Raw genomic sequence first — 288,358 nt, 5'->3', positions numbered from 1 at the left:
TCCAGCAATATCACGGTGGGGGACACCAGAAATGGGCTTCATACATTGTACCCTTGTGGGGAATCGAACCCAGACCTTCAGGGCGACGAGCGTACGCATTAACCTCTAGGCTACGCCACCGCTTCCCTAGTAATTTTTGGGTTAGGATAGAACACAAAAGCATTTGAGGGTCTTAAGGATTCAATCTGTACATGAGTATTGTCAGTGGGTCAGTTTCTGCACTACAAGTCCCAATAGCTAACCTGTTGGAAACTAACAACTTCACTTCGACACATCCATTGGCAAGACTGCAGTTTACCTATTGTGTAATGGTTGTACATGTATATACTACATTTAGTTCCATAAACAACATGACGTTTACACGGGTCTACATTTCCTGAGAATTCTAATTTAACATAGATTGTTTACTGATATACAAACGCCAGAGGCGGGTACAGGGGATGAGTGCGCAAGCACGCACACAGGAGCAGCTGTGGTGTGTGTGTGGTGTCCACCCATACGCCTGTTTTTCATTTATTAGGAAGGGGTAGGCCAGTGGATGGTATGGGTTTGTCATGGTTGATTATTGCAGGATACTAGATTGCATTACATTTCGCTCACCCAATCTGTACCTAGCTTTGTTTGGCTCAAGAATAATGTATAATTCATTTTCATTGATCTTTTTAAGCAGTTACGTTCTGCTGTTGACTCATCGAGGGATTATCACATACTGTATAGACATTCACTATTTTTAGAATCTTATCTGTTACAATTACCTCATTACTATAGACCCCGGTTAACGAAAATTAGGAACTTCAAACCGCAGGCTGCTTATTGAAACAGGACTTTGGTGCGGCACTGAACGGCGTAATAGAACCTGACATCTTTGTACATCATCTGTCTGTGATGATCTTCACTTTTTATTATACTGTCCAGGACTAAATGCCCTGAGACACCCATTTCATTCCCAGTATCTGTTCTGTAAACATCCTACCATTGAAATATTTGTTTATCGAAAGGAATGTGAGTATTTACCACTTAACCTTAAAACTGCCAAATTTTCAAAACAGGACATTGTTCAGTGGTTTAATAAGTATCAGTTAGCTTTTGTCCTGACCTGACGTTCGCCATGTTGATGAGGCAGGAATATCACACACACACACACACACACACACACACAGAGAGAGAGAGAGAGAGAGAGGGGCACGCACGCACGCACGCACGAACGAACGCACGCACACACACCCTATTTACTGCGCATGAGTTATGAGCGCAGCATAGCTGTTGAAACCACCTCTCCCCCAACACTTGGGGGAAAATGGTGAATGGTCTGAACTCCGATTTCGCGGTCATATTTTCATCGCGAATTTTTTTTCAACGTTATAGGTTGAATTGGTAATTTTGATGATTTGTTTCGGTAAGTGCATGCCGAAAGGTATCAGAGTCTGTAAAGTTGTGTTTTATGTTGCATGTCAACTTAAATGCAACTTAATGCACAGGCAGATTGTAGCGCAAATGAGGTTGCGCAGCGTAGAGAATGTGACAAGTCTTTTTATATGCGAGCAAAGCTTGGCAACGTACTTTGCTCGCTTCGGTTCAAAACATATTTTTCATGTCAAAATAAAATTTCGCCACTGTCAAAGGTAGACACACATTTCTTCACTGGGGTGTGTTCTCACATTTCTTGCCCCATGTTTAGTAATTACTCACGTGAAATATGTTTTATTCAACATTTTGAGCGCCACTCGTGGTCTTCAGATCCTTCTCCGCCTCCATTACGCCTGTCAGCTTCCGGTTGAACGCAGTGACGGAACAAGAATAAGCAGAAATTATTAGTAAGAAATGCCTAATTTTATCATGAACCTGTTTGAGTTTATTTGTCTTATCTGTCGGCACTTTTGGAAAAGTGGTTTCAACATCTGTGTATCTGCGTCTATAACGCTTGCGCAGTGAATAGGTTCGCGGAGCTTGAACGAGTATGCATGCCCGGAGTATGAGGTCGTGAGCAGTAGTCTAATCTTGGTTGTGTACACAAACAAGTAAATAATCTACTCGTTACATAAAAAATTGTTGATTGTGGTAAGCAGCCTCTGTCACAGAGAAAGCTCAATGTCTGGTTTATTGACACCTTTACGTCTGCCTGTCTGCTAACGACAATATGCAATACACAGCTTCAATCATTGACCACATGCAATTTGAACTTAACACACAATTTGAACTTAACACCTATTAGGCTATACGCCATAAACAAAATAAACTTATTTATGACTCGTGCACCCGAGCCCTTTCTCTGCCACATTATGTAATTATGCAGGTGTGATACTTGTACACATGTTTTCATGTGTGTGGGTTGCAAACAATCTACATCCATTTTTCTGGAGTGACTGGATTTGACGGAAACTGTTGCAAACTCGTCAGTCCCGCCTTGTACTTGGACGAATGACAGTTTCCAGCTATGCAGTAGTTCACAGTCTCTACTGACATGATTTTTGACTGGATCGAACGCAAATTCAGAGAACAGAAAACCCAACATCTCTATATACTTTTTTATGGATAACAACTTCTTCTAGTGTAAATGATTTTGTTTGACAACGGTATATGAATCCACACTGAAATGACCCATGAAGTACAATAAAAGAAGTTGTTATCCATAAAGAATCTTACATTCTTGTGACTCGCCATAGTTCTAAAATGTACATCAAACAGATCATCTGGCCAGTCGGAAGCCGTCGTTCGACTTGAGTGCACCCCCACCCGCTATGACTGGGTTCGGTCTCCCGAAGGCTTCGTTTCGAGGGAAGTAAGCTCAAGTACAAAATACTGCACTATTGAATCGCGATTGTACGCTTATTATTTTGTTTATTTGGGGTTTTCTTACAAGCAGCAATGTCAGTTTTTATGTCATTGTCTTTGGTTGTTTTAACAATAGTCCAAGCTCAGCTTCTCTGCTGATTGGTTTGGTTCAAATATACTTCTCAACGCCACGTTCCTACTAACCAGTTATGCCACCGTTATGCACATGAGGACTTTAGCTAAAGGTTACTAATTACACATTTGCAATTGTTATGCACATAGCAAAGTAAACTGTAACAGAAATAATTGAATAATATAGCCATAAATATGCTCAAGACAAATCAAATGTAAATACTTGCACAGTGTGCTGTTTTACCTGTATGAATGAACGTATGGTTGGTTTTCCTGTATGTTTTCTAAATATGCTGGCTCATGGTTCTTGATCCCAAATGCTTTGTATGGTATAAGATTGGTATATTTCATCATTTTGTATTTTGTTTGTAACTCCTTAATGATAGTTTCAAGTATGTATATATAGGTTGGCATAATGATGTTATATTTTATCAGGGAGCCTATATAGAGGGGGAGAAGAAGCTCCTCGACAAGCCGCTGAACGTATGTCTCGGGTCGTTACGTAACCAGTGTAGCCAATATGGTGGCAGCGTAGTGTTTAAGATTGAACCCGGTTTACTTTCAACATCTGATTAAGTTCACTGAGTGTTGTGACAACTGAAATCCTACATGTAGAAGATAGGTTAACTACTTTGTCACATAATTAGTCAAATAATTGGTATTAGTGTCCGTATTAAACTTCTTTCACACATTCGTTTAATTTTTAGAAGGAAAACATATCTTTAGTTGGAATGGTATTTGCAAGTAATAGTGACAGTTTTATGACTTTATGTAATTCATATGAGGGGATTATACTATCAGGTGAGTATATGCAAGTAATAGTGATAGTTTCCTAATCTGAAACAAAATATTAGAGTGTATTTGAAGTGTGTTAAAAATATGACATATTTCCGATCTGATTCTAATTTGACAAAACTGGAAAGGTGTTTTAGAACGCTTTGTGACAGTTTTACACTTTATTTTTCAGGGCAGTGTGACAGTGCCAGTTAACAGTTTGTTATATTCCATTCCATTTCTTTCTTTCATTCACGTATGTACCTTTCTTTTATTCCTTTTCCTTCTTTCTTTCATTCATTCACATCATTCTTGCTCTTCATTCATTCTAAAATTTCGACTGATACAATAAACTGACTGAAGTTCTGTTAAACACAACTGAAGTTGAGCTGGGAACGAGCCAAGTCACTGCGTGCGTTGGAGCATGACGAGGCACACGTTACTTAGTACAAATGGTAAAGAAAGCAGAAAGAGTCCCACCTGTCGGGTTTGTTTCATATGCCGACAGATAATCCCGCGCGTCTTTGCTGTACCTACTATAGCCTGTATTGGAAAGTCGAATACTGAACAAAGGGAGCAATATAAAGTTATATAGTTTTAAGGGTTAACAGGTTAAGAAAGTCAATTATAAAAACATTTTAGTTCTGCATTTAATTAACAGTGCTACATAACTTGATATTTTGACATTCATAACAATAAAATATAATAATTCTGTACTTCAATCCACTTTGTTACAACACTCTACTGGCTTCCAATCTCCTATACACAACTCCTTATTAACTTCTGGCTTCCCATCAGCTTGTGTACATCATCCCCATTAATTGTATAAACAACTCATCGTCTTCTAATCCTTGTAACAACAATTCATGTATATATTCTTCCAAAATGCATTACCCTGTACCATTTGCTTGACAACGACATTAGTATCTATGTCGAAACGTCGCTCTCTCTGAGTAAAAGAAGTTGTATATCCATAAATCATAGTCCTCATTGTTCATAACAATATATCTACAAAATTTTCTAAATTAACATTATTTTACAAAATATGGCTCCTTACTGTCTTTGTGATCTTGTTCCAGGGAATGTTTTTGACAACAGTAACTACAATCTTAGGCATAATGAAAATTATCAGACTATAAGATGCAAATCTACTGATTATGCCAAATCGTTTTTGTCCGACACAAATTAACTGCGGAATAAACTACCTATAAAATGCGAAAAATGCTTCCTCTGTTGGACAGTTTAAGAATCTAATAAAACAAGTTAATACCAACATAATGTTCGATCTAAATTTTGGCAGTTCTGTCAAATAATTCACTGGGATTGGGATGCAGTGACAGGTATAATGATCTCATCTCAGATAATGCTTCTTCCTCCTGCTCAGCATTCGATACGAATCATGTTTAAGTCAAAGGTGTCTCTCTGAGGGATGTGCTAATTGGTAATAACACGATGGAGTCGGTCGTGAGTATCTAGTCTCTGTTGCCGTCCGATGTTAGGAGGACGATGTCTCCGGCCGTAGTCTTGGTGTATGTAATATCTCTTGGAAGGTCAGTGTCGTGGTAGAGCAAGTCATATCTTGGTTCGTTCTCTGTGGACTCTGTCACTTTTCCTATTCTTAATACAAATTTGGTAGCCAAAGTAAAGTTAATATTGACCTCTAATACCGATAGAAAAGTTGTGCATTTGCCATAACTGCAATGACATAAAGCAAACCCACCTCTTACTTACTCACCACCTTAAGGAAAAAGACATGTCACCTTATCAGTGGGCAAGTGAGAGTAATTCGCTGACAACTGAACTGAGCTCACTGAAACTGACTATAACGGGCCAGCAACCCAAGCGCAACACTTGAAACTGGATTACAACGGATTACCTGAGCGGACAAGTGGGACGACTCAGGTGAGACTCCATGGTAGCTACATCCTTAATAGTTTCAGCATGAAAGTTATTGTTATAATGAAGCTAACTCTAAATTCAAAAAAGTTTCTTTTGTAATGTAATATCATCGCACACGTTTTTGCACAAAGCCATGACCTAAATCAGTGGACCTAAGACACCCCTTGAACATGCGTTACGTAAGTTTAGCGTGACTACCTTTTTTCAGAAGTTGGTGAATCAGATAAGGACAAACTTTATGGATGAGCAACTTCCTTAATCAGATGGAGCGACGTTTCGATACAGCTTCTTGCCGCTCATACCTTTATCAGTATCAACAAATGTCTGCTCTATTCTCAGTTGGTAACAACGAAATACCTTGGCCAAACTACGATAAACTATACCTCTGGAGATTAAGCCTGGTCGTTCTTCACGGCCCCAAACCTGTCTTGAACAACGGTTGTGTAAATATTGTAAGAATAGTGCAGTTGAAGACGAGGTCCACGTTCTATCTAAATGCAATATGTCTTTCGACATCAAGTCCGCTTTGTGGCAAAAGGCACGCTTTCTTAACCATGTTATCCCCCCTGTTTAGTTTGATGACTCCTCTCGTCCAGATCATTTTTGTTACGGACAGTGACAACCTAATATTCCCTTGCTGCTTCGGTGTTACCTATCTATAAACGAAGAAACTTATGATATCACTCTTGATATGATATCACTTGTGATACCACTCTTTCTTTAATGTTGTACTATTTGTGTATAGAGATATATTTTATCTATGAACTACTTTATGGATTTTGTGTGTCATGGAGACCTGAAAGGCTGGACAGATGTCACATCTATGTGATACAGAAGAGTTTTTATATACTATGTAAACATCTGTGTGACACGCTAGTAAAATTCAATAATAAAATGGGATATCTATTGATGACAGTTTCTGTCGTCATCACTCTGTCACTGGCACGGTTTGCACGTGGTTCTCCCTTTGTTGTTGCACGCACGCGTCAGGCCTGGGGTCATGCAGTGAAAATTTAAGGTACTGTAAGTTTACCTTACACTTGTAAATTAAATATCTCAATATTCAAACATGTTTATCCACACGGCTGTACTGGAAGACAAAAATATACATATAATTTATTCTAATTACTTAATGAGACGTCCATCCATTTGCTTTATACTCCGTGTGCTAATTTAGTATTGTCTTCCGCCGTTGCCTTTCCAGGCAGATGAAACTGGTATGGTGTTTTCTTCCGTTTATCGTTTTACTTGTTTTCTAGCTTGTAGATACAAACGTTGACAAGATTACTAGAGGACAAATAACTAACCAAGAGCCTAAACATGAAGTACAATATATAGAGTTGAATCACCTCTGTTAATCCGTGGAAGAAAGAATATAGGGGAACAGGGGGAACTCTTTCCCAGTCGTCAATATTCTTGTTTACGGGTTAGATTTAGAAAAGCTCTGTCTGAACACCGGCATATTTTCCTGCTGGCTATTGATGGCTACTCTCATAATGGATTTCCTATGCAAGTTTTGCTTTCTTGTATTCTCACCCTTGATGATATTGCTGCTATGACGTTTGCTGTTAAGTCACTAAATTGGTTGTTTATTCCTTTGTTGTTATCATTCATCGGTTTTCTAGTCCCCACTGCTTGCACAGCTTGCAATACATTCTTAATTGGTGACGGTTAGTACACTACAGGTAGGCAGTACAGTCAGGGATATTCTACAACAGGGACAGGCCACTCGCTTGCTTTCTTTAACCATTTGTACTGATTAACGTGTGCCTCGTCATGCTCCAACGCACACAGTGACTTGGCTCGTTCCCAGTGCAACTTCAGTTGTGTTTAACCAGGGAGACTATATAGAGTATATACGTTGTAGATTATCCCTGGTTTAACAGAACTTCAGTCAGCTTTTTGTATCAGTCGGAATTTTACAATGAATGAATTATAGTAAGAATTAAGAGCAAGAATTATGTGAATGAATGAAACAAATAAAGAAAAAGAATAAAAGAAAGAAGTCCATATGTGAATGAATGAAAGAATAAATGATACACACACCTCAAATACACCCTAACATTCTTTTTTAGATTATGAAACTATCACTGTTACTTGCCAACACATTTCACCTGATAGTATATTCCCCTCGTATGAATTAAAGGTCAATGTGAAAGATGTTTTTGAGGAAGTAACTAGAAATACTAAAACAACGGCGTATAGCATTTCAGTGGCGAAATGTCATATTTTTCACGCACCTCAATTACACCCTAACAATTTTTAAGTCATAAAACTGTCACTATTACTTGCGAATACATTTCAACTAAAGGTATGTTCTCCTTCTAAAAATTAAACGAATGTGTGAAAGAAGTTTTTATTGGCACAATTTAGTCTATCTTCGCGGTGAATCGAGAATAGAAGCAAGTGAGCTATAACTTACCAACTTGAAACTTTACTACAAATCTACTGTCCTAAGACAGACACTAATACCAATTATTTGACTTAAACTGAAGTGACAAACTAGTTAACCTATCTTCTACATGTAGGATTTCAGTTGTTACAACACTCAGCGAACGTAATCAGCTGTTGAAAATAAACAGGGCTCAATCTTAAATACTACGCTGCCACCATATTGGCTACACTGATTACGTAACGACCCGAGACATACGTTCAGCGGCTTGTAGAGGAGTTTCTTCTCCCCCTCTGTATAGGCTCCCTGGTGCAGTGGGCGGATTCGCAGTCAAAATACGTAGGAAATCTGTACCGGGTAATTAATCTGAAAACTTTTATACGTTTAACTGAATTCCACTGCTTATCAAATCCAACAGTAAGTATAGCAATATCAGTTTAAATGCTTTGTGTACGTTGATTTCCTCTGTGATTTTCGTGTTTCTGTTATGGAAGTTAGTAATGCTATATGTTCTGTTGTGGAGCGACCATTTCTGAAACCATTCTGGTTGTCCTCCAGAATTCTGTTCGCTTCCACGTGCTTTGTTAGTGTTGTTTACCACGTAGCAGTATAGTTCGTGTCTAATAGCGAATCCCCTACATGCCAGCGGATCTCTGAGATCATCAGTGGACATTTTAGATATGGCGTTGAGTACGCCTATTGTCCAACATTAGGGGATACAATCATTTCAAATACAGACTGAAAATAGTCTATGCAGATAACCTGTTGCCACTCTGTTTCAGTATCTCTACTGGAATACCGTTTTCTATTCTTAGTACTGTAATACACAGTAGCTACAGAAGTGGTTCGACACTTGTGACGTTTAAAACAACAAATCAGTGGAACATACATGGATTTTCAAGTCGACTGCCTCTGGAGAACAATAGAGGTTCTGTGTGATTTCAAGCACATGGGCGATACTAAATTGTTAACTGGTAAATAAATGAAACACTCCCATGAACAATTATTTGCATCCCTTAAAATACTTTAGTACATGTCACCTTTTTATCCCCCACCAGTTTATCGATAGCAAACAATTTATATTGATGACATTGAATGTCATTTTGCTCATAGACAGTTTACTTGTACTAGATAGCATTGCATAGATGTAAACTATAAACAGTAACACTACAAGTATTTGTACACTATCCACAATTAAGAAGCATTTAATGCTGTAAACGTCGCACATTCTACGGGAGCTTCATTAGGTGCGATACTGCAGTTGCATGTACCACGAAACTCATGGTTCCAGCTTACAAGGTGTGACGTGAACTCGAAATTGTGAAGTGATGCATTCGATTTGATAAGCAGGGTATATACCGATGATAATTAGTGAGTAAATATCAACAATTAATTCGTGTCAAAGGCAGTTAGTTAGTAGTGAGCTGATATCAGTGGAAATCAACAACCAGTGAGATAATATCATGCAAATGAACACCGATTCCGTTATGTAGTTCAATTTATAGTATAACCCGCCTCACTAAGCCATTAAAACAGCAACCCATGCTTGCCATAAAAGGCGACTATACTTGTCGTAAGAGGCGACTACATCCTAGCAGTTAGCATCTCTTTCATGGTGAGAATTTAAGTGATGATAACTATAGCCAGTGTCAACTATAGTCTTAGTTGGAGGACATGAGCGTTTGGTAGAGATCGAACTCATTACTTACATGACACCATTTTATTTGACCCGTGAAGGTCCCGGGGTAGAATAGGCCTTCAGCAACCCATGCTTGCCATGAAAGGCGACTCAGCTTGTCGTAAGAGGCGACTAACGGGATCGAGCGGTCAGGCTCGCTGACTTGGTTGACACATGTCATTGGTTCCCAATTGCGCAGATCGATGCTCATGATGTTGATCACTGGATTGTCTGGTCCACACTCGATTATTTACAGACCGTCGCCATATAACTGGAATATTGCTGAGTGCGGCGTAAAACTAAACTCACTCACCATTTTATTTCTGAGTGAACCCGAATTGTAGATGGTTATTTCTATCATTCTATCACTGTGCATATGTATAAAAATATGTATGTAATAATATGTATATCTAGACACGGTTCCTTCATTGCAAAATGGCTATGGCACACGTTAATATTCAGTTAATTCCAAATTCAAGGAGATATAGACACTTAATCTCTTGAGGCCGCAAGTTCTTTGGAAATCTAGTGAGACTTGCTGTCTTGCAACCGCCGACACCATCGGTGATGATTTCAGCAGTTCCAGAAAGATCAAGTTTAGCTTCACATTGACGTGTTTCTTGTCTTGTTGAAGACATTGTCGTCCAAGCTTGTTCAAGTTTGTGGACTTTGTCAGGGATTTCAAGAATCCTATCGCCCGACGCCCGGGACAAGACAGTTTTCATTTCGGGCAATCAAATAATGGTATCTAACTTGTGCATGGGCTACTATATAATTTCCACTTACGGTTTCAAACTGCAAATAAACTTAATTTCATAGACATGTATGCTCAAAATGTAGCTATCAAATTTCGCAATGATGATAACGTAGGGTGATCTTTCTTGTTTGTCTATCACTTTTTGAAAAAAAGTTAAGTAAAAAATGAAATACAAAAAATCAAATACCATGTTGATTTATTCTGTCCTAATTTCACACCATGACCATGTCATAAAAATCCCGACAAGCGAAAATTAGTCAGGACAAAAAGTCAAGAATAAACAGTCTCGTGAGAAAAGTCACAATAAAATATATACTAGTGGGTTGTAAAGTTTGCAGGAAACGCAATTCAACAGTTTCTTAAATAAATCAACTACTTAGTATATTACTTTGATAATGCTTTGGTAATATAGCAGCGACTGAGTGGCATCTGAAATGATGTAAGCGCGCTGTGGCCACAATTTGTTATAAAATCTTTTTGTCTCATGAGTTCTAGTGTGAGTACATCGTGTTTTGCAAATAAAATGGTCTTCTGAAAAGTTTTCAAAACACCATGACGACAGTTACTGGTCCATGATTGAGTATTAAAGCGAATAAATTGTGATGCTCTTGTTTTCTTTTAATGATTATTTCATAGGATAACACAGCTTAGACCTGGTTGGTGTTACTGTGTTGGAATAATTATGTATATTTATTAACTTGAAAATGTGGCCCGAGAAAACGTCTTCTGTTTTCAATGGCTGAAAATGTACGAAATGTATATTTCTGAATTTCATCACGAAGACAAAATCTACAAAAAACAGTGGGAATGCTGAACTAAAAGACCCGAGATGAAGTAGGTTGTACCTTGTCAGGCCTTTACCGAAACGGACAATAACTCAATCCTAGTGTTTAAGGGATTATCGCGCATCAGTGATGTTTTTAATTTGGAACAAAGGCGTTTCTGGCAAAACGAGGATCCCAACAAGACTATTGTAATGTCATGCGAATTAGGATTAGGAGAATTAAGTACCCTTCTCTGTCTGGCCATTTCATTTATTGCAGGGTACTGTAGGATAAATCCTATTGCAGGGTACTGTAGGATAAATCCTATTGTGTATCATCGACGAAACGTAATCTTTTTGTTTCAGATAAATAGGTAGGAGATTAAAACGCCAGTCAGTAGGATTTACACTCTCCTGTTGCAGGTTAGCTCTATCCCCAAGCCCAAAGGATTGTATCGACTCTCTGTGTGCACCCCATGTTATGATATTCTTGTAAGGGAGGTGGGTAACCTTGTGGTTAAAGCTTTCGCTCGTCACACCGAAGACCCGGGTTCGATTCCCCACGTGTGTACAATGTGTGAAGCCCATTTCTGGTGTCCCCGCCCCGATGTTGCTGCAATATTGCTAAAGGCAGCGTAAAACTAAACCCACCGTTTCCATCTTGTAAGTATAGCGGGGTTTGCTAGAAACCTCATTGGTACCACCCACAGACGACCATAATAGCAGTTTCAACAACAGTATTACTGATTATTTTAATTGAGTATCATGTCGTGTCTCAACTGTACTATTTATAATGTGTTCTTTTTTATTTTCCAGTCTTTTTTTAAAATGCATCCACGCAGAGGCTGGGTTCAATTCCTGAAAATACTAACCTGTGGTGGGCTTGTCTTCTTGGTGATCCGGGTAAGTAGCAGAAGCAAGAGTACATCTCATTATCATTTTAGTGTTATGAAGCCCCGAGAAGAACTGGTTTAGATCACATAATCAACCCATTAGAGGTCCAAACTGGAAACCCCACTTGATAAGCCAACGCCTTTTCTACTGGCATACACCCGTGAACATCCGCGTTATAATTGGTCTGAAGCAACTCATGCTTGTCGTAAGAGGCCACTAACGAGATCCAGTGTTGAAGCTCGCTGACGTGGTTGGCAAATATCTTCATATCCCAGTTGCGTAGAACGATGCTCATGAGGTTAATCACTGGATTGTCTGGTCCAGACTCGATTACTCACACACCACAGCCCTATGGGGCGTTAAACAACAACTAATAAAGAAAACAAAACTATTTTAATGGGGGTACTGGTGACCCAAAACGTAAATTCGTTGACTGAATTTCTGCCTACTCCGATTATATTTCTGGGTTTATCTCGATTATGTTTCTGTGGTCAAACTCGTCTGTTTTACCAAAGCGGTAAAACTCCGAGACCTACATAATCATTAATCACCTGGAATGAGTAAAGGTGTGAGTGCCACTAGTACCGTTTCAATCAAACACCAAATAGACTGGGCGAGTATGCTTTTACGCCGCTTTTAGCAATATTCCGGCAGTATCAAACACATTGCGTGCAGTCCATTTCTGGTGTCCCTTGCGTGCGATTGCTAAAAGCGACGTAAAATCATACTCACCCAATTCATTTCGTATTGGATCAAAGCATCGCAACTTGTGTCTCGAGTTCACCATTCGCCCCTAGTCGACCAGCCCCTCCTTCGTCAGAAAGCACTGAGGTGATCGTAAGTCACTAAGGTAACCGTAGCGCAATGTTAAAGAATGGGAGTTAAGGTTAATCTTAGTAAAGGTTACGTCGTAACCGCCTTGCGGGCTCCTTTTACGTTTACTTCGTAAGCCCCTTGTGTACGAAGCAACCTTTATACTAAGTTTAACCTCAACTCCCATTCTTTAACAATGCACTAAGGTAATCATTGTGACATGCGATCACCCTAACGCTAATAGAAAGGACCCCAAGGGCAATGCTGCGTCCATCGTCTCCGTGTTTCCGTTGGCAGTGGAATAGCCGGATAGTTTTCACCCGTTCTCCCCAAGATACATGGCACACCTCCACCCCTACCATCCCAATTCATTGATTGTTTCACGTAGATACTAGTCTAGTGTGAGTGAGTGAGAGAGAGTGGGGTTTACGCTTCACTCGGCAGTATTCCAGTTATCTGGCGGTGGTCTGTAGGTAATCGGATTTGGACCACACAATCCAGTGATAACTGCACGAGGATCGATCCACTCGATCGGGATACGATGCTATGTGTCACCCAAACCAAATGGCGTTTGCTTGCCACGTGGGGTTTTCCAGTTCGAATCCCAGAATGGTTGAGTATTCGAAGCACCATTGTTGTTGGTGTTTACGTCATGTCACGTTTGTTCTACATGTAGCTCCATATAGCTGCTTGTTATTAAAATAACCTATTTCCCTTCCAGAAATTACAGTTTCAACCATGTTCAGCGGACACCAACTTCTTCCGATCTTATCCCAAGTTTACCGGAGATTCCCGAGTACCTCCGGACGTGACGATAGTGACTGCTTTCTTCAACCTGGGTAACTTCGTGAAAGGTGTGGATCAGACGTTCGGCCCCACGTTGTACATGGAGTGGGCCACTGTGTACAAGCATCTAAGGAACCCTCTTGTTGTGTACACCGACTCGGACCAGTTTGTCCGACTGTTCACCGACATACGAAAACACCTGATGAACATCACAAGAATAATCAGAATTGAGAAAAAACAATTATGGGCTTTTGACCATTTGGACAAAGTCCGTGACATATACTCAGATCCGAACTACCCCAAATACCAACCAAATACAGTGGTTCCAGAATATCCATGTGTACAAAATGCAAAATACTCGTGTGTTGAGAAAGCCATTGAGAGTGACTTCTTCCATACCAAATATTACATGTGGGTTGATGTTGGTTACTTCCGGTTAATCACAAGCAGAAAGAGGGATTTCCGGTTGACACTTCCGCCCAATTTTGACGAGAAGAAAATTGCTATCAATAAAGTGGCTCGATATTCTTTGGACGAACAGCCAGAAGATATTTTTAAAAATATGTACGTGTGGGTAGGCGGGGGAATTCTAATCGCGGAGAAAGGTGTGTTTCGCCGATTTGTGACTGAATACAGAAAGGCCGTGGGACATTATTTGGATTTGAGGTTGAGCAACTCGGACCAGCAGGTTCTGTTTGCGATGTACTCAAAAGCGGAAGTACATTTGAGGCCTACTGTACAACTCCAGCCATATTCGACTCATTGGTACGGCGAATGCTGGTTCTATCTCGGCTATATTTGCTACAGGGAAATGTGAGTGAGGGTTTTATTCCTTTTCGATGGTGCTTTAACTGTACAGTCTGTGTAAACTTAGCCCCAGAGTTATTCGTTACACTCCTACACTGGGTCTAACAAAACCTAGTAGGAGGTCGCGTCAGGTAACCTTTGAGATCAGAGCACAGCTTACCAAACCGCGAAAGTGGACATTCGCACGTGTATACCTTTTGAACTTTTACCCACGCAAAGGGTTGTACCCGAACGATTCCGAATGCTATTTTCCCTACGACCGCTTCCGGGCGATGTGCAATGGAGCACGCCACAACAGCGAATAAACCGTCCCTGAAAATAGCGTTTTGGCAGTTATCAAGGATGTCAGCTTGTGGACATATTAGCTCTGGTAGCCATGTCACCCGAAACCAAAAAGCGCATATACTGCAGGTCAAATATGAGTGTCATATGCGGATTTTCGTTTGTTGAGAGATAATGTCAGTGACCGGTGTATTTTGTAAGTCCCACCAAACCCGAAAAAGTAGCCGTTGTCTGATTGGTTAAATCCGTTTAGCCGTCTCGCATTTGATTGGACAATCATAGATCCAGGAAAGGTTGCCTGACGCGACCACCTACTAGGTTTCGTTAGACCCAGTGCAGCAGCGTAACGAATAACACTGGGGCTAAGTTTACTTAGATAGTGTAGTTGTATTGCACTGTGCCAGCTTGAAGCTGTCTCAATGGACAACTTGGACAACGACTTTGATGAATCTCATGAAATTATATCTGGTGAGTGAGGGTCTTATTCCTTTTTGGATGGTGCTTTTAGTTGTATTGCACCGTGTCAGCTTGAAGCTGTCTCAATGGACAACTTGGACAACGACTTTGATGAATCTCATGAAATTATATCTGGTGAGTGAGGGTCTTATTCCTTTTTGGATGGTGCTTTTAGTTGTATTGCACCGTGTCAACTTGAAGCTGTCTCAATGGACAGCTTTGACAACGACTTTGATGAATCTCATGAAATTATGTCTGGTGAGTGAGGGTCTTATTCCTTTTTGGATGGTGCTTTTAGTTGTATTGCACCGTGTCAACTTGAAGCTGTCTCAATGGACAGCTTTGACAACGACTTTGATGAATCTCATGAAATTATATCTGGTGAGTGAGTAAGGAGGAGGTTTATGCCTTATTGGATAGTGATTTAATCATGTGTGGTACTGACAACCCCCATAACAGACATAATGCCCTTACTTACTCATTCACTCACCATATATAATCCCACGATCAAGCGTGGAGTGTAAGATGACTGGACAATCTGCTCGTAAGGACAGCCTGTGAGTGGGTTTAGTTCTACGGTTTTGTTTTAGTGGTTGAGCGAGGTTTTATGCCACTTTTAGCAACATCACGGTAGGGGACACCAGAAATGAGCTGCACACAGTGTGCCCATATTGAGAATCAAACCGAGTCTTCAGCGTGATGAGAGATTTCTTTCACCACAAGGCTAACCCATATTGATTCCCTGGGAGTGAGGGAGTTTAATTTTGTGCAGCTTTTAGCGGTGTTCCAGCAAGATCACGGCGGAGGACACCAGAAATGATTGATTCCTTTCTCGAAAGTTGTGCTCTTGTTAAGTATTTTATCAAGCTACACTGCTGTTTCTTTGTTTCTAGTTTTTGTTTTTGTTTTACTTTATGTTTGTTTCTTCCGTTTTTGTTTGTTTCGTCTCGTTGTGTTGTTTTCCATTTTCCATGCTGAATTCTTCAGACATTATCACAGAACCAGTTACCAACAATCCACCAATAATTACTGTGGGACAGTCAGCTAACACCGGAGGGATTATCTATCGTATGCATTAGTATGCATTAGTATGGATTAGGGATCATATTGTAATAGTGTATTGCGACCGACTATTGCAATATATTTTTTCTACTTGATTTGCCCCATTTGAAGTCATTTCCCAAATCAATACATGGTTTATATGAATTAAAACAAAAGGCTGAAGTAGTGCCAGTCTCGTTTTATAATTCACACGAAACTTGAAACCGAGTTCAAGAGTAACAGGGGCGGATAACTCTAAATGAAAGTGAACGAATCTGGTACTCCCTGTATTTTGCGCTGCCCATTTTTCAAGGGAAGTCAGTTACTAAACTATCGATAGCCATGCAGGGTGTAGTTTTACGCTGCATTTTGTAGTATTCCTCAAACGTAACGCGGGGACACCAGAAATACACCTCAATCATACCAATTTTGGGAATCGAACCCGAGTTTTCAGTGTTACGATCCAACGCATTAACTGCTTGGCTATCCACAACTCAGTTTCTTTGTAAAAGCTGATATAATGTCAGATTACATGCATAGAAAGCGTTGTAATTCCTCCTGGCGCTAACTGGATGTACCCAAATTAATTGTTAGTGAGCGATGCGTCGAAGATAGGATCCATTCCTTAATAAATATCTTTCAGGGAGAATATGTATATTTAAAAACGTACCGGGCGCAATTTTTTATTTTTTATTTATTTATTTATTTATTTGAAGCGCTGCTTTGCCCCTGGTGTTTATTAGAGACACGGTATTTTCAAAATGACTGAATATACCTACACGCAAAAGTAAAGTCAAGCATAAAGAATATAAGGATGTAATTTTCAATATCAAATACAAGAAATCGGAACAGCGTCAGATGGATGGAAAAAAAGATGAGTGAAGACATTTCATTGGCTACCAGGACTGACGTCATTATTAAGTTTTCGAAAGTTAAAGGGATTGACAAGAACGGATCTCGCTTCTGTTGGCCGGAAATGTGCCGATCTTGTCGAGGGATGGTGACCGTCGGACGATTGCTCTGAGGAAGGTCATCTATAATCTGTGTATCGATGCTGGAGACAGTAGATCATGGTTATGTTCACGTAGATATGGCAGGCAAGATTTTGGACAGACACCCCAGCTTCCACACGTCCGATAACCTGGTTCCTTTTAATTTCAGTCAAACGTGGCACTAATGGTTGTGACAATTCGTGCATTTCACGAGAAGTGTATGCATCATACCTACATGTTCATTGGTATGGTGTGTTTTGGTGATTCCTCCTGTTGATGTGTTTTTACTCGGGCCTTCCGAAACGGGCCTTCCACAGTTTATTGATAAGACCATCAGGCACCCAAACGCATTATCAATTTAGGGTTCCGAGTTTCTTCTTGTTTGGATAATAAAATTGCGTTTCTCATGTGTGTGAGTGTACGTTGACCTTGACTAGCCTCCCTTTAAGTGGCGAGGTACTTAGCCCTGGGTGCCCATCACGATGGTGCAGTTCCTTTCACTGTAGAAACCTAAAGAGAAGCTGGTTATAGACAGTGAACACGTTGATATGAACTTAAGAACGACCAACCTATGGCACGCATGTCATTAAGCCAACCCTTTGTCAGGATAGAGAGTCCGGAAATAAAGTGTACACCGCAACGGAGCTGCGTGGTTTGTACAAGACTTTCGGAATTCCGTCTTGCCTTTGAGTTTCTTTGTATGTATGTTGTATGATTAATGCTATTCATATTAATGTGAAGCTTTTCGCGGAGGGACACAAAAACGCCATTAATATGTCGGTCTTCCGTAGCTAAAGAACATGGCACTCCCCATCCAACTCATCAGATATATATCCCTCCATTTTCTGAAAGCTCGCGAAGATTCGTGTTAGACCATGCTGGTCCTAAAGGCGACTAAAGGAATCTGATGCTCAGTCTTACTGACCTGGTTCACAAATGTCATCGTATCCCAACTGTGTAGATCAATGCACATGTTGATCACTGGATTGTTTGGTCCAGACTCGATTGTTTACAGACCGACGCCAGATCGCTGGGATGTTGCTGAGTGAGATGTAAACAGTCACTCACTCACTGTGAAATAGACACTTCATCAACGTGAGGCGTCATGAAGCTGGTCATAACGATTCTATGAGTGAGTTTAGTTTTACGCACTTAGCAATATTCCAGCCATATGGCGGCAGCCTGTATATGATCGAGGCTAGACCAGACAATCCAGTGACCAACAACATGAGCATCGAACTGCGCAATTAGGAACCGATGACATGTGTCAACCAGGTCAGCGAGCCTGACCACCCGATCCTATTAGTCGCCTCTTACGACATGCATTGTCGCCTTTTATGGCAAGCATGGGTTGCTGAAGGCCTATTCTACCCCAGGACCTTCACGGGTCCTATGAATGCAGAGCACGAGAGAAAATAGGTATAATGCCCGTTTGAAAAGCTATGTAGTTATATCGCAGCAACAAGAACCAAGCGTCCTAACCATTGAACCTCCGCTCGTGTCAGAGGCCGGTAAGTGTACAAAGTAAAAACAGCGAAAATAATGGTTTTGGTGGGGTTTTTTTTATTATTTTTTATTTATTTATTTTGATTTGTGAAAATCGATGAAAGCAGGTGTTTGGGAAGAGCATGTCTTGCTGTACTGGCAATACACGTTACCAAAACGATAATTATTGTTTTTTCTCAAAAAGAAGACAAGTATTCACTATATAATACTGCACCAGAGTAAGTATGATTTTGTCCATACAAGTATATTCAATCCACCATACAATCCTAGATGAGACTTCATCACAGTCATGTGTCGAAATTTTAATTCATAACAACAATACTTTGTCAGCAGTAATTTCACGAGATGGGGTCGATGGGATAGCCTAGTGTTTAAAGCGTTCGCTCGTCACGAACAAAGACCCGGGTTTGTTTCCCTACATGGGTACAATGCGCGAAACCCATTTCTTCCACCCCAACCATAATATTGCTGGAATATTTACAAAAGTATCATAAAATAAAACTCAGTCACCCTTTCCCGAATTTTTCAGTCATAAGAGGGTAAGCCATTAGCGTCCATTTTGTGTAACAACATTCAATATACTTCAGTCATTTGAAGAAATTTCATTTCATCTATATATGTTGGACAGGGGTTTGAGACATATGGCTGCCCTGTGCACAGCAAGTGTCAAACAAACAGGAGTAAATGCTTCATAGCCAAGTGTAAGTATACAAAAGTCGATGCCACAATATTTTTAAAACTATTAGTGACACTAGTGATGTTGAAATTGTGATCCACTTTTGTTGAATAAGTTATTAACTGAAATTTCATGAAATGATCGAATTGTATTGATTGTTGTTACACAAAATGACGCGAAATGAAATGACTGATTTAACAATCTGACTTTACCACCGACTCTTACTTCATATACTCATATTCTCATATAAAACTATTGGCATCAAGCCAATAGAAATACATTTGTCTGTAAGATGAGACAGATCACGAAAGTCGAGTCGTACTTTTGGGGGTATGGTCTTCGGAGGCTAAACAAATCGTGATTTTTTCGATTCCAATCCTAAGTCCCTGCTCTGAATTTGTACCGTTAACTGTTACATCGTGTGCACAAATTAAAACACGTCGAATCGATGGTCTGTTATGAGTGCTCTTATCGCCATATTTTCTGAGACACCAACTGCCACGAGCGCCAGGTATCGTGTCAGTCCGACATTTACGACCTTATTCGTAACCTTGTCCGCGACCTGTTCCACTGAAAAGAGCCATCGATCTGATTACTCATGATTTGCTATCGTGCTAAGGCCCCGCCAGGGACAAAGCACCTTACTTTCATTAAGCACCTGCGGTGAATTTAATAGATCAAAGATATATCAAATATTTGATATGATTTGATTCTTGATACCAGCGCAGATTCATCGAATATTGGCATGATAATCTCTTTATTTCCATCTAATACATCTTATGGGCAAACTAATTAGATGTGTTACTTTCATTTCCTTTTACTTCCTTTAATTTCTCGTGGAAATTATTTTCTTAAATCTCTGAAAGACGATGGTATCTGACTTTGCCTTTGTGTCTGTCTGTGATTACATCTGCGTCTGTTCCAGTATCTGTATTCCCGTCTTAGCTGTGTCTGTAGTTGTTAGTGTCTGTGTCTGTTTGTGTCTGTATCTGTACTTGTGTCTGTGTCTATATCTGTGTCTGTGCATGTATCTGTATATGTTAGTGTCTGTATCTGTATGTGTGAATGCCTGTATCTGACTCTGTGTCTGTATATGTATCTGTACGTGTCTGTATCTGTGTATGACTGTGTCTGCATAAAAAAAAATATGTATATATGTCTGAGTCACTTGTATCTGCATCTGTGTCTGTGCGACGGTCGGATCCTGCTTCTGCAACTTCAGCTCCCAAACACAGCTATGACCCTATATCACATACATAAAAAATAAAATTAAAAAAGTTCTGTAAAGGTCATGGTTCACATTCATCCAATCAAATGCTTAGAATGACTGACCCTGTTACATGTACATTGTACAACTATCAGACACATATATGTGTACACCGTTTTTGTGTGCGTAATGGGCACTTTCATCGACATGTTAGAACATACAGTGAAGCAATTGATTCAGCATTCGTTTATTTTGACTAAAATAAAACATTGAAAACATTGTCAAAAAGATATATATGAACTGAAATAAAACATATACATACACCGATGCGTTATAGGTAAGATTGTCAAACTGGTTTATAACACTAGTTATGTTATCTTCGATCTTCTGTGAAAAGAGTTCTTAACGGTACATGAATAAAGACCTGAACAGTATTGTCATGAGTTAACTTGAGGACCTTGTCCTTTACACGACGCCATTTTACAACATGGTTTTGAGATTTGAGCAAGTGGCATTCACGATTCGGGGTATGAGTCACAAAATTACATACTTGGATAATTGATAACACCATGTAGCAGCTGCTTCCTCGATATCTCCAGGGTATAAGTTCCAATAAATCTTCACTATACCCTGGATGCATCTACGCCTCAGCCCGATAAATGTATTACCTCCCTTGGCTGGCTTTTTATCTAATCAGGTGTCTACGCTAGGGAGTTGAGCGAACCAATCACACCTCACTTTCGCTTTTTAAATTATCTAACCGATTATACTTGCCAACACAACCATGCAGAGGTTCTCTGTAAATGGGTGCTTCCATATGCCATTTTATAGTTTCGGATCTATCAGTTTGTATGATTTCCGAAAGTCTGAGTCGCACTGCGAACAAACCTTAGCAACTGCGACAGCTGCCTCTGTTGACACGGTTGTAACGGCGGCTCAGCTGACTGGCTACTGTGAGTCTGCGGAGGGAGGTAATAAATTTATCGGGCCGACCTGTAGATGCATGCTGGGTATAGTGGAGACTTATCGGAACGTATACCCTGGAGATATCGAGGATGGTAGCAGCCGATGTAGTTGTCGAAACCATCGCTTGTATGGCACAGCGCTATACAGTCGTGAGGTCTTGGACTTTTACCATGCCAATGGATTTTACCATGCCAATGGCACAACATACAAACACAATTCTTTGGGATCTGTAGATCGCATGGAAGTCCCACGCCAAGCAGTACACTGTACACAGCGAGAATCTGTTGTGTAGCCCGCGGCGATCGAGAACACGGTGCCACGTCAAACAGTACGCTGTAGTGAGAGTCTGTTGCGTAGCCAGAGGCGATCGAGAACACAGTGCCTCGCCAAGCAGTAGACTGTAGCGAGCGCCAGTTGTGTAGTCTGTGGCGATCGTGGACACAGTACCACGCCGAGCAGTACGCTGTAGCGAGAGTATGTACGTTATACAGATTTAAACCTTGTAACATTGTGGCCTGATGACAATGTCCATCATAGCAGTAGCTTAATGATGCAACCCAAATCTACATTGAAATGTCGAACTAGTGAATTATTTAGTGGGATAGTAACTGTTAGACTAAGCTAGCCTGACGGGCTTGCAAAATTTGGAAACTACATGTATTTCGAACACTGAGTATGGCCTCAAGCCCACTACGTGGAGATGGTCTGTGACACTCCGGAGCATGTGAAGCGATACCACACTGACGCATGTATAGGGCGCTACTTCCGGCATTAAACTGGTTCCCGGTTCCCTTAGCGCACCAACTTACGATATACGAGAGGGGACCCAGCTTACTTCCGGTAACAGCCTTCCGGTGACAAGCGTATATTCAACATTCAGTCATATAACTAAACTAGACAGGACCAAGCGTGCAACCATGTTTGGCTGTCATGGATAATTTGTGGATGGTTACATCGGAAATTAGTTATTCCTGCAACGATGGTCTTCCTTACTGTCAAGTGTCAACCATTAGACCATTCCAAAAGGTATGAAGCGTTGTGGTCTCCAGAAGTACTAAGGTCTCGCTAAGGACTTACGAGCCCCTTTTCTGGTCGTGGTCATCACCTTTACTTGACCTTATAATATACTGAACAGCATTTCTATCAGGGTTTTAAATAGAAGACATTAACACGAACGCTTGATTTTAATGAAAATTCATGTTTTCCAAAATTGCGTTTCTGTTTTTGTTCAGTAGATGTTGCTGCCATTATAGTTTCATCGTTCTGGCGGACGACACATAAACATGGCAAGAATCTCTGTTCGCACCTGCTTGCTCATTACTCCATACACGATTGGGTTGGTCACGCTTCCTAGAAGAAATATATACCTAAACGCCAGGTTCTCCAACGACGCAAAGACGTCAACCCAGAAAGGCACCCACACTAACACGTAGATGAGTGTGCACACAAACAGCATCGTTCCTGCTTTGCTGCTTTTCCGTTGTTTCGGATGATGCTTAACGGTCTGTGACAAGTGTTTCCTGGATTGGATAGAGTAAATAGGCATCACCTGTAGGTGTCTGGATTTACCGATGTCCACTTCCGGTGCTGCGTTGGAACTGGTTCCTTCTAATGCCTGGCTCCATCTTTTCACCTTCGTACTGATAACAGATGTCGTGTTGGAATGTTCACTCAAGTCAGTCATCCGCACAGGACCCACCCGGTTCTGGAGCCAATGGGATCGATTTAGGACAACCCGAAAAACAAGGGGATATATGACCAGATATATCACCAGCCCCACCACAAATGAGAAAAGTAATATACCTTGATAGACCAAAGATCCTACATTACCGAGTGTGTCTTTTGTGAAGTGACAATATTCCATGCTTTCCACAGCGTCGGGGCATCCTGTTCCTTGATTAGTAGCGACGCCACTTCCGGTTACACTTTCTGTACTTCCGGTTTCAGGTATGCATGCTTCCTTATAGACTTTAAATATAGTTACAGCCGGAAAGGCAAGAACAATGCTGATAATGAAGGACACGATAACAATAACCCGAAGACGCCCATAGTTCAAGCGCTTCAATGGTTTACATACGGCGAAATACCTTTCAATAGCAATTGATATCAAAATCATATTAGAATACAACACCAAAACATGGCGGATCATCTCCACCAAGCGGCAAACGAAGTCGACCCGGATAAGATGCATCTCGAACACAATAGTATACGGTATGATGACTGCACATACTATAAGGTCCACAACACTCAATATCTTGATAAATAATGTGTGTGTCAGCTTGACGCGCTCCCTGAAGTACACTATGCTGATCAGTGCGTTTCCAATAGTGCCAACCACTGCATACAGACTGAGAGTCACGATGAACGGGAGAAAACTTGTTAGTTCTGTCGGCATTTTCAAACATTGGTGCTGCTCTCTCTTCAGACAACTCTAGGCCAACACTCCTCGCTATCTAGACTGTCAAGAACATCACATGAACAGGTAATTGTGGCACTCGTGTTTCTAACACTAGTGGATTAGCGAGAGGGGGTCTTTTTTTGTATGTATATCGAAATATGGGCCTGTCTGATGAGACATTCACGCTCTGACGAGTTACTCTACACCCTTCATCCTGTATTTACTAACAGTTTTTTTCAGTTAAAACAGCTTCAGGTTGTTCCACAACTTCTTACACACGAACGTCATTGGGATAAGGAAAGTGTCACTTCTGAAACGTTTTTACTCATTCACTTGAAGAGACACTGCGGCAAGACCACACACAACACTCAGCGTTCACACTGTATTTCCCAGTAGCTTCTTCCATGAAGACACCCAAACGATGTTCAGGTTGTCCTGTATTTTTTTACATACAGCGTCACTCCTCTGAACAGTGAATGATGCAGATACGTTTGCCCCATTCACTGGTACGGTGCCACAGATGGCAAGTTGTTCACGAATTGTTGATGATAATCACAGACAATCCTCTTCAGTATTACATCATTATTTTGTATTGACAGTTGTATCGTCTTCACTCTGGAACAAAAATGCAAGATACACATGTAAGGTTCACGGCTGATTGCATTTGGGTACAATATGAATCATGTCTTTCCCAAGACCAGAGGCTCCTTTCACGAAGCAACCTTTACTAAAGTTAACCTTAACTAACATTCAATATTAAACTCAAATGTATGTTGTTTGGGCTCTCTTTCTACTTCAAAAATGCAGTTGACGTGAAGATTCAACTATTTCAAGTTGTCAAACTCAGTTTAAAATATGAGTAAAAGCGTAAGTTTGCTCCGAGATATCGAGGCCAGGATACAAGAAAAAATTAAAAATAGGTATTGAGCATAACCGACCCTCGACTCCAGAGAAAGGTGTTACCCTGTGCTGCCAGTTAGGGACAACTGAAATAAATTTCATTATCAGTTTACTGGGCTAATAAGACTTTCCTTTGCTAAGGGAGAAAGCATATATCTCAATATGTACGACCTGACATTAAGGACATTTTAATTGGTCATATATCAAATGAGCAGCTGTTCGATTAGGAACATGTGTTTTTTGATGGACGAACCAACATGACCTTCTCAGGCAAATATTATTGTAACGTGAGGCGTTAAACGATAAAACTCACATTCGGTCCCTCATATCCGAAGTGCAGTCAATATCATTCGGTCTTCGTTTCAATCTGTTTCCGTAGCTTTTAAGAGATGTTTATGTTCACTGGATCACAAATACTAAATCAGCAAAAGTTAGTCTGCTCGGATATTGTGTTAGTGACGGCTTCAAAGGGTATGGCAAAGGTTTTATCACAAACCACCAGTTTATTATAAACATTAATTTATTTCTGGCAACAATTCAATAAATGATAATAAATGACGTCACTGAGGTTTCCGACAAGAGTACAGCAGAAATTGAGGATGTTGCGAACGAAGTGGGTGAGGTAATACGCCGCTTTCAACAATATTCCAGCAATATCACGGTTGGGACGCTAGAAATGGACTTCACATTGTACCCATGAGGGGATTCGAATTCGGATCTTTGGAGTGATGAGCGAACGCTTCCACCACTACGCTATCCGATCGCGTATGAAAGTATGACGTCAGTTGGTTAACATAAGCCCACCACCCAAAGCTCAGCACGGTTTCAGCCAGATATCAAGTCAAATCAATCAGTTTGAGACCAAATTCTGTCGCAACAGCTATTAAAATTATCCATCGATACTAAATTTCGCCTTCAGCTTCGCATTTTGGCTTGCCAATAGAGTGGACGACACACACTCATCAATGCTTAATTTCACCTTAACCTTTACAACACCGTGTGCGAAGTCCTTAAGCACGACAAGGTATCATTACAGAAAACCGTGTCATATAACTGTCAACCAGTGGAATATGCCAGACCGGGGAACTAGCTCATAATATCAAATCGCACAATACGTTGACGAAGACGAAGGCATAATTGAGTTCAAACTTCTTTGGTTGCTAACACAAGATATGACCAACAAGCATACATGAATGAGGTGAGCGGAGTTCGAGCTCAAACCAACACAGACAGTTCGGGCTGTTTGACAGTATATATGTGAACATTTACACAGTTTTTGACAACAATGGACAGATAGAGAAACGTTTAATCACTGCATTGTACACTTAATGTGATGGACACGTGAGGGTCCGGGGTAGAACTCTCTCAAACGTTGACCGGGTCCCCAGTGCCACCAACGCCCAATAGAGCTGCTGCACCACTCAGCACCTCTGCTGGCAATTGGTGAAATATTTACAAACACTTGTAGACACCACATGGATATGGTTCAATTATTTTTCAGATAGAAAAATCACAAAATATTACATTTAGAAATACCTTTATTGAGGTATCTTTAACTAGTTCATAGTAATGGTCCGAAAGCGAAGTGTGAAAGGTAACGGACATTACTCAATCCTCTATCCCTCTTCCACATCGTGGCAATGGATAATAGGAACACGATAATAGATCGCTTAAGTTCTTTGAGTCTTTGTTGAATTATAGCACAGCATTGTCAACAGGATTGTTCTTCACTGATGTGATCCTGTTCATTGTGAGGCTCGGGTATGTTGTGAATGTTGTCATCATCGTCACCATCAATATCAGAATCGTATGGAAGGGGGTTACCAAACTAAACAGCCATGTTTAGACCGAGCCTGCACTGATGATAGAGTACCAACGTTTCGACGGGTATCTCAGCTCAGAGTGGAGGCACTTTTATGACACCCAAACATCTCTCTATACAGTTTCTCCTTGAGGCGTGGGAGAAATTGTATTGCTCTTCTTGTCTCGTCTGCGGATTCCTCGCAGGTGTCATGAGCCATGTGCGGAGGGGTTAGGCACTGTCACCGAGAATGATTCTCTCTATTGGCCTGTTTTCAAAGTCAGCGTACATGAGACTTTCGGTCAAAATACATGCATCATGGACGGATCCCGGCCACTTAACTACACAGTTCAACACTTTCAACTTTAAGTCGCACACTTCATGTACATTAATCGAATGATACCCTTTACGATTGATGTAGTTATATTCTTGTTCTCTAGGAGCTTGGATTCTTAAACGAGTTCCATCAAAACAACCAACCACTCCCGGAAAACCGGCAAGATTAAAGAAACTGTCTTTAATGCGTGTTAATTCATTGGCATCTGTGAAAAATACTCAATTGTTCATCTTACGTTGAAGTGATAGGGACACCGTCCTAACAACTCTACTCACGGTCGACTGGTGCGCACATTCGTTCTGAAATGAACCTGTAGCGTAGAAGCTCAAGGCAACGAGCACTTGCAACTCGGGTGATGGAATAAGTCTGTGGTAAGCACCATGGCATCCTTATGGAATCCTAGAAGGGACATTGTCGCGTTGTCGCATTGTCGCGTTGTCGCCCTCTCAAAAACAAGCAAAATGAGGCAAAAATTAACCAAAGCGCGACAATGCGACAATGCGACAACGCGACATTTCGCCTGTTTGTCGCATTGTCGCGTTTCGAATAACATTTTTTCTGTTCCTCCAAAGTGCGACACGCGACATAGCGACACTTTTCAAGGTCAAAATATGTCGCGTTGTCGCCCTATCTAAGATATGTAAGAATTCACTAAAACGCCACACGCGACAGTGCGACAACGCGACATTTCATCAAAATGTCGCGTTGTCGCTGTGTCGCGTGTCGCGTGTCGCGCTTTATTAACATATTGACCATAGTATGCATTTAACAAATTGACTGAAACGCAACACGCAACACGCGACAATGCGACAAAATGTATGTCGCATTGTCGCGTTGTCGCCCTTTTTGTTACCGGTGCGCATGTGTAGAAAGTCAATTAATCTACGCATGCGCGGAAAATGTTATACTCTATTCCAGACTTTACTGGTCTTTCGTTACCTCCAATGGTATTTAAAATGAAGTAGTGCTCGAAATGGCAATGTTATTGTTTTACATATTGCAAATGGATTTAGCCAGTCAAGTGTGTTCTAGCAGCAAAACGAATTAGTAGCGCAACTATTCATTGTAATCACGGCCCCCTGTCATTCAAGGCGGGTCAATTTGCTGTTCAGAGTTAGTCTCTTAGTCACACCAGATAGTTATTATCATACGTTCGAATACCAGCACCATACGCATCAATCACTTTGGATATTTCGATGACAGGTTGTGATTACAGGTTGTGAAAAACTAAAATATTGTTAAAATTAAAGCCACATCGGCATATTCATCAGGTCATGTCCTCGAATGGGTCACTATGTTCCACAATGTGGCTCCTGACAGTTTCGTGGTACAGTCCTGTCCGACGCTGATGAATTTGTCTGAGATCTGCCCCTGTTCAGCCAGCAGTGGATGGTGTAACGCAGTGGAAATTAAACTAAAATATAAATTTCGACTTACCTTTCAAACCAAATCTTTTAACTAACTAAACATGAACTCCCCTTTAAACAACTAAACGTGAAATCCCCTTGTAATCAACTAAAAGTGAAATTCCCTTGTAATGTAATGAAATGTAAAATATATGCAATGAAAATTAAACTAAATATGCAAACCTGTCTATTTAGTTAATCCTACTCTATCTATCTATCTCTCTAAATCTTATTCCTATTTCTATTTTACTGTTTTGTGTCACAAACTACTGGAGAGCTACTCGTCTATTCTGTCTCCAGCGCTCAACACTCAAGATCTGCCACATGTTCAAGATGCCCAGATGAACGGTGCACAAAATCCCGTGCAGCACGAAAAAGTCAATGACATGCTCCGAAACGGCTGCGTTTATGCCATCAAACCACAACGCCCGTGAACACAATCACAAACCCTTCAGGACATGCCCCCTTCCATGATAGACTCCTGTCTATCATCATCTATCAACAGCAATGCAATCTCAAACCAACGAAATAAATGCTAAAATATTCAACCTATTTACAACAAACACTGTTCTAAACTTGAACATTCTACTTTATTTACACTGGCAACTTGTTCTTTCTGGTCCAATTGCTATATTCCAGAGGACAAACCTTAGTCACTGGCCTAGTGAACCTCGATTGTCCAACTTGTACTTCAACCACCCTGATGTGGCCATCCTTTCCTGGGTATGTTTTTACTACCCTTCCCAGAGGCCAAGTTCCTCGTGGGTTATCTTGTGACACGAGAATAACAACATCATCAACTTTGAAATCTCTTGAGGGTGTGACCCACTTTTTTCTTTCAAAGTTGGAAGCCACTCTCTCATCCATCTCCTCCATACATGCCTGATGAGTTCCTGTATCCGTCGCCAACGCTTTTGAGGGGCATAAGAAGTGGAGTCTATTTCTGGAGCAAAGTCTCCCCCTAGTTGTCCATGAAGAAAATGGTTTGGAGTAAGAGGAACATCATCTTGAACGTGTGCACTCTGATATGTGAGTGGTCTAGAATTTAATAGAGCTTCAACACCCGTAAAGGCTGTCATCAATTCTTCATCAGTGACATCACTTGACCCAAGTATCACATAAATCGCACGCTTAGCTGACGTGATCATGGATTAAAAAATTACTCCAAAGTGAGGAGCATTTGGCGGATTAAACCTCCAAACTATGCCTCTGTTTGACAACTTTGATTTCATGGTGTCTGAATCTAAAGATTTCACCAACTGTTTAAGCTCTTTTACGGCTCCAACGAAATTTGTGCCGTTGTCAGATACCATCTCCTTGGGCCATCCTCGTCTATGTGCCATACGGAAAAGAGCATTTAAGAATGAATTTGTGTCTAGTCCGTGACACAAATACCTCTTATGACGGCTTTTTCCTCGGCCCTGTACCGTAAGAAACGGACCAGCAAAGTCCACTCCAGTTTGAACAAATGCTCTCATTGAACTTACTACTCTACTTTTTGGAAGACTTCCCATGAGCTGTTCTACTGGTTTTGCCTTTTGTTTTTTGCACCAAGCACATTCATTTTCCCATTCACGGATCTCCTCTCTTGAGGATACAATCCAGAACTTTGACGACAATGAGGCCAGTGTGGTGTTGGTTCCCATATGAAGACACTTTTCATGGTGGTGTTTCACTATGAGTTTCGTCACCCAGCTTTTCCTGGGAATGATTATTGGAAACCTAGCCTCCCAAGAGAGCACATCTGCAAATCTCAATCTGCCATTTAACCTCATCACTCCCGTTTCATCCAGAAAAGGCTGCAATCCAATGAGTTTACTCTTGGATGCTACTCTCTTGCTCTGTTTCAGTGCCATATACTCAGTTGGAAATGCTTCCTTTTGTTCATTTGCTATTATTTTTCTTTCAGCCTCCTCAAGTTCTTCTGGAACAAGACTGTTTTTCTGTCTGACATTTTTTGCTGTCTGACATTTTTTGCTGTCCGACAGTTGTTTAGAAACCTGTAGACCCATGCAAAGATCCTACAAAGTCTATTCCAGTCAGAAAACCTACATGGATCTAAACGCCATGGCGTATCATCATGTTGAACATTCATAGTGACTTTGAAGTTTGATCTAGTTTTCTTTTCCAGATCTACCTTCTCGAAATCATTTTTCTGCTCTGGCCATTGACTTTCATCGTGTGCTAAGAACTCAGGACCATGGTGCCATGCTGTTGTGCCCAGAGTTTCAGGTTTACTTCCTTTGGTAAGTATGTCAGCTGCATTCAGCTTTGTTGGTACGTGCATCCACTGACAAGGTTTTGTCATCTCCTGAATGTAACCCACACGATTAGCCACAAATGGCTTAAAACTTCTGCTGTGGTTCTTAATCCACCATAAAACATTCATGCTATCAGACCACAGCTTTGCATCATGAACTGACATTTCCAGACCTTTTGCAACAATCAGAAGGAGTTTCACTCCAAGAACAGCAGCCATTAATTCAAGCCGTGGAACACTTACAGCTTTAATTGGAGCAACATGGCTTTTTGAAGCAACAAGCTGACTAACTATTCTCTCTCCATGACCACTCACCAAGTATATCACAGCACCAAAAGCATCTTGCGATGCATCAACAAACACATGCAGATATGGAATGGCAATCTCTGAGCTAAATTCTATCCACCTTGGAAAACGTAATGACTTCAAATCTGCCAGTTCCAACAAACACATGCAGATATGGAATGGCAATCTCTGAGCTAAATTCTATCCACCTTGGAAAACGTAATGACTTCAAATCTGCCAGTTCCATATACCACTGTAAGACCTTTTCCTCTAAGTCAGGACTCATCTTGTCATCCCATCCTACACCAGACAGCCACACCTGTTGCAAAATAATCATTGCCCTAATTGTAAATGGAGCTAGAAGCCCTAGAGGGTCAAATATCTTTGCAATTTCTCTCAAGAAAGCTCTTTTTGACACATTGAAGTGGCCATTAGTAACTTTGTAGCAGAACTGAAATTTATCATTTTCTGCATTCCAAAGTAATCCTAGAGCTTTCACAGATGGCAGCTCGGACATCTGAATATTAATTTCAGATAGTCTGTCTGCAACTGGAATGCATTCAAGCACCTTCACGGAATTGGAGACCCACTTCCTGGCTTGCATACCAGCTGTTGTCCACAGTTCATTTATTTGTTCATAAAGCTGTAGTGCTTTGTCTTCTGTCTCCACAGAATCCATTGTGTCATCCATGTATGTTGATTTCGCTACTGTTTCTGCTGCTAAAGGAAGATGACTCTCACATGACTTAGCATGTTCCTGTGTAACATACTGTGCAAGAAAGGGCGAACAATTCATTCCAAAGACTACCCGTGAAAATTCATACACATCTGGTTCTTTCTCCGTATTCATTGACCTCCAAAGAAATTTGAAGAAAGGCTGATCATGTTTAGGAATCTGAGTTTGTAAGTACATTTCTGCAATGTCGCATATGATTGCAATAGGATGTTTTCTAAATCTTAGAAGTATTTCAACCAAATTGTTCTGCAGCTTTGGTCCTTGTTGCACAACATCATTTAAGGACACGCTGTCACATTTCGCTGAGGCATCAAAAACCATCCTAACCTTAGTTGTATTTCTTTCCGGCCGGACAACAGGAAAGTGTGGTAAGTACCAGGATTTTTTTGTTTTAATTTCTTTTTCAGGTACTTTTCTTATGTATCCCTTTTTCTCATGCTGTGTTATCACATCCTCATATGCTGTTTGAATTGTCACATCCTTTGTTAACTTTTTCTCAATTTGTTTCAGGCGATTGAAAGCAATATCATAATTACTTTCAGGAAGTTTTGAACCTTCCATGGAACACCAACTGTGTACCTCTGTGAATCATGGGTAAGTGATTCTTTTACAGCATTCACAGCCATTTCCTCATCTCTTGTCAGCACAGGTTTGTATACCGAAATGGATTCAACCTCCCAGAACCTATCTACCAATGCCTCAAGTTCTTTATCATCACTTGTTGTTTTACCACCATGAATAAAGAATGAATCTGTGAATTGTCTGTTATCTGTCCCTGGGTCATGCACTTTACCAATGCACGTCCAACCCAATGGTGTTAACCTTGCTATTGGTTCACCAGGCTGACCGCAAACATCTGTTTGAGAACAATGGAGTTCCAAATAGTCCATGCCGATCAATATGTCCACAATTGGTTTGGAACTCAATTTTGGAAACTCAATGTCATGTAAGTGTTTCCAATCACGTGCATGTTTTTGCCAGTCAATAACCTTCATCATTCCTGTGACCTTTGTTGTAGTTAGCGCAGATATGTCCACCGATATTTATGTCCACCGAACCATCAACACTTTCTAAACCTACTTCAACAGTCATGCTATTAAAGGTTTCCTGCTTGCTGTTCAGAACATTAACAGATACTGTCTGTCTTTGACCATGTACCCCTAACTCTGATACTACGTCTTCATTAATGTATGTCTGAGTGCTAGCATCATCAAGAAGAGCATTAACCTTTATTCTTCGCGAGCCATTCTTTAGAATAACTGGAACTGTTCTGAGGGAAGATACATAATATCCATTTGTTGTTGATGACATTATGGTTGTTTGTTTATTTTCTGTTTTACAATTTTCAGAGTTGTTGCTACTGTTTCCATAGTTCCTTGTCTGTGATTTTACCCAGTTACTGTCATGTAGTAATCTATTATGTGTCGACCGACATCCTTCAATACCACATGGGATGTTTGTGCGACATAATTTCCCAACATGACGCGTACCTAAACACCGAAAGCACAGTTTCAGTTCTTTAGCTTTAGTCCATCGGTTTTGGATATCTAACTCTCCGAAACGTTTACAAATTCCTATTTGATGACCCTTCTCATGACAGAAGTTACAGAACTGTACCTGTGGCCTGCCAAAGAATGACCCTGACTTTTGACTGTACCTATGTTCCTTCTCTTTAGGCTTTTCAGTGATGCCTAGTTTTACCTCAGATGCAACTGTTTGAAATTCAGATTCTTTAAGCACCCATTCTCTTAAACATTCCACGGATTCCTGACGTTGGATTTCAAACAACCATCTTTGATAATTTGTTATCATTGATCCTGTCATTTTTCGCATCAGCTGTGAATACAGACAACCGTCACCCAGTTCTTCTATTTTATCAGCTTCTCTGAGACTGACAACAGTGATGTCTAAAAGGTCTGCGAAGTTCTCTAGATCTTTGGCGTTACCTGGACGAATTGGTCTGAAGTTATAAACTTCTTCCATTTTCAAAGCGATTTGCCTTCTCTTACCTCCATATTTTCTCTCCAGTCGTTCTAAAGCTACATCATAAGCTGCTGCAGTGTGCCCTAACCTTGAAATGACCTCAGAAGCCTCTCCAGCTAGGTATTGTTTTAGCTGTAACAACTTGTATTCATTAGTAGCATTGGCTTTGTCCACACATGCAATGAAGGCAGCCTTCCAGCTTTCATATTCTTTGATGTTGCCATGAAACACAGGAATTGAAACGCGTTTGAGTTTAGTCCGCATATCATCACCTATTCTGTCATCTTGTGATGCTGTATTAATTCCCTTCCAAGCATCATCTCTCTGATCTACATATGGAACACCTTGTTTATTAGATTCATTAACACCTGTAGCTTCATGTGTAACAGTGATGTGTTTCTTTGTGTCATTTGTGCGAAACAGTCTTGACATCCCTGATTTTAAACTAGTAGATGAACTTTCATCTGACCTGCCGCTCAAATGAATTCTTGCGGTTTGTATAGTCTCATCACTAACTTCCAGTACATCATCTATTTCTTTACTGGTTTTCTTGATCACAATCATTACCTTGGTCGTATGCCTTGGAGAGTTCATACAATAAGCTAACAACCTTATCCTGCACTGAACTCACCTTATCTATCTCATCCCTAACTGCTTTCTTTGTGGGAAGATGCTCTCCATCAATTAAACTCAGCACCGTGTTCTGAGCTTTTGTCAGTGCAGACTTAGCTGCTGTCTTTTGTTTTTTAAGCTGGGCAATTCTTAACTCCAGCTTGTTAACATCACAAGTAACCTTTACAAACTTCTTCACTTTATCTTCTGATTTGTCTATATCAGACATGTTTGTTGATTTATCAACCAATGTAATGAAACAACTACCCAAATAAAAGCATGTGTCTATGAAACCTATAAAAAAAACTATTACTATCCCTAAGTGTAGCTAGTGCAGAGTCAGAGCAACCACGCTCTGCTACCAATGTAACGCAGTGGAAATTAAACTAAAATATAAATTTCGACTTACCTTTCAAACCAAATCTTTTAACTAACTAAACATGAACTCCCCTTGTAATCAACTAAAAGTGAAATTCCCTTGTAATGTAATGAAATGTAAAATATATGCAATGAAAATTAAACTAAATATGCAAACCTGTCTATTTAGTTAATCCTACTCTATCTATCTATCTCTCTAAATCTTATTCCTATTTCTATTTTACTGTTTTGTGTCACAAACTACTGGAGAGCTACTCGTCTATTCTGTCTCCAGCGCTCAACACTCAAAATCTGCCACATGTTCAAGATGCCCAGATGAACGGTGCACAAAATCCCGTGCAGCACGAAAAAGTCAATGACATGCTCCGAAACGGCTGCGTTTATGCCATCAAACCACAACGCCCGTGAACACAATCACAAACCCTTCAGAACAGATGGATACCAAGTAGAATTAAATATCACTTAACCATCCGTCACCTCACTGACAGTTTAGGTCGACTTTGAACGTCATAGTGGGAAAACGCCTTACGAATGGGCTGTTAGCAGTAATATATTAGAAACAATGACATCACTTGGTAGAGTTGCGTACACTTGTAGTGCCAGAAACCAGCTTTCCCTCCCTCACTCCTCTCGCCGCTCCACTCCACTCACCCAAGGTTTATTGGTATAAATAGCACGGTATTTGGTTTACAATGATGTATTTTGATGCCCGTTTTCATTTCTGTTTGAATCCTATATTATTAATCCTGCACATAGCCTGATTCACAATATGCCTCATAATTTTTTCATACGGATACTAGATCCAGCGATACACATGTACTTGTATCGTTTCAAACCTACGGCTGCTATATCAAAAAGAAATCAGCAAAAGGGTCAGTCTGAATAGAACCATTCCGTTAAGCAACGACACTCAACCCCTCTGGACTTTACGACTAGATGTACGTTCATTTATCATTGTTCTGATGTCGATCCCTGGCTATCTGAACCCTTTAAAATATCGAAAAATAATCATGCTTGTCATAGTTGTTTTTTTACATTCCGCCGTAACTAATAAAATTTTGATGAAATGTATTCACGCATTACCGCGCGTCGCGTTTTGTTAAAATATTCACTACAGTATGTATTATACGATATTTACTAAAACGCGACACGCGACAATGCGACAACGCGACATTTTCACGAAATGTCGCATTGTCGCACGTCGCGTTTTGTTAAAATATCGACTGCAGTATGTCTTATAAGATATTTACTAAAACGCGACACGCGACAATGCGACAACGCGACATTTTGATGAAATGTCGCATTGTCGCGCGTCGCGTTTTGTTAAAATATCGACTGCAGCATGTATTATAAGATATTTACTAAAACGCGACACGCGACAACGCGACAACGCGACATTTTGATGAAATGTCGCATTGTCGCTCGTCGCGTTTTATTAGTTACGGCGGAATCCAAAAACTATCACAAGCATGATCATTTTTATATGCTTTTTAAGAGCTGAGATACCCGTGATTCGAACTCAGAACAATGATAAATGAACATCCATGTTGCCGTGTAGTGTGTGGGTTAAGGGTGCGTGGTTAATGGCGCATTCAAACTGTCCATTTTGCTGAAGAATATTATGATTCAGTAGGTGCATGTTTGAAAGTAGTACATAAGTATCACTTGATCAAGTATCCATATGAGAAAAGTATGAGACATATTGTGAATTATCTCATGTGCAGGGTTAATAAGACATGATTCAAATAGAACTAAAAACAGACATGACAACACATTATTGTATTGAAATACCTGGCTAATTTGCGAAGCTTAACAAACCTTGAGAGAGTGCAGCGGTGGAGGAGTGAGGAGTGGTGTGGAGCGAAGCGGAGAGGAGTGGGCTAGGGTGGAGTGGAGTAGAACGGGGCGCCGGAGGAGTGAAGAAGGAGGAGGGGAGAGGAGAGGTGTGGTGTGGAATAGAGTGGAGCTTCGCAGAGTAGGAGGAGTGAGGGAGGGAGAGTTGGTTTCTGGCACTTCAAGGGTACGCAACACTACCAAGCTATTTCATAGTTTCTAATAAACCATTCCTCCAAAAGAAACGCATAGGCGATTTGTATTTTCACAACTCTTCTGTTGCCAGGCGTCTGAATGTTAGTCTGAGCAAGATATAATGATTTGCAACTCGTTGCAGCCAAACAGATATAAGAAATCACCGCCCCCTTTCAGGCAGACCTAGCGTTACCACTGCAGCTCAAATAGGTACATGCGGGTACTACAGTTGCGTGATGGTACTCCCACGGGTGAGAGCACAACAGCCAGGGCACCCGGGCCTCAGAGGATGTCAGGTCAAACTGTACGGAACAGGCTGAAAGAGATTCGTTTGAGAACCAGAAAACCCGACGTCAGGGTCGTGCTACGTCGTCATCAACGTCTTCTCTGTCTAGAAGTATATTATATGTTTTGTAGACATTACCTTCTTCTAAAGCACATGCACTCATTACTGATGTAAAATTCATGCACTAAAGTCTATTTATGGACGAGTTATACACGTTTGAAACTTTTCTCAACAGATTTCTCGTCTATGCGTTTATTTCTTGGGATAGTATGTCACAATGATACCAGTCCATTTGTACGGCGTTTTCCCATGATCACGTTCAAAGCCGACCTAAACTGTCTTTGAGGTGTCGGGTGGTTACGAGATATCTCATTCTACTTGGTATCCATCCACTGCTGGTTGAACAGAGGCAGATGTCGAACAAATTCATCAGCGTCGGACAGGACTGTACCATGAAACCGTGTCAGGAGCCACATTATGGAACACAGTGACCCATTCGAGGACATGACCTGATGAATATGCCGATGTGGCTTTAATTTTAACAATATTTCAGTTTCTCACAACCTGTCATGTGGATATCGGCGAAATGTCCAAAGTGATTAATGTGTATGGTGCTGGGATTCGAACTTATGATAATAGCTATCTGGTGTGACAAAGAGACATTAATCTGCACTGCAAATTGCCCCGCCTTGAATGACAAGGCAAACGAGTGCCCTGATTACAATGAAAAGTATGAAATATTTGTCTTGCTGCTAAAACACACTTCATTCACTAAATACATTTATATATAAAATAATTTTCAAACCAACAATGAAGATTTGCATTAAGTTCAAGAAAAGCAGTCCAACTGCCGTTTCAAGCACTACTTCATTTTAAAAACCATTGGAAGTAGCAAAAGGACCATTGAAGTGTGAAATAGAGTTTAACTTTTCCTGCGCATGCGTACTATAATTTACTTTCTACGCATGCGCATAGGTAATCGGAAAGGACGACAACGCGACAACGCGACAATGCGACATTTCAATATGTCGCATTGTCGCGTGTCGCGTTTTAGTAAATGTTTAGGGATTTTTTTACACATCGTAGATAGGGCGACAATGCGACAACGCGACATATTTTGACCTTGAAAAGTGTCGCTATGTCGCGTGTCGCACTTTGGAGGAACAGAGAAAATATTATTCGAAACGCGACACGCGACATCGCGACAATGCGACAAACAGGCGAAATGTCGCGTTGTCGCATTGTCGCATTGTCGCGCTTTGGTTAATTTTTGCCTCATTTTGCTTGTTTTTGAGAGGGCGACAACGCGACAATGCGACAACGCGACAATGTCCCTTCTCGGATTCCATACATCCTCGATATCTCCAGGGTATACGTTCCGATAAGTCTGCCGATAAGTATACCCTGGAGATATCGAGGATGGCACCATGGTTGATGTCATCTCTGAGTGAATGAACAATCCTGAATATGTCGATTCTCCGAAACCTGAATCGACTATGAAGATCGAGATCGTCAAAAAATTCCAACGGGTTCGTTCTGTCTCTGAATATGAATGTTTCTGTTCAAGTGCTACGATAGACTACGGCCGCCATTGATCCGACCTACCTAGATTCTTGTCAGTCATGGATAGCCGGTATTTATATAAAATATTTTAAAATGAGACTGTGCTCAAAAAGATTGTTTTAAAATGTGAATTTACGAATTTAGAAGCCTTTGATTCGATACAGAGTTGATGTTTTCGATTTCATTTGTTTATTATTAGCTAAATTTGTAGTAAAGAGAAATTTAACTTGTATTTTCTTTCAGGAAGTATTACCATAACATAATCGTTAACTGCATTAGCCGTAATGTCAGGAAAGGCTGATATGACGTAATATTCACAACATTTTGTAAATTTGATGCTATGGTCGCTAATTTTAAGCCATGTGCATAAATACGGTTTGCTACGGTGTCTGTTACCGGTTGCTAATGGTTACAACATTGAAATCAATGCATTAACAATAATTGCAGTTTGTAAAACTCCATTTCAGAGCTGATGTAACCTCAAAATAGCAAGAAGATGAGATATAATTATTGGTTTTATGTCATGAGGAGTTTTTCACAATTATTGAATATAAATATATTCAAACTTGGCTCAGCCAAGTTGAAACTTGACGAAGGTGGATCATAATTTTCCATTGAGGAATCTCCCAAATCAACCCGTCAAGTTTTTTATACCGACCGTGTGACATTCTGCATCCTGTTTACCAATGAGCAATGACATCTTGACTGTATCGCATATTCGTTGTAGTTTGGCGTGAAAATCATTTGATAACATCCATACATGAATAAATGGAAGGCGATGTTTTCTGTTTGGAATGTTTCTTTGATGAACATATGATAGAAACTTGTCCATACTGAATATCTACCAACCTTCTCTCAAACAATCTATAATTGGTGATAATAACTGAATGATTTCGGCCATATTATTTTCGATACCTTCTTCAGCACTCATGTCATAAGTCCGAGGTGTCACTACTAAGTACTAAGTTCGCCACCTTCTCACCCAGACCCCTGAAGGTCCCGGGGTGGAATAGGCCTTCAACAACCCATGCTTGCCATATGAGGCGACTATGCTTGTCGTAAGAGGCGACTAACGGGATCGGGTGGTCAGGCTCGCTGACTTGGTTGACACATGTCATCGGTTCCCAGTTGCGCAGATCGATGCTCATGTTGTTCATCACTGTATTGTCTGGTCGAGACTCGGTTATTTCCATTTGATACGAAAACATATCAAATAACATCGAATTTTACACTCTTCTTATAGCGTTTGGTGCGAGTTTTAGATCAAGTTATTACATAATTATTAAGTTATCAAAATACGATAAATTTGCCGATAAAAAGCATAACGTTTGGCTTTTCTTTCACAATTTGTGTGGCAAGACCACATGGTAGAAAATAGTTGAGTACGCCTGAGATGTGCATACGCCTCCAATGTATCCTTCATATTTCATTGACCAAACGGCACTCTGTAATACTATAAATTGCATGTAAAAGAACATAGAAGCCATGAGTGTGCAACCTAATTTGGAGATTGTTGTTATCAGAACCAAAACACTAAATGTATATGTTTAGGGAAATGTACAATGTAGGAAATGGGATTGACATGCAAAATTAGTGCCACTGACTGTCAGATACTTTAAGTTCTTAGTATATCGCAACACCTATCGCAATCCTGGTGCCCGAACCGTAATCTATTGCAATACAGTTTATTGGCCAATAAACAACCCTAATAAGGAATTCACTAAAGGGAGAAAAAGCTTTTTTTTTAGTAACACAATTTATTTATAGCTTCTTGCTGTGATGGAGAAGTAATCATCATGGACAGGTAACCATATACTCCTAATGTTATGTTCCTCTTACTTTATAGAAAGCAGACGTACACTCACCCTTTCTATGTGCAATTCTTGTTATAAACTGCCGTGTTTAAGTGAGTGAGTGGGTATGGTTTAACGCCACTTTTAGAAAAATCCCAGCAATATCACTACGGGGGACGCCACATATAGACACAACACACTGTACCCAAGGGGGGTGGGGTGGAGGGGGGTGGGGGTGGGGGTGAATCGAACCCAGTGTTCGGCATGAAGAACTAACGAATTAACCACTAGGCTACTCCACCGGCCCGCCGTGTTCAGGTAAACGTTTATCTGTTGTCCATCACAAATTAACCAGCGTAAGTCGGGACACGCAGACGGGATGGACTATATTTAATGCTTTGAAATGTGATTAAACGCTGTTCCGTTGTTGTGGTATGGCTTCACGCAGATGGAGTATCTGTACTTTCACAAAAGACGATTGTGATCTCACATGATTAGGGAAATTAGGTTTCTTTTAGTAAAATATAATTCAATCTCCTCGCTTAGATATAACGTCTTGATAACGTTGTTTATCTACAAACCGATGACCACGAAAACAGTCTGAAAACACATCAGACAATATATTGAATAGCATTTAGGTTTAATGTACCGCTTGATTATCTAAGCATGTAATACCACTGCCCACAATTTAGAGTTACGGCAGATTGTACAATCGTCGCACCTTCACTTACTACCAAATAAAAGTAATACAAAACCATTTGGGTTAATGAACTTCTTAACTTCTATTTTTCACAGAAAATGAGCAAATCATGCATGTTGTCTCTGTAACATGCGGTCAGGCTCGCTGACTTGGTTGAAACAGGTCATCGGTTCCCCATTGCGCAGATCGATGCTCATGTTGTTGATCACTGGATTGTCCGGTCCAGACTCGATTATTTACAGAGCGTCGCCATATAGCTGGAATATTGCTGAGTACGGCGTAAAGCTAAACTCACTCACTGTAACATGCGGTATGTGCCGCCTCTCATTTGTACTTGTTTTTCCATGCCTGTTTGTATACAGCGAATAATAAACAAGTCAATTAAAAGTTAACTACGCAGGTAATCATTCTTGTTGATGTTGTGGGGGGTTTTCTCAATCGAAGACGTGGTTTTCAGACTTCACCATAGCCATGGTCTATTCGATTGGAAGATCTAATGTGGATTGCTTCCGTTCAAATGAAAGCGAGAGGGTATTAGTGCCCAGATTCAATTATGGCAGCGTTCCTTGCATGATGGTCTGTCATTAATTTTTTTTGTCCCCAAAAACAGGATGCTTTCTGTGATGTAAATACATCTCCTAGTAACCGACCAAAGGGACCTGATAAGTTCCACGTGTCATTAGCTGTGTTCTTTGATCAGTAAAGATTGTTTAAATTACCAAATAATTTACAATCAGACGTTCCGTGTTTGAACACCTGATTTAGAATGAATGATGTCTATGGATAGAGAATACTCAAGCCACACCGTACCTCGCCACAGCAATTCCAGTAATTATTAGCATCAGTGAGTGAATATGGTTTTACACCGCTTTTAGCAATATTATAGTGACATCACGGCGGGGAACACCAGTAATGGGCTTAACACATTGTAGCCATGTGAGGAATCGAACTTGGGTCTTTGGCGTGACGAGCGGACTCTTTAACCACCAGGCTACCCCGCCGTGCCTGACTGTTTTGAGTGGGGACCGAGAGGGGGACGTCTGTCTTTGTAAAAGTGGAAATTGTTTTCTGGTTTTGAAGCACACATCCACACTCCCATACTTATACCCACGTGTATGCACCCATACACTCATACACTCATACACTCATACACTCATACACCCATACACTCATACACGCATACAAGCATACACTCATACGCGCATAGACCCATACACCAATACACGCATACAAGCATACACGCATACACCAATACCCTCATGCACGCATACACCCATACACCCATATATGCATACACCTGTACACTCATACACGCATACACCAATACCCTCATGCACGTATACACCCATACACCCATATATGCATAGACCCATACACTCATACACGCATATACCAATACACTCATGCACGCATACACCCATACACCTGTACACTCATACACTCATACACGCATAGACCCATACACTCATACACTCATACACGCATAGACCCATACACTCATACACGCATACACTCATACACGCATACACCCATACACGCATACGCTCATACACTCATACACCTGTACACTCATGCACGCTTACACCCATACACGCATACAACCATACAACCATACACCCATACCCGCATACCCGCATACACGCTTACGCCCATACACTCATACACCCATACGCTCCTACACCCATACTCTCATACACCCATACACTCATACAGTCAGCCACTCATACACGCATACGCTCACACACCCATTCATGCATACACTCATACATGCATACATGCATACACTTATACACTCATACACGCATACACATATACACAGATACGCTCATAGACTCATGCACTCATACACTCATACACTCATACACCTACACACCCATACACCACAAACGCTCATCCAACCCTTCTCCTACCCCTCCCCCCACAACACTATCACCACCAACACTGACCACCCACCCCGCCTCCAATATCAGATGGTCGGTCCCTCACTGCTTATGGTCTCTCTATGACGTCATAGTAAGCTATATATCAACAACCATTTGGAAAAAGACATTACTTAGCACTGGATCAAGCTAAATGTTTCATCTTCCAAGACAAAGTCCATCATCGCTTCACGACACAACAGCGTGATGTTACATAGCCTGGACCAGCCGTGGGAGACTTGTATTGATGAGATGATCATCGTGGGGTGTCATGATTCAGTTTAGAATGGTAATTGTGGTTCCCTATTGACATTCTTGCTGTTCTATTCGTCAACCCATACATTAAGTCACGACAACAGATGAAAATATCGAGATGTTCAACCGTTCTAACATGCCAGACGTTTACTGCAACGTATTGTGACACCGCTTGTGAAATTACAGTTGCCATACCTGTTAGAATGAATCTGAAACAGTCACTTCCAGGTCATACAAAGTGAGGGGGTGAATATGGTTTTACGCCGCTTTAACCCGGCAAGATCATGGCGGGGGACACCAGAAATGGCCGAAACACGTTGTACCCATGTGGGGAATCAAACCCGAGCGAATGCTTTAACCACTGAGCTACACCTTATGCAAGGTGCGTACTTGACAGTATGTGACTGACATGATGACCTTTTTCACAAACAACGGGTGTTGTTGCAGCGTTTCGATGAACCAGCCATGTGTCATTACTACTGTGTCTTTAATGTCCACGGCAATCGCTTTAGACGTATAATCAAGGCCTTTTAAAAAGCAATAACCGCCCAGATTGGGGGTGAAAGTGTCATGATATGGGGAGCCGTCTCCTACTTTTTGCGCCTTCAGGGCAAATTAACAATTCAATTCACATGGTTCCGATCATTGAGGGCGTTGTTCCAGCCAGATAATGCCAGGCCTCACACAGCACATGCCACTATTCTTAAAACATGAGAACGTTACAGTGCTCCCATGGCTTTCCAAATCGCCAGACCTAAACCCCATCGAGCACCTGCGCAGGATGTTGCAGGCAGTGCATGCAACTTTCCACAAAGCCGAATTCCAAAACTTATTCAGTCCATGGGGATCATTGTGAACACAACTGATATTAAGCAAAACGACCCAAATAAACGTACGCCTTCACTTACTGAACTCCTTCTATGTCATCATACATGTTAACATACTTCTGATCCTTTTAGCTGTGAAAATTGATCAAGAATTACATGTGTTATCTCACTTAAAAGTTAGCAGATTAAATTCTTGAATATACATTTTGCGTTGCTTTTGGGGGTGAGTATGAGAGTATTACATGTAACGGTAGCTATACACACTTCGTTGCATTTATGGCTAATCAACAGACGTTGCTATAAGTGGCACAAATACTCTTGTCAGAGGGGAACAAAATACGTGACCATGACTACAGTCCGTTTGATTCAATTTGAGACCGATGAATTGCTCACTAACACAAAATCTAATAATTGCAACAAAACCAAATTTTGCACAGCCATTTGAAATCGACTGACCAACTCTGATGATGTGTCTCATAATTTGGGACACCCGAGTAAAAAAGTTGTCTAACAAACGATCATCATTTTCTTGTCACCTTTCGCTATTTTGTACGAGGGGGGCCTCTTGCTGGTAGAACAGCCAGGTAATCAACAAGCGTGTGTTGTGAAGATGGGGTCATCTCAAAAGCCGTTATCTGGTTACCACTTGAGATGTTCAGTGAGAGTCAGTGTTGCCACTTTTAGAAGACGCTGTTGTCCGAATCGGTGTCGCTGTCGCTGTCGCTGTCGTCAGAGTCTACCCTGATGACGACTGGCTTGATGATGGCATGGTCCAGTCCACTTTGTTCCCAATAATGTCTTTATATTTCACCCTCAACTTCCTCAACGCACTTTTGCCATGTTTCCTGCGTGATGGTGTCTATTGACTGTTGAACAATCGTCTGTACATCCCGAAGTTTGAATGTTACATTTTGCCTGCCGACATCCGATTTCATGATACCCCAAATGAGTTCTATTGGGTTTAAATCGCAATGACAGGGTGGCAGTCGCAAAACTGAATGACCATGTTCTGTTAGGTACTCATCAACCTTAAAGACGGGTGTGGTTTTATTTGACTTTATGATGTCATACAGAACAGGTTTGGTTGCCTTTTCTGAAAACCATATTGCATTGTTTTGCAACCATTCTATCATGTCCCCCTTCTTACTGTTAGATGTTGGGGCCTTTGTATTAGATACTTGAACGCCATGATATGGAGCGTTATCCATGGCAATCAGACTTTTGGGTGGCAGTGCTGGTACCAATTGATTTTGTATCCATTCTAAGAAAACCATCCGGTTCATTTCGGTATGATAGTCTCGGTTGTCCTTATATTTTGCCTTCAAGATTAGGGAGCAGCCAAGGTAGGAATCCCCGAGTCTTGCAACCAGCATGGAGCACAATCAGTCGCTCTCCCTTGCCAAGTGGTAATTTCAGGACTCTGAAGAGGAGCTAGCGAACCATTGTGTCCCTGTGGTATGGGAAGCATTTACCCATGTTTCGTCCAAATATACAGGCTCGTAACCCTCTGTACGTTTCTTTCGAATTGTGCGTAAGTACTGGTTTCTTAGTCGAACAATATCAGACCTCTCGCACAGTGCACGTCTATTTTCTGAGCCTACTTTTTTTGTAACGGAAACCAAACTTGGGAAGCAACTTCCATTACTGATATTTTGAAATGACCAAAGAATGATTTGTCTCAATATGCTTTTTCAGAATACGCAGAGAGAGGTATTTTGCTTATATAGAGACTTAATGGCGTTTCTAACCAGCTGTTGTTGAAATGAATCGACTTTCTCACATCGTGTTGTGTCCGTGCAGGTTGAATTGGTACAGTTTTTCAAGATAGTTTTTATCTTGCCTTCCGTCATCCCAACAACACGTGCAGTTCGTAAACGATACTTAGCCAAAGCATATTGAGGCATACCCCATTCACCTTCGTTTTTAAAAAAGTTAAATACTTTGCAAATATTTGACTTAGCGTCGTGTGATATTCTCATTGTTTCAAGTACTGCAATCACGAATGTCTGGTTTGCCGAGCAAATCACACGTGTCAATTTCACACGTGCACCTTGCCCACCTGGCTGTTCTACCAGCAAGAGGCCCCCTCGTACAAAATAGCGAAAGGTGACAAGAAAATGATGATCGTTTGTTAGACAACTTTTTTATTCGGGTGTCCCAAATTATGAGACACATCATCAGAGTTGGTCTGTCGATTTCAAATGGCTGTGCAAAATTTGGTTTTGTTGCAATTATTAGATTTTGTGTTAGTGAGCAATTCATCGGTCTCAAATGGAATCAGACTGTACTAGCTGTGGCTCCAGATGTAGTACACACAGCTGACTCAACACCACCACCCTTCCCCAAAGGTTTTTAAATCTGTACTTTACTGGGAAAGCCTAATCCCCAATGACCAGTTTCTAAATGGCTATATGTGTTCCTGATTATAAATATATTGGAGTGATCCCATCACATTTGGCAAAATATGGAATATACGAGTATGGCTCCTTAAGCATGTTGTTCCCGATGTCAGTACCCACTGTCTACATGCACGTTCCTTTTGTCAACAAACTCTCTATACGCACGTTCCAGATGTCAGTACTCATTGTATACATGTACGTTCCCTTTGTCAACAAACTCTCTATACGCACGTTCCAGATTTCAGTACCCACTGTCTACATGCACGTTCCTTTTGTCAACAAACTCTCTATACGCACGTTCCAGATGTCAGTACCCACTGTCTACATGCACGTTCCCTTTGTCAACAAACTCTCTATACGCACGTTCCAGATGTCAGTACTCATTGTATACATGTACGTTCCCTTTGTCAACAAACTCTCTATACGCACGTTCCAGATTTCAGTACCCACTGTCTACATGCACGTTCCTTTTGTCAACAAACTCTCTATACGCACGTTCCAGATGTCAGTACCCACTGTCTACATGCACGTACCTTTTGTCAACAAACTCTCTATAGGCACGTTCCAGATGTCAGTACCCACTGTCTACATGCATGTTCCCTTTGTCAACAAACTCTCTATACACACGTTCCAGATGTCAGTACCCACTGTCTACATGCACGTTCCCTTTGTCAACAAACTCTCTATACGCACGTTCCAGATGTCAATACTCACTGTCTACGTGCACGTTCCCTTTGTCAACAAACTCTCTATACGCACGTTCCAGATGTCAGTACCCACTGTCTACATGCACGTTCCCTTTGTCAACAAACTGTCTATACGCACGTTCCCGATGTCAGTACCCACTGTCTATATGCATGTTCCCCATGTCAATACTCACTGTCTATATGCATGTTTCCGATGTCAGTGCTCACTGTCTATACACATATTCACATTGTCAATAAGCATTGTCTTATATGAATGTCAGTACTTTCTGTCTCTATTCACGTTCCCGCTGTCAACACTCGATGTCTATATGCACGCTCCCTTTCTCAATACCCTGTCCATATGCATGTTCCCTATGTCAATACTCACAGTCTACATGCATGTTCCCGATGTCAATTCTCACAGTCTACGTGCATGTTCCCGATGTCAATACTCACAGTGTATATCCATGTTCCCCATGTCAGTATTGCCTGCCCTTGTCCATGTTCCCAGGTCCATATATATATCTGAATAAATAGAATGACTTTAACGCTCGCCCACAGCACATCTGTAGGTTAGCGGCCTCTGGCATTATAAACAATTCATTATGTCGATTTCCCCTTGGTTGTGTTTGATTCGATAATTTGACTTTGACCAGGACACACATTCACGCGGCAGGTATGTTAATGTGACTCCTAACATACTTTCATTCACTGTTAGTGTAATAAAACATCTTCATTACCCATTTGGATACTGAAGAACAAAAGAAACTGTACCGATCAGTTGCTGTTGTCATGTGTCTGTTTTTCAGTCGAAAGTAATTAACACGTTAACCAATAGGCTACCTACCGTCCTTATCTGAAAGAACTGTACTGGCGTTTACTCACCCTGCAAGAACTCTTCTATGTATTTCTCTAAATAAAAAAATGATTAAAACTTTTCAAGATCGAAAACGAAGTTGCATAATACACTACTGTTGGAAGGTATCTTAGATATAGCATTATATATAAAAAAACAAAAAACAATTAATGTTATCCCCACAGGCAATAGTGATATCTATTAATCTATTTAACATTTCTAAGGGTTCACAAATTAATCAAGACAACTTTTCACTCATTTTTCAAGGAATCGGGGGTCGGGGTTCTGTAGTTGAAATTCATTTCTTCTGCAAATCTTAACTGAACCAATCATTTTTTCATAAATTACTTCAGAGACGGTGATTATGACAGCTGAACATAAACAACTTTGGTGACGGAGAGTGTGGAGGGACTGCTGACAATTTTCAAGGAGCAAAGGACGGTGGCACAATCAATGAAGAAAACATAAGGAGATCCCTGAAACCTTTTGAACTGTAAAGGTGTGTGGTCTTGTGCATAGAGCCCTGGTCAGAAATCAGTTGAAGTTAAGCAACTTTGGTCACGAAGAGTCAGTGAATGGTGTGACAGTATTTGGCAGCTGGACTCCTGTGACAATTCTAGGTCTTCTGTCCCACAACGGACACATGGCACATGTGGTTTCACCTTAAGTGAGTTTGTATTCAAAATTGAGTTCCCAGCGGGAAAGTCATGACTGTTAACCCTCTACCGCCTATGTGCAGCTTGGATAATCCGGATCATAATGCCTACATTGTATTGTGCTCTTAAAGCACGCTCGTGCGGCTTGGAGTATAAGAGGCCTTATTATCATTTATTCAGGTTAACGTTCATACTAAAAGCATTGACCTGACCGACAAATGAATAGAAAAGATAATGAAGTCCATTTTGCAACATATGAGCATCTCACAAGATTATCTGTTTTCTAGAGGTCACGACTCCATCTTGTCACAACAGCGAAACCATTTGCTCGAATGTTTCACATTTTGTTGATATACTATGTATCTCTATGCAGTTGTGCGTAGTCTACAATGAAGGACTTCACCATTACGCAGTTGCCTCTATTACCATCATCTTCATCTTCATCATCAGCTGTATTATGGCAGTCTACCTTTCCTAACACCTATCCACCCACCTACCTGTCAACCCTTTCGCCTGTGTACCCTTTCAGACACCTATCTACCCCCCACCTCGCCTGTCAACCCTTCCGGACATGTCTACCCACCACCTCACCTGTCAACCCTTCCCGATATCTGTCTACAGACCACCTCACCTGTCTACACTTCCGGACACCTATCTACCCACCACCTCACCTGTCTACTATTCCTGACACCTATCCACCCACCACCTCACCTGTCTACCATTCAAGACACCTACCTACCCATCACCTCACCTGTCCACCATTCCTGACACCTAGCTACCCATCACCTCACCTGTCCACCATTCCTGACACCTATCCACCCATCACCCTACCTGTCTACCATTCCTGACACCTACCTACCCACCACCTCACCAATCCACCCATCCGCACACCTACCTACCCTTCCGGACAAATACCTACCCACCACCTCACCTATATACCCTTCCGAACACATATTAACCCTTCCTGACACCTGACAAAGCATCTCCTCACCTCCATCTCATCTCCTCACATCTACCCACACCGTCAACTTTAGACCCTTCCATGCACATATCTAGCCTTCTTGACACACCTACTCACTGCCTAACCTATCTACATCTATCTAACCACCACCGCACCTATCTACCTTTCCTGACATCTATCTACCCACCACTTCACCAATCATTAATGCTTTCTAATTATTTTCTGTCAAAGTATTATTCATATATTGAATGCAACTATGATCAATCAAATAACTCATAAACCTGTGCTGTAAAATTAGGGACCCAACAGTTCACGTCTTTGTGTATGTGTACAACTACCTGTGTTTCTGAGCTTTATATGTCACAAGCAATGTTAATAAGGTCTAATATTTAAGATGAAATTTAATGTCCTTAACAAAAGACATAAGAAACATTAAACACCTTTCAAAATGGCCTACATTTTTCCTCCCACCAAACGTAACACCCCTCTCTCTCTCTCACTCTCTCTTTCTCTCTCTCCCTCTCTCTCGTCTGGACTGGACAATCCAGTGATCAACATTATGAACATATATGAGCATAGATGTACAACGATGGGAAAAGATGACATATGTCAACCAAACCTACGAGCGTGACCGTCCGATCCAGCTTGCCGTCTTACGACACACATATGTTGCTGAAAATCAATTCTAACCCTGACGAATATGATGAATCCACGAAAATAACATTTATACAGGATGAATGTTGTCCCTGTAGAGAAGATTTACAAATATTAGACACTGGGTGTACGGATTTACAGGCTCCATGAATCTTTGAGTCCCCACATTATCATGAATGTATGTCCATATTGTGAATATGTTATCACCGATACTTACCATGTGTCATCTCTGTTAAAACTGTAGTAGATGAACACACATTGTCAAATGTTCTAAATCTAAGCAAAATAGATCATGTAAAATCAAATTATCTGAACAAATGTATTCCATGTCATTAATATGTTACTAGTACTACAGGCAACCATACTCCCTAAGGAAAATAGAAATTTCATTTTTAATTTATATTTGAAAAAACATTAGGGAGAGATATCGGAGTCAGCCAATGGTTGATTACTTGATCTGGGTTTTTAGGTTCTTGTCAGTTATCAAAAGAGACTGAAATTACTTCCGCTTGTTTTTACTTCATAGAAACTATACATTTATTTGGGAAATGACTTCAGATGGGGCAGATCAAGGAGAGAAAACAATTGCAATAGTATTGCAATAGATGGTCGCCATAGACCATCGCTATCACAATAGTATGTTACCATAGGTTGTCGCTACCATTGGTTTTCCCCATCAATAGTCATCCCCAGTGATGACACGATTCAATAAAATCAATACATCAAGCGACAAGTACACTACAGTGTTGTTAGGAATTATTCATACATAATAATGTGCAACAGCGCCCAGATCTGGACGCCCTGTGCGTATATTCTCTACAAAAAATCTCTCGGGGCACTTTTTCGATTCAAACACGGGAAATTGCGTCTAACTGATAGTTAACACACATTAATCAGACAAACCTTTCATATAGTACAACTGAAGCTACTACAGAAAATACATAATACATTTCAGTGAAATCATTGACGGAAAACATGTATTGTATTTCCCAAGTGTTTTAAGGCACACGGCAATGATTGAATATAAATGTTATTACGCCATTGTATACCCAATGTCCAGATAATGGATGGGGTAATATAACCAACCGATGAGGAGGCCGTAGTGACGTATTCAGTGGTTGGCACCACTATTGTTATTCACCATTTCAGAAATGCGTGGTTCAAATTATCACAGCATAATGTGACGAGGTCGGACACGCGAACAATGTGTTTCAATGTGGCAGTTCTGTTACCGAAACACGTTGTGTTAGTGTCAATGTTGTAACATTCCAATTATCCATTATCTTAGAAAGAAGTGGACAGACAGGTTTTCGAGAAGCACGTGCCGACAAAGTTATTGATTCATTAACCTGCGCTGTGCTGTCTCCATGCTTTCTCGCACAGCTGGCTGTTCCTTTCTTCCTCCCTCGTAACAAATAGTGAACAGAGTCAAAATTTGAATGATAGTTTGTTAAATAACGTTAACAGGGTCAAGGGGAAGAATAGGCCTTCAGCAACCCAGGCTTGCCATATAAGGCGACTATGCTTGTCGTAAGAGGCCACTAACGGGGATCGGGTGGTCAGGCTCGCTGACTTGGTTGACACATGTCGTCGGTTCCTAATTGCGCAGACCGATGCTGATGTTGTTGATCACTGCATTGTCTGGTCCAGACTCAATTATTTACAGGCCGCCGCCCTATAGCTGGAATATTGCAGAATGCGGCGTATAATTAACCTCACTCATTCACTGCGAGGTGCTGTGTTTGACTTAACGGTCTCACAACGGAATGGATTGACGTGAAGTGTGGTTAGAGACAAGGATGTCTTTTGTCACCACCTCATTTTCCCTTATTTTTAAACGACCTGATTCACCAAGAAAATGCCCTCAACATCGGCGTCCACTGCAGATATGCGTCCTCGAATATACCGAATATGTTGCCCTGGTTGACACAGAAGAGGATATAAACATTTTATCTAAGGCTCGGAACTGGTGGTGACTAGCTAATAAGATTTTGGTAAACCCAAATCAAAAATACAGTAGTTCATTTTCGGAAGACTAGGGCGGATAAGGCAACAAGTACTTCTTTCTAGAATGGTGACATTCCGTTCGGGGCAGATAAGGCAACAAGTACTTCTTTCTAGAATGGTGACATTCCGTTCGGGGCAGATATGGCAACAAGTACTTCTTTCAAGTATGGTGACATTCCGTTCGATCTCCTTCACTCGTACACTTGGACATCTACTCACAGAGTTGTTCGACTACTACATCATGGGGAAACCTGCTGCTAACTCTGCTAGTCGGGCTCCAGGACTAATCATCTCAATGTTCAAGATCCTCGAATGAATGGGCTGTAGAATGTTCACCAAATTATATGACTGCATGGTTTAGCCAATTATTTCACGTGGAACAACAATATGGGAACTTATGCACTACCGCCTGTCAACGCGCTCCAGAACAGAGCTATGCACTTTTTTATTGGACAATATAGATATTCTCCAGACTGTAGCCGGGGACATGGGTTGGACTCAGGCTTGTGTGGGACACCATCTTCAGATTTTATAAACGCCTGTGCAGTACCAACACGGACAGATTTTTATTGAAGGTTATCAAGTGGGCAAACGCGAAAGGCGGAAAGAAAAAAGAAGAATAGAATAGGAAACTGCATAAGAAGCTGAACACTCTTAACCTCCAACATTTTATCCATATTGAGATGCTTTCCATGTCAGTTTTATATCCAGCGAGATCCGAGCGCAAAGTGATGGACAAGCACATACTTGACTGGAAGAGTGACTTATAACGGCAACACAACGAACGAGGGGGGATTTTATCGTAGGTTTAAATGGACTTTGAAAGCAGAGAAATACATCACCAGGAATGTACCTGGCAGTCACGGAGTAGATTTCGCTGCGGTGCCGCCCCTCTACTTGTTGAGATTGGTCGATACACTAAATGCACAGCAATAGAAGAGAGGGGGTGTTTCAACAGCTCTGACAGCGTCGAGGAAGAGTCACGTGTTTTACTTCACTGCCCTGTATACTGTGATTATCGTTTTACTCAAGCTATGTAATGCCAATGAAAATTATCGTTTCACTTAGCCAATGTAATGCCAATGAAAAGTTTAGTACCTTTACTGGAAATGTTTTATGTCTTGACCAGAAATCGGATTTGCCTATGCATGCAAACTTGTTTTAAGAGACTGACCTCTTACTACCTACATGATTTCCACGTTTTTACCATATTTACGTCTTGCATTTATCGCAGTTAATTTATGTTTATTAGGAAGAATATCTATTTATTGTAATCTTTGTCTCTAATATACCATTTCTGGGTTGCTCACGTTTTACACTTTTATACTCTGTTACGCATGTTAGGAAACACATAAAAACAATAAACATCCCTGAAATAATTGTAAATATAGAGTTGGGTGTTCGTATATTTTAACACCTATATTAAACGTTTGTAAATCTGACAGCCCGATGATACGTAGATTTCAAACATTGCTCATTCATTGCCGGTTGAATCCATTACTTCCTAACGTAAGTCCAGTCACATGTGTAAAGGGACATATATGATATGCAACAAATGTCATATTTGGGGTTTCAGTGTCTTAGCAAAGTACAAATTCTAGTACTTTCTGAGGTTGAGTCCCATCCGGGATTCGAACACGCACCCTGAGAGTTAGGCACCTAATCGGCAGCACACAAAGTCAGCCGCCTAGCCCGCTCAGTGGATGTCGCGGTACTAGAATTTGTACTTTACTAAGAAAGTTAAATCCCAAATATGACATCTGTTGCATTTGACCACTTTCTTAAAGGCATTATGTAATCAGTGCATGATATGTTGAATGTTTCCGCTTTTTACATACGAGTCCCCGCTTTATTGTATACGAGTCCCCGCTTCATTGTGTCCGCTTTAAGTTATATGTGAGTGTTCGCATATATAGTACACGAATGCGTTCGTTGTTGGATTCGTAATGAGTGCGTTTTAAACCACCAATAATTCGTTGTTTCTTTCTTTTCTACGTAATTGGGACACAATAACGTCTAGTTCAGTCGGAGATAATGTACAAAATATCTATCTATAATCTACATCTTGTTAGAGTCTCCCTGGTTCAACCAAGACAAGGAGCTTCACGCCTCAATTAGTCGCTTCTCTTCACGGGTCCGATATCTCTCGTCCAAGAATATATCGAAGGGACAGCTACACTGTCTTCAAAGCCAGTGGCCAAGCCAAGTTATTGATAATGATAAACCAAAACTAGACATACGAGGCTTAAACGAGCTGTGTAAATAGTTCAATCCTCTGTTGTAGATAGTGCATGCCGTAAAGGTGTAGACAGAAAGTGGGATTAAATAAGCAAACTTTTTCATGACAAGACAATGAATTTCAGACTGGATCTGACACATATTTTAGATGCTGAAACTTGAAAATAAGCAGTTATCGAGTATTTGCAAATTGTTTCATGGACTTGCATTAATTTTGAAAATATACAATGTAAAAATCGAACTTCATAAATAAATCCTTTGTTCAATATATTCCAGCTTTCAAAGCAAGTCAACCCGAAAAATAGGGTGTTTAAAGGGGATGCACCTACCGTACACGTAGTCCACTGTGCGCGTCGCCATGTCGTTACAGACCGTGAACCATCAGCTGGGGGATCCTCATCGCTCTCCCGATCGGTCTGTCAGTGATATCGACCAGGACTAGGGATGAAACTGATTTGTCGTTGACGAGGACGCCTGTCAGTAATTCTAGGACATGTTGTAGGTATACACTGTCGCGCTGAAGCAATTATGACTGCTGGGAAAAGATTCTCATCAAAAGCTGACCAACAGAAACCTCCCTATCATCTCTGTTCCCTGCAGGCGTCTCCCGTCGCCAGACGCAATACATCCGCCACTTTTCAAACGTGTCCTGACTTAAGTACATTCATAGTTAACGTCTTTGAAATTTATGGATATCAGGTTCTGTATTTTGAGGAACAGGGCTTATGTCCATACTCCTCAATTTCCCCTGATGTTGTATACTTTCACAGTAACGCAATGAAATTTCAGGGCAAAAGAGAGTAACTCTAATGGCGCTAAAACGAGGGAGGCCAACTCGTCAAAACCAAGTCCATGAATACTTGTACATTTATAATTTGCATCAGGCTACTCATTTTTGAAACACATCATATCAGCATTATGTGTGTCAGCTTCTTTATTAAGGGAAACAGCCTGTTCAGGAGTACAGCATGCTCCTCAATTTGCCCTGATGTTATGTACATGTACATGAATAGCGACGGAATGAAATTTCCTGGCAAAGGAAAGTAACTGTAACGGTGCTATAACGAGGGAGGCCAGCACTGTCAAAACCAATTCCTACATGAGTGAGTGAGTCTTGTTGTACGGTTGTGAAATATGGGGATGTTTTAATTTAAAACAAATTGAAACTGTACATATATATTGTTTATGAGAAAAGAATTGCCTGTACAGAAAAGTATCCCCCGGGTATATCTTTATGGGGAATAAGGCAGAGCCCCATTTCCTCATCACGTTAAAACTCGCATGTTAACGTTTTGGTATATATCATTTGCCAACAATACATCTAAGTTACCTTGTATTCTATTGTACATATTCTTCAGAATGAGAATACCATTGGTGTACGTTATGTAAGGTTTTCATGGTCTCCTAGTTCATCTACCTGGATCAAGAATACAGATTATTCAATTTTAAATGCCAGTGCTATTCATACCTTGGGCTCAGAGGTGGACGGTTCCCCCCCAAAATATCAAACATATTTTCTCTCAATTTGAATTTGAGCTTATCGAACGTTTCATTGTATTCCTAAATGCACATATTTAAAAAAAATACCAGTCTATATATCCTCTTCACTTATACAAAGACCAAATATGTTAAAATTTATATCACTCTGCGTGTAAAAGGATATATGTTATTAAAAACATTAGTAAATTCTGTTATTCGATATCTTGCAAATTGTATAATCTTCCATCTACATACTATTCCGCAATATCATCATTTATTGTTATTTGTACATCATATGCAGATGATATCAGTCTGAATGTAATGAAGTTCTATTGTGTTATGTTATTTATTTTATAGGCTTTTCCGATTTCATCAGGAGGTAACTGGCAGGGGATTTAACATGTCTGACTATTGGGTTGTCTGACAAATGGGTTGATGAAGATCACTTCTAATGATCTTTACATTATACTGAATTGTCTTCGGTGTGTATTGTGTATAATACCATAGTGTCTTTTGCAAACCAAAGTTCTGAAATATACCCTAATTTATAAATTAGAATATGCACTTTCTGGTAAATACTTCAAAACATGTGACATCACAGCTACCTTCAGTATATATTTGGCATGTAGTGTATTTCTAATGACGTACCAATATCTTATGTAAAATGATAACACTTCTGCTCAACAAGTGTTAATAGGGAAATATATTCAAAACGTTGGATAAATATATATTGTCAATAATGCAAAACACGTAATTCATGGTGATTATTTCCGGTATGATCAATTGAGATTGAGACTGGATATCTGGTTCGCTGTCATTTAGGTGGAGGAGGGGTGGGGTTCTGAGATGTCTAAGCATGCCATCCCTTGTCGGAAAAGGTGACATTGCACAGGGCGCACGTTGTTGCCTGCATGGCGGTCACAGTTAAATATATATATATGTGTGTGTGTGTGTGTGTGTGTGTGTGTGTGTGTGTGTGTGTGTGTGTGTGTGTGTGTGTGTATAGATAGATAGATAGATAGATAGATAGATAGATAGATAGATAGATAGATAGATAGATTGAGAGATAGATCATGTCTTTTAGCATTCAGTACAGCCTTAGGGCGAGGCAACTGTTTCGCTTACTTCAGTTTAAGTGAAATGATCTGTTAACAGATAACGTCCGCAGAGACGAGTGTGCACTGAGATCCTGTATGGTGAGGACAATACCGTTGGCATTGTGGACTCAGACCAAGAGACTTCCTCAAACATTCATCTTCAGAGAGAGCACCACAGTGGAATAATCAAAAGCCTATACGCCTAATGGAACATTAACGCCCATATCATCAATATATGTTGCAGCCAGGGCCGCTTTGTCTACTAGGTGATAATTGGTTTACCTATCCTTAACGCACAATATTACATTATCAGCGACGAAAGAAGTCTTGAAAAGCATTAATTATTTGTTTTCTCTAATGCACACATACGTGTTGACCCCCCAAAATCAGATACGACCAACTTGACAAACATGGCGTATTTGTGCAGAAATCTAATTTGGAGCGTCCTTTTGTGTGGATAATTTGACGCATTTACAAAAAAGGAAAAAAAACAAGAATGCTCCGCACAGACGGCACAGCATACTGACAACGACCCGGCTAGTCTTTATTGGACCTATTAATGCCGAGCGAAAGGCAGGGACCATCAAGTATCATACATAAGGGTTTTCGGTATGACGCGATTCCGGGCGAACGCTCTAACCACTACACCAGGGAGGTGATCCTAACAATGAATGCAACATCAAACATTCCAGGACCATATTTGTACAGACATCAGTGGGGTTTTTTCTCATTTGAACAATTATCAAATTATCATCATTAAATCAGCATGGATTCCAATATTTTTTCTCGTTTTTAATAAGTCAAAGAATCATATGTGTCGCAGATTTCCATGTTTCCCATCGAGAAAGTTGAAGAGAGATGTTTCCCTTTAGCGTGTCTACGATCGAAATTCGAACGCAGTAAGCTGCGGCCTGTAAACAATCTGGTCTGGGCCAGACAAACCTTACGTTGATAGCAAAGAATAACCTTAATTGTTGGAACGCGCACACAAAAATGTAACACACAGAATACCCTTGGTGGAAGGTGTATACAGGACAATAACCCAAAAGAAATGACCTGGAGGAACGCGTGAGTGACTTTGGTGGAACGTGTATACAGAAGTATAGCACAAAGTGTGACCTTGGTGGAACGTGTATACAGATGTTTAACACAAAGAGTGACCTTGGTGAAACGTGTCTACAGAAATGTACCATCGGGTATCTTACTTAGGTGGATAGCTATATAATGCAGAACTATTTTGTTGGATCTTTATTTCACATGCAGATTAACGAGTGAGCTATGAGTAAATAGACACTAAAATATGGAATGGGCCTGCGTGGGAGGTGTTTATACCTGTTAGTGATGTTGAATCAAGAATTTGTAATGTTCTTGGTGGAACACATATTCAACTATGGTAAAATACTGAATGAGATTACATGAACGATTAGGAAGAGATTTAAACAAGAAAATGGCGTGAAGTTTGAATTATCATTACTTATAGAGGACTATCGTGAAGAAAGCAGTGCAACGTCAAGAAAAATGGATATAAATGTACACTTAACAGAATTAACGCTATTTGAAGCGTAATAAAATATTCACCACTCAGCTACAGGCAGAAGATTTTCAATTTGCATTCAGTCTCAATTGAAATGAAAATGTCTATTATTAACACTATTTTGTTCTGCTTATGGTTTGGGGAATTTTACATCATGAAAGCAGGCTTGTACTTCGCACATTACCTCATGTGACCTTTCTTCTCAAACATACTTCACAAATTATCTCCCTTCAATAATTATTGAAAACGAGGCTCAGTTCCGGATCGTTCGTACAAAGGTATGTCACGAATAGTGACTCAATTCATATCACACGCATTTCATACGTTTATGAACGAGTACAGAGTATAGAGGTTTGTGTCAGTAAATGTGTTAGTAGTTATGTTCATTTGACATTGTTTTCAAACTCAGGGAAACTTGTTTATCATCCGAGCTAGCTAAGAAGCACGCGAACCTCATGGCGCCGAAATTGTTTATTCGAATGAAGCCGATAAGGTTTGACCAATCCTGTTTTTGAATTTCGAAATGTACTTGTAGAGGTGTATGAAATATTGTTGCACTATCAGCTATGTCAATTTCTGTGTGAAATTTAACGAAATAAATATACTTTTAGTCAATATAAACAGCTCTAAACGAGGTCATGGCTGAAATTAGTGTGTTGGGGCAACAGGTGCTGTATTGCTGTCATCAAAGACATATTCACGAATATACGTCTTTGCTGTCATCTACTTGAAACAGCGACTTTATGTAAGTTGCCACTAAATGTTGCTCAAAATCAGTAGGTAAATAATTGACCCCAAATAATTATTTACCAACAGCGTTCTATATCTATCCTGGTTGCACACGCTGGTTTGTTTGGTGACAAATGATAGGCAGTGCTGATCCATTGCCATTATCACTAGGCCTATTTGAAATGTGAAACCGGTAGAGGTTACACTGTTTGTCATATTGCTGGCAAGTGCTTTTACCACAATGTTAAGCATGTGAAACATCGTAAGAATACTATTCATCAACTCTATTATAGGGTGAAAAAGCGAATATGTATTTGTATTAGTTCTCATAATTAATCATGAAAATAAATATCATCAGGTCATAGGTTGTCTGATGTTGCACATTTTCAGACTGTAGCATTTATATGGGCTCAAAAGACTGTTGAGTCCCACAAATATGAGTTCTCAAATGATGGCTTGCTTTTTACATCAAGTTATCTTTTATATGTTTGTGACGTGTTTTACAATTCTAAAATTGTTTTACAATGGACCACTAAAGAAATGCCTGGAAAATGCTTTTTGGCAGTCATTTGATAATGGTTGATATTTCAGATTCAAACCTCATATATAGTCATTCATACCACGTCGATGTACTATGGGATATAAGTATTCACTATGTACTATTCCCTAATCATACTAATTATGTGGTAGAAACACTTCTAAGAAACAAACTATACTGTTACCCACCTTACTGGCAGACAGGGTGACAGTGTCCATGTGGCATGCAGGCTGTGCATGGCATGCCTTGAGTTTGCTTATGGAGGGTGTGATGGTACCAGGGACATGCAAGTTATGGTAACTTGCGTAATCCAAAATGATAACGCTTGGCTCATTCAGCTGCGGTAATAGTTGATGTTTGAACCAATCCCAAAATATCTGCTTATTCATTTCACTATAGTAATCACCATCAGATTTCTTGGCACGGATACCAGCATGCAAGGTATGGTAATACTGGTGCCTTAGAATAATCTGAAGGAAGTGGCATCATGTTGGTTGAGTGATTTTTATGACACAAGTTTTCATCAAGTTGTAATTTTAAGTCCCAAACTGCTGTATTCTTCAACTGTACTGAGATAAGCTGATCACATGGACAGCATTGAGTACTGTTTTCTAAACACAACTCTGTCATCTCCCTGAACTCCATTCCTACGAGGACCCGTGAAGGTTCCGGGGTAGAATGGGCCTTCAGCAACCCATGCTTGCTATTAAAGGCGACTCAGCTTGTCGTAAGAGGTGACTAACGGGATCGGGTGGTCAGGCTAGCTGACTTGGTTGACACATGTCATCGGTTCCCAAGTACGCAGATCGATGCTGATGTTGTTGATCACTGGATTGTCTGGTCCAGGCTCGATTATTTACAGACCGCCGCCATATAGCTGGAATATTGCTGAGTGCGGCGTAAAACTAAAACTCACTCACTCACTCACTCATTCCTACGAGAGCTACAATAAGTGTTTTCAAGAATTTTATTGTATCTTTGATCTCGACTTGTATTTTGACACATGTCCGCACAGTGGATGACACCCTTGTGAAAGCTATTCGGTTTGTGTTTCCTACCTGGTTTTGAGTTTAACATGACCCTCAGTGTAACTGATTTGTTCCCAGCTTTGTACACCTGACTATATGTCAGATTAAGGGTTTTAAACATTCTATTGTAAACCCTGTCATAGCTGACGAGATGTTTACCCCTTTGTGTCGCCAGTATGAAATACTGATAGAAATTGGCAATGAATTTTTCTGCAGAGATATAGCATGTTGCCAGTTCAGTATATATCCAAGAAAGCTCATGTAAGTCTAGAAAATATGGCAAGTCTAGATTCCCTTAGCTTCTGAAAATGACAAAAGTCTGAGGGCTCCATTTCATTATAATATTTTTTTTTTACTGTGAACTTTTTTCAGTTAAGTATGTTCATTTCAGAGACTAATTGTTAGTCTAGAAGTGAAACTTCTGTAGGTGGAAAGGTTGTTTCTTCAGTTTCAATTATGACTTTTTATGTAATTATTATGAATATAACTACTAGAAGAGTTTTGTCTTTTTTACATATAGATGTTTACGAAAAAACAAGCTTTTCACAATCATTTATCTAATTTAATTAGTTGAGACTGTGTGAATAATTATGGTCTATATTTCAAAACTATAGTTTGTACTTTGCATATGTGCAAATGTTGTTAAAAGTCAAAATGTTTTTCTGTGAAGTATTCACACAAGTGCATTTTTAACCAGAGCACTAAGTCCAACGTGTTAATTTTGTACATGTATTCACTCTTTCTCTGACTTAAGGTAAAATACACTTTTAAATCATGCGAGATTAGGGTCTCATGAAAATGTATGTTATGTTAGAAACTTAACTCGTGTCAAGCCAACTAACTTATTCTCATCTAGTCTTCTAATCTTCTGCCTAGTTTAACGTTCACATTTTGGGCTAGTGGATTATTCTGTGGGCTGGTAACTTTCAGGCATGGGTAGCCCAACTGACTAGCCAAATTTGAAAACTATTTCACGCTCTGCTCCTGTTATTATGTTTCTGTATTATGATCATATCTCTTATACCAAACAAAATGGATGGAACAAAGGCTTGTACCACAATATGCAACACTGGTGAGAACTGAGACCAGTGTCATATTAGCACATTCATACTTCCCTCCCAGTTCCACAGACTCACATTGTTACTAACTTAGGCTGTATAAAGTAAATTAAATTTTTCTCGAGCTTATGTTTTTTTCAAAAGCAACAAGGGTAGTAGGACTTTTTTCCTTTTTTTTTGTGATAGAAAAATTGTGATGAGGGAGTAAGACATTTTTCTTTTCTTCCAGAAATACAGCTTGGAAAGTTTAGCATATGTTAATGAGCTGCAGATTCAATAACAATTGTTCTTACAGACACTTATTCTCATTCTGGACAAATGGAAGATCGGGACGCAGCAAAGTCGAAAAGTCTTTTTTAAATGGAATGAAAAATTGTTACTCGCACAAATATCACTCACTATCTGATTGGCTAGATACCCTCAGGGGTCATCAGCTTTTGTGGTGTGTACTACTGTTGGTTGCAGGGAGTAGACATAATTTGATAGAAATATTTCACACACTTAGGTCACGGTTTTTGAAGAAACCCATGACTGTATGTCCTGGCTTAATTTTAATTCCTTATTCAGTGTAAATTTAGGTGTGCATAATTCATGATGTCAGTTTCATTGACATTGGCGATCATGGGGAAGTTTTTGCATGTTCTGAAAACAGAATGTCAGGTATGCAGTGTAATTGTTCCATGTTGAACCATGTGACTGTTTTAACTATTCATTGTTTTCGGTGTCACGTGATAGGGGCATGCACTGCAGTCATTGTTTCTTGTTGAACCATGTAACTGTTTTAACTGTTCATTGCTTTCGGTGTCACGTGATGGGGCATGCACTGCAGTCATTGACTAAGTGTGTTCCCCTTTCAATGTTTGCAGTAGGTTTTGTTTGAATGAGTGCAGAAATACAATTATAAACATGTAGTCCAAATCTCTTGCGCATGATATTTTTGTTTCAGTACTGAATCATTTCAGATGTTTTGTTTATATGTTGCTGTTTTAAGATACTTTTTTAAAAAAAATAATTAGATCAGACCAAGAACACTGCCTATGTTCACACTGTATCTATATTCTGCTGTTAGTAAGCCTGTTTTGATTCTGTGGAATGTGTCCCTTGGTAGTGTATGCTTGTCAAATGAGTCTGGTATATGTGAAAATGTATTAGGTGGTCCGGCTTAACCTAATACCAGGGATTTACAGGATGCGAATTCTGGTGTCCTATACACATAAATATTGACTGGACGCACCAAAATTTATCAGCGCATCCACAGAAAAAATACAAATACTTTTGTAAAAATTCCAATCAAGTAACAATATGTTATCACTGAGTTTTGCTTTGGTATCACTTGCGGTTTCATAGCTGTAACAATGAATGTTTTCATCATGATACACAATGTAACAGTACACATGTATCAATAATATTTAAGTGTGTGGCACCTCCATTTTTCGTCCAGGACCCCTGAAAATAATAAGCATGGACCTGTGAAGATACCGGGGTAGAATAGGCCTTCAGCAACCCATGCTTGCCATAAAAAGCGACTCAGCTTGTCGTAAGAGGCAACTAACGTAACCGGGTGGTCAGGCTAGCTGACTTGGTTGACACATGTCATCGGTTCCCAAGTACGCAGATCGATGCTCAAGTTGTTGATCACTGGATTGTCTGGTCCAGACTTAATTATTTACAGACTGCCGCCATATAGTTGGAATATTGCTGAGTGCGGCGTAAAACTGAATTCAATCATTCACTAATAAGCATGCGTCCGAGGGCCCCTGAAATACAGGACTCAAGGTAAATCCTTGTGATACTCATTCATTTTTTATGTGATCAGGTTGGATTGTTTGGTGACATTATGATCAGGACTAAGTACAACTGAACTTCACTCATTGTTTGTTTTAAATGAATGTTTATTATGCTTATCGCAATGTATCGTCACTGAACTGTTGAGAAACTGTAAATCCCCTTTTTATAAATGATTAATTGAAAGCACCAGCTGTGTGTCTCTTACACTTGATTATTGTTATTGCATTTGTATGTTGTTTAGTACTTGTTGCCATGGTTACTTCATGTACGTGACGGTTGTAAGAGGCAGCGTGGGTAGTCAGACTCACAGGCTTAGTTGATACATGTCAGAGTGTCAACATCACCGTGGTTGATTCATGTCAAGGTATCAACCATCATCCCAGTGCGGGTGTATAGCGCCAATATACAGTTCAACTGCTCAAAGGTGCTTTAATTTTCCCTCTATCAGAGGATGTCCATCACAATGGTGCATCGTATTTTCAGTGGCTAAACAGGACATTATTTAGAGGGAACTTTTTTCCTATTTTGTTGTAATTTTGTTATAGTGATCATCAAGTGTGAGTTTGGTTGATGCATACTTGGCTGAAGTACTGTTTTCCCAGCTCTAGTAATCTCAACCAATATTTTGTGGCTGGGGAGCTATGGCATCAACTTGCCATCCAGGTAATGGCTGTTTTAACATCCAAAATATCAGAAATAGAAATGCGATATGTATCATTTTGTGACCTCAGTATCAAGAAACATGTCATGTTGTTACATAGTTTGAAAATTGCTGAGGGCTGCAAAATAAATGATATAATGATAAATGAATATAAACTTGATATGTACAATAGCATTTGATTTCAGATTGCTGAATCATGGCTCCCAACAATGCCCTGCCTGTCTGGGGCAATGAGAAAACCATGAACCTGAACACTCTTATACTGACCAACATTCAGTCATCACCATACTTCAAAGTCAACCTGTTTGAACTGAAGACATACCATGAAGTCATAGATGAAATCTACTACAAGGTAGGTAAGATATCACCAGAACTCAATGATGTTGATGATGACGATGACGACGACGACGACGAACGCTGACAGTACTCTGTAAACATGGCAAGTGTTTATATGTACAAATATATTCATCCACATTATAATAATCTGATAAGAGCAATCCTGTATTTCTCAGTAAAAGAACTTTCTGTGGGTATTGACCTGACTTTCATTTTGAAATCGTTACACAGAGGCCCAGATATGCTGCGAATCTGAGTAAAATATGCATAGAAAATTTCCAGCTGCGCATGGAACAACAATTGTGTATCAGTTGCACATTTAAAATGTTAGTTATGCATAAAGTTTAAAACATGCATGCAGAATAAATTTTTAAAAATCTCTTGTATAATTTAGAAAGACATCTGTTTCTGTCAAGTTATACTGTTAGTATTAGGACTAGTGTTGTACTGTCAGTATAGGATGAGTGATTTTTTTTATGAAATCATTTCCATTATAATTATATTGATTCTGATAAGGTATGATGTATGGCAGTACATACCTGCTTAGTAAACTTACTCAGTGGCGTGTAGTTAGCCGAGTATAAACAGTGAATTACTCACGTATTTGAAAGCAGTGGGTAGTGGATTACGAAATGTCCTCTCAACATCCACAATGATTCTCCAAAGAAATACTGTGGGTACTGTACCCACATGGCTAAATTATACCTGGAGCTCTGGTTGCGATTATCATACATGAAAGTAGTTCATGCTGTTCACACCATGTACTTCTTTGATTTTTTTTTCATCTATAAATGTATTAATAGGTTATGAATCTTTTTTAAATAGCCCAGATGTCATACCTCCTTCTGATTTTTAAAAATGCAATATTCAAGTATTTTTTTATAATATTATGGTATGTATATTTTTTTATTGTATTTAAAATTCTGGTATCCATTGTCAATTACAATCTGAATATGGGTATGAAAATTGTGAAGTCTGTATTATCATGCTTAAATTATTGTGATGAAATAATGTTTTGGGTTACTCGGTACACAAGGATAGATCTGTATTTATCTCTCGCTTATAAATTATGTTCAAGGCAGTGCTTTTTGCGGGGTAATCCAAGGTGGACTTTGTCGCCACACACTAGTAATGTGAAAAGGTTGATTTCTTCCTGATTTCTTTCGTTGTGGATTTTTGCTCAATCTGCTGGTCCAACATTTATCGATAATCATCTGATATTCAGTAGACGATTATCTTTGTATTGATATCCAGTCTAATTGTCCCAGTATTCAGCAGCATCTGTCCATACATCATGATTCTGTTTAACGCGATATGCCATGAACTGTTATACCAATGTCTTCATATATGGTCACAGCCTACTTTGGGAGATTATGCAGACGCTGGTCAATTTGGGTGACCTTATCTTCAAGGTCACCACAACACTTAGAACACTTCTCTAACTCTTGTTAATGTGAATGGCTGGAATATTGCAGACTACGACGTGAAACCCACTCACTCACTTGCTCAATCACTTATTAACATGATACCTCATGCACTGATGTACCCACTATCTTCAAATTTGGTGGCATTCTACTTTGATTATGCAAACACCAGTCATATCAGGGATCTTAAAAGTAGTAAATATGTTAGAAATATTTCATTCTTCCTGAGCTACTGGTGACATTTCCATGTTGTAAAGTGCGTTTGCTTCATTGTATATGTATCTAAAACATTGAGAACAGTCAGTAAATTTACTGAATGACACAATCTGAAGCTCCAACCCAAGCCTACATTGTTCAGTTTTGAGTGGTTACCTCCTGTTGCACTAGGTGATGCACTTGGAACCATGGGAGAAAGGCAGTCGGAAGACAGCAGGCCAGACTGGGATGTGTGGTGGGGTGAGTACCACCTACTGTTCATACCACAGTTTTCACTCGTCATGAGCGGGACATGGGTTGGTGTACCTTCCATGTTTGTTTATGTTCCCACAGCCTGAAAGGCGATGAGAAGGTAAACATAGAGGGTACATAATCCATGAGCCCTTTGAACAACATATTTATCGTCAGTTTTGAACTATTTGTAAAACAGATATTGGATCATTATAAGGAGTACAGGAGTTAAGCAGCAGCCCAAACTCTAATAACACAAAAAACCAAACAAATTCCCACAGCTGAGCATTTCCAGCGAGTAACATAGAAAATCAGCCAATCAGAAAGCGACATTTATGTGTGAGATAAGACAAAGTTCAAGGTGTCCCACAAAGGATGTTTTGGATAAACATCAATATCTTGCTCTTTTTAGCATGTTGAGATCGTCATATGGTCATTTCTATCCCACCTAGTAAAGCAAACTAAAATGACTGGACCACTTACTGGAATTACAGATGACGGTAACATCATCCTTAAAGCTGGATTTCCTGAACAATACCATGCCTGCAAGAGTAGTTAAGCTTCCTTGACGCATAAACTATCCCACAGACTATGTTATCATCAAAGCAGGAATTCCTGTCATGTGCAGTGGCATTCAGAATGGACACCTCCACATTCAGCCACAAGATAGAGAGTACCACTGATATACAGTTTGAAGGCATGCAAAAATAAGTCTTGAATCGTTTGAATTGGTCAAATCATCTTATTTTCCATTAAATAAGGATTATCTGAATAATTTTATTCATGTGTGACATGTTGTTGGGAAAAAATAATGGTGGGGAAGAGATCAAACTAAGGCCTTAGATGAGCTTACCATGCTCACTAGACAGAAGATATTGTAGATTGAAACAAGTGGCTGAATGTTGTATATGTGTAATCTGAATCCTCTCTATACTGAGTGTTAAATACAGTACATGTTTCTCCTCCAGGTGCGTGGGGTAGGGGCAGGAGGCATTGTGTCTAGTGCTTATTGTCTGCTGTACAAACTGTTCACTCTCAAGCTGACCAAGAAACAACTCATTGGCCTCATCACACATGCTGATTCTCCCTACATCCGAGGGCTGGGCTTCATGTATATCAGGTAGGTCAGTGAACACATGAAGATCCAGGTTAATACTGGACTTCCTTTCACAAAACACTCAGGTAACGCATGTAAGGGTGACTAACGGAGTTGGATGGTCAAGCTTGCTGACTTGGCTCACACGTCATCTCCAGGTTGCATTGATTGATGCTCTTGATGTTGACCACTGGATTGTCTTGTTTTGACTCTTATTTACAGACTCTTCATAAAGCTGGAATATTGCTGAGTGCAGCGTAAATCTAAAGTCACTCAATCACTCGATTATTTACTGACTGCTACAATAAAGCTGGAAATAGCTGAGTGCGGTATAAAACAACCAACTAACTACCATCTCAACCTAGAAATTATGCAGTTTTGTTGTTACAGGTACACTCAGCCACCGAACGACTTATGGGAGTGGTATGAAGAATATCTAGATGATGAAGAGGTATGTTACACCCACTGTATACAAACATATATACACACCCAGGAACTGCATCAATACCTTCAGATCAGCAGAGGTTGTGTTGCTAGTACCATAGTATTGTTGAAGTATTTACCTCTTGGTACAGTTGTGGATAGTCAGGAGTATATATTTGCAGGGTTTTATGGTGCCGTCATACATACCAATTATAGGGATACAATGATCACAACTCCCATACCTGATCATAGTCTTGCAACTGTGGCAGTGCCGAGGTTGTTTGTTTTGTACAACAGCGCCCAGGCTAGTAATTCATTCCATGCTAATGATGAAAGCAGTCAACGCAGTCATGTGATGCTCAAGGGTTTTCTCGTGAAGATGGGTTCAAAAAAGAGGAAACAACACTGTTGCCATTCCCCTAGAGGTACAAAGAAGCAGATATTCAACCAAGTCTGTAGAAAATGAGATTGAATTTTCTTCAAATTTTGATTGAAGTGTCCCAAAATTTACAAACTTAACATTTCAGAAATCAAATTTGGAACAATATAAGACGGATACTTAGGACATTGTATTCAAGACAATAATCAAAGCTACCTTAGGTCATTTTTTAAATCAAGTCTCTCAGCTCCCAAAAACATCATTGCAACAAATTGGAAATTAATATTCTAGACTAACATAGTTAGAAAGGCTGTTATGTTATTCCTGGAGATATCAGTAAGTAGGAATAGACTGAATGGTGTAATCTGAATTGAGTGTCAGTACTTGTGGACAGATGTACTCCAGTTAACAGTGGTAGCACACACATGCAGTAGACCTACATTACACCACCAACATAAACCCTCACACTCCTCAAACCATGTCTCTTGATGTCGGCTGGTGACATCAAGTAAATAGTGGTGAGTATAGCAACCAGTCTTCTACTCTATCCTATGTTAACATACATGTTAGGCCAACTTGAAAATAGTATGTTTCAGGCAACATTAGTCTCTGAATGAAGCAGATTTTATATATCCAAACAAACCTTTCTTGCTTTGGTCTTGGATAGATTTCAATGATTGTGTTATTTTGTAACTAAACATAAAAGCATGTTTGAGAGGTGATAGCTGGAAATTAGCCTGAAAATCAGGGATTTATTGAGATTTGCTCAGAGGTTTATGTTTGGTATAAAGCAATTGTCATCAGCGATTCCAAAACTAGTGTTATTGTTATAAGAATAATCAATGTTATGACTACTGGAATATTACTTATGATGGGACGAAACCTCTCTCAGTATGTTCAAAGTATTGGTTGCCTGAAACAAAAATATTTTTATTGTGGCTATACTATTGTCTTGAAGACGTGCTAGTCGGTATAAGTTGTGAATGTACTGAATACTGCATTTCTAAATTTTGTCGAGTTAAGCTTTTTCACTTTCCATTGTACAATTGATGAAATGTTTACGTGTTGTGCTCTAGAGGAATATGAACAGATATTTTCCTTCTCAATAAGTTCTGGATTATTTAGCACTCTCCAAAGTAAATAATGATTTTAGGGACAAATGCTAAAGAGTTGTCTTGTTCATGTAATGTAAGCATGTAAATGTACTTCTTGTTTCTCTACTTCCCATATTGTTTATGATTTTGTTGTGACTTCAGGGTGTTGCTCTAGCCCAGCATTCGAGTGGTAGAGACAGCTGCCTCGCGGCGGAGACGGACCTCGATTGAGGTTAAACTTTGATCAGTGCTTCACAAGCAATAGTGCATCCTTGTGTCTAGCATGAGTCCTGACACGCCCCTTTAATAAGTTGTAGTCTGTAACTTTACAGCATCAAGTGGAAGTCAAGATTATTTTGTACTTAGTAAGGATGAAATGCTTCAACCAAAAATAATTTTTGAAATCAGTTGTGTTTGATTTAAATATGATATTCAAATTGTTTTAGTAACTTGTTGTTGTGATGTGAAACTTGCCAATTTCGTCAATTCCTATGGATAGTCTAGTCAAGAATTTTGGCCAGGACGACAGCAAGTGCTAATTTCTGACAATATTATCAACATGGTAACGTACAATGAGGACCTACAGTATTGTCATCTTGGTAGCAACCTTTTAATAAGGGCTGTCACTATTGTCTACATGGTAACAACCTTACAGTGAGGACTGATGGTATTGTCAACATGGTAAATACCTTTCAATGAGGACTGGCAATATTGTAGAACTTGTAGCAACCTTAGAATGAGGACTGACAGTATTGTCAACTTTGTAACAGCCTTATAATGAGGACTGATGATATTGTGAACTTGGTGACAACCTTACACTCAGGACTGACAAAATTGTCAACTTGGTAGTAACCTTACAATTAGGACTGACAATATTGTCAACTTGGTAACAGCCTTGCAGTTAGACTGACAGTATTGTCAACTTGGTAACAACCTTGCAATTAGGACTGACAATATTGTCAACTTGGTAACAACCTTGCAATTAGACTGACAGTATTGTCAACTCAGTAGTCCTTAGCAGTAAGGATTGAGAATATTGTGAACATGTCAGTGTCATCAAACTCATCCATCAGTTGGCATGTTGTTTGCATCTCTGATGTGATCAACAAGATATAGGACTGTGTTTGGCTGGACTTAATAATCCATTGCATGTCAGTATCCATTCGCTGGTTCTTTTGATTACAATATCTATGCTGATATGCCACAATGTGGCTGCCACTTTAATTAGTGACTTTTTGCTCTCTTTGCCAAATAAGTACACTGTATTGTACAACAATTTCCTTACAAAACTATGAAATATATATGAATACTTCATTTCTTAGGAACACCAAACATTGCTGTTCCTTTTTAACTTGTTAAACACAAGATCCGTTTGAAACCCTTAGTACTATCCACATCTGGCTAGAGCAAAACCCAGGTTCTATCTGTCGATGAAGAAAATGGTAACTGCCTTTGGTAAGATCTGTTGCTGTTGTTGCAGGAGATTGATGTCAAGGCAGGTGGAGGACATGCAATCACAATAGGAGAGCTATGTCGGCAGTTCTTAGTGAAGCTGGAGTGGTACTCAACACTGTTCCCTCGCATCCCAGTCCCAGTACAGAAGTCCATCCAGGAGAAGTTGAAGACACGCCCCGCTCTGCGCCCAGCTGCCGAAGAAGCCGAGTACATACCCCATGATCGGAATCGAGAGGAGGATGTGTCGTTTGGTGAGGCTGAACGTGCTGCCAACAGACGAAGGTGAGTGAGAGGTAACCAACACTTTATGCTTTAATGTTCCCAGGTCTCTCTTGTTAGTTTCTGTAACCTTGGTAATCAGTTCCAACCCAGTTTATTGTCTCATCATCTGTATTACAGGCTGCATGGGCATAACTTAAAAGGGATTCAGTTCTTACTCAGTTCCAGTGCTTATTTACTTTCAGAACCATTGTGTATTTTTCAAAATCAAATATACCCCGTCAGTGCAAAAGGTTCACCTTTGTTTCAGTCCTCCAAGAAGACATAGGTCAAGGTCACCTCGGAGGTCACCTCATAGACGACCCTCACCCCGCCGTTCACCAAGAAGGTCACCTCAAAGAAGGCACTCGCCTCGTAGAAGTTCCCCAAGACAAGATCGAGAGAGGGATCGGGAGAGGAGGGGTGGAGTAGATGATTTTGCAAGGGAACTGGAACGAGAAAAGGAACGGCAGAGGCGCGAGAAGGAAAAGGATCACAAACGAGAAAAGGAGAGGAGGAAGGAAAAGGATTCCCATCGTAGTCGAGATACCCAAAGTTCTCATGGCAGGGATCGACGAGAGGGAAGCCGAAACAAGGAGAAGAGAAGGTCACACAGTAGAGAACGTCATGAAAGGTCAAGGAGTCGAGATAGGTCACGAAGGTCACGTAGTCGTGAGAGGCATGAAAAGTCCCACAGTGAAGATAGAGCAGAGAGATCTGATAGGCACAAACACAGGTCAGCTGATGAGCACAGAGAGCGGCGAAGGTCAAGGTCACGAGAACACAAAAGGTCAAGGTCAAAAGAGAAGAGTAGGGATAAGCATGGTCGATCTCGGGAAGACAGGGACAAAGACTCAAATCGTGAACACAAACGAAATAGACATGATGGTGAAAACGGCGAGTCTTAGTGATGCGAAACTCATTAGACATCCACTCCTTTATCTTCTCAAACGTGCAGCAGTTTGACTGTCCAGTATAAATGAAGTTGAGTGTTTTTATTCAGCTCATTGTTGCCTGTTGAAATGAGACTGATTACATAGATGGTGGTCACTAGGTGCTGTATGTTGCTGCTGTCATTTTGCTGATCCACACATTCTGTTTTGTACATAACATTTTCATGTGCCACAGTCAAGGCATCCAGTGAGATAAACACATCTTTAAATGCTATACACCATGCTACTTAATTATGTCCAAGAAAAGTAATTTTTTTTTTTTTTTTGAATCTGATCTCAGTAATTCCATTTGCTTTTGAAGCAGGAAGAAATGGAGACCTTTTATGGATAGATAAGTTCTTAATTCTTTGTTGTAAGTTCATTTCAGGACCACTTCTCGCACCTTCCGGCAGATTATTGGGATAACGTTTCAATTTTAATATTTACAAATGTTGACATGGTCACACAGATAAATGTACTGAGATGACACAGTGACAAAGGTGTCAATGGGATTGGTTCAAAAGTAAACATCGCCTGAAACCAAATGAAGTAGAGTTCCAAGGCTACACTAACAATAATTAAAGGGTTTATTAACTGGATCAAGATTGCAGCTTCTTAATACTGGGTTGTTATTAAGACAACTAATCTACGTAACAAGGTATGGTGTGGATTTACAACTTCTATTTTATTTACAATACAACGTTTCTGGGCTACTTCATAGCTCTTCATCAGGTGGTTGATGAACATCTAGTGGGATGGCCTAGTGCGATGGCCTAGTGCTTACAACATTCACTCATCACACCAAAGACCCAGGGTCTGATTCTTATGTTGGGCACAATGTGTGAAACCCATTTCTGGTGGTCCCTGCTGTCATATTGCTGAAATGTTGCTAAAACTAAATTCTCACACACCTGGTACAGAAGTGCTCTCTGAGTCATAGTATAGAACATATGCCTTTATAAAGTACTGTCAGAAATAGAGATAAAACATTTACTGAGGAGAGATTCGTGCAGAAATGAGCAATGAGGATTTTTTCAAAGTCCAAAGCGACTTATTTGGAACAGACCATTTCTTTACGCAAATAAGTGTGCGATAATATTGTATTACAAAGGGCACTTTGTAAGTTCCTACTCTCAATTTAGACTTATTATCTTCATTATAAAGGATAGCTGTCATAAAAAGTAATATCTTTCATGCCAAAAGTATTAAGGACGTAGCTACCACAGAGTCTCACTATCTTTACAGAAAGAAAGAGACAGGAGGAGTCGTCTCAAAAACAAAATCAGGACGGATGCAGCAGATGACGGTTGGGCTGGGCTGAGGGATAGAGATATCAGCTAAGATATGATCCCACAAGAGAATTAAAGTAGGGAAGTACACTGCATTTCCTAACATATATGACTATATCCAGTCATGTCAATCTTTTGGTGGTCATGCCACCTACATTTTGAGACATTTAATATGATGCTTTACTATGGGTATGGGGTATTATACTCTTTTACATATCTTAACATAAACTTCATGAAACAAAGACACATACTTTTTCTAATATTATAAGATGTTAATAAAAAAAATGAGAAGTATTCAACACATGACATATCGTTGAAATGACCCGTTGTGCCAGTGAGCAACGCATGCATTTCATGCCATGTGAATCAACTTTCCATCATACCTGGCTGAGAAACCTAATTGCCATCTCCGTCTTATCTAATTGTTTTTAGCAGCCAGTCGTAATTTTTAAAAGTTTTGCCCGATTTTACGAGTAAACATGCTTTTCTGGATATCCTCTTACACATGCCCAATTAGACCGAAGTGAGTTGTTTCGACATACCCTATTTGCAGTTGTGTAAATTTGAGGGATACAGAGTAACAACCTAAAAAACAGCTGTTTTTGTATGTTTTTTAATCTAAATTTGATTATCAGTAGCGCTTGTTATTCGTAAGTTTTTGTAGCAGGTGAATTGTAGAACAATGATATAGGTTAGATAATGAATGTAATGCTGATTATAGCCAAGTTATGCAGATAAGACAATCTGTGCGAGGAAATGTTTGAACGGTTTTGTTTCTAATTTTTTTGTATCCCAATTGCATAGATTGATGCTCATGCTGTTGATCACTGAATTATCTTGTCCAGACATTATTTACAGACCTCTAACTGTAATACTGCTGAGTGAGGCATTGCTAAACTCAAGCAATCAAAATGGTTTCAAATTTTAAATCTCTTATTATTTTCCTACACCAATATGACCTGCGCAGAGATGCCAACCACTCCGATTTTTTTAGGAGTTACACTGATTTTCAAATACAAAATCTACTCTACGATTTGTCTGTTTAAAAAACTCTGATTTTTTTTGAAAATCCAAATATGTTTATAAATTCAAAATGTTTGAAAGAATTTTAGTAAATAGCCGTCTGTGCGTGTTCATTTGAGTTGAGTATTATCTGGTTAAGTATGCCCAGAAATTGCTTATTTCCAGCAGACTAAATCTATTTTTGTAGGGGAGGCCCCCAAACCCAACCATCAAAAGGGGCCCAATTCCCCCTCTCACGCTCACCCCCAACTCACTCTCAGGGCTCAAGAATTGCTTTGGGCAAGGCATAACTGCGTTTTCATTTGATTCAGGGTTGGCATCTCTGTCTGCGATGTATCATTTGTATCATGATACAGGGGTTTTAGATCGAGTGATTGTATCATGACCCTGGTATTTGAACACCATGCTGTATCACCGTATCGTTACTAGAGATTTTAGAAACTGTTGTTGCAAGGAATGTATATCTTAATCTCATGGTGCTACATTGAGGGAACTTTAATTAGAAGTTATTTTTTAATCCAATATTCTTCTTGTAAATTCTTTCATTTTAAGATGGTGTTTATTTCATGGCTGGTTACCTAATCATTTGTTTGAAAGATTTCATTTGTACAGGTTCACACAAAATGGTTTTACATTTATTTATGTACTTCATACCAACATATTGCCTTTGTGTTACTATTCTCAGGTTCTGTCACAGAAGTCTCTCGCCCCCTGTGTAGAAAACAGGGACCACTGATAATAACTGTCAGGCATTACATATCGTCACAGTCATCTTAGTGTTATCATACATTTCTTACAACTCAAGTAATACTGTAACATAATGTTCAGTGTTCATTTTACTGAGCCTTTAACATGTTCCTGTTATATACTGTCCCCTGCTGAAATAATGCAAAAGCAGCATAAAACTCAAATCACTCACCACAGTTGTTGGGGCGGTGGGTAGTCAAGTGGTTAAAGCGTTCACTCATCGCACTGAAGACCCAAGTTTGATTCCCAGCATGAGTGCAATGTGTGAAGCCCATTTTTGGTGTCTCACCAGCTGAAATAATGCAAAAGCAGCATAAAACTCAAATCACTCACCACAGTTGTTGGGGCGGTGGGTAGTCAAGTGGTTAAAGCGTTCACTCATCGCACTGAAGACCCAAGTTTGATTCCCAGCATGAGTGCAATGTGTGAAGCCCATTTTTGGTGTCTCACCATAGTATTGCTAAAATTGACATTAAACCATCTCACTTATGACTAACACTGTTATATATCTGGTAAATATTCTATACTACTCAAAATATGTCAAGGAACCGTCATTTCTTCCATGAAACAACTCAGGTAATCTGAAAAAAATAGGTTTAGCTGGTACTTCTTGTGAGTGGTATTATTTTATTCTTAGTCACAAGGTGATGCATCCAAGGAAGCTGACCACCAATGAAATTTGGAGCCTCTACCATATCAATGTGTCACAAGAGTGTTGAAGTATGGAAGCTCTCACTACTTGTCACTAACCTTGACTTGATACTTGCATTCTCCAGAAGTATGATGCTTAGTGCACAGGGTTGTAAACTTTGGGGCCTAAAATTGCACAAGTGTATCGTCCTTTGAATATAATACATCTGTTCATCATGCCAAAGGCATTCAATTCCCTATGTAGATACAATGCGTGAAGCCCTTCTCTGGTGTTATTCACGGTGATGATGTTGGAATATTGCTAAAAGCAGCGTAAAACAAGGTAGTATTTATCCTGATAATGAGGGTTTGGGTTATTAGTGTCTTGCTTATGCCGTGATACCGCTAGAATATTGCTAAAAGCGGTGTAAAATCAAACTAACTCACTCACTCACTTGCTTATCTGGTAACTGCTATTGGTCACATTGTCCTGGGACAAAATTAGTCTGTTCTCAAATTCTTAGCTTGAGGGTATTTCATATCGTTTTAGGTGTGTACTTGCTCTAGATGACTGTAGATACTTCGTGTTAATGAGTGGAAAAAATTGAAAATTCTTACCTTGTTGCAATTATTTCTTGTAAGATTTGTAAGTTAATAACAGTCAAGAACCACAGAAATGTGGAAGATCTTTCTCTACTGCTGTTTTCAGTGAATTGTTAATAGCTGGTGTGTTCCCCATATTTGATGATTTATTTTTGCAAAGTGTTGATGGGCGTTTGTAGATGTGAATCATTAGTTAAGAACCACCTGTTTAATTTGTAACACATTTGTGTCAAACAGTAGTTTTGTTTCTTCGTTTTACTTTGTAAATTGCAAGCCCATTGCAAGTTATTTTTTAGTCCAAACAAACGTAGTACAGTAGTTCACCAACAAAGTGGTAGTTGTCTGAGACCTGCACCATAGCCTTCACCTCACATGCTGACATGCCTTGACTGTTCAAAGTGGTGTTAAATCCAACCTGCTCGTTCATTCGAGTAAAGGCATTGGGTTGGCGTAGTGGTTAAGGTGACCATTTGTCATGCTGAAGACCTGGGTTCGATTCTCAAGATGAATACAGCGTGAAGTCCATTTCTGGTATTGCTCATTGTGATGTTGCTGGAATATTGCAAGGTGGCATAAAACTATAGTTACTCTCTCACTGTTACTGTTAACATCCAAGGGATTGTCCACCAAACCAGTAATTTGTGTAGACAAGCTTTACTAACTTAAAATGTCTGATCTCCATACCTGAAGTTAAAACTGACCAGGGCCCCGTTTCACAAAACTCTCGGAAGCCTAAGATCTCGTAAGTTTTCTCGGAGCCATTGTGCCTCCTATACTGAAACACAGGAGCTACGGATGCTACGAGAAAAGTTACGAGAGCTTTGTGAAACACGGCCCTGGTAATCTCATCCCATTGGTTTTTCCTGAGAGTGAGAATGTGAAGTTAGTATGCAGCAGGGTTCATTCTCATAATTTCTATTCATGAAATAAATTCCTTATCTCATTCTCTGAATGGGTGGCAAGGGTGTTACAGATACTGAGTAGACTGAGAGATTCACAGTGAATAATCTTGTACATATTACTTTTGTTTCAGAAAAGACATCAGTGTGAGATTAGAATGATTTTATTTAGTTTAGAAGCAGTTGTATATAACAACGTGTAAACCTTGTAAATATTAGTTAAATATGTCTGATTACTAACAGTAGTTCCATATTGGTCTTCTATCAAAGGTAATAAATTTTATGCAGACTATTATTTTGTATTTTTACCTTCTACATTCAAGAGCATTGTCTTGCCTTGAATTTGGGACTGGAATTGACCTTCAACCAGTCTGTCATTAAAGATGATTTAAGGGATTGGGTTGTCAGGTTTCCTGACTTGGTTGATCTATGTTGTCATATTCCAATTTTGTAGAACGATGTCCATGATATCAATCACTGGATTGCATGGTTCACATTTATTTAGAGCCTACTGTCATGTAATTGGAATATTGTAGCGTGTTGCTTTGAATCAAGCAACAGAAACAATGTTCTGTGCTATGAAATCCTGACAACATGATTTGGTTGGTTTGTTGTTTAACACAACAATCAGCAATATTCCGGCAGGGGTCTGTAAATAATCAATCTGTACTAGACAATCCAGTGATCAATAGCATGAACATTGAATGGAATACAATGATGTGTTAACCAAGCCAACCATGTGATCTTGTTACTCACCTCTTCTGACAAGCATGGGTTACAACGCCCATTCTTACTCACCTTACTCCATGATGTAGGCATTGTTGGTGCACACACTTGTCACTTGAATGAGAGTTTTACAGTCTAAGTAAACTTAGTCTCAGTACTTTTCTTTACACTCCACTACAGTCTAACAAAAACTTTTGGGAGGTTGCGTCAGGTAACCTCTGAGCGACCTATGACCGTCCAGTCAAACGGATATAACCAATCAGACAGCAGCTTTTGTTTAAGTTTTGTCGGGACTTAAAAAATCGCTAGTCACGGACACTGATCCCTCAATAAACGAAAATTCGCATGAAACACAGGTATTTGCCCTGTAGCATATATGTTTATGGCCTTCTGATGACATGGTTTCTATCAGCTAATGTTTCCGCAAGCTGGCATCCTTGAATATTGGCAAAAACCCTATTTCCAGGGGCTGTTTACTCACTGTTGACAGTATTGTAACGTGCATATCGCGTATAGAAAGTAGCATTCGGAATCGTTCGGGTACAAATCGTTCTGAGATACAAAGTTCGAAAGGTATGTGTGAATGTCCACCTTCGCGATTTGGTAAGCTGTGTTCTGATTGGTCAATCTCGAAGATTACCGGACGCGACCTCCTACCAGGTTTTGTTAGACTCAGTTGTGGAGTATTATGAAAAGTACTGAGACTAAGTATACTTAGACTGGAGAGTTATAGATTTTCCTCATCAGCTCCCCCAGATAATTAAGCCAATGATCTGAGTAACATCACACCACTGAGATGGCTATATACAGAAAGGATGCAACGTTTTACTCAGTTTATGATTGGCTTAAAGAACAAGTATCGTATGACTTTAGAGTCTTGGGTCCTGCATTCACTGGTTGGTGTTGGGCAGCCAAGTAGTTAAAGCTTCTCTTTTCTTGGTGATGATGTGGGTTCTGTTCCCCACATGGGAACAATGGAGTCCATCTCTCTTGTCCCACACCATATTGCTGAAGTAATTCTAAAAGCTGCTCACTCTCATCCTCTCACTGGAACATCGGACCTCTATGGTACAATGGACAGATTGTCTGCCCAGAGAGAGGAAGGTCAGGGGTTCTATCCCATACCAAAAGCTGTAAAAATACACTTGTCATGTTACATTTTGCTCAGCATTATTATGGTGGTGTCTAAATGGGGGGAGATATGTTAACTGTTCATACAGATTCTACATGACATGACTGCACACAACCCATGCTGTCATCACTGTGACATTACTATAATCCCACAGCCCATGACACAGTTTAAACGTTTATATCTGGGTCAGGTAAGAAAACAACAAGTTTTGTTTACCAAATGATTTATTTGTAATTTGTTGTTGGTACAGTTAAAGCATGTCACCATTAAAACAACATCACACCAACAGCAACCAACAATCAAGAACTAACAGAAATGTACTCGGGCCACCCAAGATGGCTGCCATATTCATTTTTGGTAACCACAGTAACAAGAATGGCTGCCTTTTCATACTATGCAAGACCATTCAAATAAAGAACTTTGAGTAATTCTAAGATCACTTTATCTGATAATTTAGCAAACGGCACAGAAGTTGTGACCAGAAGTTTTGAAGACTTTGAATTAATGTAGCTAATCACAACACATAACAATTCTCTCTTGCAATTTGACAAATACAAGAATGAATTCTGAAGGGAGACATCCCCTGAAGGAACCAACAGTTTGATATTCTATGGGAGTCTGCAACTTTTGTTGGTGACAAAATGTAAAAGTCACCTCTTCATGACATGCATTGATTTTCCTCTGAAATGAGAAACTCTAGAAATTTATATTAAAGTCTCTTCTGGAACATCTCCCTCCACAACGGCCCCATCCTCAAATACAAAATAATTATTATTCCCAGGAAGCATCACATCAGGTGTACCGAGTACGACACTCAAGCCTTTTACATCAAGCTCTGTATTGCCTTCAGTTACACATCATCAGATATTCATCACAACTATTCATCAGTTTCTACTCTGCAATGAAGCAAATGATTAGTTTAATTCTATTATTACGACAAACAGTTGTATGTGTAATACTTTCTTTGTTACTCTGCTCAGCAAACAATGCCTACTGGTCCAAGTCAAGTCACACTTTCACAGAAGTGTAGGATGAATGTATAAAATGCAGCTAATAGTCAAATTACAAGAAAAAATATCATTCATAAAGCTTATTTCTTAATTTGGAATGCATATGGAATGAACACCACTTATTACAAAATTCCCCAAATAACATACCTGCAACAACTTGCTTCACATTTCGCAGCCACAGTGAGAATAAAACCTGTTTCTTTGACATGGCAGGCAAACACCTTAACTACTACTCTGCCCACCTTGTATATCTTGACAGGCGTGACCGAAATTAGATGGACATATTTCTATTTGTCAGTCATCAATAATAACAGTTGAATTGATATCATCTGCAAAACTTTTAAAAGCAGTAGAAATGGTTAGTTTTGAGTTAAAATGACAAGATGAATGAATATCTGATAACAGGCACTCCTGCTAATGCACACTTAGCTTAGTCATGAATTAAGGACTCTTGACAATCAATATTTGATGTACTCTGTGTACATAGATTTGTTTTAATTAATATCTCATGTTTGAAGTCATGATGATTATGCATGGTGGATAATTATTAAAGGCTGGCTAAAGAGATCAATAGTTGAAAATATCGCTGAAGAGATCTCTTGAAATCGTACATTGTGATAAATAATATTCAGGATGTTGTATTGCCTGTATTCCATGCAGACATATGCCACCAGTGCTACAAAATGAGTTCATTTCATTTGGACTTGTCTGGCATTTTTGCTCAGAGTTACTTTTCTGATATCAATATTGATAATCAATCGATATTTAGTTAACAATTACTTACGTCTAAGATCTCTACTGATAGCTTGCCCAAGTTATCAATATGTTTCATTTTAGATAAAATACAAGGATTACACATACATTTGTCGGCTTGCCAGAACAAATCCAAACAATAGATAACACCTTAATGGTTCTTTGAGAAATTGAGCATGAATATTCTTATGAAAGAGTTGTACGAAGTGAGCACAAAGAGCCATGTCAAATATTGGTAAAATAACTTGTTATAACATCATAAATACTAGAAGCAATATAAACACCAATAAACAAGTCAAGGAACAGATAAGTGTAAATATCTGTCACACTTAAAAACAACAAAAAGTTCTTGCTGTCTCAGAGAGGCTGTCAACAGTTGTTTTTCCCTATACACTAGAGTTGTCTTTCCTTGCACCTAAAAGCGTGAATGTTATTTATTGAAAAGTAATTCATCATAAATTATGGGTTGAACTCAAACATATTATTTGTAGATCTGATGGTAAAATTCTAACAAAACATTTTCAATTAGATCAGTATGCCTTGAAAACTGATATATATAAATACACAAGATTAAAGAAGTCAAAACGAACAAGACCATTTACTCAAGATTTTAAACATAACATTCAGAATGTATCATCTTCTACGCTGGCTCAGTTTCAGGTGGAACATAATTGCTAAATACCATTACTACCCTTAAGATAAATTTGTTGAATTCCGATTGGTTAATAGCCAAAGCATATGAAACCATGTAGGCAGATTTGCCAGGTGTACGAACCGTACACCCAGTCAAATTTGTCATGAGACACACTATACAGGTTGTACGAATGACCTTGACCTTAGATGGAATGTGGCTTCCATATGGCTGATCACTTTGAAATTTTAGAGTTGGCGTATACAATTATGAGTATAAACAGAGTAATAAAATTGTTGCTGTAATATCTTATTTGTGTGTGTCAATACATGTACCCTAAATAAGAAATGTATTCAATATTTAACTCATAGAATTATTCTCAATATTAAATGTGCAATGACTGGTACTATAAGGGCTCATTTAATTTAGGGGTAGAGGGTGTCTTATAGTTAGGGGGGGCATCAATTTTAGACATAAAACTATTTTTAAAAATTTTGGGAGGAAGGTAGGTTCATTGATGTTGTACATAACCTGCAAGGGGTGGGTGGTGAGGGGTTCAGGGTGGTCACTTACTTATTTATCGTGGTGTGTGGGAGTTGGGGGGTCAAATTGTACATGCTTCTCCATAAAAAATCATCTGCACCCCCTAGTCATAAATTATGAACAGTCGTCAAGATACACTTGGAAAAGACATGTTGCTAACAGTAAACATTTTTTATGATAAATGCTTTAGAGGGTTGTGCACACTTCATTCCTACTGTCATTGCCATGATGACCAGACCATCCAGTGACTGACATAGTGAGCAACAATCTATGTGTCACATTACAGCGACATGTTATCGGTCCAGACCACAGACATAGTTGGTCAAAATATTTTTGTGGCATTTAGAAGTTGGTGTGATGAACAGACAGAATAGTTCTTTGGATAAACAACTTCATTGTTACAATACATGCAATGTTTCAGTTATCAATCACTTGGTTATACTGTTTTGCTTGGGCTTTGCGATAAAGCCCCCATTATACAGACTACAATAAAGAAGTTGTATTTCTATAAAATACATATTTGGTCACCTCTTATGACTAAAATAGGATCGTTGGATCTTACTATCACAAAATCTCCATAAAGTAAATTACTGGATGATGGCTGAACTGTACACAACCATGTCAAGGACTGACATTCAATAAACAGGGAAAAAGGAAAAGCAAGTTTTTGACAACCTCCCTGACTTCACCTGATAGACATATACAAGAAAGCTTCTACGTACATAGAGCTTGTAAACAAAGTAACAAGGCCAACAGACAGAATGTACTGTTCCATTCAATTTCATTGACAATGAACCATAACAAATCATGCTATCCTGAAAACAAACCTTTTAGAAAGGCAAAAATCATGTGTACACAGAACTTGTAGATAATACCTACCTATAAAAAATTCCATTGCACTTGAAAAAATTACACTTCGGACAACACACAACACTGACAAGATTTGAAAATTGTAAATACTTACTGTATAAAAATATACCATTGTGGGTTAACAGTAGTTGTGAGCAGATAGTCTTAACAATGAAAAAACTTGAAAACATCGGAAATGGTTGCTAGGTAACTAGGTCATATGGAAGTTCTGGCATCTAAAACGTTATCTACGAAAACCAAAAGCAGTTGGGTGGTGTTTACACTGCCGAAAATATAATTCATGAAATATTCAGTTCAACATACACAATTCATCTCATTACTGTTTTTAATATACTTCAAAATTTTGTTACAAAATATATGTTATTATGTGAATGATTGTCCAGTTGTTGCCAAAGGTTGTCAGTGTGATGACATCATTACAGAATATATAGGCCAAGGTGATATCATGATATGACATAATGTGTATGACACACTGGTATGATTCATGATACATATGAAAGTTCATGATACATACAAAAGTAAAACTTGTGAGAGACAATGGTGCATAATATTGAACCAGAATACTTACAGTCCTGATGACAAAATAACCATTTTTTCTTCAATAAGGGAGATATCCCTTGGGTTAAACTGCATCAAACTGCCTCGCAGATCATTGTGATGTCATTGGTTACCATGACAACCACATGATATAGCATCACAAATTTCAATGACTTATGTCAGGTTACTGAATTAGTCAACCAAGAAAATAAACATTCTGGTTCAACTGAGATCAGTGGAATGAAGCCCTTCTGAATGACCAGCATGATGGCAAGATGACCAATCAGAGATTAACTCACCTGTATTCATCATTGTTAACAGGAAGGCAACATATTATGATACGAGTCGTATCTAACGTCTATGCCATTGATAAGTGGTTGCCATGGTTAATAAACATACGGTTGCCATGACGATTGAACTGATGTGTAGGAACAGTAAACAAATGAGACGTATGGATGATATGAGACTGTTCTTGTTCCGTGAGTCTATTCTAATTGTCTATTTTCAGACCTTAGTGTTCGCTACCATTACAAGGATACCTTTCATCATCTTTGAAACCAATGTAATTACGAACTAGAAGTAACATTACTAAAATCGTAGAAAACAGCTTTCTTAGTCAGTGATACTTGATACAATATTTGTAATCCGCACAAAAGAATTCTGGAATATTTGATGGCTGAGATTGTACATGTACTACACACATATGCTGTGAAATCATTCTTTTGCTTCAAATTTTTATTCCATTAAGTGAGTGAGTTGAGTAATATTCCAGCAATATCACGCCAGGGAACACCAGAACTTGGTTCACACACTTTGTACCCATGAGGGGAATCAAACCCGGCACATAGGTGAGACAAGCAAACACTTTAACCACCAGCCTCCCACTCGCCCCTTAAATATCTTTGGTTGACAGGGATTAAAACATCAGCCTTCCTCTCTCCAGTTAGTGGTTCTCTCCATGAGACAACCAAGTCCATTAACCCTGATCTTGAAATCTCACTGACCCTATAGATGTGATGAGTGAACACTTTAACCGCTAGACTACCCCACCACCCCTACTCCGTTGTAGTAAGGATACATGACCGAATATAATTCAAATGCCCTGATTTGTCCAAAGGAAGGTCATTCTGGACCTATACTGGCCAGTCCTCAAATCCAAGTGTCAGAGCTATGAGTCAGGATCTATGTGTTCTGGTAGAAAGCAATAAGATCTGATAACAATTGTATTGTTAATTTCCTTTATACTGATTCTCTTTCTTTGAAAATGGCAAGTGGTACTGGAAAAAGTTTAATCAACTGTCATAAAAAGGTATTTGCATGGATAATTGTGAAACAAAGTATGTTGTTCCAGTAATACAAATTCATTAACCTTACCATCTTGAAATGAATAATAAGCAATAAATGTGATGTGAATGAATTTCAATAAGTTTCTTTTCACGTTCATCAGATCCAGTTAAACTGAAATTTACAGACACATCTTAACATCGTGAACACAAACATTTCAATAATGCGGAAGACAGCATTTATTCTGACACAGCAGATGAGTATTTTGTTTATATGATAAAGAATTTAGGTACACTAGATAATAGAAAAATTTACATTTGGCACAAAAATAATGACTTGTGATGCATATAATAGTATCTACAATAAAACAGTTTAGAAAATACTGTTAAGTGTATGACTAGCAAAGCACTACTTATGATGCAATAATACAATGTATGTGATAAATTTCTGTATCACCCATCCAAAGTGGCAGAATCTGTACACATCCTCTGTTTTTAACCACAGTTAAATATTTCTAGCATTCACTGCAATGGAATACATGGTTCGTTTAAGTTTAAGCAGACAGTCTGCAGATGATAACTACAATATTGCACACATGCCGATGAGCCTTGCGCCACCAAGATTTCACAATTGTAAAACACCCAATTTGTTGTAATAAGCTCCCTGGGCACTAATGAAATTGCCCAAGGAGGTGCTTATTGAAACCATACACAGTGAGTTACATTAATGGTATCAAGTAGGGAACAAAGTTGGTTCAAACACTGATGAAAATATTTTTGAACATTTGGCAAATATATACCACTTTGACTGCTCAAGTTCTCAGTTAAAAAGTGTAATTTACACAAGAAAACCTGTAAAATACGTCAATTTTCAATCCTATTTGGGAGAATCTGATACACATTCCTAACAGACTGCTCTAAAGGTCTGGCTGCACGTGCACAGTTGAACAGGGTGCATGATGTGGGTATTATGGTAGATTCATTTTGTGTTACTTATGGTAGCTATACATTCCTTATCACGGACATAAATCAAAGCATTTGGCAGAAAAGACAAGCCTGTTTAAAATGCTTGAATAGCTAAAAACCTCAAATAAAATTCAAGCTTTTCTGCCAAATAGCGACCATTGCTTTGCAACAGTAAAGCCTCATGTTCTGATCATATCTATTCATCATGAATCAAAAATTATCAAAGCATTTAAATACACAATTTCTGATCTCATGGAAATGTACTTCAGTCTGAAAAAGATATTGTCTGTGTCATAATTATTCATTCCAGTTTGACAATTCAAAAAGCTGGTTGTCATAAGAGACATCAACTGTAACAGTACTATTCAGATATCACCTGCAAGATATCTACTGGGTACTTCAGGTCAAGGTAACATGAAAGTCCTGATATCCATTTGGACAAATTATACAAAGCACTCAAGGTCAAGGTCATCAGTGTACACAGCCTGTTGAGCATTCAAGGTCAAGGTGAAGGCCAGGTATAACCGGAATGTACAAATGATATGTTCAGTGCTTCTGTATTCAAAATGGTGCTGGAACAAATTGGTGCAAGCCAGGTGTCTGATCAAAATCAGTATGCGGTGTCCATGACACACTTATAACCAATGATAAGTCACCAACTTCATCTGACGTCAGCAATGTACAGTGAGATTCATAAGTCAGTGCAATCACAGAGGGACGGAACATGAAGGAAGATTCAGCCTTGAATATTTTCTTCCTTTTCACATTCTCACAAAGGTTATAAAAAGCGTTATTTGTCCAGCTTGCCATCTCACAGCTTTTGATTCAGCATCCTAGCTCCGGCTAAAATGTCTCAGACATGGAAAGATCTCATTCAGCTGTTTCTCTGTTTTATGTCATTCTTAAATTGTTTTATAAAAGTATCAGAGTCTGTTTTATACAATTCTCTCTTCTGCTGTCTCATCTGACTCTTGACCAATTCTTTGATAGTCCTTGTCATTGTTCATGTTCGAGTCTCTCTCCATGTTCCTAAACAGTTCCGTTCATCTGACATTTTTATGTCTGCTTTTTCTTCTCTTATATAACTCTCAATTTTCTCATACAAATCCCTATCCATATGTATAATAAAGTCTTGTGTTTTGCTTCATGTAACTCTCTCTGTCCATTTTTCCAAACCTGTTTCCATATTTCATAGAAGTCTCTTTCAGCGCCTCATATACAATGCTATGAGTGGCAGAAGACTTCCCCACTTCACATGTATCTTTCTCAAGACTCTCATGATAATGTTCCCATTGGCTTTAATTGTATCTCTTGGCTCTCTTTAATCATATGAGTCTCTCGCCATTTGTTGGGTCGATCATCTTCTCCATCGGAATCTCTGCATTTGACCTCTGTTCCACCTGTGCAGGCTTGTATCGCCCCTGTAGTTTACGACTGCGCTTCGTGTACCATGCTGCATACAACAAAGCTGCAACCACCAGTAACAGCAGTATCACCACACATGCTGCAACAACTCCCTCGTTGCCACCGGTAACTCCACCAACCACAGGCAGCGCAACAGCTGTTTCACAGTAACGACCTGAAAGATCAATGTAATTCCAAATAAGGAAATATGTGAATGAGTGAGTTTAGGTTCATGCTGCACTCTGCAATATTCCACCTATACGGTGGCAGTCTGTAAATAATCAAGTCTGGACCAGACATTCCGGTGATCAACAGCATGAGCATCAATTTGCACAATTGGAAACCAATGATGTGTCAACCAAGTTAGAGAGTCTGACTGCGCAATCCTGTTAGTTGCCTCTTACGACAAGCATGGGTTACTGAAGATCAATATTACAACCCAGGCCTTCACGGGGAAAGGAAATATGTTGGCGGTACATTTTCATCAGACTGTTGTTGCCATGCACGCAATAAAATACCTCAGTGTAAGAAGCATCTGGTCTTTATTCTATTTTCTATTTATCAACCTAAACTGGATTCTATAGAATATGTTACTTGGGTGAGGTGATATCTTCTGTGAGACATGGCAAAAACAAATGTGGGGAATTGAACCCGGGAACGCGGTGTGACGAGCAACCACTTTAACCACTAGGCTACCCCACCATCCCTGCCGAGAAGTGACACATATGAGACTTCACAATCACATAACTTACTCAGCAACTGATGTTTGATAGCCTTCATTCCTAAAACACTGAGTGATACTGCTTGAAGAATGAATTTGGAAGATATAGAATCTCACCCTCATGTCTACTGATATCAATTATATCAACTAGTTGATAATATTCGAGGCTTCCTGAGGATATTTTCACTTTTATCAACTTGTGTTGATTTAACTTATATCATTAGACATGAGGGTGAGTTTATTTATATTGCCCAAAATCAGTCTTAATTAGTTTTCAATGAAAAAGGTACATCTGTGAACATGGTACTGCCTTTAGACCTACTGTGTTAAGTGATGTCATAGCATTGAGACAGCATTAAGTTTATGACATCATATCATTTTGAAGCATGAAAGTAATGATGTCAGGGCACTGTACAAAATCTACTGTCAAGGAGATATTGTTTGACATACAAATCTAATCTTCACATCTTCTACATAAAAAATATTAACAGAAGGTAATTTTCTACTTATCCACACAAACACCCAACTTTCTAAAGTCTTAGTGCCCTCACAAAGACCAGTTCAAGGCCATAAAGCCACATCCTCTCAGACACACAGTTAGAACAAGAGGCTGTTGAAAAGTGGTTTAGAAACTTAATCAAGTGCCTATATGTCTAATCAAATTGGATCCAGTTCAAGCTCCCAAATGTCTGACAACAAACCAGTGTTGTAGTATCCCAATGGGTGTGGCGTTCTGCAACCTGAATTAAATTTTTATCCTGAAACTATGGCGACACAAAAATTACATAAACCTGAAGTGCTACTGCGATAATTCATTTATCTTATCAACTGGTTTCAATTTGCCATTGTTCAAGTTAAAGAAATCAAAAACTGGTACAAAATAGTGTTGTGTTGTGTCAACAGTGTTGTGTTGTGTCGTAACAACCTTTTTGTTTTTAGCTACCCAGATACATATTGCAGTACAAGGTCTTTGGTTCAGTTCAGTAAATGAGATATGATTACAAAGCAGAAAATTGACAACAAGAGTCGAACTTTACACTGTATGATAACATTGGAAACAATAACCGTAATCTTTGTTATTTTGAATGAACAAACTGTTCTTTTACAACTTGATAGAAATGATGGTAAGCAAACAAAAAATGCTTTAAACTGTTTGATAACATGATGGAAACAGTAACCATAATCTTCTTCATTTTGATTTGCTTTAAAGTATACCAAACCAAAGTACAGTGATCCTACTGATACTGCAGTATTACTCCTATTGATGATATTATGATGATGATGATGACTTGAAGATTTCATGCTCAAACATTGCAGGGATGGCAACAGGTGAAAGTGACTTCAGCTGAAAATCAGCTGGGGGTCTTGAGGCCACAGGCCTCCAACAGGGTCCAGGATCGATTGATTTGCATTTAAATCTGTGAATTTCTAAGGTAAGTCGCCATCTTTGCGAGGTGTTTAACATGATATCAAGTACTTCATCAAGATCATATGGACCAATGAGATCTCATCATTCTGACAAGGAGGCAATAGAGTATAAATCAGTTTAAAAGGCACTGACATCTCCATTGGGGAGGTAATGCTGTCATTTTCTACTTACCACCTCTACCAGCTGCACATGTGCAGTTGTAGTCACCACGGACATTGAGGCAGCTGGACCCTTCACTACACCTGTGTGACCCCATCACGCACTCATCTACATCCACCTGGCAAATAGTCCCGCTGTACCCAGTGCCTATACAGTCACAGGTGAATGTTTCCGCCACATCGATGCAGGTTCCATTATTCATACATGGACCACTCTTGCATGGTTTCTCCTTGGTTTGACAGAGGGCACCAGTATACCCAGTTCCGGTACAGTCACATGTGTATGATTTGATTCCATCAATGCACCGACCACCATTTTGACAAACATGGCCACCACAGTCATCCGTGTTGTTTTGGCACCTGTCACCATGGAAACCTGTGCCACTGCAGATGCAGACGTAGTTGTTCATGAGGTCTATACACTGTCCACCATTCTGGCATGGTTTGGAGTTACAATCATCAATGTTCTGTCCACATGTCGGACCAGTCCATCCAGCAGGGCAGGTACAGCGGAACGAGCCGGGCAAGTTCACACAGATTCCTGTAACAGAACACAGTTAAAATGTGTCAACAAATATTACCTTATGTATATAGGTGTGTGGCTGAGCTTGGTTTCATACTGCTTGTTAGCAACACTGCAACATGATTTAGACATTTTGGCAATTAAATCCAAACACTTGATATGACTTGGAAATGATTTTAAACACTAACACTTAGAGTTGCACAATATATCAGTAAAAAAGTGAGAAGACGAAAGGAATATTCAATATGTCAGTAACACAGCTGCTAGTCTGAGACTAATGATTGTGCTATGCCGAAGTTAGTATGGGTATCAAGCTTGAAATGTTAAATATCTCATCAGTGACTAGTACATCCTGGCATGTGTAAGGGAGACAACCACCTGGCCAGGAACAACTGTATTCGTTTTGTAATATTCCTCAAACACATTATTAGAGTTTATGAATTTCGCAATAGTTAGTTAGAAAACATAACACAAACTATGTCTATTTTTCTATGATTCTTACCTCCATTATAGCATGGGTTGGTTCTGTTGCATTCATCAATGTCAATCTGACACCTATCGCCAGTGAATCCCTTACAATCACAATTGAAGCCTCCGACCGTGTTGTCGCACACTCCACCATTTTGACACCAACCATCTATGGCGCACTCATCCTCATCCTCCGTACACTGCTGTCCCCTGAAGCCCGTCCCCCGACAGTCACAGAGATAGGACACAGAGTGTGACGTACATCCAGGTCTGTTGAAACAGGACTGAGCCTGGCATGTCTCATTGTGCCAGCCACAGCGCGAGATGACATCAGAGCAACTACACAAACCCTGATAACTGCATTTCCCTGCATTAAAACATGGCTGACTGAAACACGAATCGGTAATATTTTCGCAGTATGTCCCTGTATACCCTGGAAGACATTCACATTTATACTGAGTAACAAGGTCAACACACCTGGCCCCGTTCTGACAAACGTGGGACTCGCATTCATTGATATCATTTTCACAGAATGTTCCACTGAAGCCAGACGGACATTCACACTTGTACGATTTGTCCTCGTTTTCAGCACAATGGCCATTGTTTTGGCATGGAGAAGAGCTGCACCCTCGATAGTCATATTCACAGTTGATACCTAGGAAGCCCTTAGTGCAGACACATCGATATCCATCGATATAGTCCTCACACACTCCGCCATGTCTGCAAGGTTGGCTGTCACACTCGTTGGTGTCATTTTCACACCTGAGTCCAGCAAATCCCGATTTGCATGTGCACTTGAACCCTGGGTAAAACGGCACGGAAGTATCAGTCGAGCTCTGTTGACACGTTCCACCGTTCTGACATGGGTTCTCCGCGCATTCATTGATGTCTGTCTCACAGTGTTGTCCAGTGTGGCCATTGTGACACAGACAGGTGTATTTCTGATCGGGAGAACTTTCATTGAAGAAACATGTAGCACCATTATAACAAGGGTTAAACTTGCACTGATTCACAGCAGTGTCACACTGTCTCCCTGTGTAGAAAAACGAACACTGACATCGGAATCCATCTTTGTCATTACGACATTCACCACCATTCAAACAAGGCTGACTTTCACAATAATCCCGGAACTGACAGTAAGCACCATAGAAGCCTGTGCTGCAGTTACAGGCATAGGCTGTGTTGCTCTGGACACAGGTGGAGTTGGGGCTACATTGGTGGCTGTAGCAATAGTTGAACGTCTCACAGTTGCGGCCGATGTATCTCTTGTCACACAAGCAGGTGTAGTTTGTGTTGTCATCGCTGGAAACACATCGGCCTCCATTGAAACACTGCTTGGATGAGCACACATATTTGTACTCACAATTGTCACCAAAGTAATCATCAAGACATTCACATTTGTAACTATTGATAAGATCTAAGCATGTAGCCTGGTTTTGACAAGGATTTCCTTCACATTCATTTATATTCTCCGTACAGTTCCTGCCCATCCATCCTGGCTTGCACTTGCACTCGTAGTCGATGAGTGTGGTAGACAGGCATTGTTCTGTGTTTTTCAGGGAGCAAGGGTTGGAGTTACAGGGATGGTAGCTTGACTCACACAACCGCCCTGTGAATCCAGGCGAGCATGAACATGTGAACTGTTTGTGACCATCAACGCATGTGGCACCGTTCAGACACATCTGACCTCGACAGTCGTCTGTACTCTGAAGGCAGTTATCTCCCTCCCAGCCTTCCATACACAGACAAGAGTGAGCATTCCACTTATCTTTACAGTAGGAGTTTGCAGAACAGGGGCTGATATGGCAGACATCGTCACTATGGCAACCAACCTGTACACTGTGATTCCTGGCATCCACTCCTGACTGAGGGGCGTGGCTAGGCAGGTAGTTCAGGTACTGGTTGTTGAAGGTCACATTACGCAAGCAACCCTTGAAGAAGCCAATCATATAGCTGGGATCACCTGGATGAAAAAGATAATAGTTTTATCAATACTCTGTCTGACCTCCGATGAAGGCTTAAGTGCACCACAAAAAATTCTGGTAAGTTATGCCATTTCTGTATTAAAACTAGCAGGTGGCATGTAGATGGTGGGAGTTATCTCCATTGGTTTGCAAAGCACTCTGTGTCACTACAGCAAAGCCTGGTTATGCACAATAGTACATATACTAGCTCAATCAAAGCCTAGCATAACTGAGACATGAGGTTGATCAGAAATGAAAACAAAGTTTCCAATTATCTAATGCCAGGAAGCAGAAATTAATGTCCCATGATGAACCTCTCTATATACCTAAGAGCAGAGCAATGTTATGTCTTCCATCAGAGCAAACCATCTCTACACCATCTTGTTGCCAACATGAACTTGATGGACTTCAAGGTCACAAACTCTTCATAATGTAGATTGTATGCCTGTTTGCATTTCCCTCAAGGCAATATGAACTCTGAACTCTCATGGCCAAACAAGGGGCGCATAAGCTAAACTAACCTTAATGTTGCAAGACAATGCAAAAACCAATATCAAAAGCTCACCTCCTCTCATCTGTATAGAATTGTTCTGCCTTATCATGCTGGGGTGCCAATACACAGTGACGACCCATGAAAATATGAACACATCTTGGCGGTGTGTGTATATAAATAGATTATACTGAATAATGATAAAAATAAGGTATGTGACCTTCTGATACACCTCATGCACCTGTGCGAAGACTCACCTGGTCTGAAGGGCTTGGCACCCAGATATACCATGATAGTGGTGTTAAGCCTGTTGTCGTACGGGTTAAAACTGGTCTGTATTGTTCTTGAGTCTGTATCCATGGTAATCCTCAGCTGGTTGTTGCGTCGGCGCCAATACACAGTATGCCAGTCGCCATCAGTTACAGTTTTTGCAAAAGTCACAGGCTCCAAAAACCCTGGAAAATACAATTGGAACTGAAATTCAGTGATACTCTATATATCACTTGAGAAGTTGAAACCTGATGCCTCAAGTGAATCCTCATTGCACTGCAGTCTGAGGTATAATCTGTTAGACTCATTCAAATTATTCCTCTCATCCAAGGATTTCGGAAATATGATGAGAAATGCCAGTGATTACATTGAATATTCAAGCACTTGATATAGGATAGAAAAGCCACAGTAATTTGGTGCACCTAGTGGCTGCCATAGTGGTATACTCCCCAGGGAGTTGAGATTGATAATACAATGTGCCATTGAGATTGACATCAATGTATAAGGGAAACAACAGTGCCTTGAGCAAACTCTTGATGCATGGATATATGCAGTATATAAATATACTGAATAATTAATTAAAATGTTTCCAGTTTAACTTGAACAGAGATTCAATGAATTGTATAAGACAATTTCCCTCAACTCACTGCTTGTTCCTGTGATGCTTATCTGGAGTTTCCCCCTGTAAGTCCGGTACTCTATGAGGTTGCTAAGCAACCCATTACTGTAGAACAGTTCATGGTACACAAGTGTGGCAGTAGCCTGCCTGGTCCTGAAATCAAAGCTGCCTGTGTCTCCAAATGGAAACATGGACCTGTTGATGGTGACGTGGATGTAGCTGGTGTTGCCGTTGAAGGTTGATGAGGACACTGGAGAAGAGAGACCATACTCAGCAGGTACTTATACCAATTCCATACCATATTCTTCTGGGACATGTTATTGAAGCAAAAATGCAAGGACTGTAGGCATGGAGTCAATCTACTCAACAGTTTCTCATTCCAACGTTTAACTCGGGGTGGTATTTCAGTGCACTAACATCAACTTTGTCATTAGTCCAAACACAGACACGGAAACATGGACAGATAGTCACAGCCAATCAGCTGAAGTGCTGGTTCATCACATTGAAGAGTTGCTTCCACACATGTTGAAATGTTAAGAGTTGATTCTCGAAGGCCCCCAGGATAATCAGGGTTAAACAATGCTTTAGATTGTTTTATCCAGATTCTTATTCAGAGCCTCTATTTTTGAAGTCCTCTCAGCGCTGAGATAGTCATAAGTACCATACATTAACATTAACATACAGCTACCTTAGCGTCAAGAGAGCCTTGAAAATCTAGTCCTTGACCTTCGTAGGTGAATAATGCTTCTACAGAAGTAGCAATTGACACAAATGTAATATGTTTAATATGCACCTGAATATCAGGGATGCCAGGTATGAGCTTCCTACATTGTATTTATGTGGGGAATCAAACCCAGATCTTCAACATGACAAAGTAATGCCTTAAGCACTAGGCTACCAACTGCCCCTGACTAAAATGAACTTAACATAACGTCCTGTACCTACCATCTGTACAGTTCTGTCCGTGGTAGTTGGACGGACATTGACAGGTGTGCCCCTCCCACCCAGAAACACACACACCCTCGTTCTGACAGGGGGAGGGGCTACATGTCTCCTCCCGCCTACACCCTGGGGTAGGGGGAGGGGGATCGTTGCCAAATATGGAAGCTACATTGGACTTGAGGTCGATTGGGTTGTAGTTGATGGTCAGGTCTCGCAGGCAACCTTCAAACCTGTACAAGAAACATGGACCTCTTCATACATGAATCAACAGGACACCATTACCAGATATAATTAATTGAACATGCTTCACTGTCATATCAAACAATGCTAACCATACTTCCTTTATAATCAGTTCATTAAAAAAACATTTTTTTTTTTTTGTTTGGAGCAGAGTGAACCTGTAGCTTTCATTCTGCTTGATGCCTATCCCAAACTTTCTCTTCTTTTCTGGACTTTGTTGAAACACTGTTTGCAAGTACTATGACGTTAAATACTACTTTCTTCATATAACCCATGACTCGCATGACATAAAATGCTATATTCCTCCTCATTTATTATGTTCCTTATATCATAACTATTAGTCTCCTGACAACTTAATAAGTTTTTTCTCATACCATATGCTATTTTCCTCATTTATCTACTATTTTACTTTATAAGGTGTTTCCTTATATAATATAATATTTTACTCTAGTTACATACTATTTTCCTGATGGACTGGAATGATGTTTAGATGTTCTCAACCTGGTATTCAAGGTTATTCAGAGTAGGTTATGATTGACTTCACATGCATTACGTACCCCTCGAAGGTGGGCAGTTTGCTGGGCCGAAGTCTCCACTTGTCGATGGCAGGGTGGTCGTGGAGCTTCCCTATGAACAGTGGCATGGAGACGAGGATGTAGCTGCTGACTGTGCCGCTTCCTGACCCAAACACGCCTGTGTCTGGCGTTGACACTACGGAGATTAACACAAGGATATCAGTGTGGTAAACGGTGAGTGAGTGAGTGAGTGAGCGAGTGAGCAAGCGAGCAAGCAAGTGAGCGAGTGAGTGATAAGAGGGACTAGTTAAGTTGAATAGGGAGTGTGCGTAGTAGCTGATGTTGAATGCGGTTGGCAATGATGATTTTCTGTAGTCACTATTGGCAAGAACAACTAGAAATGATGAGATTACAGATAGAAAATGTATGGGGGCTTTTTCACGTCTGTAAATTATTCATCTCAATTAAATGAAAAATTAAAAGCCTGTTGATGGTAAACAAAACAAGGTATTATAAGAACAGATTCCTAACAGTCATTCAATTCAGCATTATTTTTTTATTATTATTTTTTATTCCTGGACAGAGCACATCACTGGACAGGGTACATTTGCAGATAGCAATACAAAGTAAGAAGGATAGTAAAGGAAAAAAAATTAATAATGGTAACCATTTGAGGACATCCTGCCACTGACCTTGAATTTTGTATCTCCCTCCAGTGAGCACAAGGCTGACTTTGTACCACTCTCCATTGGTAACATTCTGTCCCACTCGGCTGACAGTGTCAGTGTTCCCAGACACAATGTGCAGCCGGATCTGTCCACGGTCAATCATCAAGGCCAAGGCGTCATTGGTCACCTACAGCATAGAAATAATTGACATGTAGGGCAATAGTCTCCTACAGCACCTACAAATTCCACAGTCAGGGTCTCATTGACTCATTGAACAACTGACACAGGGCAACATCAGTCTCCTACAGTAGCAAAACACTCGTCCTTCAAGGCAACATAGTAGTATAGGGAATGATAGTTCTGGACCACTTTACATATAGGTGTGCTAAAGCTAAGCAAAGCTAAGCAAAGCTAAGCAAATTGCTTAGCTTTGCTTAGCTTTGCTTAGCTTTAGCACACCTATATGTAAAGTGGTCCAGAACTATCATTCCCTATACTACTAACATTCATCACCTACAGCATAGAAGTGACATGTAGGGCAGCATCAGTGTGCAATACCACACAACCACATCCATCCACCAGTAGAGATAGAAGTGACGAATAGGGCAGCATCAATCCCTGCACATGAACATTCCTCATGAATAACAGCATGCCAAAGAACTCCTTTGGTGATTGTTCAGGGCAACGTAACTGGTGTGGGCTACAGGGATCAGATTTTTCAAACTGTGGCAATTCCTTTCCTGCAACACCATGGCCCTGGGTTGACAACAGGACAATGCCCGCCCTCATACAGCAAGGGTTGCTATGGATTTCTTGCAACACCACAACGTTGACTGACTGAATCAGCCTGCAAATTCGCCAGATCTTTCCCTGATAGAGCATGTTTGAGATGAAATGGATCGCCGTCTACGCCGTCCTCCTCATCCGCCAGATAATGTCCTTGACCTGGCATTACATCCCACAAGCCGTTGATAGGGTCTGTGTGTCATCGATGCACTGGTGTTCTCAGTGCTGATAGTGGACATACCTGTTGTTGAGCTTGTGACATGGTCGTTTGACCCCTGTCCCGCTTGTGGACTCATGACGTCTTTGTGACTGACTTTTCAATTGAAATTCCCCTGACTTGTTATGGTCTCACAATCCCTCTAATGAGGTTTATATGTACCGTTGACATTGTTATCATACATATCAACTGGTATAATATTTTGACAATGCAGTTTCCTAATGTGGCTAGTGTAGCTACATGTTGATAATTATCATTGCTCTCCCATTATTATCAAGTGAGTGGGTGAGAGAGTGAGTTTAGTTTTATGCCGCACTCAGCAATATTCCAGCAATATGGCCACAGTCGATGAATAACCGAGTCTGGACCACACAGTCCAGTGATCAACAGCATGAGCATTGATCTTTGGAAATGTGAACCGATGACATGTGTCAACCGAGTCAGCAAGCCTGACCACCTGATCCCATTAGTCACCTCTTATGATGAGCATTGTCAGTTTTTTGTGGCAGGCATGGGTTGCTGAAGACACAGGAACGTTATTATCAAGTGATGCTGTATGATTGTCTCACCGTGTAGAGCAGCATTCCCGAAGAGTTGGGGGCACTGAGCCAGAAGGACAGCTCCCTTATCTCCACCAGACCACTGTAGTGCAGCATGGAGGCAGCAGAGAAGTGGGCCATATTCTGGAACTCGCAGGTTTCTCCAGCAAATCCAGGTCGACACTGACAGTACTTCCTGGTCCACAGATCAACACATGTCCCACCATTGCGACACAGGTTAGTGTTGCATGGCTCATGGGCAGAGCATCCTGGTGTGGGGCGCTTCATGAACTGGCTGGAGATGGTCGGTGAGGGGGAGGGGGTGACAGAGGAGGAGTTCCCTGGGGGTAGCAGGCTCATGGTTTTGCTGTTGATCATCAGGTTCTGGAAGGGAAGATCCAAAAGGTAATAATAATAATAATAATAGTTTGGCCTTGATTTCTAGAGGTGAGTATAGCGGAGGAAACAAATGTAATGCAACATCCTATTGCAATAGCAAAAGTCCATTGCGAACAACTATTTCAATACTACTAAACTCCATTCACTTGGTCAATGCTCATATAACGAACAATCAAAGCACAGCTCATTATTACCCAGAAAAACCCAAGCGACCTGTGAGGTGCTATAAGGTTAATAGCCACATGTCTTATCCCGCCGGGTACCCATTTTCTGCTGGATGAACAGAGGCAATTTGAACAAACTCACTTTCCTAGGGGTCGGCATATGTATCACATGTGCTTCAATTTGGGGCATCACACAGAAACAAACTTCATGAGTAACATTATATGACATCATTCAATACTTATAAATGCTGCATTTATTATCATCCAATAACCTTCTTGAAGAAACTGCTCACACCCTGTCTCAGTGTGCGATATAAGTTCCATATTTTGCTGGCAAGTCGTGCTAGCTATGCCTGAAAGTTGTTGTCCACAAAATAATTCACTAACCCAATGTTGATTGTTGAAACTAAGCAAAAGATATAAAAAATAAATGGGAAAAGGTTTTTGTCGGCATGACACAGGTGGCTGCTTCATACACTGCCAAACACATCTGGCCTTACCCCTAGACAACCAGCAAATCCCTGCACTGTCTTCAGCTTGCTACGAATGTATGGAGTTACGCTTGGTATCCCCCCCATGTACATCTGATGCTCAAAGGTAAAGGCCATGTCCTGGTTGTAGGTGAAGGACACATAGCAGGTAGGCAAATTGTTGCAGTTGTTGGGATCCAGGGTGACACTGGTGAAGCTGTCCAGGATGATGATGTCGACGGTGTGACTGTAGATGCCGCTGATTGCCTGGCCCAAGGGGATGCTCTTCTGTGACGTCTCCAGGCCACGATTCTCAGTTACCCAGAATGCAGCTTGGTACAGTTCCAGGCTGAAGTGCTGAGGTCGCCCTTCTTTGTCCACCTGGTCAGTTGTTCAGATAAGGTATACTTCAGCACAGAAATGTGTATTATTAACTACAATTCAACACAAGGCAAAAGACACTGATCATTAACAGACCGTGTTGTAGATCAACAATAGTCACATCAGGTATCAGGTGTTCTTCAGATTCTAAAAAGTTGCATATATTGCTAAAAACTAAAGAATTTGTTTCATGTATGTGAAATCACATGGCAACCCTATCTTGTGACATTCCCATGTGTTACAATTCACATCACCCATGCACTTGTCAGATGTGATCATACAACATTGGTCATTGATCATGTATCACTGAATTGTCTGGAGTAGATTTCATGATTAATTATGTAATAATTTACAGGCCAGTCATACTACTGAAATATTTCTGTTAGCATATTTCCTAATAGTGCACTCAGCAATTCTTCAGCTATATGATGTCCATCTCTAAATAATCAAGTCTGGACCACACAATTCAGTGATCAAAAGCATGAGCATTGATCTGTGCAAGTGGGACACAATGACATGTGTCAACCGAGTCAGCGAGTCTAACCACCCAATCCCATTAGTTGCTTCTTACGACAAGCATGGGGTACTGAAGATCAGTTCTAACCCTGATCTTCACAGATAGGGATATGGTGATCTGCATGACAAATGGGATCCAATTTGCCACTAACAACAAGCATGGGTTGTTCAAGACCAACTCTAATCCAGATCTTCATAAGCTGTTGGAAAATTAATGTGTTTGATTTTTGCAACAAATAAATTAAATAAACCTAACAAACAAAAACTGGACTCACCCCCATCACAACAATGATGAGACCAGTGGGGACAGATGTTGTAAAGGTAAATCTCATCCCTATCATGTTGGCTGTTTCTCTCCGGCGCCGACGCTTTCCAGTCACCGAGAAGTCTGGCTGTAGTTGGACATAACTAAGGCCATCAAAGCTGGCTGTATTAACCATCTCACAGGTAGCCCCTGACACTCCGCTCGGACATACACACAAGAACTGACCGATCTGTGGCTCCGAACACTGACCACCATGAAGACAAGGACTGGATTCACATTCTTTGATATCTGTTGTACAGTTTACACCTGTAAAGACAGCAACAGTTTGTCATGTTTTGCATTCCACAAACTTGAAGGTCTTATTTAAATTGTATGTTAATGTTGGTATTGTAATCTAGAAGGATATTACTATTCATATACAATCCCTTTATCAAACTTAATGTGAATCCTCTCTGCTATCTCGAAAGTACCCAAATGCAACATGTAAGATTTGGGATAACACTTTCTCAGTGATGTACAGAATCTGTTACTTTTGGGGTTGAGTCCCATCTGCAATTCAGACCCATACTGTAAAGAGTGAGACACTAATTGCTACACACAAAGTCTGGAATCTAACCACCACCACAAGCTGCAGCGGATTATATTGCTGATGTGTGATAATATCCTGGACCTTTAATGCCTAGCCAATAATAGGGGGGATTCAACACCCTAATTCTTAGAAGTGAAATCTTGTATGTAACATACGTAACAAACAAGTAAACACTTTTGGAGTAGATACTAACAATGATATCAAGCTAGTTCTCCAGCTTGAATAAGTGAGTGAGTGAATGTAATGTTAACTGCGCTCAGCAATACTCCAACTATAAGGCGGCAGTCTATGAATAATCAAGTCAGGACCAGACAATCCAGTGATCAACAGTATGAGCATCTATCTGCACAGTTGGGGTGCCATGATGTCAGAGATGCCAACCCTGAATCAAATGAAAGCCTTGCCCAAAGCAATTCTCGAGCCCTGAAGGTGTGAGCTAGGGGTGAGCGTGAGAGGGGGATTGGGACCCTTTTGACGGAGGGTGTCTGGAGGGGTCTCCCCACAAAAATAGATTTACTCTGCTGGAAATATGCAATTTCAGGGCTAATTAACCAGATAATGCTTAACTCAAATGAACATATTCTAACAGCTATTTACTAACATTCTTTCAAACATTCTAAATTTATAAACATATTTGCATTTTCAAGTTTCTTTACAGATAAAGCGGAGAGTAGAGTTTGAAAATAGGAGTAACTCCTCCCAAATCGGAGTGGTTGGCATCTCTGTGATGTGTGTCAATCAAGTCAGCGAGCCTGACCACCCAATCCTGTTAGTCGCCTCTTCAGAGAAGCATAGTTTACTGTAGATCAAAACTAACCCAGATCTTCACAGGTCTCTCCAGCTTGAAAACAGTGGTGGTATCAACACACAACTCTCAATGGAATAAAGAAGGCTAGTTAAATCCTGAGCTGACTGTACTCACCTGTCATACCTGTGCGACAGTCACACCTGTATTTGTTAACGAGGTCCACACAGGTGCTCCCCATACCACAGGGGGAGGCAGCACACTCGTTGATGTCCACACTGCAGGCCAAACCTTCAGAAAGGGAGAAACAGTAATTAGTGAAGCATTCATAAAATGCCAATTGTAGGTGGCAATAGTTGTCAAAATAGGCACAAGGTTGAGAGGGTACTTATTTCTTTAATATCCTATGTCCATCTGAGATCTGAAACTGTAGACTGGTGGAAGAATTAGACAGTTGACTGACAGTTACTTAAGACTGGGGTTTGATTTTCCACGTGGGCACAATGTGTGCAGCCCATTTCTGATGCCCTGTCTCTCACTCTCTGGCTCACTCATTCACTCAAATGACACGTTCACCCATTCCTTCATGCTCTCCTACTCCCAGCAGATATTTGGAATGGTGAAGTAGTGTAGTGGTTTAAGCGTTTACTTGTTATACTGAAGATCCGGGTTTGATCCCCCCCATGGGTACAATGAGTGAAGCCCATATGTGGTAACCCCTACCAAAATATTGCTGGAATATTGCTAAAAGCAGAGTAAAACTAGACTCAGTCATTGTCCGCCGCATCAGTGAAACTGAATCATGCCTGAGTGACACATGATCAGCGGACAAACAATACTGCTGAATGATCTTCAGGTCTACATGTTGTTAACAATTTCAATTTTTTTTCATTTCAAAAATGCTTGTTTACATGCTATTTTTGTTGACATGCCAGACTGATATGAGGAGCTCAAAAGTTCCTTTGCAGACAGTACTTAATGAACTCTTTCTTGTACATAATGTCATTACATTATATATTATCATATCCCTTTATAGATCGTCACATGCACCAACATACACCTCCGACAAATCAGGTGACTCTTAACTTTATGGAGTGGTATGACACTGATGGGATGAGCATTCATGTTTACCAAGAGTAGCACCACAACCTGCTTAAGTCTTACCTGTATATCCTGGCATACATTCACACCTGAAGCTGTTGACGAGGTTGATACAGGTGGCATTGTTCTGGCAGGGTCTAGCTAACTCACACTCGTCAATGTCTGTCTCACAATGAGTACCTGAGAGGCAACAGATATGATGATTAGATAGGTAATCACACTCACATACATAGTCTGCTGTTCAGAAAGACAATACCATCCGCCAGACCATGGAGAAAGCAAGGTGTTGAACTGAGGCATGTACTTTCACTGATGGTTGCATGTGCTTCTACTGTTGAATATGTGCTTTCACCCTTGCAAGTGCTTTAACTGATGAGTGAGTTTTACTGTTGAATGTGCTTTAACTGATGAGTGAGTTTTACTGTTGAATGTGCTTAAACTGATGAGTGAGTTTTACTGTTGAATGTGCTTTAACTGATGAGTGAGTTTTACTGTTGAATGTGTTTTAACTGATGTGTGAGTTTTACTGCTGCGTGTGCTTTAACTGATGTATGCACTTTTACTACTGCATATGCATTAACTTATGTATGTACTTTCACTGTTGACAGCTTTTACCGATGCATGTGCCTTGACTGACGTATGTGCTTTCACTGTTGCACATGCTTTAAATGATGCAAGTGCTTTTACCAAAGCATGTGCTTTAACCAATGTTTTCACTGATGTCCGATGTACATTTCCTGGTGCAGTGGTTTTACAGATGTAGAAATGTTTTTCTACAACAGTTTAGGTGATGCACATGCACTTCTGTACAGATGTGGCAGGGAAAACACCTCAAGTCTTCCTCACCTGTGTAGCCCTGGGGACATGCACACTGGAACACCCCTGGCACCCCCTCCTGACAGGTTCCACCATGCTGGCAGGGATTAGGGTCACAGGGACTGATGAGCTCCGTACAGGTTAGCCCAGTGAAGTTGGGAGCACACCGACAACGGAAGCCATTACTAGCATCGGTGCATGTGCCCCCATTCTTACAGGGGAGTAAACTGCACTCGTCTATGTTGGTCTCGCAGTTGGCACCTGACACAAAACAAATTGTTCAATCAGAAACAAACATGTTAATATTTCAAAGATTTCATATTTCAAGACTAGGCATTTTACTGATTTAATTCAAAATTTCATATTATTTAACAGCAAATAGATTGTATTGCAACATACTGTAATTCTGGTAGACACATTCCAATATGTATTGTAATATATCAAGGAAAGAAAACTTTCAAAATTTCCTACTTAGACCACAGGACCAGAGAGAGGACAATAATGAGTGGTTCTATCTGTACTTCACTGGTCCAAAATAACATTAATAGATAAGAGATTTACTTAACTATCAATACAAAATTCACCGGCCACCATGATCACTGCAAATTTATCGTTTAGTGGTCCTGATGAATTTCTACTAGGCAGCGACTACAGAACTTGTGTACGTTTCATTCTGTATATATATTGGAAGCTTCAGTGTTTGACATTGATTGCTCATGGAGAGTTGTTTCTACATACTAAAGCCCTTAAAATAAATGTTATGGCTGTGATCACAGAAATGCTGGATTAAAATTTGGTTTCGATGGATTGTATTTTCTTTTTTATATTTTTTTAGATGAAAATTATGCTGATTTGTCAAATAATTACAATGGAAAACTTCAGTGAGAATAAAGGTCCAACCTCAGACAAAAGCCACAGAGATAATCAGAAAACCTCAAATACTTGTATTATACAATATATCGGTTCTTAAAAAACCCACTGAAATACATATTGTTTGAACTGGGCATTGTGATATACAGTAAGTTGTGCAGTCCTATCAGTGAATATAGCCCTAGACTAAGACTTTGAGAAAATCACACATGAAGTGATGATAAGGAATATAAGACCCTGATGGATGAGGATGACTCACCTGTGTATCCAGGGTAACACTGACAGGTGTAGGTATCCCCCTGCTGCACACAGGTCCCCCCAGACCTACATGGTGCGATCTCACACCCGTAGTCCCTTGATTCACACGTAACTCCGGTCAAACCTGGATCAGGAACAATCTTTGCTTTGACAAACTCTGGCGAGTTGAGAAGAAGTCATACGAAAAGATTTATCTCACTCAAGCAACATGGAGACAAAGGTTAGTTACTTGACTGTGATCAAACTCACACCAAACTCACCTCACTACCTCCTTAAACCACAGAGTTGGATTCAAACCACAGACAAGGACTCACACCAAACTCACCGAGAGGACAAAGGCACTGGGGGCTCCCACCCACCACCTCCATACAGGTGGCATTGTTCCGACAAGGACTCAGCTGACACTCCTTGATGTCCACCTGGCAGTTGGGACCCGTCCAATATGGGCTGCACACACAGGTGTATCCACCAATCAGATTGAAGCAGTGACCACCATTCTGACACAGAATTGCTGATTGGTCACATTCATTGATGTCTTGACCACAGTCCTGACCCGTATATGTTAAAGGACACTGACATGTGTAGCCTGTTAGGATGAAAAAGAGAATTAAGAAGTCTGTTCACGATTGCGGTTACTGTGTCAATTCAATCAACGATTACTGCACTTACATAGCACTATGCGTCTACGTGTTTGCCTTAAGTCTGCTGCTCTGATGGTTTAACATCAATATTCCACTCAGACACAGCATACACACCACTGAATTAACCCATCCTTGTTTTATTCCCATAGTGCCTACTGTTAGTCAAGGTAACAACAAGTACCATCTTTAAACATGAGGGATCAAACCAAGGACCCTTAGCTCTCCAGGCTGGCACTCAATCCACTAAGCCAAGGAGGCATTCTATGTAACTTGTAACAAGTGAGTGAATGTCTGTAATTACTCAGCAATATTCCAGCTACATAGCAGCAGTCTGTAACCAATCGAATCTGAACCAGACAATCCAGTGATCAACATCATGAGCATCGATTCACAAAAATGGGATACGATGACCTGTTAACCAAGCCAGCGAACCTGATCACCCTCTTATGACAAGCATCGGTTTGCATGAGGAGGGATTCTAAGCCTGATCTTCATGCATCGTAGCTTGTAACATGTATAGTACAACTGACATATGATTCATCAAATGCAACAAATACATTACCATCATGCAAATAGTTACCATTTTGTTTTGGTGTGCAAGTTCCTCCATTTTGACATGGCGAAGACATGCAGTCATCTGACTGCAGTTCACAGTACGTCCCTGCAAACTCCTTGGAACACCGACATTTGAAGCCTGCATGTCCGTCAGTGTTCTCAACACACGTTCCTCCATTCTGACAGGGGTTAGACCGACAGTCATAAACATCACCCTGGCAACGATTGCCAATAAAACCAGCAGTGCAGGTGCATCTGTAGCCCTCGACAACACTGTTGTCACGGAAACAGGTGCCACCATGGAGACAGGGGTTAGGGAAGCAGGGATCTACATCAGTGTCACAGTTCCTGCCAGTGTATGGGTATGGACACTGGCAGACGTACGTGTTGCCAATGTCTATGCAAGTGCCATGGTTGTTACATGGGTTACTATGGCAATCATCTATATGGACGCTACAGACATCTCCTGTCATTCCTGGGGGACACTCGCAGCTGGAACACCATATTTCAAATATGTCAATTGCATCTAATTATATGTCCACTATGTAATTTTCAGATGAATAGGTTTCATACTTCCTCTGTCACCTGCACTAGGAAATCGAGACTGTTGGGTCTGACTGAGTGAGTGAGTTTGGTTTTATGTCGCTTTGAGCAATATTGCAGTAATATCCACAGCAGGAGACACCAGAAATGGGCTTCACACATTCTACCCATTTACGGAATCGAACCCAGGTCTTCAGTGTGACAAGCAAACACTTTAACCACTACACTACTTCACCGTCCCAAATATCTGCTGGGAGTAGGACAGCATGAAGGAATGGGTGAATGGTTCATTTGAGTGAATGAGTGAGCGAGGGAGTGAGAGACAGGGCAGCAGAAATGGGCTGCACACATCGTACCCATGTGGAAAATCGAACCCCAGTGTTAAACAATGACAAGCCAACATTTTACCCACTAGGCTACCCAACAGCCCATCTTAGTATTGGGAGAAAGGAGATTCATGTCCAACAGATTAACGACTTTGGTGTGGCTGTAAGTATGGGTATTGTCCTGAAAACTAAAGGTTATAATCAAGGATCCTGGCACTAGTAAGGGTCACAATTCTGTGATCAAATTAATGCTTTTTTTCAATTTCCAAACCACCAGCCTCCTTCAATTCTTGTTGGTATATCTAAACCCTAACTTGGCACCGTCGTTAAATGGGCCTCATCCAATACTAGTAAGTAATTCTAACTCTCACTAACAAACTGTTGAGTGCTTGCACATGGCATCAAACTGTTTTCTGCTACATTTATGGTAACTATTCACTAAAACATGAAATGAAAGAATCTTTGTCTTATTGAGTGAGTGGGTGAGAGAGTTTAGCTTTGCACTACTTTTAGCAATATTCAAGCAATATCATGGTGGGCAACACCAGAAATGGGCTTTACACATTGCACCAGCGTGGGGAATCGAATCCTGAGTTCTTAGAATGACAAGTGAATGCTTAAACCCAGTGATGAGACTCACCTGTAGTGATTGACTCGGTCCACACACACCTGGTAGTGCTGGCATGGGTTGGAGACACAGTCGTTGATGTCAACATCACAAGTGATACCAGTGAAGCCAGGCCGACACTTACAACCAAAGGTGTTAATGTCCGGCTCATAACACACCCCTTTATTCAAACAGGGCTGACTTGCACATTCATCGACATCCACCTCACAGTTCTTCCCTTCATAACCTACAACACAAGGGAAGATCGAAATATGTGAATACTTTTAGATATGAGAAACCCTTAAAAATGCACAACAAATTAAACACAACAATCAGAACAAACTACACACAAAAAATTTAGAATAAACTCATTCATCCATTCTGAGTATGACAAAAAAACACGCAAATAAAACTTCCAAGCCTAGGTTAGACTCAATGGGAAGCCAATACAAACACAATTACGGCCTTTTGTTTTCAATTTCATGTTTTGAGGATTAACAAGAAAAAATTCTTGGTCAGTAGGGAGAGGGGGCAAAAAATGAATATGGCGATGTTATTTTCACACTTATCATATTGTTATGAGTTCTGACGATTTATGTGATTTTCTTTGGTAAATCATAAAACATTTTCAGGGAATATTTGAAAGGTATAATTTGCTATATTTTCTTTTGTTTCACTTTGCTTTATCATGTTGGCAGGATATATTGGGAAAAAATATATGCAAAATAATTTTTTCCCCCACTTTCTTAACATTTTGGGTCGGAGGATCATAAACCAAGTAATAAAATCAAAAGAGCCATAGATACTGACTGCCAATATATAAATGCATAAAATGATTCCAATTCAACCAGTGATGACACATCCCAGGCCTAGACTTATGAAGCTCTCTCAGAACTGAGATAGTCATATTTTAATGTATGGCACTTATGACTATCTTAACATTAAGAGAACTTCGAAAATCTTGGCCTAGAAGATACTTACCTTCCACACAGGAACAGTTGTAGAAGTTGATGCCATCATGGCAACTGCCACCATTACGACAAGGATTCGAGGAACACTCATTGATCTCAAGTTCACATCTGTTGCCGTGGTAACCAGGTTTACAAAAACATGTATATCCACCTGAAACAAAAAGAAACAACGAATGTCCAAAATCCACTGAAACTTTGCACACAGATCATGAAGTCCAAAGGTTAATGAGATATGCTCCATAGAGAATTATTTTCAGGGGGAGAAGAGGGTACGCACCCACCCATCCCAACCCCTGGTAAAACTGAATGGCACATTTCGGGAATCGGGAATTAAGCAAACTAATATTTATCAAGAGGACTAATCATATGCAAGTCTGAGAGATTCAAATGTATCTAATTCCTTAAACATTACAGAACTAAAGAATTCACCAATCAATACTTAGGTTTGAGGATGTACTGAGACAATATTCTGAACCTACCAGAAGGCTTCTCAACACATACAGCATTGTCCCCACACGGGTTGCCGAACTGACACTGTCGTATGACAGCCTCACAGTTCTTCCCCATGAAGCCATCCACGCAGTCACAGCGATATCCACCAATCAGATTCACACATGTTCCATTGAAGTGGCATGGATGACCTTGACATTCATTGATGTCGGATTCACATTGGCTTCCAGAGAAACCTGTAAATTGTAATATGTCCAGTCAGAGACCTATTATATCATATGGTCTGTGGTCCTGTCAACATATGCAGAGGTCGTCACTGAAATCTTATACAAATCATTAAGAAATAATGCTAAGATTGATAACTCCAACATACACTGAATAAATACTTCCATGCAGGAATCTAAAATTTAACAATTTGTACTGGTTATTCTCATGACCTTGACCTAAACTGACCTAAACCATGAAGAGAGAAACCTGTTAACAAAATTTGCCCTACCATACTCTTCTGTTCGTTTTCTTGACAAATCATGGAAATTGATCTTGATGCAATGCCCTATTCTTTGTTTGTCAGTTGCTTAATAGAGGGAATAATGTGGCGTTAAACATCAAAGAGACAAACAAACTGGAGACCTGGCCTATGTCTGATATCTACAAATGATTAACTTATGACTTTCTGTTAAAAAAGAGGAAAGATAAACACTGCCTACACTTAAAACGCTACCTACCTTCCCCACAGTCACAGGTGTAAGAACCATAGGTATTGTTGCATCTGCCCATATTGAGGCATGGTGAGTTATCTCCCCTGCACTCATCAACGTCCTCGCTGCAGGTGATACCCTGGAAGTTGTTTGGACACTTGCAGGTGAAGTTGTTGAAGCCGTCGATACACAAGCCGCCATTAGCACATGGCCGTGATTTACACTCGTCTATCTCCTAGAACACCAAGAATTTGGAAAATGGGGACAGGTCACAGTATCTCATATATGGTAAATTAAATTTTCAGCTACACTTAGGTTGTATGTAAATTTTCAAAATCAAAAGTGTACAAGAATTTGGGCAAAGGTCCTTGTGGGAAAAAGTTCTGTGGGCAAAGTTTTTTGTGGATAAAGTTCCTCGAGGACAAAGTTCCTGGATTCCATCAATGAGTAACCCAACTGACATCAGTTACACTTCATCGTTTCAGAATGTTGCAACCATTCTCACACTGACTCAATAGATATGACAGACATTGTAGATATGCCTACAATCTAGGTGCTAGTGTTCTAACCTGCTGACAGTAGCGCCCCTCCCAGCCTGTCCTACAGATGCAAGTGTAGTTGTTCACGCGGTCGTCACAGGTGGCGCCATTCACACACAAATGTGGCACTGGCCCACGACAATCATCAATGTCCACCTCACACTGGCGCCCTAATCAGAAACATACATATCATTAATTATTATGTTACAGGAGAATTTTATGCATTGTACACGTATATACATAACCTTAAAAAAAAACATGACATAAGTAAAATTACACTATCAGATCATTGTTAGAGAATCAAATAAAGAAAAGGTATTTAGTCTCACTAATTTTTTTTTATTCAGTCATCTAGCAAATGCATGCCCATGAGCCTTTTACCTCCAAATGAAAAAATCAGTGTCGTGAATCCTTCTTTTGTTTGAAAAAATATCCCGTATACATAAGTCAAGCAGATATTCATTCTGTCCACATCCATCACTGGTTAATAAGAGATGTTTTGATCAGTAGACCTAAAAATTAAAATACCTTATACCTCATATTTTTGGATAAAAATCTAATTAATTACAGTGTCAAAGGACACAGGAACACTGCATTCAGAAAAGCCTGTAACTATTCTGCTGATGGAACCATGAAAATTACGGAATTTTATACTTCATTTGATGGTTCACCAAAGGATGTGGAGTTATCATCAAATTCTTATCTTGTCTGGTGCAAACTGGCCATTTATCTTGAAGTTCTCGTAAAGTCTTCATAAACCCATCATTCATTATCTTTCAAGCTTGTAAAATGATCAATCCAAAACTATAAAGTAAACTTTAAAAATGTCAAATGTTAAAACAGAACATTTCTTCAAATTCTTTCCAATAATAAAACTAGTTGACATTAATAACGACTTTTTTTCAGTTGAATAAGTGATTTCTTGGAAAATTTTGTTATAAGTACATTGTTTTTTGTAAATCTGTATAATTTGATCTGGTCACCTGATACTAATTACATTTTGTCGTTCTCCTACCTGTAAAGCCCAAAGGACATTGGCAGGTGTATGAGGCTCGTCCATCTACACACGTGCCCCCATTGCGGCAGGGTCCAGATGCACATTCATCAATATCGTGGTCACATGACCTTCCTGTGTATCCAGCAGCACACATGCAGGTATAGCCATTGACCATGTCCACACACGTAGAGCCAAACAAACACAGACCTGGCAGACAGTCGTTGATGTTCACTGAACATGTCATGCCTGTGAAGCCTCTAGCACAGACACAGGAGAAGCTGTTGATGCCATCTTGACAAGTGCCACCGTTCTGACATGGCGCCAACTGACAGTCATCTATGTCAGTCTCACAGTCAGATCCTGAAAATAGTTGTCATTCATGACAAATGTTTTCCAAATATTTAAACATATATGAGCATGGTTGAATGCCACCTTCAGCAGCAAAATATCAACGGAAGACACCAGAAATGGGCTCTATACATTGTGTCCACATGGGGAATCAAACCTGGGTCTACAGCATGATGAACAAACAGGTTAACCATATAGCTAAACCAGGGGTTAGTGAGTGAGTGAGTGAGTGAGTGAGTGAGTGAGTGAGTGAGTGAGTGAGTGAGTGAGTGAGTGAGTGAGTGAGTGAGTGAGTGAGTGAGTTTTTATTCTGCTTTAAGATGAATTGATAGGACAAGATGTTAAACATCCTAAGATTTACTGTACAACATATCATCATCATCAAAAGCTTTATTACGTATGAATGCCACAGGCCGAAATTAGGAGATAAACATCATGTGATGGCCAATTTCCGGGTGTTACTGAGTATCTGAAGCACGAGAATGCATTCGGAACTGATGGCTTCCCGTGCTTCAAATACTCAATAACACCCGGAAATTGGCCAACACACGATGTTTATCGATATTGTAAACAAAAAAGTAAACCAAAGGGGTGTTACTGTCTGCACTCGTTTACATCGAGTATGGGTACAGCAGTGAAGTGTCATCAGCTGGCCGTTTCAACTGGTTCACATGCTAGCATCTGGGGTCACTCATTTGTGGCGTCATTCTAACTTTACGTCACAATATGATTTGAATGACGTCACCACTGTTGATGACACAACAAAACAATTGTTTACATGTCAATACCCAGTGAATAGGCTTTTAGTTTCTCGGAATCTACAGAGACTTTTGGTTTACAATACATATTAACATACATATTCAAAACAAGCAAGGCTTTTCAGCTTTAAGATTAATTCATTCATGTCTAGAGCACAAACATTTGTGTGTCCAATCACTTGTGCCAATCCAGTCATCTGTCTGTTCAATAGTCCAAGCCCATGGAGATACCATTCCATAGATTAAGAAGGATATACATGTAAGACAGATATGGTCAACTCTCTGATGAGCAGACCTTGTTCTATCCTCAGGAAGTACCCAATCCACTGCACTACTCATTACAATTGTCTAAAAATATAACCAAGGTACACCAAATATTGTCTTCATACATTGTATCCATTCTGGAATCAAATTCAGACCCTCAACTTGATGAGTTAATGTTGCAACCATACATTTGTTCTGCTGTCTCTTGAAACAGGAACTAGAATTCTTAAAACAGGAACTTGAATAAATATTGCACACATTCAGTGCAAAAACGGTTAATACATCCTATTTTCATATTGATAGAGGTGGATTTCTTAGTCCTAAAGGGATCTGTCATTCCCACAAGGATCTGTCATATCCACCAAGGATATGTCATTCCAAACCAATGTTCTGTCATTCCCACCAAGGATCTGTCATTCCTACCAAGGATCTGTCATTTCCACAAAGGATCTGTCATTCCAAACCAAGGATCTGTCATTCCAAACCAACATTCTGTCATTCCAACCAAGGATTTCTCATTCCTACCAAAGATCTGTCGTTCCCACCAACGAACTGTCATTCCAACAAGGACCTGTCATTCCTACCAAGAATCTGTCACCGATGTCAGAGATGTGACAGATCTGCCCACTGCCTATAATTCCTACCAAGGGTATCAACCCCACCACATCCACCTACATATGAATGAACTTTATAACTTTCTAAACTATCATGTTTAAAAAACAAGAAGAAACTTCTCTTGAGAAAGCAGTTTCTTTGAACGTTAGCAGTGTTCCTGAACATTGCATGTTTTTCTTTCCAGCAGGAGCTACTTATGAAAAACAGCTAAAAGGAGCTTCTGGATGACAAAAAATTGTGAAGGAGATTTCAAGTTGTATAGTTGTATGTTCATTCCATCAGACAGCACAACTGAACTTTTCTAAGAATATATATATACTATCTTCAGTAGGAAAACTCAAGGTCAGCAGAAACGAATTCCTTGGAGAATACTCCGAGACAGTCCTCAGATGAAGTGCAATCCAGGGAATTTGGTTTACAAATCCTGTTCTCTGAGACAGTCCTTCTTTATCATATCTCCAATGACAGAAGGTCACCTGACACTCAAGTCATGAATCCTGAAGAAACTGAAATGCAGTTTTTGCGTCTAACATTATCAGCTACTTCATTTTTTGTTGAGACACCTGAGCTTGCCAGAGAACTTGTTTTTCCCAAACCGCTGCTGTAATTCATGACTATCAGTATAATCATGTTTCCCTCTACAGTGGAACTTATCTAGACTGGTGTTTTTCAGCTGAAAACATCTTGACATTTTTACATGAATATGTACCGTGTCTATCTTGATGGAAATATTCCACTGAGACACCGGCAGGAATGTGCTTTTTAACGTCTTGGAGATTCAGACTTTCAATTTAAAAACAGCGCATTTTTTGTATGAAACTTCTGCAAAGAAAGTTGGTGAATCTATTTCTTCTATATAGGTTTTAGTGAGTGAGGGAGCGAGTGAGTTTAGTTTTACGCTGCTTTTGGCAATATTCCAGCAATATCATGTCAGCGATTCACATATTGTACCTTTGTGGGGATTCCAACCAGGGTCTTTTGGGTGACGAGCGAAGTCTTCAACAAAGTTCATGAATTCACTTAACACAACACTAACCAAACAGTAGGGTAGGCTACAGGTTTAAGCGTTCGACATCACACGCAAAAAGTGGGTTTGATTCTAAACATGGTTACAGTATGTGAAACCCATTTCTGGTGTCCCCTGCTGGAATACTGAAGCAGTGCTGATTTCTTTGATGTCCAATGTCAATCTGAGATCTTGAAACTGGTGAAAAAAAATACAGTTGACTAACCTAAAGTACACCTTCAACTGATTCTATGAATCCCAGTACTGGGAAAGTGGGGTAGCCCAGTGGTTAAAGCATTCACTCATCATATCAAAGACCTGGGTTTGATTCCCCACATGGGTACAATGTGTTAAGCCCATTTGTGGTGTCCCCAGCTAGAATTGCTTTAATATTGCTAAAAGAAGCATATTACCAGATTCACTTCACTACTCATGAGTACACATAAATACATTGGTTGATGACAAACTAATTCAATGCCAACATTACAATGTGACGTTGTGAGTGTGTAAACCTACTAAAATTTCAAGGATGTATGTTGTCACCATGGGGCATGGTGAAGATTGTGATACGACTCAAAAGTAACCCTGGCCTGACTATTCATTCCCATTTGTGACTCCTGGGAGACTTAATGCATCGATTCCTAAACATTTCAGCCTCTCAAGGGTCTTTTTGCTCTGTCATAATGATCTTCTCATTATCGTGGAAAGGGAATGGAATGATGACCAGCTGCACCATCACTGTCGTCCACTAGGTGGTGTTAGCCTCATAGAGTGGAGAAACACCATCAACTCATGCACAAATTATACAGACAGCTCCAGATAACAAATAATTGGCTTGAACATCTAATGCACTCTCAGCCATGATGACACAAGGGAAGATATAGCACATGTATTACTGTCATATTTCCTGGTGATCCTCAGAAATATGTTACAATCCCTACTAAATGCACCCACGTGATTTAAGCTCCGGAAGCAATATATGTTTTATGTTGCAGTGAGGCCTTCACAGAATCATTCCTGTCGGGTAACTGTAGCAGGAAATCCAAAAGGTCAATTGTTAGTTGTTTAACGCCACACTCAGCAATATTCCAACTATATGTCTGCAGTCTGTAAATAATTGAGTCTGGACCAGACAATCCAGTGATCAACAGCATGAGAAAATCCCAAAGGAATGTCTCAGACATGTACCACGCCAGATATGCCCACAAACACAAGTACGTTGCTGACTAAACTTGAATGACAAACCTAATCGGAGCACTTACAGCTACAAGGATCTTTGACAGACAAAAACATCTAAAGCAGGTTTAAGGTTGTATAGTTGATTGCTCATTTCACCAGCAAATGCTACTTATGAAACACAACCTCTTTCCAACATCCACTTACAGCTATAAAGAGCTTCTGGATGACAAAAAATAGTGTGGAGATCTAAAATTGTATGGTCACATGTTCATTTCACCAGCCAGTACAACTTAATTTTTCTAATACAAACATATGCTATCATCAGCAGGAAAACTCAAGGTCAGCTCACACAAATTCTCGACAGTCCTCTAAGACCGGACACATCACACCACAGAGTTAACCAAGATTCAAACCCATGACCATAAGGTTCTGGTGCATCCGAGGGGGACAACTCTGTAGAGCACAATACCATAATGATGAAACAAACTGGCTGAACTACATTTGTGGTAGTTTCAGATGCCCACATCCTGCTGAACAAGCAAAGAAATAGCAGCAACACTCTTTCCTACCCAGCTGCTACAAAAGCAACTGTCACAAGACATTAATTGGTGTGGACATGTGCCGCCTTCCTAAAGCTGAACAAGCACCAGCCCCAGACTACACCACTGTGCTCTCAGAGACGGCCATGAGTGTCTTGTCCCATCACAGACGAGCTCCTTACTGTCAGACCCTGAACAACCAGACAGTTTCAAGTTTAAATTGCCTTGCCATACTGATTAGAATTTCTAGAAAGGCCCATCCTAGGTCACAAATCTCTATATGAACGCTATGAATCTTCTTCCAGATAAAGGGTGAATCCATGGTTTAAACATGGCATAAGTCAATGTACAGAGCAGCTTCCTCATGTTATTACAAAGGTTGCAGACAAAATGTCCTCAGTAAAGAATTACTTTTGTAGTAAAAACTGATTTACATAACAAGGACTATTTTACTGAACATGCTACATACAACTGTTGTCCTACACAACGTTTCAGTGAGTTTGTGCCAGGGAAATATCTATGAAATTTATTTCTCTCAACTTAGATAGGTTTATCCTGAATAACCAATGAATGTCTCAGGTTGGGATATCATATTTCAGTTATATAATGAACAGTTTATTCATTGATTGTTGTTTAACTCCCCACTCAACAATATTCCCTCAAATCTTCTACAAAAAATAAGAAGACACATGAATACACATACAACAACATCTGAGTGAGTGAGTTTATTTCTATGCCGCACTCAGCAATATTCCAGCTAGATGGAGGAGGTCTGTGAATAATTGAGCCTGGACCAGACAATCCAGTGACCAGGTAGAAATGGGTACAGACCATTTCAATTCACATTTTTATTAATGTTCTTGGACAATGCACCTGAAGGGAAGAGATAAAACCCAAACATTTTAAAGACATATTTAGAGATGCTTCTTTCAAAAAACCTTCCGAAATTTCACTCATATTCACAAGATTTCATGGTCAACATTCATGTCAAGACGACAACACATTATCTGGCCCACACAAAGGGATTAAACTTAATAGGTACTTGTTGGTACACATCATAACAACAATAAATAAACAAAGTAAACCCTTCACCTTCATGATTCAAGCCTCCCATAGGGTTAAAGCACCACATCAACACTCATCGATTATCTTTGCAGTTAAAAGGGTTACACTGCTTTCAGTAATCTAAATTGTGTATCCACGCTACCAATCACACAGACTGACCGCTGAGTGACAGGCCACACCATGTATCCATGCTACCAATCACACAGACTGACCGCTGAGTGACAGGCCACACCATGTCTATTCCAAACTGACCACTCTTTGGCCTGTTCACAATGCCAAAAGGGTTAACCCATGTTTAAAGCTTCACTGCCAGGCTGGAGAGTTGTGATGAACTCATCTTGTGGACATTGATTGAGAGTCTGCCTGCATAGCTCGTGTTGGGTATCTTCGTTAATTGTTTAAACCAAATCAGTTGGGACCTTGCCGGTGACCTCCCTACCATGTTTGGGACTGGTCAATATCAGGTCATTATCCTTGTGGCTGACCTCTCAATGCCAGACTCTCTCAAGCAGAGAGAAACTCTGTAATATGAACAGTGAGTGAGAGAGTGAGTTTAGTTTTACTCCGCTTTTGGCAATATTCCAGCGATATCAAGGCGGGGAACACCAGATGGGCCTCACACATTGTACCCCTGTGGGGAATCGAACTTGGGTCTTCGGCAAGACGAGCAAACGCTTTAACCACAAGGCTACCCCACTGCCCCTAATATGAACAGTGTTTGAAATACAAAGTTGAAGTCACCTACATAAAGTAGGTGAAGTGTTCCAAGGGAGGTCGCGTCAGGTAACCTTTGAGATTGACCAATCAGAACGTGATTCTTCCTCCGATCACTAAATAGTAGTACAAATTTGCATGAGGTCATTTAGTAAATATATCACTCTCTCTGACTTGTTGAAATACGATACACTTGTAAATCAGGAGATAAACATTATCATCATATTAGCAGTTTAATCTTGAAAGTTAAGTCTACATTCAAATTTCTGACTCACAAATTATTTTGTAACTTTTAGGCATACCTAGTCCAAAGGTTGAAAAAATTGTAAACTATTTTGCACAGTGCCCATAACTGCTGTGGTTAGTATGTATTTAAGGTAAGCTACGAATCATTACTTCACTACTGTACAATTACTACAAAGAAACATACACAGATCATAAATTTTGCTCATGCTAGCTCCAGTCAGTGGCTGTATGGCTGGGAGAGGGTTAACAGAAAGGCTGGCCATTAGTGGAGATGTATCTGGGACTCCAATACTTTCCTGGCAAATGTTTGCTGACTAAAGGGATAAAGTGTCACAACTCGTTAGTGGTATTTCAGTTATCATTGAGAACCATTTGGAAATGACATATGTTATCATATGAAATGGGCATGTACTATGATGTGTGAGTGAATATGTTCAAGCAGTTAGATGGTGAGTGTGTTGGGTGATGTGATGGGTGAGTTTGTAGGTGACTGTTGGGTGAGAATATAGGTGAGTGTTGAGCAAGTTTGTAGGTGTATGTTGGGTGAGTTTGTAGGTGAGTGTTGTGTGAGTTTGTAGGTGAGTGTTGGGTGTGTTTGTAGGTTAGAGTTGGGTGAGTTTGTAGGAGAGAGTGCTGGGTGAGGTAGGTGATGTAGACTTGTAGACTTGATAAAGATCTTTACTCTCCATAAGGTGGAACATAACCAGTGTCTATATCGTATGGTCACATGTGCACATATCACTTTTGCCTAGAAGCCATAGACTTCATTGACGTGGGCTGTCACATTTGCCTACCGTACAAATGTACATGAGTAAAATGGATAATAAAGATTTTATTACACTCGAGAAAGCGTGTCATACGACTCCTACGAAACTCATGCAAATTTACAAAATTTCATACTCATTTCATTGAAGTCAAATAAAAACACTTGCTTTATAGTAATCGCTATATAATTCCCAGGAACACAGTAGAGTTTTAGTGTGATGTGGTTGCTATATTATCTACCCTTACACTTAATCATGAAGATTCAAGTTAAAATTAGTCATCAACAACCCATGCTTGTTGTAAGCGGCCAGCAATGGTCAGAATGAGAGACTGAATGAACTTGGATGACAAGTGTCACGGTATCCAAATTGCATAGGCCGATGCTAATGTTGTCAATCACTGGATGTTCTGGTTTAGACTCGAATATAGACCTCTGAGATATTGATAAAATATTGCTGAGTGCATAATTAAACAACAAACATACAAACAAACCCTTAAACTAGTTTAAGCTTTGTGAAACATATCAAATAGGCCACAGTTTCTAATCGACTAAGAAAAGCAGAAATACGCAAAATTTCCAATCGATGAAGAAAAACTGAAAGCCGGGCTTGAAGATGGTGACAGATTAGCATCATTACACCAACAGCTGATACTGCACCATCTACTCAGGAGGACTTCTTCCCAACCCACCTACTTGTAATATGAAGCTGATGATATTATATAGACACAAGTATTCTACAAGAGAAGTGAAGATATAGATATCACCCTTAGGTCACAGCAGGACAAGACAAGTGAAGCCTTGGGCATTATTTGTAAGCAAGAGGAAGCAAGAATGCTTGCATCATTAGCTGTATTATTGTCAAACCATCCACCCATAGGGAGATGTATTATAATGGACGTAAATCCAGAGCTCCTCATGCTACTTTTACATGCACAGATGCCTCTTTTCCTATTGCAAAATCCATTTTTTTTCTTGACATTTGTCATCAGAACAATTATATACTGGGCCTGGATTTTCAAAGCTCTCTTAGTGCTATGACGGTTGTAAGTTAACGTTAGTGTATGGCATTGACAACTATCTTAGCGCCAAGAGAGGTCCAGGACATCATGTACATGTTTAGAATTACCACATAAATATCCTTTATTTGGAAGAACAATGGCAATACTGAAATACTGCAGAAAATGTTAAGTGCTCACATATAAAAAAATTCACTCACTCACTCAATGCTAAGTAAAGTAAATAGATCTGAACTAACTGTAAATGAACCAACTGTAAATGAACCAACTGTAAATGAAGTAACTGTGACTAGCATCCATCAAATGAACCTAACAGACTTGACAGTCCCTTCCAATATCATCCCTTTGATTGGATGTAATATTTAGGCTCTGCTGATGTATGAAACTTAGTAAGAAATGAGAAAATTATTGGATGAAGTCTCCCAGGGGAACAGAGAGTCTGGTGAACCAATCATTTAGTTGTGCATACTCTAACAGGGATGGAAATAATTTTTGAATTGCTAATGTACCCCGGTACAGTGGCACTTGTAAAATCACTTGCCCTGATAATTTTTCCACTATACTAGCAGATTTTCTTGTTGATTATTTAATAAACAACATAATTAACAATGGAACGTCCACTGGACACCAGTGCAGCATGATATACAAATTAGCTTGCCCGACAGAAAACAAAATAGCCTGTGACGTCGGGCAATGGGTTATTTCTGTCCCTGCTCTAAGTGTATGTTAAACTACAGGAGTTGTGACGGTCATAGCATTATGATAGTTTTGTGAAATGAAGTCCTGCCATGGACAGAGGACAGACTTGAAGCATTACTGTGGTCAATACCAAGGTCATCAGAGGTCAGCATGGCCCCGAGCGCACAGTAATAGGCTATTTCATTCACAGGGTCGTCACCTCCCTGTGTTTCTTCCTGGCCATTAAGTGATGCAGCCCCTGGACAGGCTAGACAGACTTGACTGTCTAGACAAGCATTCTCCCGTATAGCCACTGGACTGGTCAGACAATCAGTCTCCTACCCTCACTCACTCACAAAGCAGGTCACAAGGCTTATCATCTATTCTAATTTGTTGTCAGGGAAATGCATCCCGAAAACATAACTAATATCCCATAATGCAACAGTAACCTTCACCTATGTCTGGACACTCATGCCTCCCCCATATCATTCCTTCTCTTCGCGAGTGAGTTTAGTTTTATGTCACACTCAGCAATATTCCAGCTATATGACAGCGGTGTGTAAATAATCAAGTCTGGATCAGAGAATCCAGTGATCAGCAGCATGAGCATCAATCTGCGCAATTAGCAAACATAGCGAGCCTCAGACTACCCAATCCCATTAGTCGACTCTTACAACAAGCATGTGTAACTGTAGGCCAACATCCTAACCTGTACCTTCATCGGTAATTCTGTTAGTGTCTCCGTGAGTGTGAGTTAACACTGCTTTGAAGAGTCTCCAGTTGCAATATTTCAGTTAAATGCCAGAGTGATGCCTTGGTCTTAAGACATTCAATACTTCAGTGAAATCCACAGAGGGTGAACGGCATTCAAAACCTTGATCATTGGCTATTGGCATGCCCAAGGGATACAACCTGCATGTGAAATGCGGTGTCTTTGAGTGCACATTTACCCTATTTCTGGTTCAAGTGAGGAGGAATGGGGCTTAATGTCACACTTAAGAACATTTCACTCATATGACAAAATGCATGTGTATGTATGTTCGTACAAGCTGCTTGTACAAGCCCAGATCTAAGCCAGTGTTATAGCACTAGCTCACTGAGCTATCATGCCACAGCTAAGCATGAAACACATTATACTGACTCCAAGTCGACCCGTCATTGTTGTACCCATTGATGCCGAGTGCCAGGCAGTTCCATATTTTAACATCTTTTTATATGACTCAGTCGGAGATCAAACTTGAGACTTTCTGCTCTCTTGGCAGACGCTCTAATCATTACACCATAAAGGTGGTATTTTTGGTCCAAGAAGTCTTTTCTCTCTTCCTCCACCACTACCACCATCTAAGGTGCCTTAAACAGCTGAGCACCTGTGTTTCCCTTCAGAGTATTACACAGCATTACTGTGCACAAAAACTTACCTGTATATCCAGCAACACAGGTACATCGGTAAAATCCAATCTGATCCACACAGGTCGCATTGTTCCGACAAGGTGTGGAATCACACTCGTTAACCTCCACATCACACCTTTTACCTGTCCAGGCAGGGGGGCATGTGCAGGTATAGTTATTGACAGAATCTACACAGGTACCACCATTCACACATGGTGTCCCCTCACACTCGTCAATATCCTCAGCGCAGGTAAGACCTGTATACCTGTTGAGAAGAAGGCAGAGTATTAACATGAATTAAAACATTTCATTTTAGAGATATATGCATGATTTCAAAAGATATACTTCTTTCAATTAGAACGTCATTAGGTACAATAACCAACTGCCAATCCTGCATGTAGATCCAGCTTAACATTATACATTTTCACAAGTGCATGCGTTATTGAGTGTTATTGTATTTTAAACACCGGCATTAAGTGAGGTTTCAAATGTTTATGCACAAAATACTCAATGATACACTCAAACAAAGAACCCACTGATCAACACTGAAATATGAAAAGTTATCTGAAATTTTCTGTGGATCTGTTTCAGTTAATATGCTCTTCAAACAGTTACATGAATATGTTGTCATGTTTGCTGTGAATAAGAAATTGTTTGTCAGCAATGTATATTACCAGTTTTATATGATAAATTTGCATGTTTGTAGAAGACACAGGTTTTGTCAGATACATGCATGTATTTTAATAAATAATTTTATTGCCATTCAGTCTTGAACTACAGACCATGTAACATTTAATGCATTGTCCCCAGATTTAAAAAAGTTTAAAAATCACTTTGAAAAAAGAAAATATTGTTTGACAGCACTCAATTCATATCTGATGGTTCTGCTATTGATTTTCTCCTATCACCTCAAAGTCAGATAATGTGTGGTCGACCTGCCATTGGAACCTAACAATGGAATGACATTTAAACTTTTCTACGCCTCATCAATTTTTCCAGCTTTTTCTCCTATTATTTGTACTCTAAAACCATGAATAATGCAATCAATTCATCATTGACATTTTTAAATGTTTCAGCCAATCAAAAAGTCCACTTCCTTGAATAAAACAACATTCAACTGAGCCCCTATAGATCCTGCCATGAAGACAATGGAGATTCCATGAAGCACAGAATCTGATGAAACTCCTCCTTATTGCAAATCAGAACAAGCCTAAATCACCCAGCCTTGAAGAACAGGATCAAAGCTTTATAATAACAACTAACAAATGAATAATTATGCCTTTTATCCTCATACAACAATTTCGGATATTCAAAATTTAGTCTCTGTATTCTTTCCAGTTGACCACTGCAGTTCAATAGTCAATGAAAATTCTATGTGTACAATGCATTTCTTTAACTTCCAAGCAAAAATAAATCTTTGAGAGAAAAATAAAAGAAACTTCAGGATTCCCAATGTAATATAATGTGACAGGTCCTTTACCATATTTATAAGAACTGTCAGAATCTATTTATAGCCAATACCTGTGTTGGAGTGATCGTTTTCCATCCAGTGTGTGCAAAAGGTAAAAACTGAGTTTGTGTCAAGAAAGGCTTGAGACTGTAGTCCGAAAAGTTGCTCTTAGAGTCATTCAGGAGAGTTTAGCATTATCATATGAAATATTAAATTGTTTTTAAGTCATGGTTTTTAAATACTTCAGTCTGTGTACTATTAACTGCTGAGTTTACTGAACCTACAAGAATTTTCAAAGACTAGTGCTCCAGACAAGCAGGTAAAATTGACTGCAATTGTCTTTGCACATCCACTAGGATTCTGATACAATAAAACAGGACAGGAATAACTTCAGTTGCCTGGATCTACTTATAATCCATACCTGTGTTGGGAGTGCCAGATTTCTCACAATGTCTGTGCCAAAACATTTGAGACTAGCCCAAACATGCCTTTTCTCATTATTTAAGCTATTTCAGAATTTCAAATGTGCTTTTTTAGTTGATATTTAAACCCTACCAAATTTTATTGACTTGGCCTTCAGACAAGTGGTAAAGTTGCAGACTGAAATTTGTATTCAACATCGAGGATTCCGATACAACTGAATAAGAAGACTATAAAAAATATGAACTTCAATCCGACACCTATAAAAAAACAGACAAAATTTTGAAGTATATTTATCCCTTGTTTGTCATTTGATGACAATGAATCAAGACATCCTCCATGTTTCATTCTAACCTCATTACAACCCTGTCTCTTTGTGTGAGATCTCTGTGTGTTGGTGGCCCAAGGTCAACAATATAAAAAATCTACATCCTGAAACAGACTAATTGAATTAGAACCCAAACAAAGAAAATCAATAACATGAAGGACTTTCTACAAATTATTCACGTTGAAATAAATTATTGATTTTTTTCTTAAAAAATCCCCAAAACTTTCAAGTGGCACAAATCAGATTATAGGGGTGAACAGTTGCTGGGTCTCCCAGAGCAGTGATTGAATTAGTCCATCTGCGACTGATGAAGAGCTTTTATGACTGGGAGACTATGGTATGCCAAGTAAGCTTATTCGTGCTACTGTTTGCTCATGATAGGGGGATGAAATCTTGGAGTGGCATTTTAAGCTAAAAAAACCCATCAGGTCATGAATCATTTAGGAAAACTCTTCTCTATATTTAATCATATATATATTTATATAGATTCTTTTTCACCCAGTGAACGGGAGTGAGTTCAGTGTTGTGCCTTCTGCAATATTCCAGCAAGATCAAGGCAGGGGACACAGAAATGGGCATCCAACATTGTACCCAAGTGGGGAATCGAACCCAGGTCTTCAGTGTAGAGAGCAAACACGTTAACCACTAAGCTATTCTACTGCTTCCTAAGGATTCAGTTGTTATCCAAAACTGTTTCACAGTGTTTATGTACAGAAATTAAACAAATAATCATGATAGAGGTGGGTGAGAACCAGTAGGATCACAAAAAATACAGCCTTTTCAGGCTGTCATAATAACACCTGTTAAACAGCCAATTGTCTAGCACTATGCTCATGCTGTTGATCACTGGTCCATGCTTGATTATTTACAGATTGGAATACTGCTGAGCGTGACCTTAAACAACTAACACCAATACCACAAAACTTGTTACTCACATTTTTTATGAGGGTCATGAAAAAAGTACACAAGGAGATCAGATGACTCATATGACAACAAATATAACAGGGTAATTATTTTCTATAAATGACGGTAATTTCAAGGAAATCTTCTGACTCCCGCCTCTGTCACAGACTGGCTCTTAAAGAAACATGTTTGCATTTGTGAACTTATCAACCAAGATAATACTAAGTGTATAGAACAGGTCACTTACATACTACTCAAAAGAAATGAAACACCTTTGATATTACTACAGAGAATCTGATGAGGATTTGCACCCCTGTAGTTTGTAAGCTTGCAAAAATCGGAACCCTCTACAGCAGGGTTCAACAACACATCTCTGAATGACGCTCTCTTGTAAATAGCTGGTTTTGTCTAGTCAAAATCTTTTCTGGTAATGTACATATTTAATGAACACTGGTTCAAATCACCACATTTGTTTATTTTTGTTTTTACAAATTTGCACAGTGCCATCTATTGTAATAAGTATTACAAAGACTGTCATTAAGCTAACTTAAATATAAAAAGACTAGAAGAGTCATTCCCTAAACCTGGTGACAACAAAATAACCATTTTTGTCATCCAATAGTTGGGTCAAGCTGACATAAAAGTATTGCTGGAAATAGAGAAACACTGTTTTAAGGCTATTACTCTGTGTACCTAAAATTTCCACAACTGAAAACATCAAATTAACCCACTTCAGCCTAACAGGGCTGCATGTAACAGGATATACACAAAAACATGGTTACTTATAAAATTAGGCAAAACTTATAAAAACATGAATAGATGCTGAATAACAATAGATCAGACTAAAGATGGCAATTAGGCCACTTGACCAGACCATCGACTTACCTGGCATGCCTGTGCTGCCTACAGGCACTGGGGGTCATCTCAAAAATATTTTATGCTCTTTCTTGTGTGTTGGATATGTCATCTATAGATTAACATCTAACGTGTCTTTCGTTTATAATGTTATATTTTATCTTAGCTGATACCTCTATCCGTCTGATATACACCTGTCCTAGTTTTGCTTTTGAGATGACCCCTCCTACCTGTTTTCAGTGAGAGTGAGACACCATGGTGGTTTCACCCTTAATTGTTTCAGTATCAAAATTAAGATTTTTCACGTCAGCTATTTGTTTATAATGGAGCTAAGTCTAATTTCAAAATGGACACTTAAAAAGTGTAATTTGTAACACAATATCATCGCCAACTAATTTGCATAAAGCCATGGTCTGTTATAAAAAGTCACTTTGGACTTCTACAAAAACACATTCCAACTCCTGCACTAATCTCTCCTGAGTAAAGTCCTCCTTTTACGTTTCCTATCTCCATACCACAGAGACTGTTTGGCCAAACTTAGTTTCACACTGTCACATATGAACTACATAAATTGTAGATATAAATGGGATGTTTTTTTGTCTACTTCCAGCAGTACATTAGGTCAGATATAGTTGATATCAAGTTCAATGTTCTTGTAGCAAAATGTTTTATGTCAAATCCTGTTACTGCCTACGATCTTAAAAATTAACTCTTCATTCGGAAATTCAACTTGACAAATTTTACTGGGAACACAATTGTTCTGATCAAAGGGTATCATCATACGCACATACGGTTCTGATCCAGACTGGTCTCCAGCTGGGACAGATGCTACTTGCTACACAACTGTCTGCATCATTACATTTGAGACATTAAATGAAAGCAATGAAATTGACAGTGTTTCATTTCAAAATAACATTTTTGAAGATCAAAGTTTCATGGGTTTCCCAAAGGAACATTTTTAGCAGGAAAAAACAAGTCTATTAGATGTTAGTTGATATCATGACACTGACGCCAGCATGGACCTCAGACCACCTACCCTGCAGCACAAGCACATTGATACTGGTTGATGAGGTTGATGCACGTTGCACCATTAGCACAGGGCAATGTTGCACATTCATCAATGTCTGTACTACAGTTCTTCCCCGTCCATCCACCTGCGCATGTGCAGGTGTAGTCGTTGAACGCATCCGTACAGGTGGCACCATTTTGGCAGAAACCGTACAGACATTCGTTGATCTCACTCTCACATACAGCTCCTGTGTACCCGCTTGGACATTGGCAGTGGAAGGCGTTGACTTCGTCCAAGCACGTGCCACCATTTTGACAGGAGCCAGACTTACAGTCATCTATGTTATTCTGGCAGTTTGACCCTGGAACAAAACAAACACAACTGAGAGCAGGTTGTAAGTAGCTGTAATATGAGTGCTTACTGCAGTTGGAGGTGCTTCAACCACCAAATCATCTTACTTCCTTCTCACTAAATTCACTCATTAAATATTCACTCATGATCCTGAATCTATAACAGAAAACAATATTCACTCATGAACCCAGAATCTGTAACCAAAAACATTCACTTGAGATCCCAGAATCTATAATAGTAAAACAATGTGACATATGTTATACTTGGGATTATGCTTTCTTAGTAAAGTACAAATTCTAGTACTATTTTTGCGTAGAGTCCCATACGGGATTCGAACCCACACCCTCAGAGTCAGGTGCCTTATCACCAACACACAAAGTCAGCCACCTAATCCACTCAGCCATCGCAACTTCTGACTTTGTGTGCTGGCGATTACGTTCCTGACTCTGAGGGTGTGGGTTATGTTCAACAGTGGCCCAGGAGACACATTTTACTGTCACAAAAACATTGTCACATTATCCTGTATTATTTGATAAAAAATATTCTTAAAGAATTTCTAATGCTCTTTGAGACTGCTTATTAAATATCCTTTCAGTAAAATAGTGAACAGAGGACTTAAGACTTCAACACAAAGGCTCCAACCCTGTGAACCATTACACGGAATCACCGACAAATTAAGCCCCTGAAATATCAACATTCAAAGAACAACAGGGTGCCATTCTCAGAGTGGGATCATCAGAGTTCTGCAAATGGCAATTTGTGTCGGACCACCATTCCTGAAAGCCCACCCATGATGAAATACAGAGAGAGGGAAAGATTCAACTTGGCGTACATTTCCGAACAATGCATGATTGATGTGGAACGAAACCAGTATAAAGAGACCTTGTGTGAAATACGAATCTCCGAGGACAGCACTTGCCGATTCTTAGCTACATGTCATTTGTCATTATTTTTTAACAGTGCTTCGTCATCACATAAGGACTTTTGTAACTTCCAATAAATTTAGAGAGAAAAAATTCCGTCATTATGGTCCAGAATAATCGTACTCTGAGTATGCAGAGACAAAGAAACATGCTTGCTTGCTCAGATTACAGCATGAATTTTATGTTGGGAAAGTGACCCATATAAATGACACAACCTCATATTTCATGTAACATGAAAATTAAAGAATTGGATGGGATGATATAATTTATGTGAAAATAATTAAATAGACGCAGGATGATGGATCACTCAATGGGAAATGTAGGCTGAATTGTTTTAATTTCGAATCAGAAATTAAATTATTACGCCTATGATTTCCAATTCAGTTCCTGATCATGTACAAAGAATTATTAAAAAACTATTGTTTTTGGTATAAAACTTTCGCTTAGATCATTTTTGACATAAGTGTTATTAGAGCCTCGGACATTATCATTATTTTTCTTAAATAATTAACAATAAAAAAACACAATAATTACAATTAGACATAGATTTTAATGGCTTTCCAGATTAATCAGTTTCCTAATATTCTATACAACAAACCACCTGGAATGATTAGGATATAGGATATAGGATATGGGATATAGGATATAGGATATAGGATATAGGATATAGGATATAGGATATAGGATATTATCTAGTCTCATGTAAGAATATCGAGTCCACTCGAGACACTCTGATAAAAAACCATGTACATCCATCATGATCCGCGAGCGGGAGTATAAAAGTCATGTAATCCCACTACGAAAGTTATATCACCCCGCTACGCATCGACAAGCCTTTAGTAATGTGCGATGCATTGAGGTCAAATGATCAGCTGGTGTCAACATGGCAGCAATGAAATGTGTTGTGTTGCGTGTTGTTTTGCTTTGATTTAGTGAAAACAATCAGCTTGATAAATGCGTTATCACATCGTGTCGAGGGAAATACAGGGTTTTATCAGTCCCGAGTAAGGTTGTATTGATGTGATAACGTATATAGGATATAAGATATAAGATATAAGATATAAGATATAAGATATAAGATATAAGATATAAGATATAGGATATAGGATACAGGATATTTGACATAGGATATAGGATATTTATAGCGCACATATTCATGCACTAGTGCATGCTAAAGGCACTTGTATTTTTCCCTCGACCACTGGATGTCAATCTCAACAGCACACTGTATTTCGATCTCAACTCCCTGGGGAGTATACAACTCTTGCTGCCACTAGGCGCTCCAAGTTTATCGTGTCTCTCTCATCCTAACGAGGTACCCAGTTGACAGCTGGGTGGACTGGGACACATAGTCACAGCACTTTGTCCAAGTTTACTGCACGTTGCTGTACCCGCAACTAGGTGTATGCACGTGTTCATGTTGCCACCATCTGGTCATATACCAACGGATTCGTGGGTTCTTTTAAGTGCACAGGGTTGTGTACTGTACACTAGGGGTTGTGACAACACTGAGAGAGTCTGCACACAAAGTTGACTCCAAGTTTTTTACACCCAGTCACAGGTGGGCTCAATCCCTCAACCTCACTGGATCACTAGCCTGGCACCTTAGCCCGCTTGCCCACCATTCCCCGCTTACAGACCAGGATAGCGAGATGGTTGATACATACTGTGGAAAAAGAAGCATCTTATCACAGGTGTTATTTCCATTTTAGCTGCTGTGACTGCTACCAAATCTTACGAAGTGTTTGCTATCATAAGAAAATGTATGTATTTTGAATGTGTTTTTCAAAAAAATTTGAAATTGATTATTTTCACCCAAATCAAAACCAACAGAACACACATAATTTCTTCAAAGGATAAGAAAAGGGTATCCAAAACATGACCTTTAGGTCAATAACAATGATCACAGGAACCGGTGTTTTGTGTTGAGGTATTTTGTGATTCAATACAAGGAGGAGGGTTCATTTCATTGGTGATTATATGTATTATAATCACTGAGAATACATCACACAAGCACATGTTTGAAATATGAAATAATCAGCAAATCGTGTTAAAAAAAGTACTGAATGTGAGTGAGTGAGTGAGTGAGTGAGTGTGTGAGTGAGTGAATGAGAGAGATATTTACAACCGCCATGTAGCTGGAATGTTCTAAACAACAGACAAACCAGCCAACCACCCAACTTCAGCAGCAGGTACCAGCATTGGGAATTAAACTCTTCCCTCAACAGTATAAGCATACACTTCGCACACTGGGACACCACCTGCTGCCTCTATTCACACACTTAACTCTACCCTTGTATACCTTGTTTGCAATATCCAATGATCAACAGCATGAGCATCAATCTACACAACTGGGATAAGAGGAACTGTGTCAACTAAGTCAACAAGCCTGACCACCTGATACCATTAGTCACCTCTTTTGACAAGCATGGGTTGGTGAAGAATCTAGCCTGGATCTTCATGGGTAGAGATGGGTTCAGACCATTTCAATTCACTCTTTCATAAATGTTGTTGGACAATGCACCTAACACGGATCTTCACAAGGGAGATAAACAGGGGTTGCTGAAGACCATTTCCAACCCAGACCTTTAATCAGTTCATGGCAGCAAGAGTGCAGCTGAGTTCAGATGAGAAGTGACAACATTCCTGTTTCAGCATGGTTTGTAAGGCACTTCTGCAGTGTACTGTGAGCATGAACATGATGTCCAAAAGCATGACAGGATGAAATCTTTTAAATGCATACAAGAGTGTCTCAAAACCAAATCAGATCCCTGTAAAATCTTCAATCTCAACACAATCCACCCACAATGCATGAATGCCATGTTCTGTTCTGATCCTTCATTTAACAAAGTCCTCCCACTGTCTACAGAACACTGTGTATGTCAGTTTATGAGAACAACATGCTCCAACATTACTATCTGGGGCTGCTTTCTGGTAATGAAAATTAAAATTATGACAAAAAGAATATTATATTATATTATATTTGTCAAAACATGATTATTTGAAAAGGTAGTGAAAATTATTTCATTTTGTTACGCTTGAAATAAAGTGTATGTCAGTTTTACTTGTTCTCACAGAAATATGTCCATAGCTCAGAAACTATCCATATGGGATTTCATTCAGTTTCAAAATGTCCTTTATCTTATTATCTCACATCCTTCCAAACAAAGTGTCCCAATGCACCTGTCTTGGAGACTGACTTGTAACACGAAATTTCTTCTTATAATGGGGGTGCTGGGTTAGCCTAGTAGTGTAAGTGTTCTCTCATCACACTGAACATCTGGGCTTAGATCTTCTGAGCTCTCTTAGCACTAAGATAAGTGTTGTAAGTGCCATACATAAACAAAAACTTACGACAATCTAAGCTCTAAGAGAGCTTTGAAAATCTAAGCCCCGGGTTCGATTCCCCACATGGGTACAATACAAGAAGCCCATTTCTGTGTCCCTTGCAGTGATATTGCTGGAGTATTGCTAAAAGTGACGTAAAATTATATTCACTCATTCTACTTTTAATTGAAAACATTTCAGCTAATCTTGTGTCCATGGCAAATATTTCTTGTAAATGTTTGTTGATGAAGACTTTGATCATACAAAATGTTATTTTGAATCCATATCAACCGATTTAGAACAGATGTAGTTTTCTGTCCTAATGTGCCACCGTCTTCCAACATTGAAACAAACAAAATACCACGGGTGATAAAATCATTAGAAATACAAACAAGTTGTGAAATTGCCCCTCCTAAATCTGTGGAATTAGCGCCATGATGATGCCAATTCCAGGAGCCAATAGAATCCCACATGGTGCTCCAACAATACTAGCAGCCGTATGACTAACTGGGATGAGTGTGTTTAGTCACCTCATGGTCAGATTAAATATTTGACTCCATTGTCGTCTCAACCGTGTGAGATCATATTTAATTGCTGAGTCGCAACACAGACTGGAATACTGGCTGAGGGAGGACATCTTATTTGTCTGGCTGTTCATTAGCAAAACGTTAACTTAATGTTCAGGAATTTTTCATGCATGTGGCGGTAACTTCTTTGAGTAGCGTTTAGAAGTTAGTGTGATGAGTTCTATGGATACATGACCTCTATAACAATATATCAGACATTTTAGTGTTGATGTTAACACAGATATATATATGCTGCAGAATGGAAGAATCTTCCTGAGCATCTCGCTCCTTGTTCAGGAGCCAAACCAAGACATACCTCTACAAATTAGCTTTCCAACAGTGACTCCCATTAATCTCTCTTCTCTGACGCTCTTCTACACAGCGACTCCGGAACTCTTTTGTGTGTGTTTTGAGCATGTTACTCACATGGATATATGGGATAAATAAACAATCCAAAATTACTATTATTTTACTTGGTTTTTTTTCTTAAAACCAAGGAGTACTATTCCTGCCATATTTTGGAAGCCCGTAAATAAACAGATCATGTTTAAACAGACATTATCTAGCCTCATGTAAGAATGTTGAGTTTTGATTGGTCCACGTGACTCTGATAAAATACCATGTACATCCATCATGATCCGCGAGCGGGAGTATAAAAGTCGTGTACTCCCGCCACGAAAGTCATATCACGCCTCGGTGATGACGCGAAGTGAGAAAAGCGTGCATCGACAGGCCTTTAGTACCATGCTGTGCATTGAGGTCAAACGATCAGGTGATGTCAACATGCAGCAAGTCGATTCGATGCGTGTTGTTTTGTTTTGATTTAGAAAAAAACATTCAGCCAGATAAATGTGTTATCACATCGTGTCGAGGGAAATACAGGGTTTTATCAGTCCCGAGTAAGGATGTATACAGTCTCTCGTAAGGTTGTATACAACCTTATACAGCTGATAAAACCCTGTATTTCCCTCGACACGATGTGATAACTTATATTGTAAGGGTTTGATGTTCTCTCTTCACTGAGTAAGTTTCAATCTATATGTCAACAGTCTATTGAGCTTGGACCAGACAATCCAGTGATCGACAGAATGAGCATTCTTTTAGTGATCCCTTTGGTTGTGAAAAGTGTGGGTTGCTGAAGACTAATTAAAAGATCTAAAACCATTATCAAGCATCAGCACAGAACAAAAATGTCCTGGCTTTTCAGTGTTAGTTTGCACTTTTCTCAAAATTTCTTCTTTCATAGTTTTTACATTGGAAGAGCATGAATGGTTGGCGGTTTGATCCCCAGTCACATCATACTGATAAGACTTTAAAAGGTGGTATTTCAGTGAATTTAGTTTTACGCCACACTCAGCAATCATATGGTTGCAGTCTGTAAATAATCGAGTCTGGGCCAGTCAATCCAGTGATCAACAGCATGAGCATCAATCTATGGAACTGGGATATGATGACATGTGTCAACCCAGTCAGACCAGACCAAAGGGTGGTACTTATTGTATCCTTGCCTGGCAAACAAAAGGACAGGTCAGTCCTGAGTCAGTAAGATGTATCAAAGTCAGTTGTCCATCTTAAACTGTAGCAGAAAATAATGATAAAATGTCATACTATGTTCACGACATGAGTGCCTAAATGTTGGTATTTCCATAGCAACAGTGAGGTATATGCCCATATTTAGGCACCAGCATCAAAAACATAGTACAATATATGCATGAATACCCAATGTCAATTTGAGGAAAATATCCAAATCATGTTCAAACATAGACTGACTCCCGTCATTGCTGCATGTAGAACGGATCGTCATGTAAGAAATGGGACATCATGGCTTGCTTATAATGTCACGTCACCATGACAGTGATATTTTGTCCAGGGCATCATATGAAATATACGAACCCTGATATTTTCACCCTTGTATGTAATAATATTTAATATACAATCTTGAAATTATTTTAATGCAGCCTTTAACCTTCCAAATTATGAAAATATGGCTGCAGATATATAACATCACATCCACAAAATCATGCCATTCTCCAAAAACTGTTGCTGTAGGTGCAGCATTCCTGAGCGCCATCACATCCCGAATGTCACAGCTGTTGGAGAACATGTACAAAGAGAGTGTGGAGAGAGCTGCTGCCATCTTATGTGCATACAATATTGATGGAAATTAGTTTTCTGATTTAGGACTATATATATATCACTCATTGTCTTGATAGTGTAGCACCTGGCGCACACCATGATTCTTGACAAAGGAATATGATAGCATACATAATATTCTGTCAGTACTGTATTCTGGGCATCTAGTTCACAGCAGTGTTCTATACTATGAAATGTAATGGTAAATTTGTAAATTTCCAAGGACATCGGTTTTGTAGAGTGAGTGAGTGAGTGAGTGAGTGAGTGAGTGAGTGAGTGAGTGAGTGAGTGAGTGAGTGAGTGAGTGAGTGAGTGAGTGAGTGAGTGAGTGAGTGAGTGAGTGAGTGAGTGAGTGAGTGAGTGAGTGAGTGAGTGAGTGAGTGAGTGAGTGAGTGAGTGAGTGAGTGAGTGAGTGAGTGAGTGAGTGAGTGAGTGAGTGAGTGAGTGAGTGAGTGAGTGAGTGAGTGAGTGAGTGAGTGAGTGAGTGAGTGAGTGAGTGAGTGAGTGAGTGAGTGAGTGCATGTGTCCCCGAGTAAGTGAAAGTCACTTTGGCAATATATCAGCCATATCCTGACTCACACGTGTAGAACATTTCCTTAAAATTGAAAACAGTATCTACATGTTTTTGAGGAGATGACTTTGTCAGCAATGGATGAAGAATATATTTGCTTTGATATAACTCTCTCATTGATATTTTGAAAACAGTTGAAGAAGTTTGGGTACATAGAGCAGTAGGGTCATTCTCAACAAAATCATTTGAGATTCCGCAGAATGCATCAGAGTCTTCTGATCACATTTTGACTTTGCCTCCTCCAAATGAGACATGACATGTTGTTCACTTGATCTTGTTAAAAGTTTCCGTAATTATGCACACATTGTACCGATTATGTTGCAGTGGATTATTCTTGCATAACATGACACTTTTTGCCTGACAACCTGTCATATGTGGGCTCGTACGTCATGATTCATGGCCGAAGTGATTCCAGCACTTTAAAGGCTTCCTGCATCTCCTCGGGGAGGGGGTTCATTAATTTTAATCGGTTTTACTGGAACTTTAACAAAATGGATGTTCGTGACAAAGAAAATCCATTTACTACAAATTCACTTTTTATGAATGTGTCAAAATAGAATACTCAAAAGTTCACATGTTTCTTAACAAGCTGATTATTGTAAGACTCACATAGCTCTGGCATGGGAGCTGTAGAATGTAGTTGTTTAACTCATTTACATATACATTATCACTGATTTGGGTCAATGTAATTTCAGTTAAAATCAGCATAAAGTTTATTCCATAGGGTTTAAAAATTCACTTCAGACAATCTGCCTAATTGAATAAACATCAAAGCCATTAGAACTCAATTACACTATTTCTTCTAACCAACTCAACCTTTCGCCCCATAAGATGTGACGTTTCCTGGCTTCCTTCATTGCTCACTTCTGTGTAAGGTACTCTGCATTTCATTGATATGGTCAGTTTCAAGGAAAGTAGTACCTGCAGCTTCATTCAATCAAGATCTTGAAGTGTAACTAACAAAGGACAATAACTCAATTCTCTAGAATTTCAAACCTTTTTTATCATGACTATTTTGTGCTATCATATATTGCCTTCCATAAAGTGACCTGACATATGATGCAACTCCTTTATGTAATAAAACCCTTAAGCATTTCAGACCTTAGAGTCATTTCTGAATGTATTGTTGAAATTAATTACACAAAGTAATATTCAAATGATCCTGTACAGTCACTTGCCATGTATGTTTGTTCACTGATGTATTTATATACTTCCATGGAACCACCATTGGCTGGTTGAGAAATAAACTGAAGTGTCTTACATAATCCTTCAAAATCGAAGCTAACTTACAACCTGCCTATGTAACAAAATGAAACAAATCATTAGCACATACATAATTCCTCTATTTGCAAGGGACCCCTGAAGGTCCCGGGGTAGAATAGGCCTTCAGTAAACCATGATTGTCATAAAAGGTGAGACCTGCAAAGGTCCCGGGGTAGAACAGGCCTTCAGTAACCCATGATTGTCATAAAAGGTGAGACCCGTGAAGGTCACGGGGTAGAATAGGCCTTAAGCAACCCATGATTGTCATAAAAGGTGAGACCCATGAATAGGCCTTCAGCAACCAATGCTTGCCATAAAAAGCAACTAAGCTTTTCCTAAAAGGCGACTAACAGAATCGGGTGGTCAGACTAGCTGACTTGGTTCAAAGAAGTCATCAGTTCCCAATTGTGCAGATCGATGCTCATGTTGTTGATCACTGGATTGTCTGATCCAAACTCGAGTATTTACAGACCGCTGCCATATAGCTAGAAGATTGCTGAGTGTGGCGTAAAAGTAAACTCACTCACTATATTTGCAAGGAAAATGTGTTGCATCTTCTCAAATATAATATTTTATGATTGGTCATTGGTGGTCAAATTGTCCAAGGGGCAGCAATTTTCAAAAACCTGTAATACAACTTTCAAAACACACATTCCACTCTGTGTTTGTACATTTTATCATTGGTCATGGGCCATGAGACGGGGTGGGAAATAAACTTTGGAATTGCTAGTCTACTCCAGTAAAGTGGCATATATAAAACCACTTGTATTGATAATATTTCCACTACAGACCCTAATGTTTTTGTTGATTTTTGAAATGAAACAGGGCCTAGATTTTCAAAGCTCTCTTAGCGCTAAGATAAGTCATAAGTTAATGTTAATGGATGCCACTTACTGCTGTCTTAGCACTAAGAGACCTTTGAAAACCTAGGCCCTGGACACAAGCACAGTGTGATACACAAATCTGTTTGCCAGACAGAAAAATATAAAATGCTCAGACATTGAGCAATTATTTCCCACCTTGTGGGTGGAAGAAATCATCTAAGCAACAGTAAAATTCCAGAAACCTGTAAGTGAGGGTTCGAATCCAACATTCACTGTGTGTTTTTCAACTTGTCAAACATACTATGTTTGACAAAAGTGGTAAAACATCTTAGAAAGGCTTCACATGAAGTCAACATGAAATCAATCATTTAGTGCTCCTGACTCATGAAATATTGCTTCCTAATTGCAATAGGGCAATTAATCATACCACCATGCCAACCTGTTTTCATCACTGAGTCAAACGAACATCAAATGGAGACAAAATGGAAGTTAACATTAGCAGAGCATTATGGCAATTCAAATTTAGTCTAGCATGTTCGACAGACTGACATCCAGTGTCTAACACTACCGTAATGGTCAACAAATTGAAACTAATTACACCCTAGCCATGTCATTAGGGGTGACAGACACAGGCCCTCTGGTCATCCCACACCGGATCTGCAGAGGATGTAATGACACAATCTGATTGGCTCATAGACCAGCAAATGGATTCTGATTGGTTATTTTGTTGCCAGAAAGTCGGGTAAATCTCTTTGATGTTTGAGACAAATCTTTGAAGAAGTCAGGTCTGTTTGAAGAACATCCGATACTCAGGGCTTAAAGGAAGTTAATGATGAAACATCAGGGGCATTGTGGGTAATATTTGATCAAGATTAGTCTGTTAATCCTGGATGATTTGTTGACTCAAAACTAAAAGGGGGCTACAAGAGGTGACAATCAATGTTTGGGTGTCCACACATCTGGTCAGCAGGCTGTCAGCAAGAGTGGTTGCAAGACACAAAATCGAGTAAATTACTTCAAAAATTACAACTGCATGTATATGAATAAAATGTACAATAAACAACACCTTCAAATAATATTACCTTATTATGAACTAAAATAAATCATAACAGCAAAAAATACAGAAACCAAGTCCTGACAATCATGATAATTACACCTTATGAAAAACTAAGAAGACTTACTATTGCCCAGCCGGGTTTTCTGAACTTCTTATGAACTATATTTTAACACGAGCACAATTTTGAAACATTTGTGCTTTGAAACATACAATTATAGTCTTTGGACAAAAAATAACTTTAATGGATGAGATTAAAAACTAGGTGAATAGACATTTTTCCACATCAACAACAAAACTGTGGATTGAGAACATGTTTCATTAAAAGCACCATTCATAAGAGCCATTATTGGGTATCATTCTCACTTTCTATCTTAAATGCATGGAAATACTGCAGCTTACTTCAAAAACCAATCCTTACTCTCATTAATCTTCTATCTAAACTACAAACAGTATATTCAACAGACTGGTTTTACAATCACTGCTCACAAAATGCAGCCTTATGGTTTCCTCAGTATTTAAAAGCCTGGTTGGCAAGAGATTGCAAGGAAACCAGTAGAAATTGACAGTGAGGTTGTATTTGAACATGTCATATTGCCTTTACAAGAGCTGTACTGTACACTGTTAATGCCAGTTAAAATGCGTTGAGATAAAACAAAAAGAAAATAACCCAATATGAAGTTCAATATTTTGTTTAATTTTCAACATTTTCTTAACATCACTGTACTCCACCCCACATGGAATGCTCTAATCCCATACTACATACTGGATATTATTAAATCAGTGACACCCGTGGTATGGTGCTGGCGTGCTGATTACTCTGGCTCCTCTATACATAGACAAAATAATATTTGTTGTGATTGGTGGTGAAGCTGGTAGAGAAGACCAAAATCTGATAATTAATTCATTAAAGTCTTATATACTAGGGTGACTACAGAGGGTGAAACAATGATTGCAATAGCGATAGCCAACTGCCACCAAGTACTGCAATAGTCCTTGAACCGTCTCATTTGAAGTCACTTCCCAAATGAATGTATAATTCATATCAATAGTTCTTTTAATAACTGACAAGAAACTTGAAGCCCAGATCATGTAAACAGTTAAAACATAGACTGTAAGTCTACACTTTGAATCAAAGTAAAGAAATCTGTACTTCCGGTATTTTGTTACGGAGCTGTCATCAGAGGTCAATTACCTAACTATCAACAGTCACACACACTATCGATGCATCGACAGTTTTTGTTGCCGCCATCAATTAATAGCTATCAGCGGCTCAACAATTGCAATCCATCAATAGTTTGATGCATCATTACAACCCTTACATATACACGAGAGATCACTCACTTAAGATTCACTACTGTTGGAGAGTAACCACAAATGTCCCACAACTAATTATAAAGAAATATCATTAAGCTAAAGACACAGGAGAGGTTAATCCAACCTGTCTGAGTAATTATATTGATATTTGCAAAGGGACCCCATAGCTTGCCTTTGATAACCTTACGTGAGTGCTTGCTGGGGTCAGTGAGTTTGCCCTTAGAGTAACCCCTCCTTGATGAAATGCTAATACAGAAAACATCCCGTAAAACAATTTTTCAAGTGCGAAAATTAGATTGCGTAACACAATAGCAGGAACTGTAGCCATCATCGGCTCGGTTTTATTAAAAAAATTTTGTGAAGCTTGAGTTATTTTGCTGCATCCCAGGAGACAAAGGGGAATGGGAGAAATCCAGCCATCTGCCATCTTAGCTGAGTTTTGAGTGACACAATCAGCAGACTCTGCTGGTATAAGAATTCAGAAAAACAACTTTGAACTTTGTAAACAGTGTCATGGAGATAAATTTCGTGTTTTTTAACTTCTCTGATAAGACCAGTCAAAGTTAATAGTCATACATTCTAGTAGAGGTGACTTTTTTTCACATTACGACTATGTGAAACACATGCATGTTCTTGTATAGAATATGGAATTTGTTTTGAAAGTTGTTATTACTGTAAAAGCTTTGAAATACTGAAATAATTGAAGCAGCATGGTTGAAGTTATGTTTAAATAATTGTATGAAGCATTGAAGTTGTATTAAAAAAGTTGTATGGAGTATTGATGTTGTATTAAAAAAGTTGTATGGAGTATTGAAGTTGTATTAAAACAGTTGTATGGAGTATTGAAGTTGTATTAAAACAGTTGTATGGAGTATTGAAGTTGCATTAAAACAGTTGTATGGAGTATTGAAGTTGTATTAAAACAGTTGTATGGAGTATTGAAGTTGTATTAAAACAGTTGTATGGAGTATTGAAGTTGTATTAAAACAGTTGTATGGAGTATTGAAGTTGTATTAAAACAGTTGTATGGAGTATTGAAGTTGTATTAAAACAGTTGTATGGAGTATTGAAGTTGTATTAAAACAGTTGTATGGAGTATTGAAGTTGTATTAAAACAGTTGTATGGAGTATTGAAGTTGTATTAAAACAGTTGTATGGAGTATTGAAGTTGTATTAAAACAGTTGTATGGAGTATTGAAGTTGTATTAAAACAGTTGTATGGAGTATTGAAGTTGTATTAAAACAGTTGTATGGAGTATTGAAGTTGTATTAAAACAGTTGTATGGAGTATTGAAGTTGTATTAAAACAGTTGTATGGAGTATTGAAGTTGTATTAAAACAGTTGTATGGAGTATTGATGTTGTATTAAAACAGTTGTATGCAGTATTGTTGTATAAGTTGTTCTGATTCTTGAAATATTAATGTGGAAGTATTGAAATAGTTTTTCAGTTCTGTGATAGTTCGTGAGTTGGATATACCCTGTCAGCTGAATACCAGAGGAGGGGCCGTGGGGTAGCTCATGGTTAAAGCGTACGCTCATCACCTGGGTTCGATTCCCAAAATGGGTATAACGTGTGAAGCCTGTGATTGGTGTGATATTGCTGAAAGCATCTCACTCACTCACTCAGTATCAGAGAATACCCAAAAGAACTGGCTGGTGAAGTCTAAACATGGAGTGAGTGGTTGAGTTTGGTTTTATGCTGCTTTTAGCATTATTCCAGCAATATCACCATGGGGACACCAGAAATGGGAATTACACAGTGTACACATGTGAGGATTTGAACCTGGGTCTTTGGTATGACGAGTGAGCACAGTAACTACAAGGCTATCCCATCGCCCAAGGAGCAAGTTGTAGCCTTAATAATAGGGGTATACATTTTCGAAACACTCTTAGCGCTAAGATAGTCGTAAATTAGTGTTAACATATGGCACTTACGACTGTCTTACCGCTAAGAGAGCTTCGAAAATGTAGGACAAGGAGTTGACATCCAAACTTCAGTGAAACATGACCTGAATATTACCATTTCTTGCAGACCATTTCCATTCAAACTCAGCCAGTACACATCAACACTCAGTTAAATGGAAACTCACGTCAAAATGTCAGACAAACCATTGTAAAGGCATCAAAGTAGACATCTCACTCACTACACATTTGTTTTCTTTTCAGGGTAAGTTTTTACAGATTTTACCAAGATTCCGTTAAATAAATTTACCTATATTTGGGTCCTGTTCAAACTAAAAGACAAACCGACACCATCATCAAGTGAGATAACATATTCCTAATAAAACATAAAAGAATTACCATAAATATCTTTAATATTTTCAACTCAAATTATGACAACAAAAATGAAAGAGAGAAATGATTTTAAACAATGGTGCTTGAGTTTTCTAATGAATTGGGCCATTATTCAACTCTAGGGTGTCTTTAGAATTAATTGGATCTCTTCAAAACTTTCAAAGAATTCAAAAATGTCCTCTGGAGTTAATGCATATGCAAATTAAGGCAGCCACAATTTGGCCTCTGAAAACCCATGCAAGACAAAGGAAGAGTGTAGCAATGTCAGATAGCCAAAGGCAACTAAAATTGATGGAATGTTTAAAAAAAATTTTTAATGAGTTCCTTGGAGAGCTGAATAGCTGTTGTCATCTGGGAATCAGTAGTGTAATCCTATTGTCTGGCAATATGAGTCATCTGACGCGGGCCTCGAAACCTGAAGACGTGTTTAAACAGGGGGAGATAAAACAGTCATCTTTCTTTGTCCAAGTCACTGGCGTTGGGGGAGGGGTGGGTTGGACACAGAGACAGGCTGATAGGTAGGAAGGGAGGTTGGTTGAGGGCAGACAAGGTGAAAGGGTGAGTGTGGGAAGGGTCCTCAGCTGGAGGGTAGAGACTGAGAGGTGAGGTTGCCATGTATGGACATGGCTCATGGTTCATGGGTAGGAGGGGAGGTTGTTGAGGGTAGACAATGAAAGGGTGAGGGTGGATAGTGACCTAGAGTGTAGAGACAAATGGGTGGAGTTGTCATGTTGGACACAGACAGGTCCAACAGAGTGGAAACAAACAACTGGGTGTTGATGGTGGGTTTGAGAGTAAGAGGACAGACACGTATAGGTGGATGGGATTACAGGTTCAAGAGAATGAAGGTAGGAAAAACTGGATAGGTGAGTTGGAGAGTAAGAGGATTGTGACCGTTATGTAAATGTGTGTGATGGGTTGGTGAGTAAGACGATGGAGAAAACTGGACCAGCAGGGTGGTAAGTTGGAAAATAAGAGGGTGGAGAAAATGGATTGGCAAACAGGTGAGTTGAGGGTAGTGACTTGGGGTGCAACGGTATGCCCATGTCACAGCTCTCAGTTTGGTTCATTAACAACAAAATTCGATAGGATAAGCGTTTTAGTTGAAAAGCATTGTAGTTTGGTCAGAGTTGACAATTTAACCACACAGAAATATCCAAAATGGTAACTACATAAAGATGTCATGTAGAATTAAATGACATGGAGCATTTGTGATGACATTCTGAAAATAATGTGCATAAGATGATATTGTCCATACAAATACCAAGTGTTTGACCAAAAACCAAACAAAATACCACAGTATACCATTTCAGCCCTTTTAGCGACAGATGGACTAATTGGGTATCTACAAATCTACCATTGATTCTCCCAGTAGAACAGTAATCATTAACTGGAGAATTAGCATGAGCAATCAGCCATGTCTAAAACCCTCGGAAAAGTTTAATCCTCGCTTCAAATACATGACGCGTCTTGTAACAGACTGTAATCCTGTTACAAGTACTCTAGTGACTATTGTGCCTTAATCTCTAATCCCTGCTCATCACTATAGGCGACCACTCCCTGCTGTGCTGCGTCGTTGTGTCAGCAGATGCAACTACAACAACTTCGTCGTCCTGATACAACAGACACACGTGATTCACACACGACATTAATTTCCTCACAACTAGGCACATTACAGTTTCATAATTCTTGTAAAAACTTTGAAATTAGAGACATAAATGTATCACTAATTCTGTTATGAAGTTTTCAGTTAATACTGCTGTAGAAGTTTTGTAATTAGATTTAATTCAAAAAGTGCCCTGGAAAACAAAGCAGTTTTTGAGTGACATTTGAATAACGTTACAGTGACATCATACGAAGCTACCACAGTTTTTCTTGATTCCATTAATATTAGTGGACAAAATGTTAATAAAAAACATACATATATTGGGTTTTTTAAATTGAAAGAATATTTGCTTGTGTCTTACCTTTTGGAAGTGTAAAATTTTTGCTATGCAGTTTGAATGAGTGAGTTTCGTTTTCCACAGCTTTCTACCCCTGATGATCCCACCAACCCATGCTTGTCATAGGAGGCGACTAGCAGGATCAGGTGGTCAGGCTTGCTGACATGGTTGACACATTTCATTTTATCGCACTTGCATTATGGTGATATTCCAGCTATATGACGATGGCCTGTAAATATTGAGTCTGCACCAGACAATCTTTGATCAACAGCATGAGCATCAAACTACGCAATTGGGAGCCTGACCACCCGATACCATTAGTCACCTCTTACAACAAGCGTGTGTTACTGAACATCACTTCCAACCCGCATCTTCACGGGTTTCCCCTGGCAGGAAAATACTTGATAAATATCAAGTCACGTGCGTTAATAGGGCTCAGCCTAAAAACACACGTAAAATGGGATTCTATTAATTTTTTTTATTTTCTTGATGTTTTGTGTCAGACGATCCATAAACTGATACAACATATAATAACTTCAAACCTCATTGGTCCTTGTGTCAATAAAGACATGAAAAATTGTATCAGCAGTTAAAAATGTTGCCTTCATTTGAAGATCCATCATAATATCCTCTTGCAACAAGAGGTGACGGTGCTGCCTTTTGCTCTTCAATATTCTTGTCTCTTGTTTCCTTATCAACCTGAAGCTGAAGAGCTATTAGATATCTCTAAAGTACACAGTGCAACACCTCAGAATATCTTACAGAGATTAATGTTTGACATTTGTATCTGAGAGATATCAGTCTTGTGAAATCATTAGACTATGGACTATGATGTGTGAGAAACTCTGCGCACATTCACACATAGATATATGACACAGGAGCAGCATCAATTTTGAGAATTTCCCTTGGAAATTGTTAGTTTAAAGTGTCAGTACTCTGGGACCATTTACCCCTGAATCCCACAGGGAGACAAACATGGAGACATGGAGCACTGGGACCACTTACCTCTGAATCCAAACACGGAGACAAGCATGGTGTACTGGGGACCATTTATCCCTGAATTCCCACAAGGAGACAAGCATGGAGAACTGGGACCATTTATCAGTGATCCCCACAGGGAGACAAGCATGGAGAACTGGAACCATTTACCCCTGATCCCCACAGGGAGACAAGCATGGTGTACTGGGGACCATTTATCAGTGATCTCCACAGGGAGACAAGCATGGAGAACTGGGACCATTTATCCTCAAATCCCCACAGGGAGACAAGCATGGAGAACTGGGATCATTTACCCCTGATCCCCACAGGGAGACAAGCATGGTGTACTGGGGACCATTTATCCCTGATCCCCACAGGGAGACAAGCATGGAGAACTGGGACCATTTATCCTCAAATCCCCACAGGGAAACAAGCATGGAGAACTGGGACCATTTATCCCTGATCCCAACAGGGAGACATACATGGTTTACTGGGGACCATTTTTCAGTGACCTCCACAGGGAGACAAGCATGGAGAACTGGGACCATTTACCCCTGATCCCCACAGGGAGACAAACATGGTTTACTGGGGACCACTTATCCTCAATTCCCCACAAGGAAACAAAAATGGTTTACTGGGGACCATTTACCCTTTAAATTTAAAAGCCACTCAGAGCCTACCTAGCTGAATGACAGGAGAGAATAAATCTACCGCAATTAGTCCCATAGACTGACATAGGTTTATCAGTGCATATACACAGGCCTATATTGATTGGTGGTGCTGTGGTCTGATTTACATACACACAGCTGCTACCATGCTTAATGCTGGGCGTGTATGAGAATGTGTGTCATACTTGCTGAAGGAACTAAATGCAACAATGTTATTTGGGTTTCATTTTTACCTCTACATAATAATCATCATATTTAAAGTGCAATCATCTTGTTTTCCTTATGATCTTGAGATGTATTGATACATCATGATTGTATGTTACTCCAGATCACCCTATTTATTCAAATTTAACATATTAATACAATATTTACCATTAAAAAAACATATTTACAGAAAAAACAGCAACTCATATGTATTAAAGAGTGGGTGAGTAAGCCCGGTTTATGTCACTATGAGCAATATTCCAGCAGCATCACAATAGGGGACACCATAAAGGGCTTCACACATTCTACCCAAGTCTGGAATTGAACCCAGGTACCCCTGATACCCTATACCAAATACCTCAGTATACTAACCATTTGACTTCACCAAATGTAAGGTCAGTAGGGTGGCCTAGTGGTTAAAACATTTGCCAAAGGCCCAGGTTCGATTCCCTACATGTGTACTAGAATGTGTAACGTGTAAAACCTATTTCTGGTGGGTCTTGACATAGCTGGAATATTGCTAAAAGCGGTGTCAAACTATACTTACTTACTCACTCACTTCACAGTTTCAGAAAACCCACAATAATATCCTCAACAAAATTTTAGGCCATAACCTGTATTATCCCCTATATAGGTACTGAAAAGAACAGCTACTCAAAATGATAATTTGAGCATGAAATATTCTATTATTCTTTTCCACCTCCAAAGGCATTCAATCATATTTCAGTCAATTATTACTTGCTGAAGCAAAACAAATTGGAGGATGATGAAAAACCAAATGAAAATATCCCCAGCATCTTAAGGGATGAAAAGTTTACGCTTGACATGTTCTGTCTGTAATTACATTTTCATATCAGTATTTGAACAGATCATGTACGTAAAGGTCAAGTCATACTGATCTAACAGTGAGATGATTTTGGTTTACATTGCAGTGAACACACTACATAACGACCATAGCAGATAATCTGAACCATTCATAGTAAGTCACCAGGCACCTGTTTCTCCTCTATTTCCAAAAGGAGACAAGCATGGTCTTTTCAATTTCCAAAAGGAGACAAGCATAGTCACCAAGCAAATGCTTCTCAAATGAGACATGCATGGTCACCAAGCACCTGTTTCTCCTTTATTTCCAAAAAGAGACAAGCATAGTCACAAAGCTCCTGTTCTTTTTTGGTTTCCAAAAGGAGACAAGCATGGTCACCAAGCACCTGTTTCTCTTCTGCTTTGAAAAGGAAACAAGCATGGTCATTAAGCACCTGTTTCTCTTCTGCTTCCAAAAGGCAGGCATGGTCACCAAGCACCTGTTCTTCCTCATTGTAAACCAAAAGACACTGTGTTCTGTAATCTGATTGGTTGAAAAACATGATCAAATGATATTTGATTCCCAGAAACTGTAAGACTGTTCGCTGCATATTGACAAGTAGAAAAATTGCAAACAATTGTTTTGTTGTGTCATCAACAGTGATGACGTCATTCAAAACATACTCTGACGTAAAGTCAGAATGACGTCCCAAATGATCAGCTCCAGATGCTACCATGGGAACCAGCTGAAATGGCCAGCTGATGACACTTCACTGCTGTACCCGTACTCGACGTAAACGAGTGCAGACAGTAAATCCCTTGGCCATTGTTGGCCATTTTGGTGTTATTGAGTATTTGAAGCATGGGAATATTTTATTTGAAACCTCCAGCTGACATTGTTGGTTCAAAATGTATTCCCTTCAAATACTCAAAAACACCCACAAATTGGCCAACACATGATGTCTATCTCCTGAGCAACCTATTCTGAATTCGGGGATAAGAAACAGAATTCCCCAAAGGACAGATATGTATTAGGTTCTGGAGACTGAAACAAACTGTAACAGCTGACAAGCATGGTGTGCTTGCAAGCATGCAACAATTCCTTGTATGGGCTATGGTTCAAGGCCATCAAACACTATATCATAACAACTAAAATCCCCAATAATAAACCCCTCCATTCTTTGCCCCCAGACCACAATTTTGTTCTCACCAGCTGCAGAGGCTCCATGAACAATTATATGAACATATTTCTGTCGATGGAACTTTTTTCATCACATTCAATCTAGACTATAGGAATGGCAATCCACTCAGACACCTATTTCAGTCCTTGTTAGAGGGGAATCACCAATGTGGGCGAGAGTGAATTTAGTGGTATTATGTCAATGAACAGTTGCCCTACCGGCAGCACTGGGCAATGGGGATGCCAATCAGGTCAGACAGCTAGTGAACAGATGACCAGTTCTAGAAATGATGGACAGTACTTCATAGGGACTGTTTTAGTAGCATGTGTTTCTTCAGCTGAAGACTTACCCTGCCCATAAGCTCAAAAATATAACTGGAGGAAGAAAAGCTTGAGTATAAGTCTCAATTAAGATGGTAGGCTGGTTTGTTGAACTCAGTAATATTCCAGGTATATGATGGTAGTCTGTGTTTATTAGAGTCTAGACCAGACAATCCTGTGAACAGTTGGATACAATGATGTGTCATCGCATTATGACAACAATGGGTTGTTGAAGACCAGTTCTAACTCAGATTTTCACAGGTACTACATCTCTTGTCCAAGAATATACCAAAGGACATTTGCAAACAGCCAAGTAGTATCATAAAAAAATACAGAAATATGGCATTCTTCCCCAGTACTTCTTACCTACAGACTGATTTACAAGGATTAAGTTACAAAGCCTGGGCCTCGATATTCAAAGCTCTCTTAGCAATAAGATAGTCATAAATTAAAATGTTAATGTATGGCACAATGAAAGACCTGTTCTTAGTCATTATAAATGGAAAAGTTTATCTTATCCTGCTATTCCTGTGTAGCGAGTCTTTATACTGACTCCCACCATAGTACAGAGACAATTAAACAGTCGCTATAGACCAATTTTTTCATGCATACAGTTGACATGTCGTGACCATGAAGGATTAATTTACAGGGTTTATCAACTAGATGTGAGCAGTACAGACTAAAGCTCACGCAATCCACAAATTGTATGAATGATATCTACGCAGGATGTTGGGAAGGAACATTAATGTTTTTGATACTTTTTTTCTATTGAAAACCTCATTCACAAACTGATTTACTCAGATTCAATACATTTTAATATAAAAAACCCACATACATACTGGTGAGTAAAGAAGATAAAGAAGATTTGGGTTAGAATTGATCTTCAGTAAAGGATGCTTGTTGTACAAGGCGATTAACACCATCAGGTGATTAGACTTGCTGACTTGGTTGACACGTTGTCATATCCCAATTGATTAGAATGATGCTCATGCCGTTGATCACTGGACTGTCGAGTCCAAACACGATTATTTACAGGTTGTCATAATTGTCGGTATCATCATCACCACCACCACCACCACCACCACCACCACCACTACAGCGGTAAAGAATAAAAAAGCCAACCAAGCCTTGAGAACAATCAAGCTTACCTGTGAAGAGAAGTAAGGTTGCCACAGCAACTAGTATCACCCATCTATATCCTCCAGTATCCATGACGATACGAATATGGTGAACATCTTCATACAGCACTACTCCAACCATGGGAACATCGCCAACGATCACAGAAGCCTACGCAATTGTCACAACTCTACCACCCAATGACCTTCACTGTCATGAAAACCACCTTTCTCTTGTATCACTGGTGCCGCTGGCTAATGATGTTGCCTAACCCTCTCATCTTGTGTGTGACATCATATTGTCACACATTCTGTCACATAGTGACATCCTGCTTCCATCACAAGGGAGGTAACAGTTCTTGGTCTTTCTACATCTCACATAACCCAGTCTGACTTAAGAGTGTCTTTGATATCTGCCATATAAAACATCAGCAAAGATAGTATTAATAAATGTTTTCCTTGCACAGTATCCAAATCAGGATTCACCAAGTTCCACTTCAACATTAATCTCTAAATAAACTCCTACAACAGAGCCACAAGGCAAGTGAATGTCCATGTCATAAAATATTCATTGCAAGCATAGTCAGCATAGTATATCAGTCAACATAGTCGTATTTTTAACCTCAATACACACGGAGAGTTTACAAAAGAGCACTCTCATGCTAGCAACAATAAGTCACCCAAAATTGCTCTTTCCTGGAGATGTCTAAACCTGTAATGACACATCTATTTCATTACAGTGCCACTTAGATGTCACAAAGGGAAATGGTTGTCACAAAGGCAAAACGGTTGTCAGATAGAAAAATGTCTATCAAGCATCTCTCTCAAGAATCTGATATCACACACACTGCAAACAGAATCAGAATCTAGCGACGTCTTGTACATCACCTGCGTAAAGTTCATTGATTTTACAGGCAGTGTAAACCACCTACTTAGTTTCACGTATTAACAATATTCTCCTGCATACCGACACCAGCTGCTTAAGGCCACCTGGATGGGCACAGTCATCTACAGGAAGTGTCACGTTCCATTGATGAATAGGAATCTCCAGATCAGGGAGAAGATCTTGTGTATCTTGGTTGACAGGTCCATATTGTCTTGAAGAAAATGACAAACGACTCACAGGAACACTTAAAGATGCTCACTCCGACCCGCTGATGAAGTAAACCATGTACATCAGCCTGCTATAAGCTGCAGTTACTATACAGTCTGTTCAAGCTGTATCAGGCTTCAGGCTGACACCATCCTTGAAATCTGGAACTGCTTACAGTCACAAGAGGTCAAGGCTCATCAAACAACAATTTGAATCCCGATTCCACCGTGACAATGTCCAGTGGGTGTCTCTCAAATTGAACAGTTGTTTCCGATTTTCCTCTGAAATGTTATCTAAACTGTCTTGGAAATTTTGTTATCAAACCTGATCAGATAAGGAAGTTGCCTTACAATGATGGTGGCGATTTGCAATGAAGTGAGCTGTCTGAATAGTCCCCCAGAAGTACTCCTTAGAGGCCTGCAGTAGTTATAAAACAGCCACAAAGGAACCCTAGGGATCCGTCAGTGTGACAGCTGCCTTATCTCAATCTGTTCACAATTTCACCAAACACTGTCACTTTCCGAAAACTCACGAACACAAATTTTGATCCAACGATGTACTATATGACCATCACTGTCCCGACTTCATCACAAGCAAAGTTTACATCGTTACAGTCAACTGAGCACCAAGTTCAGAAAGGTTATCAGTACGATCCTTTCATAATAAACCTCACACCCGCTTCACTTCTCAATCACTGCACCACAATGTTGCAGCATGGTCCAGTAAACACATGGTCAATGGGTTTCTTCAGTCTAACAAAAGAGGCAAGGGATCATTGTCTGAATGACCACACATCATGTCCACTATTCCTTTCTCTATCCACAGTTCTCTGCACTACGCCTAGTCACTCGTTTGGCCAAGTGACACACACTACATCGCGCCTCGCGTTGCCTCAATGCTGGGCTATCAATAGCTGAACAGCTGCCTCCAGGACAAATCTTACTCAGAATGGATCAGACTGTGCCTCCTCCTTCACAAAGACTCGTCAGTTTCTGTTTACAACTGGGTACTACAAAGTTGATTTCTGTCAGAACAGATCTTTCTCTTGTGATGCAGATCCTAATATTTCCCTATTGTAATGACAGAAGTAATCCTTTTATTTATCAACATTGTCAAAAGAGTCGTTTCTAGCAGTTGTGATTTAGGTAATACAAGAGGAATACAGCTTAAAGAAAGACAATCTTTTTATTATATATTTTCATTATTTAATCATCAAAATAAAAGTCAAAGGGCAGTTAATTATTTCACTTGTTTAAACAGTTGTATCATATCATGTACATGCAATTTAGATTATTTGCATATCTCCATGACTGAACTGAATTTTATGTTAACACCATTATGAACAGCTGGACATCTAAAATAACCATTAACATTTAACTGATAAACTTCAACATATACACCATGATAACTATTTGAGCTACATTTAGATATTTCAACCACCAACAACTTAACTGATAAACTTCAACATATACACCATGATAACTATTCGAGTTAAACTGATAAACTTCAACATTTACACCATGATAACTATTCGAGTTAAACTGATAAACTTCAACATTTACACCATGATAACTATTTGAGTTAAACTGATAAACTTCAACATATACACCATGATAACTATTCGAGTTAAACTGATAAACTTCAACATTTACACCATGATAACTATTCGAGTTAAACTGATAAACTTCAACATTTACACCATGATAACTATCTGAGTTAAACTGATAAACTTCAACATATACACCATGATAACTATTTGAGTTAAACTGATAAACTTCAACATTTACACCATGATAACTATTCGAGTTAAACTGATAAACTTCAACATTTACACCATGATAACTATTTGAGTTAAACTGATAAACTTCAACATATACACCATGATAACTATTTGACTTACATTTAGATATTTCAACCACCAACAACTTAACTGATAAACTTCAACATTTACACCATGATAACTATCTGAGTTAAACTGATAAACTTCAACATTTACACCATGATAACTATTCGAGTTAAACTGATAAACTTCAACATTTACACCATGATAACTATTCGAGTTAAACTGATAAACTTCAACATTTACACCATGATAACTATCTGAGTTAAACTGATAAACTTCAACATATACACCATGATAACTATTCGAGTTAAACTGATAAACTTCAACATATACACCATGATAACTATTCGAGTTATACTGATAAACTTCAACATATACACCATGATAACTATTCGAGTTAAACTGATAAACTTCATTATATACACCATGACAACTATTTGAGCTACATTTAGATATTTCAACCACCAACAACTCAACTGATAAACTTCAACATTTACAACATAATCAAATATTTTGACAGGTATACTTGAACAGTTACGTCAACTATTTCAACATCTACAGTTGAACATTTGAGCATAATTAACTATTTCATCTACATAAAATGTGAGGATCACCAGCTATATTACATATTATTCTAATAATGAAAATGAGAATTCTTTTTAAAAATACATTATATTGTTTCCTCTTCACACACTGTTTCCATTTTCACTCTATCCATTTCAGATTAAATATTCATAACTCTGACAGACGGAAAACAGGATCCAGATTTATCTGAACATTTAATCTTGAAACAAATGACTTTGTAATTGAGAAAATATTATCAGTTCCTACACAAATCCTACCAAGCTGATGCTATCTTCCTGTCAACAATCACTGCTTCCCTCATATGCCATCGTCAGTCTTCTGCAGACTCATACAGTCAAATCAGATTCCTTCCATGTAAAAAGGTTTATTATCAGTTCATTTGTCAGCAGGAAAATCTCCACGATGCTGTCAAAGTGGGGACCATCTCATTCAATCCAACCTTTACCATGTCCAGTGAAGCAGAGACCTCAAGCCATTCAGGTCTGAGTACACATTTCCCTTGTCAATCTTACAGTAAATTTCAATTTTCAACATCAAACAATTCAGTACAAACTGGTTGCATGTCACTTTACAGACACAGTGACTTTGACCTACCCCTATTTCCAGTTTAGACCAATTTTCACCCATCTTGAATTGCTATCATCTCAAGATGAGGCAAGATTTTCCATTACTAAAGATGCCATGGGAATTTGTCTCAAACAACTTATGCATGTGTTGATAAGAAACTGTGCAGACTGGGGGAACAAATTTTGTGAAACGGTTCCTTTTGTTTCACCATATGTTGAGTGAGTGAGTGAGTGAGTGAGTGAGTGAGTGAGTGAGTGAGAGGCCTTATGCCACTTATGGTTTTACATCACTTTAGCAATATCATGCTGTGAGACACAAGAAAAATTCTTTACACATTGTACCCAGGACTTCAGTGAAATCCATCATTGGTTTGACCACTGAGCTTCCCCATCTCCTTATATACTTAAACACTTATCTTTGCTCATATTATCAACCAATGGTTTGTTTTGTCAAGGTCAGGGTCAGACAGATAGAATATTGCTAAGTGCAAGATCTGATAACACATAAACAAACACTTGTAAAAGTATACATCATTTATGATATTCTCATGATATGATACTGAAAAAAACAAGTCATAAATAACTATTTCACAATTTGTCAATCGATTCTTGCGTTATTATTTTCCACAATAATAAACTGGATCTTGGTTTAGCCTGGCATGATGTGTTTACGATTTTAACAGAAACAAGTTATTGGAAATAGCAAAAAAAATTATCTCAGACTAACTGGATTATTCCTGCATTTGATCATCCTAGAAATTCCTTTCAAAAAAATATATCAAGTGTCTACAGTCTCCTGAAGAAAATACCCAGGCAAGATCTTTGTAATCATATAGTTTACAGAATGTTTGTAGAAAAAACATGGTCTGAAACTTGGAAAACAAATACAATGATTAGGTACAGTTTGATGTGTTTCCATGTAAATCAAACCTGTCTTGGTTACTGGTCTCATTTGTTATGAATGCATTAGTGTAATAGAAAAAGTGTTTTTAGGCCTTAGTTTCCCCAAATTTCACTTTTAGGTTCAGTGGAACCTAATTGAGCAAAATAATCCTGCCTACGGAAATGTTTTCATGGTAATACCTTGCAAATTAGAATGTCTCCAAATATTATAATACACATCACATGCCTGTAGTGGATGGTAATCAACAGTGATTCATAAACACGTTTCTGACATGGTCAAACTCGTACAAAGGACCATGCTGTTAGCAGTGATTTCTTATTGTTATAAAAAGGGATTTGTCACATTTATTTACATGCCACTAACACTCCGTCAATATCCCAGTCGTGAATCATACGCTGAGCTGTCTTAAAGAACGTGGATGTTCAGAAAGTGTGACGTCTGCTGGTACTTGCTGTGTCAAGCACAGAGATCTCAGGACTGATTCAAACCAGGATTACTCCACGACTGTCGATAATTCATGTCTGTCCTCAGTGAAATCAACTGTTCCTAAATCTGTCGCGTGGTGTGCTTTTTCACGTCTCTGTAGCACATTGCCTCATTTAGTCTGCTGCGTACAGAACAAAGGAATCTCAAAGAATGGAAGGCAAACATGCACAACAATGCCACCTAATCTAAGGCTTGTCTGCCTCAGATGACGTCTGCTCATAGGGAAAATGTCGCCAAAAACTAATCATATCAATGGGAACTTGATGAAAAATGCGCAAAATAGCCATTCAGTCTTTGATCCTGCTAAGACAATTAACATTGCATTAAACAGCAAACAAATGTCTAAGTCAGTCATTGTTTCAGAGACCAGATGCCAGACGACATCTTCTCTTTGAATGATCACAAGTCGTTTCCTTCAACACCATTCTCATTTGCTGCAGGATTTAATGCATCTGATCAAGATCATCACAAAGCATGTCCCTCTCCGAAAATAATCAATAATATGTGTTTATGAGGTCAAAGTAACATTGTTTTTGTTTGATTCTAAGCAAGCATGGTTAAAAGAAATTGCAGTTGATAGTGTTCATTATAAAGACAAAAACACAGCCATGACATGGCATGTTGGACATTGGGTCTGTCCATTATAAAGTTTGTTATGTTTTCATCAAGACAGCTCTTCAAAAGTACTCAGGTGCTGTGTTCTTGTGGCTAATGCTTTGGCTTGTCATTCAAGGCCTGATCTTTATTCTGTGCAAGGGTTAATTGCATTGAGCTTCATCTTGGTGCCTGATGGTACAGCTGGAATATTACTAAACATGGTGTAAACCAAAGTCCCTCACTCTGCAGTATCAGTAAACATCATAAACCTAGAAACATAAAAGTCTGATCAAGTCAATCATCAAATCCAAGGACAATTGGACAGCTGTGGGTGAGTGAGGGGATGGGTGGGTGAGTCAGTGAGGGGATGGGTGGGTGAGTCAGTGAGGAGATGAGTGAGGGGATGAGCAAGTGAGTGAGTGCGTGGGTGATTTTTGGGAGGTGGGGGAAGGAGGGAGGGAGGGAGTGGAGGAAGGAGGAGTGATGAATGCCGTCTGAAAAGAGTAACTTAGTTTTATCATGGCCTAATTACTGCTAAAGCTGGTAAATAGCCAATGTAAAGCCAACAGGTATGGACAATGTACCAAAAAACAAAAAATCTTTATCTCAAACCTATGGTTGGCAAGACTAAGATCCTGGCAAGACTTAGCTACACAACCACTGATCAGACTCAAAACGCCATGTCTGGCCAGCTCTTTAGTTCCCCAATAACTGATATAAAGTCTTATGAAACATGAAGACATTGAGTAAAACAAATGATCACTGAATTTTGTCTTTCATTATAAAATGTACACTTTAAAAATCATTAAAACTTGACAGGCAAAATGATTAAATGAGTCCAGATGGTTATAAAAACATGATGACTTCGCTGCATCAGCAGACAGACTGGTGCATGACATTTACACACAAAACGAACACCTTGATAAACCAAAAAAAATAATCCTGTTTCTGATGTGATGAATGACATAAAACAGATCTGGTAACAGGATTAACAAAGTGCATGAAATTTTTTCACCTCAAATGAGAAGCCATATCTTCATTATGAGACATCTGATACTGTCATGGGCTCCTTTGACATACTGAAATGTTAGTCTGCAGGCAGCCAACAGAAATACTGGAAACGGAATCAGGGAATACCTGGGAATTATTCGTGAAGAAAATTGTTAGAATCCCATTCAAAATTTTTGTAAAGTAAGGATTGTAAACTTCAGAAAATAGAAGTCTTAAAAGTTTTGCCTAAAGTAATAATTGATATTATCTAATTATGTTAGCAGCACAAAGTTATCAATTACTGCATAAAACCTACATTAGTGTACATATTTTGAGAAAACTTAATGAGAGTGAGTGAGTGAGTATGGTCTAGCAACATCACAGCTGGGGCACCTGCAGTCGGCTTCACATGTAGTACCCATGTGGGGAATCGAACCTGGGTCTTCAGTGAGATGAGGGAACACTTTAACCACTAGGCTACCCACCACCCCGAAAATGAGTAAGAACATTGAAGAAGTGAGGATCAAAACTGACTCTGAGGCATTGTTTGAAAAAGTAAGCCCTTGACAGAGAGAAATTAAAGAAGAGTTTGCCGCAGGAAACCCAGCCATGATGGTTTGTTCATTTGATATTTGACACCACAATTAGTCGTATTCAATGTATGTGACGGTGGTACGAAAGTGTTCAAGTTTGGACCAGATAACCCAATGACTGACAAGAACATCAATCTCCATGTATGCAAATGATATGTTCAATCACGTGAACAAGCTTGACCACATGATCACATTGTTGCCTCTTATGACAAGCTTGGGTTAGAAACTGGGGTTGGAGCATGGCAAACATCAAACAAAAAAAGTAACAACAGTCTCTGAAAATGGTTTGATGAGTGACCCTGTTTCAAAGTCCATCTCATGAGTTTCTTAGGGTCAGACCAGAGGCACATGTAACATCTGGCATGGCTAAATTTGAAATATGCCTGTCTTCAGTCAGCAATGTAAGGGTACCTGGTAGGATAAGATAGTTACGTAATTAACCTCCTTGTGTCTCACAGCAGCTAGGGTATACTCCCCAAGGTGTTGAGACATAAAATCAAGTGCTCATTAATCCAATGATTAGGGGTTACTAACAGGCTAACCTAAGGGAGAAATGCTTTCATTTATGGACTATAGTGCGTAACATATATCCATTTATCATCAGTATCAACCCATAAAGCCCTGGTTTGAGTAATGGCCTTCAGTAACCCATGCTTGTTGAAAGGGGCACTAACGGGATTGGGTGGTCAGACTCACTGACTTGGTTGACACGTCATCGATTACCAATTGTGCAGATCGATGCTCATGCTGTTGATCACTGGATTGTCTGGTCCAAACTCAATTATTTACAGACTGCTACCATATAGGTGGAATATTGATGAATGCAGCATAAAACAATTGGACCAAGTTCATCATATCTTACCAAGCTAATAATGATTCAGTTGTCGATAGTTCAGGTCACCATAGCAAATGGCCATGTGAGTACCATGGCCATCTTTGATCAAGTTTGATGGCTGTAGTAAAACTACCATAAAACAGAGCGTTCAATTTGATCTCAGCTCATACGCATGTCCAGTTCATGATTAATTAAAAATTGATTTGCAGCAGTGATTTCGCATCGAGATCTCAGGGATCAATCAAGCGATGAATGAATTTTTCATGAAGACAAGGTCAGCTCGTTCACTGGTTTGTTTCCATAATTCCTGCAGAGCTGAGAAACAAACGCTTTAACCACTAGGCTACCGCACTTTCTCTTCAGAACATGGGTAACAATGAAACTGACATTCTAATCATACAACAAATACAACATGTCAACAAGAAAACAAAGTCAAGATTATTTTCTGTAATAGTAAAATACTATTCATGAATATGTCAGCTAGTTATAACTTTCTGCAATAGTTCAATACTATTCATGAATATGTCAACTAGTTATGACTTTCTGCAATAGTTCAATACTATTCATGAATATGTCAACTAGTTATGACTTTCTGCAATAGTAAAATACTATTCATGAATATGTTAACTATATATGACTTTGTTCTTCCTAATGATCTAACAAAAACATGTATATGTAAACTATTCATATACTAGCATGTTTCTATCAAAAACGGACTTCGGTGCTGAAACGGTTTGATGTACCTCATTAATGTTGATGCTGGACATAGAGTGATACTGATGATTTAAGTTCCTGAATACTCACAAAGTGCAAAGACAGCATTGAAATGTTTTTAGATTCTGCTCAGAGCACTACCACCAATTTCAGTTGAAGTCAAATTTGGAACTTAAAAAATATTACATTCAGAAATCCAAAACTATCACAATACTATTCCAGTTCACTACCAGACCTATCAATATAACAAGTTTGTTTTTCTGTTCTGTTCTAACACTACCACCAATTTCAGTTGACATCAAACTTGTTGGCATGGAAACAAAATATTTATACTGACCTCCAAAACTACCAAAAGGTGCAAGTTCACCACCAAGCCTACCTTTGAGCAAAGTTTGGTGAAGAAATACTGAACAATATTCTGCTCCAGTACAGATAAATCTGCATGGACAGACAGAGTCTAGAATAATATCTCTGCAAAATGTTGCAGGAAATAATTATAACAAGAGTTTACTGTATATTTGTTCATCCTTAACATGTAGAACTCAAGTTCAATAACACCAAAAGTTTCATATAGTGGTGTATTATAAGTCAACTTGTAATGGCTAGTAGGTACTGCAATATTCAACGGTGGATATTCTGTAACTTCGATGTTCTGTAACTTCTTTCGAGTAGCATATTCACCTCACACTCAACATGAAACATACAGTATCTCTGTTCTGCTAAATGTACTAAAACAAAAAATCATCTGTTAACACTAAAACCACTAATCCATCAACGCTAGTTCCTTCATTTTATTCTGATTTATAGTCTTGTCTGAACACATGAACTGAAAGGTCATACTTCAGGTCAGCCAATCAGATTAAGCGATAAACCCCTCAGGCATCAAAGGCTTAACCAATCAATATGTAGCTATTGAGAGACATCCTGTATTATCTTCATGCACAAACAGCTCAGACACAGCTGTGTGGACACACACGCTGATGTTAAACCCTCAATTAAGAGGAGGGATGCACGAGGTGAAATACGGAGAGGTGCTAAATACCTAAGGAATCAATGCAGCATTTGGATCAACTACGTCAACATCAAATGTAAACACTGACTGTTCACTCTCTTGGGTAAAAATCATCACTATTATAGTTGTCAGTGTAATCACCATCACCATACCTGTTACTGTAGCACAAATCATCATCACAATAATCATCATTGTCACTGCATCATCATCATCATCATCATCATCATCATTATCATCATCATCATCACCATTGTAACTAACATTGTCAATAAATCTTCAGCAGTTGGGTATCTGACGTAACATAATCAAGGCATGTCAATATTGCAATCTACACTCTGATATACACCTTATGTATAATCAAGCTGGTATTTAGAAAGTTCTTCTTCATTCATTAGAAAAACACAGAAGGCCTTTCTTTCATCTGCCTCTACAACATGCTTGTATCCTTTTAGGGAACACCTTTAAAATCCATCAAAATGGGTTCCTTTGTAGATGATCTTTGCCAGAGGCTAAATGTCACAAAGGCAAGCAGTCTGTCTGCGATTAGAATCAGACATAAACTAAAAAGGTGTGACGTCACCCTTTGAATTCTTACATGCATGATTTCAAACACCCTGAACCATCAACATATACAGTATTAGAATCAAGGGCCCCTAAATATCTCCTGTGTGTTATATCAAGGACCAGGGACATGCATGCTCAACTCTGAACACTGTTAAACCATAGAATTGGTCTTCAGTAACTCATCGTTATCAGACATGGTGATTGACAGGACTGGTTGGTCAAGCTCGCTGACACATGTCATCCAATCCTAACTGCGGAAGTTGATGCTCATGATGCTGATCACTGGATTTTCTGGTCCAGACTTGATCAGTTAGACCACCACCACACAGTTGGAATATTGCTGAGCTCAGTGTAAAGCTAAACTCACTCAGACATGCTAAACCATCAGACTTTAGGAAACATATAACATCAACAGTGAAGCCTTTATATCCCTTAAAGTAATCAAAGGGACAAAAAATATTTTCCACAACATATAGATGGGGTAGGTCAGCCTAATTGTTAAATCGTTTTGCTCATCACATCTGAGATCCAGGTTTTCTTCCTCACATGGGTACAATGAGTAAAGTCAATTTCTGAAGTCACCCGCCATTGTTTTGTTGGCATATTGCTAAAACCTCACTCACTCACTCACTCACTCACTCAACCACAGATAAAAGTAATATCTGCCCAGCAGGGAATACAGAGGTCTGTGTCTTTAGAAAATCACTGACTTGATCAATCACAATCTAACAACTTAAGTCACCATGATTAAAGAAGAAGAGAGACTAATTAGATTTTCCAGTAAGCTGAGAATGATTATCGTGCTCATGAATATGTACAACTGCACGATCTCACGACACGAAGTTTGACAGATGATACTTGTAGGACATTAGGACTCTTTGAAACTACCTGTTTGGGGCAGCACGACCGGCTCAAGTCAGGGAAGGTCAGGATTCATTAGTTTATCCATGATACAGGAGACTGATACAGATGGAGACTGATACAGGAGGAAACTGATACAGATAGAGACTGATACAGGAGTGTGATACAGTAGACTGATAAAGGAGACTGATACAGATGGAGACTGATACAGATAGGAGTAGATTGATACAGGAGAAGACTGATACTGATGGAGACTGATACAGATGGAGACTGATACATGAGGTGATTGATACATAAGGAGACTGATACATGAGGAGATTGGTACATTAGGAGACATACATGATGAGACAGATACATAAAGAGACTGACACATGAGGAGATTGATACATAAGGAGACTGGTCACAACATCAACTGCATTACATTCATCTCTCATAATAAAATATGTTGATAAAACTATTTTTGATCACAACAGTAATGATAATTCAAAATTGTCACAGTACACTCAAAAATAAATTTATAAGACAATTCACTAAAATGAAGGCATCGCTATCACGTTGCTGATCTAAAAACCTTCCTATCTCTTAAAATCATTTAAAAAATTGACATTATGAAAAACTGGTCACTCTGACATGTAATTTCCAAAACGAAACTACAATATTAAATGAACCATTACAACAGTGATGGATTGGACAAAACAAATGAACGTTAAGCACTGATACAAACACTGCTGATCTTAACACTGACAACAATTCTACAAATCAGTCAGAAACAAAGGCACTTGGACATAATGCATGTCTTCGTCAACGTGACAGAAATCACAAAGCATGTCAAAATGCAACCAGAGGAAGCGAGACCAAATGTCCCTATTGATTTACGTGAAAATTGTCTCTTAAATTTTAAGTACTTAATTTCTGAAAATGATTTGAGATTACTTTTTGAATACATCTGTAAAAATACTGACATGTCATGCATGTCATTTATGTAACAAACCCAAACAATTATTAAGACCAGGACGTCATGAGAATATTTTAACCAAATCAACAATTTAGACAATGATATTCTTTTTCCTTGACAATGCAAGTAAACGTCATCAGAGGCTGTCTCTGTAATTCATAATTCATAAATGGCAAAAGTCTGATTGATTTTTTAAATGGCATAAAACATCTCCTGACAAAATTCAACTCTCCTGGGCCTTGGCTGTGATTGGCCCATTGTCTGATATCGTCTCGGAAAGTTGTATGCTGGGTACAATCCTTCATGCAAGTTGCAGACCAAATATTGATTTCGCATAATGTTTCTAATTGAAAAAGCTGACTGGTTTGAGTAAATTCCTGTAAAAATAATTCAAAATTAGATTGATAAGACAAATTTGTATTTAAAACAAATGATGATCATGTGCCTTAATCATAGAGGATAATTTGTTCTGGAGCCAGCATAATAGAAGAAGCAGGAAACAGACCAATCACACAACACTGACACACGACCATTTCCATATATGGCAAAAATGCTGAGATCAAGATATAAATGCAAAGAATTTTTTCAACAGATTGTTAACTGAAATATCATAGAAAAATGACTTGGTGAGATATCGATTATTTCCACACTTTTGTCAGGCTACAGACACAATGTATCTTTGACAGGTGTCTGGCACTGGGATCATCATCATCATCATCATCATCATCATCATCATCATCATCATCATCATCACCAGAGCAAACATGTTAACTCAAAACGTTCCAAATTTTCCACTAAACATAATTTTTCAAAACACAACTATAAGCTGGTCTGTATGAGCAAGTCAGTGTAAGATAATATTTTAAATGCGGTGTCTTTTAGGCCTTACGAGGTACATATGTTTTACGGATGCATGTATTTTGAAACAACATGACACAGAAATACACAATGAACTATTCTATTCTTTTCTATTCTATAATAGTGATATGATGTTATTAGATACAACACTACAACTGGAAACAGGAATGCTATTAACAGTGTCACTGTTTATCCTTTAATCCTGATAGTAACTGAATTTATATCAATACAATACATTACAAAATATATGATATCTATTGAAACACAAGTGAAAAACGGGGGTGAGCCGCCTTGCTAGAATGTTGAGCGTGGTAGTGCGGTGTCATGTAAAATGAGAAGAATAAAGATGCTATTGAGAATCAACAAATGGTAGCAGAACGTGGTTGCTGATAAAGAAGAGTCTCTTGACACAACTTAGATGTAAATATTATTTTTTGTATTCTCACGTGTGTTTCATCACAAGGTTTTCCCAGCAGTCCCACTTCAGTGTGCAGACAGCAGACGACACACTATCTGAACATCTATTACATGAAATTATCACTATACATCTGCATTTGATAATTTATCAATTTGCATACGTTTCATACAGTCTGCATTAGTTCCACATTGTTTCTGACAATTTGCCACACTCTGTAGCACATGCAGATCTAATTTAAAAACAAAGATAAAAAGACAAAGTCATCAATATCCCCTTCAATGGCAAACTACTCTTCATTAATATGTTAAATACTAGTTATGATTACGTCAGGTTTTCGCATGTATACAGAAAAGTGGAAGAAGAGTATTGAAAGGTTTTCAAGTTCGGCACCAGAAGTGAGCACTGCCATTAAATTCAGTCGAAGCCAAACTTGATGTGACGGAAAGGCAAGAAACAAGTATTCAGCATTCCAAAATAACCAAAGGGCACAGTACACCACCAGATCTATTTATGTGCCAATGTGGTTGAAGAAAAAGTGAACAGTCTTAAAGTTCTGCTCCTGCTGGACACAGAAATATACAGAGTCCTTTATTAATAAGAAAACGTGTTGTGGGTGATAAAAAATTCAGCGGTCAGACAGCCAATCAAAAGACAGATGGAATGTTGCTGAGCATGGAAAACAACCATCACTCACTCTGTGGAAACACTTACCTGAACATACTCACACTTCATAAACAGAAACAAGCTCTTACCTGTCCAGCCAGGTGTGCAGGTACATGTGTAGGAGTTAACAAGGTCTTTGCAGGTAGCATTATTTTTACAGGGAGTTGTGACACAGTCATCAATGTCAGTCTGACAGTCCCTCCCGGTGTAACCTGCTGCACAGAGGCAGGTGTAGTTGGCGATGTTGTTGATGCATGTGGAGGAGTGTTGACATGGAGATGCCAGACACTCATCTGGAACAATACAGCTTAAGGTTTGGGAAGAAAAACTATATGTCATATGTGGGTATTGATCACCATTGTAAATGTGTTCTACTCATGTGTGTTATAATCACTGCTGTTGACAAGTAGAGCTGTGCACTTTCTTGTAGTCTGTACAATACTGTCACGGGATTGCCTGGCTCAGACTCAATAATGTAAATTCACTATCATATCACCATAATACTGCTCACAAAATTGAGCTACCCTTGAAGATCCAGGTTAGGTCTGGTCTTCAACAAGCCATGCTTGCCGTAAGAGGCAACTAACGGGATCAGGTGGTCAGGCTCGCTGACTCGGTTGACACATGTCATCGTAACCCAACTGTGCAGATTGATGTTCATGCTGTTGGTCACTGGATTGTCTCGTCCAGACTGGATTATTTACAGATAAATATAGCTGGAATATTGTTGAGTGCAGCTTATAACAAACCTCACTCACTCACTCACAGTATCAAGCACTTGACTGTCTGGTCCTGACTCGATAATTTACAATCCACTATCAGATTACTGGAGTAATGCAGAATACTCCCCAAAACAAGTGTTTGCCACCAACATGGCAGTGTAACATGTCATATTTGGGGTTACACTTTTTCAGTAAAGCATAGATACTAGCACTTAAGTTTGGTTGAGTCCCATCCGGGATTCAAACCCACACCCTCAGAGTCAGGCATGTAAAAGCAAGCACACAAAGTGAGGCACCAAACCTGCCCAACAACCACAGCTTCCACAAATATGTAAGTCAGACAACTGGTAGTCTAGACCTATCTGATAAGTGTAAATTGGCACAGTGAACATGGCCGAAAGCAATGCATACACTATGCCAGCAATGCCAAAATAACAAGACAACTCGTGTCTCATCTCTGCACATGTGATGCTCAACCAAGTTTTGTGCCTCAAAAAGAAATGAAAAAAAAACCCCAAACAAATCATTTTACTATATCTGAACTGATCAAAGAATGTAAGGCTGCATGATAAAAAAATTATTTGTTTCTCAGGCACATTTTTTTCAAAATTGATGAGGTCGGTATGACTTCATTTTTATACTTTCTTAGAAAAAGAAGTGACGAGGGAGGATCACACTCGTTTTTACAGACATTCATTCTTATAGTGGACAAATATATCATCAGGACGTGGCCACGTCAATTTGATTTTTTTAAATGGCAATAAAAATTTGTTACACTCACAAATAAAAGTCACATGCCAATGCCTGAAAAACATTTCACTTATTCTATTTAACCTAATAAGACTGCTTGTACATATTCTTAAAAAAAATATAAATTGAACTGAATATACTTCAAAAGCCACCCTAATACATGAAATCATATCATGATGACCGTTAACAAAATCCTGTCAACACAAGACCATATAAAAATTATGATGACATTTGATAAAGACTATACAAATATTGGGAATAGAACAGAGGACTGACAAAACTGCTGGGCCACCTCACTGACACCTTAATGACAAATAAAACTTTACAATTTCTCAATCAGTATAGCAGGTGTACATCTCACCGATATCCTGGTCGCATGTGTTCCCAGTATATCCTGGAGGACAGGTGCAGCTGTACCCAGTGAGCGAGTCGGAGCAGACGGCCTGGTTGACACACGGGTTCGGCAGACAGAAGTTCCGCACAGAGCAGTTCTTGCCTGGAAACAGAAATGGAAAAATGACAGTTTTTCAAGATCAAGAGTACATACTCCTTAATTTTTCAATATAGGAGCACTAGGAAAACTTAAGAGTACATTAAGAGTACTAAATGGAATTTAACAGTGTATCAGTAACACAGCTACTTTTGTGTAAACAGGTCCATCAGTAAATGATCTTACACCATTGGTGAGCATGTCTGTTTCATTTTCTAAATTATTCCCTACCATATTGTGCATGTTTTGTATCTGTACATACACTGATGGAGCCTTTATTGGAGTCCTGATGCATTTTGATAGAAACAAGCAAATTTTAACTGAAAAGGAACTTGTGGATAATCTCATCATTAAGGCATTTAACATTATTGTAAGATTTGTTGTAGTGAAAATGGTATTTGAAACCATCTACAAAATAAAATCTTTAAACCTAGAAGAGCCAAACCAAAGGAAGAATCAAGCAGCCTAGGATATGGTGACTTCTGCAGAAGTTCTGCTACCTGAGTGTTGGTTTGTCAGCAGTGTCAGCGAGTCTGACCTTACCAATCCCATGAGTGAGTGAGTGGGTGGGTGAGTGAGTGAGTGAGAGGCCTTATGCCACTTTTAGCAAGATTTAAAAAATACCAAGGCAATGGGCACAATAGATGGGCTTCACAGATAGTTGTAATGTTGGGCATCAAACTCAGACCTTTTCATGACAAGTGAGCACCTTACCCATCAGACTAACCCTTCATCATCCAAACACCCTGCAGTTTTTACTCTGAATAACGAACATGGTCACCTTAACCTTACGACAGAGTTCTACAAGAGCTGCATGTCAAACACATTTGATGAATCCATCATGAATTTGCACCAAATTAAATAAATATTGAATTACACGCTCTCAGGAGCACATGTAAGTTTGCATTTTGATTGCGATGTTAAATTTTATCCACACTTTCACAATAACAAATTACCAAATTAAAAAACAACCTGAGAAAAAGTATGACACAGTCTGCGTGAAATGTAAAATTGATTTAAGCTGGTGTGATTCACATCCCTTCGAGGCTGTGGGCGAGCAGCATATTTGCCTGCATGGCTGTCACCTTGACCAGACAAATTAATGAAGGTCGTCTTCACCAAGCAACTTTTTCTTGATTTGGTGAAAAGAGATATTCCCAGTGAAAAATGGAATTTTTCACAGTTTCAATTAAGAAATAACATCTGTATTTCCTGTTGTGGATGTTAGGTGATAAAGGAAGTTTGAGAAATGGGATTTTAAGTAACTCTTGTTTCAATATTGATGGTTTTACGGCTCCGTGTGACTCATGAAATACTACTATGGATTATCTAAATGTCTGATTACGAGAATGAATTTTTGAAATTAACAAATTGATGTATGTCTTCTCCAGGGTGGTGGACTAATATGATCCAGTCTGAGGGCTTGATGATGATGATGATGATGATGATGATGATGATGATGATGATGATTGCTTTCAAAGCAATCTCTTAGGTCCTCTCATTGGGATGATGATGACTGCTTGTAAAGTAAGCTCTCAAATACTCTCATAGGCATGACGATGACGATGATGATGATGATGATGATGATGACACTGACGACAAAGACAAAGATGATGATGATGTTGCACCTAATGAGCCAAATACCGCTAATCAAGTAAATGTTCCTACCACTAATTTGCCTTATGTACTCAGCTCCCTGGGAAGTATACAACAGCAGCTGTGTGTCATACTAGGTGTGACAGTGTGATAGCCAAGTGGCTAAAGCATTTGCTCGACACGTAGAAGACCTAGGTTTCGATTCCCCACATGGGTACAATGTTTGAAGCACAGTTCTGGTTTTCCTTGTCACAATATTACTGGAATATTGCTGAAAGAGGCTCACTTGCAGGTACAAGGTACTCTACACCAACATGTGATGCTTGAGTGAATCAGTCTGGTTTTACTCCAAAGTGAGAAACTGAACTCAGGTCTTCGATGAGCAAACGCTTTAACCTTGTGATGTATGATGCAGATTGTTTTGAATTACCTTATTTGGTTTCCTTCTGCTGGTTCAATGTTTGACACATGTTCCACATTTGTCATAGCAAAATGGGTCTTATATATCCCTACAAATCATAGGTATATCTATCCAGACAGCATCCTGTCTCATATGTATCCTGATCAAATTAGGAGTTTTATCTTTTTAAATACATCACATGTTTCCTCAAAATATTTACGGTCATATCGATTTCAAAAACAAACAAAAAACAGACAGAATACTGTGTCATGTTTATCCCAACAAAATTACAAAATTCAGAGGTAATTTTGCTTCATATTAATAAACCGCTGGGGAAGCAGAACACCAATTCAGATGTCACCACTCAGATAAGCAAGGTTTCCAGATTACAAGGGAACTCCTTACCCTTGTTATATGCCTGGGTGCAGATGCACTCATAGTCTAGAATCTTGTCCAAACAGGTGGCACCATGAAGACATGGTGATGGGTCACAGTCGTCGATGTTCCTGCACTGCAGCGGTGATGCTGTAGCTGTGGTAAACCCTGGTGCACACTCACACGACAAGTTACACTGTTGGGAGGGTGCTGAACAAGATGGCTGACAGACGTCTGATGGGAAACAGCCACCATGTTTAACATCCCTGAGAATACCAAACAGACTCTCACAACAAAATCTCAGCGAAATATCTATAGAAAGGCTAAGTAAAGAATGTCTTGAAGGAACCAGCACATTTGAATGTTTAATAAAATAATAGTGAGTGAGTAAGTAAAGTTTTATGCTGCACACGGCAATATTCAAGCTATATGGCAGTGGTCTGTAAATAATTTGAGTCTGGACCAGAAATATCCAGTTGAGCATTGATCTACTCAACTGGGAACCGATGATGTGTGTAAACCAAGTCAGCAAGCCTGACTGATACTAACAGTCGCCTCATACGACAAGCATGGGTTACTGAAGATCAGTTCTACATAGTCACATAATCATGATGAACACATTTTTGACTGGCATTTTTGAAGTTGAGGAGATGAACAAGATGATGAGGATAATTCAACTTCTTTTGAGAACAACATTGGAATGTATGTCAAAACGTCACCTTTACAGAATAAAGAACTTAAATTCAGGAGGAACATTCTTTGTCATCGTGAAATATATTTTCACACCTACCTCTCAGATTTAGAATGTTCAAAGTTGATGAGCTTGGCAGGTTCGGATGCAATGCTAAAGGCAGCGAACCGAAGTTCATCGAAACATCCACGTAGAGCCACTTGAGCGGATCGAGGCAGTGATGATACCAGTGAAGGGGAGACAACTCCACCAAGAAACAATTCTGCTGCATTCAGAGTTTGTGCCACACCTAAGGAATCAGATGTAAATGACATCATAGTCTGAAAAATTCTTCAACAGTTGCATGAATATGAACATACACAATTGTTCATACTGTGAGTAAGTTTCACTCTCCATAATGAAGCTTCAGAAATACTTTATCCCTCGAGAAATCTACAAACATTGTATTTTGCACTGCACAAAATTGGCATCTTAGATAAGTGGGACACCAATAACCCAATGATAATCCTGTCAAGGTAATAATATCACAACATTTATGGGATGACACCATGCCCTGCTAGATACTCCTCCATCAACAGAAGGCATGTCCTGAGTCACTTTGTAGGGTATTCCAACTTGTTTTGCTCAGATGAAATATGGGTGAGTGAGTTTAGTTTCACGCAACTTTTAGCAATATTCCAGCAATGTGACAGTGTGGGACACCAGAAATGGACTTCACAGATGTAGGGAATTGAACCAAGGCCCTCGGCCTGATGAACAAATGCTTTAACCACTTGCCTACCCCACAGCAAAGTTAAGCACAAGGTCCTATGATGGGATTTGAACCATGGATCTCCTGACCACTCCCCTTCTCCATATGACTAAAGAGGTTAATCCAATCAGCAAGCTGACAAAGAAATGAAGATACAGCTTCATGGCCAAAGTCATGATGTGACAAACCTATGAGATCTGACTGGACAAACCTATGACCATTCACCTGACATATAACCTGACAAACCTATGACATCTCACCAAACCTGTAACCCTTGACCTGACCTATAACCTGACAAACCTATGATATTTGACCGGACAAACCTGTAACCCTTCACCTGACCTATAACCTGACAAACCTATGACATCTGACCAAACCTGTAACCCTTGACCTGACCTATAACCTGACAAACCTATGATATTTGACCGGACAAACCTGTAACCCTTCACCTGACCTATAACCTGACAAACCTATGACATCTGACCAAACCTGTAACCCTTGACCTGACCTATAACCTGACAAACCTATGACATCTGACCAAACCTGTAACCCTTGACCTGACCTATAACCTGACAAACCTATGATATTTGACCGGACAAACCTGTAACCCTTCACCTGACCTATAACCTGACAAACCTATGACATCTGACCAAACCTGTAACCCTTGACCTGACCTATAACCTGACAAACCTATGATATTTGACCGGACAAACCTGTAACCCTTCACCTGACCTATAACCTGACAAACCTATGATATCTGACCAAACCTGTAACCCTTGACCTGACCTATAACCTGACAAACCTATGAGATCTGACCAAACCTGTAACCCTTGACCTGACCTATAACCTGACAAACCTATGATATTTGACCGGACAAACCTGTAACCCTTCACCTGACCTATAACCTGACAAACCTATGACATCTGACCAAACCTGTAACCCTTGACCTGACCTATAACCTGACAAACCTATGATATTTGACCGGACAAACCTGTAACCCTTCACCTGACCTATAACCTGACAAACCTATGATATCTGACCAAACCTGTAACCCTTGACCTGACCTATAACCTGACAAACCTATGAGATCTGACTGGACAAACCTATAACCCTTCACCTGACCTATAACCTGACAAACCTATGATATCTGACCAAACCTGTAACCCTTGACCTGACCTATAACCTGACAAACCTAGGACATCTGACTGGACAAACCTATGACTCTTGATAAGCTTCAAAGTGAGTAACTTTGGGGAAATATGGTATGCAGTAACTACATGTACTTACCAGTTCCAGTGGAAGCTGAAACAAACAAAGAACAGGGTTACTGTGATGATGTCTTCCCGCCTCCATGATTACATGATACCTCACACATGAGGGTGCAGCTTGTTCGTCTTGAAGTCACAAAATGACTTGGTCTAATGAGTATACTTTAAGATTATTCCATCTCTCTTGCACACACATGCATTCACACCGTGAGGAACCAGGTTAAACCTGGTCTTTAGCAACCCGTGCTTGTCGTAAGAGGCACCTAAACAGATCGGGGGGAGGGGTCAGGTTTGCTGACTTGGTTGATACATCATTGTATCTCAGTTATGTAGATCGATGCTCATGCTGCTGATCACTGGCCAGTCTGGTCCAGACTCGATAATTTATATGCCAACACCATATAGGTGGAATACTGCTGAGTGCGACCTTGAACAACAACCATCCTTATACATCCTTAGCGTAAAGTAGACAACTGACCATACTGGGCTTCAGCTAGTTGGATCCCTGTTCCATCCAGCAGCACTGCGGTGTTGCCTTGGCGACGCACCTGCACCAACATCCACTCCCCTGTGTTGAACAGCACACTCCCGGTTGTTGTGGCAAACACTCCCGGACCAGTGCCCTACAACAACACCAGGAGTGACGGAGCGAGTGAGTGAATATGGTTTTACGAAGCTTTTAGCAATATTCCAGCAATATCACATTGGGGGACACCAGAAATGGAATTCACACATTGTAACCATGTGGGGAATCAAACCCAGGTCTACAGCATGACGAGTGAACACTTTAACCAATAGGCTACTCCACCGTATGCTATACAGGGGACATTTCAGGTATACCACAATACCATAAAGTATAGGTGTAGTGACCTTGTGGTCAAATCCAATATTTTAATGTGAACTTCATTTTGTTCTGTTTCATTGTGAGGGAAATCTCTAAACCCTCCAGTATCATACTATTAACGTAGAGAAAGCAAGTAAGTGAGAAAAAGTCACTCAGAACACTGTAGATCAGTTTAGACATGTGAAGATCCAGGTTAGAACTGATCTTCTGTAACCGATGCAACTGACATGGTTCACATATGTCATCCTATTCTCCAATACAGATTTTTTATTTAATAATAAATACAATATCATAAAAGTCAATATTTAAGCTGAAAAATTGTCCTAAAAATTAAAAGGAAAATAATGACCATCTCAAAACAAAATTATAGCTGCTACCTACACAATTAAATGACTGTTGTTGTTCTTCAACATATAATTTTACTCAAAAGAGGACAAATCTCTGGACTTGTTCAGCAGGTCTGAGGTAAAAACATCAGAACATCACTCTAGCTCTAATGAGGTGTAATGTTTCACATAGATATTGTAAATGGAACTTGTTAAGGACAAAGTTATCATTCAGAAGTCAGTGACATGTTTCACAGTTGTTCATGCAATAATCAAGACTACAATGAATGTGTCCCAAAACCCAGGACATAGGATACATGAAATATATAACCCACCTTTGTATTAAGTCCGAGTGTGAGTTGACCACTCTGTTCCAAGTACAGAACCAGATAGGCTGGACCACCCAGGAAGAAGATGAGGCCTTGATGAGCCCTGACAGACAAAGACAGGTTGATTTACACACAACATCACATACCAAAGTGACATTTTAGGATATATGATGGAGGCAGAGTTGATATACCGATATGAGTTTATTTATTCTTTGAATGCAACATTGATACAGGTGAAATCACCTAACAATGAAGTAATACTTAATACATGGCAGTTTAGCAAGAAAGTATTTACATATTTTGAAAAAGGCTGTAAAACAATTCATTATTTGAAATACAATTCAGCGGCAATGCATAACAGGGGAGGCATGTTCCCTAAAAGAAATGCTTATGCATGCTGCAACAGAAAAAGCAACTAAAGGGAGGTAATATATTGTTGAATGCACAACATTACCTCCCCTTGATCAAGTTCATAGACAAGCAAAAAATACCTTTCTATATTCCAAGTTCTTCACATACACAGTGCTTAACTACTACCAGTCGACAAGGAACTTATAATTTATTCCCAGTCAATAACTTTGGGTCCTCACTGATAAGTAATTTCTGCCTAAACTTTGATGAAATGTCTATTCTTATTGTGAGCACCTTCTTACTATTGCAGACAGCTATGATATAATTTGGTTGGTTTGTTGTTTAATACTGCACACAGCAATAGTCCAGCTATATGGCAGCGATCTGTAAATAACCAAGCCTGGACCAGACAATCCACTGATCAACAGCATGAATATCATTCTAAGCAATTGGGATACGATAAGATGTGTCAACCACGTCATCGAGCCTAACCATCCAATCTAGTTAGTCGCCAGGGGCCGGCTACTGATGATCAATTCTAAACCAAATCTTCAAGGCTGTATTAACAATAACATGAACCGGCTAGTTTTTGAGTTTAGACCCATATTGTTGGTGGAAGCTGCTGGTCTTGACAAATGTTGGAGCATCAGTGCCAACCCAGTGAGATACCACACTGCAGTTCATCATGAATGCCACACTCCAACACAGTAGACTGACTCCAAGCCAACCAATACTGGTTTTACCCTTAAATGCTTTCACAAGGCAGGGTAACAAAAAGTACCATCTTCTATCATCTCTTGGTATGGTTAAGGACAAATTTTATGGATGTTCAGCTTCTTTATTCAGGTGAGGTGACGTTTTGATACAGATTCTTGTACACAAGTATGAGACAGATAAGACAAGGTGATATGTTTGTCTCATACTTGTTGAAAATGTCTCATTTAGCTGTCTCATACTTGCTTGACAATGTCTCATATAGCTGTCTCATACTTGCTTGACAATGTCTCATATAGCCGTCTCATACTTGCTTGACAGTGTCTCATATAGCTGTCTCATGCGTGCTTGACAATGTCTCATATAGCTGTCTCATACTTGCTTGACAATGTCGCATATAGCTGTCTCACACTTGCTTGACAAAGTCTCATATAGCTGTCTCACACTTGCTTGACAAAGTCTCATATAGCTGTCTCAACACTTGTTGACAATGTCTACTGTAGGTGTCTCATACTTGCTTGACAACTACAATCCACTCCAGTATGACTGTCCTTTGGAACTGTTCCAATGATAATATGTAGGATGTGTCATTAGGAGGTCATAGGGTAAGAAGTCCCTGAATGTGTGATTTATAAACACAGCAGCTGTTTTGGGATTCAGATTCAAGGATGATATAACGTAAAACCTACTTGGTGCGGAATTTAAGTTGGATGATCGTGTTGGTGCGAGGTGTGAGCTGGATGTCCATGAGGGCAAATGCCTGGCTGGTTGTCATGGTGATGATTGGGGACTTGGAACACAGGTCTTGTGGACAGCTGAAAAGAAACACGAAGAATGACTTGGTGGAACCATTGTCAAATGATATTTGAACCCTACTCTGACAGTACTTGAACACTTGTCTGGCAGTATTTGAATCATTGTCCAACAATTTTTGGAACCTTGTTCAACAGTATTTGAACCCTTGTCCAACTGTATTTGATCCATTGTCTGACAGTACTTGAACCCTTGTCCAACAGTATTTGAACCGTTGTCTGACAGTGTTTGAGTCCTTGTCTGACAGTATTTGAACCCTTGTCCAAATGCATTTGAACCCTTGTCTGACAGTATTTGAGCCCCTGTCCATCAGTATTTGAATGCAGGTTTTTGCTGCATTATAATCAAATAGTGAATTTGTTCCAACACTGCAAACTGCATTCCACCAGCATGATGGTGAAAACACCTAAAATTCACTTCACACAGTGTACCCACGTGTGGATTTGAGCTTGTCTATATATCACCTGGTCTGTACATGATGCATGAAGTCCCCAGTCAGATTGAGTCTGCGTGTTGCCGTCTCCACATACTCCAGACACGTGACCAGATACGCAGACAGACGAGAGGTGTCCAGCTGAAAGAGAGTAACGAAGAATTATTACCCATCTCATCCACATCACTGCCACGGCTTCATTCTGGTAAACCAACCCTAGTTCCATGCATATGAAAATCCTTGTCCTTGATTTCCATTTGCTGGATTGATTGACTACACAGCAAATGTACCAATCAGAAAACAAGTTACAAATCAACCACAAAGTCTGTGCCAGCAACATGGTGGAGTCCTCTTGATTATGATCAATTTTGCAAAAATCAAAAATCCTTTCGATGAAAAAGTTGTATTTACTCAGTGTTGCCAACTGGCACCTTAACCACCTTAAGATGGGTGCCTATACAATTGAGATTCTTGAAATTCATGGTAAACATGGTACAGAAGACCTGTTGAAAAGATTGAATGCAATGCCAATGGGTTTGCTCTTGCATAGAAAAACAGCACCATTGCATATTGTTCAGTGTAAATGGCACAATGACACTGCCTGTTGATTGGTTGGTAAATGTTAAATAAAAGCAAGGGCAGTTAACAACAGAGGGAACTGATCCTGGAGTTAGTGTACTTTCATCAAAACATGAGTCCTAGAGATAAGAGAGTGTCCCTGGTCCAATGGGGCCTGTACCAAAACCAAAATGTCACTTAAATGAATTTGGACTTTAAAACAATGGCAAATTCACTACTTCCAAAGTTTGCTTTTTAAAACAAATAATCCTAACTTTGAGGTCATTGAGAGAGTTATAGCCCCCGATGTAGAGCTCTCCTGCTAAGGAGGAGAGATCCAGCTGTTGGTCCAGCTCCACCAGGTAAGTGACCGACATCACACGGCCATTGATGGTAGTTCGGGTGAAGCTGCGGCTACGAAGTCCTGTGATGTCCACTGTGTAGCTGGTGTTGGGCTTGAGACTGCCATCACCTATCGTCAGCTGAAGTTTATTGCAAGAAAACATTCTGTTACCAATGATGATAAGTAGGAGGTGATCATGACCAAAGTACTTTCCATTAAATAATACAGATAATTTAATACAATACACTTCAAAACTCCCTCACCTGTATGACTGTCCAGTGTCTCCATTATTAACTCCTCTCACCTGTATGAATGTTGTGTGTGCCTGCTATTAACCCCCTCACTTTTATGACTGTCGGTGTGTCTAGTGACTCCACTAATAACCTTCACCTGTATGACTGTCGCATACCCCCACTATAAGATTCACCTGTATGACTGTCTAGTGATTCCTCTATTAACCCCCTCACCTTTAACACTGTAGTGTCTCCATCATTAACCCTATCACCTTTAAGACTCTAGTGTGTCTCCACTATTAACCCCCTCACCTTTATGACTAGTGTATCTCCAGTATTAACTCCCTCACCTTTATGACAGTAGTGTGTCTCCACTATCAATCCTCACTTTTATGACTGTATATTGTCTCCACTATTAATTCCAAAACCTTCATTGCTGTCCATTATCAACCCCCTCACCTCTATGACTCTGTTGAGTGTCTTCCACTCTAGGTAGATATTGCCTTCATATACACCAAGAGCAAAGAAGTTATCTCCCCCTGCTTGGTAAAGGAGGAGGCCACGGCTGTTGCAGAAAGTGAAACTGAAGGTCAGACGATCCTCGGCTCCCAGAAGTTGGAAGCGACTGGCATTGTATTTGATGTAGCTGTCAACATCGATGAAGTAGTTGGTTGCCATCTCAGGAAGGAAGAGCAACAGAAACAGAGATCCTGGAGATGGTTAATACAAATGTTAGACTAACACATTTCTAAACTTCTAATATTCTTATACTGCCAAAAGGCAGAAGATGAAAACACATCTACTGTGATTAAGTAAACTTTACCATTGAACGTCTCTTGTGGAAGAGAGTACAATCATAATTCACTGATCCTCTCATGAATTGAAAACAGTTGTGCAGTGCTGGTGTGGTCACTAATTCTAACCAAAAACCAAACCACTGTTACTGTCTGAAGTTGCTGAGTAATAGCAAAGCATGCAACATTATGGACTTGATAACTACAATGAAACATCATTCTAGCCAATAGACAAGAAGTTCTCATCCATGAGGTTTCATGATAAACATTAACTGCCATATAAGGTGAACTCTGGTTATGAACAATGAAAGCTCAGATTTCTACATCAGCAAATTGTCTTTGCAGCATGTGTCATTTGCATAACTTTACAGATGTCTGTTACATATATTGAGAGACACAAATAAAGGAACACAGGAAAATTCAAATGTTCCTTTAATATTTTCCAGTTTTCATCATCAACTTTGAATAGTGCTGTTGGAGGAAATCTGAAAATAAATATGGAACGCTGCCATGAAGTGCTGTTCCCTTATTTGTTTCCCTCAGTATATTTCTTCAACATTCAAAACCTGGGAAATATAGGGGTCACACAATTTTCATGCATGGGATATAATTTCTTACCTATCGAGATCACGAGGAACTTGCACATCATCAGAATATGACGTCATGGATGGTAACAATCTCCCACTCACTGAAGGTAACACATGGTGATGACATTACACTTCACTTACTAATGTACTAGGGGGACATGGCTTGCTGATGTGATGGAAGGTTATTTGTTTTCACAGAAAAATGAATGAGTAACATTTTCAGGGATCAGGTCAAATATTCTGGAACATCGGGTCTCCTGATCTATAATACTGCTGGAATATAAACGGTCTCCTGTTGCTGAAGGTCATTCTTGTGAAGAAGTGCATTTATCTACTTGACGTTTGGTTATCAGGCTGAGTGGGTGATTATGGTTTTATGCAGCTTTTAGCGATATTCCAGCAATATCACGGCAGGGGCAACAGAAATGGGCCTCACACATTGTACCATTGTGGAGAATCAAACCTGGGTCTGCAGAGTGACAAGAAGACACTTTAACCACTTGGCTACCCCACTGCCACTGGTCATCAAAAGCTTAAGCATACCTTAGAACTCACCCATAAGGAGTGAGTGAGTGAGTGAGTGAGTGAGTGAGTGAGTGAGTGAGTGAGTGAGTGAAACAGAGCAGACAATAGACAAATTTGACCTCATCTTTACCAAAAGTACAAGTGGGTGAGTAAATACACTTTTATCATGGCAGTGGACAAATCAAACCCTGGTCTCTGGCATGACAAGCAAATGTTTTAATCACTAGCCCAGTTCACCTCACTTCCCCACACTAAAAGTCTGTGGTGATAGAGGGCAAATTCATGGCTTTGGTTTTCTTGGACAGTAAGGGGAAAATCATATGTGAGCTCAAGGCATCAAAGGGTAATAAAGAGCCCTTGCCCACAATGAATACAAAGCAGGCCATGATGTATCTCCCTTGACTTTCAAGTTGTGCTCAAAATTGAAAATGTACAATCCAGACTGAGCGAGTTTAATGTGAAGACACAGACTTTTAGTCATATATCTTGACAAATGTACTATACTTATACTGACAGAGAGCAATAAAATAACTACCAATCCTACAGATTTGTGTTATAAACAGCAAATATGTCAGTAATAATCCCATTAAATGTTGTGTTAAAAATTCAAAATGTACAATCCAGATTAGCAAGGTTAATGTGAAGACACAGAACTTCAGTCATACATCTTGACAAATGTCCTATATTTATATTGACAAACAGCAATAAAACAACTACCAGTCTCATAGATTTGTGTTAAAAATAGCCAATATGACAGTCTGAAAAAATTTCTGTTACCATGGTAACAGTTAATAATTATGTTACAAATAATCTTTTATCTCAAGATAATATGTTACATTCACATTTTAACACCATTTGTCCCCCTTCTATCTTAAGGCATGAAAAGGTGTTTTGTGTGTTGAACATAGGTCAGTTACATGTTCTGAGAACACAAAATGCTTTTACTTACAGAACACGATGGTAGAAAATATTGTGCATGAAATGTAGATTTATTTGCATGAAACAGACATATTTTTGCATCAACAAGAGCACTGTCTTCGGGTATTTGGGGGTTAAAAATCTGGGAAATGCATAAAAAAAATTGGTCTTGTCTACAGTATTTTAAAATAGCAGGTAAAACTACAACCTTATATAACCCAGGCCATGTACGAATCATGCAAGCATATACATGTACTTGACTTGAACAATCCATAAAATCATTATGCTCATTCAAACTTGCTAATGGCATTGTATCGACATTCATCAACAAAACAACATTCCAACATGAAATCATTGATCACTAACACCACACCCTCCGTGAGTACATGCAAGAAGGTTTGTGATCACCTGTCACATCCACACCTGTTACCTGCAGAGGTTGTTAGGGTATTGATTACAGGTGTATAGTTGTAGTCTGTAGTTCTATTGTACGGGTTCTAGGATTTACACATATTAATGTAAGTGCTGACATTAACCATAACAGAGTAATGATATCAATCCTGAATGAATATCAATACAACATTCTGAATGGATATCAATTCAGAAATTAAAAAAAATACTTCACCTCAGCTTCTCCCCTGGGATATGAAAGAGTGAGTGAGTGAGTGAGTGAGTAAATGAGTGAGATTATGACTGAATGAGTGGGATATGAGTGAGTGAGTGAATAGGACAGGAGCGAGTGGAAAATGAGAGTGGGATATGAGTGAGATCAGAGAGTGGGATATGAGTGAGAGAGTGGGGTATAAGCAAGTAAGAGTGGGATATGAGTGCATGAGTGAGATATGAGTGAGTAGGATACGGGTGAGAGAGTGGGATATGAGCAAGTAAGAGTGGGATATGAGTGAGAGTAAGTGGGATATGAGTGAGAGAGTGGGATATGAGCAAGTAAGAGTGGGATATGAGTGCATAAGTGAGATATGAGTGAGTAGGATACGAGTGAGAGAGTGGGATATGAGCAAGAAAGAGTGGGATATGAGTGAGAGTAAGTGGGATATGAGTGAGAGAGTGGGATATGAGCAAGTAAGAGTGGGATATGAGTGAGAGTAAGTGGGATATGAGTGAGAGAGTGGGATATGAGTGAGTGTGAAAGTGAGTGGGATATGAGAGAGAGTAAACGGGATAAGAGTGAGAGAGTGGGATATGAGTGAGAGTATGTGGGATATGAGTGAGAGAGTGAGATATGAGTGAGTGTGAAAGTGAGTGGGATATGAGTGAGAGAGTGAGATATGAGTGAATGGGGTATGACTGAGTGAATGGGATGAGAGTAAGAGAGTGAGTGAGTGAGTGAGAGAGTGGGATATGAGTGAGTTAGAGAGTGAGTGGGATATGAGTGAGTGACAAAGGTGAAACATAGGTTTCTGCATTAATGCAAACACTGGCATGACAGTAAAATGTAGAAGGAAAACCTGAAAAGATGCAGTTCTCAGAACTTTGAGAAAAGCTGAGTATGGTACACCAATAGTCCCCCAAAATGTTACTCTGTGCAAGGGTTTGAAGGGGTCGATGGACAGATGTTGTTCATTTTAATATGTCTTACAAAAATATCTTGCACGAAAATAAAAAAAATTAAAATATAAAGCAGCATATTAAATTTCACATTTTTCAAGCAGAAAATCAGTATTTGACACAAATGACACAATTCTTATTTTGATTAACTGTGAGTATTATACATAGCAAAATCTTCATTGTATCTCTTCAAAAGTTCAGCTATAAGCAAATGGCAATTAACAAACTTAACCAATAAAATATAATTATTGGATAAGAAATAAGGTAAATTCACATGTGTCATCCAAGTCAGCCTGCATGACCACCCAATCCCATTAGTCACTTAACCCATATCGTCTTGGTTACAATCAGTTTCGGAGAGATGACTGTTGAAATGATTCATTCTCCTGCGATATGATAACATGTGTTATATCTGCAGTCATATGTTCTCTGTAAAGTAGATTCTAGTACCTGGGGTAAAATTAACAAATCTTTGCCTAATTGTGATATTGTATATGGTTTTAAAAAATACAACTGCAGTGCTTGAACTATCACACTATTTCTATGTCATCACAATGCCATTCTTATCGCACAGAAGAATATTTGAACAGTTTTCAAGTTTATGCATAATTCATTAACATATTGTTCCAAATTTTAAGCAACTAATGTCATTAAACAACTAATGTCACTAATGTCAAACAATAGAAGGGGTTGGGTAGATGAGAGTTACAAGTGGGGACCTGTGGTGCTCTACATCCACTATAACAAAGGTCAAACAACAGAAGGGGTAGGGTAGATGATTGTTTCAAAATACAAGCAGGGACCAATGGTGTTCTACATCCACCATAACTAAGAGCACACAACAGAAGGATGGGGTAGATGAGAGTTTCAATACACAAGTGGGGACCAATGGTGTTCTACATACAGCCCAACAAAAGTTAAACAACAGAAGGGGTGGGGCAGATGAGTTTCAATACACAAGTGGGGACCAACAGTGTTCTGCATCCAGCATAACAAAGGTCAAACAACAGAAGTGCAGATAAGAGTTTTAATACACTAGTGGGGACCAGAGGTGTTCTACATCCACTATAACAAAGGCCAAACAACAGAACTGTAGATGAGAGTTTCAATACACAAGTGGGGACCAATGGTGTTCTGCATCCACCAAACAAAGGTCAAACAACAGAAGGGTAGATGAGAGTTTCAATACACAAGTGGGGACCAATGGTGTTCTACATCCACCGTAACAAAGATCAAACAAGAGAAGGGGTGGGTGAATGTGCATTGTCCATAAATTTCACGGTACTCCCAAATACCCAGTGGACAACATCTGTGTTTTTACCAATCATACAATTATTGCATCTACAACACGTCTTGCGGGCTGACTGCAGGTTATGTGGATCCCAGAGTGGGCAGAGTTTAGTGGACATGCACAAAAAGTACAGGAATTGAAGAAGGGTCCATGGATGCACCTGTAGAAAAGGACATACAGAAGGCGTAAGGGCAGATGTCTACAAAAATATAGTTTGCAATACTCTACCCTCTCGAATTAACACATTTGCAATTTATAGTATATTTCTTTTCTATAATATATATCTTACATTTCCAGAAATCCCGCCAGGACATGTTTCCTTTCCATAATCTGTGTAGTAACAGTCCTTTTCATGTATCTCCACCAACACAGCAATCTGGAAGCACGATTTTTAGTGGACACTCAGTCAGATCTAGTCCGTGTTGTGTTGAGTGTCGGAATTGAACATTCGTCGATTGAACATTATTGACCAGAGAAACATTACAATATTTCTCACGTGGGCATGTGCACAGCTGGTGGAACGTTCAAACCTGGACTCGAGTGGAACCGAATTCAGTGACACGCTGCACTGAATCGGCTCTCTGAAGGCCGTGGGCATTCACGTGCATGCATTTCTCTTTTCGTTATATAACAGTGAGTGAGTATGGTTTTACGACGCTTTTGTCAATATGTCTGTAACATCACGGTTGTGGAGTCCCAAAAATAGGCGTCAGACCTTGTACTCAAGTGGGGACTCGAACCCGGGTCTTCGGCTTAACGAACGAACACTTTAACCTCAAAGCCAGCCCTCCAACCCCACCATTTCTTAAAATGCGATGATTACTCGTGAAAAACGTTTCTCCAAAGATGTTTGGATGATGTCGATATTGTATATCCCCACATCGAGCTAATGATGCGCACTCATGTACCTGTTTAAAGTATCGTTGTACCAATTTCAATCACTTACCATCAACATATTTTTCGACAAAGGGGATGTGGTGGTCAGGCTCGCTGACTTGGTTGCCTTCCCAAATGTGCAGATCGATGCCCATGCTGTTGATCACTGGATTGTCTGGTCCAGACTCGATTATTTACAGACCGCCGCCATATAGCTGGAATATTGCTGAGTGCGGTGTAAAACAACCAACAAACAAAATCTACATGGAATGTTAGTCTTACACTGATGACACACACGATACATAGCCTACACAGCAAACTTTAAATAGTTCCAACTATTCCAAAATATTATGACTACTCACATTTATCGCACACTGCGAATTAGTTTGACTTTATTTTGAAAACCCTAATCATAAAATTGGTGCTTCCAACACACGTTTCATAAACCTGTGGAAACGGCAGTAAAATATATTTACTTTGCGTGCTTGTGCTTTTAAGAAGGGACTCCAAAATTACAATGATTTTACAGCAAAAAAACCCTATAGCTGGCTGTTCGTCACTCGGACGAAGGTTGTCATGTTTGATCTTGGGAAAGAAGGATTTGTCGATTGAATTAACATCATTGTGGACTTTTTTCTGTCTGTGTTGAGATGCAACCCGGACCAATATAACGAGGAGAGGTTGTAGGGTTACGGGGTAGCCTTGTGGTTAAAGCGTTCGCTCGTCACGTCGAAGACCTGGGTTCGATTCACTACATGGGTACCCATTCCTTGAGCCCCCCGCTGTGATATTGCTGGAATATTGCTAAAAGCGGCGTAATATCACACTCAGTCACTCACTCCCTCACTCACTATAACAAGTGACATTCTTTAGAATATCTTCACAATAGCACAGGAGGGGTCATTCTGTTCTGACATTGCTTGATTGTCTTTTATAATGTATGTTGTTGTTTTTTTTGTTGTTGTTTTTTTGTTTTGTTTTGTTTTGTTTTGTTTTTGTTTTTGTTTTTTTGGGGGGGGGGGGTTGGGGGGTATGTTTGTTTGTTTGTTTGTTTGTTTGTTTTTTGTTTTTGTTTTGTTTTAGTTTTTTGTTTTCGGTTTAGTGTGTGCAGCTTGATTTGATACTACTGCTGTAAAGCTAGGGAATGTTCTGTTCACTGATTGGCTAACTTTATATCAACCGTTTGCTCATAGATACAGGTAGGTGATGGCCTTTCAGCTACAGACATTAAGTGTACCAACATTGTACAATAAAGTGCTCGAATACCATGAACATTGATCTAGGCAAATGTCGGCGAGGTTGAATGTGTAATTATATTATAACGATTATTTAATATCCTTTCTTTTACAACTCCTGATTTTATTTTTCTGGTTGAAACAACTTGCAACAATGTGGACATGTTTATGATAAAAAGCAAACCGGTTAGCCTCGTCCAAACCGAGTTATTTCAACGTATTTGTATGCTGTGATAACGCACTTACAACATTTACGGTCCCTTGAAGATCCGGGTTTGAAGAGATCTTCAGTAACTCATGCCTGTCGTAAGAGGCAACTAACGGGATCTGGTTGTCAGGCTGGCTGACGTGGTTGATATTCATCATATCTTAATTGAGGTGTTCATGCTGTTGATCACTGGATTATCTGGACCAGGCTCGAATATTGCTGAGCGCGGCGTGAAGCAAGAAACAAAACAGTACTCATTCGTGTATTACAAGGGAATTATATTATAATGCTTCAGAAAATACTGCACGTACAATCACTGTACGTACAAAATTGACGCACTAAGCTCTTCCATAGGGAGACATCATACCTACTTCCAGATTTGAACCTGTGCACGAGAAGCGAATGCTATTATCATTCGACCACCCCACACCTGACAGACGTAAATAATACCTTTCTGTTGACCCAACATTACGTGACCTGAGTTATTTTTAGCTTTGACGCAGACCAAAGCACATGACAAGATCGGTGTGTTATGAACAAACACGTGATGTTGAAGTTACGGTGTCCTTGTGTAGCTTATCATGGGGCCGTATCAAAACAATAATATCGCATTTAACTTTCCTCTGGAAATCTACCAAGCACCCCGTATCAGATACTAACTGTGCTTTTGTTTTGTGAGAAAAAAACTTACTTCTCCAAAGATATTTATGCAAGATATGCTCCTGCGTACGATAAAGGATTTGTGCTAATATATATCTTGAGAAACTCCCTTATCAGTGCAGGCTGAAGCTCAACGAAAATTGTAAGTGTCGATTTCAGTCTGACTGTGGATCATGATCGGTACCGAATCCATGATGAGACAACAAATGTCCTGAGTTAGTTTCAAAATGGTAAGATCTAAGCCACTTTTATTGTGCACCTACTGACTGATTGATTTCAATCGTTGATAGGTACATATTGAGATTCTAACGAGCAGAGCAATGCTCGATGTGAAGTGCTTCAACAGTTCTTATTTTAGATTTAAAAGTTGCGGTGATGTTGAAATATCGGCGTTGCATCAACATCAGATGTCGAAACAATGTCGTGCTTCAACGTAGAAATGATATTTTGTCTTTGCATGTGAAAGCTGAAATGACCTTGAAGTATCTATGTGAAAGTAATATATCGAATATCGAATTTTGGTTGGGTTTTGATTGGAGATAATTGATGGCGCCAATGCATTCAGCTCTCTAACAGTTGGTGGGGGTGGGGGTGGGAGTGGGAGTGGGGATTAGCCTGGTGGTAAGAATTTTATTTGACATGCCGAAGGGTTCGATTCCCCACATGGATACAACGTGTGAAGCTCACTTTTGGTGTCCCCCGTCGTGATATTGCTGAAATATTGCTACAGACGGAGTAAAACCTCATTACAGTCACTATGGCAGCATACAATGAGTGTATGTAGATGCCCGGTGAGAGTTGTCTCCCCCTACTGCTTCCAGGCCAGGGTTTGTCTTGTGTCAGTATCAGTCACATTTTTGCACATTTGAGACCCATTCGGTTTGTGGTTACTTAGGTTGAAATGCTGCATTCTGGGGGAATCCCATGTCACTGTGGGTATGTCGGATTCCCATTCGTTACTCGGACTTACTCATCCTTAGTAGTTTCAACTCTCGAAACTCACGAGATCTCGTTATTGATAATCAAAGTATAGCTTACCATTTGGTAGTTACTTCTAGATCAACTCACCCTGCACTCATTCACCCTCCATTCACCAAGCATCCATTCACCCTCCGTTCACCAACTCATCGTCTTGGTGGGATAGCGTAGTGCTTAAAGTGTGAACGCCGAATATCCGGGTTCGATTCCACTCATGGGTACAACGTGTGAAACCCATTTCTGGTGTCCCCCGCAGTGATATTCTGAAAGCGGCTTAAAACCATACTCAGTCACTCACTCTCTCACCAAACACTCACTCACCTTTCGTTTAACAACTCATCCTACCCATCAAGTCATTCACAGATATAAGTAGATCTTGATCTTGACATACTTTTTACTAATCTTATTTCGTGTACAATCTACTGATAAATTACATGCATAGATACCTGCGTTGTCACGCCTTTATCATCCGTATATGACCATCCGCACGGTATGGAAGTCTGGGTCATCACCATCCGTCCCAAGTCCACGTCTGGGTCGCCCACCAGCCCATTCCGTGGGTCGACGTCCGTCGGAGATCCCCTACTGATAAAGTACAGCATTTCCTCTGTTAAATGGGTTGTCTGTAAATAAAATTTATTCCTAAGTTCACTCAGCAGAAAATGGATACCCGGTGGGATAAGTGACTATCAACCTTCTAGCGCCTCACAACTTAGACTATCCGAGGTAATAATTATTTCAGCGCTCTTAGATCTGCTACATTGAAAGTAAGGGCTATACGAAATGAATAACATTGGTTTAATTTTAATTCTAAGATGACTGGTTAAATATTGGATTGTGATTGGGTAATCAAAGTCATTCAGAGGTATTAACCACGTTATATACCTCTGATTTTCCAGAATCGCAGAATGTATTTTCTTTAAATTTTTAAAACGTGGCTATGGTAAAATGGCGATAAACGTACTGTGTTGGAAAATAAGAGTTTTATAACGAAATTATAATAGCTCTAAATTCGATTTATGATTTAAAATTTGACAAAGTTAGAGGTATTATGATTTCGTTATATACCTTTGATTTCCAACACAGTATGTTTAAATCCTAAGTAAACAAAGCCTGGTCTCGATTAAACGCCGGGAATTCTTTATACCTTGAGTCCTGTTATCTTTGGGTAACGATCGATCCACCGAACGCACACAATATTTTTTCAAACAGAAGCAGTTTCACTTGTCTTCTAATAGCAGTAACAAAGATAGTGGGTAGAGGTGGGTGGGGGTTGCAGCTGCCTCGTATTCCAGCTTTGTGTAGCCCACTCACTCATTCACGCAAGCCGCCCACTCACCCTGGTATGTTAAAATTAAATGGGCAAAAAACATAAGAAAGCATCTTGCTGTACGGCACTTGTCATTTGAACAAACAAAATAAAACAAGTAACTCTGCGACTGATTCTAAAATATAATTCAGATTTGCTGTACCTTAAGAGCGAGTTCTTATTTCGTCACTGTGTGACTGTCAACCGGAAGGCAATGCTCATCTTACCCACGAGTGAGTGAGTATGGTTTTACGCCGGTTTTAGCAATATTCCAGCAATATCGCGGTGGGGAACACCAGAAATGGACCTCACACATTGTGCCAATGTGGGGAATCGAACCCAGGTCTTCGGCATGACGAGCGAACGCTCTAACGGCTATGCTACCTCATCTCTTCCTTGAACATCACGGCAGTGCCATCACTGCCTTTCCCATATCCATTCATTGTCTTATATATATATTCCAGCAATATATAAATATATATATGTTTGCCCTTTCACCAAAGCAATCTGTTTCGACTGATTATTATGACTGGCCTCCAGGTTACATGTATATATTCTATGAAATCCAGTCTTGCTCTGAAACTAAACTTATAGGTTCATCGCCCCACATGGCGACATTCTGTGACCTTGTGACTTTGTGAATGACATTGGGTCAATGCTATGTTGACAATCTTTATCCCTATAAGAAAGTATCACTTTAACCACTAGACTAAGAAACATCCCGTTGTACATTGTATGGAAACATGGCAATATCTGGGTATATATATATATATATTCACTGTGCACAGATATCCAGCGCTGGAGCTATGGGAGCAGAAGATCTGTGGACCGACGATGGCTGTCAGCAGAACTGCTCCAGACACGGAGTGTGTCAACAAGGAGAATGTGTCTGTCTGGTAAGTGAGTGACTTGGGTTTAAACTTCTCTAAGACATTTCAGTTATTACAAGGCGTGGCAGTTTGTTTTTGTAAGGAAGCTGACAAGTAGGTTCGAACTTGTTATAGCTGGTTCTTGTCAAAGGGAAATTATTTGCATTAGTGATCGAGTTGGGTGTCAGCCCCTATGAACAGTAGTACAGTTATATCAGGTTTCCTGGCGGAAGTCGTAAGTAATTCAGGTCTCCGGCGTTTAAAACCTTGATGAAACTCAAAAACATTGGCATGCTGCGGACAAACCCGGGTACAAGGAATCTGGAAATGTACCTTCGGTCTTAGGATTCTGGCTAGCCTAAGGGACGCAACTCTGCACAGCAAACTGCGGCGTTATGGACTTCTTGGTCACTCGTATCCCCGTGTCGCCTGTGGCCACCTTCGCTTTACATTCACTGGAGACTCGTCTTTAAGAAGCGTCCAGCACGTCAGTTCTGATCCCTCTCCCTGTGTTGTGGATGCTGTAGGGTAGCTTAGTAGTTACAGCGGGCGCTCGTCACGCTGAAGAACCGGGTTTGATTCCACATATGGTTCCAGTGTGTGAAGCCCGTCTCTCGTGTCCCCAGATGTCATATTGCTTGAATATTCCTTAAAGCAACGTAAACCATAGCCACTCACTTACTCATTCACTCTCAACAAATGCAAGCACCCCTCCCACCGTCCGATCACCAACTCACCCTATCCATCCAGTCATATATACATATATATAACATTGTTATTGGCAGTTACAGATAAAAGCAGATCTTGACATTGACACTTTTTACTAATCGTGTTCTATGTATGGTGTTGTGATAAGTGCAGTGTTCTAAGGGAATGTTTCTGGTACGTCATGAACGTTGTCACAAACGGCCAGGAAAGGAATCAAAGTATGCTCAGATTTAATCATGTCAACAGTCACTGACGTGCCGTATTCCACTCTCCTCCTAGGTTCAGTACGCTGGCACGGGCTGTGAAGAGGTAAACCGGAAGTACTTCCTGGCGTTCGGCTCCATCTTCACCATCGTGTGCTGTGTCGTCACCATCCAGCTAGTGAGTGTGTGTCTGTCACACATGTCGGCGAGTCGTGTCAGTACACCATACATGTCTGTACATCACACCTGTCAGTCCGTACATTACACACCTGTCTGTCAGTACATCACACCTTTCTGTACACAACACGTGTCTGTCAGTGCATCATACCTGTCTGTCTGTACATCACAGCTGTCTCTACACCACACTTGTCTCTCTGTACGTCACACCTTCCTGTCTGTATATCACATCTTTCTATAAGTGCATCTCACCTGTCAGTACACCACATATCTGTCTGTCTGTACGTCACACCTGTCTGTACAGCACACCTTTTTCTCTGTGCATCACACATTCTTGTCTGTATATCACACCTTTCTATCCGTGCATCTCACCTGTCTGTACATCACACCTGTCTGTCCGCACGTCACACCTGTCTGTACATCACACACATATCTGTCTGTACACCACATCTGTCTGTACACCACACCTGTTACTCTGTACATCACACCTGTCTGTACATCATACCTGTCTGTCTGTACGTCACACCTCTCTGTACATCACACCTGTCTGTCTGTACATCACACCTTTCTGTCTGTGCAGCTCACCAGTCTGTACATCACACATCTCTCTGTACATCACACCTGTCTGTACATCACACCTGTCTGTCTGTACATCACACCTTTCTGTCTGTGCAGCTCACCAGTCTGTACATCACACATCTGTCTGTACGTCACACCTGTCTGTACATCACACCTGTCTGTCTGTACATCACACCTTTCTGTCTGTGCAGCTCACCAGTCTGTACATCACACATCTGTCTGTACGTCACACCTGTCCGTGCGTCACATCCGTCTGTGTATACATCACCTGACATTTTCTGCTTCCAGTGTGACGTATAGTATTGGCCTAGGTAGGAAATATGCATCTGACCCAGGATACTTTCAGAGTTATACAGCACCTGGTAGGTCGAGTGTGCATATGCGTGATACTGGTAGCTAGTGGTTGCCTCTGTGTTCCAGTTACTCTGTATTGTGTCCGAACATCAGAGGGAGAGGAAGTCATGGAGAAGTGCTTGTGGCATCACGGTGCAAAAGCTGCTGTACCTGCTCATAATATGTGCATCCGCGCTCAGAGGGGCGTTCTTTCTGGGTCGGGTGAGTGTTATCCTTATTAAATGTGCATCCGCGCTCAGATTGGCCTACTTTCTGGGTCGGGTGAGCGTTATCCATATTAAATGTGCACCTGTGCTCAGAGGGACCTACTTTCTGGGTCGGGTGAATGTTATCTTTATTAAATGCGCATCCGCGCTCAGAGGGACCTACTTTCTGGGTCGGGTGAGTGTTATCCTTATCAAATGTGCGTCCGCGCTCAGAGTGGAGCCTGCTTTCTGGGTCGGAGTGTATCCTTATTATATGTGCGACCGAGCTCGGAGAGGCTTACCTTCTGGGTCGGGTGAGTGTCATTACGTGCACGCGCAGAGGAGGCTACATTTAATATAAGGTCTTGTTATGTTAAATGTCTGCATCGGCCTTATTGCATGTACCTCACACACGAAGACACCGGATGTTACTAATTGCGTTTAGTGTGACGATAGACAATCAATCAACTCATGCGACGTCATGAGAGGCCTCTTAATGTTACAGTAACTAAAATTAAGATGCTAATATTATATTGAACGACATGATAGCTCGCGTCATGATGGACTAAGTAATACTCACCGCAATCAGCAATATTCCAGCCATTCATGGCGGCGGTCTGTAAATAATCGACAAGACAATCCAGTGATCAACAGCATGACCATCGATCTGCGCAATTGGGAACCGATGACATGTGTCAACCAAGTCAGCGAGCCTGACTGATCTCGTTAGCCGCCTCTTAAGACAAGCATAGCCGCCTTTTATGGCAAGCATGGGTTGCTGAAGGCCTATTCTACCCCGGACCTTCACGGGTCCATGATGAACTGACATTCACGACTCATCTGTCCAACTGTGGTCAACGTTTCAGTGCTGGATGTCGGAGTACGTGGCCAACTGTCTGTGGTGCGGTTACTTCCCCTTCATCATCACAGGTTTTTCCCTCATCATCTGCTCCTGGGCCGAGGTAAGGACGGGGTTCGAGGGTCGATACTTATATCGGACGTCCTTTGCCATCTGTTATACTAGGTGGGATTGTGGGGGCGTCCCTTATCATCTGCTCCTGGGTCGAGGCGAGGGAGGGATTTGAGGGCCGATCCTTACATCTCGGGTCCCTTACCATCTGATTCTCGGGAGTCCTCTGCTGTCTTCTGGGCGGAGAAATGAACTGTTTATAACTGTTTTTGCTTTTAATGTACCTCTTCGACTACTTTGTAATCACGACCATGTTTAAGTGCAAGTCTGACATAAATACATGTGCACACAAACTCGGGGTTCTAAGAATTAAAAGATGAAAAGATTTCTGAACAGTGCGACAAATATTTTCAAAAGCATCATGACCACAACAAACAACACAACAAACGAAAATGATTATCACAGATGCTAAAGTGTGCACTAAAATATGTGCAAACTCACTGAAGAGTGGAACGTCACTCACTGAAGCATAAAACAGCTGTTTTAAGCTGATCCACGTGTATCTCGACGAATGCTGGTTTTGCAAGTCCCCTCATGACAACTGGTATCATCCGTATATACACACGCACCTATTTCGGTTTTTTTTTATATCTATGTTAGTCCTACCCTGAAGTTTTCATTCTGACGAAAAATGATAAAACGTTTTCTTATCTTTATGATGTCCTGAAGTGAGGAAACAAATACTGTTACCCTCACAAACTCAAAAAATATAGTCAGCTTGATGTTTCTTTTTGTACCTCTCTTTTAAAAACATATTCCCGACGCAAAGCGACATTTTGCCATAAGATAAGTTAAAATTAGTGAGGAACATTTTCATTATAATTAGTTTTTAAATTTAATGTACTTTTATTTATTTATTTATTTATTTATTTATTTATTTATTTATTTATTTATTTATTTATTTATTTATTTATTTATTTTATTTTATTTTTTGGGGTGGGGGAGATTGGGGTTTGGGGGTGGGGATTGGTTTTTTTGTTGGATGAGGGTAAAGTAGAGAATTCGAAACACCTGAAAAATGCGAATGGCAACATGGTCGCACCAGGTCATGGCGTCATCTGTTTCAGGACGTGCACGTCAGCCGGCGACAGACACCGCCCTTCCTCAGCAAGTCGGTTCTGGCGTTCGTCCTCTTCAACGTCGTGCTCTATCTGTTGTTGTGTGCCGCCCTTGTTCTCACCGAGATCGTGCCCAACGACGAGGTGAAGGTCCGGGTTTATTTCGCTTTTGCGTGGAGGCTATATATACACTATAAAAAAAAGAAACGCAAACGTCTTGCGTATTTTATTATTTTTTTCATTGACCTTTCAATACAAATGTACGAGCGTAACGATGTTAGTCCTTTGCTCAGCAGATGTTGCAGTGCACAAATGCAATCGTTTTAAAGGCAGTTTGACTTTTTTAGATAAGATACCGAAAATATCACAAAATATTGGGGAAAACATCGTCATGTTAAAAACCAAAGTGGACGAACAAGTGGGTTAAGTTTTACGCCGCTTTCAGCAATATTTCTTGACGAAAATCCCAGCCACCCTCCTCTATCACTCATTTAAAGTATTTGACAGTCGATAACTGGCATCACACTGGACCCTTGTATCTGCATTGTATACAGGATCTGGGTCTGAAGGCGTACAACGGCGCTGTTGCTGTCCTCTTCATCATCCTCGTCGTCATCTTCCTTATCTACGGCGTGGAGCTTTACTTCAAGGTAAGTTACTTCACCCTGAAATAGGGACATACCCTGAAATAGGGAGATACCCTGCAATAGGGAGATACCCTGAAATAGGGAGATGAGTAGCCTAGTGGTAAACGGTCGCGCTTCGGTTCTATTCCCCACTTGGGAACAATGTGTGAAGACCTTTGCTGGGGTCCTCTGCCGTGGTACTGCTTGAACAGAACTCACTCACTTGCGGCGGTGGGGTAGTCTAGCGGTTAAAGCGTTCGCTCGTCCCGCCGAAGACCCGAGTTCGATTCCCCACATGGGTACACTATGTGAAGCTCATTTCTAGTGCCCCTTCCCCCATCGGGGCGGAAAAAAACTATGCTCATTCAATCACACACAGCTAGTGCCACTCATCAGTCACGTGATGTGTTTCCCCAGGTACACGGGGCGTTCAAGGGGGACGGCGAGGAGGTGGACCCCCATCAAGTGGCCATGTCGAGACTCGGACTCATCTCCCAAGCCCTCCTGCAGTTCCTCATGGGCATCTTCCTTGTCACTGACGTCTTCACCGACCACTGGAAAAATATGTACGTTAACCAAAGTACAGCATATAGTTCCCTACTTTGAAACATGCTATTAAAATACGTTTAATGAATGTGTACAGTGGGTCATATGGCCTTTAATTCGAATAAACACGTCTAACCACTTCGAAAGCTCGAAAACCTGACGCACCAGTACAGCTGAAAACATACCACTCTGTCTCTGACTCGAGACCCGAGTTCAATTCCCCATATGGTTATAGTGTGTCATTGTTAGATTATAGCTGCGATTAAGACCATTGACTGGGGTTGTCAGATTATAGGACAAAAGAAAAATAGACAACATATTTATTGGTTGAAAATATGAAATAGATAATGAATATTTATTGGATACATTTGATACGGTATCATATTGAATCTTCGACTTTCTTAAAGCTATGTAATAATATTGTGGTAAAATGTAAAAAAAGATTGTATAGTTTCTATAACCCCACTGTTTATCGTTATCAAAGAGGGGGCGTGATAGCCGAACTGTTAAAGCCTTCGTTCGACGCGCGGAAGACACACTTTCGATTCCCCAAATGGGCACAATGTGTTAAATCCATTTCTGGTTTCCCCTGCAGTGATACTGATGGGGTATTGCTGAAAGCGGCGTATAACTAAACTCACTCACTCACTCATATCAGAGCTCCTTGAGAATGCTGGTAGACGTACCCCGAGCGACATTATCGTTCGATGTGAGACGGCTCTAAGAATTTTGTCCCGATTCTGCCATCACGAAACTGCCTGTGTAATGTTGTTTTTGTTGTTGTTGTTGAACAGTATGACGATCCTGGAACAGAACTACTACGAGCTGGTGTACCGGGTGGTGGAGTTCGGGGTGGTCATCTGGTTCCCCTGCGTCCTGTGGAACTGTCGCAAGTTGGTACACTACTACTACTACTACTACTACTACTACTACTACTACTACTACTACTACTACTACTACTACTACTACTACTACCATTATATATGCATGATGACATTTAAATCACTGACATTGACTGACATGTCTATGAACCCATGAAGATCCTGGTTCGAATTGATCTTCAATATCCCATGCTTGAGGCGACGATCGGGTCTTGGTTGACACATGTCATAGTAGGTGATCCCAACTGCATATACCGATGTTCATGTTGCTGATCACTGGATTGTCTGGTCCAGATTCCATTATTTACAGCTGAAATATTTATAGTGCGTGTTAACCAACAAACTGCTACTACAACCAACCCGTGAAGATCCGGGTTAAACTTGGTCCTCAGCAACCATGCTTGTTGTAGGAAGCGGCTAACGGATGACTTGGCTGACACAAGCCGTCGTATTGCATATATCGATCGATGTTCATGTTGTCGATCACTGGTCCACCACCACCACCACCACCAGTACTACTACTACTACCACCACCACCACCACCAGTACTACTACTACTACTACTACTACAACGACGATGACGACGACGACGATGACGACTAGTATAGTTACCAGTACTGTTACTGCTATCACTACGATCATTATGAATAATGAAGTTAGCATTATACATGTATGTATACCAAGAGCCGAAACTTCAGCTTTCAGAATAATTAGAAAGAATAATGTTGACATATCTCACCAAAGGCCCGAGACACTGTGGGTGTTGAATCCTCGGCGGATACTGAGGACACTGGACCTGCACTCTAACGTGGGTGAGATCACGGGCCTGAACCCGGACCAGTATAACACGGCCAGCTACAGCACGTTCAAGAGGGAGGACTCGGGTAATACAACTCAACCACTTACAGCTCACATAGCTCATACGGCTCATCAATACAGCTCATATATACAGTGGAAGCTGTCTAATCCGGCACTCAATGGGACTGGGGAAATAGTCCGTTTTAGAGAATGTGTCGGATTGCAAAGCTGATGATAAATGTACAAGCCAAAGAAGGGACTTGGATTGTATGCCGTTGTCGTCAACTTGCTGGATTAGACAGATGCCGGTTTTGACAGCTTCCACTGTAGTGCATTTCATACTGATCATCGTATACGTCCATACAGCTTATATCACATACAGCTCACATTATTTAGTTCTCATATCACCTACACCTCATACCACCTACGACTCAAATCACCTGCATCTCATATAACACATCGGTAGATATCAATGACCAAATATGCACAAAGAGTTACAAAATTAGGTTCGAGAATTTGTTCTGCACCACGCACGCACTCAGTGTAATCATGTACGATTAATTGTATTAGCGAGCGTTTGTTTTTACAGTCACCAGTTCTGTTGATCAGTATGAATGCTGGATCTGCTACGACCCCGGACGAACCGACGCTGGACCTCTCCTTCAGCCATGTGATTGCAAGGGGGACCTTGCAACGGTACATCACAACTGTCTACACCGATGGCTGGTTGAGGTAAGGGGCGAGTTGAACTAGAACAGAGCCCTTATTCAATCTCGAAACGTTCCTAGCCCTAAGAGTTCTTACCTTTGATCGTAGCCAGTGTGTTAAGAATGACCTTAATAAGTTCGTAGGGCTACGAACGTTTCTAGAATATCTAGCCTGGTACTCAGCAACCCAACTTGTCGTCTGAGGCGACTAACCGGATTGGGTGTCGGACTCGCTAACTCGGTCGACGCATGTCATTGTATCCTTATTGCTCGATGTTCATGCTGTTGATCACCGGATTGTCAGCTCCAGACTTTATTATTTGCAGACCGCCGACATATAGCTGGAATATTGCTGAGTGCCCTGTGAAGAAGCAAACTAATAAAAACAAATTATGAGAGTTCGTGCCCTGTGAAGAAGCAAACTAATAAAAACAAATTATGAGAGTTCGTGCCCTGTGAAGAAGCAAACTAATAAAAACAAATTATGCGAGTTCGTGCCCTGTGAAGAAGCAAACTAATAAAAACAAATTATGAGAGTTCTGTCCCCTGTGATGTTTCAAGGATCTGGTGATCTGTTAATTGAAACGCAGTCAGTGGATCATTGCCTCCATGCATTGCAGAAAGGCTGGAATTCATAATATGTTCATGTTATTTTACAGAATTCTGAATATGGAGATGTCCCGAGATGCAAAGTCTGCAATGTGAAGGTAGGCAAACTCAGGTTCGAATTGGCCTTCAGCCACTAATGAGGCACGTAACAGGGCCCTAAAATACTCGCTGACTTTGTTGACATATGTCAACTTTGATGAGTATTTAGATAAAAGGCGGCAGGGTAACCTATTGGTTAAAACTGTCAACACGCCGAAGCCCGGGTTCGATTCCCCACAATGTGTGGAACCCATTTCTGATGTCCCCCGTCGTGTTATTGCTGGAATATTGATAAAGCGGCGTATAACGATACTCACTCGCTCACACTTAATCATCTATCTGCCTCCAGTACCGGTTGCAACGCGCCAGCACGTGGGTGCCTCGTGGTATGAGTTCCCGCCACCTCGCCATCCTCATCGTAATGTTGACGTCCATGCTGGGGACACCGGTGCTGTCGTACTTCATCTGCAGTTTGGACACCTACCTGTACCTCAAGGTATCCATCACCGGGGGCACTGTCATCTTTGAACTTTTCGGACTCAAGTAAGTTAAGGAACAAAAACCGCGTGTCGTTTAGAACCAATTTAACCAACGTGGCACACATGGAACCTGGGGCTAGATTTTCGAAGCTCTCCTAACACTAAGATTATTGTAAGTGCCATACATTAACATTAGTTTACGGCTATATTAGAGGTTACAGAGCTTCGGAAATCTAGGCCCTGGTTGCAGAATATGTCCTCATTATCCTGTTGATAGTCATGTAAAGGTGCAAGATGGTCAGATGTGGGCAGGTGTTCGGATTCATCTGTCCTCTAACCCCGAAAGCATGAGACAAAATTCATTTTGAAATCACTGGTTTGTCTGGCCCGCACTTTCACTCAGTCCTGAAAAGATTAATGGCGACTTCGCCTTTACAACACTATTCATGTTTCAATTACAAGCTTAGGTTAATTAGTGGCAATACATATCCGACCGGAACTGACAGCTGAAGGTTTATTAAATGATCACTGAAGCTCTCGTGAAAACGAAAACGAGTGAAAATGAAGTATGCATCCCCTTTTCTTAGGAGCGCACTCCCTCTAACCCCGCCCTTTAATTCTAAAAAGCTGTATGGTTTAAACATATTTTTATTCATGAAAGTGAATTTGGATTGGTAAACGATCATTATTGCTTTTTCGCACCCGCCCCTGTTTGATTACTATTAACAATTAGTTATTACAAGTATTATGATTAGTATTACTATTTCTATCAGTATTATTAGTGCTAACATCAGCTAGTTATCTGTATTAGTTAACAGAATTGGTTTTAAGCCTTTTGATGTAGAGGCGGTAGTGGTCTTATGTTAGTGCTTGCTTGGGTTTGCCCCTGCCCTATCAGCCCTATCAATCTGTCAGTTGTTCCACATTATGTTGCAGGGTGCTGTCCGTGACACTAGCTGCCATCGGCAATCGAGTTCGTGTGGCTTCTATGAAAATAATCGGGAAGGAACTGAAAAATCATGCTCCCAAAACCAAGCACAAACCCACGCAAGTGGAACAAAGGGAGGTAACTCGGCCGTATTCCGAGGCCAGTGGACAACAGACGCCGCAGCTTCCGGTTGAAATTCATGCGGAAGTTCATGCATAAAACTGTTAGATGTACTGATGAACTGTTAGATGTACTGATGAACTGTTAGATGTACGGATGAACTGAGCATGATGTGCCTTTTGTATTTCACTAACTTTTGTGCAAGACATGTTTTTATTTATCATCCATTATCCCCTTTATCATTTATAATCACCTGTGAGTTTACTCATCATTCATTGGACATTTCCATGTGGGCTTGGTGTACATTTTATCACTCACTACCACTTTTCATTATTTATTACTACCTTGGCAAGATATATTTTCTATCACTCATTACCACTTTGCCAATAAGCAGTTTTCATTATTCATTACTACCTTGGCAAGATATATTTTCTATCACTCATTACCACTTTGCCACTAAGCAGTTTTCATTATTCATTACTACCTTGGCAAGATATATTTTCTATCACTCATTACCACTTTGCCACTAAGCAGTTTTCATTATTCATTACTACCTTGGCAAGATATATTTTCTATCATTCATTACCACCTTGCCAAAATGTACATTTCATTATTTACTACTGCCTTGGCAAGATATACATTTATCATGCTTTTATTTACCACATTCCCAAAACGTACTTTTCATTATTCAGTATCACATTGGCAAGATTCTATTGACAATCACTTTTTATCAAACATTGATCCCTAGGCAAGATGCATTTTATTTTTCATTAATACTTGGATAAAATTTGCATCACCATAATTTAATGCCTGGGCAATATGCAATATTCACACATAGGCTGTAAGTACTTTTTATCATTCATACCAGATGGGCAACGTGCTCGTTTTATCATTCATTACCACCTTGGCAAGATGTACTTTATTCATAAAAATATAATACATAACACTGATTTACGTATTATATCAAACACTTTGACAGTGTCCTTTATCAGTATGTATATATAAGAATATATCCCTTTGACCTTGTGTAATATTATTTGTATCACTACGGCATAGTGATACTGCTGGAATACTACTGAAGGCGGTGTAAAACCCAAGTCACTGAATAACTATCTTCAACATAGGTGAGGCGAACTTGGGTTTAACGGCACACTCATTATAACAGTATTTCGCTCATAGGCTGGTTTTAGTGCTAGCGCCCTGAGATACCATGCAGCAGGCAAGCAAGAATACCCAACTCAGACACATTATATTGACTCCGAGACGATCAGTCCTTGCTGTGCCCATTAATGCGGAGTGCCAGGCAGGTACCAACAAGTACCACATTTTAACGGCTTTTGGTATGACTCGGCCGGGGATCGAACCCAGAACCTTCCGCTCCCCAGACGGAAGCTCGAACCAGTACATCTATCTTTATCAGAGTTCCGAGTGCATGATAGTGATAAAATGCATCCCATTAATTTAATCAGCATTCTTAACGTGGATTCTATGGGACGTGTATAATATACTGATGGTAGAAACTAATGCAACAAGCACAGAAGGAGGGATGATGTTTGCTTTCGAAACAGCACGTTTCCGTGACAAAAGCGAAATGCTGGCATTTTATTTGTCACATGAAAACTAAATTTGAAATACCATCCGGACATATGCTTTTCTCGGTACATGTTCCGTTAGAATCCAGTGTATGTCGTCAGTGAATTTCTGTTGAATGTTGTTGGGGTATTTGATTGTACTGTAGAACTTTGCTGATGAGTGTTCAGAATTAAATCCAGTATCCAGTTTGGCGCATAAAAGTTGGGTTTTTTTTCATTGCCATTTGAATAATATTTTTATTATCCAATATTTTTACTGATACATTCCCTAGAGCTGTTTTGATCAGTGACAGTGATACACGCGACGCTACGAACGTACGAACAGGAATCAGCCTGTACAAGAAGGGATCAGCCTGTACAAGAAGGGATCAGTTCTTAGTACTCATTCTCGTTGCTTTTATTGTTCCGCTAAGTGACAGTAGCACATCCTCGTCCATCTACAGTGTTGTATCTCTATTTCTTTCGCTTGTCATGCCGAAGACACGGCTTCCGTTTCCAACATAGGTACAATGTGTGAAGCCAGTTTCTAGTGTTACCCGTCGTGATGTTGCTGGTATATTGCTAGATGAGGAGAAAATTGGGAGAGGGTTCTAATGTACGCTGGACATTTCCGGCATCTCAGAAGATCAACGCACCTAACGCCAAGAAATATTTCACAAGCATTGGACTGAAGAACGGTTCGTGGCATGCGTATTCGGACATGTTTCGTTAGTGGATGTTTTGTTCTTGGACAGTGTGTTGTGCTCGCAAACGCACTACGCTTCGCGGAAAGGACTTCTGCACGAGATTTCCATGCATGTGTCTTATATAAGAACAGTTTATGATTCTGCAAAAAGTATTAGGGTTAGGTTAGGATAGTTATGACGATGATTATATGACGTCTGTGTGTTAGATGTTGAACGGTTGACATGTTATAAATTAGTTGGTCATTATCGGACCTCAGTAGGATATTGCCAGTGTGCGCTGTCTTACACTCGTTAGTTTATTGTAGACAGACAATTGTGGGGAAATAAAATTTGGGGTTGGATAAATGGAATTTTGTTTTGTTTTGTAAATTCCACTGCATCTATACAGTTTCAGTATCAAGTACCTGTCTTAACCCGTGAAGATCTGGGTTAGAATTGATCTTCAGTAAGCCATGCTTGTCTTAATGCGCGACTAACGGGTTCGGGTGTTCAAGCTTGCTGACTTATTTGACACATGGCATCGGTTGACAATTGCGCAGATCGATGCTCATGCTGTTGATCACCTGATTGTCTGGTGTAGACTCGATTATTCACAGATCACCGCTGAGTGCGGCGTTAACAGCGAACCAGTCAAACCAAGCCATAATGCCCGATAGCTGTCTCTTTCTTACGACGGCAGGATGTGAAAATTGTTTTTACGCATACTAAAACAGCTTAAGTTCGGGGACCTCTGTCTAAAGTGAAAAAACCCCGAAATGTACGTCTATTTAAGAATTGTGCACTTCATCAAATGTTTTTGTACAAATACACCGGTGTAATTTTACACCATCACTGGCGCGTCAACGCAGCCCAGACCTGACAGCCACATTTCTGGGAGTCCCATTACAGCGTCTGTAGAGGTAACTGGTAACTGTATCACATCATCTGCCGCAGTCCCCAGTCAACAGCTGCCCCGGGTAAGGATGCGTTCTTCTTTCCTAATGCTGTTGAGAATTGTATGTTCTTTAACATCACCTTATTTAAATTGTGGATATTCAAAAAGATAAATTTCTCAGCTTACGTCGTTTGTTTCAGTATGAAATTTGCACATCCGTGTGACCTCGATTTGACTGTGGGTGTCCAACACAACGGGTGTATATAACGCCATTAACGACAACAGGCACGTCTGTCTTAGCTATTTTAAGTTTTGTTTGTCCGAAATCTGTGAGACTGAAATGTGTGTTTGATGCGAGCGATGTAAATAGTTTGTCTATTGCATTGTATATTGTATATAGCAATCATAATTCACTTTTTGCGTTGAATATAGAATTTATACCATGCCTTTTTGATTGTATATGGCATTTATACCAAACGCTTTGCACTGTAGTTTGCATTTATAACTCACGTTTTGCATTGCATGTAACATTTATTGCACGTGATTTGCATTGCATGTAACGATCGTAATTGTATAAAACATCTATGCCACACGTTTTGCATTGTATGTAACATTATTGCACACGTTTTGCATTACATGTAACTTTTATTGCACACGTTTTGCATTGCATGTGACATTTATGCCACACGTTTTACATTGTATGTAATATTTATTGCGTTTTGCATTGCATATAGCAATCATAATTGTATAAAACATCTATGCCCCTTTTTTTGCATTGTATGTAACATTTATTGCACACTTTTTGCATTGTATATAGCATTTATACCACACGTTTTGCTTGTTATATGGCATTTATTGCACACGTTTGGCAATTTATACTCGAAAGACATGCTTACGTCAAATGTCAGACATTACATCACATCCGGAAAGAACTGATCAGAACAATCACGAAAGCATAGTGATAGGCAACGTTTAATAGGCGATTACCGTGAGATTGAAAATAGGTTCCTCATGAGCAAAGGAGATGTATGAAGGTACATGTAAATACTAATATATTGAAAAGAATACTAGTAACTAAAAAGATATTTGCAAAAAATCGCAGTCCCAAAAGTTAGGTTGACAGACTATTGCATTGTATATACGAGGGGCGTTCAATGAGTAATGCCCCTGACCCACTTCCCGTAGCAGTAGAACAATGAAACTTGGCACACTTATTAGTCTTTCTCTATATAGGAACCACCCAAAGTAATGCATTTTCCCCATCGTTCGATGCAGTTCTGGAGACCGTTTTCGTAGAACACCCCATTTTGGTCCTCAAACCACGAAGTGACTTCAGAAATCAAGGCTGCATCATCTGGGAAACGCTTTCCTTTCAAAAACAACTTCATGGCTGGGAAGAGATGAAGTCAGAGGGTGTAAGGTCAGGAGAGTAGGGAGTTTGGGGGAGGATTTCATAGCCACACGCCTGTGCTTCTGATCTGGCGACATGCTAGTTGTGCACCGGAGCGTTGTCCTGCAGGAGGAGGATACCTTTGCTGATCTTTCCCCGCCTCTTGACTTTGATTTCTTCTCTTAATTTCCTCAAAAGGGAAGCATTATAGGCTCCTGTAATTGTGGTACCCTTTTCCACGAAATCTGTCATCACTACTCCATCCTGGTCCCAGCAGACCGTGAGCATGACCTTGCCAGCGGAGGGCTTCACCCTTGCCTTCTTTGGAGGTGGTGATACCAAGTGCTTCCACTGCATTGACTAGACTTTGGTCTCTGGATCATAGTGATGGACCCAGGTTTCATCCTATGTGATTAGTCTTTTGAAAAACTTTGACTCATCTTCTTTGCACATCTCCAAATTCATCCTCGAGCACTCAACGCGTTCTTGTTTCTGCAAAGGTGTGAGCAACCTGGGAATGCATCTGGCAGACACCTTATGCCTATGTAAATGGTCATGGATTATAGTTTCCACAGACCCTGCACTAATCTTGGCCTCTTGACCTCTTGGGCTATTTGGCGAATAGTAGTGCGCTGATCTTCCAAAATGGCAGCCTCAACTTGACGAGGTGGGGCGACCAGGCCTGGGAGCTGTTTCCACAGACTTCCTGCCATGTTTGAATTCACGATGCCAGCGTTTTACAAGGTCATATGATGTGGCTTCATCACCATAAGTTTCATTAATTTCATCAAAAGTTTCCCGTGGTGTGCGTCCTTTCAAATATAAAAACCGTATCACAGCGCGAAACTCAAATGGCTCCATTTCACACCTTACTCAGTTCAAACACTTGTTAATCTGAAACCACATGTAGTTCAGAGCTCACATTTGCCACATTAACCATAGAGATATCATTCAAATCACATGCAATTTTTTAGCTAAACCAGACAAATGGAAATGGGTCAGAGGCATTACTTATTGAACGCCCCTCGTAGCATTTACATCACACATGTAGCATTGTATTTAAATTTAAAGCACACGTGTAACACTGTACAGAGCATTTATAGCCTATGTATAGCTTTGTGCACAGTATTTATAACACGTGTAGTACTGTACAGAGCATTTATAGCCTATGTATAGCTTTGTGCATAGTATTTATAACACGTGTAACACTGTACAGAGCATTTGCAGCACACGTGCATTACTGTTGCAGTATAATACGAATATTCTACATTTTGGAATATTTTATTATATATTTTCAAATATTATGGCCAAGCTGTAATTTTAAATTGAATGTAGACTAGGTAATAATGCAAGATAAGCTGAAACTAACGCTTGTATCACGTCCAAATCGACCCAACTGTGACTCACGCATACTGACACATATTTCCCGAAAATCATCGATATACACCATATGTGGCCCATCACGTTTCCATGACGTCAGTGGGGTAGCCTAGTTCGATTTCCCACATGGGTACAATGTTTGAAGCCCATTTCTGATATCCCTCGTCGTGATACTGCTGAAATATTGCTAAAAGCGGCGTAAAAGCCCATTCCCTCACTCACATTGAAAACATAACAGCCTCGTTTCCTGTTTACTGGGGTCCGCTCCGTTGCGCAACATAATACGATAACCAGTCCAGAATGCTTAGACTAGTTTATTCAACTGGATACGTAAATATTAATCAGTATGTATATTGCAACACTACGCTTTTTCTGTTCCTTGCAAACACGTCGTCCAGCGTGCTCTGTCGTACACGAAGCTCTGTGCGTTACAGAAATACTCTTAATAACCGCAGAAAACACACGACAGGTGTAAACAGCGAGCCAGATACATTGTGAATAATTTTATAATTAACAGGGGGAGTCTCTGATTTCTTAGTTAAGGTATGCTGCCTAGACCTCGACGTGAAATACTGAAATACGGTGGTATTAAAGTTTGAAATTAAAATTCATTTGTAAATATCATTTCTTATGAAACAAGGAATTGGAATTTCGATGTAACTAGAGTTTTATGTAGTGTCTATTTTCACTTTTGCACGTGAAACATTAGGTCATTGTCTGAACAGGTTAATGAGACTCACGGTTCGGTATGTACCTGAGTAAAAACAACAGCTCCGCCAATAGAATAAATTTACAGTATTTTGCAAAAATAATCAGATCGCGCCACATAAATTTCCTAAGGCTATTGGGAACGTTTCGTGAGATACTGAACGGTAAAAAGATGTTCTAAATTATTTGGAAAAAAGAAGACAAAAAAAACCTGACTAAAACGGTTAAAACCTTGGTCGAATTGTGCGGTATGATAGTCATGTGACTGATACAACTTCCAGTATGGATTCCTCCCACTGCTGGCCGAGATAGTCTAGTAGTGTACGGAATGGATCGAGTGACATTTCCCGAGTCTCCGATTTGTCCTTGTTTGAACTGCGTTTCCATGTGAAAAACTTTCTATACAACAGGTCAACAGTCGCACATAACCAGCAGCGGTATGAGAACAGGTACGTCATCACTTATGAGAAAATGTATTGACGTGATTTAAATATCTTGTAACATTCTATCAAAAACAAATCATAAATACACGAAAAATATTGATATAGTGACAAGTTAAATATGTGTCCGGTTAACGTCAGCTCAAGAGGTCAGGTGGTTGGGCTAGGTAAATATTAAACAGGATATATTTGCTGCGATTCAGGCAACCCAGCGATTGACACCATGTGCAGTTTTACATACGACATGATTTACTGCAACCTCAACGAAACTTACAACCCAATCCGACCAATCAGTAGTGACCAATCATTTGATATTCTTTTGGGGAGGCTAGAATCTTTTTCCTCAAAAAGTTATTTGTCAGTAGTTGAAGAATATTCTTGCTTCAGGCTTTTGAAAAATTCATATATTATATGCCTCATTACTTATTAAATTGCACAGTCTCGGAGATATAGCCTAAAACATGTCTGTGTCTCATGTGATATTTATATTTATGTTATATTTATTACAGAATATGAGTACGGACCTGGCTTTCGGGCCACGGATGACATGCGGAGTGCGTTTGAAGAATTTGGATATATCATAATTAGGTATTGAGAAAAAAACGTGTGTGTGTCCGTGCGTGCGTGTATGCGCGCGCACATTGAACTGTGTGATTTTGAGTAGTGATTTTATGGCATCAGGAGTGACTCAGTGTTTGTTTTCATGCATATTTTCACTATACACTGCGCCACATACGCATGTTTTCCGCGTCAAGGGGACACCTAGATAATTAATTACTTGAAATGGTGGATCCGGTGTCTCGCAGAGAGTCCGCTTCTTGTAAAGCCCTGACCACAGGGTTTTGGACTTATGACTTGACTTCATTGAGTGCGTTGATGTTTAACTCTGCACTCACCAATATGATGACCATGTGTCTTCTTATCTCACATGTTGATCAATGTCCAGATTGTTGATCACTGGACAGTCTGGTCCAAATTCGGTCATTTACAGACCGCCGACACATAGCTGGAATATTGTTGAGTGCGGCGTAAAACATCAAGCCATCCAACTCAAACCACAATGCCAAACAGCAGTTATCGTTCTTACGACGGCTGTCTGGTGTTTAAAGTTATTATGAAACGTAATAGATCTGATAGGACATGATAAAAACCGCCGAGAGTAAAGTTGACATTTGTGATGAAGTGTAATGTTTTCAGAGGTATTTTGGACGCTGAGGAAATGTCGAAACTAAGGAGAAGTATTGAAGAGAATGAGGAGCTGATGATGAACTCCTTCGAGGTGGGTTGATGTGACGAGCGAGTGAGTGAATGTAGTTTTCAGATGTCAGTGCCTTGTGTGGGGAAGTTTCGATTACTACTTAGGCTGTATAAAAAAAGTGACATGTTTCTCGGGCATCGGCGCGTCACGTTTATTTGTGAGCGTAACAATTTTTTAGTGCCATTTAAAAAAAATAATTTGGACCTGGCCGCATCCCGATTATCAATTTGTCCACTATAAGAATGAACGTCTGTAAGAACGAATGTGACTGAATCTACAACTCATTAACACGTGCTATACTTCCTAAGCGGTATTTTTAGGAGAGAAAAAACAATAATAATGTGTGTTCCTGCTGTTTCACTTTTTTCTATCAATTTTATTTTTAAAAAGTCGTACCGCCCTCGTCACTTTTGAAATACACGTGCCCATGAAACATTGATTTTTTTATGCAGTCCTGCTCGGGCAGGTATTGCAACTGAGGCATAATGCGACATTCAGTCACTTCATGCGGGGACTATAGAACGTCTGCTTCTGATGGGATTGTCAAGGACAAACGCTGTGCTTTTGATAGACTAGCACGTAGTACCTGAAGATTAAAAATTTGAAAGTAACAAATAAACCCATTTGTAAATTGAACAGTAGACCCAGTCAGTTAGAAAATTCAGGTTCCCGAAACGTGATGAAACCATGTTTCAATCAGGGCTTTAGCTTTGCAAGGAGGGCAGACAGAAGGGAAAATAATATGGTACAGGGACTGGCCAGACTAAAGGGAGTACCGCAAAGCAGAAGCTGAGGTTATCTACACCTGCATCGTTTATGGGCTTAAGCATTGCAGGGAGGGCTACACTGTAGTGGTTCGGGGACTGTGAAACAGACTATACATCTGGTGATTTTGGCTCAACGACACTTCGAAGGTGGCTTTAGTTAAATCACGATGTCAGCTTGGTGTAAGCGGAAGGGCTGAAATATTTCTTACCACCTTGAAAATCCCACACGTACAGGTAGTATGCTGGCAAACCTTAATATACACTGTAACACTGAGAGGCAGGGTGCATGTTGTTTAAGCACCCAGAAACCTATGATCGAGGGTTCGAATCCCATTCCGTTCCGAATATATATCTTGGTTTTTCTGCACTATAAGCGTGCTCGAGGGTTTCACCAAGTGCTTCACGCCTTACCTGCAACACATGATGTCTCCAGACCCATGCGACCCGTGAAGGTCCCGGGGTAGAATAGGCCTTCAACAACCCATGCTTGCCATAAAAGGTGACGATGCTTGTCGTTAGAGGCGACTAACGGATCGGGTGGTCAGACTAGCTGACTTGGTTGACACATGTCATCGGTTCCCCATTGCGCAGATCGATGCTCATGTTGTTGATCACTGGATTGTCTGGTCCAGACTCGATTATTTACAGACCGTCGCCATATAGCTGGAATATTGCTAAGTGCGACGTAAAACTAAACTCACTCCCTCACTCCAGACCCATGCAAAAAGTATTCGGACACTTGACGTAATTTCAGGAGACTTGCATGTTAATTTAGTGTAGCATAAACAATTTTCATGAGTATAATTTTCGTACGAAATTTTGCACATTTGTGGGGAGTCATCTTACCTACAATCACATAATTTCTGATTTTCCGTTGAAGTTGAATATTTATGGAATGGCGACAATTTAATCAACATATGTACAGTGTTGTGAACACCTTTAACTTGGCGGCCTACTGGATTGTGCATTGTGGAACCATACGTTGATAAATGTGATGTCATTAGTTAATTAGTGGTGGGAAAATTCAACAGAAATTATGTGCGCAGAGCAAAGATGATTTCCAATTTGCCAGCCAAATTTTACTCACTTCATGAAAATTATTTATGTTACACTGAAATAACATGTAAGTCCTCCCATAATAAGTTAACACTACGTGGTATGGCTGGAACCCTGTTCCAGATGGAATTGGTGCACCTGGATAGACTAGTGGTTAAATCGTTCGTTCGACACGCCGAAGATCCGAGTTCGATAAAACGTGTGAAGCCCATTTCTGGTGTTCCCCGCCGTGATATTGCTGGAATATTGCTAAAAAGGGGAGTATAATCACACTCACTCACTCGCTGTAGACGGAGTTAAACCGAACACACTTACTCGCGACAGACATAGGATGGTCGGCTTTATTTCGACTAGACTCCCCGCTGGTGTAAGGTTCAAGGACAGTCTTGTTTCTTGCTCTGTTAACACGATGTCGTAAACATCACTCCTATTAAATTACGTTTTTCCGTTTCAGGGCCAGTTTATATAGCAAAATGTTTATGGCCTACTCCGAAACGCTTCTAACAATAGTTGCCATTTTAATGAAGCTGCAATAGCCTTGGTGTGATACTTTAAGTCTCGTATCACCTTTCTTTCTCATTCATTCTCGTTTTTTGTTTTGGACAATCAGTTCTTTTGCACCCTGGTTTTAACGCCATCCTCGCTACAACGCCATAAGTGTCCATAACATAACATAACATAATTGACCCGTGAAGGTCCCGGGGTAGAATAGGCCTTCAGCAACCCATGTTTGCCATAAAAGGTGACGATGCTTGTCGTAAGAGGCGACTAACGGGATCGGGTGGTCAGACTAGCTGACTTGGTTGACACATGTCATCGGTTCCCCATTGCGCAGATCGATGCTCATGTTGTTGATCACTGGATTGTCTGGTCCAGACTCGATTATTTACAGACCGTCGCCATATAGCTGGAATATTGCTAAGTGCGACGTAAAACTAAACTCACTCACTCACTCACACATAACATAATTCTCTCATTGAAATCCTCTCCTTATAACGCCCGAAATCTTCCTGGAGTGAGTAAGTGAATATGGTTTTACTCTGCTTTAGCAACATTCCAGCAATATTACGACAGGGGATCACCAGAAACGGGCTTCACACACTGTACTGCTGTGGGGAATTGAACCCGGGTCTTCAGCGTAATAAGCGAAAGCCTTATCTATTAGGCTATCTCACTGTCCCTCTTCCCGGACGAATGGTGGCCTTCTCACCAGGGTAGACTGTATAGTGTGTCGTTTTCGTCAAGCTGTGGTACAAAAAATGCACATTCCTCCAAGAGCCATCAGCCTAACTGGATGAAAACTGACCGCCAGCTTGTTAGAAGAGGCGAGTAACGAGATCGGTGATAGGGTGATCAAGCTTGCTGACCTGGTTGACACATGTCATCTTATCCCAATTCCGTAAATCGATGCTCATGCTGTTGATCACTGTATTTAATTGTCTTTTCGGTTCGATTTACCAGTGCCGTGTTCAACACTCATAATCAATCAACACAAAAATATGAAATATGTATTTTCAAGTCTCTACACATATTTTGCAGCTCTCTGACGGGGATGAACGAAGAAGCCGCGCATGCGTGTGGAGTCATCCTGGCAATGACGTGGCTGGATTAGTTGTACGTAGTCAGAAGATAGCTGGGACGTGTGAGAAGGTAATCAATAGGACCATGGGGCGTCCTGAAACAGGCATGTATCAAAACTGCAACACAAACTAGCTTCGTATAGAAACCAAAATCTCCTGAACACACCCACACACATCCTGGATAATGTTTGGTATCCGTCAATGTTTGGTAACTTCAGTCTGGTATTGCTTAACAATGCTACCCTCCCGCCCCTGTGCGTATATGCAGGAATCCTTACAGAATATTCAGATAACACAGACTCCTCGAAATTCATCATGAAAGGCTTCTTTCACAACGCGTTAGTGAAGTGAAGCGACAATTAAAATACGCGAAATTAAACTTAACTTATTACAATTTCTTTCAATATTTTGGTCGTCTATTCCAGCTGATGGGTGGCGAGGTGTACCATTATCACTCCAAGTTGATGATGAAGGAAGCGAGGACTGGAGGCAAGTTTGTCTGGCACCAGGATTATGGGTAAACAGCTTATATCACATAGCACGATCACCACAATTTGATAAGGAGTCATAACGTATATTCGTGTTGTAGTGAGAATTGTACAATCGAGTTTGTGTTCAGCATGGGTTTCTTAAGAATGTAGGGACGGAGGGATAGCTCAGTTGTTAAAGCGATGACTCTTCACGCCGAAGATTTTGGTTCGATTCTCTGACATGGGTGCAGATTGTATTTGTGGTGTCTCCCGTCGTGACGTTGCTAGAGACCCGTGAACATCCGGGTCAGAGTCGCTATAAGCGTGATAGTTAAGAACGTTGTTTGCTGTAAATTGATCAAATATATACTGGACAAAATAAGTTAGGGATCGTGGTGTCATTATGACTGATATTTTATCAGCATGTCAATGAATTAATAAATACATCGTTATTCTTAATTTCAAAATTTACAAATATCCCTAACAACTTTTGTCCAGTATATTATAGTAAGTGTTTGTTCCCTAATGCCCTGACCCGTGAAGATTCGGGTTAGATCTGACGTTCAGTAACCCATGATTGCCGTAAGGGGCGACTAACGGGATCGGGCTCGCTGACTTGGTTGACACACGTCATCGTATCCCTGTTGCGTAGATCGATGTTCGTAATATTGATCACTGGATTGTCTGATTCAGACTCGATTATTTACAGACTGATTCTATATAGATGGAGTGAGGCATTAAACAACAAACAAAAAGTGAATCTATATAGCTGTACTATTGCCAAAAGCTTAAGCTTTAAGATTATGCTTTTATGTTTACGTTAGATACTGGTATAAGAACGGTTGCCTGACCCCTGACCTGATGAGTGTGATGATCGCCATTGACAGGTGTGAGAGAGCTAACGGATGTCTGCAGGTTTGTATTTTGTTGGTGTTTCTGTTGTGTAATGCTGCACTCTCAGAAATAGTCCATCTTTGTGGCGTGTCCGGTAAATAATCGAGTCCTGCACAATCCAGTGACTGACATCGTAATCATCGATGTTAACAATATAATTATTTGGTGTAACAAGCAAGTTCTCTTAAATTGAAAGACTGGGGTGAAAGAATTGGCCCAGATTATGTACAGACTGCCGTCATATAGCTGAAATACTGCTGAGTGCGGCGTAAAACTAAATTCACTCACTATAACATTACAGTAAGGGCTGGGCGGAAGGCGAAAACTTTGAGGACTGTGTAACAGACAACTCTGTCCCTGTACAACACAAAACGTCCACAACGTCCTCAATACATTTTGCCGGTTGTTAAACAAATGTTTACATTATGATAATGCTGTTTTTCCTGTTCATGTGGTTTGTGAGAGTATCTCCACCCTCGTCTCAGGTTCTCGAGAAGTCACACAAGTGTGGGAGGATCGAGCATCTGCGGGTCGGAGGGCAGACAGGGGCGGACATGGAGAGGGTGGAGCTCATCAAGAACATCTGCTCCTTGAAATACGTTGAACTACAGCCAGGTGAATTCCCGGTTGTAATAACCAATAGTACTTGTTACCCATTTATTTTGCATGAGTGAGTGAGTGAGTGAGTGAGTGAGGGAGGAGTGATTATTATATTATAACAGCTATTTTCCGTTATAATCGAAGACGCACGCACCAGCGTCTGTGTTTTTGTTAGTTTGACTGCTCGCACTCAGCAATATTCCAGCATATGGCTGCGGTCTGTAAATAAGCCGTCTGGAGCTGACAGTCCAGTGATCAAAAGCATGAACATTCATCTACGCAGTTGGGATACGATGGCATGTGTCAACCAAGTCAGCAAATCTGATCACCCGATCCCATTAATCGCCTTTCACGACAAGCATGGTTTGCTGAAGGCCAAGTTTAATCCCGGCGAGACACGTATGGGTTGTTGAAGACCTATTCTAGCCCCGGTCTTCGTGTTTGGTATTTTCTGAAAGCTCCACACAAGTCCAGTCTGACCATATTACACTGACCATTCCTCCAGGTGACGCCCTGTTCTTCCACTCCAACCTCCTGCATAACAGCAGCGCCAACACCAGTGACAACCGACGTTGGGTCCTCATCCCTGCCTACAACCGACGCTCCAACAACCCGGCGTTCGAACATCACCACCCCTTGTACACCAAGCTTGACATCGTACGTCGCCACAGCGCTATTCTTCCGTCAAAGCGATTAATTCATCAACTCCTGCCTGAGGACATCAATTGTTAATTTGACCAAAGAACTATCAAGTCATTAGAATGTTATTCTGCCCAAATGTAACAGGAAGAGTTTCTGATGAACATTTGGTAGCCTAGTGGTTAAAGTGTTCACCACATAGGTTCAATGAAGTCCATTCCTGATGTCCCATGCCGTGATATTGTTGGAATATTGCTAAAAGAGGTGGAAAACCAAATTTGCTCACTGTTCTACCCAAAGAGTCATAGGGTGCTCAGGGCGTTATACTGCCCAAATTCATCAATACAAGCTATTTTACCCAAGGTGTCATTGATTCACAGCAACTTTATTCCACCCTGAAAGTCACAAAATGCGCAGAGACTATTCTGATCCATTTTACCAGTAATTAATTCTGACCAACGCCTCTACCCAAAAGAGCAAAAATACCCTTGACATGAGGCTTTAGATTTGGAAAATGGAATGAGATACACTATTGATAACGTTATCACTTACCTTGTAATGGAAACGAGTGAAATGAAAACAGAATGAAACGTTATTGTGCTATTCTGCTTGATGACGTTGCAGGTTCCAGATGACGCCATAAAGTCGTGCACGACGTATGTCGACAACACTGGGAAAGAATACATGGATCCTGACACCGACAAGACAATCGTGAAGTTGAAGCCTGATGAACAATCCTGATTAACAACGACTGACAATCATTTGACAGTCATGACTGGACTACAGTCATCTGTGCAAGTATGTACGAGTATTACTGTTCGAGATATGTTCCAGGCTTCATATGCTGGTATATTAAAGGACTGACAGACATTCTCTTATTTCCTATGCACCCGCTAATCTGTAACGTACATTTCTTACGTGGCCTCTCGGCTATACATTCGGAACATACCAACAATTATTTTGGAGCATATAAGAAGCTATTTTCCGTGCATTTACGATATTTTCCCGAATGTTTAGGTTTGAGGGATTAACAGTAAGTTAGTTTTTAGTTCTGCTGTATGTAAATTTTCGTGGAGAAGGAATTAAATGGATAAAAGACAGTCGCATTATTACTTTGCCCCAATTCTGACCAAAGTTTGCACTGATAACACGGTGACAACGTATAAAGAAACTACCAATCGAAAATGGCTGTCATGTCACGCCTTGTAATAGCAGTGGAACATAGCGTGGTGCCACCCTACAGATGACATCCTTACATTGACAAACTGCTGACGGGATTAACCTCTTTGGCCATGCGGACAAGCCACCGAATTCGGATCAATGGTTCAAATCTCATCACAGGTCTGGGGATTTGTATGGGGATTTGTATGGCCGTTACAAAATGTGTCAGTACGTTTCTGATAAACTATGAACCAGTCGGCGAACATTTTCCTTGTAAGATTTGCAATGAAAACGTTTGTAAAAATTGTACGAGCCAGAGGACATACAAATATCAGTCCTCAGTTTTTCGAGTTTGTTTAAGGCGCTTATTTTTCTGTGCAGACATGCATCCCTTTAGCAAGCTGGGAAGAAATGCTTGGCTAGAATTCTAGGTTGCCCTGAATACGTTTCAAATGTTTCAAACACACAGGTATGTATATATTTTATGTGCGCTTCTCAGTCCGACTTGGCCGAACAACATTTACATTAGCCTGGTACCAGACACTGGCTCGGACCGTTAGCGCAGGCGTAGTAGACGCCGGCAACCAGAGTGCTTTTATGACAGTTCATCCTAATTGTTTACAGGTTTAGCATTACTTGTATATCTACATCTACATAAACACATCTTTATAGTGATTAAGTCTGAAGTATTTAAAGCAACCAAGTGAACCTTTGAGCATTCTAGACAGTCTGAGTCAAATGTGTGCAGCCTCTGTTCGGTCCGACCAGTCAGAAGATCACATAGGACAACGTCTGTGGATCGAAGATTAATAACAATACAGATTTTTCAAATCACACACAATGGGCATCAGAATGTCTATCCAAGGGAACTACCAGTTGTCAATAATTGTCCCGTTCGCCTGATCCGGTTAGTCGCCTCTTACAACAAGCATTGGTTGCTGAAGTCCAATTCTAACCTGAATCTTCACTGGGAAACAAACATGGTTGCTAAAGACCAATTCTAACCTCGATCTTCACAGGGAAACTAGCATGGTTGCTGTGGACCAATTCTAACCTCGATCTTCACAGGGAAATTAGCATGGTTGCTGAGGACCAATTCTAAAATCGATCTTCACAGGGAAACTAGCATTGTTGCTGAGGACCAATTCTAAAATCGATCTTCACAGGGAAACTAGCATGGTTGCTGAGGACCAATTCTAAAATCGATCTTCACAGGGAAACTAGCATGGTTGCTGAGGACCAGTTCTAACCTCGATCTTCACAGGGAAACTAGCATGGTTGCTGAAGACCAATTCTAACCCGAAGCTTCACGAGTAAACTGTGAATGCAATGCAGTTAGATGATAGACTGCTGCACTGTTTCCTTAAATGTTTGCAGTTCGCTGTTGTCATTGATGGATTCTTTGTTTCTCTGTCAGCTTTGTTGCTATTATTTGCATATAGTTTTGTACATTATAAGCACTGAAACTGTAACTGGGTAGAATCTATGCTAAAACAGAGGTTTTAGAGCAAATAAAAAAGGCATATGCACTGGTCTAAAACATATACACATACGTCGGTGATATGGCTCTGAACAACAGACGGACTGCCGGCCAGATCAGGGACCATATACAGAGGGACCCTCGGTATACGGTCTCTGGCCAGATACACTTGGGGTCGCACCCCCTGCACACACATGCACAAGCATCCATGTACACGTTTCAAGCAAGCATCGTTTCCAACACAGCTGGTGTATTATAATTTCAATGAAAATACATACTACCTCGACTTCTAGTCAAGTGACAACTGGTTAAGTGAAATGGGAGAAATGATGTATTCGAGCGCATGGTTCTGGCATCCATAAACAATACTTAACCGTTCAACGTCGTAATAATATCAAATCAATGTGGACAAATAAGACATTCTGAAGTATTAGGATCCTCCTAGACTAGTATGATTCTGTATGCTAGAGAAAATGTCCCAAGTTATAACATTTTCAATGCAGTCTAAGTAACTTTCAGTCTCAGTATTAGTCCTGACACCCGACTACTGACTGTAACGAATAAAAATGAGACTAAGTGTACTTATACTGATTTGTTATGTTACATCGCCTGTGAAGGTCCGGTGTAGAATAGGCCTTCAGGCAACTATGCTTGTCGTAAGAGGGAACGGGTGGTCAGGCTCGCTGACTTGGTTGACACATGTCAGCGGTTCCCAATTGTGCAGATCGATGCTCATGCTGTTGATCCCTGGGTCGTTTGGTCCAGACTCGCCATATGAATATGGAATATTGATGAATGCGGTGTAAAAATAAACTCACTCACTGATATGACATATCGTTTCTGAAACCCGACCACTTCATCAAAACGCACCCAACCATATGCCATCGTGTTTCTGAAACCCGACCACTTCATCAAAACGCACCCAAACAGTTACAAGCAACGAAAGGGACCAGTGGCGCAAACGAACCTGAACGCATGAACACCTACATAAATTCTAATGCATGTGATAAAAACTTTGGTTGGACTCAAGGTGAGATTATTTCAAACTGTGACAAGACCACGCCTTGTGATGGTTACCCAGTACCACTGGTATCACTGTAGGTGGTAATGGGCTGAATTATGGTTTTGTTTACTGACATTGTGCAAATAAATCCTTATTAAATACTGAACAATCAGTTAGGTCTGTAAATGTTGGGTCTGTTATAGAAATTGGATATTGTTGGAACAGTTTTTAAAATAAGAAAATGTGGAATGCCGGAAAAATTAAAGAAAAATTCTGAACCCTTTTAAAAAAAACAAACTTTTATCTATGACCCACTAAATGTATAATAACAAGTTCAAGTTCACAAGTCACCATTGTTTCATTCCTGATCAATCTACTTTAAAAGTACCACTAAAATAGTCACTGAATCAATTATTCGAGGTTTCTGTATCATATCAATATGTAATTTCATGAATGGCATGAGAAATTTGGAATGTTGATAACTGTAACAATTAGTTGTGAGAAGACATCAATATATACTGCCACGATTCCCTTCCCTCGCAATATATAAAACCATGATTGGATTCAGTGAACAAGTCTGTACATGGTTGTGGTCTGTATGTATTGAGTCTTGATCAGACAATCCAGTGATCAACACCATGAGCAATTATCTGTGTAATTGGGAACTGATGACATGTCAACCAAGAGAGCGAGCTTGACCTCCCGATACCGTTAGTCACTTCTTATGACAAGCATGGGTTACTGAAGATCACTTCCAACCCATATCTTCACGGGTAGGATCGATACACAAGACCACACACCACCACAAGACTGGCATACAGCCATTCAGCAACCAGGATCCAGTGATGGTAAATGACAATCTCATGTCTCGATGCCAGTCGGTTCCATCCCAAGAGTTGTCATGCTCTGATTTAACTGAAATACTTTGAAAAGCACTTGAAGGGTATGATCAAGAGGTCCACGTAAATAAATTAGTGCAACAGAAGTAGATCACAAACGTTTTATTCACAGTTCAGTTACAAATACGAATGCTACAACAGGTGGTCATGTTAACTGAAGATGTACCGAACAATGACAGTCAATGCCTGTCATCTCTCCAGCCACTGTACCGATTTCCTAACATTTGGACAACAGTTTGCATCTGTAGTGCCAGAAGTGTAAAATACATTGAATGACAGGCATTGTACATGATTTTCTACCAAGGGTCCAACAATCAATTAAAATAGTCAAAACTTTGGCAAATATGCCCTGGGTGTCATTGTACAAAGTTATCTTAGCGCTAAGGTCATCATATCTCTCATATCTTATCAGGATTTTTGAAGGTCTCTTAGCGCTAGAGTGATCATAACTTTCATATCTTACCAGGACCAAGATTTTCCAAGGTTTCTTAGCACTAAGATATTCGTAAGTTAATGTTAATGTATGGGACTTACGACCATTATAATGCTCAGAGAGTTTTCGAACATCTAGGCCCAGAGACTTACAACTGGCTTAGCGCTAAGGCCGCTTTGTACAAGTGCACCCATATGTTATTCTCAAAGAATACTGGAGTTGCCTGAGCAGCTAACTGGCTCAGGGTAAGCTTGATGTCTTTTTTAATAGCATACTGATTGATGTATATGTCAGTCATAGGATTGTCTGGTCCAGACGCAGTTATATACAGACTGCCATTTTATAGCAGGAACAATAAATATGAACTTGAGTTGAGTCATCCTTCTGACTTCACACACTGTACACTTGATTTACTTGGGAATTCAATTTAAAACCATGAAGATGTATGTGTAATTTAGTGCAAAATCAGTTTGCTACGTGAACACTATTTACATGCTGCCGTGACATTGCTGACATGACAAAACAAAATCCACTCACTAATACATAATGGGAATGCAAGTTTGATATTTGTGTTGCTTATCACATCAGTAGTTTTGAGGGACTTGCTGCAAATAGCTTCAAACTGCTGATGCTGAATTCAGCTCAGTTTGGAGGGATATGTGTTTCCTCGTTTGTGTATGTAGAATAAATATAATCTAGTGATGTCAACGAAATGGGTTTAATAAATTATGATGTTTAAATGCCCATTGAATTTTGCGTGATACAAGTCACAACAGTATAACAGAACATTGCCCCTTTAGCATGTTTATGGTGATAAATAAATATTTAACAATGGATGATCATATTTACACACAGGCTTCAAAGGGAGATAATACAGCCATGTAAAACCAGAATATAATAACCACATTGTAGACACAAGCACACATTGACAGAACAGTGAGCATAAACATGGAACACTTGCAGAAATACACCTTAAACATAATTTCATGCTAAATATTTAGATTGATGCTGCTTCAGGCAAGACAACTTTTGGTTAAATATTTGTCACTTGTGTGGTTGAGATTGTGTAGGTAGTTTCCTACCAAACAAGCAACAAAAACTATTAGAATGTTTATAAATTGATACTACTTTAGCTACAACTTATGATCTATCACAGGTGGAGAATAAATGGCAGTAAAAGCTGGAATGTACTGGAAACTGTAATATATGCACTTAGGAAAACAGTGTAATTTCTATTTGACAAGACAGCTGTTATACAAGTAATTTAGCTTGTTTTAACTGCCCAGCATTCATTACTATCTCCTTTCACACCAGAATCCTTTGAAATTAATAAATAATATCTATTTTTTTTTAAAAAAAAGACCTTTTTAGGTTTGTATAAATGTTTTACTGTATACCTCATCAATTGGTAATAAACATCTGTCACACAAATAGCATGCATCCACTCATCTTTTCATTACAAAATTCCCTGAAAAACAATTTGGATGCAAGCCAAGGCCTACAGTTCTTGATGACATCCATGTTGGCATGACGACAACTCCTCGTCCACGTCTCCCTCCACATAATCTGGCACTCGGAATGAGATGTAGGGACAGGGTCCTTTAATGTTTTGGCAGAACAGTTTCTCTAGGGTGGCTGTTTGCACAATATCAAACCCTGTCTGCCCACCAAACGTAGATGGCCTCCAATGTTTTGGGCTGCAGATCGTGTTTGACATTAGTCCTTTAACAGAATATGGGCCTCCAATTTCCACAAAAGCTCCTCCAAATAAGGCTTTTTCTCTTCTCTTCTCTAACAGGAGTCCAACGTAGAACTCAACAGCATCAATATCTCCATACAGATCTTCTAATTCCTTCGCTATTTTCTTTTCACCTGGAAAAAGTTACAAACTTGTAAGAACTTGTTTTTGCAGTTTGATGTTTCTGTACTTATAGAAATCATTTCAACAACCTTAGGATGAGGCCATGCAATGCTAACAGACTTGTTTAACTTAACAATTTGTAAATGTTCCAATTAAATATCAGTGTATGACACCACTGATCCCAGTTGTGTATAATATGATTTCTGACAATATGGTGCCTCAACCATACCAGTGATAACTTACTCTGTATCAGCTGATCAAACATCTATTGTGATGCAGAATTTGTTATCATTATGAAATCATTTGTATGTATGTTCCTAGCACCTAAAACTGGCTAAGTGAAGAGCATAAAGAATTTCTTGGAATTCATCATTTTATTCTTTGCTACAATGTTTCAGGGCCTGTTCTGGCCCCATCATCAGGTAAAACTAATGAACAGTAACTGGTGCATCAGACTTTGAAGACCCGTGAAAGTAGGGGGTAAAATTGGTCTTCAGCAACCCATGCTTGTCATGAAAGGCAAATATGCTTGTCGCAAAAGGCAGCTAACAGGATTGGGCAGTTAGGCTCGCTGACTTGTTTGACTCGTGTCAGTTGCGCTGATCAATGCTCATGCTGTTGATCACTGGACTGTCTGGTCCAGACCGGATTATTTACAGACTGACGCCATATAGCTGGTGTATAGCTGAGAGCACATAAAACTTAACTCACTCACTCACTCACTCACTCAAACATTGAATCAAAGAATAGAAAGAAGATGAAATCCAGCATTTTCTTTATGCTCGTGAAACAGCATCTTCTAAAATGCCATCAAGGATCTAGAAACATGTAACAAATCATAAGTGAGACAGAATTGTAAAATCTATCATCCTGGTAGTCCATTTCATCCTTGAAATCAACACTGTTGAAAATCCTCAAATACCTCTGAAGTTGTGACTTTGAATATATCCTGTATGTTCGTGTCCTGTTTATAAGGATATCCTTGATGTATCTTAGTATTCTAAACTATGAAGGATCTCTCATCGAGCTAAACAGAAATTTAATGACTTGGAAGGAATATTTTCATGATATTATTCGGCTGTCTGGCTCAGATCAAATTTATTTACAGGCCTGTCATATTGCTGAAGTGTTTCTGAGTGTGGCATTAAACAACCAACTGTTACACAACAGATCAGGAGGGTAGGCCTGCACAATGTTTCAAATGTACTTAAATAATACCTGTCAATTCTTCAAAACTTGTATATGCCTTCATTCCAAATCTCTTCCTGTACTGGTTCATGGACTGGAAGCGAAGTGTCCTCCCATGGAGAATTGCTTGTTTTAACACAGGCTGTGTCATGGGTCCATGGTTATATCGGCTAATCTACAAACAAAAAATGTAAATAACTGTTAATTCAAGTAATCCTGACCAGAATACAATATTCCGATGGATTTATGGGTGCTTTAGGTGTTACGAAAACACTGTGCTGTCAAGAAAGTGGTGAAATGCAACTCTTATACTTGGGACCAGTAAAGTACAAATTCTTCTTTTTTAGGTACCAGGAATCGACCTCGTGCTCTCGGTTTGGTTCCTTATCACAAAGTCAGCAATCTAACCCACTCAGCCACCACGACTTACTCTGAAGCCTGATAACTGGTAGTCTAGATCATGTATTTGTAAGTACCGCTTTGACTTTTGCCAGTGTAAAATGGCACGGCCCCTATGGCCGTCACCTTAGGCACTGTTCCTCTGTTCAGTTCCATTGGTAGGTATAGGTATTGTGTTACATTACAATTTCAAAACTTTTATGTGAACATTTTAAACATGATTGTGTTTCATGCTGAACTTTAATCCTTTGATTTTCATCTGATCACATCTGGATTGTCTACAGGTATGGGCACTAATATTTTCATGATGGTAAACCCCAATTATCCCGTGGCACCCTTAAAAGAATTCCGTCCCTGCACTTGCATGTTCAAACGCTCACATGCTTTCACTGACACAGTTCTTCAGTCAGAAACATACCATTCCAGCTCTCTGTCTGGTCATTGACTCCACGAAGTTTGCAAGGCCATTTTTCACAACCAGCTCCGAATGGTAGACGTAGTCTTTCATGGGTATAATGCTGCCACTGACGTTGAACTCGGAGGGCATGAGGGGATGCCAGTGGTACAGATGGTTGAATTCAACTGCAATACGGTTCTGGTACTGGAAACTCTCTCCAAACAACAGTTCCGGTTTGAACATCAGTTTGAAATTGTAGTTGCTCAAGTGCTGCACGTAGTCTTCTATGACAATCTTAATTGTCTCACCTGCAATGAAGATTTGGTTCATAATTAAAACTTCTTGTGTATTCCTCTAATTCTGAAAGAGACAGTAGAGTACTGGTTACAGCGTTCGCTTATAGTGACAAAAATGCCTCAGTTGCTCACTCTTACAGTTTTCCCATCGAGTTCTTCTGAAATAAGATAATTTTGGCATTCATACAATAAATTGTTTAACACCATGTTCAGCGATATGCCAGCTATGCGAAAATAGTCTATAAATAAGTCTAAACTAGGTAAGGCGCTGGTTGATGTCATGAGCATCAATACATGGAATTGAGATATTATGAGTCAAGAAAGACATCAAGCTTCTGCTCCCATCACCTCTTACTTACGATATATGTTTCCAAAGAACGAGTCTAATGGAAATCTTTACAGGTGTTATACAATGAAGCCATAGACGTTTGACAAACCTAAAATGATCCACTTTGCTGTCTGGAAAAGTCTTTCATCATCAAACTCAGGATGCTCCTGTTTCAAGACTTCACAGACCCGGTTGTGTTCACGTAGCCATACGGTGGCATACATGAACAGACCTGGCAGGAGTCCGAAGAACTGGTGTCCAAGGGCAAACTTGAGTTGGTCTGGTGTGTTGGGAGGGTAGGTCATGGGTACCGGAGCGTCTTTCAGGTAGGGGGGAAATTCTTCTCCATTGATCATCTGGCAACAACAGTGTGTTTATATGAATAAATGAATATAACGATGGTCAGCTGGAGAGTTTTATGACTGGAAATATACTGAACAGCGAAAGAGACACAACACTTGTGACCTCTGCTGGTTTCATGTCATACAGCTTCGACTCGCGTTTTTGTTTGTTTGTATGAAGTTTTCGCTACCTCTTGTATATGTGATAATGTACATAACATTATACATGCAGCTTTCCATATACCCTTGTGATATAACTGAATTCTGCTCTAGCTGCAAAACAACTCACTCCAACTTGTTTTGTGTGTTATAGCATAGTATAAATGATCTTATGTTACTCTAAAGATTGTGTACACAATTGTGTACATTATCTTATTACATAACTTAATTGCATCGTGTATGCAAGGCTGGACCAATTTTATGTCTTGTTTTACAGATTTTTATTCTCAGAAAACCTGGGGGAGGGGGTAAAAAGTCTCCAGTCCAAGTAATGCTCCGTTTAAATATTTATTGTAGTTTACTTTGGTTATATTATGAAGTGTATATGGGGGAAAAAATCAATCTTAAGAATGATTTTCTTGAAAGTTTACATTCCAAGTTTCAATAAAAACAGAATTTTTTGGTTTGAGCAGGAAATCTTCGTTTTTATATTCTTAGGAAAAGGCCGATCCATAAAACCAGAAATAAATTTTGTCTGGTATGACCTTGTTACATATGTGATGAGACTGTAAATATGGCCTCCTCAAACTATGATAAACCGATCCTGGAGTCCCTTTACCAGATAGCCTGTTGTGGAATTCTGTTCATATTGTCGAAATACGTAATTAATTTATAACTTACCTGTGATTTCATTTTTCCATCTTTAAAACTTCTCAGTGAATTTTCAGTGGCTTTATCTTTCCCATAGACATGCGAGACATCCACCTGTCAAAGAAAACAAAGAAATTGTAGAACACGTGGATGTTTCTGTACATAGTGATGACAGAGATCCACTGAAGCACTCATAAAATACTCCCCAGACCCGTCATCCCACATCCGATCATTTCACAGTTGTATATGAAGTGACAGTAACTTTTACTCAGAATTAGACAACATTTTTAGAATTTTTTACAGGTAAAATGAACCTTTATAAGTTTGGAAAGGGAAAGTAACTCATGTTTGTTGTCACACAATAGTCATAGATTATAGACCTACAAGCAGAACATATTGAAAAAAATGTTTGAAGAACAAAGGAAATTTTTTGTGTGCATCCTTTACCCCACGTAAGGATTTTATCCTCTCAAAACAAACCCCGTAATATATCAGTAGATAAAAACATGTGGCGTAGCAGAAAACAAGATCCCAGTATGTCTGAAAGTGTTTAGAGTGTTTGTGTATAAGTAGGTAGTGCTTGGATTAAGTGATAAAATCAGTTAGTACACTCAGAAAGCTTTGTCATCGAGGGAATGCCATGACTGAAAAAGCTCCATATGTCTAGTTTATTGACGTCCGCTGTCCGCCAAGTTGTACTGACTTTGTGATGTGATCTCTATTTATTCATTTTGATCTTGCATTTGTATAGCCTAGGAATTACGTCAACAGTTGAAATGAATTTTGTTCCCAAATCATTTGAAATTGTTATTTTAGAACCCCACTGATTTTTTGTCTGTTTATAAACAAGAATATACCCATTCAAAATTGTTAAGATGACTATGGTATTTTCCTGACTGCAGTTGAGAGACATGACTGTGTTTGGTACTTAAAAAACTGTTGTTTGTTAAAAAATTTTATACGGCATTTTATTGCTGTGACTATGGTATTATGATGATCACAGAGCCATGACATGACTAACTCGCTAAACAGATCGACAATCAGAAATATCGTTGATGGGAAGAATTCTTCATGATTATCAATAACATCCTGCTTGAAATATTTCAATGAAACAATATTTTAATTTACTCTTACAATACACAAGGTTACACTTTTATTCATGGGCTAATTTGAAAGTATGTTCAGCATGGTGGTTAGTTCGTAATCCAACCCTAAATATGTCATCACACAAACATCAAATGAAATATGTGGATTTCTTTCTAATTTTGGGTCAGTTACTTCAGTAGTATTTATCGATAATCAATCGATTAATGATCACTATGATCTATGTTGATAATCAATCACATATTGATGTATATTTTTCCAGCCCATTCAGGCAGGACACTCACCCCATGGCCACCCCATGTAAAGCCTGGCCCCATCTTGAGGTCTGTCTTGAAGAACTGGTGGGTGAAATGCTGAGCAAAGAAGGAGAAAAGGACATTGCTGCCCATGGGCTCCGGTAGAAACTTGGTTCGTGTGAAGAACTTCTTTATCATGTAGTCGACATCGGGCAAGGTCTTCTTTCCTGGAGACAAGATTGTTACAGTGAGTCATGTAATTATAGACTACTTTTAGATCAGTGGTGTGGGGTCCTGAGGGGTGACCCCCACCATGATTATTGCTGAGAGCAATGTGAAACCAAACTCACTCACTTATTATATATCAAAACATCTTGACTTTTCTCTGAGACTCCATGTGTATGATAGTTACATAAGGATCTGTCATGACAGCTTTCATTTTACAAAGATGTAGGATCCATTCAACCATCGAAAGAATGAACACAATTTTGCAGTGTCATTATTAACCAGGATGTCATACCAAAACCCACAAAATATGTGATATGTATGAAAGAATGTATCAAATGTGTGTACATATTTACTTGAAAAGAAAACTACTGTGATCCCGTACAAAAGCCTGCAGGCTTCTCTGTCAGCCATTTTTCTCATACATTATCAACATGAACAAGAAAACAACACCATGGGCCGTGAGCTGGCAATTTTCTGCCTCAGTAGCCAATTCTCCATGCACTGTGTGAATAAATGTGTGACTGGGTGTGAAGCAAGGGTTTATGCTTAGTTCTGTGACTGGGAATCCCCTGGTTAGCACAACCACCATCTATTGAAGTCACCTACACAATGTTTAATGGTTGAAATCTCACACTGTATTTCCCAACTGAAGCCTTAAATGACACATATTCTTGTCTGGTTGTAGTGTTGCAGGCTTTTCCCATTTATCAGCCATTTATGAAAAGTCAATGACAGGAACATCAAGCACATATTACAATGGCATTTTATGCCATGGAGATCTGATATACAATAGTATATGATATACGTACACAGGACTCCCACGTATGTGCCCTGTGAAGATAATATGAGAAATAACTTCTTCAAAAATAAAAAAGAAGGGATTCTGGAAGTTAAAGACAGCAAGATTCTTTTCTTAAGATGTTATATCTTGAATCTTCTCATACTGACCTTGGATGCTAAAACAAGAAATAAATTCTCTAAAGAATTTTTTTACATTTTTGTTGCACAGTAGTTAAAAGCCACAAGATTTTTTAAAGATATTATATTCTTGAATTTTCTTAAATTTTAAAGCCTTTTTCTTGGTCAGAATGCAACTCGGGTGTACATTCTCCTAGCTTTAATTGCGCTTCTGGTAATATGAATGAGAAAACATTCAGATCCAAATTTGGATGTTTTACTGACATTTTCTTCCTATTTTGGACCAAATATTGGCCTTAGAGCATGTCTAAACAAAGCCGTGGATCTTGTTTGAGATTCCACAGCAACACTCCCAGTTTCCCGGTAGTATGACTGGGCTATGCCAACACATCTCGTGATATTTGTATGCCTGTCCGACTTGTATGTGTCTTGTTACAGAGATGCAACAGTGAAGGTTAATGGTTTAGCGTTTGTTGTCTCACTTAAGACCCAGATTGAGTCCAGCATGTGTGAAGACTCTTGTTGTACTGTTGTTATGGGGATAGAGTATTGCTTGTAAACAATGACATGGATGATGTTTGTTTGTTTGTTTTGTTTGGCTGCTGGTGGTTAAGGTGTTAAACTGTTAAACTGCTCTGAAGACCTAGGTTTGCTTCCCATGATGGTGTAGGTCACGGTGAAGTCCAATTCTGTTGTCCACAGAATTACTGTTGGAATTTCGCAATTACACTCACTCACTCACTCACTCACTCACTCACTCACTCACTCACTCACTCACTCACTCACTCACTCACTCACTCACTCACTCACTCACTCCAGAGGTTTGCTTGCTCCAACTACCTTCACCCAGTCACCACACAAATACAAGAAATCAGACTTTGTCATGCAACAAACTCCCTCATCTCATAGTGTTGTGACAATCTCTTACCTTTCACCCCCATGGGAGTCGGGCATTCCCGTGGCACAGGGGGTAGTGTCCGTGTGTAATAGGAGTAGTTTGCAACAGCATCGAACGTTGCGTACTCGTGGTCAGATTCAAACACTGGGGGACTGTCGACCATATGGGAACGCACTGAAATGATCATGCCATGTTTATGTGTTTATAAGAAGATTTATTAACTTTATTCTGGAATACCGTATAGAGATGAGACCCGTGAAGGTCCAGGGTAGAATAGGCCTTCAGCAACCCATGCTTAGCCTACAAGCCGACTATGCTTCTCGTAAGAGGCAACTAATAGGATCGGGTGGTCAGGTATTGCTGACTTGGTCGTCAGTTCCCGGTTGCGCAGCCCGATGCTCATGTTGTTCCTCACTGGATTGTCTGCTCCAGACTTGATTATTTACAGACCACCGCCATATAGCTGGAATATTGCTGAGTACGGTGTAAAACTGAACTCCCTCACTCCCTCACTATAGAGGTGACATTGTTATACACCTGGTTCAGTCCTAAAGTATCCTCTACATGACAAGAGGAGCTTTAGGGTAGGCCAGTGGTTAAAACATTCACTCGTCACCGGGGTTTGATTCCCATTATGGGTACAATATGTGAAGCCCATTTCTGGAGTCTCCCTACCATGACATTGTTCAAATATTGCTGAAAGCAGCATAAAAACTTCATTCACTCTGCATGACAGGGGACTGTGGTATAAATCAGATACAAGTAAGTCAAATGCAGGGGCACACCCTCTGCTGTGTCTATTTCATGTCACATTCAGCCATAGACAGCAGTCTGTACATTATTGCATCTGGACAAGATGATCCAGTGATTGACATCATGAGTATCGTAGTATAGTCTAAAAAGGTTGGACTATGATAATAATCATCATCCCAGTTTCTGAGTGTTATCACCAAATAGGTGACAATCTTGGGTTGGTGAAGATTAGTTGTAACCTAGATCCTCATGGGTCTCCTCGACTGGCTGATTATGTGACGTTATTCTGATCAGCCTCAGACAACTTTTTTGTTTGTTCCCAGATTGATTAATGTACAGGTGGGAAGTTTCAAATGTAGAATTACTCATCACTTTACAAAACAACAATGATTGTTTGACCTACTTGTGTAAACTCGCTTCATGGCAGCGTTTTTCAGAAATGACACATTGTTGATTATGCTCCAAAGCCATTTGTAGTTGACGAGGATGTGGTGGAGTTGTTCGGGATCTGGCTTCAACATCAACTTCACCCTCTTCCAGAATGTTGCTGTAAGGAGAATAGTAGATACTTATGTCTGATTGGATGACATCTGATGGTCTCTCATGTGAGTTAATGTCATGATCTTTGACTAGATGGCATGTCAAGTGGTTGGATGGATATCATGTGGTTGGATATCATGTCATTGTCATGTCGTGTGATTGGATATTATGTCTGTGGATGTCATGTCATGTGATTGGATATTACATCGTGTGATTGGATGGCATGTCGTGTGATTGGATGGCATGTTGTGTGATTGGATGGCATGTCGTGTGACTGGATGGCATGTAGTGTGATTGGATGGCATGTCATGTGATTGGATGGCATGTCATGTCATGTAATTTATTAGCATCATTATTACTAAATGTAACGCCATGATGGCATGTCACTGGATTGGGCAACATATTAAGAGCCTCAAGTGAAAGGGGGAAAAAATCTGCATACAGACAGACTCTTCACTGGGCATTGGCAACCATAAATTGTGGACTTGTGAGAAACCCTCTTTTAGTAGTAACAGTGTTATTTTACAGAAGCAGTGAAGAGTGTCTCCCACCATGTGATATAAATTTAGAGCTTTGCATATTTATTACGTTCCATTATCAAACAGCTCCAGTGTATGATCTGGTGCAGCATGTTCAGTCCAGTATGAATGTCAGACGTGTCATGGCAGTTGTGAAATTGTCTCTGATGGATGAAAGGCAGTGACAGTGTGATGATCCTTGCCTTCAATCACAAGCTGTCATTACATGTTTAAATGTCGTGTCAGCAAGCATACTGGTATTTTGGGGACATAATGTCAGTCTTTATATATTTCAATTTAAGTGGAAAATAGAACAGGAAGAGCTCTTTTTGAAATGCAAAGTTAGAAAATGGTTTGGCTATGTATGACACTTGAAACCTTTGAACAACAGATTTTATTGAGACGATTCCAGTCGTATCATGTCATGACATGACAGATTAACTTCAGTCATATGAAGATGTTGTGATAGCCTGGTGGTTTGAGCATTTGCTCATCACATCAAAGACCCAGGTTTGATTCACATTTGGGTACAATGTGTGAAACGTGTTTCTAGTGTTTCCTGTTGTGATATTGCTGGAATGTTGCTAAAAGCAGTATTAAACCATACTTATCTCAACAAATTTTGTGTTTCCCTATTGTTCGTTTGTTGACCATGCAAGGCAACATAAGCCTTTGTCTAATTACTCCACTATGCTGTTTGGTTGAGTCCCTTGGTCATGATAGGATCTGCTGGTTGTTTGATGATTTTTACCCCTTCGATATTTCCAAAATATCAGATATCTACAACCAGCATTTCTTTGGCCTTCCTCTGAAATTGACTCTTGTTTATGACACATCTCATGTACTTACGATGTTCACAGTAGTCTCCATAGTATTCAAGTCCACTGCAGTCGCAAGTGTAGGAGGTGTGACCGGTGGTCAGACAGATGCCTCCATTTTGACAAGGGAAGGAACAACAGGGGTTTTCTGGAAGAGAAATAACAGCTTTCTTATCCAATATGAACATCCTGACCTGGGGGCTGTCCAGGTGAATAGGTCGTGGGTGACTTGTGCAGAGCAGTCTTTGCACTTAGATGGTCTTGTACCTAAACACAGTACTGCATGAGCGTCTCGAGCTGGAGGGTGTCCATTTGAACAGGTTATGGGTGACATCTTACGAAGCAATCTTTGCACTAAGATGGTCGCAATTCACAAACCTGTACATGAACAAAGTGCCATGGTTGCTTTGTACAAGCCTGGGCCCCGATCCAGAAAGCATATGCAGAGTTACAACATTCATAAGCCAATGTGACAACGTAGAGTTACAACAGATTGTAACATTATGAATACTTTGTGGATTTGGACCCAGAAGCCTGTGTTTGTTAGATGCATCAAACTTGATGTGTTAGATGCGACAAACTTGATGTGGTGGTCAAACTCTACATGAGGTTTCATTGTGTTCAATCCTCAGTTGTTTGTCTGGTCCAAGGAATCATTTCACTGGACAATACCTGCAGTATCAGACAACAAACAAACAAACAGCAAATGTGTTTTTTTCAGATTGACAGGTAAAATTTTGTTTTGAAAGTCAGGAAAGATTTAAATGACACACAATATTATATTCTCAGTCAGAAGGAAGGGATGTGAATGTCAAGTAGGGAAAAGGATATAATTTTTACTGACAATTGTTCATCCAAGCTTGAAAAGTCAGTATGACCCATCTTGCTATGTGATATTGTAATGGTTTCAAGACAGGTAAGGGGCCAGGTTTTGGTTGGGATGGATGAGATATCAGGTACTGAGTTGTTCAAGTTGGGTGTCTACCATTAAGGATGGGTTCAATGGGTTTGGGTTCAAAATGTAGGCTGGTGACCCCCCTCAGATACGGTGGAAATACTGAATGGGGAATATTTATCTTGACCCAAAAAATACAGTTCATAATAAATGCTTGCAAGGTGATGAGATTTCTTTTCCGGCTATTTATGGAAAAATAGATTCATATTTGAGTCATATTAATACAAGGAGCTCCTTTGAGGAGGGGGGGTATAGATAGTTTATGACTTCCTTAAAATCTCCTGGAGATTCATGATCTGTTTCTCGCCTGAAGCACATTTCAACATCCCTTTCATACATTCAGATTTAGTTCCCCATTGTGATGTTTGAATACCATTATCTGTATAAGACATTCACATTTAGTTCCCCATTGTGATCACATTTCTTTGTGTCAATAAGTGATCTTTTCCCAAATCTGAGAACATTTTGTGTATAGATGTTTCCTCAACACCTGTGTATAGAGGCTTATGAATATTCATGATGGAGTATGAAATTATAATCCTCAACAAGCTTCAGGCGATGATACATCAGATGTGGAGAATGAGACCGATTTCTTTGTTTTGTTTGTTGTTGAACGCCACATTTGGCAATATTCCAACTATATCGTGGCAGTCTGTAAGTAATCAAATCTAGACTAGATGATCCAGTGATCGACAGTATGAGCATCGATCTATACAATAAGGATACAATGACATGTGTCAACCATGTCAGTGTGCCTCACCGCCCAATTCAGTATCTCTGTTAGCATGGGTTGCTGATGGGCAATTCTAACCTAGATCTTTTCTTTCCTGATGTTTATCCAAAACAGATGGTTATCATTTGTGCGTAGGTGGATATAGTCTATATTCTCAAAAATGTGTGAGTGAGTTTTGTTTTATGCCACTTTTAGCAATATCAATATCACAGCAGGGGACACCAGAAATGCACTTTACACATTGTACCCATGTGGGGAATCGAACCCTGGGTCTTTAGTGCGAAGAGCAAATGCTTTAACCACTAAGCTAGCCAACTGTCCCCTATAAAAAATGAACAACCTTGTTTAAAAAAAATGAAATAAAAATCTTCATATGACTTTGTAATGAAAGTGTTGAGCCAGTGTGGAATGGCTTTACAACATTTTAAAATTAAAAATACTCCTCCATGTTACAGCTAATCCAGTTTAAATGCAAGGAGAAAAAGTCATATAATCACTTATCACCCACACAAATTCCTTTCATTCCGACATGCAAGGAGATTATGTTAAAGGGATTTACACTGTTGAATGCAAGTGCATGTCTCTCTCTCACTGACAGGTGTAGAATACCCTTGTATCTCCCTACTGAATACATGGAGGAGGAAGTTGTATACATCCCAACTCATGAATGGGTTTTCCTAAAGTTTGCGGCTGAACAAATCTGTATTTATTATCTTTATGGTCCCTTTAACCCAGTGCCTAAAGTTCAAGGTGTGTGCAGTATTTGAAAATGATTAACCATGCGTTAATTGGTTAAATACAGGTTTATCCCCCATTGCTTACAGATTACAACTGCAACTATATATAACTTAAACTGCACTGTTGGTGATTTTTTTTTAGTTTTGCACATTACGTACTTTTCATAAATACCTGTTCATTGTCAATTATTAATATACAGGTGCGTTCATGCCCCTTTAACACTCCCCTTTGGTGGAACCAAAATGGTGTTTCACTTTGTACACTGCAAACGGAATGCTTTTGTATTGTGACAATATGTCTTTAAAATTCAATAAAGTTATGAGATTAAATGAAGGAGAATCTTCCATGGTGATGAGGACGGTGAATGACAGCTTAATCTACAGATAAGGGTATGAATGAAATCCCAGCAATTATTGACGTTACTTTTAGGGAGTTGCCCATGTGAAAGGCTTACAGGTCGTGACATGTGAGGCGACGCCCATTTATGTGTGGGACACCCACTTTCAACTCTGTGCTCCCCATTTTCAGCTATGTCCTCCAGCTAATCCAAGTGCTCCCCTCCTCTACTCCTCCCTGTGTGTTACACGGCTCACAGTGTGGGTGCTTTCTATGCATGGAGTGTGAAGCCTTAAACGTCCCAAATACTGGTTAGAATTCATCTTAAGTAACCCATGCTTGTAAGAGACGAGTAACAGGATAAGTGTCAGGCTTGCTCACATGGTTGAGACGTGTCATGTATCTTTATTGCTCAATGTTCATGATGTTGATCACTCTATTGTCTGGTCATGACATTTGCAGATCGTGGCCATATAGCTGAGTGAGGCATTAAACTAACGCTTTAACCACTGGTATACCTACCCGCATGTTTTAAAGCCATGAGAACTATGTGATACATTTCGTCATAAGTTGCATAACATACAGTAGTTCCAAAATCATCTATGATTGATTATTAGAAAATGTGATCAACTGCATGGTCGTCTGGTCGCTGCAACCAATCTTTAATTATTTTAATTAATCACATCACCAGTAATTCGCATGGCCATGCTCAAACTTTAAATCTTGTAATACAGGGCCTAGATTTTCGAAGCTGTCTTAGCACTAAGATAGTCATAAGTTAATGTTACATTGTCCACTCTGATGTATTCACAAACTGATGTACTCACTGCAGTCTATGCATGTCTATGACCTGTGAAGGTCTGGGGTAAGATACGTCTTCAGCAACCTATGCTTGCTGTAAAAGGCGACTCAGTTTGTTGTAAGAGGCGACTAACAGGATTGGGTAGTCGGGCTCACTGACTTGGTTGGCACATATTATCGTTTCCCAACTGACGATCGATGTTCATGCTCTTGATCACTGGATTGTCTGGTCTAGACTCAATTATTTACAGACTGCAGTGTAAAACTAAACTTCACTCACTCACTCACTCACTCACTCACTCTGCATATCTATACTATGTCAAGTCCAGATTGCCACCATTTAAGAAATGAAAAAAGTCACACTTTTATTATATTTTATGAAAATGAGTTAATAAGATGTTTCTTTTCTGAGACTAGATGTTAGCCTATGGTGAAGTCTTACCTGCACTGCTGTAATGGGAGTACACAATCACAACTACAGCCAGAGTCAACAGATGACGCTTCAGATGCATTGTGGGAGGTTTCTGAAATAGAGATGTGATATAATTGAAGCCAGACAATTCATAGTTTGTTCAATGTCACTGCTTGTATTAACAGGACTATTACCTGTACACAGTAGCATTAGTATGAGCTGTAGTTATATGCGTTCCCCAATACACTTATGTAATGCAGAGTCGCAAACAGGTACCCTGTTTTCAGATTACATGGATACTTTTCAGGGTGATACAGTCATAATACAGAAGGCTGCAGCTTACTGCAGTCTCACTGACTGCATTCACTGACTGACTGACTGACTCACTCACTGCACACACTCACTCACTCACTCACTCACTCATGGAGCAGTGGGGCAGCCTAGTGGTAGAAGTATTCGCTCATCATACTGAGGACCTGGGTCTAGATTTCCGAAGCTCCATTAGCGTTATAGTGGCAAGTCCAGTACATTAACATCAATTTATCAATCTTAGCGTAAAGAGAGGTTTGAAAGTCTAGGTGTCTATTTCCTGTATTCAATGTGTGAAATCCATTTCTGTAGCCATCCCTGTGATATTGCTCTAGTTTTGTTAACTCCATTTACACTCGGACATTTAATTTCACCATTTACTCTGTCCTTCCATTGATTCACTTTGACTGATGCTGACTACAATGCCCTGTTTATTACTCACCATTATATAGCTGGAATAGTTTTGACACTAGCCCTCTCTCTCATTTGTTCTCACTCAATCTTAAGTAGACAGTTTATACCATGTTTGTTTGTCCAAAATTACCACTTAGGCCCAGTTACTCACTGTATCTTGTCCAGACAGATATTATCAGAGATAGTTAAAGAGCAGGGACTGCCTGACTACAGAGGAATCCCCATTGCAGACCAACCTTCTTCAACATGCTTACGCCATGCCTACTCAGTAAGTCCTTTGTAAAGGTTACCCTACCATTTCCATCCATTCCCCTGAAGGCAGGCGTGACATGACATACAAGTACATCTCACAGCACATCCTTCCACTCATGGTTTTGCTGCAGCTACAAGAACAGCAGTAGCATGTGTTGACTGTGTACATCAAACAGAATGGGACATCTAGCATCACCTGAATATTTACCCTGCACAGCCTAACCTAGTGACTGTTTTCTTACCTTATAAGGTTCTTATGGACTGAAGGGATAGCCTTGTGGTTAAAGCGTTTGCTCATAACTCTGAGGTTCAATGCTCAACATTGGTTCAATGTGTGAAGCTCATTTCGTATGTCCCCTGCCGTGATATTGCTGGAATATTGCTAAAAGTGGCATAAAAGTTGCTCACTTACTACAAGTTTCTTATACTGAACAAAAAGGCTAAGGAACATTATTTTTGTGGATGTGTTTTTCAGTAAAAACTAGGCAAACAATTCCATAAAAAAATCTACATAAATATTTTTCTTTCTCCAGTTTTATGTGTATTGGAGTTATATGGTGGTCAATTATTGTTGCTTTGATATATAACAATTTCAGCTTGCAGAATATATTAATCTAATATGTTTGAATTAATGGATCACATAGTGTTTTCTAAATACACAGATGTACCGGTATATATTTCGAAAATTAATCAGGGGCCCATTTCACAAAGCCCTTGTTGGCCTAAGATCTTGTAGCTTTACATGTAACATTCGTACCTCCTATGTTACAGTGTTATTGTAAAATTCAGGTTTAAAAAATGTGTAATTGCCCATCCTGACGTGACAAGCAGAAACGTTTGAAGACCTGTGAGGGGTTTAGGCTTAAAATTCAGTTGAAGCAAAGAACACAAGAATGTCTAGGACATGAAGAAATCATTTCTAATAGACCCCCTGCTTACCATGCTTACTGTCAACAAACTATAATTTTCATATCAGGTTTTCAAAACCAAATAGACAGATTGAAGTCCTGCATGTTTTAGGTAGGGTATTATGCTAGTATGTAAATTGTTAGTTCAGGACTTGGTAATGGAAGACAGGAGATCAGTCTACTTGGAATGGGCCCAAAAAAATAACAGATCACACCCAACCAAACCATTTCCAACCTGTGTTTAGTAGCAAACCAACCTCAGCAGTTTGTGTCATCAATGCTTGACAATGTTACAGGTTGTTCGCATGGGGCTATGCAACCATATCAGGTATAAGTTACTGTCATGTCCAGTTTCAAATACCAAGGGGCTGAGAAACAATGAGAAACAAAGTGTGACAATGGATCAGTCATGTGGTACACCTTGTAGAATGTGACATATGATTACTGACTTGTCACTCCTTGAACAATGGGACACAGGATCAGTGACTTGTCACATCTGTACATGACACAGGATCAGTCACTTTCATACATGGTACAGTGTGACACAGGATCAGTCACCTGTCACACAAGTACAGCATGATACAGGATCAGTCACATGTCACTCCCAATACAGTGTGACACAGGATCAGTGACTTCTCACACCTAGTGCAGTGTGACACAGGATCAGTCACTTGTCACACTCAGTACAATGTGACACAGGATCAGTCACTTGTCACACCTGGAACAATATGACACAGGATCAGTCACTTGTCACACCCAATATATTGTGACACAGGTTCAATTATTTGTCACACTTGTCAACTCCTTGTTGCACCTTCATAGCATATATATAACTGGCTGTCAGCATATATTCACATCACAAAAGGTTCACTTTACATATTAAGTTTAGACTCCAGCCCGCTAAACAGCATCTCTCCCCAGTCACACTCCCCAAATATTGACCATGTACTCATGTGCTTAGACAACTGTCGCAACGGCTGATCTCTGTTGATGTTGGGCGAGTGAGTGCTAAAGAAGCAATTCTTTTCCTTTCAAATCAACTTTTTATGTAATTCACTTGGTGCTAATGTGTCCAAACAGTTTTTTTAGGGTGTATGTATAGTTTCAAGTTGTGTTTGTGGTATATATTGTATTTAAGAAGGGTGTCAGTTGTGTATCCAGTGCAGAATAAACCACTCAAATTAATGTTCTAAGCAACCTTCGCCAGCAGTATTTGCAGGCAATACAATACCAGCCTTAACATATTTTACCCATAATGGGATTCAAACTCGGTTCTCGGTTTTAGGGGGCTGTGGGATAGCCTAGTAGTTAAAGTTTACACTTGTCACACCAAAGACCCGTGTTCGATTCCCCACATGGGTACAATGGGTGAAGCCCATTTCTGGTGTCCCCCCACCATGATCTTGCTGGAATTTTGCTAAAAATGGTGTAAAACCCAACTCACTCACTCTTTGGTGTTGCAGGTGTACACTTGAACCAATAAGCTACTCAACACCATCCTAGCTTATGGGTTACATGTGCAATACAACCATATGTCAGTGCCCTATGTTCTGTTTTAAAGAGTAATTATATGAAGAAATTAAGGGCGAGATGTTAGAGTGGTTACTTGCGTCCCTGTCTTTACCATATGGTTCCAGGTCAGTGTGGTTCAAATCTCATGGTTAAATTTGTGTATTTTGTTTTATTCCTAGCCTTTCTTACTTTCAGCAAAGTTTTCAAAGAAATAAAAAGGGTTTCCTCAGAGGATGTTTATTTCAAACTTAAATTTTTTATAATGAAGTTTAAAATGGAGACTTTGTGGATGGAAACTGAATTATTTCATTTCATTTCCTGATACATTGGGTTTCTTTTGCCTTAACATCTTCTCATTAAAGTCCTGGCACATTGTGAAGGAGCTAGACAACAAATCCTTTGAGCTTAATCGGGAATTATGAAAAGTGGTTTCAAAGCATCATGTCACATTAATTTCTTTAAACCTGCAAAGTCACCAGCACTCCCACAATCATTGTGAAAACCTTCTAATCTTGCTAACACATTTCTCTCCCCCATGTAGAAGTCATCAATACATCCAGTTGAGGAACATTGTGTTTACTAAGCCATAAAGATCTGCAAATGAGCCACACAGTGATATGACAATGGTTGATAAGCTGTATATCTCCCAAGGGGCTGTGGTCAGGTGCAGGTCATACAGTCAACAATAGTTCAGTAGCAGTCAGACACTCCCATTCCTTAGGTTTAATGTGCCAGCATTCCGATCAGGATAGGATGGACACAAGACAGATGTATTCCACACCTTGGTATGGTCACCAGGTGCTTAAATGATGGTGAAATATTCTACATTATTTGCCAACAAGGCATTTATTTCTGACTGGTACCCTTGAAGGTCCGGGGTAGAATAGGCCTCCATCAAACTATGCTTGCCATAAAAGGCGACTATGCTTGTCGTAAGAGGTGACTAACAGAATTGGGTGGTCAGGATCGCTGACTTGGTTGACAATATAGAAAGAAGGGCAACCTGTCCCGAATATCCCAGGCATTCCGGACTAAGTGACCTGCAGCTATTCAAAGTAACATGCCAAGTAAAATTTCCTGTTTAGATGTTGGTAAATGCCAGTGCTGGAGACATGAACCCTGCCCTTCCTTCAGTCAAATCCTGGATCCTGCAGTTAATGTGTGTGCAGAATTGATAGCAACCTATGATGGCAATCAGGACATGCTATATCTTATAAATGAATATTCCAAGCAGCTTAGATTTGTAACTATCCGGTTGGACTAGTGCCACAGTGGGTATCTCAGAATGATCTTCTTGCTAATTGTCTGTTGTATGTTTATGTGAACATATAAGAGTTACGATCATTATAACATTGTATCTTTATGTTTATATTTGTAGTGTATAAAATATTGCCACTGATCCTTAATGGAACGTCATGCAATAAATATCTTATCTTATCTTATCTTATCTTATCTTATCTTATCTTATCTTATCTTATCTTATCTTATCATTTGTGTTTTATGCTAACATATGGGAATTACAATCATTCATAAGTTTTAATATGTTAACTTAGGGAAGTAATGATCAGTGATAAGTTTATGTTGGCATATGGGAGTTATGATCATTTGTAAGTTTATGTTGGCATATGGGAGTTACGATCATTTGTAAGTTTATGTTGACATATGGGAGTTACGATCATTTGTAAGTTTATGTTGGCATATGGGAGTTACGATCATTTGTAAGTTTATGTTAACATGTGCAAGTTGCGATCATTCGTAAGTTTAGTTTAACATATGGGAGTTGTTAGTTATCATCATTCATAAGTTTAGGTTATCATATGGGAGTTATGATCCTTTGTAATTAAGTCCAGGTCAACATATGGAAGTTACGATTATTTGTAAGTTTATTTTAACATATGGGAATTACCAAGCTGAATATCACTACCTGTGGGGTAGTGGTCATTCGTCATTCTAAAGACACAAATTGCAAAGCTGGAAAACTACACTCACTGAAAGACATTACACTCATTATTTTAAAGTATTCAAGTTACGATGACCTTAGAGTGTTAGTTGCGATGTAAGACAGGCACTGGACATTATTACTAGACACTAGATACATCTTACTAGATACATCACTCAGTGGCTGTCATAGTGTCAAGGGCATCACCGCTTATGGTGTCCAGTAATTGCCCCTTACTTCCACAGCAAACATCCCACAGTGCTCCTTGTTCAGACATATTTGTACCTAATGTCAATACACCACTCACCTCAATTCAGTATGGTTTGTTGAATCTAAACAGTTGCCTTTACTAAGCTGATATTTATGTGTTGTAATTAAGGGAATAGTGTCGTTGAAGGGCTGGTCATGAAAGTGAGCAGCAGGTATGTTTTAAAAAATTATCAAATTTTTGGTCACTCTTCAGAATGTTTAAGATTAATAAATATATTTGCTTTTAAATTTCAAGATCCTGACACTATTACAGTATTATGTATATGTAAATTGGGTACTAATCTGGTATCTTGATTCTAAGAATGTAAACTTTTTTCCACCTTGATCCCTGATATTGTATACCATCTCGTATGGTCTCATTCTCCAGACTACCAATCAGAATCATCGACAGATCCGGTTGTTCAAGGTCCTGCCATTAAATATTCTGCTTGGATGGGTTAATGGCATGTGGTCGATGTGTTTTCAGGGTCGCTGGATGTTTCTGATCAACAATTTTTCTTCCTTTCAAGGAAAGTCCTTGTTCTTTGTGTTGTGGTAGTGTTAAAAGAGGCATAAAACAATATTCACTCAAGCATATATCCATACCCATTATTCGGTTGATTTTATATATCACTAACTTTATTAAATATACCACTCAAAATAAGTTAAGGGACATGTCATGACAGATAAAATGTAAAAGAAGTGGGTGGACCCTAATCTGTTTCAAATAGTATAAATACCACACCCAGTTGTCACCTGATGGAGATTGACAAGTCTGACTACCAGTCATAAATGCAATTATTCAAAATTGATTGGCCATTTATCTAGGTAGTTCTGCGTGGAGATTTAAATGGGATTATTTTGACTTACAGCGTCATCTTAATGTGGCCAGTTTTAAATGGATTCCCCTCAGGGAAACTTAGTAAATCTTTGAGTCAGTCAGCTGACTGGTGGACCTCTGCTGATTACTGCTGTCAATAATGGATTAGGTCAGTCAATCAGGTTGATAAGTTGCGCCATAATTGACCGTGATTATGCTTGAAACTTCCTAAAAGTACTTTTACAAATAGTGTATGTTCAGTTTTATCCATACTTGTTATGAAACAGAGCTCCAGTTATGGACCATATTGGCGTATGTACGAATAAAAAATATGCTTGATATGGTTGTAAATGATTTTGAAAACTTGGCAGATATGCACCACAGCAATGGTGTAGGGTCTTAGAATCAGTTACATATTTATTTTTCTGAAAAAATGTTCTTATTGTTTATTGACCTGTTTACACAAGAGTAGAAATGTTGGGGTGCATACATGAAAGAAAACACAGGATTACTGATACTCTGATAAAATCCATGCAGTACTCTAAATGGACTCTTATTGTTTGTCAGTACTGTTATGTTGATAACTTATCAGGAGCCCTGTTTTGACGCATTAATTTGACTAAATTGACGTTAATTGCTGTTATATGTCTAACCTTAATTTTGAGAAAGTTGAAAAGAATATTATTTCAAACTCAAAGTTTTAGATTGAATTTTGTTTTGAAATTCTTTAACATATGCCACAAAACGGTGAAATCTAAGAACAGCTTATAAAGTGATAAATAATAGCAAGTTTAGGCACACCATAAAAACACTTCTTGCATAGATAAATTGCAATACTATTTAACCAGGACATTTTCTTGCATATGCAAATTAATTACAATAGTGTCCTAACTGTACCTTCATCGTGACTGACATTAGAATCTGGTGGTGTTACGGAAAATCTTGGTTTGTGTGTCTTTTGATATCAATGTGACATCAGTCAGACTCTAAAAGTTGAAAAGTCTGAATTATGCTAATAGCTTTAACCCATGAAGATCCATGTTAGAATTGATCTCTAGTAACCCATGCTTTTGTAAGAGGTGACCAACGGAATTGGGTGGTCAGGCTTGCAGACTGGGTTGACTCATGCCATTGCATCCCAGTTGCGTAGATCGATGCTCACACTGTTGATCACTGGATTGACTGGTCCAGATTGTTTACAGACAGCTTCTTACAGAACTTCTTCATCCATTCTTAACACATTAGCTACATTCAAGGTTGAGAATTCTTAGAGCTACGAACATTTCCAGATAAGGGCCCAGGTTTGGATGGAAAATATCTGTCATAACATTGGACGGAACGAATGAATCGTTACTGTTTGCCATGATTAGTCTGTTTGAAACATTAGCAATTTTGATATTGCTGACGACCCATGAAGGTCCGGGGTAGAATAGGCCTTCAGCAACCCATACTTGCCACAAAAGGCGACTATGCTTCTCGTAAGAGGCGACAAACGGGATTGGGTTGTCTGGCTGACACATGTCATCGGTTCCCAACTGCGCAGATCGATGCTCATGTTTTTGGTCACTGGATTGTCTGGTCCAGACTCGATTATTTACAGACCGCCGCCATATAGCTGGAATATTGCTGAGTGTGGCATAAAACTCAACTCACTCACTCATGATATTGCTGACATGCCTAAAGAAAACATTCACTTGTAACTTTACATTTCTTATTTCAATAATATACTCAATTCTGTTGTTAAAGCTGTTTGATGGAGTTTTACACATATATGATCAAGACTATTCATGAAGTTAATCATTTCTCACTCAGGTTTTTGTTTGTTTGTTTGCTTTTTTGTTTGTGTATCCTGTTTTGCGAGATGCTTTTACTCTAGACAGAAGAAATCCCTGAGGTGTGACAATCCCAAGGTGTAACCTGCTTCCATGGTTTTGTCCTTGACTTTTCCCAGTCATGGTTGACTGATTCTAAAACTGGGGAAACCCAGGGAATAAAATTACAAGTGTTAAACATATTTTGACTGACTTCCACAATTTTTTTTAAACGTAAAAAAATCAGAAATAAATATTATATATATTACCAGTATTACCTAGCACACATATATTCTCTTGACTCTGAATGTTGATGGAATACATCTTTACTAACACCACTTAAAGAAGATATGTCTTTACAAATTGTATATGTGTTGAATATTTTCTATGTTTTGTCATAAAGAATGAATTTAGGAAAACGTAAACATTTTAGTTTGAAAGTTCATAAGTGAGTATGATTTTATGCCACTTTTAGCAATAGTCCATCTGTATTACAGTGGGGGACGCCAGATATGGGCTTGACATATTCTACCCATGTGGGGAATCAAACTTGGGTCTTTAGTGTGATGACTAGCCTACCCCAATGCCCCATTGAAACATCATGATATACTTCAGGTGTTCATGTGATTGTTACATTGCAAACACAAAATATTTCTATTCCCTAGGCAACCATTAGTTGTGTGTAAAACATCATCAGATATTGAAATATAGACAAAAATTCAGTGGCTACAAAATATATGCACAAGAATATCCAAGGATGCAATGTATCTCTAGTCAATAAACATAATCCAGTTATCACCATTAACACATACTACTGTCAGTGTCCAATTTTCTTAACACATCCAATTTTGTTAACAAAACTGAAATCACATCACGAGTCATGACGTCACACGTAGTGTTGTGGTCTCCTTGAAACATACATTTCATGTCTGGGACCCTCAAAAAGAAGTGACCCGTGAAGGTCCCAGGGTAGAATAGGCTAAAATATAACTAAACTCACTCACTCACTCTTTCACTCAAAAGAAGTCCACAAGATTCTCAAGCACCATGTTATTTCCTAATGTGCAGCATTTTTTGTGAGTTTTGTTTTTTTGTTAGGAATCAATTATTAATCACTCACAAATACAAAACAGATAAATCATCAAATGAATTTTTAATTAATTTTTAATCAGTAAAAGAAGCATGGATGGTTTGACTGTAGAGAAAAATTCCATCATTGTTATCTTTAAGGTAGTCAAGACTCCGACCCTCCAGTGTTAAAAAAACAAGGGTTCTCCTAAAATAGGGTTATGTCAATATACAGAATCCTCCATAATCTCCTCATGGAATCTGGGCCAGTGCTTGCTAAGTGATAAGTACATAGTTTCAGGGTGTTTCGTAAACTTCAGTTATGTCAGCCCGGTTACCAGATTTCACATGGGTCTTTTTACACGATTACGCGGGAATGTTGTAACCTGAAAACTTAATTTACAGCTTTATTGTGTAGTTTCTCCAGAGGTCTTTCTTGCCGTATCCATGTCTTCTGTGCTGGTTTATGTTTTGACACAGTACATTTTCATTTACAACAGAAGTGTTAAATTACATGTCAAGCACTGATTTTTAAGAAAAAATTATGTGGGGATTTATCTGAATCCACCAAAGTGTAAGTTTGCAACAATTTAAAGAGATAATCATGTTGTCATTGTAATAGTACCACTAAGAGGAGGTGTTTTAATTTCACAGTATTGCATTAAGTCAAGTTTTAAGATAGCTCTCAATTAAAGAAAAGGGCACTTTTAAAGCTTGATTTTGAACAATAGAATAATAATGTTGTCATTTTGCCAGCTTAGAGCATCAAGATTAATATCTTACATGAACTCTTGTCTGAATCTTCCGATCAGATACTACAAGCGAGAAGCGAGTTTTGCTGGCAGTGCGTGATGTTTCCCCAGGATGGGAAAGGCCAAGGTTGTTGTTTAAACACATGGCAGTTGTTTTCCTTGTATATGTGGGCATGTTATCTCCGCTGCTATAACCCATTGTAAATCACCCCCAAATGTCATAATATTGTCAGTTTGTTATCTTCATTCTAGGATCTACTGGGAGGTAAGAATAATTCAACACCAGTTATACATAATCAGTTATACACCAGTTACATACACCATTTATACATAAACTGTTAATATTACATCAATTATGCATACACTATTTATACATAAAGTTAATATACCAATTACACATACACTAGTTATACATACATCATTTATACATAAAGAGTTATACACCAGTTATTCTTCATAAAACACCACTCCCTCCCTCAAATTCTGTACAACATGTAAATTGCATTATAACAGCTGATTTTCATGAATATCTGGAAAAAAAAGACATCATGTTTGCTCTGAGCCAGGTACACTTCATCTTAACTACAGTGGCTGAATGGAACACGTAGGTTTCAATTCCATATACCCTCTGAATATATGACCGTAAATGTTCCTTTATGAGGGAAGAGAACCCAGTTTGATAAACCTAAACTTACATAAAAACATCATGATTTTTTTTCTATATAATTGCACTTTACATCAGTGATAATTAATTTGTCTTTACATTAACACCTTAACTTTTGTTCTCTGATGAAGAACCCCTTTTGAAAAAAACAAAAGTTAGATGAAAAAAACACATAGTTTTTGTAATATAACGGCACTTTACACCAGTGAGATTTAGAATTGATATAAAACCTTAGTTCAAAAACAAAATTATTTAATACGTATTCTTATTTGTGATTCTATATTCTAAATATATATTTGTGCTTTCAAAGTACATTTTAAAACCAGAAAATGCTAACTCTGTTAAGAATGTGAAATATTCATAAACACCATGTTTCAAACAGTTACTGTTTAACAAGCCTATCGGGACATTATGGAGGACACGCTTGAACAACACAATACAACACTTACCTAAATATGATATTGTAAATCCAGCCACTCGATGAAAATACAGTGAAAGTGTAAGAGGAAAACTTTGTCCAACACTGCCCAGAAACAACCTTTAGCACAAGGAGTATTTCCCACAATCAAGATTCCTAACTTTGAGAGTATCCCCTCCTCAAGTCTCACAGCTCCTAATGCTAACCCACCTCTGTAGACTAAGGTTGGGAGACGTCAACATTCTAACACTAGCATTCACCTAGCTAGCAGCATGACAGGTCAATTCTCGTGGCTATTCAGGTGTGCCATGTGAACCTACAGGCTATCCACAAATACCACGACTTATTGCTGCAGCCAATGAAGCGCTACAGCATGTCGTACCTCCTCATGGGTCAGTGAGCATCAATTCAGGATATGCCCCAACGTATGTATAAGCTGTACTTACCGCTATGTCAGGGTGAAAGGTCTGCTGTTCTGTTTGTCCAGTTGTTTCCGTCTAAAACTATCCACAGCTGCTTCTTGCTTGCTTGTTCAGAGAATGTGATTTCTGAAATTTGTTAACAGTTTCCGCACAGGTAAGATTAGGACTTTTTGTTGAAATGTTCTCACTGAAATAAAAGTTTGACTTTTAAATGGAATGAAATTAAAATATTTAATTTCAAGACAAGTTTTAAACAGTACCATAAAATAATTTATGGCCAATGTGTTAAAGAGTCTTTGATATATAATGTTTAAATATGTACAAAAGTAAATGAACATAATCACTATGTATTAAAGGCTGACGTAGTGGTAATTCTACTGGTGACTGAAGCCGACCGACTCTCTGTACCTTGTATTTCACGTGGTTGTTTAGTCGTGTGGTGCGTGGTTTATGGTTACTCTCGTATGGTAGTAACAGAAGGCAACCATTATATATACACATAGCAGTGAATGCATCTAGGCGGAGACTCAGTTAGTGAGAAGCATCAGCTCCTCCACACGCCCACTCGGTGACGAGGATGTCCTACTTCCGGCTGATCCCTTTACCTCACATCGTGTAATTCTCATATTGACTTGTGGCTCCTCCCCCATATTTGGAGTTCCCCTCATCCCCCCCACCCCTATCCTTCATTCCCTCTCTCTTCCCCTCCCCCGATTTACTTTACCTTAATTATTGTTGCACATTTAACAGTCTTATCTAAGCTTTTGTGGGTATGCCTTTCTTGCAAGATCATTTTTTGTTATTTATTCATGATAATTGTATCCATTTTTGGGGATAGGTGTTTAGGGACATTTGCTGAAATATTTTCAGCTTTTTCTTAGATATTTTGAAGTTTCATTGTAATGTCCTGTCTGTGTACAGAAAAATATGTGAATTGGTTCCAAATATCTACAATTAACTCTTTATTATGTTCATTTTTCTTTTTTAACTTTTTTTTCATATTGGAGAGGGGAGTCAAGTGGTATGGAATGTACAGGGGAATATCTACAAAACAGAGCAGCCACAAAATAGCAAGATTTTTTTTGTAGTTCAGCACAAATGCTTGTAATATTTTGTAAACTCTTTAATTTAAATTAAAATGTTTCAAAAACATTTTCTATCATTGCAGACTAGCCATATGATATGATATGTCATAGTCATGTAATTCTTTTAACTGTATATGTTATTTGTGACCACAAGGGTCAGCAGTTAAGTTTCTAACTGTTACATTTCTTCAAGTTAATTGTTTTAATGTGGACATATAAACAGGTGAATTTGAGAGGATGATATGAAAGTTTTTCCATAGGCTTAAATTTTCCAGTGAAAGTTTCCACTGCATTCGGGCATGTCTTTAGTTGTGACTAACTCTCAATTATCTGTTTCCTACTAACTTTTTCAAACTGAACAAATTTATCCAATGAGATTGCCTCTCTCTTAAGAAAAATGCTCAATCATTGTACCGCTAGATGTCGTCAGATAAAGCCTCAATACGGTGCACACGTATGGTGAGAGTGTGTGAGTACGTGGAGTAGATTGATATCAGATGACAGTTAAACACACCTTGTAAGCCTCTCTTTAGTCTGTGGTCAGCCGCAGAGGACATTCCGAGCCTTTCAAACAACTTCCTGTTTTTACCATTGCACACACAGTCTCACCAGGCCCATTGACAAATGAAGGGGCTCCTCCTCCTTCACGTTTTATGAATATTTGATGTAATAAATAATAGGGTTGTAATGTTCATGATCGAATAGAATGCCTGTCTGAGTCACTTGAAGGGGTTACTCTGATCCAGCTGTGTGCCATTTAATAATATTTTACATTGAATTAAAGTTGTGAAAATCTTTTGAGGACGATATCATTCAGAACAAGACCAAATAACTCTCTTGGGGAAATTGTATTTTCCCAAATTTCTGTTTCTGAATAATCTGATTTAAATTTGCATTTTTTTGTTTCTTTCAAATAAATGTTTAAGGCTCTGCTCACCTTTCTTTCAACACGTTCTGCTGATGTAAATTCATTAAGCAAATTACTTCTCAAGAAGTTATATGGCTAGTCGTGGTAAAGCTGGCTTTGAAATCCATATTAAAGCATCTTGTAGCCCAGAGGTTACCTGGTTCATTTGTTACACCTAAGGTCTGGGTTTGATTCCCCATATGGGCACCATGGGTTCAGCCTATTTCTGGTGTCACCTCCTGTGATATTGCTGTAAATTTGCTAAATGAGGTATAACGTCATTCTCAGAAGTATTAATTATTGCCTGTTTTCGTTAATACTTCTGTAGTTATTTGCATGTTAATATTGCACCAAACTGTGTAATGATAGTGTTGACGTTTTCTTGGTCTCGTGTTATTTAAACAAATAATTCCCTTATCTGTTAATTAAACTTCAGGTTTAGGTTGTTGTAGATTGTTGTGTACTGACAACATACGGTGTTGTGTACTGACAACGTGCAGTGTTGTGTACTGACAACGAACATACTGTGTTGTGTACTGACAACATGCTATCTTATTAAAACTCTTAATAATCACCATATTTCATTAATATGAATTTAGTTTTAAGGACTGGTATATATTTTAAGGACTGGCTGTATATCTATCATGAACACTTTATGTTCATTTTCTTTCATTTCAACTATTCTTTTGTGTTGAGGTGGTGAATGAAGGGGTGCGGAATGTTTAGTACATGGGAGTATTTACAAAACAGAGCAGCACGTTTTGTGATAGTTTATATAATACTTGCAACATTTCATTGAGATTGATTATAATGTCATTTGTTAGAAACTAAAGATTGAAGATATTTACCTAACACCATCCTTAAATGTACGTCAGTAGGCTCTGTGTCTCCTTCAGCACCAAGCAGGGTGGGTTGCCTCATTTGGGTTTAGGTCAGTACAGGGTTTAACCGCCCATTCTCGCTATCAGGGTGGGGAGGCAAAAGGGTGGCAATTGCGCACGAGCAGGCCTCTCGACCTTTCAACTTTATTAAATAATTATCTCTCATACAATTCAGAAAAAAACTGTTTCTTTGGACTTGAGCTTTTCATGGAGTGATTGCGGTAAACTTCCTTGACACTAAGATATGAGAAGGAGCAATTAGGTAAACGTTATGTGGCTGCTCTGAGCATATGGGTGTTACTGCAACTGTCTGATTTCTGACTTGATGTAGTGTCGAGGTAAACGTTATGTGTTTGTCTGTGTACATGCTGGGGTGGCTGATTGTATGGTTCTAGAAGCTAGCAATATCTAGGAACAACACTCATCCTTCAGCTCTGTGAAACATGGTCGGGTGGTACCGTGTATACGGTATCGTGTGGGATTTTTGGGAGTATTTTTCTCCACCTTGTTTAACAACATCACAACTTTGCCATTTAGCATGGTCCCTAACTTTAACCAAACACTTCCAAGGGCAGCGATATTGCCTTAATATATTATTCCTTGAATTACTTTGTGGCGGATCACAGCAGGTACAGAACGCGATGAAGGCATCAGTTTGTTTAGAATGATATTTGTTTATATTTAATTGGTGAACCATCACTCTTTCAACACTCCAGACTCCCACATATCTTTTGAAGAAAGGGCACCTGCCAATTTAACTGCACCTTTCACTAATATTTTCATCAGAGGTAGTTTCCCTGTAGGAGGTTTGTTGAAATTTTTATATATTGAGTGAACAGATTCTTCGTTGTTCGGATGCTTAGGATGCTATGAGCACAGGACACTTACTAGTCTGAAAGATGTTAGTAATGTTCAGTTTGGAATGCATCTGAAAGAAATTATTTTGTCTGCTCAGCAGTTTCTTTTTTCAGACAGAGCTATCTGCATCTGTAAAGTTATGTAGTCCTTTTGTTCTTCTGTATAACACCCCACAGTGCTCATGTCTTGATTCCAATGTAATAACATGCATGACCTTCCATTTAAAGGGAGACTGCTTGTTCATCAGTTTGACTCGAGAGTTGCAAAGGTTCAGTCCTTGTACCACATGTGTATTATTGTTTGTCTGTTTGTTGTTCAACACAGCACATGGCAATATTCCCGCTACGGTGGAATCTGTCTACACAGGCACTCATTTGGACTGAAGAAATAATCTGGTTTATAAAACATGCCGGATTGTAGAGCTAAAGATAAATGTGCAAGCCGCAAACAGGACTGAGATTTTACACTGGTGTTTAAAACTTGCCGGATTGGACAGAATCCACTGTATGGTGGGATGACCTGTGAATAATGTGTGGACCTGACAATCCAGTGATCAACATCATGAGCATAAGTTGGGAAACAATGACATGTGTCAATCATGTCAACCTGATCCTGTTAGTCACCTATTACAAAAGCATGGATTGCTGAAGACCATTTCTCACTTGAATTATCATGGGTAGCGATACATATGTTGTCGTTGAGACAGTCGACTGAAGTATGTTAAATGTGTTTGTACGGTCTCTAATCACTGAGCCGTGAACCGGTACCTGGAAGTATCTAGTAGTAAACAAGGCAGTTTATGTCCATTTTAGAATTCGTCTTCAACAACCCATGCTTGTCACAAAATGCAACTGGCAGGATTGGGTGGTCAGACTAACTGACTTGGTTGAAGCATGTCATTGTATCCCAACAATTTTGGATTGTTTGGTCCAGACGTGATTATTTTAAGACTGCCGCTATGTAACTGGAATATTGCTGAGTGTAGTGTTAAACAATAACCAACCAAAAGCAATTTCTATGATTCCTAAGGAGTTGATAATGAATATCAAGTGTATACTGACTTAAATATTTCATCAACTCACTCTGCTGCTTCTACAAAACTGAGGTCACCAACAGGTCAAACATCTCTTTCATCGAAGAAATGAGTGTGCACAACAATCCCCTGAAGGTTTTTCCACTATTCTGTTACATGTAAAATTGACTGTTCAGATTTTACACTGGGCAAGAATCCAGAACTTGCTCACATACTGGCAGTGATGACAGCATGCCTGCAGATGGTAGGTACATAAACCTGAAACACTGTGATTTGTTTTATTGTTCCTACCTGGATGACTTGCCCTGCCATGAGGTGATATTTAATCTTGGCTTCAGATTCTATTATTGTTTCATATAAGAACCCAACCTAAATTTTCAGACATAGCTGTGTAACTATGATATTTTTTATTGAAAATTTGTTGTTTTCAGAAAACAATTTTTTTTTTTGTTTTTACGAATGGATAGTGAGTGAGTGAATTTAGTTTTACTTCACATTTGTCAGTATTCCATCAGTATGGTAGTTGTCTGTATATAATCACTTCTTGACCAGAAAACCAAGTGATCAACAGCATGAGTATCATTCTACACAATTAGAGAAGAATGACGTAGTATACTCTCGCTTCTCGATATGCCAGTTGAATAGACACGAATTGCAAATGAAGTTTTGTTTGGGAGATAACCGAAGACCGAGGTTTGATTCCCAACTTGGATACAATGTTTGAAGCCCATTTCTGGTGTCCCTGCCATGATATTGCTGGAATGTTGCTGAAGGCAGTGTAAAATTTGTAAAAACTCACAGAAAAGGTGTTTCATGAGCGCTGGATGTTTGCAAGGCAAGAATTCAGTAGTGTGCGGTTGGGGTTCATTGAGTTCAGAAGGAAGGGATTTTTTGTAGGATCTGGGGGAAAAAAATTATAAGGCAGGTGGGGATGAACATAAATCAGTTAATATGGCCTAATTTAAGTGTTGTACTTTAAGATGAAAAGACCTGGTATAGCAGAGCGAATAATCTCCGACAGAGGTACGTGTCAGTGCTGTACCATCCTTAGTCCTCGTCAGCCTCAAACTGTCTTTCAAAGGACTTACCTGGTTTCTTCCACATTCAACAAACACAATATGTTTCAGTTTACTTGCACTTGTTCACACAGGTGAAAACTCATTAACACAGGTAAGTTGTCATGGTGCTGCTCAGATATTCATGGCTGGTCTTCTGGAGTAGAAATAGTCCAGTGTGTTTGAGGATCCCTCAGACCAGACACTTGACTGACCGGTGGGTGTATACAGTTCCTTTCATCTCTGTATCTGTGCTGATGACCCGTTTGTAAAGTCGTTAAAGGTGTTTAGTCATTGTCAGTGCCTGCGTGAGGAACTGTGAAGGTGCACAGTGGTTGGTCAGAAAGTTGTCTCGACTCAGTGAAAATGATGGGTTTGAGAACAGAATTACAGCTGGACTGTTTTAAATGATAGAATTATAAATAAAAACAATGTTCAGCACTTTTCAACAAAAATTGGGAGCTATATCAAACAGAACTGAAAGTGGTGCCTTTTGCTATTTACAGATTTTAGTCATTATTATTCTCATTATTATTTGGTTTTGCTTTCCATGGAGTCATTTTTCACTTAGTCTAAAAAATTCAAGATGCACTTTATGTAACGGTCAGATGAATTGTGCTTTCAAATTTGTTGGAGGCAGGGGATTTGTCAACTTCTGATGACTCTTGTTCCTTTATGTTTTATCATTACATGCAAACCATTGGTCCAGTAATAGCTTCAATACAATTCAATTTGTATTACCATATCATAAAGCAGTATAAAAAAAATAAATCTGACCACTGGACCTTTGGCGTAGGTCTGCATTGTATTTGTTATATTGTCAATGCTACAGATTTTAGACCCTATATTGGCATCTGAGCTGAAGTGAGTAAAGTCTTCATATGCTCATGATGAGACTTAAGAGTGAGTGGGTAAGTTTAATTTTAGGCTAGATTCAGCAGCATTTCAGCATTATCATGGTGGACTTCACACATTATGCCCATATGGGGAATCAAACCTGGGTCTTCAGTGTGATGAACGAACGCTTAAACCACTAGGCTACCCCACTGCTTCAGAAACTTAAGAGCACATATGTATAAGCACGCACATACACATACACATACACACACATATGCAGTGTATTATAGTACTTTTCTTATACCAAGACCTGTTTAGAGTTGTGTGTTCAAATGTTCACATCCCTTTTCCCAATAACATCATCATAAATGATGAAACATGATATGACTAATACACTGTCATAATGACATAAATTGTCCATGACCCATGACATCAGGTTTGCTATTGGTCCACCAACCAGGATGTCACATCCAATGAGACTTGTCGATTACCCAGACCATCCCAACAACCAATCAGATCAACCCATTCAGCTTCAGCAGAGTCCTGCATTCTACGTATAAGTGTGGTAGCAACATGATGACATGCAGTGTCGCCATTGCCGTAAGTCAGTCTCGTCATGTGTGACGTCTTCCAGGTATTTCTCTGAATGTTATCACGTCATGCTCGGTGATTGTTATCATGTCGTGATGTGAGTAAAGTTATCGGTTTCATCTCAGATTATTATGGGTGCAGTTAAACTTTATGAACTGTAACAAAACTATAGCCAGCATCATTCTTTGAGCTTTTCATCAGACACTTACAAACTTGACCAGATTAATATACTGAGTGAAAAATATGGGCTCACATGAAAATACAAGTGTTCCTTTATTTTTTTCCATTTTGTTCAAAAGCTATGCAATACAAAGCTTGTGAAGAAACATGGACAAAAATGAAGGAACACTTCTCAGGGGTTCAAAATGTCTTTCAAAAACCACTTGCCACTATTCAAGTGACTTTAAGAAATTAATTTGTCCTGACTGACTGTTAACTTTCTGTAATTTTATGACATTACCATGATGTAATTATAAAAAAATAAATCAACATCATATTTGATGTTATATTTACTGGACTATTTTATTAATCGAAAAGTGATGAATAGCAAAGAAAAATAACTCTACTTAATTATCACCGGAAAATTTAACAGCTACATTTAGAGGAGATATGAAAGGAAATCCAAGTTTATCTGCAGCAGCCGACGGACAAGTAAGGTACCATTATTTGATTGTCCGAAATGAAAACTGACTTGTCCTGCATGTTGGGTGATTGGATTTTTTAACCCCTGCTTGTGCTTTCATGTGATGCCTTATTTCTTTCCCTCAGTATATTCTGGATTATTCTTTATTTTTTTTTTTTAAAAAACTGTATCAAAATATTTTTCAGATGTAGTCATGAAGCACCCTCTGTACATGCCCCAGACCAACATCTTGTTAATAGTTTCATCAGAGAAGTGGGGCCCAGGTTCGATTCCCCACAAAGTCTGTGATAGTGAATATTGCTAAAAGTAACACAAAACTTAACTCACACGCAATCTTTCCATTGGTCAAAGTTCATGAAAGGTCATTCTGATGTAATCTTGATAGTGATGACCTTAGAACTATGCACAGTGGTTGTGAGATCCATGATGTCATGATAATTAAGTTTATATATTCATAACACCAACAATAATCCAAGTCATCAGACAACAGGAATAGAGATGCATTTTTTACAAAGGGCGCCATTTGGCACCAGACATGAATCTTTGTGAAATTATGTGCACCAAGACCTTTTGATGCTCTAATGAAATTTATGACATCCCAACATTCGTGTAATTTTAGTTTAACCAATAAGGAAACAAAATGTAAACCTTAAATTTGAGATCTGGATTTCCTGAACACTATCATATGACTGCAAAGTAGTTCAGCTCATTTGTCCTGGATCCTGAAACTTACCCACAAACTGTTATCATCGAAAATGAGATTTCCTGTCATGCACACTGACCTTCACTGTGGTCATGCCAATGTCAAGCTATGAGACATGACGCCATTAAACAGTTTGATGGAATACAAAAATAGGGTTTGAATAATTTCATTTGTTCAAGTTTATAGCGTTATTAATCACATATGAATTACACACTGTTCTGGCCCTTTACATCCAAGACCTACATCACTTCAATGTTTTTTTTTTTTTAATCATGTGAAGTGGTCACGATGTGTATTATTTTAATATTATTTGTTGTGCGCCAGGGTGCCACAGAAATATTGAATTGCAGCAAGCGATAGATCCTTGATCGTCATGTAACCAAAACACAAAAGTATGGATTATACATGAAGATCTGGGTCCTGGGGCTAGATTTTCGAAGCTCTCTTAGTGCTAAGATAGTCATAAGTGCCATACATCAACATTAACTTACGACTATCTTAGCTCTAAGAGAGCTTCGAAAATTTAGGCCATGTTCCACAAAGCAATCTTAAGTACAAGCCTCCCATACTTTAACATGACTGTCAGTTCAATGATCACTTAACAAAATGAGATAGTTGAGTGGTTAAAATGTTTGCTCATCATGTCAAAGATCCAGGTTTCATTCCCCACATGGGCACAATGTGTGAAGCCCATTTTTCGTGTTCCCCTTCTGCGATATGGCTGGAATATTGCTAAAAGTGGCATAAAACCCAGTTCAATCACTCTAGGTGTCTACCATTTTGAATGATCAGACTGGCCAGCTAGCCCCTGACTAATAAAAAGTCAGTGGGTCCAAAGTTTTACAATCACTTGGCCAACTGGCTAGTGAATTTTCATAGAGTCTTTCTGTAAACATGCAAGATTATGGCCAGACAGAAAAATGTTCATTACCTAAGCAGCTTGACAGTAAGATCTTTTTGTAATCTTTGGCTTAGTTTCAACATTCATATTTCAAGCTAGTGGATTGTTTTGTGGGTTAGTAACCTTCAGGCATAGGGAGGTGGGGTAGTCTGGTGGTTAAAGAGTTCACTCGTCCCACCAAAGACCGGGGTTCGATTCTTCACATTGGTACAATGTGTGACACCCATTTCTTGTGTTCCCCACCTTGATATTGCTGGAATATTGCTAAAAGCGGTATAAAACTAAATGCACTCACTCACTCACTTTCAGACATTTCCAGCCCAACTGGCTAGCTTAATTTGGAAACAAAATTAGCTGACTGCTTCTGGGTTATGGAGTGCACTTATTGCAAGCTTGCAGTTCATACTCGAGCAAATCAACTATTTGCAAATTTTGATGTCCTTATTATGAGCAAACATAGCTCTGATCAAGGAAAAGTAACACAATATATAAGTGACACATATTCAGGTTTGTGAAAAGGATATACTGTTAATCCCAGTGTTGGTAATTCCATGATTGTGCTTCAAGGGTTGCCATGGCAACAGACTACTGCTGGTGATAAAAATTTTTTAATGGAATTGTTAATTCTCAAGGGAGATGCTTGTGAAACTAGGAAGCTCTGTCATTACCAAGTAGTGTTTATCAAACAATCCAGTCAGTTAATGCAGTCAGAGACTACATGAATGGGCAGAATTTAGTAGTTTTCAAAGAGTTGGCCGTGAATAGAAGGAAATACGCATTTTGTTTGTGATTACTGGTGAATCCATATTGCACTTGTAGCCCTTGAATTATCACTTTTTCCCATTATTTTTCATTGTTTAACTTGATTCAAACACTTTTATTGAAATGGATGTAGATTTTGTGTGAATCACTGTTGTGCTGAATAATTTTTTATAGTCTACCATAACAAACACACCTGATGGTTTTGTTGTATTGTTTGATTGTCATTTAACATTTTGCCTTGACTGTTGGTCCAAGGTTTCTAACAGGTAACCAACTATAGACAATACTACAATGTGGCTGAAGCAAAGTACACATGAAGAGTGAGCAAGTGCGTTTAGTTTTATGTTGCATTATGCAATATCATGGCGGGCGACAGCAGAAATGGGCTTCACACTCTGTACCCATGATGCGATTTGAACCTGGGTCTTTGGTGTGATTAGTGAATGCTTTAACCACTAGGCCACCCCACCACCAGTGCCATCACACTGCCCTCACAGGAAAGGGCCAACAGGGACGTTGATGACACACAGGGTAAACTGCATTTTACGGGTCCCCGGAAGTGTACGTGACAGACATGCGCAGAAGCCATATTTACATCGAAGCGAGCACTAACGCTGACGCCATTTTTTGTTTACTCCGGCGAGTTACTGCCGCTGTTCTATGGCCTTGTTTGACCTATTAAATTACCTTTGGGTTGTAATCGAGAATCAGCTCAAGACCTTCATTCCTCAACATTATGTTAGGGTCAGTATTATGTCATGGTATTGTCAATTGCAGTGTTTATTCATTTTTTAAGATCACGATACAATTTCCCAGTGCTAACCGAATGTATGATGTTTTTGCAATCTCATATTTCAACAGAATGGGGGGTTTTAGGGGGGGCAGGTGCCCCCCTACATTATTTTTACATATTACTTATCATTTCTTTTCTATTCCTAATAAACAAAAAGAGGTAAGTTTATTTGATGTCTAATATCAAAACACTTCACTTACATTACAAGAACAAACCTCCGCTTGCATTAAATTTATCCGAATCCTGAACACCATTTTCTTTATTTTCAATTTCAATCATTAAAGTATGCATGGTTTTTTGGGGTTGTCAAACGCACGGCGGATAAACGCAAGAAATGTTACAAAAGGATCATCAAAACAACGTAAATATTTTTACCTCACGATGAACTATCAAACAATCCTTTCGCAGTTCCATACCTGGGCAGGGACGCTTTCACCACTCTCCATGTACTCTCAGTTTTATTTGTGTACACACCATTCTCTGCATTCACAAATTCCTTACCATGATTTACTGTGGCATGCACATATCCCATCTCATTCAAGTTGTGGCATACCTAGTAACCCACTACCTTATTTGGAACATTCGACACGTGCGTCCACATCTGACCAATCAGAGAAAAGGAACGTCATGAGGATTTCCCTTTGATTACTAACGATTGGATTAATGTTTTGGAGTATTACTAAAATTCGTGTTTAAAACTCTCGTCTTTCAGACGAAGTTTTAAACTAAACTTTTGCCAGTAAACATGAAAATGACCTCTAAATTCGTCTAAAATGCCTCCTAACGGAGATCAGCCCGCTCTCGCGTGCTTTTCTTTTATATATGACGCCAGTAAGCTCGCGCCAAAGGCGCGTACACGTTACTAAAGAATATATTCTACTTCCGGGTGACTGCCGAAGGCAGGGACCCGTAAACTGCAGGTGTCCCGACACACAAAACAATACTAGTGAGTGAGTTAGGTTTTAAGCTATTTTATGCTTTAGTTCAGTAATATTACAGTGGGAGACACAATAAATGTGCTTGAAGTTGGGATTTGTACTCAAGTGGGGACTCAAACCCATGACTTTGGCATAATGAGTGAATGTAACAAGTAGCCCACCCCACCACCCCTGTACCAGAGATGCCAACCCCTGTGGTTTTATCGTATTCATTAAGAAACATAACATAAAAAATGTGACTACAATAAAAGTAAAAATAACAATAAAAATATACAGATTTTGCAAAAATATAATCAGTTAAGTTATCTTACATACCATACACAGTAAGCACATACCATACACAGTAAGCACATATACAGAGTAAGCACATTTTCGATCAGGCTTATGTGGTTACTCATTTCTGAATTAGGTGAATACAATGTTTATAATTCCTTAGAATATTTATATATTTTCTGTTAAATATGAGACCTGTGAAGGTCTGTAGCATTAGCCTTCAGCAGCCCATGCTTACCATAAAGAGGTGACTCTGCTTGTCGTGAGTAACAGGATCGGAGGGTCAGGCTTGCTGACTTGGCACATGTCATTGGTTCCCAGTTGCACACATCGATGCTCATGCTGTTGATCACTGGACTGTCTGGTCCTGAATCAATTATTTACAGACCTCTGCTATATAGTTTGAATATTGCTTAGTGTGGCATAAAAGGAAACTCACTCACTAACTCACTATTAAATATGAGATTTTTTCGGAGAAGTTGATACTAATTTTTCTTAAAACTACTAATTTTTGCATCAGATTTTAGCCCAAATACCAACTGGGCTAAATAAGGGTTGGCATCTCTGCAGTACATGTATCTCCTCACCCTGAATATACTAAATCTATTTAAAAATATTTGAAAAACACATCTTTCATCTACAAATGATAGTTTAAACATTATTTTTAAGAGGTTTGGTTTGTTCTTTAAAGCCAAAATAATATAATGGCACTGCTACATTCATTTCTATATTTAACCATATGTAGAAACATGTTATACCACACCTATCTTGTCTTCCAATCACACCAGTCTCCAGCGTGGACTGTATGAACTATATTAATATCGTACTAATGTCACAAAGTCATGCTTGAGAGTCACGACTGTGTTTGTTTTGCCTGAGATGAGTATCACTGTGAGATCAGGCTGTCCTAGTTGAGGTTCAATTAAGCATGGACCACTACATCTCCCACCATCAGTTTTCCTTTAGTTCCGGATATAGCATATCAGTTTCAGGATGTCACTAGACTCACTACCTATCTATAACAACCCATCTTCCAATCAGGTTTACTTCCTCCCTCGCTGCATGTTACTCTCTACAGCTCAGTGGCGGTGCATGAAATATTTTGGGAATTCGGGTGATATCAGAAATACCCCTTTGAACCCTTTGAGACGGGTCAGGGTACTTGTTTCCTGAATGGAGCCACAGACGTGATACCTTGTCTGAGAAATGTGTTTGGAAGTGGTGATGTTTCCACACCCAATCAGGACAGGTTTATTGTCTCAGTTTGTGCATGGACACATATAGGTTAATGTTTGGTCTCAGAATGTATGTTATTTTGATAGTAACACATAATCCCATTAAGACTGAAAAGGAGCCCCAGTGAGGTGGTGAAACTTGTGGAAATGTAAACTTGTTTCATGTTGGGCTTTTAGCATTGCAGGGGTGGCTGGATGGATGGGGACATATTGTGGTTTAGTTATTGTGGAGTAGACTGTGCTTTAGCATTGCAGGGATGGCTTGGCATTAGGGAAAATAATGTGGTTCAGGGATTGTGAGACAGACAAGGCTTTAGGATTGCAGTGAAGACTTGGCAGTAGGTAAAGTAAAGTGGTTCAGGACTGTGAGACAGACAAGGCTTTAGGATTGCATTGAAGACTTGGCAGTAGGTAAAGTAAAGTGGTTCAGGACTGTGAGACAGGCAACGCTTTAGCACTGCAGGGAGGACAAGAAAGATTGGAAAATAATGTGGTTCAGAAATGTGAGACAGACTAGTTCTAAGACAGACTTGTGGTTCTTTGTATTGACGTTTCTGCCCAGGGTCTATGCTTTTTGCAGATGACATACTTTAAGGGGTTTTCAACTCAGGTCTTGAAGTTTGAGGGGTTGCTGACAGACTTCAGAATCATGGAGTGAGTGAGTGATTTCAGTTTTATGCGGCTTTTAGCAATGTCATGGCAGGGGACACCAGAAATGGATGTCACACATTGTGCCTATGTGGGAAATTGAAACCTGAGGTCTTCAGCATGACGAGCGAACTCTTTAACCACTGGGCTACCCCACCACCCCTTAAAATAGTGGGCCTTGTTATGTTTTTCATAACTCTAAGATTTGGTGTTGAGTACTAGTTTTGGTGGTTTTGATTGATTTTAGTGATGTTGGTGAATGCATATTTCTGAAAGCTGACCATACATCTATAACATATGGGGTGTTTCTTCCAAAGGGATCACATGACCTGTCACCTGCCCTGATTATGGTAAGAAACTACATTTGAACCCGGTCTGGTGGTACAGAGGATGCCCAGAATCTCACTCATTCAACTCAACTCACCTTGAGTTACTCACTAACTCTCTCAGGTCACTCACTCAATGAGGTCACTCACTCAGCTCAATCACTCTCCAACTCACTCAAGTCACTCGCTTACTCAACTCGTCAATCACCAACTCAAGTCATTCACTAACTCACTCAGGTCACTCACCCAACTCAACTCAAGTCACCCTCTAACTCACTCAAGTCACTCGCTTACTCAACGAAAGTCACTCACAAACGCCTTCAGGTCACTCGCTCACTTAAGGCAAGTCACTCACTAACTCACGCAGGTCACTCACTTACTCAAGTCACTCACTCAGGGCAATTACTCAATTCAAGTCACCCTCTAACTCACTCAAGTCACTCGCTTACTCAACGAAAGTCACTCACAAACGCCTTCAGGTCACTCGCTCACCTAAGGCAAGTCACTCACTAACTCACGCAGGTCACTCACTTACTCAAGTCACTCACTCACTCACTCAGGTCAGTTACTCAACTCAAGTCACTCACTAACTCAGGTCACTCACTTACTCAACTCAGTTCACCTCACTAACAATGCAGTTGTACAGCCCCAACAAGCACCCTGTCACCCCCAAATGTACGCCCCCTTGTGAGCATGTGTACTGTCACGTCTGACAACTGATGCGTGATGTCAGCCTCCTGCTCTTTCATGACTTTCCCCGAAACATAAAAAAACATAATACTCACACATACAAAAGGATTTAAATTGCACTCGCATAACATGAAGCGTAGGAGGAATAATTGAAGGTGTCTTTTAGCAGATCATGACTTTTCCTAAGCTGATCATTCCTACTACTGATTTGTGTACCAGTGACTCATTGCTCATGTAGGAATGCTCATTCAAGCTTGATTTAATGTTTCATCAAAGATGAGATTTGTTGATGCTATTTTCTTTGCAACAAATCTATTAACTGCAATGTGAGATTTTGTCTTTCCTAGATGGACGTGATATAACACAATTAAAAACTTGAAAGAAACATTTCCGAGTGGACTGAGTAGCTATACACTGACTGTCGAGCACGAGGAACAACACCTTTCAGTTGATTTTTTCATGTGATTTTTTTTGTCATTATGTTATCTTTGTACATTAATCGGTTCATGATTATATTGTTATTTTTGTATATTCTCCCACTTAGCATTGTGTAATCATGTGTGTCATCCGTATATATATTTACTCTATGCACTGACTCAGCATTCGCCTGATGAAGCAACTAGCAATGCTTTATAAAGAATAAAAAGATGTTGGTGTCCATAAACTTCATGTCATGCATTCTTGTGATTTTTTAATGGAAACTGTCTTAAAATATCTAATAAAAAAGCAAACATGGGGCATATGCTTAGTCAGCACTTCTAAATGTTTTTATTCAAAACTTTCAGAATTTTTCATTTTACAATTTTAAATGTTGATGAGTATCTCAGAAGTATTTTGGATTTTGCTAAAATTTCCATTTCACACATGTTTAGGGTTGCAGCATCTAGCTGCTAATTCATTTCTTTATCCTGTCTGAATTTTAACAGAAAATTACTGTGCCCAGGCACAGATTACTTAAATGTAATCAAATTGAAACATGTTACTTTGAATTCTCGTACACATTAAATATAAAGTCTTTAAGTTTTCTTTTGGCACTCAGTTTTTTGTAAGGTTATAGACTAGGTTTTAATTTTTATCGAATTGATCAGTTCGCCAATCTCCCACAGCTTGTGAATGCTTCAGAATTCATGGTTTCAAATTAATTTTGACCCATGAAGGTTCCGGGGTAGAATAGGTCTTCAGCAACACATGCTTGCCATAAAGGGCGACTATGCTCGTCGTAAGAGGCTGAACATTGGATGATCAGACTTACTGACCTGGTTGACACGTCATCAGTTCCCAATTGTGCAGATCGATGCTCATGTTGTTGATCACTGGATTGTCTGGTCCAGACTCGATTATTTACAGACTGCCGCCATACAGCTGGAATATTGTCGAGTGCGGCGTAAAACTGAACTCACTCACTCACTCACTCAAACTGATTTTCATTGTTTCTCTATTTCTACTTCAAGATGAAAATGTTAAACATTTGAAAAAGTTTGTTATAAATATTCATGAATAAAATTAAAAGATTACTTTCTCGAGTGAAACAATTTGTCCAAATTTTAAATTAGCACATTTGGAATTAATTTCAAAATTGCTTTTAATATTTTCCATTCTTTGTAAATATTACTGAATATCTGTTCAGAAAGGACAATTTTTTGGGCTGCAAGGTGTAGCTATAGGAATGTAGTCAGAAGGTAAATCTGTGTACACAGCTCATCATCGGCCAAGCCATGGCGTTGAATCACTGTGAGGAAGTTTCCAGTGCTTGTTTCGGAGGCTTGTATGGAAGTTATTACACACGCCACCTTCCTGTCTTGCAGTGTGGTATAAACATGTTATACACCACACAGGTCATAACATTCCGTAGCCAGGTCACTCGGTGCAAACACAGCCACTAAATAGCTGTGACTTTCTTCACGTTGGTTGGCGTGACCGTGAATGAGCGGACATTGTGTGAATGTTTGTAGTTTTACGGAAGCATCACCGGAGCACAAACCTTGTGGGATTCCATGTTACGTAAGGTGTAAGGGGAAATGTTTATGTTTGCAAGTATTACAATTGGTTGTGTCGTGAATACATCCTGAAGTATGTGCTGCCTTTGAAATTTGATGTTGTAATTCTGTAATACTTGGAATTTGAGGCTAGTCCTGTGTGAATGAGCTGAAATGTTTACAAGGTTGGGAGGGGGAAGATGAGGAGTGAGTGCAGTCCGATGTCATCAGTGGTGCTGGTTCAGAATCTGAAGAAAGACAACGCCAAATAAAAAAAAAATGAATACAAACATATGATTAAGTTGAAATGTACAGTTAACAAAGATAATAACAAGTACAAAAACAGGATCAGAAACACTAATTTTGATTTGTTGTATGTGTTCATCTGGCCAGATCAATTTTATCTCTTGATTTACGGATCTACCAGTCATATTGTTTTGAGAACACGAAAGAAAGACAAAATTAATTCCCATGCTCAAAAATTAAATCTTAATGTTTGTATTCACGAAAAATGTAAACTTACAAGAAAACTCCTTTTGGATTTTTATTTGGCCCCCCTTTGCACTATATAAATTCCCCAAAATAAAATATGTGGTGCATTAAGAAGGAATATTACTTTGACATGTGGTCACACACACACACACATGCACACCACACACACACACACATGCACACACGCATGCACATGCACACACACACACACGCACATACATACACACACACGCACATACACACGCACGCACATATACACGCACACCACACACACATACACACACACACTGCCATTAGGTTTTTATTTTTTCTAAAGACAAAAGTCTGAAAAAGTAGAAACAAGATTGGTCTGGCCGTATATACATTGTAACTGAAATGTATTGAGCCTTAAAGAACCAGTCATTATACCAATTAGTCCATTATAGGAATTGCTTTAACAAACGTAGATGACTTTAGAATGGAACCCCACATTTCAAGACACCTGATATCCAGTAAACTCGATTACTGGATGATATTTGTGTGAAACAAAATGCATACAAGATATATGTTTCATATAAAATTATTCCTTTTTGCTTCCATAGAAATTGGGTGTGGGGGAGGTAACTCGGATGAGATTCAGTTGTCTGGACATGGTTATGTGAACAAAATACGTGAAATCAAAATTTTCCTCATAAACCTTATTGATATGTTAGGATTTTCTGCAAAAGTGGACATTTCTTGATCCGATAGGTCAGAATACTGTTCTCACTGGAAATTTACGGTTTACTTTTTGGTAGACGAGTTGATAAGTATGAGTAGGGAGGGTGGGTGTGTACTGTGTGAGTATCTGTTTCTTTCACATGTTCAGTTTTCATTGAGTGATACATCCATTAAGAAAGTCAGCTCCAATGTTTGAACAATACTGACAGCTGAATAGGAAAAAGCTGTTTCATGAACTTGGACCAGAATTAATGCCATGTTGGACATTTATGTACCATTGTTTGTAGGATAAAGATTTATAATCCTTACATATAGACGTTCAGGTAAATGACAAATGACTGATTAGACTTTGTCCATGCTATAGTTCTTATGTTTTCATGTTGTTTTGTCTGTGAAAAGTTTCGTGCCTTGGAGATTTATCATATGTGGGTACTTATTTTAATGAGCAAGTTAGATGTTTTACATCAGCAATAATGCTGTGGTGGAGCAGCATCGACTTTCAGCAATCAGGCAGAAGTGGAGCAGCAACTACTTTCAGCAATAATACGAGGGAGCAGCAACTACTTTCAGTAATAATACAACCATGGAGCAGCAACTACTTTCAGCAATAAGAGGGAGCTGCAACTACTTTCAGCAATAATGCAGTGGTGGAGCAGCAACTACTTTCAGCAATGATACAATCAGGGAGCAGCAACTACTTTCAGCAATAATACAACGAGGGAGCAGCAGCTACTTTCAGCAATAATACAATGAGGGAGCAGCAACCACTTTCAGCAATAATACAGTGATGGAGCAGCAACCACTTTCAGCAATAATACAACGAGGGAGCAGCAACTACTTTCAGCAATAATACAATGAGGGAGCAACAACCACTTTCAGCAATAATACAATGAGGGAGCAACAACCACTTTCAGCAATAATACAACAAGGGAGCTGCAACTACTTTCAGCAAAAATACAATGAGGGAGCAGCAACTACTTTCAGCAATAATACAACGAGGGAGCAGCAACTACTTTCAGCAACAATACAACGAGGGAGCTGCAACTACTTTCAGCAATAATACAACGAGGGAGCAACAACCACTTTCAGCAATAATATGAGGAAGCTGCAACTACTTTCAGCAATAATATGAGGGAGCAGCGACCACTTTCAGCAATAATGCAGTGGTGGAGCAGCAACTACTTTCAGCAATAATGTAGCAGTGGAGCAGCAACTACTTTCAGCAATAATACAACGAGGGAGCAGCAACCACTTTCAGCAATAATATAATGAGGAAGCTGCAACTACTTTCAGCAATAGTACAATGAGGGAAGTGCAACCACTTTCAGCAATAATGCAGTGGTGGAGCAGCAACTACTTTCAGCAATAATGTAGCAGTGGAGCAGCAACTATTTTCAGCAATAATGCAGTGGTGGAGCAGCAACTACTTTCAGCAATAATGTAGCAGTGGAGCAGCAACTGCTTTCAGCAATAGTACAATGAGGGAAGTGCAACTACTTTCAGCTACAAATACAGCAGTGGAGCAGCAACTATTTTCAGCAATAATGCAGTGGTGGAGCAGCAACTACTTTCAGCAATAATGTAGCAGTGGAGCTGCAAATACTTTCAGCAATAATGCAGTAGTGGAGCAGCAACTACTTTCAGCAATAATGTAGCAGTGGAGCAGCAACTACTTTCAGCAATAATGCAGAAGCAGTATAGAGGGAGACACCACAAATGGACCTCACACATTTGAACCTTTCCACAGGACCTTCAGCCATACAAGTAAACACTTGACCACTTAACCACCCCATCACAACTCCTTCCTGAGATTTAGGTCTGATTAAAGGCATGTGTCTACAGAGGAATCTGTCTGATTTAAAACAAGGGCAGACTATTGGTTCACATGTTCACTTGTCATGCCTTCAATTCCGTACATGAATGACAATTTCTTGTGTACAACACCATCATATTCCTGGAACAGTGCTAAAAGCAGCATAAAACCCATGGCAGTCACTCTGATTTAAAACCAATAAAGTGATAAAATGTTTACAGGGATCATCCTCTCTAATACAGGGTATTTTATTTCTGTTGTTTGCATGGATAGCCTGGACTTAGCTTCTACCATAGTTTTGCTCTGTGTCTCATTTGAATGGAAGAAAAATGCTGATCAAAGAACAAACAATGAATGAAACAATGCTTAAGAAAGCATCACTCAAATTACACTGTTAAGGATATGTCACCAGCACAACTTTTGGTTTGTCCCTGGAACCCCTAACCCCCTGCTCTCAGGGCATGCTCTCTGTCCATCAGACCACAGGCTATGCTTGGACAGCACTGGCCTTGAGTTTTTTACAAAGGATAACATTCTGCAATCATTAAGTAATTACAAGCTAACTGATATTCATTCATATTTTATGATCTTATCACGTAAGAAACATCCCTTTCATTACGGTAGTTTAGTGCAATATACTATGTGTCCCATATGTTTTTAATCTGTGGTTATATCCCATAGCTTATGTTACATTTGGGATTACAATTTCTTAGTAAAGTACAAATTCTTGTACTCTTGTTGAGTTGTGGAAGTCATGGACCTGGCTGAGTGGGTTGGGTAAGTGACTGACTTCATGTGCTGGCGATTAGGTGCCTGACTCTGAGGGTGTGGGTTCGAATCATGGATGGGACTCAACCCAACAGACATACAAGAATCTGTACTTTACTAAGAAAGTGTAATCTCAACCATATGTTTTTTTGCAATTTTATAAATGGCATTGGGTAATCAGAATCTGAATGGCCAAAAATCAGTACATGCACAAGCTGAGTGCTGAGTTGAGCCTTTAAGACCTGATTGCACAATCTAGTTATACATCAGGTAATGAAAAATATATACCCAAGAATTTATACTTTATGTTCCTTGAATTTGTAACATCTTCAATCTCCCCTGGAGAATAAAGGAATCATGTGAAAAGTATTAAAATTGTCCCAAGACCAACCACACGCCTATCATATTAATCAAAATCCTGTTGTGAAGCATCTATGTGTCATACATATTGGTGTCACTGAGTCTACCCTCTGAACTATGGAGCAATATTTCCAGGAAAATGGGTTCCACGCTTATTTATCCTGCTGTCATATGTCACTGTAGGTTGTTATGATGCAAAGACCTTCCCGTTGAGAGGCAACAATATCTCCTTATTGAGCGACCAATAGATCCTGTCTGATTCAGTTGTTCATAGTTGTTATGTTATACAGTTGTATGCTTCTCTCAAGTGTATATGGTATGATGTAGGCCTCTGAGTTGCAGTGTCACAAGAAATCACCTTTAACAACCATGTTAAATGTAGAAAGTATAATTTTATTTTATTTTGAAGATTGCTATCGATTGTATGACATATGCACAAAACGACATCTGCTTTAATTCAACGGGATTGATAAAATCAGTGAAACCTGTTCTGACAATCATAAAACTGCAATAGAAATTTTTAAGTTGAGATTCAATGAATAAAATAGTTTAAATAAAACAATGTGAGGTGGTAAAATACATGTGTACATAGGGAACTCAAAGACGGCTAATCAAAAGTGTTTCAAACTCCAAACACTACACGTGTCATATTATATTATAATGTCATATGAGTTGATAGCAATACAGCTTCATGATGGAGTTAGGCGGTTGCCGTGGCGACAGGTAATATTTTGTCCTGTTGTGACCGTCATAAGAGGGGTGATACAGAAAATTGTTAATGCGTCATTGACCAATGAAATTAAAGCACATGAAGGTAAGATACATTTTGTAATGCATATTATGCAATAAATTAGGATATTATACTGCTCAAAAAAAGTTAAGGACAACCAGATTCTTATTTTTCCAAGAGTGAATATGTCGTACCATGTTGATGATAGTCTTGTTACAAAGCAAGCATTTAACTGTGTAGACATGTAGGACCCTAGTTCCTCAGGGTGTTGATGGAGGTCCTCAGTACCTCTTTCTCTGCACACAGGTCCATAGTAGCTTTAGTTTACCATGTTGGTCCCCAATACCTCTTGTTTATCATGTAGGTCCCCAGCACCTCTTGTTTACCATGTAGGTCCTCAGTCTCTCTTGTTTACCATGTACGTTTCCAGTACTTCAAGGTCTTGATGCAGGTCCTCAGTACCTCTTGTTCACCATTCAGGTCCACAGTACCTCTTGTTCACCATGTAGGCCCTCAGTACCTTTTGTTCACCATGTAGGTCCTCAGTACCTCTTGTTCTCCTTGTAGGTCCTCAGTACCTCTTGTTTACAACGTAGGTCATCAGTACCTCTTGTTTACCATGCAGGTCCACAGTACCTCTTGTTCACCATACAGGTCCACAGTACCTCTTGTTCACCATGTAGGCCCTCAGTACCTTTTGTTCACCATGCAGGTCCACAGTACCTCTTGTTCACCATGTAGGTCCTCAGTACCTCTTGTTCACCATGTAGGTCCTCAGTACCTCTTGTTCTCCTTGTAGGTCCTCAGTACTTCTTGTTTACCACGTAGGTCATCAGTACCTCTTGTTTACCATGCAGGTCCACAGTACCTCTTGTTCACCATGTAGGTCCACAGTACCTCTTGTTCTCCTTGTAGGTCCTCAGTACCTCTTGTTCTACTTGTAGGTCCACAGTACCTCTTGTTTACCATGTAGGTTCTCAGTACCTCTTGTTCACCATGTAGGTCCACAGTACCTTTTGTTTACCATGCAGGTCCACAGTACCTCTTGTTCACCATGTAGGTCCTCAGTACCTTTTGTTCACCATGCAGGTCCACAGTACCTCTTGTTCACCATGTAGGTCCTCAGTACCTTTTGTTCACCATGCAGGTCCTCAGTACCTTTTGTTCACCATGCAGGTCCACAGTACCTCTTGTTCTCCTTGTAGGTCCTCAGTACCTCTTTTGTACCATGTAGGACCCCAGTACCCCTCTCTCGTCACGAAGGTCCCCAGTAGTTCTTGTTTACCATGTAGGTCAAAATACTTCAAAGTCATGATGGAGATACTGAGTATCTCTATCTTCAACTTGTGAAGATCTGGGTCAGAATTGATCTTCAGTATCCTGTGCTTGACAGAAGAGAAAACTAATGGGATAAGGTGGTCAGGTTCACTGAGAGAGTTTATGCATGTTATTTTATCACATTTGGTTAGATTGATGCTCATGCTTTTGATCACTCAATGTCTGGACCAGACTTGATTATTTAAAGACTGCTGCCATATAGTGGGAATATTGCTGAGTGCAGCAAAAAACGAAACTCATTCACATGACCATGGAGGTCCCTGGTGCCTCATGGACATCAGGTAGTACCTCTGTATCAGGCACCTGAAAGGGGAATCATGTGGTCACTTTGCTGACTGCATTATTTTCCCGGAAGGAAATTTCAGATCTCAACCACTCCCTGCATGTCCACAAACCCAGCCAAGAAATGCCTCTGTTAGATGAAAGTGTCTTTCGGGGTGATTGTTATGTAAAAGAATATTCAACACCACACAAAAACATTCAGGTGTAAGAGGCATACTGTCCTTACATTATCTACTGATTTTTTTTTTTTTTTTATGTGTTGATTAAATTCCTCATTTGCCACAGACTGTATCCTGTTTCCAGTTTCCATCAAAGAACATTTTCAAGATGTTTTCCCAGCTATTTTCTGTAAGAGTCCTTGTTTTCATTAACAAGTCCATCATCAGAAACAGGTCTTCACATGGGTGAGGAACAATGGTAAAAGGGGATGCTTGTTCATGGAGGAACTATGCCCTGACTTGGGTGGGAATATATCATTCATTCTGGAACCTGCCATGTGCTTGCTTTTTCAGTTTGCCTCCTACTCATAACCTCCCTATGGCAACATTCCTTGCTCTTATTCCACGCAATGCTTCCACTGACCCTGCTCTGACTTCACTTGGCGCCATTGGTGTTGGTATCACAGAACAAATAAACACACACCTAACACTGTTTCTCTCTTTCTGATTCACTTTCCAATGTTGAACCCAATGTTTTTGGTACATTTTTAATCAAAGTAATGAATATTGTAAGGAATCAGTACCTACTATCTATACTATCTTCATCTATACCAAACTGAGGTTTAGCAGTACCAAACTAAAAGTGGGTTTAATACCCAAGTGCACTTCTCCAAGAAACAGGGGCGGTGGGGTAGCCTTGTGGTTAAAGCGTTTGTTCTTACACCGAAGACCGGGGTTCTGTTCCCCACATGGGTACAATCTGTGAAGCCTATTTCTGGTGAAAAGAAACAGTTTTAGTTTTTATGTGTTAGTTACCTAACCTGAAGCAAAACATGATAGGTTTATACCTTATGCCTGGGTAAAGTAGAATTCTCGGGTCGGTCAAGTGCATATCCATATGCTGAAGTCTTCATTGGCCTGAGAGGGGCAGTGGAGTAGCCTTGTGGTTACAGCGTTCCCTCATCACGCTGAAGAAGTGATGTGTGAACCCTAATTCTGGTGTCTCCACTGCAACATTGCTGGGATATTGCTAAAAGCAGAATATAATCATATTCACTCACTCACTGTTGATCTGAAACCAACTAAAATTCCAATTAAACCGGTGCTCAGAATGTCAATCAGTGGTCTGTTTTATCCAGACTTGAATATTTACAATCTTCAGCTAAAATATTGACAAGTGAATCTCAGGTAACAAATGAATGAACAAATATTAGTTTCATTAACAGCTTCTCAGTCATCATGCAAGTTTGTATTTAGGGTGTTCAATTTTTGTCAAATATTGATACATTCTAATATGGCAGATTAATTTATCTCTGAAGAAGTAGTGCTTTGATAAGTCTCAGTATCTGTTTCCACTTTGTAGTTTATGAAAGTGCAATATCGAGCTGTATTCTTTCCTGCTGAATCTGTTCCTTTGAGATTTTGAGTAATTCTCCAGCAAGCTTGGAGTGGAGGCTCAGCCTCATAGTTAAAATATTTTCTTGTGCCAAATACCTCGGTTTGAGCCAAATACCTCGGTTTGATTCCATTTGGGAACAGTGTGTGAAAGACATTTCTGGTGTCCCACACTGATAATTCTTGGAAAATCAATGTGAATAAAGCAGTGTAGATAAAGCAGTGCAAAACCTCACTTACTCTGCCACTCACTCACTCACTCATTGACTTGGCCACTCAATCACTTGACCACGTACTCATGAATGAATGCATGCATGTATGCATACACGCATGTGAACCATATGCATTACTCGATCCCAGGTGATAAACATACAGCACAAATATCCTTTGGTCTGAATCAAACCATATTCCAAGCTGTCATGTTCTTTCAACATGTTTCTTGCCCAACGGTTTGCGTGAATGAAAAGGCTTTGACAAGATTGAGCTTACAGAGATATCATTGTATCTTCAGTTATTGTCAGTCAGTGAGCATGCACAGATTGTAGACTAAACCCAAGATATGTAGTCAGCACATGATCGTGTCACTCACGCTCAAGGTGAGTGAACCCATGACATACCATGATCTAAATGATACCTATGTGGTTTATTGGAGTGTGCATATCATGCTGTCATCCATGACAATCCTTCTCATAAATTCTTTGAGAACGTAACTTAAATTCTTTGCGTGATACAGCTATACGAAAAATCTGTCAGCAAGAAAAACATGTTATTTGTAAGTATGTTGTATTTTTTTGTAATTAATACTTTATTGCTGAATCCCTGTTACAGGTGAGGACGAGGAGCTAGGGAATTCCTTGGCCTCATTGAGAACAAAATATAATGAAGAGTTTTTCACAACTTTTTTCCCCCAGGTTTTATTCCCACATGGGAGCAATCTGTGAAGCCCTTTTCTGGTGTCCCTTGCCGTGATATTGCTGGAATATTGCTAAATTTGCAGTGTAAAACCAAACTAACTCACTCACTCACTCACTCACTCACAACTTTTGAACAAGAACCATGGCAAATACACCAACCATTATAATATATCTTTATAAAAGATAGACGTGGGTGGACTTTTATAGTGAAATGAAAAAATTCAGTAATTTTAAATCTGTTTACTGGAATCTTGAAACAAAGAGTGGTAGGAGTGGTTATCTTAAAAGATTTGGGTTTTTTTATATTATGTCTGTTTGTATGTATGTTGCAAATATAAATCATTTTAAATCACTTTTAAGAAGTGATATGATGAGAATATTGAAAAGGGATATGACTGAATCAATTGTATCTAGGTCTGTTGATGAACAGAAATTATTCAACCTGACCTCACTCTGTGTAATTTGCTGAGTTAAGGTCTGATAATCAAATTCTAAGTTCAGTATCTAACTTTTGACCCCATACAAGTCTGTTTTCACAGTTAATATTATCATGTGTTCTTTATGTATTGTATAAAAAACAAGCAATATTTTTTACTGACAAAAGTTTATAGAACAGTAAAATTGGCAGAATTTTGTGACCAACTAGAAGTTAAAATGTTTGTAATGTAAAAGATTTTCTCTCCTGACATGTATGTTTTCTGTGTTCCCACAAAATCTTTACAAGAAAAACACATTCTTGATTAATATAGTAAACAGTCTGCAGCTATGCTAGATTCCAATCTCCACATTCACACAGGAGTTTCCGTGTAGGAGTTGACCCTCAACAATTGATAATGTATGTACATACCTCATATTTCAATATTTATTGTTCTATGTTTATGCAATGGAAATAAAAATATACTGTAATGCAAACCATTGTCAGTTTACTGTGAGTGCTTTTAGATGTGAGTGATTTGATGTTCATATTTGGTCAGAATGCCCCATACTATTAAACATGCGATAGAACATAATTCCTTTCGTCATGAACACAAATAATATTGATAAAGCTCCGACATGAGTGGAATCATTTTCAGACTTGGACACTCCTTACGTGTTTCCTTTGACAAGAGAGTTCCTTTGGTTGGAATGTGAAGCCCACGTTAAGAACAATGCTTATATCTGTTAGGCATGCCAAGAACATACTGTTGCACTGTGTAGTAAGGTGGTAGGTGTAGGTTAGTGGGTAAGTGCTGGTTTGCTTTTGACCTGGGTTCAAATCACATCTGGTGGTTTTGATAGCCCAGTAGGTAAAGTGTTTGCTTGTCGGGCAGGGTTAAGTTCCCCACATGGCATGGAGCCCATTTCTGGTGGCCATGATTTTGATGGAATACTGATAAAAGTGGTGTAAACTCACTCACTTGAATAGCATCTTTAATTGATCACAAGTTCATTGGTGACCTGGGTTCGAATCCCATTTCTAATGGCCATGATATTGGTAGGATATTGGTAAAAGGTGGTGTAAGCTCTTTCTCTTTCTCACTCTTGCTCTCCACAATAAGGCAAGCGCTGTGATTAGATTGATGGAGCTTGAAACAGTATGCCTACCCTGAGTATGAGGTCGTGAGCAGTTGTCTAATCTTGGTTGTGTGCACAAACAAGTAAATAATCTACATGTTACATGAAAAAACATGTTAATTGTGATAAGCAGCCTCTCTGTCACAGAGAAAAGTCAATGTCTGATTTATTCACACCTACATGTCTGCCTGACTGTCCGCTAATGACAATATGCAATGCACAACTTTAATCATTGACCACATGCAGTTTGAAATAAACGCCTATTGGGCTTATACGCCATAAACAAAGAGCCAGGTAAGTGTATCGGCAAATGAACCAGTGGCCAATGAAAAGGCTTTGTTACACTTGAGTGCACACCCACTGGCTCTAACTGGGTTCTGAATCATGGCTGCTTCGTTTCGAGGGAGGTAAACCCAAGTACGAAATATTGCACTTTTGATTTGCTATATTACACTAATAATTCTGTTTATTTGGGTTTTTTTTCGAAGTCTGCAGTGCATTTTATATATCATGAATAAGTGATAACTGTGTTATAATTATTTTTGATTTTTGGGTTGCATGTTTTGGTTGCATTGCTTTAAAAGTTGTGTAGAACTTAACTCACTCACTCACTTTTCCATTCTCATGTGGACCCGTGAAGGTCCGGGGGTAGAATAGGCCTTCAGCAACCCATGTTTGCCATAAAAGGCGACTCAGCTTGTCGTAAGAGGCGACTAACGGGATCAGGTGGTCAGGCTCGCTGACTTGGTTGACACATGTCATCGGTTCCCAATTGCGCAGATCGATGCTCATGTTGTTGATCACTGGATTGTCTGGTCCAGACTCGATTATTTACAGACCGCCGCCATATAGCTGTAATATTGCTGAGTGCGGCGTAAAACTAAACTCACTCACTCACCCATTCTCATGTGGAAGGCTTGGGTTTCATTCTCACTCACTCACTCACTCACTCACTCACTCACTCACTGCCAAGGGTGTTCAAGCCTTCACAGGAAATAGTCACAGCCCTCAATGCTTGTCTCCTTATGGAGAAACCGATGAATAAACACTGGAAATTGTATCTCAGATCTTGAAATTAAACACCATTAAATGTTTTATGCAATTTAACAGAACTACAAAAATTTCCTCTGCAGTCAGAAAATTAGGCTTTTTCAAATCACATTGTTTAACACATGGCTTCGTTCTGTTTCTTGAGATCTTGTAAACTTAATTCCTTTCCCAAGATGAACGGTAGATATAAACAGTCTCAGTTCCGGAATAAAAGTTGTTTATGAACAGCAAACCCTGAGTTTTGCTAGGCAACATGTAATTGATGTCCAGTTGATATGAACCAGGATGCTGTGTAATGGATATACAATGTCATCATGAACCTTTACTTGTACTAAACTACTCACTGATTTCATGGTAAAGATGAACAATTTTGAAAAAAATATATATATATTTTTTGGTTTTTGGTTTTTTTTCTGACATTAGGACAGTCCAGTTTTATTTCTTGTTTTGCAGATTTTTGTCCTCAGAAAATCTAAAGGCAGGAGAGAAAAAAAAGAAAAAGAAGAAAGTATTTTGACAATCTATGTAGTGTATATGGGGGAAAAAACAGTCTAAAAAATGTTTCTTGCACATTTGATATTTGACCAGTATGAATATCAAAATTATATTTTCTGAGCAGTTTAAATTATTAATTTTTTTATTCTTGAAAAAAATACAACAGGCGATTGCATCAAAAAAAAAAAAAATGGTCTGGCCTTTTGGTGAACACATTTGGCTTACATTCACATATATTTGTCTGCATGAAAAGGCTGTTCTACTCAAAATATGTTAAGAGCAACTTCAGACAAGGTAGGTTAAGTAGAGTAACATTAAAGGATGGGTTTTTCTTTAATTTCCATTGAGTAGCATATGCTAAAGTAATCAAAAGAAAACTGTTTTCAAAATAACTTATGGTGATAAATGTTTCAGATAGAGGATCAATGTAAAAGAGTATTTTTTGTTCATATGATTCTGTTCATGATTAATTTTTCATTTTATGTGCAGATAATTTTTATACGTCTGCGGTCAAGGGAAACAGCAATATATATATAGTTAAATTAGATGTCATACACCTGTCCTTTCGGAATGGATGAAGAAAATAATAACTATATACTTTTAAAAAAATGTAAGTTTAATTTTATGCTGCACTCAGAAATATTCCAGGTATATGGTGGTGGTCTGGAAATAATAGAGTTTGGCTAAGACAATCCTGTGATCGACAGCATGAGCTCTTGCCCTCTTATGACAAGCCTGTGGGTTACTGTGTATTTAGTATTTCACATGTAATGCCCATTGTAACATCACAACCATGTCCCAAAAAGTCTTAGTCTTACAGCAATATTTTGAAACACCCAGCCATGCAGTGACAATTTTGTCAAATGTCATTGTCGTGACAATATCCTCTGTTGTTTTTTAGATGAAAATTATCGTTCAATTGGTAGCTTTGGGTTTCAAATGGATTAACTAGTTCCATGTAGACTTCAAGGATAATGTGATATTTAAATGCTGTAGATGTCTCCTTTCTTTTCTTCGGATTACAAAATAGTGACTTGGTGTAATTCACTTCAAATCAGGAGTCAGCTCACTTTCAAGACATGTTTGTGTTCGTTCATACAATAAGTCATCACGATTCCAAAATGTCATGTCCACGTATCACGATTTATTGCCTTCCTGAAATTAGCACATGAACTCAGTGGAAGCTTTGTGTTGTAATTATTGCCTTGAATAAAAATAGAAAACTTTGTCTTCACTGAAATGTCACATTGTGTTCTTTACTTCACACACCATTGTCAAAATATTAGATTTAGCGCTATTGTACAAAATAGTACTATGGTACAAACATCTTCAAAGGTAGGGGTTCATGTGTAAAAGTCAAAGTTGGGAAGGGACTGTTGTTCAGTTCATCTGACTGAGGATCATTTACAGATTGGACATTGGATGGTCATTTTATTCAAGACTTGAGAAAAATATGTTTTCTGCGTACACAAAGACATCACTTATCTGACACAACAATATAGCTTGAGCCAAGGATATTATTTGTCTGACACCAGAATATTACGTGTCGGACACCTGGTTATTACTTGTCTCACACAAGGATACTGCTTGTCTGACACCAGGATATCACTTGTCTGACACAACAATATTACATTTTTTGACACCAGGATATTACATATCTGACACCAGGATATTACTTGTCTGACACCAGGATATTACTTTTCTGACACAAGGATATTACTTGTCTGACACAAAAGGATAATACTTGTCTGACACAAAAGGATATTACTTGTCTGACACAAAAGGATATTACTTGTCTGACACAAGGATATTACATGTCTAATGGTGTGTGGTCCCGGTCACAACTCAGTTGAAGCATAGCAACTTCATGCACAGAAAGTCCTTGGATGGTGACCATGTTTGTCCGCTTGACTCCTGAGAGTTTCTAGCAGTTCAGTCCTGACCCAAATTTCAGCACTTGTGATATGTGTAGTCTGACTTAAGGTAGATGAGTTTGTTAAAACATTGCCTTTGTTCAAGCAGGAGAAAATTGGTACCTGGTGGTATAAGTCCTAACAATTCATAAAAAGACTAACCTTCTAGCACCTCACAGGCAGCATGGGTTATCTGGGGTAATAATGAACATTTTGAGCATTATGTTAGTGCTATGAACATTCAACTAGTGAATGGAATTTAGTGAACATTCACCTAGTGCATGGAATTCAGTCAGCATTCACCTAGTGAATGGAATTTAGTGAGCATTCACTAAATTTTATAATGATAATTAAGTGCATTTCTGCTAGGACTGAAACTTTGTGCTGATGCAGACAGAGTGCCAGTGTTTATTGAGGCCAATATTGCCAGAGTCCATTGTACCTTGTTTGATGGAGGAATATATCTTTGCATGGATATAAATTGTCAGATGCAAGGATATAACTTGTGTGATAGGCCTTTACGATGTCAGAGGATATTAGTTGTGTGAAAAATGTTGTTTAGCTTTGCTCAAAGAAAATTATTGCCTGTTATGTTGTATTGACCAAAAGCTTACTATGTCTCAGCATGTATCTGTGGTCATGGCTAGTTGATTTCTAGAGTATTTTTGACATTTACAAGGTCTATTCCGGAGCTGAAGGCCTATGAAGCTGAACTGTTATATGAATGACTCCAGCTGTTGCCTGTATAAGTGCTAACATGAATTTTGTCAAGTTTTAAATGTCGGCACCATTATTTTTCTTATATTCTTGTGAGCTGCAAAAAAGTTTAATTCTACTTTTCACTCTTTCCAATTTGCATAAATAGCGGAACTTTAAAAGACATGAAAATATGTAAGTCAGGGTCTTGTCACCATCATTATATTTGATACAACAATACACCACTCAAAAAAGTTAAGGATCACCAGACCCTTTCCTTATTTCTGTGAGGTAGGTACATAAGCTTAGTGGTTACAGCGTTTGCTAAATCCACCAAAGAGATTATTTCAGTTCCTCACATGGATGCAGTGTGTGAAGCACATTCATGGATTCCCAGCTGTGATGACCTGTGAAGGTCTGGGGTAGATTAGGCCTTCAGCAACCCATGCTTGCCATAAAAGGTGACTATGCTTGTAGTAGGAGGCGTCTAACGGGATCGGGTGGTCAGACTCGCAGACCTGGTTGACACATGTCATCGGTTCCCAATTGTGCAGATGTACACATACAGTATTTACATATAGCTGGAATATTGCTGAGTGCGGCGTAAAACTAAAATCAGTCACTCACTCACTCACTCACTCACTTACTCACTCACGTTAAGAACAATGCTTATGTCTGTTAGGCATGCCAAGAACATACTGTTGCACTATGTATTAAGGTAGTGGCTGTAAGGTAGTGGGTAAGTGTTGGTTTGTCTTAGACCTTGGTTCAAATCTGATCTGGTAGTTTTGATAGCCCAGTAGGTAAAGTGATGGAATACTGATAAAAGTGGTGTAAACTCACTCACTCACTCACTCACTCACTCACTCACCCCTACCATGATATTGTTTGAATATTGCTAAGATCACGATTTCGATTTCGATTTATTCAAGTTGGCAGGTCTACTTGGTTGTATGAAGTCAGAACAAATTTGAACAGATATGTATTGTGTAAGGCTGCACAGAAGGTGTTTCTCAGGAAAATTTTTCTCAAAACAGATCGGTTGCTGGAATTTTCTTTTCATTTCATTGTTGAATAGGTAGAAAACTTTTAATGCCATGTATTTTTCACTTCAGTATTTTTGCTGCAAAGAATTCCAAGAAACACATTAAATTAGCTTTTAGTACAATGGCAGTTGCCAAGCATGAGTCACCGAGTTTGCTTCAGATGATGTGGGGAATTTCCAAAGTATGTTATTGGTATTGACAAGATTGAAAGTGCTGCTCCCATGTGCAAGAAATATTTCCTTCGGTCTCTAATATGATTTCATACACTTCTTCTCCACAGACTAATCAGCTTTGTGAAGTGGACCCTTGAGAAGCTGCTGTAATTTCAATAGTGAGTGAGTTAGGTTTCACACCACTTTTAGCATTGTCCCAGCAAAATATCACAATGGATGACACCAGAAATGAGCCTCATGCACTGTATGACTGGAGAATCAAACCCAGGTCTTAGTCATGATGAGCAAACTCTGTAACCACTTGGCCACCCCACCACCCATGTCAGTAGTAACAGGATCATTTATGTGGATCCCGAATTAAGTCTGATTATAGTCTTTGATTTGTTAGCACTGTGACCTCATGATATATGTTACAACAAAATGTAAAAAAAATCTCCAACAAGGCACGGAAATAACTATAAATTGCTAGTGTACTGTGGTACATTGGCTATGTAAAATCACTTGCTCAGGTAATTTTTCGCTATACCAGCTGATTTTCTTGTTGAATCTTTAGATAAACAACATAACTGACATTGGAAAGTCAAGTGGACACTGGTACGGCATGATATACATACATGAGAAAACACTGGACTTTGATGTCAGACAATAGGTTATTTCCACCCCTGTCAAAGGCAGAATTTTTTTTCAGCATGTTTATCCAGTTTATCTTATTACTTTGTTTCATGTTGAGGTTAAGAGGTTAAACGTACCATAGATTGCCTATTAGTGACCACAGTGAATCACTCTATATTTGAAATGACCGTTCAGGCTTGTCATCATGCTGAATAAGTTTGACTCCCCACATAGGTACAGTGTGTGAAGGCCCATGTCTGGTGTCCCCTGTCGTGATATTGCTGGAATATTGCTACAAGCCGTGTAAAACTGGACTCACTTGTGCTTTTATCAATACTGTCATGGCTGTTTTGTAAAATATCAGTTATAGCTTTTCTTAACAGCAGTTTTCAGACAACTTTTCTCGTGAGTGTTGCTTAACAAAACGGAATTCAGAATTGAGTGAAATGAACATCCCTCAACCATAAGCGAAAAATATATATTGAAGATGAACGATGAACTCCATTTTCTATTAATATGTCCAAAACATTCCCAGCAAAGATCAGATTGCTTTTCAGTACATCTGACTCAACCACCAACAGATGAAACCTTCATCTGATTGTTGTCATCAGACAATACACCTATTTTAAAATCATTAAGTAGATATCTATCACAAGTTCTCCGTGTAAGAAATAAATAAATGTATCATAAATCATTATTAAACTATACCCAGTATGTATTTACTTTTGCCAATTGTATGTATTATGGGACTAAATTACTGAATACACCTGTCTGTCTGTAAATGAAACACTGGCATATTTTTATTGACTCTGTGAACAACTTAAAAGAAGTTTTACAATAGCTAATTTTTTCATACAACAGGATGTGGTGGGGTAGCCTAGTGGTTAAAGCTTTGGTTTATCATGGGTACAGTGTGTGAAGCCCATTTCTGGTGTCCCCCTGACTTCATATAGCTGGAATATTGTATAAAGTGTAAAACCCAGTTCACTCTCTCTTACTGCAGATTACTATTCTTATGAAATCAGATATTCTTTAACATCTTTTGAGTAGTATATGAATAGAACCTTTGACTAGAATGTGTAAATAATGACAGGAATCGTCGCTTTGTACACATGCGAGCAGACACATGTTCTCCGATGTCAAAAAAACAAAGTTCAGGCTTCCTCCATTGTTGCCACTGCTATGATTACTTAAATACTTAATGTCCGACAGATTGCCTCATTTCAGTTAGAAGTAGATATAAAACGGCTAATGTTAGGCATATGGTGCAGAAACAGAATATAATCATGGTTCGCGAGGAAAATGTCATCCTTGTAGGTTCAATGTCAGCCCAGCGGTACGGAGCTACATGTGAGTTGTTCTCACTCTGTGAAAGAACCATGAGCTTTGGGGCATTTGTTGTTTGTTTTACATCCTTACAGATGTATTGAAACCTTTAGGTTTCAGGGAATGTCGCCTTTGAGTTGTCTGGAGATTGCTCAAGTCAAACGAGGATTTCTCCCCTTGGGCGGAGTTATTTCAACCTTCTGCAGGTGTTAGTATGATGATATGCCTGATGCATGGGATCCGGGTTAGAATTGATCTTCAGCATCCCATGCTTGTTGTAAGAGGCGACCAAGGAGATCAAGTGGTCAGACTTGCTGACTTGGTTAACACATGTTGGTGTACTCCAACTGCATAGATTTTTGCTCATGATGTTGATCACTGGTTTGTGTGTTCCAGACTCGGTTATTTACAGACTCCAGCCATGTAGGAGGAATATTACTGAGTGTGGCATAAGTCTCTGTTATTCACAGACCCTTGCCATCTAACAGGAATATTACTGCCTGTGGCATAAGACTCTGTTATTTACCATATAACAGGAATATTACTGCCTGTGGCATAAGACTCTGTTATTTACCATATAACAGGAATATTACTGCCCATGGCATAAGACTCTGTTATTTACCATATAACAGGAATATTACTGAGTGTGGCATAAGACTCTGTTTTCTACCATATAACAGGAATATTACTGCCTGTGGCATAAGACTCTGTTATTTACCATATAACAGGAATATTACTGCCCATGGCATAAGACTCTGTTATTTACCATATATCAGGAATATTACTGAGTGTGGCATAAGACTCTGTTTTCTACCATATAACAGGAATATTACTGCCTGTGGCATAAGACTCTGTTATTTACCGTATACCAGGAATATTACTGAGTGTGGCATAAGACTCTGTTTTTTACCATATGACAGGAATATTACTGCCTGTGGTGTAAGACTTGGTTATTTACCATAGAACAGGAATATTACTGCCTGTGGCATTAGACTCTGTTATTTACCATATAACAGGAATATTACTGAGTGTGGCGTAAGACTTAGGCCTAGATTTTTGAAGCTCTCTTAGCGCTAAGATAGTCATAAGTTAATGTAAATGTATGGCACTTATGACTATCTTAGCACTAAGAGAGCTTCGAAAATCTAGGTTATTTACCATAGAACAGGAATATTACTGAGTGTGGCATAAGACTTGGTTATTTACCATGGAACAGGAATATTATTGAGTGTCGCACAAGATTTGGTTATTTACCATAGAGCAGGAATATTACTGAGTGTCGCACAAGATTTGGTTATTTACCATAGAGCAGGAATATTACTGAGTGTCGCACTAGACTTGGGTATTTACCATGGAACAGGAATATTATTGAGTGTCGCACAAGATTTGGTTATTTACCATAGAGCAGGAATATTACTGAGTGTCGCACAAGATTTGGTTATTTACCATAGAATAGGAATATTACTGAATAGGGCACAAGACTTGGGTATTTACCATAGAGCAGGAATATTACTGAGTGTCGCACTAGACTTGGTTATTTACCATGGAACAGGAATATTATTGAGTGTTGCACAAGATTTGGTTATTTACCATAGAGCAGGAATATTACTGAGTGTCGCACAAGATTTGGTTATTTACCATAGAGCAGGAATATTACTGAGTGTCACACTAGACTTGGGTATTTACCATAGAACAGGAATATTACTGAGTGTCGCACAAGACTTGGGTATTTACCATAGAACAGGAATATTACTGAGTGTCGCACTAGACTTGGTTATTTACCATAGAACAGGAATATTACTGAGTGTCGCTCAAGACTTGGTTATTTACCATAGAACAAGAATATTACTGAATAGGGCACAAGACTTGGTTATTTACCATAGAACAGGAATATTACTGAATAGGGCACAAGACTTGGGTATTTACCATAGAACAGGAATATTACTGAGTGTCGCTCAAGACTTGGTTATTTACCATAGAACAAGAATATTACTGAATAGGGCACAAGACTTGGGTATTTACCATAGAGCAGGAATATTACTGAGTGTCGCACTAGACTTGGGTATTTACCGTAGAACAGGAATATTACTGAGTGTCGCACAAGACTTGGGTATTTACCATAGAGCAGGAATATTACTGAGTGTCGCACTAGACTTGGGTATTTACCATAGAACAGGAATATTACTGAATAGGGCACAAGACTTGGGTATTTACCATAGAACAGGAATATTACTGAGTGTCGCTCAAGACTTGGTTATTTACCATAGAACAAGAATATTACTGAATAGGGCACAAGACTTGGGTATTTACCATAGAGCAGGAATATTACTGAGTGTCGCACTAGACTTGGGTATTTACCATAGAACAGGAATATTACTGAGTGTCGCACAAGACTTGGGTATTTACCATAGAGCAGGAATATTACTGAGTGTCGCACTAGACTTGGGTATTTACCATAGAACAGGAATATTACTGAGTGTCGCACTAGACTTGGTTATTTACCATAGAACAAGAATATTACTGAATAGGGCACAAGACTTGGGTATTTACCATAGAACAGGAATATTACTGAATAGGGCACAAGACTTGGTTATTTACCATAGAACAGGAATATTACTGAATAGGGCACAAGACTTGGGTATTTACAGACTCCTGCCATATGACAGGAATATTGCTGAATATTCATTAGATCTGTTTTTCTTTAATTTCTTAAAAGCTAGCGAAAAATATTATAACAGAATTATAATGATAAATTTGTTATAATTAGAAAACACTTGAAAATCTTCTGAATTTGAATCTAAACTTGCTTGTGCCACAGACAAATACAGAGAAAGACGATGTGTCATATTATTTGTTTTCTTGCCAAGCCAAAACAATGAGGCTCAATGCATCTCATTAGCACAGTGTGTGAAGTCCATTTCAGGTGTAGCTGTGATTTTGTTAGAAATCCACACTCTACTCACTCACTCACTCACTCACTCACTCACTCACTCACTCACTCACTCACTCACTCACTCACTCACTCACTCACTCACTCACTCACTCACTCACTCATATTTGTTTAAAGTAGGAACTGTCTGAGAAAATATTTATTCTGAAGGCATGTCTGACCCAGCTCACCCCACTAATCATTGTGAAGGAGGACAATGTGTCATGACTTGTTGAGAATATTCCCTCTAGTAATGATCACATACAGAGCTGGTCATTTTGTCATGAATTAGTACACTAACTTAAAAAAATTCATCGCTTTCTTGCACAACTGATTTGTTTGCTAACACACTGCAAGGCCTGAAAATCATTGAAACCTTCTTCATCTATATTTGGATCTTGAAGCCGGAGTCCTCCAAATGACATAATTAGCCCATCTTGAATTTAATTTTCTTAAAAGAATCCATCCAGATTTAGATGACGTATACTGTAAGAGATAACATTTCCTCCTAAGGTGTTTTGTGGTTGTACGTCAGTGTCTCCCCAGCCAATGTGATCAAGCCAGAATTAGTCAGGGACTGTAAACAAAGCCAGCTCTCCTTTGAACCTTGCATATATTGACGTCACTGACTCGGCCAGTCAGGACGGTTGTTTTCTGATGTCAACCAATGAAAATGCCCTAGAGGTGTGTTGCCTCCTGATCATTCATTAGTCTAATTTCAAACAATACATGTTTACCTTTCTGTGAAGCAGATGCAAAATAGATCCTTAAAGCAATGAATCAGTCAGTCAGTCTATTATTAGTTTATCAAACATCCTGATGGACATACATGCATAGGGACGTTTTTATTTGTATTTTGTTTGTAATTTGTAAGTATAATGCGGGCAAACCCTTTGTAGTCTTTTTGTGTAATTCTTACGTAAATGAACCCTCCCTACTGAATGTAATTGTGATCCAAAATTTGTTTTCTTGGATTTTTATAACTCAAGAATGACTGATATATAGTAAAGTCATTAATTAGTGCTTTAAGGAGCAATACTTTGCAATTGCTGATAAATATCAGATTCTAGCCACAGGGCATTCCCTACACAAGTATTAACTAAAAATAGGACATGAGGTATGAGAAGAAAGAGTAAGTATGATCACTTCACTCATGGCTTGTGTGTCCCATGCCGTGATATATTACGAAAAGAACATTGCTAGGAGCACATAAGTCTGAACTCACTCACCCCAAGAATGCCACAGCTTTGAATTAGTTGTCAGCTTTGTATATTTACTTGGTTTTATTCTTTTGGTCATCCACTTTTCTGCCCAACAGGACTAGATGCTTGAAAAGTCATGACAGGTTAACATGAGTTGTTCGCCTTACCAAACCGTTCCCTAGGTCATCCATATAAAATATGCTTTTAGTGCAGAATGTTTTTATGTTAAAATGGCAATTATGTGCCTTATTCTAGGTTTTTGGGTGTGAATCTTCGATGGGACTCACAAGGCACTAATACCTGCTCAGTGGTACTAGCCTGGTGATTGAATTGTTTGTTCATCATGCTGAAGACCAGGGTTTGATTCCCCACATGGGTACAATGTGAGGTCCATTTCTGATGTCTCCGACGGTGATATTACTGGAATATTGCTAAGAGCTTTGCGAAACCAAACTCACTCACTCTCCCAGCTGATGACAAGAATTACCTGTTTGGAGTTACGTTGACAGGTTTATCAAATTACGCTGATGAATTTCATTAATGTTTGATGATAGTTTGAGCCCCAGAGATAGCAAGGCAGGAGGTAAACTGAATACTGGCCTCTCCAAGAAAGTGACATAAACCTGCTGTGTATAGTATGGTCGGCAAGAAAATATGTATGGTGCATCCAAAACAAATAAAGTTCTACACAGAAAGTTAAAGATAAACAGGTTCTTAGTGAAGCTGGCTTGTGGTACGGCAATCCAAATATCATAAAATGAGGAATGGCATTATAACACTGTAAACAACGTTTACTTACTGTCTTATCTGTCAGCATATTCATTAACATTGTACAATGCATTACTACATTTTGCTTTGTTGCTTGGTCGAGTGAGTGAATGAGTGAGTGATTGCCGAAGAGCAGGGTTTGAGTGAGTGAGTGAGGTGAGGTGAGTGAGTGTTATGCCACACTCAGCAACATTCCCTATATGGTGGAAAGTTGTAAATATTTGAGTCTGGACCAGTGATCAACAGCATGAGCATCAGTCTATGCAGGTGGGATATGATGATGTGTCAACCACGTAAGCAAGCCTTACCATGTGTGCACTATCCTGTTTCTTGCCTCTTATGATAAGCATGGTTTGTTGACCAGTTCTAACCAGGGCTCCAGAACATTAGGAGTGCATACGCCTTGTTTTTTGCAATATGAGCAGACTGGGAAAAACCTACAGAATGGAATTTAATAGCATGTAAGTAATCTCGTGTTTCGTTTCATATATGGACCACAACGACTCTTGTGTAAACTGGTCAATAAACAATAAAGCAATACTTTTTCAGATAAATACATCTGTAAATGATTCTCAAACCATGCACCATTGCTGTGGTGTGTATCTGCTATGTTTTCTGCGTTTCTTTTTCTTCTACCGTATCATGCATATTTTGTATCCACATATACGCCGATGCTGCCCTTACCTCGATCCCCGCTAAGCTTGCGAGATCACTCCCAGTTTATGCAGTGCGATGCTTATTTTGTTTTGTTTTTTCACTTCTGTGGTGCCATTGTTTTGACAACTCATTCCAAGTCAAAGATATGGAAACTAGAGGTAAAGATGAAAAATACATGCTTCCTTTAAACTCCAAAATTGAAAAACGAAATGATCCCATTATGCTCGCATTTGCCCTGTTATTTTATTATAAACCAATATCGCCAAACTTATGCTTATGAGTCAATGCAAGGGTGGTTGTTTGACCAGGTCAAACAGTCCATGAACACTTCATGATCACCTAATTGCAAAAGGGTTTTCTAATGTTAGTAGATCCTGGGGAAAATAGTATCACCACAATCAACATCTGAAGATTTACATACTCCCTTAGAACATCCACGCCTTGCCTCTTGTGACTCAAAACCTAGTACAAATCTGTTGAGGTGCTAAAAATTAGAAAACAAATCTTCTTTAAACCAAATTACCATGAACAGGTTTACACTAAGAGAACAAACCCACTGCCGCCCTTTCCGATAATGTCCTTTCCATGAGAAAAAGTTCTTTGACGTCAACATCGGTTATATTACCAAACTCTGTTGATGAAGTACTGAGACTAGCTGTTTAAGTAAAGGGAGGTTAGTGTTTTCTCATTTCATAGATCTTTTCGAATATCTGTTAAGTGAAATGGCACTTGCTTGTGAAAACAGCTATTGGGAGGTTCAGTTTGAGCTGATGGTATAGCCATGTGAGACTCTGCTGTGTTTTTTCAAGTAGCCTGCTGCACATTGAGATGATCCACCCAGTTTGCTGTCCGATTAGGCAAGGGAGGTAAATCTTCTAAGAATATTAAGTGTTTTGGACAAGCGAAATGACTTTAACTTGCCTTTCATGTTTGTGTGAACGCAGCTTGGAGCCAGGGTGTGAAGACACCACAGACGGATATTGTTCTATTTGTCTGAATGGTATTTAGGTTGTGCCTGTTTGTCGTTAAGCATGAAGTTGAGAAAATGTTACTTCTGATATATTCTGGTTTCAAGAAAGTTTTATCTAACTCTGCAGAGATGAATATATGAATAACATTTACAGGATTATGGATACGTTCATTTCTGTACTTCCTTGAGAAACTTTGAAAAAGTACCAGTAGTATCTGTAGTTTACTGAGAGTGTGATCCAAAATGTAACGAAGGCTAGATTTGATCACTTTCTATATGGTGGGATGGTGGGTAACCTGGTGGTCAAGGAGTTGACCTGTAATGCCGAAGATCCAGATCTGACTCCCCACATATGTACAATATATGAATCCCATTTCTGTTGTCCCCCACCATGATGTTGCTGGAATATTGCTTATAGAGGATTAAAATTAAGCTCACTCACTCACTTTCTAAATGGCTGTGGATGATATGATACTTACACTTGTCAGAGGGATACATAAAGTATGTGATCCTGACTACTTGACAAATGCTTCGTCTCTGAATATATATAATTTTGATGGTAATAAACTAACCCATATAAATTGAAATGGAGCTTCAGGTAGACCAGAGATTCAGAACTTCAGGAAATCTAGACTTGCTTCATTTGGGGCTTTAGCATTGCAGAGTGACCTTGGCAGTAGGGAAAATAATATGGTTCAGGGGAGAAGGACTGCTAGACTACCAACTGTCAGAGTTTCATTTTTGTGAAAGCCATGGTGGCTGAGTGCGTTAGATAACTGACGTGTTCTGCTGATTGGGTACCTCTTTCCAAAAGTGTGGTTTTGAATCTCGAATGGAACTCAACTGAATGAAATAGAATCTCTACTGTACTAACAAAGTGTTACCTAAAATGCAGCATGTTACATCTGACCACTTTCTAAAGGACGCTGTGTATTCATTTCATTTCCTGTAGGAAAAGAACTCTTGAAACAACCTATGTATTGTCTTGGTTGGTGTGAAGATTTAGTGTTAAACAAAAGGAAACTCTAATATTGGAAAGGTGAAAACATGCACTTGAAGACACTGAATCCACAGTGTGTAGAGCCGTGACTTCAAGAACGTGTTCTGCGAACATCATGGCCTGATGTCATCACTATTTCATGAATGATAATTGTGCGTTTACTAAGTGGTCACGTAGACAGCGGGGAGCTAACACTTCCTGACAAGATGTCTACTCGATAAGGCTTTTTCAAGTACATTAACGTGACACAGTAACATCAGTGTTGTCAGTAGGTGGGATCTCATTGCATGGAATCTTCCCACAGTGATGAAAAATATTAACATGATATCCTCTATATGACTGCAGAACAATGGACATTGAAATCGAAACCAGACCAGTCTCATTCTCACTTAATCATTTTCTGTACCTGTTGGGAACAGAGGTGGTACAGTCGTTTAAGCTGCTGCAATTCTCTGAGCTTTCCCCCCCCGGCTTGCCAGAGGCTGATGGCGATGCTTTTGATTCCCAGGTGTAAAGGCATATTTCCAGGTTTGTCTGAGTCCTGCACTTTGGATTTCCCTCCCACTTTTGGCTCACATGCTGAGATATAACTTTAATCTATTAAAAATTTATGAAATCTCACAAAAAGCTCAGCTCACTCACTTTATCTTCAAATGATTTTTTACCCAAAATGCAAAATACTTTTGCCAATGATTTTTCAAAACGAAAGTGAGGTTTCTTGACATCAGTCCCACATTAATCTAACCATTAACACAATGATATCACACATTTACTTCCAGCTAAATGTGGGTTCTCTGGATCTCTCTCCCACGCTAACCAAACCTTATAAACACAATGATAGATAATTGACAGCTCAACGCTTGTCTCCTTCCCCTGTTAGCCACACCATATTGAGACCGTCATATCACATATAGCTGCCTCAAGTAGAAAGTGGGTTCCTAGGGTCTCCTTCCCCAGTTAACCACACCATATTGAGACATCACATATATCTGCCTCAAGTGGAAAGTGAGTTCTTAGAGTCTCCATTCCCTGTTAACCACACAATGTTGAGGCAATCACATCAGATATAGCTGCCTCAAGTAGACAGTGAGTTCTCAAAGTCGAAGTCAAAATATATTTATTTGTATGTGAGGCCACCAGCCCATATACACTGGTTAGAAAGAGAGTTTACATTTAGGAGGATAACAATTGTTTTCGTAATATAATAGCATGATGAATATACAGTGATAATCTTATGGAAATGGAGACATCGCATGAGGAAACAATTTTGTAAAATGCTGCATTATTACTTCTGTTTGTAATACAGTTACAGAGATAATGAGACCAGATTTTATCATAGACATGACATTCAACAAGTAAAAAGAATCCGTCTTCAGTGCCTTTTTTACAAAATGGACATAATCTATAATTTCTGTCAATGGATAGTCATCTTCCTTCATTTATTTTAAAATCTAACAGCCCCAATCTAAACTTTGCAAGTAGCAGTCTCAGATTCTTTGTAGTCACAAGGGATAAGTGTCTTTCTGGCTCTAAAAGGGGCTGTTTGTAACAATCAAAATGGGAGCTTTCTTCTAACCTCGAGTGCCATTCTTATTGAAAAATACATACACAGCAATCTAAACTGGTTCAGGTAAACAGTGACATTACCTATGGATTGGTTTTACCAGACAATACCAAAACTTTTATAACAAAGAAGGTTCCTTATATGGGATACCCAGATGTCTTTGCCATTGCTGTCTAAATGTAGAAGCATATTGTAGAAAATTTTGGAGACGTTGATCATGCATTCATTCTACCTTTAACCGGTATTTTAAGCATCTGATTTGAGCATTAATGAAAACTGGAAATCTCCCACTTTCTCCATATACCATGTCGTGAGGGGTAGATTGTGTAACGCCTTAAAATTTCTTGCAAGCCACTAAGTGTATCTTTTCAAGCTCTTGGAAAGCTTGGAAGCCCCATATTTCAGAACCATACTAAAGAATAGGCTGAATTTGTACATCAGATAATTTGAAGAACACATTGTGGATAAGCAAACCAGTGTTGTCAGGTTTAGAATTAAAACACCACTTTTCCTTCGAAGAGAGGGGACCACCTTTTTTAAATGCAGCAATATTAGTCTTTTCAAGATTTAATGATAGTGACCATTCTGAAGAATATCGTTTTAGTGTGTTTAGTTGATTTTGTAACCCAATAATTGAGGTAGATAATAGAATTACCTTGTCTGCAAAGAGTAACATAAATGTTTCAATAATGTCAGGAAACAACTTGACACCATGCTTACCTTGCAGGGAAATGTTATATAACTCATTTACTCATTCTACATCCTTGCCTTAAACAGATTGGCCAGATAAAAAATCAGATAAACCATGTTGATCACGTACACATGATTTGATATTTGAGTACAGTGACATAAGCATGGTGTACATTTTGCCTCCCAGCCTAGCATTTCTAAGACGAAACCACAGTTTGGAATGATCAACTGAGTCAAATGCCTTTTGAAAATCAACAAATGCAACATACAATTTAGATTTGTGTTGAGATAAACTTTTCTGAATACAGTGGACTCTGACTATACTGGCACCTCTCGCTACCAAATAAAAATGCCGGTTTTGACAAAGTACTGGTAAAGGCAGTTTGCCTCATGATGCCGACGCACAATGGAAGTCGTACTGTCTCGTTAGCATTAACAACATGTTTGAATAAGGAACAAGGCAGTGTCAGAATGCAGTCATTAACTACACATTCAAATAATAACAAGGTTGTCATATGTCATGGTGTTGATCTTGTCAAATTTGCTGTTCTCCAACACATGCTTAGCTTGATCATTCATGTTAATTTCAAACTTCTTAATGTATTCACCTCTCCTCTTCAAAATATCAGACACTGTCTGTCTGCCGATTCCGTTTGTTGATGCTAATGCTTTCAGTGTGGGTCGAGGCATTTTATTAAAATCTTCTATCAGCTG

The 288,358-nt window shown here is 39.5% G+C and overlaps 6 protein-coding genes across 13 annotated transcripts; 4 read left to right on the top strand and 2 right to left on the bottom strand.

Annotated features, from left to right (window-relative positions):
• The first annotated feature begins 5,519 nt into the window (after positions 1-5,519).
• LOC137273453 (protein HtrL-like) lies at positions 5,520-16,432 on the top strand. The gene is made up of 3 exons (XM_067806147.1): positions 5,520-5,580; positions 11,984-12,070; positions 13,596-16,432. The coding sequence occupies exons 2-3, from the start codon at positions 11,996-11,998 to the stop codon at positions 14,475-14,477; spliced, it is 957 nt and encodes a 318-aa protein (XP_067662248.1). The 5' UTR covers positions 5,520-5,580; positions 11,984-11,995; the 3' UTR covers positions 14,478-16,432.
• A 42,434-nt stretch (positions 16,433-58,866) lies between these two features.
• Positions 58,867-77,755, top strand: LOC137273451 (pre-mRNA-splicing factor 38B-like). 3 transcript variants are annotated; one of them, XM_067806144.1, is made up of 7 exons: positions 58,867-58,905; positions 64,615-64,781; positions 66,577-66,645; positions 67,605-67,756; positions 68,123-68,183; positions 71,109-71,365; positions 71,613-77,755. In XM_067806144.1, exons 2-7 carry the CDS (start codon positions 64,626-64,628, stop codon positions 72,247-72,249), a joined length of 1,332 nt encoding a protein of 443 aa, XP_067662245.1. In that variant the 5' UTR covers positions 58,867-58,905; positions 64,615-64,625; the 3' UTR covers positions 72,250-77,755. The 3 variants fall into 3 exon arrangements, with proteins under 3 accessions (XP_067662245.1, XP_067662246.1, XP_067662247.1); XM_067806145.1 differs by having other exon boundaries at positions 58,883-58,978; XM_067806146.1 differs by having other exon boundaries at positions 58,901-58,963.
• A 9,226-nt stretch (positions 77,756-86,981) lies between these two features.
• LOC137272407 (protein eyes shut homolog) lies at positions 86,982-176,146 on the bottom strand. Its single transcript, XM_067804787.1, has 37 exons — positions 176,089-176,146; positions 175,136-175,386; positions 174,376-174,582; positions 173,574-173,683; positions 172,986-173,111; positions 171,238-171,334; positions 170,211-170,355; positions 169,752-169,766; positions 167,813-168,002; positions 167,053-167,288; positions 164,523-164,657; positions 162,779-162,982; positions 126,345-126,678; positions 121,382-121,617; positions 110,788-111,129; positions 109,803-109,942; positions 109,261-109,468; positions 108,565-108,771; positions 108,096-108,236; positions 107,148-107,361; positions 105,664-106,130; positions 104,768-105,028; positions 104,444-104,566; positions 103,345-103,575; positions 102,562-102,678; positions 101,575-101,688; positions 100,074-100,369; positions 98,932-99,282; positions 97,899-98,252; positions 96,351-96,513; positions 95,701-95,854; positions 94,907-95,133; positions 93,990-94,211; positions 93,330-93,527; positions 90,653-92,581; positions 89,641-90,168; positions 86,982-87,494 (listed from the first exon to the last, which is right to left on the bottom strand). The coding sequence occupies exons 1-37, from the start codon at positions 176,117-176,119 to the stop codon at positions 87,241-87,243; spliced, it is 9,558 nt and encodes a 3,185-aa protein (XP_067660888.1). The 5' UTR covers positions 176,120-176,146; the 3' UTR covers positions 86,982-87,240.
• Positions 176,147-183,451: 7,305 nt separating this feature from the next.
• LOC137272406 (uncharacterized) lies at positions 183,452-199,082 on the top strand. Of its 4 annotated transcripts, XM_067804786.1 has the most exons (15): positions 183,455-183,566; positions 184,974-185,040; positions 186,412-186,519; positions 187,480-187,581; positions 188,580-188,714; positions 189,565-189,660; positions 190,736-190,870; positions 191,281-191,376; positions 191,770-191,918; positions 192,693-192,791; positions 193,524-193,663; positions 194,167-194,309; positions 194,944-194,991; positions 195,282-195,475; positions 196,348-199,082. In XM_067804786.1, exons 3-15 carry the CDS (start codon positions 186,430-186,432, stop codon positions 196,556-196,558), a joined length of 1,638 nt encoding a protein of 545 aa, XP_067660887.1. In that variant the 5' UTR covers positions 183,455-183,566; positions 184,974-185,040; positions 186,412-186,429; the 3' UTR covers positions 196,559-199,082. The 4 variants fall into 4 exon arrangements, with proteins under 4 accessions (XP_067660885.1, XP_067660884.1, XP_067660887.1 ...); XM_067804784.1 differs by lacking the exon at positions 184,974-185,040 and having other exon boundaries at positions 183,452-183,566; XM_067804783.1 differs by lacking the exon at positions 184,974-185,040 and having other exon boundaries at positions 183,452-183,566; positions 190,736-190,876.
• Positions 199,083-199,653: 571 nt separating this feature from the next.
• On the top strand, positions 199,654-211,893 carry LOC137272405 (L-proline trans-4-hydroxylase-like). The gene is made up of 11 exons (XM_067804782.1): positions 199,654-199,693; positions 199,812-199,896; positions 203,500-203,538; positions 204,039-204,117; positions 204,727-204,808; positions 208,150-208,260; positions 208,616-208,707; positions 209,485-209,575; positions 210,040-210,169; positions 210,660-210,811; positions 211,418-211,893. Exons 3-11 carry the CDS (start codon positions 203,529-203,531, stop codon positions 211,532-211,534), a joined length of 864 nt encoding a protein of 287 aa, XP_067660883.1. The 5' UTR covers positions 199,654-199,693; positions 199,812-199,896; positions 203,500-203,528; the 3' UTR covers positions 211,535-211,893.
• A 3,530-nt stretch (positions 211,894-215,423) lies between these two features.
• Positions 215,424-243,504, bottom strand: LOC137273457 (prostaglandin G/H synthase 2-like). 3 transcript variants are annotated; one of them, XM_067806155.1, is made up of 12 exons: positions 243,324-243,504; positions 242,940-243,041; positions 231,408-231,489; positions 227,434-227,550; positions 225,930-226,073; positions 224,804-224,947; positions 222,778-222,956; positions 221,420-221,503; positions 220,348-220,594; positions 219,636-219,922; positions 218,849-218,993; positions 215,424-217,641 (listed from the first exon to the last, which is right to left on the bottom strand). In XM_067806155.1, exons 3-12 carry the CDS (start codon positions 231,475-231,477, stop codon positions 217,268-217,270), a joined length of 1,791 nt encoding a protein of 596 aa, XP_067662256.1. In that variant the 5' UTR covers positions 231,478-231,489; positions 242,940-243,041; positions 243,324-243,504; the 3' UTR covers positions 215,424-217,267. The 3 variants fall into 3 exon arrangements, with proteins under 3 accessions (XP_067662256.1, XP_067662255.1, XP_067662257.1); XM_067806154.1 differs by having other exon boundaries at positions 242,940-243,102; positions 243,324-243,441; XM_067806156.1 differs by lacking the exons at positions 242,940-243,041; positions 243,324-243,504 and adding an exon at positions 242,525-242,910.
• Between the last annotated feature and the right edge of the window lie 44,854 nt (positions 243,505-288,358).

Source organism: Haliotis asinina, chromosome 2 (genome assembly GCF_037392515.1).
Source record: "Haliotis asinina isolate JCU_RB_2024 chromosome 2, JCU_Hal_asi_v2, whole genome shotgun sequence".
Taxonomy (NCBI): Eukaryota; Metazoa; Mollusca; class Gastropoda; order Lepetellida; family Haliotidae; genus Haliotis; species Haliotis asinina.
Note: the sequence above shows the minus strand (reverse complement) of the source record. Positions and strands in the feature narration are given on the sequence as shown.

Coding starts and splice junctions, on each gene's coding strand:
- LOC137273451 (XM_067806144.1), top strand. CDS start 64,626: ATGGCTCCCAACAATGCCCTGCCTGTCTGGGGCAATGAGAAAACCATG. Junction 66,646..67,604: donor AGACTGGGATGTGTGGTGGG/GTGAGTACCACC, acceptor TTTCTCCTCCAG/GTGCGTGGGGTAGGGGCAGG. Junction 67,757..68,122: donor CTGGGCTTCATGTATATCAG/GTAGGTCAGTGA, acceptor TTGTTGTTACAG/GTACACTCAGCCACCGAACG.
- LOC137273453 (XM_067806147.1), top strand. CDS start 11,996: ATGCATCCACGCAGAGGCTGGGTTCAATTCCTGAAAATACTAACCTGT. Junction 12,071..13,595: donor TTGTCTTCTTGGTGATCCGG/GTAAGTAGCAGA, acceptor TTTCCCTTCCAG/AAATTACAGTTTCAACCATG.
- LOC137272405 (XM_067804782.1), top strand. Junction 204,809..208,149: donor TGATGATGAACTCCTTCGAG/GTGGGTTGATGT, acceptor CATATTTTGCAG/CTCTCTGACGGGGATGAACG. Junction 210,812..211,417: donor TGTACACCAAGCTTGACATC/GTACGTCGCCAC, acceptor ATGACGTTGCAG/GTTCCAGATGACGCCATAAA.
- LOC137272406 (XM_067804783.1), top strand. Junction 189,661..190,735: donor TCATCTGCTCCTGGGCCGAG/GTAAGGACGGGG, acceptor CATCTGTTTCAG/GACGTGCACGTCAGCCGGCG. Junction 191,377..191,769: donor GCGTGGAGCTTTACTTCAAG/GTAAGTTACTTC, acceptor GTGTTTCCCCAG/GTACACGGGGCGTTCAAGGG.
- LOC137272407 (XM_067804787.1), bottom strand. CDS start 176,119: ATGATGTGCAAGTTCCTCGTGATCTCGATAG. Junction 173,112..173,573: donor ATGCATCATGTACAGACCAG/GTGATATATAGA, acceptor GTTTCTTTTCAG/CTGTCCACAAGACCTGTGTT. Junction 171,335..172,985: donor CAACTTAAATTCCGCACCAA/GTAGGTTTTACG, acceptor TTTGTCTGTCAG/GGCTCATCAAGGCCTCATCT.
- LOC137273457 (XM_067806155.1), bottom strand. CDS start 231,477: ATGCATCTGAAGCGTCATCTGTTGACTCTGGCTGTAGTTGTGATTGTG. Junction 226,074..227,433: donor TGGAGACTACTGTGAACATC/GTAAGTACATGA, acceptor TTCTCCTTACAG/CAACATTCTGGAAGAGGGTG. Junction 220,595..221,419: donor ATGGAAAAATGAAATCACAG/GTAAGTTATAAA, acceptor TGTTGTTGCCAG/ATGATCAATGGAGAAGAATT.